The sequence below is a fragment of the Malaya genurostris genome, chromosome 3, assembly GCF_030247185.1.
Source record: "Malaya genurostris strain Urasoe2022 chromosome 3, Malgen_1.1, whole genome shotgun sequence".
NCBI classification, from domain to species: domain Eukaryota; kingdom Metazoa; phylum Arthropoda; class Insecta; order Diptera; family Culicidae; genus Malaya; species Malaya genurostris.
Window position 1 is genome coordinate 250,326,749 of NC_080572.1, and position 288,358 is coordinate 250,615,106.

The following is a 288,358-nucleotide window of genomic DNA, read 5'->3' on the forward strand; positions in this document are numbered from 1 at the left end:
GCTGATTTCAATCTCGACGCGTCGGTTCTGGAGATAAAGCTCTGAGGTCATAAATCGGATTTTTTCTCTCAGTGGCTGTCACGATGTTTCTGTCGAATCGTGGCATAAACCTCGTACTGAAAGCTGATAATCGGTGGCAAAGCCCCGCATCGAAGTGTAGTACCCGGGCTTCGCTTTTCTCGCTGCTATCCCAGTCTTATTTCTGTTTCCTTCATCGGTGGGTGTTTCGATGAAATTTACTAAGGAATTTCGTTTGCCGGTTGGTCGGTGACCGACTTTTTCTTCTGCTCGCCAGCTGGGAGGCCGGTGAAATAGGGGGACGGAGATGAAATAGAGAAGAATGTTCTCGAAGAATGCCGGGACGTTCCGAGCTGAAATTTACTACTGGGAGTGCTACGAGTTGTCATATTCAAGTATGCACCTGGATTTTGGTCATGAACACTGGAAACAGAGATGGTGTAACAGTCGAATACTTGTGATCCGTAATTGATTCGTGGAATTTTAAATTCAGTAACGGAATTTGTACCGTCGGCAATTTGATGCGGGTTGAAGAAAATGCGAGGCACATTCGATTTATTCTACTTTTTTGTAGTGCTTCAAGTCTATTGAAATTCTCTATTTGGATGCCTTCATCAAAAAGATTATAGAAGTAAAGATATTTTCACCATTTTGAAGATCAATATTGGATAAATCGAAAAAAAACTCAATTCGCTCCGGCTTCTTGTAACACGGCTTCTTGGAACACGGCCAGACGCACGAGGAATCGTAACGTGGGAAATGAGAGTGAAGAATACTCGAACCGATGGATATTTGATTTTGCTAGGAAAGTTTGCTCAGATTCTGATCCTACGCTGAGCATTATTCAGGAATCTCCTCCAAATAATGGTATCATTGATAACCCCGTTTCAATGATGGAGTTTTCTATAGCACTCTTGTCTTGTAACAATAACGCTCCTGGGTTGGACCGAATTAAATTCAACTTTGTGAAGAATCTGTCCGATCTTGCAAAAAGACGTTTGTTGGAATTGTTCAACAAGTTTCTTGCGAAAAATATTGTTTCACCTGACTGGAGGCAAGTGGTAGTTATCGCCATTCAAAAGCCGGGAAAACCAACTTCAAATCACAACTCATATAGACCCATTGCAATGTTGTCCTGCATCAGAAAATTGTTCGAAAAAATTATTCCTCGACGTCTCGACACTTGGGTCGAGACGAACGGTTTGTTGTCAGATACTCAGTTTGGCTTCCGTAGAAATAAAGGGACGAATGATTGCCTTGCATTACTTTCGTCTGACATCCAAATTGCCTTCGCTCAAAAACAACAGATGGCATCTGTATTTTTGGACATTAAAAGGAGCATTTGATTCAGTTTCCATTAATGTTCTTTCAGACAAGCTCCATCAACATGGACTTCCATCGATTATAAATAATTATTTGCACCAAGGATGGCTTTTATCGTATCAAAGAATGCTCACTCTTCACTCTTCACACGATTGAATCAGTGCCATCAAAGAAAGACGGATATCATAGCAACAACAAAAACCCGGCATGGCTCATTTATCATAGAATCGACACCAGTGCGAGAGCGAATTTCTCTCGATGACATTTCTGAGAATCAAAGGTTAGCACGCTGCTGTGGGGATCTTCTCTGAAGCAACAAACGGTCGCTTATTCTCGTTTCGCGATCCGATTCTGTATGGGCAGTGGATAATTGCGATAGAATCATTTTACTATTGCCGCTTATTCTAACTATGTGCTTATAACCTTTGTATAAGTTGTGTCTATGAAAATGTATGTGAATGCTCCACACAAGTGTTTTGAAATATTGCAACCTAGTATGAGAAACATCAAGTTGAACCATCGATTCGATTTTCTGCGATAATTGTCAACTTGCGATCCTCTCTTGGGAAATTCCACACAGCAACGATCATTATCAGACTGTATTTTTTTCCAAGGGCCGTGAAATACTCAGAGTATAAAGTGGAGCGAAGAAATGTAGAAAAATTCTCTCGCGGTTCATGCATTGAATGACTCGAGTTCTTGCAGCATCTTCTAACGGATTGAAAATGTTGTATACAATATAGAGAGCAATATAGCAGCTTCTGTCAAATTTTCGGCAATCACCAACACTGATTTGCACAACCTTTTGTCAGAGAAGCACATGCATTTTTTACATGGCGATTTGGCAACATTCAGAATTAGCTACATGGGTCTCCCGCAAGGCTCTTGCCTCAGTCCGCTTCTCTATAATTTTTACGGGAATGACATTGACAGCTGTCTAGTACTCCCATGCATTGTTTCAAATCAAAAGAAGGCTTTTTGATCGTTTTCGTTAGTTTTCGTTAACCGCCAACGTTTCGAAGATTATACGTTCATCTTCAGGGTAACTAGAATTTTATGCATTAGTTAGTCACAGAAATTCTCTTAAAATACAATGGTTTCACAAAATGTACTCACGACGACTACAAATATTATTTGTCAAGTATGGTCAGGCCCGTACCCAGGATTTTAGTTCGGGAGGGGCCAGTTTACTTCACCTGTTCCGGAAGGACAGGAAAAAGCGGTGTCAAAAGCATCGAAATGAAACTCACATTGATTTCTCAGATATTACTTGGCCTTACTCAGATATTACTTCATTGACTTATATTCAAATGAAAGGTGTTATTATTCCATACGATATTTAATTTAATCGAGATCCAACTTCTTGGTCCGGAAATACAGAGTGATGTGTGTTGAAAATTTCAAATCGTCATTAGAAGTAACGATGCAACAAAAATATAGAAATCTGTTTCAAGTTGAAGGTTTTATTAGCTGGTTACTATACAAACTAGGTTTAACGGTTTTCGCAAATAAAAAGTATGGAATGAAAAGTCCCGAACCTCTCACAGAAAGGACGTGAATAGTTTCGAACCGTTTATTATTTTTGTTGAGAACAGTTCACCAATGCTTGAGTAACAGCTGCTCGTGTCGGACGAGTTTTAGTTTTCATCGAGTTACGGAAAAAGAAGCACCAGCACATTCATGCATAAAAGCAAAGGTGAATGATTTGCGGTTACGGATTAACCCACCATCCCTCGTATTCTCTAGATCTGGCCCCCAACGACTCCTATATTTTGCCAAACCTGAAAAGGATTCTTTGGGGAAAGATATTTTCGTCACACTAAATTTTCATCCATTATAAAAATCGCTACACGAAAATTTTCCAACTTCTTTGTATAGACGCCAAACAAAAACTAATCGTATGCGTAAAATTTGACAGAATGTGTATAAAAGTGTTGCCAACGTTGAGAGAATAAAAGTTTACCGATTGGACAAGCGCGGGAATTTTAAAATGAAAATTCCGGTTCTTTTTTGGTCATAAAGTATGCATTAAAAGAACGGTTATGTCCACGGTTTTATTTAATTTTTTTAATAACTATTTATTGGAATATGAGTTAAAATTAAATTATTAAGATTTAAATTGGGTGTTCAGCCACAAGTGGTGACTTTTCAGCCCTATTATATATATGATTTGGTTGTTACCATGAGGACATATTTTGCTTCCGCAATTCTGAGATTTTTGTGTAGGGAAAATTCTAAACCTACTTATATTGCGTAATGGGGAAAAGAAACTTATATACTAACTTACTAACTATTACAGAGGGCGAATCGATTCAATTGAATATTGCATCGATTTTTGTCGGAATTTGCTTATAATCTTATATGACATTACATCTAATGGTTCTATATTTGTGAGTATGTGTAACTCATTTGTACTAAACCAGGGAGGACGCTTCAAAATCATTTTCAGAATTTTATTCTGAATCCTTTGAAGCGTTTTCTTCCTGGTGGAACAACAACTTGACCAAATTGGTACTGCATAAAGCATGGCTGGTCTGAAAATTTGTTTATATATTAACAATTTGTTTTTTAGACAGAGCTTAGAATTTCAGTTTATAAGAGAATATAAACATTTAATATATTTATTACACTTTGCCTGGATTCCTTCAATGTGATCCTTGAAAGTGAGTTTTTTGTCATACGTTAAACCTAACCTCAGACCATGTCAATTCCAAGCCATTCAATTTGAGAATGTGATTATTGTTTGGTTTAAGAAAAGAAGCTCTTGGCTTATGAGGAAAGATAATTAATTGCGTTTTTGCTGCATTTGGTTTAATTTTCCATTTTGACAGATAATCACTGTAAATATTTAAACTTCTTTGTAGGCGACTGCAGATCACTCTGAGATTTCTACCTGTGGCTAACAGACTTGTGTCGTCTCAGAATAGCGATTTCTGACAACCAACGGGTAGATTTGGAAGATCAGAAGTGAAAATATTATACAAGATTGGAGCTACGCTCGAACCCTGCGGAACACCTGCTTGTACGGGTAGCAATTCAGATTTACAATTCTGATAGCTAACCTGAAGAGTACGATCAGTTAAATAATTTTGAATCATTTTGATCAAATAAATAGGAAACTGGAAATCAGACATTTTTGTCGAATGCTTTTTCCATGTCTAGAAGAGCAACTCCAGTGGATAACCCAGAAGATTTATTTGCTTTTATCATGTTCGTTACTCTTACAAGTTGATGAGTAGTAGAATGTTCATGACGAAATCCAAACTGCTCTGGAAAAAAATTGAATTTTCATTTATATGAGACATCATTCTCAACAAGATAATTTTTTCAAAAAGTTTACTGATAGAAGAAAGTAAGCTAATTGGTCGTTAACTAGATGTTTCTGCTGGGTTTTTATCAGGTTTGAGGATAGGAATTACTTTAGCGTTTTTCCATCTTTTTGGGAAGTAAGCTAATGAAAAACACTTGTTGAAAATTTTAACCAGGAGTCTCAAGGCAACATCGGGAAGATTTTTAATAAGAATATTAAAAATTCCGTCATTACCAGGAGCCTCCATGTTTTTAAGTTTCCTAATAATTGATTTAATTTCATCAAAATTCGTCTCAATAATGTCATATTGTAATAACACTTGGGTTGAAATTTTGATTATATTTCAGTGAGACTTCATTTTCAATAGGACTCACAACGTTCAAATTAAAATTGTGAACACTTTCGAACTGCTGAGCAAGTTTTTGAGCTTTTTCGCCATTTCTAGGAAGTATTTGATTTCTTTCCTTGAGAGCAGGAATTGGTTTCTGAGGTTTCTTAGGAACCTTAGAAAGTTTCCAGAAAGGTTTAGAATATGGTTTAATTTGTTCAACTTCTTTAGCGAAATTTTCATTTCGCAAAAAAGTAAATCTATGTTTAATTTCTTTTTGTAGATCCTTAACTATGATTTTCATAGCAGGATCACGAGAACGTTGATATTGTCGTCGACGAACATTCTCCAACCGAATGAGCAGTTGAAGATTGTCATCGATGATAGGAGAATTTAATTTAGTTTAGTTGGGAACTGAAAGATTTCTAGCTTCGATAATGTAATGATTCAAATTATCAAGTGCTGTCTCGATGTCCGCAGAATTTTCTGAAATAGTTTCATGATCCACATGATTTTCAATGGTCCACGGTTTTATTGATTCGAACCACTGTGTGACGTGCCGAAAGAAAACGCGTTTTTGACTTTTTCTGGCCGCTGCAGGTTTGGCCTTTCATGGGGTTAGCCAAAACCTCGGATTAGCGGTTTCTATTGAACTGCCGAGTTTTGCACTGATGAGTCAAAGACGAAAAGTAAACATATTTGATTAATCAAAATCATTTCCGCAAAGTAGACGGCGACAAAATAACGTCCCCACAATGCAACATTGAAAGTCATCACACTGAAACAAAACTTGATCCAAAATAATGCCTCTATCTATTCTACAGGGTGGTGCGAACATTTTGGCAGCAGCGCACTCTCTTTCGGTTCCTAAGCCTAGTTCAAGAACTTCCTCATTCCATCTGCGCTCGGTTTGTTCAACGGAATTTGACCATCATCACGGCTTTGTATCAACCGCTCTCGCACTCCCGCATCTGCCCACAGTTGTTTCAAGTGAACTAATTTCTATGAGGCAAGTACGGATCCACCTTCTTTTTGACGAAACCGGCACACCAAATCGACGGTAAATGTTCAGCTGTTCCGAGAAAATAAAAGGCGACACTCAACTACGCCTTCTAGGACAGATCTGTGATTGTTATAAATTGTGAAACTTTTTACTTTGGATTGTTTTGGGCATATGTGTAATATTCAATTAAAATGTAATTGCTTTTCTTCATTTGGCTTTTTTTCTGCCGGAGTCCGGGCGATGGCGTAGTGCTGTTATGGGATGTGTGTTAAGTACTTTGGTTCGTTAGAAAACCAGTTATCAGTTTTTCTATTGCAAAACACCAACAGATTGAAACTTCCTGGAATATTAAAATACATTATTTATCACAGTATTTTTATTTCCAATGGTACCGACATTGAATCACCGTTTTTACCCACCCAAAACCATGGTGCCACTTTTTTCATTTTTTTTTTCGTTCTTCGCCTCACTAACCCACCCCGTCACATTCGCTGAATTCATTGCAGCCAGTGTCTTTCTGAAAGTGGCGAATATCTGCCGCATGGTATGAGCAATCACGATAAATTACCAGCGTCGACGAGCTGCTGACCGAGAACAATTTAACTCCCACGGATTTTTGGCTGCCCGCGCGCCGGAGGAACGACGTCGTCAATGATATTTAGTGTGGTGATCGGTGAGTCTGGCAACGTGGCGAGCGGGGAGGCTTCCTCGAGGAGGTCAGAGAACCCAACCCACTCTGACACGTCGGGAAAAAATGAGATTCGGGAGTGGGAAAACAATTATTTTTTCGCTTCATCAAAACCATGGTTTTAGAGTAAATTGTTTTCCGGCATTGATTATTTGCATTGCATTTCGAATGCGTCGGAATTGTCGTCCCGCGGCTTTGTGGAGAAACGGCAATCGACAAATTTTTTCTGTCGTTGCAAAATAATTTCACTGGATATTCTGGTGTCCCACACCAACGTCGTCGGTCGCATCGTTAGGATATTTTATTGTTCCCCAATTATTCTCTGTTCATGTGCCAAACGATGGAGCCGTGCTTTTGTTTTTTTGTCAATGGGTTTTTTCCAACAGAAGCCGCCTTGCGTTCAGGGACTTAGCCTGAATCAGAGATGCAATCAAACAAAACTAAGTGACAGTTAGGTTCCCGTTGATGTGTTATCAAAGCTTTGCTTTTTAAAGGGAAATGCTTATCTAAATCACTTTGTTTAGAGTACATTCTTATTGTAAAAGCTGTTCTATTTGTTCATTCTCAAAGCCAAATACGTTACACGAACCGAAATCAGTGATGACACTCTAGAGTGCATTCAAGGGCCCACTGCGGCCCAGTGGGGATTGGAATTTCGGAGAACATTCCCCTTGCCACTAATGGAAAATTTTCACCGACAACTTCCTGTTGCTGAATTTATTCTACTAATGGAATGCAAACATGAAACCTGGGAGAGGAGATATTTGTTTTTTAGTTTTATTATCACTTTTGCACGACTATCCGGAGCTCTCGCTGGGGACCGCCGAAAGCGATTCGCCGCATATCGCCGCCCGCTGTTCATACAATAGGTTTAGGATGAGGTGGACACCGTTAGCAATTCGCCTACGGTGTTTTAATAATTTACAATTCTAAAGGCAGTGTGTCTACAAAATATGGGAATGGATTTGGTAGAGAGAAGGTTTCTATCGGCCGAATTACGTGTACAAAATTTACAGCACAAAAGGTCCCAAAATCAGGATCGACTTTCTTCAATATTCGATTGAAACTTTGCACATGTCCTCAGAATGGCAAACCATTTATTTTTGCATGGGTTGAGAGACCAATTCGATTAAAGACAGGTTTTTAAAAAGCCTATATGTATTTTTGCAAGCACTTTCTACAAATCGTGCACTGAAATGAAAATCTTACTTATATTCATAAGATTTGTCATATCAATCGTATGCAGAATATAATTCATAGAGGTTATATGAAAACTTATAATCTTTATTTAAAGTGCACGTTAAATCTAAATAGACGTTACCATAATGAAAGTTATAAGAATATTCCATATAATGTATATTGAAATCCGATGAAACCTAACTCGTTACATAATTTATATTCGTTGGATGTGTCTTATGAATCATACGTAGATGGTGTTTCACAAAAGACATATGACAAATAATGACCTTTAATGGAACTCTACATAAAATCTATATGATGTTCAATAAATTTTATAACTTCATAATATTTATGATATTGATAAACATACCATATACAAGTTATGCGAAAAGTCGATAAAACTTAAGGCAATATAATTTTAATATTTATTACATTTTTCTATTAATCGCATGCTGATTATGTTTAATAAAAGTCATGTAAAAACATATAGTTTCCATTGGAAGCGTACATCAAATCTGCAACCAGGAAGAAAACGAGACAGCTGAAGAAAATAACAACAAATAGAGTTTGTTTTTACAAAAGAATAGTTGTGAATCGCACTGCTTGAAGCTGAAGAAAGAGTTGTGTCCTCGATATTCATCGACTGCTCCAGACAGTTTTTTAGGAAGTTCTGTTATTTGTATCGCTGACAAGACAGCTCATTCAACTTCTTCACGGAACTGATGACTAGTACATCTTGAATCCTCGAAAAAAGGAGTAGTTTTAGATTATCAGCTTTTCGGAGTGCATCTGATTCGTCTGGTCCCAAAGAAGTAAGTGTAGTTGGAATATTAAAATAATATTTTATTATGAAACTCTTTATATACGAAAAATATAACAATAAGTTTTTGATAAGACAATTATTTTTATTGTTGTTTTTGATTCCCTTAAGCACAATAATCCCAGCATTTTTTTTTCAATTTGAATCTTATATGTATCACTTATTCAATCAAATAGCAATCATTTGATCTATATATAACTGCTATATAGAACTGGGATGACCATCATTAAAAGTTAAATATAAATTTTATAAAACTAGTCATATGGTATAGATAAACCTATCTATATTAATTCGAAATGAATATAATATGCGCTTCATAAATTGTTTTTATGTATGTTGTGTGGATATCTTGTAAAAGAAACGTTACGAAGAGTTTTATGTTTCATAAGATTATCTTATGGTTTTGACATAATGTTTAATAAACTTTGTAGCTATCATTGGAAATGCTAATAGTGAAAAATCATTAGAATATCATATAATGTGAAAATAAAAATTTAGCTCAGTGTGGTAACTTAGAAATTGAATATTGTCAAAGAAGAAGTTGTAGGAAATCGATTGGACATTCGGAAAAATACACTCTGAAAAAAAAATTGAATGCTTTTTCTAGAATTGGAAAATCAACCGAAAAGTTAGAATTATACACCACCTAGTGGTGTAGTGATGCCTATCTAATATTACTTATATTTTCTAAAATATCATTAGAAGATTTGGCAAAACAAAATTTTTTTCAATCTTGAATATAACTAAACTTTCTGTGGGTATGAATTAATATAACCTTTTCAATTTGTAAACAGTTATGTCAAGTTAATAAAAAAAATTCTTTATTTTGCATCGTCGCACTAAACTCACACACATTGGCCTATAGATCTGGAACCGGAAGTCAGATCCGGATGAAATTTAATAGCAACCTATGAGACTATAGGCACTTTAATTTGAGCAGTGGAAAGGAAGTGGAAATTGACCAAATCATCTCTGAAAAAATTGAGTGAGTCTGGTATTAGAATTTTTGACCAGTTTTTCCGCTACTTCTGGAACCGGGAACATGGAACCAAGATACCCGAAGTCGGTTCGTTTAGTAAGTAACTAATATAGCCTACAAATTGAATCAGCATTGAGCCAAATTTAGAAGAACTCTACCTTCTTTTGCATTGTCGCTCTAAATGACGGTGTGCATTTTCAAACACACTTTACCCTATGAAAGCATGATGAAATTCAATAGTAACCTAAGGGACTATGAGATTTTTTATTTTAATAGTGACATTATTTGACACATACTCGTACTCACACACATACATACACACTAAGTCTTCCGGGCCAATTATCACTAGTCAAGTTTACAAGTGATTGAATAAACTTTTTATATGAGAAAGGCAATAAGTGTACTTTTAAAGAAAAAGCATCGTTATCATCATTTAGGGGTTATCCTAAGTTTGTGCTTTGGGCACATAACCGTTTTTACTTTTTTTTACGTTTCGTCTTAGACTCGTCAGTGCAGAGCAGTTCAAATTGAATCGTTATCATGATTTTGTGATGATACTATCAGGTGTACAACTTTGCTTCCGCCGTTTTTTTTTCCAAAATTAAAAGCTTTGTTGCGAAAAAGTGCTTACAGATGTATTATTCAAAGTATTGTCCGTCGCTATTTCTCCCACCTTTCCGGAAATTTTCGGATCCTGGCTCGAAAAAAGGAGTTGACGCTATCCATGAAGCAATCAATTTTTCCAACTCTTCGAAGGATTGAAAGTGTTGATCTGCCAGGCCGTGTGCCATCGAACGGAATAGGTGGAAGTCAGAACGGGCGACATCTGGGGAATACGGCGTGTGGGGGAAGACTTTCCATTTCAGCGTTTCCTGGTACTTTTTGACCACTTTTGCAACGTGAGGCCGAGCATTGTCGTGTTGGAGGTTGACTTTATCATGTCGCTCTTGATATTGTGGCCGCTTTTCTTTTAGCGCGCGACTAAGGCGCATCAGTTGCGTTCGGTAGCTATCTCCTGTGATGGTTTCACCCGGTTTTAAGAGCTCGTAGTAAATCACACCGAGCTGATCCCACCAAATACAAATCATAACCTTGGCGCCGTGAATATTCGGTTTTGCCTTCGACGAAATAGCATGCCCGGACTTTCTTCATGATTTTCTGCGTTTAGGATTATCGTATGAAACCCACTTTTCATCACCGGTTACGATTCGATGTAAAAAGCCCTTACGATTTTGTCTTTGAAGCAGTTGCTCACATATAAATAGAAGGCACTCGATGTCCCTCGGTTTCAACTCGTACGGCACCCAGTTTCCTTCTTTCTTGCTCATGCCCAGAGCCTTGAAACGTTTTGAAATGGCTTGCTGACTCACTCCCAATGATTCGGCAAGCTCTTTTGGGTTTGGCACGAATATTCATTAAGCAATGCTTCTAGTTGTTCATCTTTGAAGGTTTTTTCTCTTCCACCACCATGTTTGTCTTCGACATCGAAATCACCATTTTTAAAACGTTGAAACCACTCCCGACACGTTCTTTTACTCAGAGCAGCATCACCGTAAGTTTCTGAGAGCATTCGAAGCGCATCAGCTGCTTTTTTTTGAATTGTAACAGAAAAGTAAAACTTCCCTCAAATGACGAGAATTGGGTACATAAACAGACATTTTCGAGCGTGAATAATACGAAAACAAGAACAACTTTCACTGAAACGGCGATGACGATTTGTTAGGCACTGTACACACTCACTTTAAAGGCATTATCATCTATGTGTTTTGACCAGCCTCAGCCGGTACAGCCACCTATCGGAAAACGGCGGAAGCAAAGTTCTACACCTAATAACAAGTAGGTACAAATTGAATAAAAGATTTACAAATTAACATATTTTTTACCTAAAAAATATATATTGAAATGTGCCAACCCTGCCCGCTATACGAAATTTAACAAAGCACGCTGCGAACGGAGCAAAGCCGCACGTACCGACGCGTATCAGTTTTGCATCATTTTGAATGACGATTTGAATGTTTTGACACTCATCGTTCTATAATTTCGGAACCTGGAGTCGGATCTGGATGAAATTGATCAGTATCTTTTAAGATAATGAGAGATTTAGTTTGAATCGGGGTTTGTGAAAATCGGTTCCAGAGTAGTTTTATATATTCACTAACTAACTAATTTAGTAACAAGATCTGCCAACTAGATGAATTTAGCAATCTATATATATATATATATATATATATATATATATATATATATATATATATATATATATATATATATATATATATATATATATATATATATATATATATATATATATATATATATATATATATATATATATATATATATATATATATATATATATATATATATATATACACTGAAGTCTTTTTTTATGCGAATTTACGTACTGCATAAAAAAAACCGCATAACTCTGGAAATTCGCATAAAAAAAACCGCATAACTCTGAAAATTCGCATAAAAAAAGACCTCAGTATATATATATATATATATATATATATATATATATATATATATATATATATATATATATATATATATATATATATATATATATATATATATATATATATATATATATATATATATATATATAAGTTTGTATGTGTGTAACGCCATTACTTCGGAACTACTGAACGGATTGCACCAAACTTGGCACAGGTACTTCTGATGGTTTAAGGATTATTTTTATAGGGGAGGGATCATACCAAGTGTCATAAACAAGGGGGCGGTCATGGAAAAATTCATATAACCTCGTCAAGTTATATCGATACGTTTTGAAGAGCATAGAAACATTTTGCATACCTTAGATATGACTATACGAGGGGTGGATATAGCAAGTGCTTTTAAAAGGGGGGGGGGGGGGGGGTTAATGTTTGAAACGGCATAACTCAGAAACTACTGAACGGATTGCCACCAAACTTGGCCCAGATACTTTTTGCTCTTCTGAGAAGGTCATAAGGGTATTATAATGAAAGAGAGAGCGTAGTAAGTGTCCTTAAAGGGAGGGGTCATGAAAAAATTTGTCTAATTTGACAAGAATCGATATTTTTTTAATACCACAGAGACATTTTGCATATATTAGATACGGTTATATGGGGGGTGGATGTAGCAAGTGTCTTTAAAAAGGGGGGGTGTAATGTTTGTAATGGCATAACTCCGGAACTACTTAACGGATTGCTATCAAACCTGGCACATGTGCTTCTTGTCCTTCAGAGATGGTTATAAGAATATTTGCATGGTGGAAGAGAGCGTAGCAAGTGTCATCAAAAAAGAGGGGGGGGGTTTCAACAAATAATTCGACGAGAATCGATACGTTTTGAAGACCACAGAATCAATTTGCAGGGGGGAGGGAACGTAGCAAGTGTTATCAAAAGGGGGGTTATGAAAAAATTCATATAACTTGACGAAAATCGATATTTTTTAAAGACCTTAGAAACATTTCGCATACCTTGTATATGATCATATGGGGGATGGATGTAGCAAGTGTTTTTAAAAAGGGGGTGTATTGTTTTAAATGCCATAACTCTGACATTATTTAACGGATTGCTATCAAACTTGGCACATGTTCTTCTTGTTCTTTAGAGATGGTTATAATTTTTTTTAGGAGGAAGAGAGCGTAGCAAGTGTCCTTAACAAAGGGGGTTATTTAAAACATTATCTAATTTGACGAGATTCGGTACTTTTTGAAGAGTATAGATACTTTTTGCACAATTAGATATGATTATAAGGATATTCGAGGGAGGGAAGGGTGTAGTAAGTTCTCAAAAAAAGGAGTGTAATGTTTGTAACGGCATAACTCCGGAACTACTACACGAATTGTTATAAAACGGCACAGGTATTCCTTGCTCTTTAAAAATAGTCATAAAAGTATTTTTATAGGGGAGGAAGCGTGGCAAATATCATTAACAAGGGGAGTCATGGAAAAATTCAAAAATTTTGACTAGTGTTCTTAACAGGGGGCATGACAAAATTTATTTAATTTGACGAGAATCGGTACTTTTTGAAGACCATAGATACTTTTTGCGCAACTTAAATATGATTAAAGGGTATTCGTGTGGGGTGGATGTAGTACGTGCCTCTAAAAAGAGAGTGTAATGTTTGTAACGGCATAACTCCGAACCTACTGAACGGATTGCTATCAAATACTTCTTGCTCTCCAGAGATAATCATTTGGACATTTTCAGGGGGAAGAGTGTGTAGCAAGTGTCCTTAACACGGGGGGAGGGGGTCAATGAAAAAATTTATTTAATTCGAAGAGAATCGACATTTAGACTAGAAGGAGGGATTTTTGAAAATGAATTTTCATCTCCCATTTTTTGCTGTTGTTAATTTGAATGCAACGCAATTTTCTTTAAATAATTTCAAAAGATCTGATTCCATTTCACCGACAACAGGAAAAACAATCTTTTTCTGTCTATGAACGCGAGTGTATTTAAGTCTCAGCATAACTACGACACACCTGAACGAATCGCCACCAAGTTTGGCACATGTACCGAAGGTGGCAATCGATATTTTTTGAAAAGCACAGATACTTTCTACACTACTCTCGGTAATCATGGAGGAGATTTGTAGTGAGCTCACTGACGAAAAGGAAGTTAAATCAAAACAGATTATAAGGTTATTTTGAGGGTGAGTGAAAGTAGCAAGTGCACCGAACATGGAAAGTGTAAGGGAAAATTGATCGGTTTTTATGAAAATTAGTACAGCATTTTACTAGCAACTAAGTGAGGTTCACAAAAATATTCATAAGAGGGAAGGGGAATAGGAATTCTCAACATTGATCTGAATTGACGAAATCATACATACAAGGTGCACTTTTATGTAAATTGAGAAAACTCAGGTATTGTAGATCGGATGTAACGTGGAACGTTAATTCGGGTACGCTACGAACACATACTTCTTGGAACAGAGGTTACTAAGAAGGTATTTATAGAAAGAAATGTGTTTTAAATGTTCCTAATAAAAGGTTCAAACATAAAACAAATGATTATTGAGAGATCTGAGATGGGACACTGATCATTCGCCATCTGAACATGAACGGAGTATTGTTCAATCGGGTTGCCGTCTAAGTTGTGTTTCATAACAATCAGATTATTTCAATGGGCAGTACAATTTTTAGAACTTTTTTCGGGCTTGCTGTCACGAAACATTTCCGAGCAACGCCGGGTAATTCAGCTAGTAAGTTTTATAAAAAAGTGCACCTCGTTTCGCCATCACTTGTGAAAAATACTCATGAAATTTAAAATTTTCACTAATCGCACTGAAATACCGGAACCGGAAGTCGGATCTATCTGGATCAACTTTTCGGAGACTTTTCAAAGAGAGAGAGAGAGAGAGAGAGAGAAAGAAATATTTTGTGATCTCGACGAACTCAGTCGAATGATATATAAAACTTGTCAGAATTGGCATGTTTCAAAATTGCTACAGAACGGTTATTTTTGTTGAATATGTTAGGCAAGCGATTTCACGCGTTTTTGTGGAAATCATTCATATACAGCTTGTGAAACCTACTCAAAACCTTGACATAAATTATGCATCTAGAACTAGAACATGCCCTTAGTCTTAAGTCGAATTGGTATCTGCTTCCGTGCGAAACAAATGGTTTGTCATACTCAAGACGTGTGCAAAATGTCATCCAAATCGAAATATGTCAATTCTGATTTGACGAACATTTCTGATATTGGTTTTTGAAATGTGTACACATTTTCAGTATCATTAGGATTCCGCACGGTTTAATATTTGGTATTTTCTGAATTCACAAATTCAACCGGTGCAATTTTATCGAGCAGCCAGCCGGCTACGGCACTTCAACTGTCTGACCGCAGCAGCATAGCCCAAATACGTTCCACATTTGCACAAGACAGACTAAATACATTGTATAACTTAGTAACCCCTCATCGTACGTCGTCCGAACTGAGATTTTCGTCGCTTGTCGCTCCGATTTTCGACTCCTTCGAATCGTAAACCAGACCAGACGAGACGGTAAAATCATGCCAGCCGCACCGTGGCCCCGTAAAACAGAGCGGCGACCGGTACAGCCACAACACATTAAGGTAAGCTACCTTCTCTCGGTGCCACCTTTTCAAGCTTCACGGAAGACTGTCCCCTCTTCCCCTCCACGTCGTTGGCATGCATGAAAGCACAAAACTCCAAAAGTGACAACAAAAGACCATGCTGTTGGTTAGTTGTTCGCTCCGCCGGCAGACAGCTTGTCACACTGACCCAGTTTGCCGATGATGACGGGTGCCGTGCGAGAAGCAGCCGCACTCGCCGAAAACCTTGCTGTTTTGGCAGCGAAGAGTACCACCAACCAGTGTGTGTTGAATGAAAGGCAAAAAGTTGCACGACACTTTTCTCTGCCTACCTGTGTACGGGCGCTCACACAACGATCGTTCGTAATGTATGTTACGACGTCGGAGAGGAACGGGGCACTCACCGTGTTACGTGATGCTGGAGCAGCAGATTACGTGTGCGTGAGTGCGTTACATCACACGGTGTGTGTTGGTCTCACCGAAAACCGTTGCGGTGCCCACCCACGCTGATGCCGCGACAACCAGACAGCGGCTCACGAACAATCGTGAGCGGCAGACACTCAGCTGCGATTGTGGAGCGGCGCTGAAACGGCCGCCTGCTCACTCGCTGCTGGTACGTTGAACAGTTCGGTTGATTGCGCTGTAGTGGTCCGGTTTTTGTTCGACGCTCGCGCGTGCTCCTCCTCCGAGGTTCCCTACGGTTTTACCGCCAGAGATATTAGTAGCTATTGTTACACAGTTTGTGGAAGCGGAGCTGCTGAGTGCGTGAAACACAGAGTAAGCAGTAGGCATCCCGAACCTTCGGTGTCTGTTGTTATTTAACAGGAATTTGATTTTGAAATTTTGTGCATCAAGAAAGAGTCAAGCGCACGCGGCACGGAACGGGAATTCACTCAGCGGTAGCGGTAGTAGTTATTTTTCGTGGATGAAAAAAGCTAGTAAATTGCGAGACAGTGAGTAATTACGTGGGTTTTGTGGCGACAGTAAAGCAACAAAAAGGATCAACGCTGCTGGTCGGTGGTGCGGTGTTGTCGAAGAACATAGCTGATGATATAATCAATCCGAGAAAGAAGAGTTGCTGGTTGATGATTTGGAAAGGAGGTGAGCTTGTTTGCGGTGTTCCCACGGGGGGGCAGTTGAGTGGTCCAAAGCGGTAGCAAAACCTTTTTCGTTTGCGGGAACATTGGTGAAACTACGCATTTTGGGTTTTATGTGATTACCTAACCAATTTGAGATTACACAAACGACTTCGACGTCAGTGCTGAAAAAGGATTACGTATTCTGTTGGCTGGCACTGCTCAACGGTGTCTCATTCGTCGTTTCCATTCATTAGTGGCACACGTTCTCCAGTGAGAACACGCTCTCGATCTCTCGCTTCGCTCTCTATCTCTGGGGAGCGGCCTCACCGGGTTTTATGTGGTAATATTTGTGGCCTGTGAGGGAGTGTCCGTGTTGTTCCAGTGTGCTGTGAGTGCCGAGAGTGAGTTCGGAATCTCTGTTTTGGTTGACTCAGGCGATAGGAAATTCTATCCGTACGATGTAAGCCACTAAACGGTGGAGTTCTGGAGCTAGTGAGTGCTTACTTCTAGTTGTTTGCACGCTCTCCCTCTCTCGCACACACGCTGCACGGTCTCACACAGTCGCTTCTCCAGCCATGGTAGTCCATGTTTGAGCAAAATGGGTCGTGTAGTAAAAAGTGAGTGGTGTTGTGTCGTAACTTCTAGGTGTGTTTGTTTAAGAATTACATGCCGTTTTTATGCTTCTGGTGGCATTTGTACCATCGGCTTCTTGGTGACATAATCCACAAAAAGTTTCAGTTGTGTTACATAACGGAACGCGACAGAACGGTGACTTGTACCCAGTGGCGGGTGCAAAAATTTCGGGACCAGTGATAAAACGTAACGCAATGAAAATCTGCAGCAAAAGTCGAGTGCAAGGAAAAATCTGACACCGAGAAATTCGAACAATTCAACAACAAAGTCAAACGGTATGTGCATACAAAGCTGGTCGAAAGTTCATAAGTCCAAGCGCGGTGCGTGAAGAAACGTTCGCCGAGAAGCAACGTAAGTGATGTGCCTGTTTACATAACAATTGGGAGGCGTAGTCGTAACGCCATGTTGTGTCTGCGTGGCGGTTATTCGTGGCTTTTGACAAGTGGTCGGTGATAATGTCTCGAATCGGCTAATTATGTCTCATGTGCGAATCGGTGGGGTCATCGGGAAGCCAATCTATGTTATGAGTAGTGGCGAACGGAACGGACGGAGGGAAACAGAAAACAGTGAGTGAGATAAGCGTTTATAAATACGAACAATCTTCGCTCATCCGGCGGTGCTCGGACAAAGGCAACATCATGTCATCAACAGTAAACTTGCAAGTAAAGCTATTGCTTGGAACGCTGGCTGTGACTAATCTAGAATTCCCCCTAGTCATTATCGCCGGAACTGAAGTGAATCAATTGTTTTTTTTGTTTGTTTGTTACAGAATAACAAACGACGACGACGACAGCCTGTTACACAATCCCGGCATAACAGGCGCAGGGGAGCGCGCCCTAGCGTGTGTGTGTGTGTGGCAGTATTTATGCAAATGTTCACCCTACGAGGGGTTGTTATGGAGCCGTGAACAAGTTATGCAACAGTTTTCCATACAAGCGGGTCGCTCTCGGTCTGTTTTTCGTTCCACCCATGTCGCAGTTCGGCCGTGGCAGCCGTCGTTCCGTTTCCAGAATAATTCGTGCTGCCTTCGGTGTGTGTGTGTGTGTGCTAGTAGTGATGGTGGTTCGATTACTTCGGTGATGATGGTGTTAGTGCCCAATAGTTAACTGCAGATATAAACGGGTCCATTACTGAGTCTATTACTGCCGTTATCCGGAAGGGAGGAAATCATGGGAGATTAGCGAGAGAATCAGGAAGACTGCTGGGTCATCGCTGATAGGGAATCGTTTGGGGCCTACCGGAAGCTTCGACGTTACATGAGTGAGTGTGTGGGTCATGCGAGTATGTGCGGGCGGTTCAACGGAAATGTGCTGCGTTCTGTTGGTGTAACAGTGGTGTTTGTTTATGTGAGCCGATTAGCGAAGTTATGTAAATGGGGAGTACAGTTTATTAACCCTTCCCGAACGAACAGGGATGGTTTCACTAGGGTTGGTCATTTTAGTGATGAACTTTGCGACGATTTGCCAATTGGTTCTGTCTGATCATTAGAAAGCGAGCTTGCGATTGCTAGTTAAACATAGTATATTATTTTATATCCAGTATTTATATAACTGGCATCAATATAGTTGTTTTTTGCAAAAATTGAACAATTTTTAATGACTCGATTAGTTACGTAAAATTCTTAATTTTTTCCCAAATATATAACTATAATACAAGTTAGGATCGCTTCAAAACAAGTTATACAGAAAGGCAAAGTTAGGGTACTATACGGAGAACCCATTATTTATGCAATTACAATATGCTTATTGTTTTGGTTGTTTCGCCAACGTAGATGATCGCATCATCAGTTTGAAATTTTTTATCTCTAGCCTTACTTTTGAGTAGGAACTAAGCAAAAATCCCTATGAAAATTTTCAATAGTATATATCCGAGAAACGGTGGGGCCGATCGATTTAGTATCTTCTTCAATGTGTTTATAAGGGCTATGTAAAAAAACTTACCACTGTTGAAAACAAAATATTGGTTATATTTTTATTCTAAAAATAATACCTGAAAATCAAATATCTCAAGAAATGTATTTTTGTTTTTTTTTATTCTTTGATATGTGGCTGTTGAAATTCAAAATAAAATTCTGTCAAATTTTTATAATAGAGAAATAATATTTAAAAACCCTTCTTAATCCACCTAGTGTTGTGATAATGCCTTTCTCTTCTTTCGTAACAGTCTCATGAAAATTTATTTCATACTTTTATTAAATAATTTCGGATACTAATTTTTACACAAATTCATTTAGATTGATTCAAGTAGTTCACAAAAGCATGCTTCAGTGTTTATGTCACACAGTCAGCATCATTTTTCCAAACTAGTGCTTGACATTTGCGTTGCCTATTTGTAATCAGTGATGCTAATCTAAAAAACCCTTCTTAATCCACCTAGTGGTGTGATAATGCCTTTCTCTTCTTTCATAACAGTCTCATGAAAATATGTTTCATACATTTATTAAATAATTTTAGACGCCAATTGATTCAGATTGATTCGAGTAGTTCACAAAAGCATGCTTCAGTGTTTATGTCACACAGTCAGCATCATTTTTCCAAACTAGTGCTTGACATTTGCGTTGCCTATTTGTATGAGAACACTTAGTGAAATTTTCATATATCTTGAAAAATCACCATAGGGGGGAGTACATGAAATTTTCGAAATCGAAAAAAAAATTTTTGATGCCAAAAGGCTTAGAATTGCATGAAACGTCGAGATTTAGTGTCATCTCGAAAAAATTTTTTTTTGAAAAAATCGACTTTTTGGGACTTTTTGAAGTCCCAGAAAGTTGATTTCTTCAAAAAAAATTTTTTTTGAGATGACACTAAATTTCGATGTTTTATGCAGTTTTAAGAGTTTTGGCATCAAAAAAAATTTTCGATTTTGGAAATTTCATGTACTCCCCCCTATGGTGCTTTTTCAAGATCGAAAATTGTCAAACCTTTACCACCGGGCAGCACCCCTTAAGCATGTCCAATTTAGGTCAAATTTTGCATGAAGGCTTTTTTCGAGGTGCTTAAACTTTTGAGCACTAGAACTTTACGAAAATAGAGTTGATCCCAAAATTTTGGCACCCTTATAAAGGGTGATTTTTTAAGAGCTTGAGAACTTTTTTAAACAATAAAACGCATAAAATTTGCAAAATCTCATCGGTTCTTTATTTTAAACGTTAGATTGGTACATGACATTTACTTTTTGAAGATAATTTCATTTAAATGTTGACCGCGGCTGCGTCTTAGGTGGTCCATTCGGAAAGTCCAATTTTGGGCAACTTTTTCGAGCATTTCGGCCGGAATAGCCCGAATTTCTTCGGAAATGTTGTCTTCCAAAGCTGGAATAGTTACTGGCTTATTTCTGTAGACTTTAGACTTGACGTAGCCCCACAAAAAATAGTCTAAAGGCGTCAAATCGCATGATCTTGGTGGCCAACTTACCGGTCCATTTCTTGAGATGAATTGTTCTCCGAAGTTTTCCCTCAAAATGGCCATAGAATCGCGAGCTGTGTGGCATGTAGCGCCATCTTGTTGAAACCACATGTCTACCAAGTTCAGTTCTTCCATTTTTGGCAACAAAAAGTTTGTGAGCATCGAACGATAGCGATCGCCATTCACTGTAACGTTGCGTCCAACAGCATCTTTGAAAAAATACGGTCCAATGATTCCACCAGCGTACAAACCACACCAAACAGTGCATTTTTCGGGATGCATGGGCAGTTCTTGAACGGCTTCTGGTTGCTCTTCACTCCAAATGCGGCAATTTTGCTTATTTACGTAGCCATTCAACCAGAAATGAGCCTCATCGCTGAACAAAATTTGTCGATAAAAAAGCGGATTTTCCGAATGGACCACCTAAGACGCAGCCGCGGTCAACATTTAAATGAAATTATCTTCAAAAAGTAAATGTCATGTACCAATCTAACGTTTAAAATAAAGAACCGATGAGATTTTGCAAATTTTATGCGTTTTATTGTTTAAAAAAGTTCTCAAGCTCTTAAAAAATCACCCTTTATATACAAGAGCGGTAAAAATCAACGTGTTTTGTCGGTTACGTCACTTATACCATCATATATCTGGAACCAAAAGTCACAACCATTTGATCTTCGAACTTGATCAACGGCCCGACAGTAGCTTTCAAACGAGCCCAAGTTTGTTAAAATCGGATCAGCCATCTCTGAGAAAATTGAGCGCGTTCAAATACAACGCTTTTTGTCGGTTACGTCACTTATACAATCATATCTCCGGAACCAAAAGTCACAGCCATTTGACCTTCGAACTTGATCAATGGCCCGATAGTATCTTTCAAACGAGCCCAAGTTTGTTCAAATCGGTTCAGCCATCTCTGAGAAAATTGAGCGCGTTCAAATACAACGCTTTTTGTCGGTTACGTCACTTATACAATCATATCTCCGGAACCAAAAGTCACAGCCATTTGATCTTCGAACATGATCAATGGCCCGCCAGTAGCTTTCAAACGAGCCCAAGTTTGTTCAAATCGGTTCAGCCATCTCTGAGAAAATTGAGCGCGTTCAAATACAACGCTTTTTGTCGGTTACGTCACTTATACAATCATATCTCCGGAACCAAAAGTCACAGCCATTTGACCTTCGAACTTGATCAATGGCCCGACAGTAGCTTTCAAACGAGCCCAAGTTTGTTCAAATCGGTTCAGCCATCTCTGAGAAAATTGAGCGCGTTCAAATACAACGCTTTTTGTCGGTTACGTCACTTATACAATAATATCTCCGGAACCAAAAGTCACAGCCATTTTATCTTCGAACTTGATCAATGCCCCGATAGTAGCTTTCAAACGAGCCCAAGTTTGTTAAAATCGGTAGAGCCATCTCTGAGAAAATTGAGCGCGTTCAAATATCTTCGAAAAGTGCACACACATACACACATACACACACACACATACACACACACACACACACAGACATTTTCCGATCTCGTCGAGCTGAGTCGAATGGTATATAACACTATGGGTCTCCGAGGCTCCGTTCGAAAGTCGGTTTTTCCAGCAATTCTAATACCTTTCTATAGAGAAAGGCAAAACCCTTCTTAATCCACCTAGTGGTGTGATAATGCCTTTCTCTTCTTTCATAACAGTCTCATGAAAATATGTTTCATACTTTTATTAAATAATTTTGGATACTAATTTTGACACCAATTGATTCAGATTGATTCGAGTAGTTCACAAAATCATGCTTCAGTGTTTATGTCACACAGTCAGCATAATTTTTCCAAACTAGTGCTTGACATTTACGAGGCTATTGGTATGAGAACAGTGATGCTAATCTAAAAAAAGCCTTCTTAGTCCACTTAGTGGAATTTTCATATATCTTGAAAAATCACCATAGGGGGGAGTACATGAAATTTCCGAAATCGAAAAAAAAATTTTGATGCCAAAAGGCTTAGAATTGCATGAAACGTCGAGATTTAGTGTCATCTCTAAAAAATTTTTTTTTGAAAAAATCGACTTTTTGGGACTTAGAAGAAATATGAAAAGTCCCAGAAAGTTGATTTTTCCAAAAAAATTTTTTTTTTAGATGACACTAAATTTCGATGTTTTATGCAGTTTTAAGAGTTTTGGCATCAAAAAAAATTTTCGATTTTGGAAATTTCATGTACTCCCCGCTATGGTGCTTTTTCAAGATCGAAAATTGTCAAACCTTTACCACCGGGCAGCACCCCTTAAGCATGTCCGATTTAGGTCAAATTTTGCATGAAGGCTTTTTTCGAGGTGCTTAAACTTTTAAACACTAGAACTTTACGAAAATAGAGTTGATCCCAAAATTTTGGCACCCTTATATATATAAGAGCGGTAAAAATCAACGTGTTTTGTCGGATACGTCACTTATACCATCATATATCTGGAACCAAAAGTCACAACCATTTGATCTTCGAACTTGATCAACGGCCCGACAGTAGCTTTCAAACGAGCCTAAGTTTGTTAAAATCGGTTCAGCCATCTCTGAGAAAATTGAGCGCGTTCAAATGCAACGCTTTTTGTCGGTTACGTCACTTATACAATCATATCTCCGGAACTAAAAGTCACAGCCATTTGATCTTCGAACTTGATCAATGGCCCGACAGTAGCTTTCAAACGAGCCTAAGTTTGTTAAAATCGGTTCAGCCATCTCTGAGAAAATTGAGCGCGTTCAAATACAACGCTTTTTGTCGGTTACGTCACTTATACAATCATATCTCCGGAACCAAAAGTCACAGCCCTTTGATCTTCGAACTTGATCAATGGCCCGCCAGTAGCTTTCAAACGAGCCTAAGTTTGTTAAAATCGGTTCAGCCATCTCTGAGAAAATTGAGCGCGTTCAAATATCTTCGAAAAGTGCACATACATACACACACACACACACACACACAAATGTGTTCATCCGATTGAGGTTAGCAGTGACGGTAAAAAACCTGATGAAAACAGTAAAATGCATACAAAACTCTGTTTGGTTAAATTATCAAGGTATCAAACCAGTTTTTTAACCTGAATATGTCTTCCTTTTCTATGAGGCTTTTTTATCGAAATTCGCCACGTGAGAGAATGGATAGAATTTAATTGTGCACAGTTCGAAAAAGTCTTGTGATTTTACATCCTATAAGATTCGAGAACATGTAAAATTGTGTGATTTGAAAAATCACATGAAATAACAAAAGATCGATAGCAACAGCGTGACATGAACCGAGAAACATTAGATCACAAAGCACGTCAGCTAATCGACTGAACCACCGAAGCATATATCTCCTTGGTTGGTAAATGGTGCATATGAATTCATACAGTGTTAAATTATACTCAATGCTTGTAAAATTCTGTTCGAGTGGAATATTGCGTCATTTGAAAAGTTAAAGAATTTTGAATTGTATCGTTTGTAGAATTATGTCTCCTGTAAAATTCATAATTTTTTCTGTGCAAATAATTAAAATACATTTTTTTCCATTTCGTTAGAAATATGATCAGCAGTCTATGACAGAATTCTCAACTGTGTGGGATGAACACAAATGACTCAAAAATTGAAGTTTTCTCAAATTTGGGAACAATAAGGAAAATTCCAGTTCTAGAAATAAATTCGGAAACTGAAAATGAATTGCATTCCAGAAATCTAGAACTAAATTCATTAACTGAATTCTTGATCTGGATTCCGAACCAGATTTTTGCAAGTTCTGAGCCACTTCTAGTTCCTGAATCTTGGTCCAGAGTTCAGGTTCTGGTGGTATAGATAATAGCAAACAGTACTCAAGATTTGTAAGCATCAGAAAAATGTCAAAAATTGGCTCTTTTTAGAACCATTCAAATATTTTCAAAGAACCATGCAAAGTTTTTCTCTACTGAGTATGTAAATCTTAGAAAAAAAATTAACTGTTACTTTGTTTGTTTGTTTGTTATTTTTATACCATAAATACGTTTATTTTATAGGCAATATACATAAGTTTTTCTTCTCCGTAGCATCCATAATGCATAGTACTTTAAACCTAATACATTTCGAATATCATATTAGTATGTTGGTATTTATTAGTTAATCTAAACACTGTTTTTAACAAGCGATATACTATTATAAATTACATTAAATAAAATGCATTTTTTCTGTACATTTTCAGGTTTATTTGTATCAGTTCATCACTTTTATTCATATTATATAGCTGGCTATTGGTTGAACTCATGGAAGAGAAAGGAGTCTAACATAAAATAAAATTTAAATTGGAACTCCAATGGACTTAATGAGATGATAAAGAAGCCTCATGTAAGAAAGAACTGGGACATTGGATACCTTGGGTACGCCAGGAATTTATTAGTTGAGATCTCACATCACGATACTCCACGCATGTCCAAATGACATGATCAATATCGCGATAACCTTCGCCATAGGCACAATGATTAGTCTCGGAAAGTCCAATTCGAAGGAGATGTGCATCTAACGTGTAGTGATTGGACATGAGTCTGGACATCACACGAATGAAATCCCTGCTCACATCTAGTCCCCTGAACCATGCCTTTGTCGATATTTTAGGAATAATTGACTGCATCCACTGACCCAAATCATCTTTATTCCAAGAAGCTTGCCAGTAAAAAAACTTTCCCATACCGGGAATCGAACCCGGGCCTTCTGGGTGAAAGCCAGATATCCTAGCCACTAGACCATATGGGAGAACTCAAAACATCCTTGTTTGTTATGTTTGCAATAAGTCAAACTTAAGTATAGATTTTGCAACTTTGACTGCTTCGCAACAAAAATTGTAGATGCGAAGCAGTCAAAGGTGCAAAATTCACACAATCAATCAACTATACTGAACGATTATCGCTATTCTGAGATATCAAAGAATCATGAGAGTTTTATTCGTATTCCTGTGAGATTACCCAACCGCCCGTTTCAAGCTCTTTATAAAATGTTCAAATGCAGCTTGTCCGTGCCGTACGGTTTATCTACTGACGCGAAAGAAGGCCACAATAAATAGAGGAAATTACACTAGCCAACAACCACTACTACTATTACTACTACTACTACTAGAAGCGATTCGGCATCATCTCGATCGTTCACACATACCGCAACAAGCAGCAGCACTTCTTCAGACGGCACGCTATTCTTTACTCACGCAAAAGTGCCCCAGCAAATGTGTAATTTTTGCAAACTTGTTCTGATGCCGCACCGCGCGTTTTCCATGTGGTAGACTGCAAACAACCGCGTGCGAGCCTGCCCACCGAGCATGGTATTAGTATAAACAGAGAATTTAGCCTAGCCGCTGTCCACTCTCGATTCATTGCTAGTAACTGTGAGAGTTCGCTCGGAGAGCAAAAGTGTTCAACCACCACTAGCTCTGAGTTACGGGGCTCTCGTAATCACAGAGAATCGTGAGTGCTTTTTTGCCACTGCTCAAAATTCGCTCGCTGATTGTCCCGAACCCGGTCGGTTGGCCATTCAGTCGGTTTGTTCTAGGCTAGTACGTGAGTTCGGTTCGTTCGTTCGTTCGCGCCGATTTTATCTAAGCAAATTTTAATAGCAATTTCCGTAAGTTCTCTCGAACGCATGTGCCTCTAAGGGGAAATAGGCAGCAGTTTAGGTTTGACTTAGCAGGCGTCATATAGGTTATGTAATTGTAACTTTTGATCAAGTTTTTTTTTGTGGTCGATCGGGTGAAGTCATCGTGGAAGTGGGACGATAGTGTCAAAAATCGTAGTGTTTTATAGAAACAGACAGTGGGTGGTCGTCAACGGGAGCGGTGAAAACACAGTCGGTTCGGATACAACATCCATATGGTGAGTTGGTTCCAATCCGGTCGCGAACAAGCGTCAAATTCGCATGCAACGTGCAAACACTTGTCAGGAGAATGCGGCAGTTAAATGGTGCATAAAATGGGATGTTTTATGTTCGTGTTGATTTTGCAACATTCGTCCGGGATGATTCTGAGACTATACAAACACAACCGGTTTCCTCCCTGTCCCATCCGGGATTGGGGTACTACGACGAATCGGGCCTCTAGCTAACATTTTCGGCCGTTGATAATAGCGCACGGCTTCTCGCCCATCATCGGTACCGGTTTCGTACGTGTTGTCAAAAAAAAAGTGTACGTGTGTGGGATGGATAGAAGTTCGGCCTGACAGGAAGTTTTATGAAGAGCGTCCGGGTAGAATACTGATTTCGGGAATCTTTGTTGGGTTAAGCGATATTTGTCCGATCTGAGAATGGTTTGTTCTAGTAGTACAAATCTTATAAAGTATTAGACGAAATGATCAAGAATATAAGAAGAAATGAGAATAAATATTTGGTTTTCTATCGTTATATAAATTCACTCAATGTGAACAACTTGCTGGAACTGCTTCTAATGATAATACATTTTACAATTATTGTTTTCTGTTCATTGCAGTAGAAAATCTGTATTACATAACTTTTTAACCAGAATGCCAGTACTTTCTTGCATCATTTTCCCTGAACCTACATTCGAGGTTATTTTATTTTTAAGGTATTATTTTCAGTGTATTCATGATGATCATGAAGCAAATCAAAACCGCTATCGCTGCCAAGTGACTAAAAAATGTATCCAACATTATTGAACTAGTTCTTCTCGTCATAGAAAAACGTGCGTAAATCTGTTCAATAGCGATTGGAGCTTATTGACCGATCTGCTTGGAGTGCCGTTAGCACCGGAAAAGTGTCAATTATTTTTATCAATATGCAGCAGAAGCTTTGCATTCAACACTTCGATTCTTCCGGAGAATCTGAACTCGATCCCAAAGAAATATTTGTTATGCTCTACCTTTGAAATGCAAACTTCGTGCGTCCTGCCTAATGTAATTATTTGTTAGAATATGTCTGATGTCAACAAAATCAAGTTGAACCATAACAATTCTGGAAACGAAGAAGTAAAAGTCAGTCAACACTTTGACATTACCCACCTGTCTTTTTTATGCTGGATGAAAATCAACTCACATAACCTTTGATTTTCACGAATCGTTACGAAAGTAATGTCAATTAAAAAAGGCGGATGGGTAATGTCATGAGACATAGCCGGATGACGTGAATACGAATAAAATGAATGAATCAGTTTCTTTGATATTAAAGAACCCGAAATCTGGATCTGAAATTCAAGAACCAAATTTTGGAGCCGAATGCTAGAACTGAATTCTAGCACTGAACTATGGACATGGATTCAGTTTTTGAATTCGGATTCAGAATTCAGATCTGAAATTCAGTTCTAGAATCCAGAATGCGAAATAGAATTGAATTTTGGGACCAAGAATTGAGAATCTGGATTCTGTCATGTATTTTAGATTCGAACACTGGAAATACAACTGAATTTTGGATCTAAATTCCGGTCCTGTATTTCGCTCTTAAGTTCCAGAACTGAAACTGAATTCCGGATAGCAATTTTGGAACTGAATTCTGATCTCAATTTCAGTACCAGGATTCAGTTTCAATATTCAGATTCTAGCCCTGAACTAAGTTTCGAAATTTAGTTCCAAAGTCCTGGTCTAGAATCAAGATTCTGATCTAAATCCCAGATTTCGGTTCTAAAATCCAGGCTTAGACTCAAGTTCTGGAATTTGGTTTAAGTTCTAGAACACTGCAATTCGAATCTGCAGTGGGTGAGGAACTGAATTTTTGATCTGGATTCTGGGAATCTGGTCTTGGGTTCTGAAGCTTAATTACAGACGCTCAAGTCTACAAACGTATTCAATCCAATACTCCAAAAATCCAATTTAAAAAACAACAAGAATATCAGGTGTACAGCTTTGCTTCCGCCGTTTTCCGATAGGTGGCTGTATCGGCTGAGGCTGGTCAAAATACATAGATGATAATGCCTTTAAAGTGAGTGTGTACAGTGCCTAACGAATTGTCATCGTCGTTTCAGTGACAGTTGTTCTTGTTTTCGTATTATTCACGCTCGAAAATGTCTGTTTATGTGCCCAATTCTCGCCATTTGTGGGAAGTTTTACTTTTCTGTTACAATTCGAAAAAATGCAGCTGAAGCGCATCGAATGCTCTCAGAAACTTTCGGTGATGCTGCTCTAAGTAAAAGAACATGTCGGGAGTGGTTTCAACGTTTTAAAAATGGTGATTTCGATATCGAGGACAAACATGGTGGTGGAAGAAAAAACACCTTCAAAGATGAACAACTAGAAGCATTGCTTGATGAAGATTCGTGCCAAACCCAAGAAGAGCTTGCCGAATCGTTGGGAGTGAGTCAGCAAGCCATTTCAAAACGTCTCAAGGCCCTGGGTATGATTCAGAAAGAAGGAAACTGGGTGCCGTACGAGTTGAAACCGAGGGACATCGAGCGCCGTCTATTTGTATGTGAGAAACTGCTTCAAAGACAAAATCGTAAGGGGTTTTTACATCGAATCGTAACCGGTGATGAGAAGTGGGTTCGATACGATAATCCTAAACACAGAAAAGCCCGGCCAAAACCGAATATTAACGGCGCTAAGGTGTTGATTGGTATTTTGGCGGGATCAGCACGGTGTGATTTACTACGAGTTCTTAAAACCGGGTGAAACCATCACAGAAGATCGCTACCGAACGCAACTGATGCGCCTTAGTCGCGCGCTAAAAGAAAAGCGGCCACAATATCAAGAGCGACATGGCAAAGTCATCCTCCAACACGACAATGCTCGGCCTCACGTCGTAAAAGTGGTCAAAAAGTACCTGGAAACGCTGAAATGGGAAGTCTTGCCCCACCCGCCGTATTCCCCAGATGTCGCCCCTTCTGACTTCCACCTATTCCGTTCGATGGCACACGGCCTGGCAGATCAACATTTTCAATCCTTCGAAAAGTTGGAAAAATGCATTGCTTCATGGATAGCGCTTTTTTTCGAGCCGGGATCCGAAAATTGCCGGAAAGATGGGAGAAAGTTGTCGCTAGCGACGAACAATACTTTGAATAATACATCTGTAAGCACTTTTTCGCAATGAAGCTTTTAACTTTAGAAAAAAACGGCGGAAGCAAAGTTGTACACCTGATAGTTTTCTAATTGAAATCCATCATATCTTCACTAAACTTATTATTTTCACTTCCAATTTGCATATTTCTACGGATAAGTAATTCTAATAATACTTTAGTGAACATTTATAGCCCTTAAAAGGGCTGATTGGTTGAATATTTACGGCTGTTGTTCACTTTTCGAGATACTTTGCTCCAACGTAATCGACCAGCAGTTGGATGACGCAATCGCTCCTGTTTGAAGCGAAACTAGCACTGCGAACGACCTGCAGCAGAACTGCTTTCTATGCGGATTGATTCAGTACTGAAGCAACATTTCTTGGTTAAGATTTAGGAAGGCCATCTCGGAATTCAGAACCACCTCAAACATCGTTTTCCGACATGAAATCATCAAACCCGTTCCGAAAATACCCATATTGTAAGGGTTTTCAAGGAATATCAATAAACCGGAAGTCGCCATCTAGGAATTCAGAACCACCACATCGTTTTCCAACACGTACTCATCAAACTCGTTCCGAAAATACCCACATTCTAATGGTTTGTGACGAATATCGATGAGCCGGAAGTCGCCATCTTGGAAATTAATGCGACTTAGAACATCCTTTCCCTGCAATTACTAATAGTTTTTGCTACATAGTTATCCATTATATTATAGATATCCAATAATATACATAAACTTTTTTTACGTTGAAAATTCCAAATAACGTAAACTTTAACTTTTCATCCAAACATGTATTCGAAGTGCGCTTGCGTTTCTCTTTTTAGTTCTAAATAAGTATGTGCGGGATCCAGCAGCGGAATATCTTTATTATTTTTACGTTTCGTCTTTGACTCATCCGTGCAGAGCAGTTCCAATTGAACTGTTTAGTGCTAAACTCGGCAGTTCAATTTGATCCGCTAAGCAGACGTAAAGTTTCTGCTACTTACTGGACACTTTTTGTTTTGCAACGGAGTGCAATGTCTTTTCTGACGTGCCGAACGAAAACGTGTTTTCGACTATTTCTGGTCGATGGAAGTTTGGTCAGTTAGGGGTTATTTCTCATCTGCAGAATCTCGAACAAACAATGACATGCTCGTGCACTTTCTCTTTCCAGTCATCCAGTACATTTTGTAGTATTATTAGTATTATTATTATTCTTTTTTCTTTTTTAACGACAAAGTTTAGTAGTCAATATTTCTTTTTTCTTTTTGCGATATTCTCCTAACCAGAGACCATTTTTTTGTAGAAACAGACAATGAAAATTATAGAATGATAGTACTCAAATGAGAGCAAGGATGTGAAAATATAGAACGGAAAAGTGAGACAGGACAGGGTCATTTAAGCAAGCAGAAATCTTCTAGTAACTTAACTTTTACCTTTTCCCAGAGGAGTTGGGCTTAGGCATCTGAACAATGCGAACCACCCAAGTCTCTGGTATGTCGGAAAGTAGTGATTATTGTTATTTATTTTGCCCCTCAACCTCTATTTTATGCAGTTTTGATTTGATTTCCTAAAATCTCTGTTTCGGGGTGTAATTTTTAGGATCAACAAAATAAATACATGAACAGGTACAGAAAGTATAGAAACAGATATGCAAAGCACAGAAACAAGTGAGGAAGGTGTAGTAACATGTACAGGAAGCACAAGAACAGACATTGCAGGAGCAGATACAAACAGCTTAGGAACAGATATAGGAAGAACAAGTGTACAAAATGCAGGAACAGGTACAGGCACATGTACAGAAAGTATAAAAAATAAGTGCGAAAAATACTGGAACAAGTGCAGAAAATACAGGAACAGGTACGAAGAGTACAGGAACACACAAGGAAGACACAAGAACTAATACAGAAGGTACATGAAGAAATGCAGAAAGCAGAGGAAAGTGTATATAAAGCACAGGAACGAGTACAGAAGGTACAGGAAGTACAAGAAGAAATATAGAAAGTCCAAAAACAAGTACACAAAGTCCAGGAACAAGTACAGAAAATACAGGAACAAGTGCAGAAAATATAGGAACAAGTGCAGAAGGTACAGGAACAAGTGTAGAACTACAATAACATGGACATAAAGTACAGGAACAGATACAGAGAGTACAGAAACAGGTATAAAAGATACAATAATAAATACAGAAGTACAGCAACAAGCGCAGAAAGCAACGGTTACTGAAAAGTACAAGAACGAAAGGAATGTATTAGAACAATTATAGAGAATACAGGAACAGGTACTGAAAGTACATGAACAGGCACAGAATGTATAAAAACAGATACACAAAGCACATAAATAAGTTAGGGAGCTGTAGTAACATGTACAGGAAGCATAGTAACATATATTACAGAAACAGATATAAACAGCTAAAAAACAGATAAAGAAAGTACAAAAATAAGTTCACACAATGCAGGAACACGTACAGAAAAGTGCGGGAACAGATAGTACAGGAACGAGTACAGAAAGTACAGGAACAAGAACAGGAAGTACAAGAACAAATACAGAAAGTACATAAACAGATTCACAAAGGATAGGATCATGTATAGAAAGTATAGGAATTGGATCAGAAAGTATAAGAACAAGTACAGAAAGAATTGGAACAAGTGTAGAAAATATAGGAACAGATATATAGAAAACAATAACAGGTATAAAAATACAATAATAAATACAGAAAGTACAGGAACCGGTACAGAAAGTACAGGAACAAGTGCAGAAAGTACAAGAACAAGCGTAGAATATACAGGAGCAGATAGAGAAAGTACAGAAACTGGTACAAATGATACAATAACAAATACCGAAATTACAGCAAACAAGCGCAGAAAGAAGCAGGTACAGAAAAATACAAGTGCGAAAGAAATAGATACAGAAAGTACGAGAATAAGTACAGAGAATACAGGAACAGGTACAAGCAGCTTAGGAACAGGTATTGAAAGTACAAAAATAATACAAGAACAAGTGCAGAAGACAGAGGAACAGGTACAACAAACAAAGGAACGAGTACAGAAGGTAAAGGAAGTACATGAACAATTATAGAAAGTACATGAATAAGTACAACAAGTGTAGGAAAATAATAATTATAAAGAGCTCAGGAACGAGTATATAAGGTACAGGAACACGTATGTGAAGTACAAAAATAGATACATAGAGTACAAGATCAGGTACAGAAAGTATAGGAAAAAAAGTGCGGAAAGTACAGGAACAAGTGGAGAGAGTACAGGAACAGGTTCAGAGAGTACAGGAATAGCTACAGAAAGTACAACAAAAAAAAAAGAAAGTTAGGGATCAAATGCAGAAATTAGAAGAACATGCTCAGAAAGTACAGGAACAAGAGTAGTATGTATAGGAACAGGTGCAGAGTGTGCAAGACCAGGTACAGTTACAAGTATAGAAAGCACAGCAACAAGTGCAGACAACAGACGCATATACAGGAAGGAGTTTTAGGGGTTCAAACCCCCCCGCAACAAACGAGAAAACAATAAATTACTAGGTGAGACCGAGATTAGAACGGACACGGGATTAACCGGACAGCTTTCATGTGATAGACAGACGTTAGTTAGCTGGAGTTAGCGAGACGTCAGTCTCGCGAAAGGTTGAATTTAAGATATCACGAGATTTGGCACTCCATTGTATTTATTTTTAATTTTTTCGTCATTTCGCCAAAAGTGCTTTCGTAGAAAGTCGTTTCGCCGAATAGGTCATTTCGCCGAAAGAGTCATGTATGTTATTTCTCCTGTTGCGACGCCAGCTGAGTCGACTCATAAATCAATATTTTTTCAAGAGTTTTGTGCCCTTTATTCAAGAAGTACAATTGTAGGTTAATAAAACGGGCGTTAACACTATCATCTTTCATTTGTCTTTATTTGAAATCAATTCCGATTACGATTTTAAGTCGATTTCAGGATTCAGCGAAATGACCCTTTCGACGAAATGGCTTTCGGCGAAGTGACCCATTCGGCGAAATGTCATTCGGTGAAATAACCCTTTGGGTGAAATGGTTTTTTTTAAACAAACACAGCCCCCTCCTCTGGATACGTGCCTGCTTGCTAGCCATTAATCCGGAATTAGACAAAAATTAAAGAGTCAATGACAATAACTTTTCATGCCAGCAGTGTCCCGGACCGGGTCATAATTTCACGTTCTAATCGAGTTGAAATTTATAGAAAACCATTATTAAGTCATCCACTTTTCCTGTGCAATAATAGTATTACCATTTAGTAGCAGCAGCAGCAGCAGCAGCACTAGTAGAAGTGGTTGGCTGAAGACATAATTTTTCCATTAACTATTATTGACAAGTTTCCATATTTTTCTCTCCTTTCTCACTCTCTCTTTCTGTTTCTTTCGTTCCTGCAAACAGCTAGGATATAACGAACAGCACCAACGGCAACGACGACACGCAATTTGCTGCTTCCAGCAGGCGAATCCAAAGCCAAGTTATCGCTATTATTACTACTACTACTATAGCCAGTAGTATCGAAGGCGTGTAGCACCCAGCAGCAGAATAGCGGCCCCTTGGGAAAGTCCTGTCGCTCACGACGCGCGAAGAGAGTTCCAGCAGGGTAATAATTGAATTTCCAAGTGTGTAAAATCAAGTGCAGAAAGCATTTTCCTCTGGGCAAGGCAGCGTAGTGCAAGTGCAGAGCAAGACGTGAGCGTGCGTGTGTATGTGTATGTTTTGTAGTTTTGAAGCGGAATTAAATTAGAAATATTTCACTGAAGAAGAAAAAGAAGAAGAAGAAGAAAAAGAAGGTGAGGTGGAAGTATTCTAGCGGCAGCTCCTGATAGCAGTAACCGTGCTCTGTGCGTTAGTCCCGGCTTAATTCGAATGCACGCTCAAGATTACGACGAGGTTGATGAAGATGAAATTGATGCTGTAAAGTGGTTCAAGTGAAAATTAGCCTTACCCTCAATCCGACCCCGCCATTCCCCTTAGCTCTTAGCTCCCTCCGTAGGTCCGTAGTGTTTGCCAGTGAAATTATGCAATTGGTGCAAGTGAGCGAATAAATCTGGTCTGACACGTGTCCGATGCGTCGAGATTCTTCGTTTCGTAACATTGAGTTGGACGGCAAACGCAGAAGGCGTAGAAGAAAATCGTGTTGAGAATCCGAGCGCCGGCCAAAAATAAAATTCGCTCCGTCAGGTGTGAGGGGGATACATTAATTGCCGACAGTTAGCGGTAAGAATTATTTTAACTACGGTGAGATGGCAGCAATGTCGTCGTCGTCGGATTTGGAAAAGGATGCATTTATTGGTGTTTACGAGCTTGCAAGCGGTGCGATTGACGAGACGCTGACGGATAATTGTCGCTTCTTGGAGCACATTCGCTCGATATACTACGGTTACGGTGATTCGTTGGCCAAGGTTGGTCGTCTGAATAACGCCTTGGATGTGTATGCCCTCATCAGTGGGTCGCTGGAGTCCGGGCTGATTCCGCTGGACAGAATGAAGTGTCTGACGAACTCACTCGTCGCGAGTATCGTCGCCAAACGGAGTAGCGAGTTGGGGTATGGCTTCAGCAGAACCGGCAGCGACGATTCGGTTGATGCACTGTGCTGTCCTATCTGTGATGATGTCCTGCGTTATCCGATAACGGCCATCTGTGGGCATACTTTCTGTAGGCAGTGCTGCTTCGGCCATACGCAATGTACGGTGTGCAATCAGTTGTTTCCGACGATCTCCGGTTCCATTGTGGTGAGTCCCAGCTCGAGGCGTAGCACGTCAACGCTGACGATGGGATCGTTGGCTCCGTCGACCGCTACGTCATCATCGGTCATGCTGACGGACCATGAAAAACTGACTGCTGTAGTGGCGTCTGATGGCGCAGAAGAAGGTGCACTTGGTGGCAGTAGTAGTGATGTGAGTGATACCGGTAGTAGTGACAGTAGCAACAGCAGTTGTATCGTTGGTTTCGAGCAGGATATATTGATCCGACGGCTGGTCGAACGCTGGTGGGGACCACGATTGAAGGCTGCCGAGTTCAACGACGAAGCCCAGCGGTATCTGGAAAGCAACGCACTGGATGATGCCCTGCGCTGTTGCAACCAGAGTCTTGAACAAGGTTAGTACATTGATTTTTTGATGTGAAGCACATCTTTATTTTCTATATAGGGGTGCAAATCAGAAACTCAAGGACAAATACACGTAAAGATGTGGTCAGGTTTTAAACACTTACAGCTCAGTCTATTTTGTATCAATTATTAATATTATTTCGTCATTTGATTGGAAATATTTCTAAGTTTAGATTGATTTGAATGTATCAAGCCACGTATTTTCAACTATATATGATTGAAATTTTGATTAGTAGCGAGCAGTGCCTATTTTGTCTGCTAAAAATCTCCGGCATACCGGATTTCCCTGCCATAGACGACGGTTTTGAAGGAGTAAGCGATATATTAAGGGGAAAGCTTCGCTCTGATTGGTCAATCGATGCAAAATCGAAGTTGTTGGAAGCACGCGAATCTTTAAATAGAAGCAAAATTATAACTAACGTTTCAGTCCTACGCGTAGCATGCTAGAGGTAGGTTGTTGCTATACAGCAAGACAAAAAGTGCCATAAAACGATTTGAAGCTGTAATTCGTATGCTCTGATTTTGTGTCATGCAAGCTCGGGTGGAATTCCATGTTATGTAGTTTCGCCTGAGAAATTGACAACTTCCCAGGATAATTTTGAGTACTTAAGATCAATTTCTAATTTATATAAAATGAACGCGATTGATAATGAGACAAAGTTTATCGCTTTAACCGAAATCGCAGAATGGTAGAGAAACTTAACGCTAGAAAAATAACTACTTGTATACAAAACTTGAACACTTGGCGAAGAGAAGCTTAAATATCAAAATCGTATTATCGTTATTTCGTCGGCTATAAAACAAACAATGTTCGATATTGGTTTCTAATCAAGATCAATCTAAGCAGACTCTCATGCAATTGCGGATTCAAAAGTGTGACGATTGATTGAACTGTTTGATTGTAGATCATTAGAAATTTTGGTTGCCTTGTTCCACTTCAACGGCTCGAACAACCCCATGGGGCTGATCCTTGTTTTTTCTTGCATTTTCAAACCGTTTGATGAGTACGGAACTACCAACGTAACCATGAGCAGTAAGGGATAGTACTACATTAGCACTACAAACAAGTGTACAGTATCCAACTACCGCGGAACAGCAGCTTTGTGCGCCGTATCTAAGCTGTTTGAAATTAGAAACCTCTAGATTTCATAACACATAATTGCTCTAACTATATATCTGAGACTCAACATGGTTTCATGCCAAATCGTTCGACCCCTACAAATTTAGTATCCTATATTTCCTTTGTCATACGTTCGTTACAATCACGATTACAGGTAGATTCTATCTACACCGATTTCTCCGCTGCGTTCGACAAAATTAATCATCAAATAACAATCTCAAAGTTAAACAAACTAGGATTTAGTGGGTCATTTTTTAATTGGCTTCACTCATATTTTACTGGTCGCAAAATGATAGTGAAAGTACTAGACTGTACAACCTTACCATTCGGCGTTACCTCTGGAGTTCCTCAAGGAAGTCACCTTGAACCGTTTATACTTTTACGTCATCTCAACGATCTAAATTTTTCGATCAAGTGCATGAAACTATCGTTCTTGATGACTTCAAATTATTTCATGTCATCAAATCCACAGCTGAGTTCCTACAAGAGCAGTTGAATAACTTGACTAACTGGTGTAATATCAACAGAATGGTTTAGAACGCCTCCAAATGCTTCGTCATCTCTTTTAGTCGCAAACAGTCTATAGTCAGTTTCGACTATAATATTTCACAAATTGTTCTGGAACGTACATCGTCTGTGTAAAAACTTGGTGTCCTGCTGGACTCTAAGTTAAATTTCAAGGAACACATTGAGTTTACTATCTCCAAAGCCTCCAAGCTGCTAGGATTCATTTTCCGCGTTACTAAAGAATTCGATGATGTACATTGCTTGAAAGCATTATATTGTGCCTTAGTTCGCTCTACGCTCGAATACGCCTCGGTTGTCTGGTCACTGTAGTACCAAAACGATATCCAACGCATTAAAGCAATTCAACGGAAATTTGTTCGATTTGCTCTGCGTCGGCTTCCTTGGAGAAACCCTTGGAACCTTCCAAGTTACCATGCCAGATGCAAACTGATTGACCTCGATTTGTTATCTGTTCGTCGCGATGTCAGCAAGGCTTCTTTTGTGGCTGATCTCCAGCATTTATAAATTGATATCCATCGCCGTAATCAAAGAAACTACTCTTGTCTTAGGACCCCCTATGCTAGAACTAATTATGGGTATAACGAGCCTTTTGCCAGCATGTGCCGAACATTCAACCACTGTTCCAATTAATTCGACTTTAATCTATCACGAAACGTTGTCAAAAAATTGTTAATAGGATTACTATCTAATCAGTTTTAGTTTTAGTTAGTTTATAAATTCTATGTTCAAATGAAATGTATCATTTGGATGATTGTAATCTGTTGATGCTCAAGATGAGGAGGTTTTATGCCTGTTGGAGAGCAAGTTTGACAGAAACTAACTCCACTGGGCTTTTCCCTGCTCCAAATAAACAAATAAACAAATACTAATATGACATAAGTGTCGTATTGTAGCCTTGTATTGTGTGTTTTTGGTGCATTTTTTTAAATTTAAATGCATAAGAGTAAATACTATTTAATGCTATTATAAAACGAATATAATGTGGGTCGCTGGATGTACAGAAACAAATTGCATCACAGAATATTCGTCAAAATTCATTCATTCAACCGAACAACTCCAAATTTTCAGGGGATGGAATCAAAAATATTATTCAGCATTTTCCATGTTTGATTTATTCAATTTGAATTCCAGTTCCAAATGCACGAATATCCCTCTTAACTCATAAAGTCTTGTACAACGTTTGAACCAACATGTTTTTGCCTTTCTCATATAGAAAGGTTATGCAATCACTGTAAAAATCGACTTTTGAATAGAGCCCCGGAGGGCCGAGTGTCATATACCATTCGACTCAGTTCGTCGAGTACGCAAAATGTCTGTGTGTGTAACGTTTTTTTGCACTAACTTTTCTCGGAGATGGCTGAACCGATTTTCACAAACTTAGGTTCAAATGAAAGATCTTGAGGTCCCATAAAAAATTCCTGAATATTATTTGGATCCGATTTCCGGTTCCGGAATTATGGGGTAAAATGTGCAAAAACAGAAAATATGTTTTCTAACTTTTCCCATAGATGGCGCGACTGATTTTCATAAACTTAGATTCAAATGAAACGTCTTGTGGTCCCATACAAAATTCCTGAATATTATTTGGATCCAATTTCCGGTTCCGGAATTATGGGGTAAAATGTGCAAAATAAGAAAATATGTGTTCTAACTTTTCCCATAGATGGCGCGACCGATTTTCACAAACTTAGATTCAAATAAAACGTCTTGTGGTCCCATACAAAATTCCTGAATATTATTTGGATCCGACGTCCGGTTCCGGAATTATGGGGTAAAATGTGCAAAAAAAGAAAATATGTGTTCTAACTTTTCTCATAGATGGCGCGACCGATTTTCACAAAATTAGATTCAAATAAAACGTCTTGTGATCCCATACAAAATTCCTGAATATTATTTAGATCCGACTTCCGGTTCTGGTATTGTGGGGTAAAATGTGCAAAAAATTGTGAAAATAAGTGCACTAACTTTTCTCGGAGATGGCTGAACTGATTTTCACAAACTTAGGTTCAAATGAAAGGTCCTGTGGTCCCATACGTAATTCCTGAATTTCATGCGGATCCGACTTCCGGATCCGGAAATATAGGGTATAGTGGGTTAAAAATTGTATACCATCACTGAAAATGGGGAAAAACTTTAAAAAAATTTCTAAATCGACCTCAAATCTTTTCCAATTGATAGTTTTTATCAGTAGCCGATCAAACAAACCGATTTCGGTTATTCTTTTAAGAATCGAAGAAAAATTATTTTGAAGAATACCACAGTATTATATATGATAGTATGATTGATATGAGAAAGGCATCATTACACCACTAGGTGGATTAAAACAGGGTTTCTCCATTCTTTCGACTGGATAAGATATGAACGGAAGATACAAAAATCGGATGAGTACAACTTGGATTGGTAAACGCGGTATTTGTATTTAGGAGTTCAAAAGCCGGACACAGATTTAGCAATGTAAAAATAGTTTAAAGACATGTATTTTTCAAGAACCGGACCAGAAAACTTTGAATGCAAAAATCGGTTCTTCTGAAACAAATGTTTTGCTCAAGTTCTCGTTTATCAGCCGTCTGTCACTGTGGAACGCAGCATGGTTCTGACCGCCCGTAACAAACAAGCAAACCATGCTTCGTCCGCAGCGGCAGTCGGTAGAAAAATGTGGAATGCACTCACAGATTTGTTGAGATTACAGGGTGCTCCATCTTTTATGTCGGTATGTAAACATTGAATAACTTTGACAAAAAAAAAACAACCGATTTCTATAAGTGATGCATTTTTATTCAGTTTGGATCCTTACAATTTTTTTGTCTAGTTTTTGAATACAATATCAATTAAGTGGCCACCTTTATTGGCAATTACAAAATGACTCATTTTTTCTGCGTTTGCTATATGGTGTTATAGCGTCGATTTCAGTACGAATATTTTCCTTGAGCTCGTCAATAGTTTGAGGCTGGTAGGCGTGAACCTTGCTTTTCAGGTAACCCCACAAACAGAAGTCCTGAGAGGGGTTAAATCAGGTGATCTGGGTAGCCAGTCAATGTCAACGCGATATTTTTTTCCGATATGCACGTTGAGTTAACACAATTGAACGACTGTTTTCGATTTAAAGTGTCACTATTTCAGCGCGTGCTTTCGGTATGAGGCGATCCATGCAAAAGTTGTACTGAATTGACGTTTCCAAAACATCTTATGAAATCGCTCGGTTGCTAAATGTGAAAGTTATTCAGCGTTTACATACCGACACAAAAGATGGGGCACCCTGTATCATCATCATTATTTTTTTTTCATCAAATTCTCCTTCGATTTTACTTCGTTAAGGCGCCTTCTTATTGTTGGCCTTGTTATTTCTAGATTGGCCGTTGTTCCGGTGCGTTCGGGGAATTTAAGTCCCTTCGGCACGAAATTGACCTCATTAGCAGCCTCTTACCACTCCAAACCATCTTTTGAGTAATGGCACGAGCCTAAATCCAACCAGTAAAGCGTAAGATCATTGTGTGATCTTAGAAGTGGAGGTAGACGCTATTGAAGGCACTCCTATGATTATATCTGCCCGTTAATTGAAGTACTTTGCTTTCCACATGAGCAAAATGTAAACATTACACATTGAACTAGTTTCGTCCAAACTTTTAACTGAAAATACTAAATTGGTGGAAAATTACAGCCATTCGAAAGTGGTGCAATTCGATTCCGGACACACTTCAATATGAACGTGAACAAGGAAAAAACATTTAAAAAAGTTGCAAATGTTTGGAATTCTTAGAATCTAGCGTCTCATTTTTTGACAGCAACTTTTTTTCTTGCACTCTAATAATAGTACCAAAGTTACGCGTCGTTCACATCAGGAATACCAGGCCAATTTGGCAGTGGAAAAAATCTTTTTTTTTTTCTAGTAAAAATGAAAGACAAGTACATGAAATTTGAAACAATGTCCATTGCGGAATAAGTGAAACTGCGAAACAATAAATATCTGCTGCGTTCATTAGCAATACAATACTTTAAATACAGAGATAAATCTGCAAATATTGCATCATTAGTCCAAATTTTTCCGTAGTGTATGAATATGAAATTCTTTTTTTGAGTACTTCGCTAAGTTCATATGAAGCTAGCGAAGTCCCTCTCCCAAATATGCTTCAAAACAAATCGAAACCCAATGAATAATTTGTTGCAGATTAGTTTCGGTAATTTTGAATTTATTGCTCAATATTTTATTTATTTTTTTGAATACTTCGCTAAGTTCATATGAAGATAGCGAAGCCCCCCTTCCAAATATGCTTCAAATTGCTGTTGCTAATTTGTTGCTAATTAGTTACGGTAATTTTGAATTTGTTGCTCAGCCCCTCTCAAATCGAAACCCAGTGAATAATTTGTTGCTAGTTAGTTACAGTAACTTCATATGAACTTAGTAACGTACTCAAAAAAATAAAAATAAATTGAGCGACAAATTCAAAATTATCGAAACTAATCAGCAACAAATTATTCATTCAGCTTCGATTTGTTTTGAAGCATATTTGAGAGAGGGGCTTTACTAACTTCACATGAACTTAGCGAAGTACTCACAAAAGTTTAGAAAAATTGAGCAACAAATTAGCAACAAACTATTCACTGGGCTTCGATTTGTTTTGAAGCATATTTGGAAGGGGGGTCCGCTAACTTTCTAGGAACTTAGCGAAGTACTCAAAAAAAAATTGAGAACATGAGAAAGAATGGCTTCGCTAATTTCATATGAACTTGGTGAAGTACTAAAAAAAACAAAAATTTGAGCAACAAATTCAAAATTACCGTAACTAATTAGCAACAAATTATTCACCTATTTGCGTTATCATCGGCGAGAGCTGCCTCGACTGATTATCATAAGCCTTCGCTTGTAAATTTCAAGCATTTACGTTGCATTCAAGTTTTGCGTGAAAAAATCCAAGCAACCAAATTATCGGATGTTCGACAGTGCCCTGTACTATATTGTTACTGTTTCCCAACCAGGAACGATATTCTGGATACTTCTCAACTGAAAGCTTCTCAATAACTTTATCGTCCGCAAAATAAGGTAATTTCGGTAATTTTACACAGAAAGATAGAACAGTAAGATAGCTTCGAACGTGTTCGTATTCGGAGCTGGCATCCAGAACCGTCGAGAGAAAATTCGTACCCGGGAGGGGACTGTAATAGTATGGTCCCCTATACATGTTCCTTAAAAATTTGTGGGGATGCGAACATCGTCAAATTAAGAGATTTTTAAATACATTAACTTAACAAAATAATTAACATGCTTAATGTGGTATTATTTTTTATTTTTTATAATGAAAAAGTAAAAACAATTATAAATCTTCAAATTTCCGGTCTCCCTGAGAAAGCCTTCCCTCTTGACGGTCCTACTGGCAGTGCCGTCTCAGATTTCAATGAAACTTCGTGAGCAAGCAGATTTTGTCAGATAAATCCACTTTACATACTTTGTTTTTCCAAAATTGATCTGGATTGTCTTTAAAAAATATTTATATTGCGTTCTATGCTGACGTTTTGATGAAATATTCCTTCGTTTTCGAACAACTACAAATATTTCGTTCAAGTAGAAAAAATGTACTGTTTTTGTCATTAAGATTCAAATCTAACCAGGGGAATACGCCACGCCACAATTGGCTATGATTGCTTTCATACCTCGTCCGAAAGAGTTATTTTTTTTATAAATGAGAAAATCTAATGAATAAATGACGAAACCGTCCGTTGTTAACTTCTAACGGGCTTGTTTCCAACTTTCAGTAACTTTGCTCTAGAAGCAAAGGAATCTCGATCAAAAGCAGGTGCATTTGCTACAACTAATTAAAATAAATAGTGTTATTTACATTCAGTTTTGTTATCAGGTGTACAACTTTGCTTCCGCCGTTTTGCGATAGGTGGCTGTACCGGCTGAGGTTGGATAAAATACATAGATGATAATGCCTTTAAAGTGAGTGTGTACAATGCCTACCGAATTGTCATCGCTGTTTCAGTGACAGTTGCTTTTGTTTTCGTATTATTCACGCTCGAAAATGTCTGTTTATGTGCCCAATTCTCGCCATTTGCGGGAAGTTTTACTTTTCTGTTACAACTCGAAAAAAAAAATGCAACTGAAGCGCATCGAATGCTTTCAGAAACTTACGGTGATGCTGCTCTAAGTAAAAGAACGTGTTGGGAGTGGTTTCAACGTTTTAAAAATGGTGATTTCGATGTCGAAGACAAACATTATGGTGGAAGAGAAAAAACCTTCAAAGATGAATAACAATTTACTACGAGCTCTTAAAACCGGGTGAAACCATCACAGGAGATCGCTACCGAACGCAACTGATGCGCCTTAGTCGCGCGCTAAAAGAAAAGCAGCCACAGTATCAAGAGCGACATGGCAAAGTCATCCTTCAACACGACAATGCTCGGCCTCACGTCGCAAAAGTAATCAAAAAGTACCTGGAAACGCTGAAATGGGTAGTCTTGCCCGTATTCCCCAGATGTCGCCCGTATTCCCCAGATGTCGCCCCTTCTGACTTCCACCTATTCCGTTCGATGGCACGCGGCCTGGCAGATCAACATTTTCAATCCTTCGAAGAGTTGGAAAAATGGATTGCTTCATGGATAGCGTCAAAAAACGACTCCTATTTTCGAACCGGGATCCGAAAATTTCCGGAAAGATGGCAGAAAGTTGTCGCTAGCGACGGACAATACTTTGAATAATACATCTGTAAGCACTTTTTCGCAATAAAGCTTTCAAATTTGGAAAAAACGGCGGAAGCAAAGTTGTACACCTAATAGTATTGGACAACTTTGCTTGTGACAACAATAACATGCACACTCTGGAGCATGAAAATATCAAGTACAAATTTCCAGTGTTTGTTGGTAATTGCGCTTCTGTAATGGGAGTGCTATCAAACTGGGAGTGTAGAAGATTTTCACCCTCATATACTCAACAGTGTACGTGTGTTAAGCATGCGTACAAGGAAGCCTACATCTTCTTATGTATCGTTCGATCAGGATACAATGATTCCACGTAAATCTCTTATCATCTACGGCAACCTGCCCATGTTGCTAAAAACCTTGTTCAGTACGGTAAGTCCCTCGAAATACTGGACAAGAAGTCATTAAACCCAAGGACAACGGTACTAATAAACACTAAATTGGCCACAAGCAACCACAGTTCACAGCTTAATAACAATAAGGCACTCTCATCAATGAAACCATCATCTGTAACCAATGCACAACAGGAATGCCTATTATCGACAAACCTTTCACTTGTGCAGATAACAGTCAGAAGACAGAAAAACCCGAAAAACGATTTATTAATTTTTAATTTTTTCACGGGTGTGTCTGATGAACAGAGAAGATGCTTGGATCGAAGGTGCCGATTGTGAGGCGGCTTGTATTAGAAAATGTTCGATGTATGCTGTATCAACTCGGTGCTGTTGTAGAACTGTGTCTATTATTTGTTCAGACTGACGAAAATGATAAAACGCGAATGCACGGAATGCATAAGAACGCAGGTTCGAGTTCTGGCTCTGAGCGTAACTTTTTCCCAAAAAGCATTTTTTCTATGGGTTTTTTCATAAATTTGCCATTTTCAATCTGTGTTTCTACTCAGTCATGGCTAAGTGCACAACGATGTTACCACCAACAGCTGAAACATCAAACCAAACTTCTTCGCAAGATAGCAATAAGAGCACTTCTCCCTCTAGGAAAACTGCCTACTGGAAATACTGGGTTCACTAGTTACCGTTGCTGAAAGGGTTTGCTTGTGCAAGGTTTATTGAAGTGAGCAGACGGTTTACAAAACTGACATGTAATCAGCTGATTCTCGTAAGTTACCAGCGATTTACAAGGATGTTTTCCGCCCCGTCAGAAAATCACGTAAGGTGGAATCGCCTTATGTAATCGCATACGTAACACTCGCACGGCATTCCGGATACCGGGGAAAAAATTTCACTACACTTTCCTTTCATGGAAATTCTTCAAACTGTGAGACATATTTTCTCCAACGTAATGTTCAGTGACCTGCGGGGGAAGGTTATGTACTCGCACTTCTATGGCACCGTCCAACACGTACACCGGCATTTATAACCATTTTGTTGCGGTCACTATTCATAACCGATTTGTAACAAAAAATTATCAAATATTTTGTTTCAAACTGGTCAACGTAACATGCAATTTCTGGTTGTCTGAATTCGTTCTAAAACTGGAACGTGTACTCATGGATGGCTATGTCAAATGAATTTCGGGCAGGTTTCCGGACCACAATTTTATCTCGTCAGAGTACGGACTGTAATTATTAAGTTGTTTCGGGCCAACAAGCAAAGTCTCTATTTTTTTTTCAACAGTTGCACTATTTATGTACCATTTAATTCCACTATTTCACTGTCACGTTATTACACTTTCACAAAGTCACTATACTTTAATGAAGCATAACAAACGTTACAATACAGATACGCGTATTTCGGAATGTTATTTACATCCTTCTTCAGTGTATCGGTTTTATAAGTTTATAAGCAAAGTCTTGGCATTACATTCCTTTTGTGGAATTTGGCCTTTCTGTTTCAACAGACTTCGCAGCTGATTCTTAGTGTACAGAATCATTGCATGGCTAGTAATATGGATCCTACTGACACTAAGAATCCTTCCAGGTCGGGGCTCGAACATACGAAAACTGGCTTGTAAGACCAGCGTGCTATGCATTGAACCGCCAACCCGGGACATCTGGGCCAACAAACTTACTCAAAAACTGACGATCTGGCCAGGAGTTTTCAACGGCGGACGCTACATTCTGTCAATCAGTACCGAAAATCCTTTAATTTTATGTATTCTATTTCTAATTAGACCAGTCCTTATCAACTCAATTAATCAATTTATCAGCTTTAACGCGTTCACGTTCGAGATGAGCACGAACCAACACTTATTCCGCTCAGAGACCACGCTGAAAGTTTCTAATGTGTCATCCCATCGCACCAATACCCAACCCACTCTCGATGAAGTTTGAAATGCGTCAGCTCGAGCTCAACTGCATCGCAGGCATCGTCATCATCATCATCATCATCAAGATATTAGACTACATCCTAAAATCCACCATAACTTGCAGTACCAGGACAAAACATGAAGAAGCAAAAGCAGTTCCTGCTTCACACGGGCAATGAGCAAATTCTGTGGACGTAAACAAGTTGGCTTCTCCACGGTGCAACTTTGCCTGAGTTTCGACGGCGGTAGTCGGTGGGATTGAGGTGGGTGTGAATCGAAAATTGATTTACTGATGATGGCGAAATGAAAACTCATCGTTTCCCGCCGTTGAACACGATGCAGGTAGTTTGGATGGTGGTACGGTCGTAATTCTGACGTGTGCACGAAATGAATTTAAGAAGAGCAGTTCGGCTCGGTTGGGTTGCCTTCGGGGCGATTGTGTTGACATTTTTGTGTGGATTCACTCGTTCGTTCTTTCGTACGTCCGTACGTAGGTCGTACTGCTGGAGGAAAATATGAAGCAAACTGAGAACCGAGAAAATGTTTCATAACTTTATAACTTTGTGTGCGTCGTTTGAAGCCGATCCACATGGTTCCTAGTGAGAGGAAACCGATTGCAGTCTTTCGCTTGCATCAGTTGCATTCAATGCCCACAGATTTGGCACTGGATTCATGTGGGTAACCATACTCGACGGGAGGGAGATTTTCTACTGCGAACGATAAAAAAAGCCAGATAGTTTAAAGGATTACAAGGCTAACGGGTGGGGTTCGACGCAAGCCAGCAAAAAACAAAAAGCTGCCCACTGGCATAGATCTGGCGAATGAGAGAAAGCTTTTGCTAGCACATGAATGCGGGATTTGGAAAACGTTAGGTGCCGATAACGCCACACAAAACCTAATGCGAGTGAATAGAAAACAAGAGAAAAATGAAATTCATCTGCAGTTCTTTGAATAATAAAAGTTTGATGGCTGGTGACATGCATTCGGAATAGTAAAAAACAGCTGGGTAGTGGCATTGCAATGGAAGCTTATTTCGAAATTGTGGAAGTGGAAGTGTTTTTTTTAAATTGTGGAGATAAAGAGACTCTCGATGAGTCCAGGTGGATTCTTACATATATACTGATTCATAGCACTCAATAATGCGATAAAACCCTTTCATTATGATGAGCGACACTCCAGTGCTCCATGATGGAAAATTACTAGACTAAAATAAACCTTTATTCTTTTACTTTCCGATACCGTGTTCGGTTTTTCCTTGCCTTGTTTGGTTCCGGTGTAACCGGTGAACAAACTGTTTCAGGTTCCTTTGCACAACCCTGTATCACTCGACTCAGCCCGACTAAATGGGGAAATGTCTGTGTGTGTGCTCAATTGTTTTAAGATAAACGAATGCAACAAACCTAGATTTGTTTACAAGTAGATCTTTATCAAGTTGTCGATCAAGTTTAAAAATCTATTGGCTTCCACTTCTGGTTCCGGAGATCGCAAAAGTGTAAGTGAAGTAACCGACATATTGAACCGTTTTTACATCCCCTAATTTTTTTTCGTAGATGGCTTGAACCAATTTAACAGAACTTATGCTCGTTTTAAAGATACTATTAGGTTATTGATGAAGTTTGAAAATCAAATGGCTTTCACTTGCGGTTTCGGAGATATAATGGTATAAGTGACGTAACCGACAAAACGCACTTATTTTACATCCGCTCAAATTTGTCGAAGTTGACAAACCTATTTTGAACAAACTGGTTTTGACGCTACTGTTAAATTATTGATCAAGTTTGAAAATCTAGTGGCTGACCCCAAGATCTATGAAAATTCCACTAAGTGGACTAAGAAGGGATTAGCATCACTCTTGTCAAAGTCAAAAATCAAAATCAAAAATGAGCCCAAATCAGTGTCAGAAATTATTTTATAAAAAGATAAGAAAATCGTGAGACTATTTCAAAGAAAGAGAAAGGCTTTATCACACCACTAGGTGGATTAAGAAGGTTTTTTTTTTGGTATAAATTTGACGAAAAAAAAAGAGAAAATTTTGTTCCGGAGATACAGGGTGATATGCACCACTTTTTTCAAAGATAGCTGAACCGAATCCTAGATTCAAATGAAAGGTCTTACGGCTCCAGAGTGACAGGGAAATATGTGAAATTTAAGGATTTTCACAAACTGGGATTCAAAAATTCTAGAATATTTAATCGGATCCGACTTCCAGTTCCGGCACTAAAAAGCGACAAGTGAAAAAATTTCAATTTCATAACTATTTATTTACAAACGATGGTCAAAAATAGACACAAACACATTAAACTGTCTGATAAATTCTTTTATTTTTTTCAATTATAGAGGTTTTAACATCTTAGGTCATTCGCCTCTTCGGACCAGAAAAACTTTCTGACCCTATGTGCGGGGTTGGTATTCGAACCCAGGTTGGCTGCGTGAAAGGCTTCGACTATCCCTTCACGCTATACCCGTCCCCTGATAAATTCTTCTAGTTATCAGAACTTATTAGTGTGTGGGCAAAAAAAAACAACGTAATTCGGCACTACTGGTTCCCCCTATTCCTGTTCCGAAAACACCAAAAATAGTAAACAAAAACTCCAGAAGTAGTACTCACTTCGATTTCTCAGCGATGCTTGAACCGATTTTCATAAATTTTGATTCAAATTAGAGCTCACATAGTCTCCAAAGCTACTGATAATTTTTATCCGGATCCGACTACCAGTTCTTCAATTACAGGGCGATGAAGGTCAAAACTTTCAAACCGTCATCTAAAATGACGATACAAAACCGGTACCTGGTACGTGCGAAACACGACACGCCCTTACGAACGACGCACACGGCTTGTTTTATTCAATTTTGTACATGCTAAAAGAAAACGAAAACCAAAAAAGTTCCGTTCGTTAGACACGCAAAATGTCTGTGTGTATGCAAAACTTTTTGGGCCCTCACTTGTTTCGGAGATGGCTGAACCGATTTTCTCATCTTTAAAGACTGTCCCAGAAAGTATGGACGCACTTTGATTTCGCTGTAAATAATTCACAAGTGTTAGATACTCAAATTTTATTCGATATACTGATAATATTAGACTACAACAACAGAATATTATTCTCAACATTTGCTACTTAGCCATTGTAGACTAGCTGGCGCACCTTCTTGCGAACGTTCCTCATTAAATTCCGTACAGAATTCTTGGCGGCAAGTTTTGACACTTTTTTTTCTATCTTTTTCGAACTGTTGAATGGTTTCGGCTTCCGAGACATGTTTCCCAAGATGTGCCTTCGTTAATGCCCAAAATTCCTCAATTGGTCGAAGTTGTAGACAATTTGGTGGATTCCTGTCTTTTGGGACGAAAGTGACATTTTTGGTAGTATACAATTCTACCGTTGATTTCGAGTAGGGGCAAGAAGCAAGATCTGGCCAGAAGACACCAGGATCCTTGTGGCGTCGAATCATGGGGAGAAGTCGTTCTTGTAAACATTCCTTGATGTATATTTCGCTGTTCATTGAAGCTACAAATTATATAGGGTAAACAGATTTTTAGATTACGCTAGATTATGTCCGAACAAACTTTCCTGTTTTTATTAAATGAATATTTTTTTAGAATTTCACGGTAATATATATGATGGTATATGTAATATGAGACAAACATCATTATATCACTAAATGGATTAAAACAGGTTTTTAGTAATTGTGAAGAAATCTAGAGTAAAGCCAAATCATCTTTCGTAGAGAATTAGCCCGAGCTCATAAAATTTCTCGTCGTCATTGACATCCAACGAATGACTTTTATCATAGAGAAAGTTGTCTACCGCAAAGTGTTTTGGTCAATGCAATTTCCTTACGATATAACCAAGATATTAGTTTAAACTACCTTCCCGAATGCACTTCCTCCCAGAACCGGAAGGGTTGGCCTGGATCACTTGAAACTTCCACACGGTATAATGAAGTTATCTGATTTCCACTGTGTTCACTCGGGTCAGACCAGGTTTGTTCTATCGGCTTCAAGATAGATAGCCTTTACCATTGCACCCGGTAGTGGACTGCAATGAAGCAGATGAACAGTCTTTCCTTTTTTGTAGTTGTTGTCCTTTTACACATGGGCGGAACTTGACATGCACAGCCAGAGAAAAGGGGGGGAGGGGATTGGGGTAACCCTCGCAACCATAGAATAGCACTTCTTAGTTTATCCTGCCTTTGCCGTCACTCCGATAGGGACGGACTACAGAGCCCGGTAGATGATCTGGCTTTTTGTTTGCCAGACAGGTGTGAAGCAAGCACGCCACAGTCACCTGGACTGGAGTTTCGTTCCGTTCTGTTCTGTTCTGTTCTGTTCTGTTCCAAGGACCTGTCTGCTGCAGCAGCTGCTGTTGAATGTGCACTGCAGCAAGAGAATCGCTCAAGTGCCTAACCAACAACACCAACGCCGATGCCACCACCTTCATCGTGGCACCGGGGAGTGAGGGCCCAACAAAAAAAAAATTGCATTCTGTTGGTGGCTTTTGTTTCGGGCGAGAAAGCAGACATCGTTAGAGGAGCCGTTGCAGACATGATGAATCATGATGTGGCTTCACGGTCTGCTGTTGTGGAAAACCGAAACTCTGTAACGCAACGAACGAAGACTGACAGCATGGGTGGAATCGGACAACACGCCATCGTTAGTTTCTGTTTCTGTGAGCAGCAGAATCCCCTCGGAAAGTCACTGCTTTCTGCCGTGGCAATTCTGCCGCATCTGTCCCTTTTATCGGGTCGAATCTAGCAGAAACATGATTTTAATACCTCGTTGGAAATTTTTGCTTTCTGCGATAGATTCACGACACCCGTCTCTCATTCCAGCAGTACCCGGAGAAGACGGTATAAATTGTGATGAATGTTTTTAGGTTTTATTTTTTTTTAATTTTCTTCTCTGTCGCTCAACTAACTAATAAAAGTATTTTGCTGTTGTTCAAAGTTGGTCGATGAATGCTTGTTTCGGAAGTACTAGATTCGTTCGAGGAAAGCAATTAAGGGCGGTGGACTGCGCCGGCGACGGGCTGTCCGAATGTCGAGGCCAATCAACGGAAATGGTTTTGTTGCTTGGAATCTTAATTTGAAAGAGCATTTGATGAGATTTTGTGTCACAGACGTGCCATTCATGAGAGAACAGGATTTTTTCGATTCGATATTAGCATTATTATATATTGTAGAGTATATCACCCAGTAATTCCGGAATCGGAAGCCGGACCTAAATGAAATTCAGGAACGTTGTATGGGACCGTGAGAACTTTCATTTGAATCTAAGTTTGTGAAGATCGGTTAAGCCATCTCCGAGAAAAGTGAGTGACAATATTTGTCACACACACAGACATTTTCTCAGCTCGTCGAGCTGAATCGAATGGTATATTACTTTCGGCCTCGGTTCAAAAGTCGGTTTTTGCAGTGATTGTATAGTTTTTCTATATGAGAAAGGCGAAAACAATTTATTATTGTTTATCACTGAATCTAATTGTTACCCTTTTCCTTGTGGTAGAGGTGCTTTCATTTCTATTCAGCAGATTAATGAGCGCCAGTGGTTCACTATTCCCGCTCTCGTTCATTGATTCATAATCGTTGTTGTTGTTGTTGGCGGAATCATCGTTATGAAATTTTCCTGTGTTATCGACGTCTGTTGTTTTTCCAGATATAATGTAGACATAATCTTGTCCTGTTTCTCGCAGGGCCGGTTGTAGTGAGCATCTTTCTGAAAATACTGACATGCCAGCCAGTTGATGGTCGTAAGTGACAAGCAATTTACATGGATTTGCATGACGCGCCCCGCCGCCGAATGTCACATAAGAAATCAGAATCATTCTTAGTTCTTCTCTTCTAATGTCAAATTTGAGACAACGCACGATATTTTTAGAACCAGTTTGACAAAAAAAGTCGAACTTTCTAAAATTATTGGGTGGTTTTCGTTTCCTATCGTTTTACATTTAAATTTTTACTGTAAGGTTAATCTGGATTACCCCTTTTAACAACATGAAAATATCCGATGCACAGCCAATGAAACACAGAAACTTAACAGCATTACGTTGACATATTTCAGAATAATAATATTCAAACCGAAACAGTTTTATTGAACTAAAAATATCAATTAAATAAACTAACTAATGTCACAGCCTGTTTTAATGCACCTAGTGGTGTAATAATTGTCCCGGGTTGGCGGTTCAATGCACAGGACGCTGGTCTTACAAGCCAGCTGTTGTATGTTCGAGCCCCGACTTGGAAGGATTTTTAGTGTCAGTAGGATCCATAGTACTAGCCATGCAATGATTCTGTACGCTAAGGATCGGCTGCGAAGTCTGTTGAAACAGAAAGGCCAAATTTCACAAAAGGAATGTAGCAACCCTGCACGCTATACAAAATTGAACAAAGAACGCTTTGTGCTAGACGATGGCGTTTTTCTCTTTCGTACCAGCACGTACCGATTTTGTATCGTTTTGTATGACAGTTTGAAAGTTTTGATACTGATTGCCCTATAATTTCGAAACTGGTAGCCGGATCTGGATGAAATTGCACAGTATCTTTTAAGACACTGAGAGCTTCAATTTGATTTCTGATTTGTAAAAATCGGTTTAACCTTCGCTGAGAAATCGAAGTGAGTTCCGTTTTTGGAGCTATTCTTCACTATAACCGGTGCGCTCGGAAGCGGAAACCGGAGACTGGTAATTCCAAAGTAGATATAAAAACCTTTAAAAAATTTCTAAATCGACCTCAAATCTTTTCCAATTGATAGTTTTTATCAGTAGACGGTCAAACAAACCGATTGCGGTTATTCTTTTAAGAGTCGAAGAAAATTATTTTGAAGAATACCACAGTATTATATATGATAGTATGATTGATATGAGAAAGGCATCGTTACACTAGGTGGATTCAAACAGATTTTTGGTTTTCGTTTTCTTTTAGCATGTACAAAATTGAATAAAACACGCCGTGTGCATCGTTCGTAAGGGCGTGTCGTGTTTCTTTTGTTTTCCGTACCAGCACGTACCGGTTTTGTATCGTTATTTTAGATGACGGTTTGAAAGTTTTGATATTCATCGCCATGAAATTGAAGAACTGGAAGTCGGATCCGGATAAAATTTATCTGTAGCTTTGGAGACTATGTGAGCTCTAGTTTGAATCAAAATTTGGGAAAATCGGTTAAAGCATCGCTGAGAAATCGAAGTGAGTACTACTTTTGGAGTTTTTGTTTACTATTTTTGGTGTTTCCGGAACAGGAATAGGGGGGACCAAGTGCCGAATTACGTTTTTTTGCCCACAAACTAATAAGTTCTGATAACTGGAAGAATTTATCAGGGGACGGGTATAGCGTGAAGGGATAATCGAAGCCTTTCACGCAGCCAACCTGGGTTCGAATACCAACCCCCCACAGAGGGTCAAAAAGTTCTTCTGGTCCGAAGAGGCGATTGACCTAGGATGTTAAAACATCTGTAATAGAAAAAAAAAAGAATTTATCAGACAGTTTTATGGGTTTGTATCTGTTTTTGACCATCGTTTGTAAATAAATACTTATGAAATTGAATTTTTTTCACTTATCGCGTTTTAGTGCCGGAGCTGGAAGTCGGATCTAATAAAATGTTCTAAAATTTTTGAATCCTAGTTTGCGAAAATCCTTCACTTTTTCATATTAACCTGTCACTCCGGAGTCGGAAGTCGGAATCATATGAAATTCAATAGCAGGTTATGAGACCATAAGACTTTGAATCTAAGATTCGGTTCAGCTATCTTTGAAGAAAGTCGACAAATTTATACCAGAAAACCCTTTTTAATCCACCTAGTGGTGTGATAAAGCCTTTCTTTTTCTTCAAAATAGCCTCACAATTTTCTTTTCTTTTTATAAAACAATTTCTGACACTAATATGGGCTCATTTTTTATTTTGATTTTTGACTTTGACAAGAGTAATGCTAATCTAAATAAACCCTTCTTAGTCCACTTACTGGAATTTTCATAGATCTTGAAAAATAACCATAGGACTCCCAGTCCCAGAAAGTCGATTTAAAAAAAAAATTTTTTTTAGATGACACTAAATTTGGACGTTTCATGCAATTCTAAGACGTTTGATTTAAAACAAAAATTTCCTTCCTTTTTCAAGATCGAAAATGTCCAAACCTTAACCGCTGGATAGCACCCCTTACCCATATCCGATTTAGCTCAAACTTTGCATGGGGACTGTTTTCGAGGTGCTTAAACTTTTGAAGAATAGCGCTTAACGAAATTAGAGGTGATCCCAAAATATTGGCGCCCTTATATACATTAGAGCGATAAAAAACAACGTGTTTTGTCGGTTACGTAACTTATACCAACATATCTCCGGAACCCAAAGTCGCAATCATTTGATTTTCGAACTTGATTAATAGCTCAACAGTAGTTTTCAAACGAGCCTAAGCTTGTTAAAATCGGTTCAGTCATCTCTGAGAAAATTGAACGGTAAAAATATCTTCGAAAAGTGCACACACAAACACACACAGACATTTTCCGATCTCTTCGAACTGAGTCGAATGGTATATAACACTATGGTTTTCCAAGGCACCGTTCGAAAGTCGGTTTTTCTAGCAATTCTAATACCTTTCTATTGAGAAAGGCAAAAACGTTTCTAAACCATTTAACAGTAAGATGCTACATGTTTTTATCTATCCACATTTTTTCTGTCCCAAAAATCGTTTGTCCACACTCAATATTAAGAAACGAAGAAGAAGGACAAGGTGAAACTGACATTTTGATAGATTCATTTGGCCCAATCAGAATTATTCGAGTAATTCACAGAAGCATACTTCAACCCTTACGTCAATTATTCGATAAAATTTGCGGAACCGAAATAATATTTTTGAATTTTACCATCGAACCTCCGCCGAGAAAACAGAATGCGGATAGAAAAAAAATCTCTACTCGTCGGTTACGTTACTTATGCGATTATTTCCTCGGAACATCACATAAGCTCATAAAAGCGTCTAGGATCTCCGAAAAAAATTAGACGAATTGAAAACTGCGAATTGTCGGTTACGTCATCCATGAGAACACATCGCCCGGACCGGCAATGGTCGCCACAACACTTCCGAACTAGATAATTGAATTCATTGTTACTTTCAAATGAACCTAAATTTTTTCCAAATACGTTGACCCATATCCGAGATAGTTGAGTCGATAAAAAAAAAGATGCGTTTTGTCGGTTACGTCACTTATACCATTATATCTCCCATTGGTTGCTTTTGCACGAGCCCTAAATTGTGGAAATGGTTTGAGCAATCTTCGAAAAAAACTGAGTGCAGAGAAAAAAACTGCGAATCTTCGAATTACGTTCTGCGAACGTCACTTATACCACTATATCTCCGGAGCCGGAAGTGTCAGCCACTTGATTTTCAAACTTGATCAATAACTTAACAGTAGCGACAAATCCAGTTTGTTCAAAATAGGTTTGTCATCTTCGACAAATTTGAGCGGATGTAAAATAAGTGTGTTTTGTCGGTTACGTCACTTATACCATTATATCTCCGAAACCGCAAGTGAAAGCCATTTGATTTTCGAACTTCATCAATAACCTAATAGTATCTTTAAAACGAGCATAAGTTCTGTTGAAATCGGTTCAAGCCATCTACGGGAAAAATTGAGTAGATGTAAAAAAAGTCAATATGTCGGTTACTTCACTTACACTTTTGTGATCTCCGGAACCAGAAGTGGAAGCCAATAGATTTTTAAATTTGATCAAGATCTACTCTTAAACCAATCTAGGATTGTTGCATTCGGTTATCCTAAAACAATTGAGCCTCAAGAAATAGTGTAGAAAGGAGAACACACACACAGACATTTCCCCATTTAGTCGGGCTGAGTCGAGTGGTACAGGGTTGTGCAAGGAACCTTAAACAGTTTGTTCACCGGTTACACCGGAACCAAACAAGACAAGGAAAAAACGAACACGGTGTCGGAAATTAAAAGAATAAAGGTTTATTCTAGTCTAGTAATTTTCCATCATGGAGCACTGGAGTGTCGCTCACCACGATTTATTTATAACTCATTTCATCGGACAACTACTTGCTGCTTTAAAAACCTCTATAGTTAAAAAAAACAAGAAATCGAAAATGTAATGAAAGGGTTTTATCGCATTATTGAATGCTATGAAACAGTATATATGTAAGAATCTACAAGGTCTGCCAACTAGATGAATTTACCAGCAAATTTTATAAAAATTTACACCTTTGTTTCGTCATTAGTTTAAAAAAAAAGTCCTCATGAAATTGAAAATTTTTCACTTATCACGGTTTAATACCGGAACCCAAAGTCGGATTTGGTCAACTTTTTGGGGACTTTAAAAAAAAATTAAGACCTTTTATTTGCATCTTAGTTTGTAAAAATCGGCTAAAAAATTGAGTGCACATCTTCTCATAGATTTGCACATATTGTCTTGTAATTCCGGAACTGGAAGTCGGATCGGGATAAAATTCAATCAAGTTAATTAAGTGCACATTTTCATTTCATATTTTTGAATTTTTTTTTGTTTTACGGGTAATTTTAGAAATTTCTAATCCTTGATTAAAAAAGTGGAATGTAAACATTACTAATTATCAAGTCATCCAGCATTGAATAGTGGTGTAGTTATGCCAAATATTTATCATGTTTTAAAACGAATCGTTCAGTAATCATCAAGAAACATGGCCAATTAACTGCAAAACTTTGGACAAAAATGTTTCCAAAAGTAGCAAGTCAATTTATTTTCAAATGGAAAAAATGATCACTGAATTATTGAAACCAAGTTTTAAATAGGAAAGTGTCACAAAAAAAACTTAAATAAACATTTTAACACATTTTACAGTTTGGTTCAGGTACGTTGAGAGATACGATTCATGTTCAAAGTTATGAAATAGGAGCTCAGATAACGTGGCGAGCCGTTACCCTATATGTGAAACGCAAAGAAAAAACTGCTGCCTAAATATTCGAAACGAAAGTTAACAGTGGTTTTCGAAATAGTTCTGCTGCCCTACGCTACTAGTTTTAACAATTTTATAGGGCGGTAGTTTTCGTGAAATAGGTGGAAACTGTTTAAGCGATAGAGAATATTTCCCCAATGCATTTATTGACAGTATCAGAGAACGAGTATGCATTTTTTTCACGGTCGCTCCAAATCGGCTGCAGTTGTTTTAAAAGTGTGTTGGGACCGCTTAGAACTATTTTCAAAACTTGTCTGTTGAGTCATTTGAGGTCGGTTTGATTTAGAAAAAAGTCAGTATCAAACCACAACGCAATTACCGACACAAAAATCGCTGCACCCCCCAACCGAGGGTCGATCTCAATCATTCTTCATCGAACTGATTTCGTCGGCTCGTATCCAATCACCGCAGCAGCTCGTAATCACTTCATCTCGCTGTTCTACACCGCGTAGACAGTGCTCCATCATTTAGCCGATTTTGTTTCCAACACTCCGCCGCCATCGCGAGCGGCGAGCGAATCCAGCTCAAGGTTATTTTTTATGTATTATTTAACCGAAAGCAGTCGCGGGACCGCACTCGCCATCGCCGCCGCCGCTGCCCGGTAGCAATGTTGGCGCTGACGCGGCTCGTGCGAAAGCCGTAATGCCTAGTGGCGGAGTGGCCACCAGTTATGTAACACCAGCCAGCAGCAAACGACCCATGCAGCAGCACTGGAAACGAATGGAAAAGTTCAGCCACTTCGGTGTTGGGCAAGATTGGTGCGCTGGACTTGATTTGACTGGATAGGGCATACGTGAAACAAAACAAAAAATAATAATAATAAAAGCCAAGCGAGAGAAGAAAGAAAAATGCATAAACATACACGATTACGCGACTGAATCCCTCTCGTATCGAGAGCGTAATCGAAAACATCCCACTTAGCTCCGTTGGGGGGATTCGATGGGGGTCAATCCTCGATCCTCACTGTGTTCGATGTGGCACGGGGTCACCACAGTCATCACTCGTGCGGCACCCCGGTATGGTGACAGATGGAATGGAAAATGGTTGATTTTCAAACTGTTGAATAATTACCGATCGTTCGTCAACCGACCAAGCTAATTGGGCAGGTACCGACTGTAATGGGTGAAAATTTTCTCATTTGTTTTTTTTTTGTTCGAATCCAGGTTACTGGCTCTCGCGTCTCGCACTTGAAATGACGACCACGGAAGAGTGCGGTAATGGCGATTTGGGTGATGATCGGTAATTACCCGAAGTGTGAGCTGGAATCAAAACATTCGGTTGGTGCAGCAGATTACGTCGTCCTGCAGGCAAACTGTGATGGTCTCGACATTTTTTATGTTCGCTTATTCGTTGTGCCATGCATGGTCTAGTCACAATTTTTTTTGTTAATTTTTGTGATAATTGAGCTGATGGAGGTTTCTAGCCTGAACTTTTTGTTTGTTGTGCGGCTAATGTAATTGAAATATTTTATTTTCTTATGACAACAGTTGGCGTTGTCGTATATGGAAATCCAATCTTTTTTGTAATTAAGTTTTCGCATATTTTGGTTTGTATGAAACTTTGCACACGTTTGCAGTATAGCAAAGTATTTGTTTTGCACTGTATGAGAGATCGAACCGACCCATGACTCACTTTTTTGAATTATTGTAACTCATAAAATAAGTAGTAGTTATGAGAAATTGAATGAGAAATCAAATGAGCACTCTAAAACAATACCCAGTAAAAAGTGTAATGATTTTTCATGAATGATCTCTTGTTGTATTTAACGCAGTTATATTATTTTTTCTCAAAGCTATGGGAAATATGTTCAGCAATTTATAATGAATTTCTTAGTAGTATGAGATAAACACAACGAACTTAAAATGGAAGTTTTCTAAAATTTTCCAGCATCGAGGTGAAACTCAGTGCCAAAATAAGGCGCGCAATATTTCCACCGAATCTTCGCAAGCAGCGTATTGTGCAAAACCGACACATAGAAATAAGGAAAATTTCCAGTGATTCAAACCAGAATTTATGTTATCACTATATCAACCCGATAAAACTTGTTTCAATTCACCTAGTGATGTAATGATGCCTTTCTCATATTACTCATAACATCATGAATATTACTGTAAAATTCTAAAAAACAACTATTCATTGAACTGAAACAGGAAAGTTTGTTCGGACGTTATCTAGCAAAATATACAACTACTGTTTACCCTGTCCAAACAAATTGAGGAATTCTGCAAGAAACTGTAAGACTTACCCATTGAATCTATAAGTTTGTGAAAACTGATTTAGCCATCTTGAAGACATGTAAGAAATCCTTTTTGCGGAAATCGAATCCAGGAGAAATTCAGGAACTTATGTCAGACCATTAGACGCTCTACTTGAATCTAAGTTTGTGAAAATTGGTCAAACCATCTCTGAAAAAAAAAGGCTGAGTTCCATTTTGGTGAATTTGAACACTATTTTCGTTGCTTCTGGAATCGAAAATCGGGAAACAGGATAGCAGTGAGTTAATTTGATAGGCCGTCTACTAACAATGACTAACGGTTGGAATAGTTTAGTTTTTTTCGGGTTTTTTTGCTTCGCTGTGACGATATAAAATTTGAACATCAATTTCCCCTGTTTCTTCAATTTTTTTATTTTATTTTATTGCCCACCACACTCCCCCACACCAAAGAGCTTCAATTTATGAAGCACCCTGGTAGTGGACGCAAACTAATCTCAGATCAAAAAAAATATAATAATCTGGCAAAATACTACTAAAAGAAAGTCTTGCGTTACAATAAATATAATGAGAAACGCTGAGATTTTTGTATTTTCATGATGTGCAATTGAACATCATTAATAAATATTGCGGAATCCCAGTGGAATTGATTTCCTTTTAAGGGATCCACAGTGATACAGGTTAACTAAAAAGATTATACAAGAATTAACTACTGTTGACACTTTGTAAAACAAGGAATACATAAATTCATTAAGAAAATACATTTATTAAATATCTCGCTCAGTCTATGCTTAAAATTATACTTCAGTCTAGCCCCGAATAAGTCACGGCTGGATGTTCTTTGTATGTCAAGTGGAATTGCGTTATATTTTATTGGACCAACAAAAAGAATACTTCTTTGACCAATGTTTGTGACTGCTCGAACGCGAAGCAGGTTGTTACTACGACGTGTAGTTCGAGAGTGAGTTAAAGTTGGAAACTGTAAATTGTGGTGAGTTGAGGTGTTGTGTAGGATATCATGAACGAACAGTAATGTTTGAACATCACATAAGTATGGTTGAGGTAAGATGTTATGGGTATTATCGGAGTATAACAAAAAGCTTGAAAACAGCAGGGGTTTATTGAAGATGATTTTGAGACACCTGTTTTGTAGAGTTAGAATTTTTTTTTAGATGAGAGCTAGCGGCGCGACCCCACACCAATACCAAATAAATGAGCTGTGAATGTATGTAAGCAAAATAAAAGTTTAGAAGTGCACGCTTAGGAACATATGACTTGACCCTCCATCCACAAAACACCGCAGTAGGATGCCACATGTTTTTCAATAGATGTAATATGGTGAATTCAGGTTAACATGGGGTCAAAATATACACCCAAATATTTGAAACAGTCCACTTTTTCAATAATATAATGTCCCAATTTAGGATGACGATGGATTGGTATTATTTTTCTTATGGACCGGAAAATCATATATTTAGTTTTCATAAGATTTAAAGACAATAAATTCGCACTAAAATATTGATCTAAAATACTTAAATCGCTCTCCATTGAGTTTATAATAGCATTGATGTTATTGTTAGGATAAAACAGCTGTGTCGTCGGAACAAAACGGCGGAGTCCTTGTGGGTTGCAGGTTACCTATATCATTAATATACAAAAGAAATAATAGTGGCCTTACATTGCTACCCAGTGGCACTCCAATGTTTATGGCAGCAAGATTGCTACAGTCGCCCTCGATGGACACGAATTGTTTTCTATTTGTCAAGTAGCTACTGATAATAGAGTTCGCGATGCCCCTGATGCCGTAGCACTGAAGTTTGTCCAAAAGAATACTGTGATCCAAAGTGTCAAAGGCTTTTTCGAGATATAAAAATAAGGCACCGATCATGCTTTTTTGCTAATTAACAAGGTCTGAGTTTTTATTCTATCATGTTTTTTGGTCAATCTCGCTCATTATATTGTCTACTAATTCTATGATAGCGGTATGTGTGCTAGAACCTTGTTCAAAGCCATACTGAAATTTATAAAGGACACTTTGTTTGTTTTAAAATTCGAGAAGTCTATTAACCAATAGTTTTTCAAAACTCTTTTTCTTTTTCAACGACTAAGTATAGTAGTCAATATTTCTGTTTTCTTTTTGTGATATTCTCCTAACCAGAGACCTTTTTTTTGTAGAAACTGACAATGAAAATCATAGAATGATAGTACTCAAGGGAGAGCAAGGATGTGAAAATATAGACCGGAAAAGGGAGACGTGACAAAGGGTCATTTAAGCCAGCAGAAATCTTCTAGTAACTTAACTTTCACCTTCTTTTACTTTGCATAAGCGTTATTCATGACCAGACGAAACAATTTGCATCATTAATTTGCCCTTTTTACTCTAGGCTTACTTTTGAGAAGGGAGTAAGCAAAAATCCCTTGGAATTTTTCAATAATACATGTTTCAGAAACGGTGGGTCCGATCGATTTGGTGTGTTCTGCGATGTTTTAGGTAATTATAAGGACTATGTAAAAAATTAGTACATCTTTTTTTTGATTTTCAATTTACAAATAACGCTTAATATTCAAATATCTCAGGAAATAGATTATTTATATTTTTTTCGATATGATAAAACTGAAGTCTAATGTGAAATACTGTCAAATCTCTGGAATGGAGAAATAATATTTGAAAAAGTTACATATTTTCTAAATAATGTAAATTTTTAAAAATCATGACAAACATTTTTTTGTAATATTTTATAACAAAATTTCATGATAGAATGCTAAATTTTCAATGAAAAAGATGTTAATCAAAATTTTCAGATATGCTATTGTTCTCGAGATACAGAGGTTTGAAAAAAAAAATCGGGAATTTTTGTTTTTATAATGACTTTACAATGGTTATTTGAGTTTATTAAAAAAATCTATTTCTCGAAGGAAGCTCTTATACAATGTTCGAGAGTTGCATTTATTAAAGATTTCTTATTGTTTAATAGTATCTACAATTTTTATAGTAGCATTACAATTTGAGAATCGTCTAATTTCTAATTTATCTACAGAAACAGGAATGAATGAATGGTATTTTTGTGTTCCTTGAATAGTAATTGCCTTTGAATATTGTTCTGTTAAGCGGTTTCATTTATTCTTCCGGTTGCACCTATTGTAAAATAGCACAAATTTTTCTCAACCTCACCACCGTGTTTTACCTAAACACCATACCAGTAGCAGGTATTCGTAGATACAGGTTTATTCAACGCGATTGAAAGCTCGTGGTCGTGCGTTTACGGTGCTGATGGACTCGGTTGAGTATTCAAGCCCAAGCTTTTCGTTTTCTTTACAGAGTCTATGAAATTGAACAAAGCACGATGTGTGCATCGTTCGTAAAGGCGCGTTGTGTTTTTTTTTCTTCCGCGCCAGCACGTGCCGGTGCGTACCGGTTTGAAAATTTTGACGCTCATCGCCCTGTAATTGCGGAGCCGGAAGTCGGAACCGGATGAAATTCTACAGTAGCTTTGAAGACAATATGAGCTTTAATTTTAATCAAGATTTGTGGAAATCAAAGTGATTTCTACTCCTGAAATTTTTTTTCACTACTTTCGGTGCTTCCAGAACAGAAAACGGGATACCAGTAGTACCGAATTAAGTTTATATACCTACAAACTAACAACTTACTTCTAGTTCTGTAAACTAGAAGTAAGTTTTATGTAATTTGCACAGTTGCACATCAACGTGTAATTCCGGAACCGGAAGTCGGATCAAAATAATACTCAGGAACATTGTATGAGACCATATAACCTTTCATTTGAAGTTCATTTCAAGCCTAAGCCATCTCCGAGAAAAGTGAGTGACAATATTCGTCACACACACAGACATTTGTTCAGTTCTTTGAGCTGAGTCGAATGGTATATGATATTCGGCTCTCTGGACCTCGGTGCAAAGGTCGGTTTTCACGGTGATTGTATAGCCTTTCTATATGAGAAAGACTTTTGACATATAATTAACGTATACCGTTTCTCAGTTTATAGATATTTCTGATTAATTGTACCAAAATTTGATTTGTAACTAGTGGCATTTATTTATATATTTTTGTGTTTTAAACATTATAGTGAAACTATAAGCTTTTTTTTACTGCAAGAAAAGACAAATGAAATACAAGTTATCGAACAACAATAATATTTTACATTAGTATAATCTAGAAAACAATACAATCAGTTAAAATCGATACAAATGTTTGACTGGAGACGAGCATAGCGTGATGGGTAAGATCATCGCCTTCGACGCAGCTTACCTGGGTTCGATTCCCAACCCCGCACACGCGGTCAGGAAGTTTTTTTTCGTCCCGAGAGGCGAGTGACCATAAGGTTAAAACCTCTGTAATCGAAATAAAAAAGTTTGATATTTCTATCAAATTCTGCTAGGTTTTGTGTGATTTATAGTCTAGAAATTGTATACAATTTTGATAATCACAGATAATCGAACAGCCAGTAGTCTCTGGGAGCCAAATCTGGCGAATGCGGTGGATTTGGGAGCGATTCGAAGTTCAATTCATGTTTTGCTGGACTTGTGACACGGTGCGTTGTCTTTATGAAATAGTTGTCAAATGCTTCAATAACGCTATATAATATTAAATTTTATTGGTATTTCCTTTCTCAAGATAGACGATGAATATTTCACAACGCACGTCTCAAAATACCGAGGCCATAACCTTTCCAGTCGATTGTTCTGATTGTTGTGGGCGCTTTAGACGAGGTTCACCAGTTGCTGTCCACGCAGATGACGATCGTTTTGATTCCGGAGTGAAGTGATGAATCCATGTTTCATCCATGTCATATATCGACGCAAAAATTCCGGTTAGTTACGTTTAAACTGCTCGGAATCATCAACACATTCTCGTTTTTGGTCAACAGTGAGCAAACACGGCACCCACTTTGAACAGAATTTTCTCATAGTCAAATGCTCATGCAATATACAGCCAACACGTTCATTTGATATTTTTACGATGTCAGCTAACTCATGCAACTTCACTTTTCGATCATTCAGAATGATTTTGTGGATTTTTTAAATGTTTTCTGGACGTCCACTGCGTTCTGCATCATCGGTGTCTCTACGACCACGTTCGAAGTCAGCAAATCAACGTTTTATTCTTGTTTCTGATGGAGCGAAGTCTTCTTAACACTTTTCATGCCATTGCTTCGCTTGAACGGTATTTTTTCCCATCAAGAAGAAGTGTAAAATATAACATGAAATTGTTTTTGATCCATTGTTCTGCAAATAACAAAAGTGCCGTCACTCTTAGTACAATAACTCACAAATTAATAAATAGAATGTCGTGAAATTTTAACAGCTATCTTTCTAAGGTTAGTATTAACTGAAAAATGGTGACTGCAATAAAACTAGCGCCATCTATGTGTGAGGCCCGGGACCTTTCAGCCCATGTGTTACTTCCATCTCAATATTGTCGTCTCTGATAGAGGCAGCCAACAAGTCAGTATAATTGTAATACGCATTATAAGACAATGCATGCTAATTAAATTTTCAAATGGTTTTTTGAAACCTATCCATTCCAATCAATACGTTTCGAAATTTCCCAACAGTTGATTTAATATAAATAATATACACCGAAATCTCCATTTACGAACTAAACGAGGGTTCGTAAAAAGAGGTAGTTCGTAAAAAAAGCTTACGTTATTTGGGATTTGGTTCGTAAGAAAAGTTTTGTGTAATGAATGTGGAAAACGTCCATCATATGGATATTTTCGAAACGGATGTGAAGAGTAAGTGCAAGAAAATTAAGTTTGCGCTTCGTTTCCGAGATGGCGGCTTCCGGTTTATTGATATTGCTTAAAACTCCTAACAATATGGGTATTTTCGAAACAGAATTGGTGAGTATGTCGGAAAACGATGTTTGAGGTTTTTCTGAAGTTCAAGATGGTGACTTCCGGTTTCTAGATATTCCTTGAAAACCCTTACAATGTGGGTATTTTTGGAACCAGATTGATGAGTAGATGTCGAAAAACAATGTTTGAAATGGTTCTGAAATTCAAGATGGCGACTTCCGGTTTCTAGATATTCCTTGAAAACCCTTACAATGTGGGTATTTTTGGAACGAGATTGATGAGTAGATGTCGAAAAGCAATGTTTGAGGTGGTTCTGAAATTCAAGATGGCGACTTCCAGTTTCTTGATATTCCTTGAGAACCCTCTAAATGTGGGTATTTTCGGAACAGGATTGATGAGCACATGTCGGAAAACGATGTTTGAGGTGGTTCTGAAATTCAAGATGGCGACTTCCGGTTTCTTGATATTCCTTGAAAACCCTCTAAATGTGGGTATTTTCAGAACGAGATTGATGAGTAGATGTCGAAAAACAATGTTTGAGGTGGTTCTGAAATTCAAGATGGCGACTTCCGGTTTCTTGATATTCCTTGAGAACCCTCTAAATGTGGGTATTTTCGGAACGGGATTGATGAGCACATGTCGGAAAACGATGTTTGAGGTTTTTCTGAAGTTCAAGATGGCGACTTCCGGTTTCTAGATATTCCTTGAAAACCCTTACAATGTGGGTATTTTTGGAACCAGATTGATGAGTAGATGTCGAAAAAAGATGTTTGAAGTGGTTCTGAAATTCACGATGGCGACTTCCAGTTTCATGATATTCCTTGAAAACCCTCTAAATGTGGATATTTCCGGAACGGGATTGATGATTAGATGCCGGTAAACGATATTTGAGGTGGTTCAGAAATTCAAGATGGCGACTTCCAGTTTCTTGGTATTGCTTTAAAACTCTTACAGTATGGGTATTTTCGAAAAGGATTTGTGTAGTTTCCATGGAATATAAATGAACCGGAAATTGCTTTTGATGTATGACAAAACCTCTTTTTACGAAGTAGATTCGTAAAGAATAGTTTGCGTTATTTGGGATTTGGTTCGTAAAAAAAGATTACGATATTTTGGATTTGGTTCGTAAAAAGAGTTACGTAAAAAGATGTAACGTATAAAAAGTGCTCGTTTACGGAGGTTTGGGTGTAGTTGATTCAGCGATGTTTGAACCGTTACTTCTATGTTAGAGTTTGTGCTCGTGTAGTATAGCAAATAAAAAGGTGAAGTGAATGTGAATTCAATTTGAAATCTTCTGATATGCTACGGTTACTCGGAGAACTTGCACCCGAAATCTACGTTTTTGCGTTCAAAACCATTTTTGTACTTATCTTTTCTTATATTTCTTCTTCGACTCTTCAGTGCCTAACAGACCAAATTAAAAATCTAGTACAAGTTTGTCTTCCTGACATAGCATTTTTTGGCAATCACTGTGAAAACCCGGAGGGCCAACTGCCATACACCATTCGACTCAGTTCGTCGAAATCGTATAATGATTTTGTGTAGGTGAAAAAAAAAAGTACTAAGCTTTCTCAAAGATTACTAAACCGATTTTTACAAAGCTCGAGAAATTTTATCACAATTTCACTTGTGAGTTGTTTTCGATAGAATAGACTTTCGAAAAGTGTTATCAGATTTCCTATAGAGCTTAGAAATGGCTTTTAGAAAACTTTTGTTCAACAGTAGCCCTCCTACACGTCAGTTTTCCTTTTAACATGTTTTCCATGTATTTGAATAATTATGGGATTTGTTTTGTTATGGTTTTGGCCTTGTTTCATGCATACTACGTTGAATAACAGGCAACAGTCCAACAACGCTAGTTTAAAATAACCTGGCTTCATAAAAGTTCTAGAGGAGAATTATTCTCGTTCATGCGACGCATCCACTTGGACCAGAGCTTATTATGAATAGTTCTTATCGCACCACAACAAATTGTATGAACTCAAGCAGAAAATGACTCTTATCCAAAAGTGACGTAATTTCTCCCCGCCATCATCTCCGTCGCACTATTTCACAACACCCACCGTCGGTAGTTGTAGATCAAAGCTTGGCCAACATCAAAACTTTTTTTCACCTCTTTAGTTTTTCCTCGCCAGAGCACTTGAAGCGTTTGAAAGAGACGCATGTCTTTACTGAAAAGTGCCCCTTCCCTTTTCTCACTGTACCTAAACTCGAGGCTGTTCGAGCCCCGGCACAGTAAATTCAATTTGACGCAATCCTTTCGCCGTACAGTGCTCAACTCGGGGTGACTTTTGTAACGGCCACCCTCGCTCTAAACAGGCAAACAGGGCTGCATGGTGTGAAGCAACAACAACAAAAAAAAAATAAAGAAAGAAATCTACATAATTGCCATTGTGCCCAACCGTCGTCGTCGTCTGCGCTCGGTTCGCACCTGAACGAACTCAAGAGACCGAGCGCCCTCACGTCTGCTGGAGCAAACCATTCCTGCCGGTGGGGATGACTTTAACAGTTCATATCAAAGATGATTGTTGCCGGGAAAAAACCGGGGAATGAAAAGGCAGGTCGCACATGTTAGCCACCCTCTTCGAAGCTGGAGACCCTGTAGGAAGAAGTAGATCCACACTACAGACTAAAAGCAGCAACAGAAAGCACCCACAACACCGTGGGTTTGACGTTAATCGACACCGTCATCAGATTTTGCGACGACCAAGATCTGGTTGCCGTGGTGGATGATGAAAGGGCAAGCGAAAGGCACAAATCTCAGCCAGTTTGTTTTGTGCAATCGCATCGGTTTGCAACGGAGTGATTGCGTCGGACCCAGTCACAGCCACCGGCCGTGCCGATCGGAGGTTTTGCGAGTTGGTGGAGGTACGGGTTACCTACATATATTGCGAAAGCCGTCGCCGTCGCCGCTCCTGCCGTTGCTGCTGCTATTTCTCGCGCTTCGCTAACGGCGCCGCAAAGGTTGACCTAACCTACATAAGGTAGTTAGCTCTCACTTAGCTTCAATTGCTGAGCAAATGAAAAGCCATCCACGTGTGTGTGTGGGAGTACCACGGACCACGATCGGGTGACTGTGTAATGGGTGTTACATTTTGATTCGGTTGATTTTGTGAAACCGAGTCGTCTGACTCTAGCTCGTGGCTCTAGGTGTGGGTGCTCTGCGAATGGGAAAGTTGCAGAAGTTTCGTTCAGCTCTGATTCGTGAATTGTGTGTTGGATTGGTTTTTCTTCTGGGTAAGAAAAAAAAAGCAGAATGCTGATGTAAGAAAATGACGCAATATTTTTCGATACGGATCGCTTTCGGGATTGCATGAAAGGTTTGCCTTCGGCGAACGAATTGATTGTTATTGTATTATCAAACAAAGTGCTCCTTTTTTGGAAACTGTTGCACAAGAATTGAGCTTAAATAATACGCACAGTATCAAGTTAGTTGTGGTTTTTTTTGTTTACATGAAGAAAAGGTGGGTGGGTAATGTTTAATCATTCGTATTAGATTGTGTAAATTTTGCAACTTTCATTGCTTCGCTTCAAGAATTTAAAGATGCATCTACCTTATGATCAAAAAAGAACCGGAATTTTAATTTTAAAATTTCCGCGCTTGTCCAATCGGTACACTTTTATTCTCTCAACGTTGGCAACACTTTTATACACATTCTGTCAAATTTTGACGCATATCGTACGATTAGTTTCTGTTTGGCGTCTATACAAAGAAGTTGAAAAATTTTCGTGTGGCGATTTTTATAATGGATGAAAATTTGGAACAACGGCTCGCCTTCGAAGCGCCATTCGGTCGATTGTTGTGCGGTTTCGACGTCATATTCATAGATCCACACCTCATCACCAGGCCACTATCTGCGTTGGAAATCATCTCTTTGGCCACAACAACACAACGCTGTTTTTGAATGAAATTCAGCTTTTTTGGCACCCGTCGAGAAGCGACGCGTTTCAAACTCAAAACATCAGCAATCTCTCTAATCGGTACAGAACGATTTTGCAACACGATTTGCTTCGCCGATTCAATGTTTTCTTCAGTAACAGATGTTGTTTAGCGGTCATCATGATCCAAGCTTGTAAGACCACCTTTGAAGCGTTTATACCACTCGTATGCCTGTGTTTTTCCTAGACACGATTCACCAAAGGCCTTTTCTAACATTTTCAACGTTTCGGAACACTTAAATCCAATTGCAACACAAAATTTGATGCACGCACGTTGTTCTAATTTTTCATCCATTATAAAAATCGCCACACGAAAATTTTTCTACTTCTTTGTATAGACGCCAAACAAAAACTAATCGTACGATATGCGTCAAAATTTGACAGAATGTGTATAAAAGTGTTGCCAACGTTGAGAAAATAAAAGTGTACCGATTGGACAGGCGCGGGAATTTTAAAATGAAAATTCCGGTTCTTTTTTTGATCATAAGGTATGCTACAGTAGGACTAATTGACGGCAAACATATTCTAACATACAACTATCTATCAACACAAGAACTAAAATCGAAACCTGGACAAACTTCTGAATTCAGCTGTATATTTTAGGTTCGGAGGCCATAAATTTAGTTCTAGAAATATGAAACTAAAGTCATTTTTAGAATTTGCCGAATTGCGTTCTAGAACTGAATTCTAGACTCGAATTCCAAACCTTAATAAAGGAACTGAATTTAGTTTCAGCATTTAGCTACAGAAGTCATGTTTCAAATTCAGTTCTAGCATGTAGGTTCTGGAATCTGGAAATAAATACTGAAACTGAATTTAGGAATTAAACTCTGATTTTGAATTCAATTCTAAAATTTATATCCTGAATTCTCTGCATGAATTCTGAGGATGAAATCCTTAATCAGATTTCTGGATTCGAATCCCGAAATAAGGAACTCAATTCAGTTCCAAAATATAGTCAAAAATCAGTTCCAAAATCCAGAATTAGGATTCAGTTCCAGAGTCACAGTTTTAAATTATGCACCGGTAATCATGGAACTATATTTTGAAATTGAATTATGAAACTAAATACGGAACTTAGAATCAAGTTCAGAATTTAGGTGGACCAGAATCCAGGTTCTGAGTTCAGTTCTAGAATTTAACCAAAAATTCAGTTCTCTGCTACTGCTGGTTGACTGCTAGCCCGACGTCCGATAATCTCAAACTCGTTCTCGAAATATCTTCATATAAACCATGTAGGGCAAGGGCTCCCTATTTGAATCTCATTTGTAAGGACGTTACCTTAAAAACCTGATTTAGCCACTAAGAACACTACGATTTTTTCATATTTCTGCTTAATTCGCCTTACTCCACATTGGAAATTGATTCACATTCCTTGGAAATTGAAATAATAATAAAAAATCAGCTAAAACAAATCTAATATGTTCCCTACTGTGCTCCTAATTTCATCCCAATGGTTTTATATTCATCCTATTGTTAGTGCTTTATTAATCCTATAAATTAGCATTGCGACAGAAATCAAAACCAAAATATTGCACTATTACACTCTCAGGTTCAAAATGTCGAAATTTCCCTTAAAAAAGGCCTAATGCCAACTATGAGACAACACACGATATTTTTAGAAGCAGTTTGGAATCATTTCGAAGTTAAAAATTTTTTGGATCGTTTTCGTTGCCTTTCGTTTTAAATTAAAAATTTTACTGTGCATTGGAGAACATTAGCCCTTCTGAAAACAAAATGCAGAACCAGAGATGCCATCTATACAGATTTATCTGTATTGTATAGATGATTTTAAACATATTACAGATTTTCTAAATTTAATACAGATTTGCAAAGGTTCATAAAAAGTGAGAAGTAAAAAGTTAAACTTTTCTCTCTGAGTATCTGTTAGTATTTGATTGCAGTACTTCTTTAAAAGTTAATCAACGGACACATCACATGTTAAAATGGAAATCTTTTGTGCAAATATTTGAGGATGAGCACTGATAAAAATTTATATCAAAATTTCAAACCAATTTGAAATGATTCATTTTATTAGTGAATGCAGATAGAGCAGATACATATTTTCTATGAAAATATCTGGCATTTCTGTGCACAGCCGATGAAACACACACACACTTAACAGTGCTATGGTGACGTATAACTGAAAGAAACCAGTGCTACTAGATTGGACACAATGGTTATTTCATAAGTATTTAACACGCTCTTTCTGGTAATATTCGAAGCCGGAATAGTTTTATTGACATATAAATATCAACAATATAATTCAACTAATGTCACGGATACCAAGAAAAAAAAACTGGTTGATGATAATTTCAAGAAGGAAAACAATTTTTTTGTTGTAACATTATGAGAAAACTTTGCGAAACCAAATCAGATAAAAACAAAGCCAATCAAGTGAACTAAGTGAAAAATATTCATCTCATATTTTTAAAGACAATAATTGCTTTTCGGGTAATTTTTGAAGTTTTAAATCGTTAATTAAACAAGTGGCAAGTGAACTTTACTAATTATGAAGTCATCCAGTATTCAATAGTAGTGTAATTTTGCGAAATAGTGATTATGTTTTGAGACGAAACGATTAGTAGATATTCAGAAACATGACGAACTGTAAATCTTGAGACGAAAATGTGTCCTAAATTGAAAAGTGAGTCTGTTTTAAATGAAAAAAAACGATCACCGAAGAATTTAAAACCAATGGGAAAGTGTGACAATAGCTTGAATAATCATTTTAAAACATTCTCCAGTTTGGTTCAGGTACTTTGTAAGATATTATTCATGTTCAAAGTCATGAGGTGAAGGGATGAGATAGAAATAGGAGCTCAGGTGAAATAGGGAGCCGTTACCCTAGGTGGAATCAGAACAAATTGGCTCAAATGGCACGTTCCCCTTGATATTTGGAGATAACAAACTGAATTTCAATGAAAATGCCTCTCGATGCGAACGGCGCACAAAACAATTTCGCGAACGGTCCAATTGCTGATGTGCTCAGTAACCTTCTCTAAGGCATTATCGAACCGAACAGAGTGCCGGTCGGTTCGATACTGATTCTTGTTTTGTGTGTGCGACTTTCCTAAATGCGAACGCACACATTGAAGAGCGTCAATCTTATCATCTCTGTTTCAAGAAACCATGATTGTTCGTTTCTAATTAAAGTTTTGATTACCAATTAATTAAAACATATAGTTTTATCTACTCGAATCGACGCGTAGAAATATTTTCAACCAGTGAGTGTAACGATATAGATAATCTTCTTAGGAATAATTGATCTGTAGATCGTCCAAATCTGACCACTGTTTGTACGGGCTTAGTTTCCGTATTTTAAACCACGATATAGAAAACAGACGTAGTTATCTAACTACAAAGTAATTATATAACTTTAATTAGTAACGAACAATCCGTTTTTTTCCTGTTTTTCAAGCCATGTTATTCATGGTTTCTTGAAACAGAGACGAAGGAAATTATGAATTTTTACAAGGGACATAATTCTACAAACGATACAATTCATAACTACTTAACTTCTCAAATGAACCAATATTCAGTTCGTACAGAAATTTACTGATTCCGAGTGTAATTTGCACTCGGCTAGCAAGTGAAACTGTATAAATTTATATGCACGATTTACATATGTGCTTCTGTGGCTCAGTTGACTAACTGACGTGCTTCGTGATCTAATGTTTTACGGTTCAGGTCGCGTTGTTGTTGTAGATCTTTTGATTTTTATTCCATTCGTTTTGAAGCCATGTATTTTTCAAATCACACAATTTTTATCTTCTTCAATATAAATTTGTGTAAAATATGACGCTCCATTTATGTGTATCTGATAAAATGTAAAATCACAAGAATTTTTCGAACTGTGTACTTAACTTTTCAAAAGACGCAAAATCCCTGACTCGTACAGAATTTTACTTAGGCCCCGAATATAATTTACACTCGGCTACCAAGTGCCCGCGGAATGGATTCTTTTTGTATTAATAACTCATCAAGCAGATATGGGCTTTTATAGTTCAGTCGAATAAATGACGTGCCTTGTGATCTAATGTTTCCCGATTCAAGCCGCGCTCTGTTGCTATAGTTTTTTTTTGTTTTTTATTTCATTCGATATCAAGCCATGTAACTTTCAAATCATTCAATTTTACACGCTCTGGAATAAAAATTTGTGTGAAATACAACGCTCCATTTATGTGCATCTCATGACATGTGTAATCACAAAAATTTTTGAAACTGAAAATATGCCAAAAATCCGGTACTTTCAAACGTAAAGAAAAACAAAAATTTTCAAAAATAATAAATTCGCAACGTCACGGTATCAAAACATATAGTTTTGTTAATAGCAAATTCACGACTTTAAAAACGTTTTAATGCGGTTTTGTTGGAAGCTACTGGATTTACCACAACTTTCATTAAGAATCATTAGTTACAAGAACAAAAGCGGGACCGCCATTATGATAATCTATTGTATTGAAATATATTTCAAACTTTTTAGAGAGAAAATGAATTAACTTCAAGCTTCATTTCCAATAAACTTTGAAACTCCTCTTACACTGACGAAATCAACGAGAGCTCTTCTCTTTCACAAATATACACCACTGTTATAAAAAGTGTACGCGCATCATGAGAACGTGTGTTCATTTTATTTTGCTTGCCGCGAAAAAGATTGTCATAGCAAGGCCAGCGCTACCTTCTATAAATTTTAACATTAAATCACAGAAGTGTTCGCTCACGCACCACTCACTGGGCACTTGGGTGTATTTAGGCGAGAGCGCGTTAGAGCGATTCATGCGAAGAGAATGTGGTTCACTCGCACCAGCTTCTTTAACCACTAGCACATACTCAAAGTCTGTCTATTCGACACTGACAAGAAGTGCGCTTTCCTTTTTGTGCGATGTTCGTCGATGGCATCCCCAGTGTTGCAATGAAACTTACACGATGGTGTATCACTCTAGTGAAATGCCATCACTGCATGTATGTAAATAGTATTTACGGTTTTCATTTTACTTTACTACACCACTGCACAGTGGTTTGAATCGATAAAAACGTGAACTTGATTCGCTAGCTAGCAGTCTATATTTTGTTATGTTATTTACACATTTTAAAAGACCCACGCTACGCACTTCGTAGCTTTATATTACTAGAATTAAGCTTTCCACAAAATATACGTTCGTGCATTTTGGTTTGCGACCCTGCTTCCTATGAGTAGTTAAAGTTAATTTTAAAGTTAAAATGTTGATTAATTTTGTAAGGAAAAGGACAAATCGTGCATAGTTTTCAGCACAGCACAGTTTTTTTTTAATAATTGTCTCGAACATAGTAGAATTAAATACAATTTTGAAAAAAAAATTATATACCAAAAATTTACCTTTTCAAAATGTACCCTCTGAGAGAGTGATAAGATTTTGATCGCGAATATCTCTTATTGTATCTAACGAATCAACATAATTTTTGCTACATGCCATCGGAAATATGATCACAATTTTATGATAAAATTTTCAGTTGTGAGACATAATCTCAAATAATTTAAAATTAAACTTTTCTGAAATGTTTGGTATAAATGTGTATCAAAGAGGATAATTCATAAGGAGCGTTTGCCTTTCTCGTATTTTTAAAGCTCATATAATCTAACTACCAATAGAATCGAATTTTTTCAACTTTAACGTGTATAGCAACAGCATTGAAGTAGTACACTATTGAAAAACCTGTCTCATTTTACCCATGTCAACATCTGCCAATCAGAACGTGTTCTGAGGAAGAGAACAAAATATCTGCTTCTGAAAAAAAAATGTTTAGAAAACTGTTCCGAACAGTGCTTAATATCGTAGTAAGTTCCACAATTTGGTTCTTCTGAAAGGCAGGAATGAATCCCGTACAGCATCCTGATAGTTTCTTTCAATGAAATGCAAATCCGAAATGAAATAATCGACATTAAAATTCTATATGCTGCTATTTTTATAGCCGCCCATTAGTGAAAAAGATACAAACGAAATCACGTAAAAGGAAACCTCTTTACAAAAATTGAATCAGTTTGGATTCTATCGCCACTGAGAGCAGATTTATTGTGTGTCGTTTGCAAAGCTAGTTTCGCTTCCGACAAGAGCGATTTCGTCACAGCTGCTAGTCACTTGCATTGGTGAAAAAACAACGAAAAGGGGACAACGGTGGGGAGCATCACACAAAATCAGCCGTTCTAATGGCTCTAAAAGTTTTCTAAAGAACTATTAGGATTTCTTCTTCGCAAATCGAAGGTGAATATCCTCAGTTTAGTACAAATCTAGAACAGTTTGATTAGATTTGTTCACTTTTCTCTGTGTGAAATTCACAGTAAACGAGATCAAGTGAAGCCTTTTTTGTTTTTGCGAAAAATATGAAAAAGGGGAATGTTTGCATAATTCATACAATTGATCAACTAATTGATATTCGGAAGTGTTAAGAAACATGTCAGTTGTTTTCGTATTCACGACATCCAGTTATGTCTCTGACATTACCCACCTGCTTTTTTTTTATTGCGAACAAATTACGACATAATAATTTTAAAGCAGCCCCCCTCTTCTTCCTGCGTGATTTATGAACGGTCCCCTTTCATATCAATTTTTTAAAAATCGGGAAAACTATTGCCGAGAGAAGTGAGTTCGTTCCATTATAGAGTTTGAGACCATTATTTCCGGAGCTTTCGGAAGACGGAGACTGGTATAGCCGAAATAGATACGTCGGCCGTAATCTAACAAGGCCTATCGATTGGAACTGCTTTGAGCCCCCAGCAACCCCATTTTCCGTGTTCTGCATCACTGCTCTGTATAACTGCTTGAAATGTTCAACACTTTTTATCCTGTAATTCCGTAACCGGAAAATTCAGAAATTTTGTGTAGGACCATAAGACCATTCATTTGAATCTAAGTTTGTAAAAACTTGTCACGCCATCACGCAGGTTCGAGTCCTGCCTCTGAGCGTATATTAAAAAAAAAAATCATCTTTTCAGTGAATTTTTCATTCATTTGGCTTCTCCAATATATGTTTCCACTCAGTCATTGCAAAACTAAACGCTGTTTTCAGATACATCACATAGATACATAGAAGGAATCGAAATAATTTGTTTTAAAATATCAGACAAACGAATAGATAATAACGATGAGTTTAGTAAGAAGTCTTAAGATGTAGTCCTACGTCAACTTTGCAGTAATGCGTCTGAAATTACGTACCCAGAGTTTTGTTGGCTCTGCCCTTTCGAAAATAAATCAGCAATGCCATGGATTGTAATTTGATTTCAGCTCAGCTCAAAAGAGTGTTATTAAGCATTAGTTCGAAGTATCTGGTGGTAAATCGCTCAGAACGTTTTGATTTTTTGAGATAAGAAAAGCGAATTCAACTAAATTATGCTTGTATGTTGGCATACTTTTTAGCTGATATTCCTTTAATCCATTCTAAAGACTTTAAAGATGCTTAAATTTCACATTTCAAAAAACTTGTTACTTCACAAGCCAACCAAATCACGTTACTCCTTACAAAATTCACATGAAAGAACAAGATCTTTGCGTACGTTCGCAAGCTGCCCTCTTACCGTTTCAACATAAAACGATTCATATAAAAGCGCTCAAAACTAAATGCCAACAACAACATCAACGAAATAGTAAAAAAAAGTAGGTGAACAGGTTAGTTGGTTTGGCAACGGAGGCCCCGTAGTAGGCTGTCTCGACTGGAAAAGGTACGGCAAAATTGCAATCTACCAAATGCAACAGCAGTAGCGGCAGCCGTGATGGCAATTGAGCAACCACTTGCAGCATTTATTGGCAGCTTCTCATTCTAGTCTTGTTCAGTGTTGCTTCTAGCCTGAAGAGATATGATCAGTCTGTTCGAGTCAGTGTTGCCATATTTTGAAGCGTTTTCAATTATTTACATCAGAAATTCAAAATGAGTGTCCGGTTTAATGTGGAACAAGTGGCAGTCTGGCAGCACAGACTTTTCCACATTGGCGAAACTGGTTCAGGCTCACCACCATTGCACCGCACAGCACTCGTATGAACAATTTGCTGCCTGTGGTATCACGCCGTGAAGGATTCGGTAATGGTTTCGGTGAGGCTCCACCATTCGAGCGCCTTTTAGGTAATGTGATTCGATTACAAACCAGCCGTTCGGTGTGGTTTGGTTGCACCTTCATTTTTCTTTTTCATTACACGTACGACATAAATTACCACTCACTCTATTGAAGTTTGAAGCGAACGCTCGAGACTCCGAAATTCGACAGTCCACTTTCATCGAACATCCCCTCGCCAATTAGGCTTGATTGGTTTTTGAAAACGCTGGAAAAGTCATTAGGACCGTTTTTTTTAGGCGGTACACCGGCAACCGGGAACTCACTTCCCAGCACTTTCCATTTCTTCGGTTTTCCGATAGAATCATTAGAACTTCAAGAGCCAGAGCATTTTCAAATTAAAATTGAATTAGTTTGAAGTGTGCGCTTCGTGCAGGAAACGTCTTTGTTTGCAGGCAGAACAGAAAGAAATAATTCGATTTTGACAGGGCGCCTCACCTTTTGTGAGTACAAAGCTTCAGTAGGTTCAGTAGGTGCTTAGAATGGTGAAAAACATGGGAAGGTTTCTCAAACAACGATGCTCGGATTAATAAAGTTTCATCGCTTTCGCACAGAAGCGTTCCAAAACTGTGTTTCTCTGAGTTTCAGACCTGCAAACAATTACTTTAAAATAAACAAAAACTTGTTGATTAGATTTCAGAATGCTGAGCGCATAATTATAAATCGCATCACGGGTCTAAACTACTCATACCTAGCCCTACCAACTTCATGAACAAACTTAAACAAAGACCATTTAAATTAAAAAAAAAGAAGATTTCGTTCACTCAGTTGTGACAACTACCGTAATGACCAGACTACCAAGTTTATCGTTCTTTGATGCAACGATAACAAAATAGCATGCGTTCAGACTTGAATCAGTTTAAGAGCACTTTTCAATAAGTGAGTTTTCACAGATGTTTACAAACTTTCACCCAAATGAGTTCTCAACAAGAAAGCATCACATTTTTCCCATTTTCGATTTTATTCACCAATGTATTCTTCAGGGAAATTGTTCTAACGACGTTCCAGCATTTCTACGCCACTATTGATTCTTAGAATCAAAAAATTGAGTCAGTCTCAGGGATGGTTTCACCGTTCGATTAGGACCATCAATAGATCAAATTTTGAGAAACAAAGTATGCAAAAAAGGCTGACAAATTCTACATGTTCAGAAAGTTTCATTAGAATCATTGAGGGTGCTACCAATATTTGTTCGAGTAAGTGCGAAATTCGTCTTTTCGTATTATAAATGTCAATCAAAGTTATCGTAGAGCTTAAGCGCCATTTGATTGTGCGAAATAACAGATCGGCTGAAAAGTTCGTATCGTTTCTATGAGAGGGCGCCACTAGAATTAAATCCATACAATCCATTTTCAGTTAGTACCAACCTTCAAAAGATACGTGTATAAATTTGACAGATGTCTGATTACTAGTTTGTGAGATATTGCATTTTGAGTGAAGCTACTTTTAATTGTGAAAAAAAATGGAAAAAAGGAATTTCGTGTGTTGATGAAACACTACTTTTTGATGCAAAAAAGTGCCGCCGATACCAAAAAATGGCTTGATGAGTGTTATCCAGACTCTGCACCGGGCGAAGCAACAATTCGTAAGTGGTTTGCAAAATTTCGTACTGGTCATATGAGCACCGAAGACGATGAACGCAGTGGACGTCCAAAAGACGCTGTTACCGCTGAAAACGTGAAAAAATCCACAAAATGATTTTCAATGACCGCAAAGTGAAGTTGATCGAGATAGCTGACACCCTAAAGATATCAAAGGAACGTGTTGGACATATTATTCACGAATATTTGGATATGAGAAAGCTTTGTGCAAAATGGGTGCCGCGTGAGCTCACAATCGATAAAAAACAACAACGAAAAATCATGCTGAAATTGAACGAATTGGGCTTCGAATTGCTCCCTCATCCACCGTATTCTCCAGATTTGGCCCCCAGTGACTTTTTCCTGTTCTCAGACCTCAAGAGAATGCTCGCTGGTAAAAAATGTAGAAGCAATGAAGAGGTAATCGCTGAAACTGAGGCCTATTTTGAGGCAAAGGACAAATCGTACTACAAAAATGGTATCGAAAAGTTGGAATATCGCTATAATCGCTGTATCGCCTCTGATGGCAATTATGTTGAATAATAAAAACGAATTTTGGCAAAAAAATGTGTGTTTCTATTAAACGATACGAACTTTTCAGCCGAACTGTTATGTCATGAACAGAAATGTAAACGAATTGAAGATTGTGCGTAATATGTCGCTTTAATTGTCTCAACCCGAAAAACGACGAAGAAGAAATCTAAAGACGGTTCAAACTAGAATCTCACCAACAGTTCACGGTGTACATATACGGCGCGTTATTTCATCGAGTTGCTTCTGAGGAAAGGTTTCCCCACATTTACAGGGTAGCTCAATGACAGAGCAAAATCATTTTTCACTGTATCAGTCATTTGTCGATTTCAGTGCGTTTCTCGCTAGGTTTTGATAATATATGATGGATTCATATTTTCTCTCATAGTCTCAGTTTGTTTGAGTTTATTCGAAATGCCGAAAACTGTTTGGTATTACATTAAAAAAATTTGATCTGGAACAGTAATGAATGGAATTAACGCTCTTTACATCATTTTTAAATGAATACAATGTTGGCAGTCGAAAATCAGAGGCTTTGCAACGTTACGAAACCACTTTTCTCTTGGCCAAACTTCTTGTGAATCACATTCTAAAAGTTCAAATAGTACGAAATCGATATACGTGATTGTAACTTGGACCAAGACCTTTCATTCGTCCGAAGCAGGTTACCAACTGATGATCATGGATCCAGTTTCTATGTTCGACAAGGGATCTAAACTTTCCAATTAGCTCGTGCTATAAACGTATTCGGTGTAATCAAAGAGAAGTATTTGAAAAGTTTCTGTGTTCTACATTACTAATTATTCGACAATTCATTGCTTAGATTGCAGCTTCGATTGCGCAATGACAGAGACGAAAAACTTTTGGCGAGAGTCCCCGAAAGGAAGCGTGCGTTTCTGGTTTGTGCATAAGACCAAAACTGGAGGGGAGCAATTTTGCCATTTGTGCTGCGTGTTTGTTCTAACCCTTAATCGCATACCACCGGTGCCGTTTGATCGTGCATCACATTCTGTGAAAATAATCTTCGTACAGATACGTATATCATACCGTTACGGGAAGTGTTTATGGCAATGAAAACTTAATCAATGCATTTAAGGGTTAAGAGTGATAGTTTCAGTTCGATGCTATGGAATCTGTTGATGTCATTTCAGTGCTAGTGGTTTTGCCGTCAAGTTCATACTTGTACATGTAAAAATTCAATTTGTGTGTTGCAATAAAAAGTACGACATAGTTTGATTTTCTATTCAGTTCAATTTATTTATTAAATTTAGTTGTTGAAATTGACAAAAGAAAAAAGAATAAAAAAAATTTGAAAAGAGAAACCGGACCAAAACCGAATGACATTTTTTATAAGCCGTGAAACTGCTCCACAATTGAGTAACCTCGAAGATGCGAAGAAACACTCGTTCCTGCTTTTTTGGCCAAATCACGTAACGACATTGATTTATTCTTCATGATTAGAGATAACACTTTCTGGTCCAGTTTCGGGTTGGAAGAATCGGGTTTTCTGCCTCTTCCTGGTAGCTCATCCAAAGAATAGTGTTCCCCAAACTTATTAATGATGGTTTTAACACTGGCATCATGAATTCCAAACGCTTCACCAATTTTCGCATAGTAATACCCTTGTCACCTAGCCATGTGTCCAGAGCCTTAATTTTCACTTCCTTTCAATACGCGACATTTTGAAAACGCAGAATTTCAACCGCACAAACAAGTAAACAAACGAAAACTGACAGCCAAACGCACAGCATGCTGTGATCTGAGCATAATAAAACCATCACAAATACATACGTGCAACACAAATGTATGTGGATAGCTTATTTTCGATACACTCCTTGTGTAATGATGCCTTTCTCATATTACTTATATTTTCATAAAATATCATCAGAAGATTTTGTGAAGAAATTTTTTTTTCTATCTTGAATAAAATAAGAAACTTTTTTTGGGTATGAACTAGCATAACCTTTTCAAACTGTAGACAATTATGTCAAGTTAGTAAGAATTTTTCTTTATTTTGCATCGTCGCATTCAACGATTAAAAACTCTTTACCCTATAGTTCTGGAACCGGTAATCGGACCCGGATGAAATTAAACAGCACCCTATGAGACTATGGGAACATTTATTTGAGCCTGTTTGTGGGAATCGATCAAATCATCTCTGAAGAAAATTGAGTGAGAGAGTTTTTGATTACTATTTCCGGTACTTTTGGAACCGGGAACTTGAAACCGGTATAGCCGAAGTCGGTTCGTTTAGTAAGTAACTAATATAGGTTACAAATTGAATCAGTTTTGAACCAAATCTAGAAGAATTTTACCCTTCGTCGCTCTACATGACGGTGTGAAATTCAATAGCAACCTATGGGACTGCGAGATTTTTTATTTTATGAATGACAATATTTGACACATACTCACACACATACACACACACAATTCGGGACAATTTCCTCTAGTCAATTTTTCAAGTGATTGTATAAACTTTCTATATGAAAAAGGCAATAAGTGTACACGAACAAGTAGATACAAATTGAATAAAAGGATTAAAAATTTACATATTTCTCACCTGAAAAATATAAATTTTAATATGGCAACCCTGCTCGCTATACGAAATTGAACAAAGCACGCTGCGAATGGAGAAAAGCCGCACGTACCGTCGCGTACTAGTTTTGCATCATCATATTAAATATGATTATTTTGACACTCATCTCCCTATAATTTCGGAACCGGAAGTCGGATCAGGATGAAATTGCACAATTTAAAGACAATGAGAGCTTTAATTTGAATCATGATTCGTGAAAATCGGCTTAACTGTTGCTGAGAAATCGAAGTGAGTTCCGTTTTTGGAGATTTTCTTCACTATTATCGGTGCTTTCGGAAGCGTAAACCGGGGGCTAGTAATCCCAAAGTAGCTTTATATATTCACTAACCAACAAGATCTGCCAATTAGTTAAATTAAGTAGACGTTTCATAAAAATGTGCACCTCGTTTCGCCATCGCTTGTCAAAAAATACTCATAAAATTGACAATTTTCACTAATCGCTCTGTAATATCGGAACCGGAAGTCGGACCTGGATCATCTTTTTGGGGACTTTTTAAAAAATTTTAGACCTTTTATATGCTTCTTAGCTTGTGAAAATCGGTTGAGAAATTTCCGAGAAAATTGATTGCGCATTTTTTCATAAATTTGTACATATTTCCTTGCAATTCCGGAACTGGAAGTTGAATTCAAATGAAATTCAGGAAATTTGTATGAGGCTTTAGGACCTTCCATTTGAATCTAAGCTAGTGAAAATCGGTTCAGCCATCTTTGAGAAACGTGTGTGATTATTTTTTCTTTTTCTAGGGCATATTACCCTGTAATTCCGGAACCGGAAATCGAATCCAAATGTTACTAAGAAACTTTGTATTGGATCTTAAGACCTTTCATTTGAATTTGAGTTTGTGAAAATCGGTTCAGCCATCTCTGCGAAAATTGAGTGACATTATTTGTCACATATACTCATACATACATACATACATACACACACAGACGGACATTTTGTGATCTCGACGAACTGAGTCGAATGGTATATGACACTAAGCGCCTCCGGGCCTCGGTTGTAAAGTCGGTTTTCACAGTGATTGCATAGCCTTTCTATATGAGAAAGGCAAAAATGGCACTTTTTGAGTCGTGTTAGTGGTTAGATGTTAGTTTCAATCACTCAAATTACTGGTTGCAAACTAGTCACAAATAAGTTACACTCCAAAAAGAATTGAATTTTACAAGTGACCTTATCCCTCATACGATGTAATTCTTAAAGACTTAATTTTTCAAATGACGGAAAATATTATTTGAAATGACCTAATGATAGATGAGCTTGAATTTTACTGGTTTTTGACTGTAGCTTGCGTTCTGTTAGCAGGTGCGACTTCATGAATTTAAATGCACCTTTTACCAGCCAAGCAGATGCATGCTTCTGTTGCTCAGTCGATTGACAGACGTACTTGCGATCCGATGATTCTAGGTTCAAGTCGCGGCGGTTGCTAATCAGTATTCTTTTTTTTATTTCAAAGAATTTCATGTTATGGGGTTTTAGATACAATATTAAATGTTCTTCCACGTAAATTTGCGTGAACTGCGACGCTCTATTTATGTGCATCTAATAAGATGTAAAATAACAGCGTTTTTTTAAGTGTGTAGCGTAACAAAAATTGTTACTTGAGGATACATATTAATCCAAACAGCGGAACTTGGCAACCGAGTGCTCATTACCCTCGGAAAACCCTGTAAAATTTTGTTCGAGTGGAATATTGCGTCATTTGACATTTAATTGTATCGTTTGTAGAATTATGTCACCTGTAACATTCCTAATTTTTTTCTGTGTAATTTTTACAGCAAATCTTACATAAATTTGATGTATTCTGACATATTTTGAAGAGCAGAAATATACAAATTTTTGAAATTCAGTCGAATTATATTGTTATGATTTGTGTCAGATGTGAATTTGCGTATATATTTCATAATTTTTAACAGTGCAGATGATTTTGAAGGAAAAAGACATGAAAGCGCCTGAGCTGCTGTTTTTTCATCCACGCAAAAATAACCTGATATTCTTTCATTTTTCAACCAAATTTCTGCCTGGATGGAAACGAATAACTAAATCTGCATGCTCAGTTGATCCCTTTCCCGTAACCAGCAATGATACGAAAGCTACGGACTCACGATTACCTACATCATAAGGAAAGATAGCTTTTCTATTGTCCATATTATCGTTACCGGTTGGTTTGTTCTGAATAACAAATCCGAATGTTCGCCTGGATATATGCCGGCTATCGAATCAAGACTATTACATGGCAAAGCGGGTTTTACATATCACAAAAAAACGGTGTTTCGCATGAACCGTCACCCCGATGTAGCAACCATTCCCTTATGTAACTGCTGGTAGCACTGAATTCGCGAAAGGAATGAAAAAAAAAATCGGTCGACCCTCAGAACGCACTCGAAAAAAAGAAGCCGGTCATGGCCTACTTGCCACTGGATTGACCGTCCGTTTTGTCACAGTACACGCACCGTTACATAATGACCGTCGAAAGGTGGCGCGACAAACGCACGTTTTTTGACACTCAATAAAACCATCTTCGCCAGCCGAATTTGGCTGTTGGTAGGTTGGCTGGTTGCTTAGTTGGGTCACCCTGACTGGCTATCTATCTTTCGGTATTGTTGTTGTTGTTTTTTTTTTGCGTCGTACCAGTGCATACAAAAGTCGACCGACCTTGAAAGTAGTCATCAAGCTCAACGCCCGCGGCGGCCAGTCCGAAAATGTGCCACCTTTTGTCGAGATAAACGTGTTTGGCAACTTTTGTCGGTCGGCGGTCGGTCGGTTTGCTCCATTCGTTGCACCGTCGAATCGCGGTTTGTTGATTGCCGTAATTCAACAAGTTCGGTTTCACTGTTTTATTCGAAACGTTGCATTTTTTATTTCCCCGTGGGAGGTGGGACGACTGGTCGAGGGGAGGGAATAGAATGAAATAAACAAGTTACATAATGCTTCGCCAGAGCCGAGGTGCAACTCGCGATCGATGCGAGGCGAATTAAAAATTCTGCACAATTCCAAAGTGAAAGACCAACCGACCGACCGACCGACCTCGTTGCCCTCGCGATGTGTAATTATTTGCCAAGTGTTTATTATTACTATTCACGGGTTGAAGCATTGTTTGCCCTCAGAATCTTACGGGTGCCTAACTGACGTGTGCAAACTCATGTTTGGTTCGGTTCAAAGTGTGAGTGCAAAACGAAAAAGCTTCCCACCAAAAAAAAAATACCATCTCTCGATGAATCCCGGTGCCATAATCGGGATAGAATCCACTCGACTGAAAAGGATGCTGCGATGAGGCGGTGAGCTAGCTTGGGTAGTAGCAAATTGTTTGCATATTTTATAGCGCCGAACCAGAGTGCAAAAGAAAGCACTCAACTTGGGTGATGAGTATCAAGACGACGACTTTAGAAATGCGAAATGTGTTTCAGCTCGAAAATCTCGTCAGCGCCCAGTCGTCCGTTGATGGGAGGGTTGATGCGATTTATTAAGCTGTTTGAGGATCTAATGAACATTGAAAAGATCCAAGAGTTTGACAGAATTTCGCTGTCGGTAAACTGTTGATGAGCATTCGCTTTAGAAGACGGAACAATAGACCTGTAACAAGTATTATGTTACTTAATACATGTCTTTTGAAGTTGTTTCTGTGTATTTATTTTGTCTAGATTGAAATGTGTGATTCAAATGTCGTTTCAAAAAAAAGACATGTTTGATGTTTTCAGAAATATTTCGTATTCCTACTGAAACTTTTTTTACATACGAAATCTTGGAAAAATTCGTCGCTCGTTAAAAAAATGAAAATGAACAAAGGTACCTTCCGCCGATATTACGCAAATAGATGAAAACTTTGCTGCCAATCCGTTTGCTAATTAGCTACGGTGGTTTTGAATTATTCACCTGTTTGCACTATTACCGGCGAGAGGCGCATCACTAATTCATATTCATATAAAAGAAACTGCTACAATGTCAGCCTTCAGGGGTTATCCTGAATGACATTGCTACAATGTCTTCGAAATAGAAAAACAACTTTTGTTTGTTTTTGTCTTTATCTATAGAATGGTATTATAGACCTTTCGACTCCGCTCGACGAAATCGGAAAGTGTCTGCGTGTGGTCTATTATCAAAGATATTTTTACGCACTCAATTTTCTCAGAGATGGCTGAACCGATTTTAACAAAAATATGCTCGTTTGAAAGCTCTACTATCGAGCCATTGATCAAGTTCGAAGATCAAATAGCTATGACTTCTGGTTCCGGAGATATGATGGTATAAGTGACGTAACCGACAAAACACGTTGATTTTTTACCACTCTGTTGTATATATGGGTGCCAATATTTTGGGGTCTCCTCTAATTTCGTAAAGCTGTAGTGCTCTAAAGTTTAAGTACCTAAAAAAAGTTTCCATGCAAAAAGTGAGCTATGGGTAAGTAATGCTGCCCGGCGCTTAAGGTTTGAAAATTTTTGATGTTGAAACATAACCATAGGGGGGAGTACATGAAATTTACGAAATCGATATTGTTTTTCTGATGCCAAATGTCTTAGAATGACATGAAAAAAAAATTTTTTATGCATAAAAAATTAGAAAATTTTTAGACCAGAAAGTCGATTTTTTCTAACAATCTTTTTAGAAATGACACTAAATCTCGACGTTTCATGCAATTCCAAGGCTTTTGGAATTAAAAATATTGTTTGAATTTGGAAATAAACAAAATTGAACAAAGCACGCTGTGTGCTAGGCAGTGGCGTTTCCTTCTTCAGTATCAGGAAGTACCGATGCATACCGATTTCGCATCATTTTGTATGACAGTTTGAAAGTTTTGATACTCATTACCCTATAATTTCCGAACCTGTAGTCGGATCTGGATGAAATTGCACAGCATCTTTTTAGACACTGAGAACTTCAATTCAAATAATGATTCGTGGAAAACGTTTAAACCATTGCTGAGAAATCAAAGTGAGTTCCGTTTTTGGAGTTTTTCTCCCCTATTCTCGGTGCGTTCGGAAGCGGAAACCAGGGACTAGTAGTTCCAAAGTAGATTTATATATCCACTAACTAACAAGGTCTGCCAATTAGATAAGTTTGTTAATTTTATAATAATTTGCACCTCGTTTCGCCATATTCTTTGAAAAAATCCTAATGAAATTGAAAATTTTTCGCCTATCGCGCTGTCATACCGGAATCGAAAGTCGGATCTGGATCAATTTTATGTAGACTTTTTAAATAATTTCAAAACCTTTCATTTGCATCTTAGTTTGTAAAAAAAAGTTAGGAAATTTTCGAGACAATTAAATGCGCATTTTTTCATTCATTTGCCTATTAATTCCGGATCCGGAAGTCGAATCGGGATAAAATTCAATAGCAATCTAGCCTTTCTATATGGGAAAGGCAAAAACAACAAATCTTTATCTCGATAACTGTACTCTTCACTCTGTTCTCTTTACTCTGTACTCTTCATTCTGTTCTCTTAACTTTATTTTGTTCACTCTTCCTGTTCACTCGTTTCTCTTCACTTTGCTCTCTTTCCTATGTTCTTTTCGATATGTTCTCTTAATTCTTTTTTTTTCTTTACTCTTTACTCTTTACTCTTTACTCTTTACTCTTTACTCTTTACTCTTTACTCTTTACTCTTTACTCTTTACTCTTTACTCTTTACTCTTTACTCTTTACTCTTTACTCTTTACTCTTTACTCTTTACTCTTTACTCTTTACTCTTTACTCTTTACTCTTTACTCTTTACTCTTTACTCTTTACTCTTTACTCTTTACTCTTTACTCTTTACTCTTTACTCTTTACTCTTTACTCTTTACTCTTTACTCTTTACTCTTTACTCTTTACTCTTTACTCTTTACTCTTTACTCTTTACTCTTTACTCTTTACTCTGGACTCTGGACTCTGGACTCTGGACTCTGGACTCTGGACTCTGGACTCTGGACTCTGGACTCTGGACTCTGGACTCTGGACTCTGGACTCTGGACTCTGGACTCTGGACTCTGGACTCTGGACTCTGGACTCTGGACTCTGGACTCTGGACTCTGGACTCTGGACTCTGGACTCTGGACTCTGGACTCTGGACTCTGGACTCTGGACTCTGTACTCTGGACTCTGGACTCTGGACCCTGGACTCTGGACTCTGGACTCTGGACTCTGGACTCTGGACTCTGGACTCTGGACTCTGGACTCTGGACTCTGGACTCTGGACTCTGGACTCTGGACTCTGGACTCTGGACTCTGGACTCTGGACTCTGGACTCTGGACTCTGGACTCTGGACTCTGGACTCTGGACTCTGGACTCTGGACTCTGGACTCTGGATTCTGAATACTGGACTCTGGACTCTGGACTCTGAACTCTGGACTCTGGACTCTGGATTCTGGATTCTGAATACTGGACTCTGGACTCTGGACTCTGAACTCTGGACTCTGGACTCTGGACTCTGGACTCTGGACTCTGGACTCTGGACTCTGGACTCTGGACTCTGGACTCTGAACTCTGGACTCTGGACTCTGGACTCTGGACTCTGGACTCTGGACTCTGGACTCTGGACTCTGGACTCTGGACTCTGGACTCTGGACTCTGGACTCTGGACTCTGGACTCTGGACTCTGGACTCTGGACTCTGGACTCTGGACTCTGGACTCTGGACTCTGGACTCTGGACTCTGGACTCTGGACTCTGGACTCTGGACTCTGGACTCTGGACTCTGGACTCTGGACTCTGGACTCTGGACTCTGGACTCTGGACTCTGGACTCTGGACTCTGGACTCTGGACTCTGGACTCTGGACTCTGGACTCTGGACTCTGGACTCTGGACTCTGGACTCTGGACTCTGGACTCTGGACTCTGAACTCTGGATTCTGAACTCTGGACTCTGGATTCTGGACTCTGGACTCTGGACTCTGGACTCTGGACTCTGGACTCTGGACTCTGGACTCTGGACTCTGGACTCTGGACTCTGGACTCTGGACTCTGGACTCTGGACTCTGGACTCTGGACTCTGGACTCTGGACTCTGGACTCTGGACTCTGGACTCTGGACTCTGGACTCTGGACTCTGGACTCTGGACTCTGGACTCTGGACTCTGGACTCTTGACTCTTGACTCTTGACTCTTAATTCTTAATTCTTAACTCCTTACTTTTTACTCGTAGCTCGTCACTCTCAACTGTTAACTCGTCATTAAAGTTTACGTTTCGTCTTTAACTCATCAGTGCATAGTAGCTTATGTTGAACTGCTAGCGCAACCTGACGGCTGCCTAGCGGTTTATGTTGAGCCGTCAAATCGCGCTAGCAGTTCAACATAAACTGCTATGCAGTGATGAGTCAAAGACAAAACGTAAACTTTAATGAAAATGCACCTTGCATAAATTGTGGGGCTGAAATATTTGTTCCCCTTTCAAATTACCATCCTAACTCTGTGTTCTATTCTCATTACTCAATTTTCTGAGCTCATAACATTGAAATGTTCATGACTTACTTAGCTCTTTTCACTTTGTACGCTTAGATTTTAACTGTTTACTAATTCTCAGTACTTTTTATTTGGTTCTCTTTATTTTGCGCTCTTAGCTATGTAAACATGAGTGTATTGTTTTTATTTTATACTATTCAGTCTTGAACCAGTACTTTGCTCGTTTTACTTTGTTATTCTCCATCTGTGATATATTTTACTCTGTACTCTCTGCTCTGTACAGTTTACTTTTGACTCAGCATTTTTCATTCTTTCTTTTCACTCAGTCCTCTTTATTTTTTTATTACTCTGTAATTGTTATTGTGAAGTAAATCACACAACTTTCAGGTTCATCACATTCGGCGGTCATATTTTGAAGCGACAAATAGCAAATTGGTGTGAATTACTTAGTATACAGGAATTCATGTTTCATACCATTTCTAATGTTCCATTGCGGAATCAAGAAAAAAGACGACCTTGAACCTGCTAAAATTATAGTCCCGGTGAGTAGATAAATTTTTTTCGAACATCGTTTCCTCCGCACGCCGTCCGTCACCAAAAGAAGAAAAAGTTTGCGACGCGGCACCAAACCGCTCCCATAGTCATAAAGATTTTCTTCGTCTTCTTTTTCCCCTGTTGTTCAAATGCTGTGGGATTTTTAATCAAATCACACCACCAAAGCAGCCAATGGCCCCATCTCATAACAGATCGGACTCGGCGGCAGATCGGCGACCAATATCTAAGCAAGTTCATTGCCCCGCGCTGTCAGTAAATACCCGGCTGCGACGCGGACGTTTGCTTTCAATGTTAATAATAATTCACTTCCTCGCCTGGTTTCCGACTTCCTACTCGGCCAACAAACCCCCTTCACTGGACACGGGGTATTACACAGAAACACACGGACACGCCAGCCGTCGTTTTTCTTTATGGCAAAGTTTTCCCACCCAGTGGGCGTGCGGGCGGTCGGTCGGCACTGACTGTCTAGTTACCCGTGCTTCGGCTGGGTGGTGCTTCCGATCCGATACACCCTTCCCACGCTGAACTACGCGACCACATTTTTTTTTTCATTCGTGACTTTGGGGACAGTTGAGAACGCGGCTCGAATCAGAGCAGCAGTTGTTTCAATTTTTGATGAGTTGTCTTTCCGCGTGCCACCGGAAAACTGACCATGACAAAGGCAGTAAAGGGTTGCTCGAATAGCAGTCGGGCTTGGTACCGGTCAACCACCTTACTTGAAGGATTTTTTTCTTGGTTACGCAACAGTTGAATGTTGCTATGGGTGCTGCTTACTTACTGGGAACGTATCGAGGAATATTTATGAGGGTGAAAGCATCAATCATTCATTGCACGAAAGTAAAAGTTTTTTTTATACCCAGTTTAACACTGCTTGGTTCGGAGATGGTAATCGATTGAATGGTGAATAATTGAATTCCATATGAATAATTTGTTTGCTGAACTGTTTCACCTCAGTTGCATGTCGTTAGGCGTTAGTGATGAGCAATATTATTCGAAGAAAAAATCTCATGGTAAAAATAGAATGCTATTTTGGAGACCAAACAGCAATGTTCAAAACAACCACTATTCGTTGCTAGCAGTTCCACACCCATGTTCATCGATAACAGTTGATCTCTGCTTTGCTACCAAATTGAAACCAAACCCGACAGTGGTGACCTAGATTTTCCCGATACGCGCACCATCTGTTTCGTACAGACAGTGCTCGTCACTCATCCATCAATCCTTCGTGGCATCTACCGCCGAGTTAAGGAGTCTGTCACGTAGATGTTGGAGAAAAAAAAACATAGGAAAGACATGTGCAGCATCCAGCCATTCACCGTTAACCGCTGATAACCTTGACCTAACAAAGTCAGCCATCAATCGTCATATCAGTGCGAGTGCGACAACGATAGCACTTCGGATCCGTGAATATTTGAAATGGTTTCTCTTTAGAACTGGTTTTCCGGCCGCGACGAAGTGTGATCAATCTGTACGAATCCGCGTTAGGAATCCATAACCTGAAATGCTGAAGTTGATCATTATTCAGAACGAGTTCAATGGTGTCAATCGTCAATCCAAAACTACTATTCGAACTGTTGACATAGGACTACTTGAATGTGGTCGAAATTGCTGCCAATTTTTGTTTCGAATATTTAGAAAGCACCTTTTCGTTTCTTATGCTCCACATATACTTCTTTGTATCTACGCGAAATGTACTTTTAAAATAAAATTCTTGTAAATTTTGGAAGACCTGAAAAGGGCATTTTTGTCTTTAAATTTTGAAATCGCTTAACTATGTTTTTAAAAAAGTCGTTTTTGGCAAGGCTTACAGTAGCAATTTACTTCAAGCTTGCTCTACGGACTGAGATGGAACCACTTCGTATACTGACCATTAGTTCCGAGAATAATGTTTCGGGAGAAATCGTCGTGTACTCGAACTTTTCAATTAATATTTCTATGTGAACAGGAATCGTTTATTGTAACTGGAAATAATTTTCAAACCATGTTTTACATCTCAGTTTTTGAAAGATTTTTGTCAATTTGTTAAAGCGATTCAAAATATCAGCTCCAGCAGGGTGTGTTTTCAATAAATTTAGTAAAAGAAAGTGGAATCGAATGGTAAAGAAAAGAGTAGAATAGAGTAGCGTAGAATAATGTTGAGTTGAGTAGAAAAGACCATAATTTAGTTTTGTATAGTACAATCGAATAGGGTACAAATGAGTAGAGTAGAGTACAGTTTAGTAGAGAAGAGTAGAGTAGAGTAGAAAAGAGTAGAGAAGAGTAGAGTAGAGTAGAAAAGAGTAGAGAAGAGTAGAGCAGAATAAAGAGTTAAGTAGAGTAAAGTAGAGTAGAGTAGAGTACAGTAGAGTAGAGTAGAGAAGAAAAAAGAAGAAAAGATTAAAGAAGAGTAGTTGAGTTGGGAAGAGTAGAGTAGAGTAGAGTAGAGTAGAGTAGAGTAGAGTAGAGTAGAGTAGAGTAGAGCAGAGTAGAGTAGAGTAGAGTAGAGTAGAGTAGAGTAGAGTAGAGTAGAGTAGAGTAGAGTAGAGTAGAGTAGAGTAGAGTAGAGTAGAGTAGAGTAGAGTAGAGTAGAGTAGAGTAGAGTAGAGTAGAGTAGAGTAGAGTAGAGTAGAGTAGAGTAGAGTAGAGTAGAGTAGAGTAGAGTAGAGTAGAGTAGAGTAGAGTAGAGTAGAGTAGAGTAGAGTAGAGTAGAGTAGAGTAGAGTAGAGTAGAGTAGAGTAGAGTAGAGTAGAGTAGAGTAGAGTAGAGTAGAGTAGAGTAGAGTAGAGTAGAGTAGAGTAGAGTAGAGTAGAGTAGAGTAGAGTAGAGTAGAGTAGAGTAGAGTAGAGTAGAGTAGAGTAGAGTAGAGTAGAGTAGAGTAGAGTAGAGTAGAGTAGAGTAGAGTAGAGTAGAGTAGAGTAGAGTAGAGTAGAGTAGAGTAGAGTAGAGTAGAGTAGAGTAGAGTAGAGTAGAGTAGAGTAGAGTAGAGTAGAGTAGAGTAGAGTAGAGTAGAGTAGAGTAGAGTAGAGTAGAGTAGAGTAGAGTAGAGTAGAGTAGAGTAGAGTAGAGTAGAGTAGAGTAGAGTAGAGTAGAGTAGAGTATAGCAGAGAAAAGAAAAGTAGAGTAGAGTAGAGTAGAGTATAGCAGAGAAGAGAAAAGTAGAAAAGATTGAAGAAGAGTTGAAGATTAGAGAAGAGTAGAGTAGAATAGAGTATAGTATAGTAGAGTAGAGTGGAGTAGAATAGAGTAAAGTAGAGTAGAATAAAGTACAGTAGAGAAAAGTAGAAAAGAGGGCTCAAACGCTTATGCCCCCCTCCCTAAACTCAGGTAATTATTAGGGGAGACCGGGGTTAGACCGAACGCGGGATTAAACTGGGCAGGATTATAAATATCTTATAAACCTGCAATTATTTCGATCAATGGATTAACTTTGTAAACGCACTTTCATGTGATGGACAGAGCTCAGTTAGCTGGATGGAGAGACGTCAATCTCACGAAAGGTTGAAATTATGGTTTCTTGAGTTTCTTCAACACCCCGTTGTATTCGTTCTCAATTTTTGTGTGAAGCTTTACAGTCTAATTTGCCCCATAACGAGTCCGCTTTAGCTCCGCGGTTCCAGAAAATATTGTATTTTCGATTGGTCACTTCAGCTCGTTTTGGTACGAAAACTAATGCATATTTTTCCAAATCACAAATTGTGGATTATAGCTGAATGTAAGAGTGTGTGGTTTAGCCCCGGTCTTCTCTATATTATGAAAACTCTTTAGCTTAGATAGTTGAGCCATTTATAAAATGGATAATTTCCAACAAGCGACCTTATAATCAAAAATGTTTAAGTAATTATGATTATAATACCATTTTTGTAGTCTTCTTTCATTCGGCGAAACTCTGATTGTTGATACTTTTGACGTAGGACTACGTCTTTCTATTCTATACTCATCTGAGTGCATTTTCGAAATTTCTCACTTCGAGAACGTTGCGAAATTTTTCCAGATTTTATTTCCTTAGAACTGTTTGAGTGTTTTCTTCAATTCTTTGACCAAACAAAGAGAAGAAGGTATAAGATTGTTTCCAACATCACGTTTGTTGCGTAAACGTTGTTAAAATAGTGGAAAATAGATTAAAAACTAAAACATAAAAAATTAAAAAAACACGCTTGTTAGCTTTAGTCTACTATAATACATGAAAGTAGACATATCATGCACACTTAAAAAAACCCTGTGAATTTACATCTTATTAGATGCACATAAATGGAGCGTCACAGCTCACTCAAATGTACGTGGAAGAACATTTAATATTGTGTCTAAAACTCCATACATGAAATTCATTGAAATAAAAAAAAAAGAATACTAAGAGCAATCGTCGTGGGACTTGAACCGAGAATCATTGGATCGCAAGTACGTCTGTTAATCGACCGAGCCACAGAAGCATCCCGATCAGAAGAGAATATCAAACGAAGACCATATTATGCCATTCTTTTCGAAATAGCTGAATAGTTTTATTTGGTATTGCTTAGGTTAAATTAAGAGCTAAAATATCAAAACTGAATACCAAAAACTCACACCATTCATACCAGATTCATAACAAGTTGAGCTATTTAAGATACCAAAACAATACCACAAGAATATTAGTTTATACCCAATTTCTTTCTTGATGTCTATTTGTACCCAATTTTGATTACTACGATTTAGTTGTGCTGATCTAAAAATAGAATCACAAGTCTAATGTATTTGTAGCCAACATTTTGTTCAGATTGCTCACGGTCAGTATCCCATCTCAGAACTCACAATAATCATAATTTTCATGGCATCTTCGTCAAATTGGGTCAGTTTTGTGTTGTTATGTTTTCCGTAAAATTTGATCAATTTTACCTTACACTTCTCATGTTTGGGACACTTGCTACACAAATGACGTTATAATTTCCATTGATAAAATATAAAATATATCTTTTTCTGTCAAGAAGCATCGTTTCTCGTCAAATAAATTTCATATTGAACTCCCCATTTTTAATGAACTTACTACAGCTCTCCTCCATGATAAGCCTCATGACCACCTCTGAATAGCGCCAAACTTGGTGACGATTTCTGTAGTTGTTTCGTAGTTATGCTGAAACTTGCATACACTCGCGTTCATAAGCAGATCAATATTATTGTCCCTTAGTTCTTTGAATTTCCCGGCACATTAAACGCCCATATCAAAGGCACTTGCTACATTCGCCCCCCATATTATCATATCTTCGGTGTGCTAAATATTTCAATGGTCTTCAAAACGTATCAATTTTCGTCAAATTATATGACACTTGCTACCATCCCTTCCTTATAAAAAATACCCCCAAGACCATCTCTGAAACGCAAGAATTACCTGTGCCAAGTTTGGTGGCAATCCGTTAAGCAGTTCCGGAGTTATGGCGTTACAAACATCCAAACTTACATCCTCTTTTATAAATATAGATTACACTTCGAATATATAAATCAGCCCTCAAAATCATTTAAACAGGGTTTACAATATTCAATCCATTAGTCTGCCAAAATGTGAGTTTTTCGTATATATTATAATAATAACAAAACGAGCTATCATTGTAAATTTATTCATTACTTTAGTATTTCCAGCAATTCTTGCAACATTTCACAATCCATTATGATAGCTAAATAAGTAATGATAACTGAATAAACTATAGTTATGATATTGGTTTGCTCTTCCCTTATGATCGGGATACATGTGCTTGGCTGGTAAAAGGTGCATTTAAATTCATAAAGTCGCACCTGTTAACAGGACGCAAGTTACAGTCGAAACTATTAAAATTCAAGCTCATCTAACATTAAGTCAATACAAATGAGATTTTCCGTCATTTGACAAATTAGGTCTTTATGAATTACATCGTGAGAGGGATTAAGTCACCTGTAAAATTCAATTTTTTTTTGTGTGTGTGCCATCATTGTCAAGAAATTGAAACTACGCTTAGCATTTTTCAATTGGTGTCTCGCGTTCAAGAAGAATCCTTTGGGCTTGAGACGTCGTAAATTTCACCGACATGCAACGGCTGGTCGTTTGCATTCAAGAAAAATGTACCGAAAAGTGAGCCCTTCTAAGGGCTATAAACGTTAACTAGAGAGTTGTAAGAATTACTTAGCTGATGAAATATATAAATCGGAAGTGAAAATAGAGATTTTATTGCCCCGTTCGCAGTGCGAACTTAGCATCAAACGAGTGCAAAAAGTACAGGTCTCTAATGTCAGAGACATAACTGGATGTCGTGAATACGAATAAAACTGACACTCTTATTACTTTATACTTTAGAATATAAATTAATAGATCGGCTGAAAAGTTCGTATCGTTTTCATGAGAGGGCGCCACTAGAATTAAATCCATACCATTTTCAGTTACTACCAACCTTCAAAAGATACGTGTATAAATTTGACAGCTGTCTGATTATTAGTTTGTGAGATATTGCATTTTGAGTGAAGCTACTTTTGTTATTGTGAAAAAAAAGGAATTTCGTGTGTTGATGAAACACTACTTTTTGATGAAAAAAAGAGCCGCCGATACCAAAAAATGGCTTGATGAGTGTTATCCAGACTCTGCACCGGGCGAAGCAACAATTCGTAAGTGATTTGCAAAATTTCGTACTGGTCATATGAGCACCGAAGACGATGAACGCAGTGGACGTCCAAAAGAGTCTGTTACCGATGAAAACGTGAAAAAAATCCACAAAATGATTTTCAATGACCGTAAAGTGAAGTTGATCGAGAAAGCTGACACCATAAAGATATCAAAGGAACGTGTTGGACATATTATTCATGAATATTTGGATATGAGAAAGCTTTGTGCAAAATGGGTGCCGCGTGAGCTCACAATCGATCAAAAACAACAACGAATTGATGATTCTGAGCAGTGTTTGGAAGTGTTATATCGAAATGAAACCGATTTTTTTCGTCGATATATAACAATGGACGAAACATGGCTCCATCACTTCACTCTGGAGTCCAATCGACAATCAGCTGAGTGGACTGCACGCGATGAACCGAACCCAAAGCGTGGAAAGACTCAACAATCGGCCGGTAAGGTTATGGCGTCTGTATTTTGGGATTCGCATGGTATAATTTCCATCGACTACCTTGAAAAGGGAAAAACCATCAACAGTGACTATTATATAGCGTTATTAGAGCGTTTGAAGGACGAAATTTCCAAAAAACGGCCTCATTTGAAGAAGAAAAAAGTTTTGTTTCATCAAGACAATGCACCGTGTCACAAGTCGATGAAAACCATGCTGAAATTGCACGAATTGGGCATCGAATTGCTCCCTCATCCACCGTATTCTCCAGATTTGGCCCCCAGTAACTTTTTCCTGTTCTCAGACCTCAAGAGAATGCTCGCTGGTAAAAAATTTAGAAGCAATGAAGAGGTAATCGCTGAAACTGAGGCCTATTTTGAGGCAAAGGACAAATCGTACTACAAAAATTGTATCGAAAAGTAAGAAGATCGCTATAATCGCTGTATCGCCTCTGATGGCAATTATGTTGAATAATAAAAACGAATTTTGGCAAAAAAATGTGTGTTTCTATTAAACGATACGAACTTTTCAGCCGAATTGTTAAGGTACCATGAAAATACAGTTTCATTTGATTATTTTACATGTTATACGTTAGTCATCGTCGTCAATTTTACTTACAGTAGGAGATGGCTGAACTGATTTTCACAAACTTAGATTCAAATGAAAGGTTTTAAGATACCAGAAGAATATCCCTATTTTCATTCGGTTTAAACCCTGCTTCCGGAAGTAGGAAGGTATTATTTTTCCAAAATTCAAATCTTCATGGAGTAAATAAATTTGTAGGTTATATTATTGTGTATGGTTGAATGAACCAAATGTCACTATGCCGATATCCATCTTTCGGTTCCGGAAGTACCGACAATAATAATCAATGCTTTCTGATGAACAATAGAAAAAGGAAAATTCGTCAAAAGTTTTCCACAACAAAGTATCATTTTTGTTTCAGGAAACACCGTATACTTTCCAATGGAGATACCATTTTTGTGTCTTTGCTCATTGAAGGGAATTACGCGGCCAACTGTTACCAGGGTATATTTTGTGACAGATTGACGTGCACGTCGCATCCAATGTGACGATCCAATGCCATCGAAGGGATCATATCGTTTCTTTACCGTACGTTTTTCTTTTCAAAACGTTACCGTACTTTTTCACACGCATCACATGCCATTCGCAAATGGTGTCAGATTTTAACTCGTTCCGACAGGGCAGTTAAAGAAAACCGACAGCCGGACGAGTTCATGCTCGCATCCGACAGATGCTGTCAAGTATGCCAGCGTAGAAACGGTGCCAATAGTTTGTTTGCTAGTCAATACAGGATTTCAACACAATCGTTCTCTTGTGAAATTGTGTGCGAAAAAACAGAATGAACCGTTATTTTTTTTGTGTTTTGATGTTTCATCAACACTGTATGAAACAGTAGGTCGATTGTCTAGAGCTGTTTGCCAACCCATTTTATTCGATTTTGTTATCTAATCCAATAATTCCACGTCGCCTCATTTTTCATCCTAAATTTTGAGGCCACTTCGGCCCTGGTATGAAATCATCAACGCAGAAATAAACTTATTAAAGTGTAGCACTCTTTCAATGAACAACCGGAGGGAACAATCTTATTCGCCAATCTCTCGGCAATGCGTTTTCTGATTGCCGTTTCGACCTCCAGACAGAAACCACCGAAACAAGGACAAGTTGGTCCCGTTTGCTTGCAAAATGGTTGTTGTTGTTTTGTTCGTAGCCTCCGACGAACTGCTTCGGGGTGAAAAAGCGAGTTAAACTTTTTTTTTGGTCGTACCTTATCTTGCGGGACCAGCACAGCATGATGTAGTAGTCTCCATCCTAAAATGAAAAAAAAAATTCCAAACTGGTGACATTTAGATATGACGAAGGACCCGGGAGATTTTCGGTTCGGTTGGCAGGATAGCACACAGCGTTGCTTCGTTCCAACCGAGATTATCGAATTGATGAGCCAAATAGCTTCGGAAAATTAGTTTTGGGTTGAACGAATTTTGGCCATGATTTCGGTGGCCGTTGCAAACGGAGGCACTCGTAGGTTATGCGAAATTTTGTCTCGGGGTTTTCCCATGGCAGCGATGGAAAACGCTAGATTGGATGCCATAAAACGAGATTGGATGAAATATGTTTATGTTGTTTGTATTTCGGTAGATGTGCTAAAGTTTCTTTCTAATATTTTTTCCCTTCTTTCCTTTTCTTTCAGGTAAACATTCACTTTGATGAGGCATGTTTTGATAAGATATCAACTGGTAAGAAGTTTATTTGAATGACTAAGTCGAACAATTGGGACAGTACCGCACACCTCAAAAACCCCTGCTCTCGCTAATTTACTTGGCAGAACATTTAATATTGTGTCTAAAACTCCATGACGTGAACTTCATTAAAAAAAATAGAATACTGATGATAGCAACCGCCCCGACTTGAACCGAGAATCATTGGATCGCAAGTACGTCTGTTAATCGACTGAGCCACAGAAGCATGCATCTGCTTGGCCTGTTAAAATGTGCATTTAAATTCATACAGTCGCACCTGCTAACAGAACGCAAGCTACAGTCAAAAACCAGTAAAATTCAAAGAAATCTAACATTGAGTCATCACAAATGAAACTTTTCGTCAATTGACAAATTAGGTCCCCTGTAGAATTCAAATTTTTTTGGTGTGCGGAACAACAAAATTCAAATGTTTGTATCAGATTGATTTGCTTCGTTTAGTACAGTGGTTCCTAAACTTTTTTGGTCGATTATTGATATATCATTCTTTCTACTGCCCACCATGTTAAAAACAAAAAAAATCAGTTTTTGCAATGACTGAGTGGAAACATATATTGGAGAAGCCAAATGAATCAAAAGCATGATAGAACGTACATCGAACATGATGTACATCCTGGCCGTCTCCGGACGGTACCATACATCCAAACTTCTTCTCTGTTCATCAAACACTGGTCACTGAGTTATTTACATACGCCCGTACGTCTGTCTCGATTTAGCTAGTAATTATGTAGTGAAACAGTTCGTTTGAACGTATTAGTGGACATGTTGCCGGCGGACGGTTGTATTTCATAGAGAAGGACCAGTGAAAGAAATATGAATCAGAACTAATGAATTGACAAATATTTAGGTTTTAATATACGGTTTAAAGTTTTTATTTATGATTTGATAAGTCATTTTACATTTATTTTACATTTATTGTATTCAAATCAAAGCTTAGCGAGCAAGGTGGGTCGATCAAATGGAGGGGGACGCACGCAGTATCCGAGCCTTGAATGACTGGCAAAAAGTGGTCATAGTCTGAGCTGTATAGAGATGACTTCTAGATACAGAATAGATGGGCTTGAGCTGATACACGAGAAAAGTACTCCCTGAAACGCCAGAAAAAGACCACTAAATGCAAGCAAATGCGTTGAACTATATCTGCGAAACCTATGAAGTTTGATTTTTACACATGGCTTAGTTCCTCATTCATTCTTAGTTAATACATATTTCGATTGAAGCGAACAAAATAATACGATTTTCTGAAACCGTTTAATAAAGGGGTCCTCTTCAGGAAATAAAATTGAAATATTGAAAATATTAAGTTTGAATGAACATGTTGTTTGTATAGAATCGACGATGCGAGTTAATACGTTCTTTTTGAGTCTTCGGGACTTGCTGCAGGCACTTCAACATGACTTCTATCTAGTTTATAGTATTTCTTAGGACTGCTAATAGTTAACCTCGAAACCTCCAGACTATCCCGCAAGATGTTGAAGTTAGAAACGAATTACAACCGTCCACTGGCACACGTGTTCATTAATGCATTCCCTACATCTTTGCTTAGTAAATCGTCCCAGGCGTGCGGAAAAAAATAAATTCTTTTATCATTATTAATTACGTCAATACTCAAGCGCTGAACTCAAGTTGTAGATGGAATCGCATGATATTTAGTTCTAAGGGCATGTGATATATGATTTTAGAACTAAATACCATGCGTCTCCATCGGATGATGACAATTTGATGGAGACGCGTGGTTTTTCGAATGATTTATTTTTCTAAAGTCTGATATTATACCCGTCCACATTTATTAAAAATCCGAAAAAATACAGCGTAATGTACCCATAAATGATTTATTTTTGACGTAAAATCTAGAGTGGTACCAGTGCCTTGTAAGTGCGAATAAAAAAAATTCGACGATTTTGAACATTTATTTCACATGAAATGCATTTTGAAATGTTCTGAAAAAAAAATCCTATATATTTTGCTGATTTTTTCCAATTTTTTTGATAAGGAGGGTTTTGAAAAATTTAAATAAAATGAAAATCAGAAGAACCAAATTAAACCAGTTAAAGGGTTAAAATTTGGGGAAAATCATCTCCAATATAAACCCTTTTTTTCTGTTTGGGAGCAGTTTTTATATGCAAACCCGGCTACGCCCTCTCCGGAATGTCAGTCGATTTTTTTGTTGTAACTTCTTCGTCTTTGAAAGAGCAATAATTGTATAAAACTTAAATGTTGCCTTTAATAACAAATCTAAAGTAAAAATATTGTAATTTTAATCCACCTTTGTTAGCATAAATATAGGATAGGGGTTTATTTCGTTACCAGATTTGTGATCCTTCGGTAGTCCTTTGATTTTTGGTAAGCATCCTCACGAAAATCGCAATACTATTCACTACGTTCAGTTTTGCTTAGCTGCAGGAAAATGAGTCCACTAGCAGCCCCAATCTTGGTTTAATGCAAAAATTCTCAATTACGTCAATGCTAAAAATTAATGCTAGAATAAACCAATGGACTGATGTTGCCATAAAACGACACAACTGGCAACAATCGTAGTTCAACTATCGACGAGATAAGCGATCACGCCTCCAACTACTTGATAAAGTATTCCAAAGTGCCGAAACTAAGTATTATTTTACGATATTGTAATGATCCGAGATAAAACTTCCACTAACCCGAACCAATTCAGTCGGTGTTGAACAGTCGTTCGCACCGCACGCGTATAGCTCTTGGCTCCTGGAATTTTTTTCTGGCTACCTAGAGTTTCATTGATTCAAGGCTTCAGTCTTTTTCAAGGCTACCTGAATCACTAACTAAGTGACTAAGTGATACAAAGAGTGATATTAGAGTGACTAAGTGATACAAAGAGTGACTAAGAAATTAATCAGCCTTTTTTAAGGCTAGCTAGGAGTCTAATCGAAGACTAATTTAGCCTAGTTAATTTAATTTAAAATTTCATTAATTTCAAAAATGCCTGCGTCCAACCGGAAAGGCAACAAGCCTAAGGCTAAAAATAATTCAATACGGAATAAATCACAATCCGTTATTCAACATTTTTCTAATAACATTCACGATCTTATAGAATCTGAATGTAAAAATAAAAGACAACGGACGGATTTCCCTTCCGTTGATCCTATGCCGTCTAACAATATTTACGAGATTCTTCCTGAATCCGATTGTAGCGACATAGAAGAAAATTCTTCAAAAATTCCCAAAATGGACGCTTGTCGTTCTGGGAAGAAACATCAATCTATGCCACCAGTGACGGTGATGATTTCCGACTTCAAAGCATTCCGTACTGAGCTTTCTACTTTTCTCCCGGAAGTAAAAGTCTCATTTCAAATCGGACGAAGAGGAGAATGTCGAGTCTTGGTGGATGAATTGGAAGATTACGAACGTCTTATTCGATATTTGTCCGAGAAACTTCATAAATTTTATTCATATGATATAAAATCAGACAGACCCTTCAAGGCTGTCTTGAAAGGATTATCAAATGATCAAAGTATTGATGAAATTAAAAATGAATTAAAAGAGTTGCTTGGTTTTGCCCCTTCCCAAGTAATACTTATGAAAAAAAGAGCGAATGGTACTTCTAAACCACGCTCTGGAATTTCCCATGAACTTTACCTAATACACTTCAATCGAAGTGATGTAAACAATTTGAAAACTTTAGAAAAAGTACGTTTCATTTCCCACATTAAAATTCATTGGGAACATTATAAACGGCATAATCGTATTGCTAAATTAACGCAATGTCGTCGTTGCCAAGGCTTCGGTCATGGAACCAAAAATTGTCATATGGATATACGGTGTTTGAATTGTGGTAAATCGCATTCGAAAGACGTTTGTCCAATGAATGAAACCACTGATAAATTTTCATGTTCAAATTGCAATGGAAATCATAAATCCAATTATTTGAAATGTCCTGTCAGGGAAAAAATTTTAAACGCTCGTTCGCTTCGACAACAAGTCAAATCAACGACCTTAAATTTACAGAACATACCTGAAAATCAAAAAACCGTTACAAATGCCACGCCTAATTCTTTTAAGGCAGTGATTTCTTCGAAACAAAAAACAGGTACGCCTGTCAATTCGTCTTCTAACGAAAACAATTTATTAATAGGTAGACCGGCCAAATCATCTTCTTCTAATGACAGTCTACCTACAAATATTCCTTCAATGCCATTCGCTTCTTTAAATGAAGTCGATTTAGGCGATATAACTGAAAATAAAATGATCTACCTACAAGATCAACTTTTTCAAATGATCATCCAAATGAATTCGACTTCATCACTTTTTGAAGCATTTCAAATCGGATGGAAATTTGCAAATAATATTATAATGAATTTAAAATTTAACAGTGATGTTAAATAATTATTTGAATATTTTAAATTGGAACGCTCGATCTTTGAAATCGAGTGAAGATGAATTTCATAATTTTCTCAAAGTTCACAAAATTCATATTGCCATTGTGACAGAAACTTTTCTTAAACCAAATGTAAAATTGAAAAGTAATCCACATTATGTGGTTCATCGATTTGACAGGTTTACTGGAATGGGTGGTGGAGTTGCCATTTTTGTCCAACGGCAAATTAAACATCGAATTTTACCTTCTTTCAATACTAAAGTTATTGAAAGCTTGGGAATCGAAGTTGAAACCATTCATGGAATTTATTTCATCGCTGGAGCATATTTGCCATTCCAATGCTCCGGCGAACAATTAAATTTCTTTAAATGCGATTTGCAAAAACTTACAAGATATCGATCGAAATTTTTCGTAATAGGGGACTTAAATGCCAAGCATGTCCAGTGGAATTGTAGGCAAAATAACAGTAATGGTAAAATACTTCATAATCAACTCTCAGCTGGTTACTTCACAGTTCTTCATCCCAGTAATCCTACTTGTTTCTCTTCCGTGAAAAACCCGTCTACAATTGATCTGGTTCTAACAGATCAAAGTCACATTTGTAGTGAACCGATTACACATGCTGACTTTGACTCAGATCAAAATTTCGCTAAAGAAGTTGAACAAATTAAACCATATTCTAAACCTTTCTGGAAACTTTCCAAGGTTCTTAAGAAACCTCAGAAACCAATTCCTGCTCTCAAGGAAGGAAATCAAATACTTCTTACAAATGGTGAAAAAGCTCAAAAACTAGCTCAGCAGTTCGAGAGTGTCCACAATTTTAATTTGAACGTTGTGAGTCCTATTGAAAATGAAGTCTCACTGAAATATGATCATATATCAACCCAAGTGTTATCACACGATGACATTATTGAGACAAATTTTGATGAAATTAAATCAATTATTAGGAAACTCAAAAACATGAAGGCTCCTGGTAATGATGGAATTTTTAATATTCTTATTAAAAATCTTCCCGATGTTGCCTTGAGACTCCTGGTTAAAATTTTCAACAAGTGTTTTTCATTAGCTTACTTCCCAAAAAGATGGAAAAACGCTAAAGTAATTCCTATCCTAAAACCTGATAAAAACCCAGCAGAAACATCAAGTTATCGCCCAATTAGCTTACTTTCTTCTATCAGTAAACTTTTTGAAAAAATTATCTTGTTGAGAATGATGACTCATATAAATGAGAATTCAATTTTTTTACCAGAGCAGTTTGGATTTCGTCATGAACATTCAACTACTCATCAACTTGTCAGAGTAACGAACATGATAAAAGCAAATAAATCTTCTGGGTTATCCACTGGAGTTGCTCTTCTAGACATAGAAAAAGCATTCGACAGTGTTTGGCACAAAGGTTTAATAGCAAAAATGTCTGATTTCCAGTTTCCTATTTATTTGATCAAAATGATTCAAAATTATTTAACTGATCGTACTCTTCAGGTTAGCTATCAGAATTGTAAATCTGAATTGCTACCCGTACGAGCCGGTGTTCCGCAGGGTTCGAGTGTAGCTCCAATCTTGTATAATATTTTCACTTCTGATCTTCCAAATCTACCCGTTGGTTGTCAGAAATCGTTATTCTGTGACGACACAAGTCTGTTAGCCACAGGTAGAAATCTAAGAGTGATCTGCAGTCGCCTACAAAGAAGTTTAAATATTTTCAGTGATTATCTGTCAAAATGGAAAATTAAACCAAATGCAGCAAAAACGCAATTAATTATCTTTCCTCACAAGCCAAGAGCTTCTTTTCTTAAACCAAACAATAATCACATTCTCAAATTGAATGGCTTGGAATTGACATGGTCTGAGGTTAGGTTTAACGTATGACAAAAAACTCACTTTCAAGGATCACATTGAAGGAATCCAGGCAAAGTGTAATAAATATATTAAATGTTTATATCCTCTTATAAACAGAAATTCTAAGCTCTGTCTAAAAAACAAATTGTTAATTTATAAACAAATTTTCAGACCAGCCATGCTTTATGCGGTACCAATTTGGTCAAGCTGTTGTTCCACCAGGAAGAAAACGCTTCAAAGGATTCAGAATAAAATTCTGAAAATGATTCTGAAGCGTCCTCCCTGGTTTAGTACAAATGAGTTACACAGACTCACAAATATAGAACCATTAGATGTAATGTCACAAAATATTATAAGCAAATTCCGACAAAAATCGATGCAATCTTCAATTGAATCGATTCGCTCTCTGTATTAGTTAGTAAGTTAGTATATAAGTTCCTTTTCCCCATTACACAATACAAGTAGGTTTAGAATTTTCCCTACACAAAAATCTCAGAATTGCGGAAGCAAATGATGTCTTCATGGTAATAACCAAATCATATATATATATATATATATATATATATATATATATATATATATATATATATATATATATATATATATATATATATATATATATATATATATATATATATATATATATATATATATATATATATATATATATATATATATATATATAACAGGGCTGAAAAGTCACCACTTGTGGCTGAACACCCAATTTAAATCTTAATAATTTAATTTTAACTCATATTCCAATAAATAGTTATTAAAAAAAAAACCCGAACCAATTACGTGAGCCAGCAAAACTTCGACCCGGTTTCCTCCGGAACATACGAGAAATCGTATTGATTATTAGTCTGCTCTCAAGTCAGCACGTTGTCTCATTCAGTGCACATATGGTAACGATTCGCAATAAAAGAAAACTACCGACTGACTGACTGACTGACTGTCGGACCGACCGACTGACTGACTGATTTTACTGCGACATCCGAGTGGGTTGTTGGATGACAGACAGACGCCAGCCCGGGTGTGATCGTTGGGTGGTCTAACGAGCCGATGCGGTTGGTGCCGAAGGCAGCAGAGGATGTCAAATTGGGTGAAGACGGACATCGGGTAAGTGCTTGCAGATGTGTCTAATCTGAATAGTGAACTGTGGAATGCGGTCAAGTTGTTATCGGTTTACGCGTACGACGGAAAATGGTAAAAGTTGAAAATCGGTTTTCCGCAGAAGTACTGTGCAGAAGGAGAAAAATTAAACTGGAAATTTCTGTTTGTCTGTTTCTGGATGTAGATTCCATCACCTTTCACTCTGCAATCAAACTTTAACTCGAAACTCAGAGTCAGCACAGCCTCGTAGGTCGACAGTCTAGCTGAATTTTTAGTTCGGTGGCAGACGACATTTCTCGTATGGACAAGTTGGGGTTCCGCTTTTACCGCGTTCCGACACTCTAACGATCCGGCTTTCGATTCCCTCTAAATCTAAACTTACTTAGCTGTCCACGAACGATCTCCGAAAACTTTTATTCGATAAGTAACAGTTACAGTAGCCACGTTCATCAATTTCGACAACATTGCGAGCGAGTAGTATAGATTTTTGCGATGCATAGGCAAAATTTTGAAGTATTGAAAAAAAAATCATTGAAAATGTCAAAAAAATACCTAATAAATACTATCTAATCACCTAAACTCAGAAAAAATAACTGTCAACGTACTCGGATATTATCCAGATTTTTTTTCGCATTCGCATATTTTTAATGTAGATTATTCGCATATTTTTATTCACACTTCACCATGTAATTCCGGAACCGGAAGTCGGATCCGAATGAAACTTGGAAGTTTTGTACGGGACAAAGCAACGATTCATTTGGATCTAAGTTTGTTGAAATTTGTCACGCCATCTCTAAGAAATTTTTTCACTAATCAACCTGTAACTCCGGAACCGGAAGTCGGATCAAAATAAAATTCAGGAACTTTGTATAGGACAATTGTATCTTTCATTTGAATCTAAGTTTGTGAGAATCGATTTAGCCGTCTCTAAGAAAAGTAAGTGCACTCATCATCATTTTTTTGCACATATCCAGGGTTGCTGAAATTCGCCTCACGCAACTCATTAACGTTCACCGCCTGCGAACGATTCAAGAACGGAGACAGCAAAGCATGTAATGCCGGACGAGGCAAAAGCTATTATCTCCACTTGATGTTCCAAAACACTGTCTGCTGTATTTTAGGTAAACCGACCAGTTATTGTGAGAGAGTCGACCCAAAATTTACTAATTTTCGTGCACTAAACAAGGTATACGCGTAAAACAAAAGTATTACTGTTTGTTTGTTTACGTTGCCATCAGCTGATTTTGATGTTCCGATTTTGATCTCATCAAGATGGCGTCGTGACAGGAGGCCGTTAAAATGTGACTGCCTGAGCGACTCGCAAGAGAGAAGAGATCTTGCTTTTTCATGCTGGTTGCTATTCCGCCGTGAGCCATTCTCTACCATTTCAAGAGCAGGTATCATCAGGCACGAATAGCGCTTACATTGAGTCAATTTTTGACTCACTGCGAGTCAAAATGCCAGCAATCATGAATGCAAGTGTACGAAAAAAATTGAAGACAAAAATTAGCGATGCGATGGAAGCAATTTTTTATTTTGCTTAGTTTAATTGTCTCGTAGATATTGCCCTGATAAAAAGTGTGCGTTGAACATCACAAATTAGCTTGGAAAACTTTAAACGTAATATCATTACTTATCATTGGAAGAGGGCGAAGCGATTGGGTTGGATAAAAATTAAACTGATAAATAAAACTGATAGTCCACTTCAAAACGTCGTTTAAAATCGTATGCTAATGTGCATACAATGTACTTCCTACTGCAATAAAACTAATGAAACAGTTTATTAAGATTTCACCGAATACTATTCTCACGTTCGTACTCCGTGCTGTTGAAATTTTGCGGTAAGTAATGGCAGATAGATTTTAAAAAAGCTGGAGTTGAATCACCTGAGGACAATCACTTTTGTAAAGTGAAAATTTTGCAGTTTATATGGCTTATATAAGAAATAAAATAAAAGGAATTATTTTCCACATATAACAGTAGCAACACTTTTGATTCTCTTTCGGGTTGGTTTGATATTTATTTTATTTATGATGGACTGAAATATCTACAGTGATATTTTTTTAAATCACATATGATTATGAATGATCAAGTCCAATACGCAATATCAATATGCAATGCAAATAGAGTGACAAAAATATATTCTGAATATTGATTATAGAGGCAAGTCTAATCTTTTAATTCCAGGGATGATTTATTTTCTCATGTTTTTATTATATTAAACACAATTTAACGCTTCTTCGCATAGATTTGATTTATAGAAGTTATAGGAGTGCAGGGTTTTCCACAACGTTTGAACGTACTGAGACGCCATGTAACTGCTTGCTCTGCAAAAATCAAAGCAATTAAGAAGAATGACTAACAAAGAAATATTCATTACTAACTAAATACTCATTCAGCATCTTTTACCATACATCTACGCAAATTATCGATTAGAATAACTGTACTACGATCAGGAAATTAAGACTTTTAAATTGAGATTGTGATGATTGTGGTTCCGGCCAACTGCCACAGGATGTCGAAGCATTTTGTAAAACGCAACATAAAATTGGAGGAATAGATGTTCCATTGAAATTTACTTTGGCATTTTTGTATCGCCTTATTAACTTAGTCCTATTTTAATGCATTCATTAAATTTTTGCATTTAATATTATCATTTTTGGAGTTTCACAAAACTATTGCCTCGTAAGTTTTTTTTTCCAAAAGCAAACAGCAAAATAAAAACGTAATGTGATATCAGTTGAGAAATTGATGAGCTGAAATCAAATTAAGATTACACTCTGATATTGCTGTCAAAAATGTATTGAAAATAAAATGTTCTACAATTGACTCCCGAAGTGATCGGTTTAGCTTTTTATTTAAAAAAGAACCTCCGCTAGAAGAAATTGTAAATTCAATTTCATAACATTTTACAATATTCATATTACAGAGGAAACGATTTCAATTTGAAAAATAACACAATCCGCGTGGTTTATCGATTTGACAGATAGTGCGATTTAGAATTTTTGTTACTCATATCACACATTCAGTCTTGAAACTACTCATTGTATTATTTACCTTAAAACTATGTTGAGCAAAAAATTTTTTACGTGAATACTTCAAGGATCACATACAAAGAGTCCAAATGAAATATAATTCTGTTATCACATAATCAGGAGATAGTAGGAGAATATACGATCAAGAAAAAAAATGCATTTAATTCCACTTTATTTAACGTCACTAATGTCACGAGACAGATAATTTTGTTGTGTTTGATTGTATGATACTTGATTTTTAGATATTTATTTCGTTATTGGAAACTGCGGAAGGTCTTCATTGCACGATTATCCATGGCACAGTTTCCAACAAGTAACTGTAGAGAGTTTGTTTGTTTTTGATAATAATAGAAATATCATTCTTCAGTAAAATCTTATGTTGGCCTCCAAATTAGTGCCTTATACAAAATTATAGAAGTTCTATTTCGGTTTTAGTTTCTATTATATTGTAGCTCTAACGCCCTGTATATTGAATGTGACGGAATTATTTGGTATTTATGGTTCTCCTAGTATTTGTACGAACTGATAGTGTTTATCATCAAAGTTGGTCTCAATCTTTTTGGTAGTTGAATTGGTTCGACACAACTTGTCTCGAAGTCAATACAAATACTATTAGTTTATTATGAATGATTAACATGAAATTAAAAGCAATTATTAGTGTCATCACACATGTTTATAATTATTAAGGTGACGATCGTCGAATGGCTTTGTAATCGGTATATAAATAGTTTCACGATCATGAGAAACAATAATAATTGACAAAAACTTGGGACTATTACTTCTCAGGCATAATAAACAACCCTTCATTCGACCGAATGAAAAATACCAATTTGGCATTTCGAATGAGGTATAATTTGTTTGGAAAAGTCGAACTCGATCGAAACACAAAATGAATTTATTATAGAACTACGGAATAGGAGTGAAAGTTACATATTTACGACACACAAAAACGCTCCATTAATTACCCTTTTATAGTTTGATGGTTAATCAATAACATATGCTGGCAGGTATCAAAGTTGTCCCTAACGCTACAAATCACGATTAAAGTATAGCAAACACCGAAGAAATGTGCAGTGAAGACAATTCAAAAAGATTCGACATCTTTCTTATAAGCTTTATACAGGCATAAAATTTTATCCTGGGCGGTCATTCAGTTGTACCGCCATACGTCGCAGAGAACGAATCACCGTGAGTAGAAAATTCGACTCAACGCGAGTCATCAGCACCACCGAATAGCTTTCTACCTAAATGCTTCGAAACGAACTCACTGTGAGCCAACAGAGTGCATATAAGATGCTTGCTTGCTTGCTTTGCCAAGCGGTTCAATTCTCTGAGCGGAAGGAAAGAATGAAAAAGCAGACACGGAATATATACAAACTGCTCGCCGCACGGGTAGAGCATCGCCGATGAAAAGAATAGTTCACGAGTATTGTTTCATTGATAGGATCAGCAACCTTGCATATCACCCTGTAATTCCGGAACCCGAAGTCGGATCCTAATAAAATTCAGGAGTTTTGTGTGGGGTTACAGGACCTTTCATTTATAACTAAGGTCATGAAAATCGTTTCAGCCAAATCTTTCTATATGAGAAAGGCAAAAAGGATGTAAGTTTGTATGTTTGTAACGGCATAGCTCCGGAACAACTGAACGGATTGCCACCAAACTTGGCACAGATACTTTTTGCACTTCTAAGATGGTCATAGGAGTATTTTTATAGGAGAGGGAACGTAGCAAGTATCATTAAAAGGGGGTAGGGTCATAAAAAATTTATATAACTCGACGAAAATCGATACACTTTTAAGACCATAGAAACATTTTGCATACCTTAGATATGACTATACGAGAGGTGAATGTAGCAAATGCGTTTAAAAAGTGGAGTGTAATGTTGAAACGGCATAACTCCGGAAGTACTGAACGGATTGTCCTCAAACTTGGCACAGGTACTTCTTGTGTTTCAGAGATGGTTAGGAGCGTATTTTTATAGGGGAGGGAGCGTAGTAACTGTCCTTAAGAGGGGATCATGAAAAAATTTATCCAATTTGACGAGAACCGATACTTTTTGAAAACCATAAATACTTTTTGTGCAACTTTGATTTGATTATAAGAGGTGGATATAGTAAGGGCCTCTATACGGGGGGGGGGGGGGGGAGGATTTTCACTTCAGATGATCCTAAGAGCATTTTTAAGGAGGTGTGAAAGGGGGTTGATAAAGTAAGAGTCTCATCTCTGGGGGGTGTGCAAAGTTCAAATGAATCAACTCAAAAGATTATCACACCTATTTTGGCACAAGTTATTGTTGCTGTTCATAGGTTTTGCATAGCGATATTTTAAAGGAGGGGGGGGGGGGTTGTAGTAAATGTTTGCTAACAGGGGGATCTGAATATTTCAATACAATTTTTATAATTTTTTGCGGCCTTGCCTTTATGAAACATTTCCGAGTAAGCACGGGGAACTCAGCTAATTACATAATTAACTTGAACTTAATATCCGCATTAGTTAATTTTATTAGTCTGAAGTAAATAGTGAAGAATTCCTAGTTTTAAATTCTGATTCTACACATCAAAAACAATAATTTTACTCATAGTAACTTTCAAAAAACTCAAATTTTTAATGAATAAACGCCTTTACAATAAGTCTACACGTACAATTACAGTAAACATCTAAATGAAATATACAAATTGTTAAACGGCGTTTTTACTATTCGAGTTATTAGAACTTCTTCTTCGGCATCTTTTTTTGCACAGATAAAAGTTTCCAAACTACGCGGATTATCAGAGAAAAAGGGTGCCATGAGTGTTGCTTTTGTCCTGTGAAATCATTTTATAATTTGCATTGGCTGTTTTCAAAAATTAAAGCTAAAAAACCTGTTTTAATCCACCTAGTGGTTTAATGATGCCTTTCTCATATCAACCATACTATCCTATATAATACTGTGGTATTCTTCAAAATAATTTTCTTCGATTATTAAAACAATAACCGAAATCGGGTTGTTCGACCGTCTACTGAAAAAAAAACTATCAATTGGAGTAGTTTAGAGGTCGATTTAGAAAAGTTATTATGGTTTTTCGCACTTTTCAGTGATGGTATACAATTTTTAACACACTTTACCCTATATTTCCGGAAGTCGGATCCGGATTAAATTCAGAAATTACGTATGGGACCACAAGACCTTTCATTTGAATCTAAGTTTGTTTTCTACGAGAAAAGTTGGAACACAAATTTTCATTTTTTTTTTGCACATCTTACCCCATAACTCCGGAACCGAAAGTCGGATCCAGATAATATTCAGGAATTTCGTATGTGACTACAAGACCTTTCATTTGAATCTAAGTTTGTGAAATTCGGTTCAGTCATCTCTGAGAAAAGTTAGTGCACTTATTTTCACTCAAGTTGTAGATGGAAATGCATGATATCTGAAACAAAATACAGCATAATGTACTCATACATGATTTATTTTTTATGTAAAATTTAGAGTGGTACCAAAATTGTAAGTGCGAATAAAAAAATTCGAAAATTTTGTACAATATTTTTCACATGATATGAACGAATTCGAATTCTAAAAAAAAGTTTAGTCGGATGAAGTTTTTTTCTTATTTTTAACGAGCCAGGTTCGGATTTTTAAAATTAGCATTAAGAAATTGTTGGATTTCGGGTATTCGAACCAGAAAACGAACACGTCAGAATCAAAGTTTGGAAACCAAAAATGTTGTTAGGTTCGGATCAGGTAACAGTTCGGCTGAAAAAGTTGTATCGTTTAATAGAAACACACATTTTTTTGCCAAAATTCGTTTTTATTATTCAACATAATTGCCATCAAAGGCGATACAGCGATTATAGCGATCTTCCAACTTTTCGATACCATTTTTGTAGTACGATTTGTCCTTTGCCTCAAAACAGGCCTCAGTTTCAGCGATTACCTCTTCATTGCTTCTAAAATTTTTACCAGCGAGCATTCTCTTGAGGTCTGAGAACAGGAAAAAGTCGCTGGGGGCCAAATCTGGAGAAACAATTCGAAGCCCAATTCGTTCAATTTCAGCATGGTTTTTATCGACTTGTGACACGGTGCATTGTCTTGATGAAACAAAACTTTTTTCTTCTTCAAATGAGGCCGTTTTTTTAAATTTCGTCCTTCAAACGCTCTAATAACGCTATATAATAGTCACTGTTGATGGTTTTTCTCTTTCAAGGTAGTCGGTGAAAATTATACCATGCGAATCCCAAAATACAGACGCCGTAACCTTACCGGCCGATTGTTGAGTCTTTCCACGCTTTGGGTTCGGTTCATCGCGTGCAGTCCACTCAGCTGACTGTCGATTGGACTCCAGAGTGAAGTGATGGAGCCATGTTTCGTCCATTGTTATATATCGACGAAAAAAATCGGTTTTATTTCGATATAACAGCTCCAAACACTGCTCAGAATCATCAATTCGTTGTTGTTTTTGATCGATTGTGAGCTCACGCGGCACCCATTTTGCACAAAGCTTTCTCATATCCAAATATTCGTGAATGATATGTCCAACACGTTCCTTTGATATCTTTAGGGTGTCAGCTATCTCGATCAACTTCACTTTACGGTCATTGAAAATCTTTTTGTGAATTTTTTTCACGTTTTCATCGGTAACAGCCTCTTTTGGACGTCCACTGCGTCCATCGTCTTCGGTGCTCATATGACCAGTACGAAACTTTGCAAACCACTTACGAATTGTTGCTTCGCCCGGTGCAGAGTCTGGATAACACTCATCAAGCCATTTTTTGGTATCGGCGGCACTTTTTTTCATCAAAAAGTAGTGTTTCATCAACACACGAAATTCCCTTTTTTCCATTTCTTTCACAATAACAAAAGTAGCTTCACTCAAAATGAAATATCTCACAAACTAATAATCAGACAGCTGTCAAATTTATACACGTATCTTTTGAAGGTTGGTACTAACTGAAAATGGTATGGATTTAATTCTAGTGGCGCCCTCTCATAGAAACGATACGAGCTTTTCAGCCGATCTGTTATGCGTCAAGATATTTATTTTTAATCTGGTTTGAGTCGGGCTCGGCTTTTGGAGAAAAAAAATTATTCGGTACTTCTGGTTTATCCTGAATGCGAGGCATGTTCGGAAAATCAGAAATCGATTTGCTGTAAAACGTTAAAGCTTTGCATATCTGTACGTGTGCTACTTGTGTTACTATTCCAGATTGTGTTGTAATTTACTATTCATTCGTCTATCTGTGCGTACAGTAAACAATTTTCTCGATGTGCGTTGCTCCCGTAAATTGTAAATTCCGCGTTGTAGTTTTTATTTTCAAAACGATCATCTGCTAAAATGCATTGATATTACTGTCCTAGTTTATCGAGTTCCTGTGATGAACGAAGAAAAGGTTTGACAATGGAGTCGTGATTTCGAAAATGGACGAACAAATGCTCATTATAATGCGCCTGCCTAAACCGTAGACAAAAAGACTCACGAGCAAATTTCAACAGGATAATTTTCAATCATCCACCGTACAGCCCCTATCTTGAATCCACTAACTACACAAACTTTTCTTATATCAAAAAAAGGCTCTGCGAACAACACGTTGATGTTCTAGAAAAACCTTTTTCATATGATTAATTATTTTTTGTTGTTGCGCAACAGCGAATATGCTGCTTGCCAAGATATCTGCACGAATTGTCTCTGATTTTGCGTACAAATTTTACCCGCCATGGCATCTAGCAATCTGTCATGATTCATGCATAAATTGAGTCATAAAATAATTCGGTCGAAAGAATCAGCAAAACAGAATTCTTCAGCCTGCACGAATTTGGTGCCACGCGCAGCAGTATCTGTCTCCTGGAACGGTTAAACACAAACGGTGGGATTCCATTATGACGATAACGAGCCGAAAGTCATATATGAATGCAGACGTAAATTATGTGTTCATCAAATGCGACACGAGAATTCAGATCCTTTTGGTCTCGCGTCTTCGCTAACGAATCAGTTTTGTTGGATGTCTAAAATAAGACATCTTCAAATTGCTTAAATTAGGATTGTTGATTGGCAATAAAATTAGGTCAAGTACAAATTTGGAGTGATAATGTGAAACTATATAAATCAATTACCTTTGAGATTAAAATGACAATGACTCCATTGTTAGTTCAAACTAACCAGTAGTAGTATAAATTTTAACCGTCCACTATTGACATTCTCGCAGTAAAAGCATTATGCGCTGGAGACCGTATTATTTTGAAATAGAATAGATGTCACTTGGGAAGCGTAAAATCCGCAAATTGAAACATCGATTCAACACCGTTTTAGAAGCCAACAACCTCACTTAAAAGTTTGATATTCAATGCCCGGTTTGTGTCGCGGGAGTACTCGGAATCGGTTTCCATTAGCGGATCGCGTCCCATAACCGTAACATTTACTGTCACTTTAAGCACTGTCGGTAACCCATTCAAACCCATTTTGCCCACGGGTTTTTCATTCCATTTTCCGCCGAAATGTGTTGAAATGTCTCCGCTTCACAACTCTCTGCACGCCCCCGACGGTGGAAAGCATCAACTAAGGTAGCGCTGTATCAGTGTCAGAGTGCCAGAGTGATTCACTTTTATGTCACCTTTCACACTAACCATTCGGAATGACAGCATGTTAGGGTGGCCGAAGCAGAAATGGTAGACGCATTTTCATTCCAGTAGTTTAGTTCGGAAAATTTTTCCATTTTTCCGGGTAGCACAATGATCGACTGCACCCTAGGATTGTTGCCAATGAAAATTGCCTCGGAGAAAATGAGATAAAGCACCACTACCGGGTCAGCCTATCGCGGCACGTTGCCAACAGTAGGTGTGTCAAACTTTTAGCATTTTTGGCTCAACACACGCCTGGTTCTGAGTATCATTCGAAAAAGTTACTCTGCGACAGTTTTTTTTGCATTATAGTTGGGTGGAACACGAGAAAACACTCGCTGGTGGCGGTTTGTATTTTGGCAGTCGAGGACATACACACTGCACACATGCCGCCGACACACTGACAAAGGAAGTGATTTTGAGTGTGTGATAAATGAATCACACTAATTTCGTTTTATGTCAACTGATTCGGGTTGATTTCGGCAAAGCTGGAATTGCGCGAAGGTTAATGGCCTATGAGGAACGATAAGGCATATTCAGCGAATCGGAAGAATTAATGAGCTGCTGTTATTTGGATGATACTAAATTGTGATGTTTTTAAGATTCGTAGAGAACTGTGAATGATATGCAGGCAGTCACTAACTGATTCGGATATCCGTTCCGCTTTTATGACTGAAGCATCCGATTTATGAGTGGGATCGTGTTGAAGTGTAGATGTCATTAGCATATAGCCGCTGAGGATGTCCGAACACCTTAGTAGGCCGAAACGTCCGGTTAAATGCACCGACTGGTTATTACTTTCACCGAAAAAAAATCGATGATCGTCCATATCAATTTACTTTCAGTGATGAACACAAAAAAATTTCTTGGATTGTAAAACGAAGGACATACGCATTGTTTTGTATGTGTATAGTTCACGGAAAGACCGAAATCAGCATTTTGGCGAAAAAATTAGTTGATTTTCTGATTTTAGTTAGTTATTTTTTGAGACAACTAAAAATCTTACTTTTGCTAATTTAGATTTTTTAATTCTAGTTCCCTTAATAATAATAATAAAATATTTGTTGAAATGGCTATTTTTTAGTTGAATTCACCAATTAAACGTGCTCTCAGTTTCTTAGCTAAGGCACACTTCATATCCATTCAAATAATTTTTTAGTTGAATTAGAGAAAAAACGTTGTTTTCAACCAACATAAATAGTTGAATTGGCTTTGCAGCTATATGGCGCTCTGTCACCGAAAAAACGTTAACACCTTAATGACTACTAGCCACTAGATGGCACACTACTACCGAAAAAAAATTTCAGTCTCGGTTATCTTTTCTATATTGGCAGGTATAAATACGATGTTGTGTTGGAGAAAAAGACATAAGCGAAACATAAACTTCTTTTTGAAAATTTTTCTTCTCAATTGCTGTTTTCTTCATTCGACTTCGCGAAATTGACTATCTCACTGAAAACTTTGAGCACTCGGAAAACAAAAACCGAATACAAGTAGTACACCGGACAGCGTAGCCCAGAAGGTTGGAAGATACAAAAAAACATCATTTGATATATACAATTAGAGTGCAATATTCGAAACTCACTTCACTGTTCCCCATAAAAACATTATTACGCACAATCGCTTTAAATGCGCACAAATTCTGAATCAATACACTTTCCACTAAAAGTTTACGTCATTTTTACATATCGGGTTAGAAATTTATTTATGGATATATCGTAACACATGCGAAAAACATCTAAACAATTTGCAAGCAGTTTCAACAAGACTGTCCCTTTTAGTTTTTTAATGGATTGTTTTGCTTTGACACTTCTCATGAGTTTTTAGCTAATAAACTTGTTAATAAAACCAATTTCAATTTTGTTTTCTTTGTCCTGTCCTTCAGTAATGATGGTGATAGATAAATAGAAACAAATTTTCTGATTTTAATAACAAAATTTGTTGTCAATGAGAATTTCGTACTGGATTGAAATATTGCTGGTTTGTGTCCAGAATATTCGCCAACTAAACACATTCTCTAAAAATAAGAGTTTTTTTTCAGCAAAATAAATTCTCAATTTTAACTAATTTTATAGTTATTTTGGAAATTATGTTGTTAAAATCAACTAATTCAAAAACAGTAATACGAATTAGGCGCAGAGCTAATTTTGGTCGTTCCGTGTTTTTCATAAAATTTCTGATCATATGGAATTTTGATTGAGAAAATCTGAATCTGTTACATTTTTTTGAACCAAGTGAACTGCTGTTTGAGAATGTTTTGTAAATAAAGATCTGAGATATGTTCTTTCCTTCATAAACTTATTACAAAATCATTGCTTTTCAATTTCAATCATAACTTTGCTATTGTTCTCAAGGAAATGAACGTTCAGCATCCTTTAAATTATTCTCTTAACTCGTGTTTAGTGAGAAACGGAAAAACCCTGTCAGTGTCAGTTGTTTCAATTGAATATTTCAAAAGTAAAATTGTATCTTTTTATTGCACCACAAACCAAGACGGATCAGGGTTCCGTTGAAAGCCGTTTCGTCGAAAGCCGTTTCGCCGAACGCCATTTCGCCGAAAGGGTTATTTTGTCAAATGGGCTACTTTGCCGAATGCCATTTCGCCGAAAGGGTCATTTCGCCGAATCCTGAAATCGTCTTAATATCGTAATTGGAATTGATTTAAAATAAAGACAAATGAAAGATGATAGCGCTAACGTTCGTTTTGTTGACCTACAATTGCACTTCTTGAATAAAGATTGGTTCTTGTACTCTTGAATAAAGATTCATTCATGAACCTCAGAACAGAGTTCCCAAGCAAACTACTATTAGCTACTAAGCTTTAAAACAATTGCATAGGTGTATCTACCAGGCAATTGTATGTGGTATTTTCCGTTTACTAAGTGAAAACGAAAAAAAAAATCTAATGCGACTTCGCCACAACGTTTTGGTTCATGTGCTATCCGACCTAGCTTTGAGTAGACCGGGCAAACGAGGCGGTTACAGGTTTGTTTGCAAGAGGCCACTGCTTCCGACGACTTTTGGCGAAATGGCATTCGGTGAAATTACTTTCGGCGAAATGGCATTCGGTGAAACGGCTTTCGGCGAAATGATCCACTCTTATTCAGAATGCTGTGATAATAGTTTTAATGGTAATAAAAACATTAACATTAATATCACAAAGCTGATGAAAAAATATTACCCAATTCAGTTTGAATAAAGTACGCAGAAGTAACAGGAGCGCAGACTATCGCTACGCCAATTCAAACGCACCATTTAACCGTTGCGTCTACGGTGTGCTCGAGACACACAGACAATGCTGCGCTCCTGTTACTTCTATGAATCAAATTCATGCTAAATAGCGTTTTATTCGGCTCAACAAGCTGCAATAAAAGCAACTTTTTGTCGCCACAGTCACTGTTTGGAATGTGGAAAAAATATTGTTTTTTATATTGACCACCCTACGTGCATCGAAAAAATAGCAGTTATTATTCCTCAGTTGCGAATTTCTTCAGTAAAGATTTTTTTTAATAAAAATATAATAATTAAATCTCGCACGAATCGCTTCGGTGTGGAACTGAAACGTAGTGCAAATTCAGCATTGAAATACCATCGGAGATTATTTTCCTTTTCGAATATTTTTTATCGATATATCTGTGGATGAAAATTCGTCATCATGATTAGTGGACACAAATAATCACTTGTGAACTTCGAGGTTCTGAATCAGGTTCAGGACTAAAGGAGTTTTATTTAGAAAATTTCTTGAACTGATTTTTTCACGGGTGATAATGAAAATTTTTAATTTTTTGAAAATATATTTCATGCATACTAAATATTTTTTTTTCATACTAACGTTTTCTTACCACCTTAATTTTGAATCTTTTAGCAATAGATAAATATTTTTGTACACGTTAAAATTCTTCGGATTCATATTTTGTAAAAAGTTGGACAACCAAAATAGTTGTTTTTTCGAAAAAAAAAAAGAATCAACCATGCGTCACCATTACAGTTCTATTAGAAGGAAACGCATGGTTTCTACACTAGAACTAAGCACAATGCATTTTCTTATAATAGAACTTCAATGGATTATTTATTGTTTGTTTATTTATTTTAGAAAAAACTCAAATGCTGTGGTAGTCTACATTAAAAAACCTGTTTGAATCCCCCTAGTGGTGTATATTGATATTACTCATAATATCATAAATATTACTGTAGTATTCGCTAAAACAACTGTTCATTGAATAGAATTAGGAAAGTTTATTCGGACCTAATCGAACAAACTCTACAAATCCTGCTTATCTTGTAGTTCCTGAACCGGAAGTAGTATCTACAACAAATTTAGGAATTCCGTATGAAACTGTAAGACTTTTCCTTTGAACCTATAAGTTTGTGAAAATCGATTTGGCCATCTTGAAGGAAAGTGAGTGAGACTCTTTTTCAGTTTTTAATCACCATTTCCAATTCTTCCAAAACCGGATTCAGATGACCGAAATAGCCGAAGTTGGTTTGTTTGCCAGCAACAAATATGATCTACAAATTGGAACAGTTTTGAACCTAGTTAAACCTGGACTTATTGTCTTATGCTCTATTTCGATTGAACCAATTAGACGAAATCTAACAAACGAAGCGAATCTGGTTCTATTACTTTCGCCTATGTAAGTCAAGCTAAACAGTATGAATCAGCAGCATAAAACATGTAGTAGGATTATTACTTTTATTATTATTATTATTGAAATCATTACACCACCGACACGGTATTACTGCTGTGAAAATTTCATATTTTTTCAAATAAATTTGAATTCAATGACATTCGTTTATTCTTTCAATCGCACTTATCATAGCATAGCTAAAATTTTCATCAACCGCAGCACCGTCTTTTACCAATATCACACACCATTAGCAGACATCCCTCACCGTTTCGATTCCTTTATAGCGTGTACGAAATAGAACAAAGCACGCATAGTTTGTTTTGTGTTTTCTTCTTCTTTCGGTGTTGGACATTATGTCAATCTATATGGCGATTGGAAAACTTTGACACTCATCGCCAAGTAACTGCGGAACCGGAAGCCGGATCCGGATGAAATTTCACAGTATTTTTTAAGATACTATGAGCTTCAATTAAAAACATGATTTGTGAAAATCGGTTCAAGCATCGCAGGGAAAACGAAGTGAGTTCTATTTTTGGAGTTTTTCTTCACCACTTTCGGTGCTTCCGGAACATGAAAAGGGGGGGACCAGGAGTACCGAACTAAGTTTTTATGCCCACAAACAAACAAGCTCTGTAACCTAGAACAATTTATCAGACATTTGTATGGGATTTGTACCTGTTTTTGTCGTTTGTGAAAAACTACTAATATAATAGGTAATTTTCCACTTACCACGCTTTAGTTCCAGAACCGGAAGTCGGATCCGGATCAAATGTTCTATCTAATCAAATGTTTTTAGCAAACTATAAGACCTTTCATTTGAATCTTAGTTTGTGAAAATCGGTTGAGCTGTTTCAGAGAAAAATGAGTGCACACTTTTTCTCTAATTTTCACATATTACCATGTAACTCCGGAACCAGAAGTTGGATCCAAATAAAATTCAATAGCAGGCTATGGGACTGTTAGTCCTTTTATTCGAATGTAATTTTGTGAAAATCGGTTTAGCCATCTCTGAAAAGAATGAGTGCATTTTTTGGTACATATCATCCTACATCTCCGGAACCGGAGGTCAGATCGGGTTGAAATTCAATAACAGGCCATGGGACCATGAGACCTTTCATTTTAATCTTAGTTAGTGAAAATCGGTTAGTGTCAGTGTGTTAGCAGTTTATTTTGAACTGCTAACTAGACTCAGCGGCTCGATGTAAACTGCATTATTTTGTTTCGATTATAGAGGTTTTAATGTTAAGGTCGCCTCTTCGGACCAGTAAAACTTTTTGACCCTATGTGCGGGGTTGGGAATCGAATCCAGGCGGGCTGCTTGAACGGCATCGACTTACCTATAACGCAATACCCACCTTCAAAATGAATGCTATTTGTGAAACATTTGATGCTCGTAATAAAAACATTTGAAATAAAAGAAACTCTTATTTCTTCCGACCAGGACTTAAGGGCTGAGGCCAGTGTGTTTAGGGCGTTTTAAAGGGCTATTTTCACGCTTCAAATCTTATTTTCTCAGAAATGGTGACGAATATAAAAAAAAACCAACTGACAATTGCTTAGAAAATTAGTTTAGATTATTCTGTGAAAATTTCAGAATGATTCATTGACTTTAGCGGTCGGGAAAGTCTTTTTTCTGAAGGAAGAATTGCATAACTGAAAACGGCAACTTTCGACTTGTTCATTGAATATCTCGCCTTCAAAAGCATGGATCAAAAATCTATCCTGACAATGTCTAGATAATTTAATTTAGATGCAATTAGTGCATAAAAACCAAATTGCGGCTTGGCGGCATTTGCGCGAAAGTGCTGCATTTTTGACGGCCGGAAACATAAGTCAAGTAAATCTTGACCTCTGTGGAGATAACTATCGAGAATATTCTGTAAAATTTTTTAATCGATTAGTCAAGATTTACTTGACTTTTGTTTCCGGCCGTCAAAAATGCAGCACTTTCGCGCAAATGCCGCCAAGTCGCAATTTGGTTTTTCAATTTTTAAAACTGATTATTATTTGTACCTAAATATACATTTTAAAAAGTGCTTTATACAAAATTCGGATTACTCCATTTTTTTGATCCCAAAATAATTCCCCAAAAAAGTCCTTTTCTTTTTTTTCTACAGTGGTGTAACCCCTTAATTGCATTGATTACGAAACGTGAAAATACCTTTTGTACCGAAAGAAACTATTAAATTGATTAACTGAAAACAGCGTTCCTAAATAAATACCTGAACAGAAAAAAACTCTTTCAAACAGGAACCTTTTTCATCCTGGCTTCCTGTTCGCAGCACCTCCCTCTCCACTGCTGTTGTATTCAATTGTTTACAGCTCTCTTAACAAGTGGATCGTTCATCGCAAACGGGGCACAATCGATTGGCTCCCAAATTTTCCGGTCCACGGTAAAAAGTTGGAAGAACCTAGAAAACCGGACGCAACGGTCGATTGAATTGCAATTTAGTGGACCCCGGCATACCTGATGGAGTATGTGCCTTCGGGGTTGTTTTTTTTTTCATTCACCGGCTCGATAATGTAGCCCCGTTCCTTTTTGGGCGAGTTGGAACTGGGAAATGATGAAAACGGTAGAAAAAGGTACGTTGTTCATCAGGAAGTGATGACAAAAATAGACATTCGTGGAGCAGCACTGAGTTCTTCTGCCCTCCGGGCGGAAATTAGTACGTGTTCCAGTGCTACTCTACTGCAACGATGATCAATTGATTCACGTGCTGAGAACGAATCCGAATGGAAATTATTCGTTCAGTGCTTCTGGCGTTGATTGAGCAAACATGATTTTCTAATTGGCAGTACGATTCTACAAAGTTACGGTATTTCTTCCGAGGTTTACGTTTCACTTTGCACGCTTCCTGGCTTTGTCCGTTCCGAGTCTGGGAGTAATGAATACTCATCCTAGAAGGTCGTAAAACACCGCTAGTTGTGTTTTATCGTTTCATCAGTCATCAAAGCATCGTAACTTGTCACAATAACATCTCGAGTCACTCTTTCATCCTGGTAACCGGCACCGATATGCAATCGCACCTCGTAAAACTCCTTTGGTCGCGTGGGTGGCGGGAAAACAGTGGGTCGGCCGTTCTCGAACATCCGCACCTTTTAACTCAATAGAAAGGTGTTAATGTTTAATTTCATGAGTTTCTCTACAATTTACTTCCTTTGTGTTTCAATTCATTTCTAGTATAAAAATTCTAAATTGTGCTCCCTAACTTACAGCGGAAATCGACTGTTCCGTTCCGAACCAGTTAACCATAAATTCGGCATAACGAATGAAAACTTTCTAACGCTAGGTGCTCTAGGCGATCCTGGGGATATTTAGCGATCTATTTCGATAGAACGAAAAAAAAAAACAAATAAATTTTCTATTGCATTTCAATTTCAAAGCAGTATACTCCACCGAAACTAATGGGGTCGCCGGCTATTGGATTTTTTTTGCTTAACTCAGGCAGATATTTTACAACTAAAACGATTGTACAACAGAATCCATAAACTCTGCAGGGAGGAACAATTTTCCCAGCTTCCCTCCTTCGGTAGAACTGCCACAGCCACAGCCGGCTGGTGGTGTTGAAACCATTAACAAAGGCGCAAAAGGTTGTAGCTTCGGAACGGTCGGACCGGTATCCGCTTTCGTTCCGAGTTCGCGATGACGGTGGCTGTGTTCTCCATTGTTCGGACGTGCAAGCAGCCGCCGTGATGCTGCATACTGGAACAGCAATATTTCATTGGATCTTTTTTGTCCGATTCGGAATTGCGGGATTTTTTTTCCTCCTGCTACCCTAGACATGTCTCGACAGCGGAACAGTTTCCCAGCGATGGTACGGCGGCTTCGGAGCAACGTTGCAACCAAATGGAGCGGATGTGGGTTCGAACAAGGTTAGTTCCTGAGAAAGGATTTCGGAAAATATACACCAAAAAAATGTAAATCGCGGAAGAAATCTAGGGAACTTTATCACCGACTATCCTTTCATATAATCTCTGGATACTCGACCACGTTGGTAACTCAGCTGTTCTCGCCCGTCATGCTTACGGGTAATGGAAAGTTTCTGATTTGTGGTGTTTATCGTTGGTGTGTCTATGAATTATGAATGAATGAGCGCTAAACGATGATATACGACGTTGCATTCAACTGCTACTAGGGAAAAAAACGTCTCATTCGCCTCACAGTCCCAATTGGGCACCGTCCGACTACCACTTATTTCGGTCGATCCAGAACATTCTCACCGAAACACGCTTCACAGACAGCAGTATCCGAATGCGACACACAAGTAGCATTCCGTTCCTTTCTACTGTAAATCACGTTAATCTTCTAACTTACATTTCTCAATCTCAGAGGATAATATGTTTCCTTCGTGCAATTTGCTGAAGATGTTTTTGTTAAGAAAAAAAAGTGTGGCATCAACAGGGAACATCTTCTAGTACATGCTCTATCTGTGTGAAATTGTGCTCATGAAAATCATTATTACTTGGCGTGGGGAAACTTAACCTTTTTTTCGGAACGAAAAGGATCGATACGCTTATACGCGATTTCACAACTTTTAGCTACCAACCTAAGAGAAAGTTTCGATGAGCCTTTCGCGCCAGCTAATTTTTCTGCGTTGACGAACAATTCTCCAGGTTTGACAACAGAGAGCAGTTCTAGGGAGCAAAATCAGGCGAGTAAGGTGGATGGAGAAGCATAGTCGCGATGCTCTTGAATGCAGTAATGGCCGTAATAATGCACAATAATACTCACTGTTGAAAGTTTTGCCAACTTAAAGGTAGTCCACGAATTATCGGAACACTCGCACTGGTTTCAGTCCAACGCAGGGTAGGGGAGACTGGGCCAAAATGAAAATAATTCGAAATCACTAGTCTACATTATCTCTCAATCGATAATAGTTTCCGACGTTAAATGTCTGTTGTAGGTTGCTTATGGTACCAAAAACAGTTGACGAATGTTGTGAATCGTTCTCTTGAAAGTTGAGAAGAACATAACCTAAAGTTTATTTTAACAGTGTGGTCGCACAATTTTTCGCTACAGATTCTTTCACTTGTAGACCACATTTTGCAAACGGATATCACTAACAGAACACACTGATCTTCGTTGGTTTTTTTTCTTTTGACAAGTTTAGAACAGCCGAGCTACCCAACATTATAAGTCTACTGATACTACATGGAGTGAGAAGTCCCGAGTCCAACAAAGAAAAAGTCGATTTTTTCCGTAAAAAGCATTTTATTCTTCAGTATAATCTTCATCTAGAGCAAAACACTTGACACGTCGGTCCTTCAACATTTTGATGCTCTTTGAAAAAAAAAAAGATATGTCAAGCCCTTCAAAATAGGCTTCCGTTTCTGCAATGATCTCAGCATTCGACGAAAATTTCCTTTTCAGGTTTGGAAATAGATAATAGTCGCTGGGGACCAGGTCTGGAGAATAAAGAGCTTGCTTCAGATAGAATTGGAACAAAGACAATTGCCTGTATTTCTGTTATTTATTATTTAATTCAAGATCTTTTTTATACAATTGTAGCGTTTTCTTCATACTTTTTAGAAAAAATACGGATAAAATTATTCGTCACGGTTTCGAAGGAATTCTCGAATTTTTCCTGTAACACGGCTCATTAGGCGACGCACACCTTCATCGTCCATCGTTTTAGCTATCTTATTCCAACAAAGTCTTTGACAACCTTTCCCTTTGCCTTGAGTCTCCTCTTCATGATTGCCCAGTATTTCTCAATAGGGTGGAACTGGGGGCAGTTGGGTGGGTTAAGGTTTTTCGGAACAAACTGGACCCCTTTCGCTGCATACCATTCTTGAACGACTTTGCTGTAATGACAGCTTGCCAAATCTGGCCAAAACATTACGGGATGGTCGTGGGATCGAATGAACGGCAAAATTCGTTTTTGGAGACATTCTTTTTGGTATAGTTCCGATGTCATTGTCTTATTTGTAACGAAAACTTTCGTTTTTTTTGCCACACCTGCAAATGCCCTGCCAAATCATAATTTTTTTGCAAATTTGTCGGCAAAAACAAATTTAAATTTGGCTGGAACATCCTCCCGAGTCGTTGCCCAGTAAAATTTTTGAAAAAAAGAATTGTGAATTGTGCGGATAAAGAAATAGTGCCATTTGTCGGTTGCACGGGAAGATTTAGTCATATGATTATCGAACTTAATCAATGATGTAATTGCAACTTTCAAACGAGCCTAAACTCGTTCAAACCATCCCCGAGAAAATTGAGCACATCGAAATAAGTGAGGTTTGTCGTTTACGTCACTTCTACGATCTTCTATCTCCAGACTTGAAAGTGTCAGCCACTCGATCTTCAAACATAAACCACAGTCCAATAGTAGCTTTCAAATGAGCCTAATCTCGTTGAAATCGGGTTGAGCCATCTTCAACAAAAAAAAGGATAGAAAAAAAGTGCGTTTTGTCGGTTACGTCACTTCTACGATTATATCTCCAGAACCGAAAGTGTCAGTCATTTGATTTTCGATGATCTTCGAGTTCGATTCAAAATTCAATAGTAGCTTTCAAATGAGCCTAAGTTTGTTAAAATCGGTTGTACCAGCGCGCTTTGTCGGTTACGTCACTTCTATGATTTTTATGTGTTAGTTTATTTTATTTGACTTAAGACGTATTGTAACTACATTTTGTTTTGTGTTTGTTGTTTAAAAGATAGTGGCTTTTGCGCATGTCTGAGAGTGGCATGAAATTTGTTCAACTCATATAGACTTTTCCCACTCGATCGATTCATTTAGACATATGTCTGATGAACCTAATAAGAAATAAATAAATAAATAAATGAATAAATAAATAAATACATAAATAGATATCATCGGAACAAAAAGTTTCAGTCATTTGATCTTCGATAATCTTCGATCTACAATCCAATAGTAGCTTTCAAACGAACATAGTTTCGTTGAAATCGGTTGTGCCATCTCCGAGAAAATAATGGTATATAACACTATAGGTCTTTGAGGCACCCAACGAAGCTCGGGTTTTTTAGCAATTCTATGACCTTTCTAGAACAGATCGGCTGAAAAGTTCGTATCGTTTCTATGAGAGGGCGCCACTAGAATTAAATCCATGCCATTTTCAGTTAGTGCCAACCTTCAAAAGATCCGTGTATAAATTTGAAAGCTGTCTGATTATTAGTTTGTGAGATATTGCATTTTAGGTGAAGCTACTTTTGTTATTGTGAACAAAATGAAAAAAAAAAGGAATTTCGTGTGTTGATGAAACACTACTTTTTGATGAAAACAAGTGCCGCCGATACCAAAAAATGGCTTGATGAGTGTTATCCAGACTCTGCACCGGGCGAAGCAACAATTCGTAAGTGGTTTGCAAAATTTCGTACTGGTCATATGAGCACCGAAGACGATGAACGCAGTGGACGTCCAAAAGAGGCTGTTACCGATGAAAACGTGAAAAAAATCCACAAAATGATTTCCAATGACCGTAAGTGAAGTTGATCGAGATAGCTGACACCCTAAAGATATCAAAGGAAGATGTTGGACATATTATTCACGAATATTTGGATATGAGAAAGCTTTGTGCAAAATCGGTGCCGCGTGAGCTCACAATCGATCAAAAACAACAACGAATTGATGATTCTGAGCTGTTATATCGAAATAAAACCGATTTTTTTCGTCGATATATAACAATGGACGAAACATGGCTCCATCACTTCACTCTGGAGTCCAATCGACAGTCAGCTGAGTGGACTGCACGCGATGAACCGAACTCAAAGCGTGGAAAGACTCAACTATCGGCCGGTAAGATTATGGCGTCTGTATTTTGGAATTCGCATGGTATAATTTTCATCGACTACCTTGAAAAGGGAAAAACCATCAACAGTGACTATTATATAGCGTTATTAGAGCGTTTGAAGGACGAAATTTCAAAAAACGGCCTCATGTGAAGAAGAAAAAAGTTTTGTTTCATCAAGACAATGCACCGTGTCACAAGTCGATGAAAACCATGCTGAAATTGAACGAATTGGGCTTCGAATTGCTCCCTCATCCACCGTATTCTCCAGATTTGGCCCCAGTGACTTTTGCCTGTTCTCAGACCTCAAGAGAATGCTCGCTGGTAAAAAATTTAGAAGCAATGAAGAGGTAATCGCTGAAACTGAGGCCTGTTTTGAGGCAAAGGACAAATCGTACTACAAAAATGGTATCGAAAAGTTGGAAGATCGCTATAGTCGCTGTATTGCCTCTGATGGCAATTATGTTGAATAATAAAAACGAATTTTGGCAAAAAAATGTGTGTTTCTATTAAACGATACGAACTTTTCAGCCGAACTGTTAGACATAAAAGCAAAAACGGATCCCATAGAAAATTCCAAAGTATTTCATTATTGAGGCAATTTCTAACTTTTCCATATTCATTTGAGATCGATTTTTTTTAGAAAGCTACCCTGCCAGCTTTCCCCTATCCCCTATCGTTCTCTGACGTGTAATAATGGTGCCAAATTTTATTAACAGTTACCAACGGATGTCAAAAATCCATCCGATTTCACATCAGCATGATCGAATATGCTTCCGAAGTGCGCTTGCGTTCGTGGTTTAGCTTCGTAGTCTGCTTGTGCAAAAATTTTTTTCCATGGGTAGAATATCGCCCAAAATATGAAATGTACGGCTAGGGTGAGACACAATTCGGAATTCAGCTCCACCAATCTTTTCGTGTTCGTTTTGGGTCCCCTAAATGAAACTGTGAAAAAATTTAGTTCGATTGGTGGAACTATATTTTTGCGCCCTAGGTTTTAAGTTTGTGTGGGATTTAGTATTGGAAAACTGTCTTTTTAAAATAAAATCAGCTGGAGATCACTCTATAGACTTTGAAAAGCAGTGCTTGTGTTATTTCGTAGTAATTTTAACGAGGAAGAAAACCTTCGAAGACCGCTAATCAATCCGACATTGAAATATGCGAGTAAAGTAAAGGGAATCGATACGAGTGTTACAATATTGCTGAAGTTCGTTTGAATTAAATTCGATTCTACCAGTGGGCTTAATATTGTGCGACGAAGTTCTGCAAAGATGGTGGAGACATACATCAGGCTGGTTACTGAACTGAATCAACATATGACATCCAAATTATTTCTCTTCTAGTTACTTGTTAGATAATTTAGTTAGATTTTAACTACTTACGACACTAGTTTTATATCAGCACTCGAAAACAGCTGTGTGTTATAAACTTGTTGCGGATTGATCTACGGGCTTAGAAAAAAATTCATCGAAAATCGAATGTACGACAGCAAAATGCTCTTGTTGAGAAGCACTGTATCTTCCACAATGAAAATCGATTCTCGATCCCGTTACGAAAAGCAATTATTCAAAATCCATCCGCGGTTCGGGACCTGAACCTTGACTTACCATAGAACGATGCCAGTTCCAGGTCTTGAACCGGAGGTATGAACCTAGACTTACTGCTACACTGGTTCAGGTACAGGTCAAGGCCTTGTACTTGAACCTACCATATTACATATCCTGTACCCTGGTAGCATCATATCATGAGCCTAAAACGGGACGAGGATCTATGCTTAGATCCGAAAACTGAAACCCGATTTGTATCTGAACTTGCCATATATCGGAATTAAATTCAGTGATTTGGTAAGACCAGATGAAGTTCTAGAATCTGGACCTGGATCTCGGTCTGTACTTTGATCATTAATGTTGTTATATCCAGATCACACTGCTTTTTCGCGTTCGAAGTAAATGCACTCAACAGTAATTAACATCGAATAACTAAAACAGCTTCTTTTAATTTAACATAGATGCTTCGGTGAAAAAAAAACTAAAGACTAGTGAAACGAGCCTATTTATCAGAATCCTTTTTATTCGGGTTCACGTTATCCGGTTTTGTCTCAGACATCACCCACCCGTTTTATTTTTCTGATAACTTCTTCTGGTATATTCACAAATTATTCTAGTGAACAGCAATTGAATTCAATTTTTGCAATGACTGAGTGGAAACATATATTGGACAAGCCAAATGAATGAAAAATTAAGCAGAAAAGATGATTTTATGGAAAAAGATACGCTCAGAGACAGGACTCGAACCTGTGTTCTTATCCATTCCGTGCATACGCGCTAGCATTCCGCCACCCTGAACCTTGTGATAGATACAGCTCTAAAACACGGTTAGGCATGATAGAACGTACTTCGAACATATAGGTATAGAGCGAAAAGACTAGTGTTTGATTGACAGAGAAGATGTTTGGATATATGGTACCGGTCGTGAGACGGCTAGGATATAGACCATGTTCGATGTACGCTCTATCATGCCTAGTCGTGTTTTAGAGCTGTGTCTATCACAAGGCTTAGTATGGCGAAATGGTAGCGCGTATGCACGGGATGCATAAGAACACAGGTTCGAGTCCTGTCTCTGAGCGTATCTTTTTCCAAACAATCATCTTTTTTATTAAGTTTTTCATTCATTTGGCTTCTCCAATATATGTTTTCACTCAGTCATTGCAAAAACTGAACCTAGTTATGACGATTTTATGTCAAACGAACAAAAATTCCTAAATCAACAATTGAATGTTTTTACAAGTTCACCGTTGAATAATTCCGTGCCATTGTCAGGGCTTATCTTAATTCTCAAACATTCCTTTTCAGAATTAAAATTTTTGGTGCGAATAGCGAAAAAGTATTTTCACTATCCCGAAGCGTTTTCGCGTGAGCAGCATCGTTCGTCTTTTCGGTCATTCTACAAAATATGTTGCGTTATGCTGTAAGAGAGCGACATTAGTCATGACGGATCATTACCGACAGTTGCAAAAAATTTATATTACAGAATCAATCCGCCTACTTTAGGGCAAGTAAGAGTTAATATCATTCCACAAGCTTACCAATCGAGCGATAGTTTTTCGTTTACCATCGGGTGAACAAAATTACATCTCGTTTTTTGGGATGTGATTTGTGAGTAGCTCAACTGGTTAGGCATTTCTTCGGATAAGGGAATCTCAGGTTCATATTTTTATCTGATTATTGTGAAACAAATTTACACCAAGAGAGTCTGTGGCTGTTATCTACCACCAAATGCATATTTCCGTGAAGCAATTGAAGCCTTTTAAGATCAACTTCTAACCGATCGCAATCAACAAAACGATAAGACTAAATTTGCCTCGAAAAAACGGCCATCAAAAACGACCAAAAAGTTGGGCAGTTTAAGAAAAAAAACTTTTTTTTCTAGTAATTTGTGACTGAAAGAGCCGTCGTTGCAGATGAAAATTAATCTACCAGTCGCTACAGCCACATGTAGGGGAAGATGGGGTAAAACGCACCCCCGAGGCATAATGCACCTTTTGCTTTTCTCAAAAGTTACCAATTTTTTTAACTGAAATTTTAATGAAACTGAAAGTCCGCCATAACAACAGATTACAATAAAACTTTGGTAGCGATAGTTCAATCATATCTGAAAAAAATATAAAAAAAAACAATTATGTCTTTGTTATAAGTAATTTTTGATGTTCATTCCATAGTAATTTTTTAGGGTGAGGAAGACGATTTTAATTATGTAACCAGTGAACTTCTTTGCCAATCAATCGGGTTTCTAAAATTAGTCCTAATACAGACGATGTATTTGCAATTTTATAGAAAGATCGTCAAATTTATCGTCTCATAATTTTGGGGGCAAAATGGCCCGAATTGTGTGAGGCAAAATGTTCAAGTAGTCGCTTACAAAAATTATCCATAAGATATCAATTTAATAAATAATAGTGAACAATCTTCCGCCTGGCAATTATTTCGTCAACGAAAAGTCTAAAGCTTTCTTTAAATAAAAAGAAGAAACTTTATGAGGGTGCATATTGCCCCGTGGTTGTCATGAGCCTTAATCCGTTGTTTTGATGGATGTTTACCCGTTGTTTAAGATCATCCTGCCTCTATGTTCAGACAATCGTCACTTCGCGTAATTTTTAATGTGTATTTTTCATGTTTTCCACGATCGGGCGTCATGCCCCGCATATATTTCAATAGACAATTTTTAAGGGTTTTAGAAAATAAGATATTTCATGTATTTTTCAATGTATTCAGCGTGTATTTGTAAGTAATTTTCAGAAAGAATGATTACGGAAGATAGTCATGCGTGAAACTCTTCCGTGTTATTCTCTATAGTTAAGATATAGCAACATTTCCTTAGGTGGTGCGTTTTACCCCATCTACCCCTAATTCGTCATCAAGTGTGTTCTAATTCAATTCGTCGTCTTTGACTCATCAGTGCATAGCAGTTTCAATTGAACTGCTTAATGCAAAATTTCAATACAGAATTAATTCAATTTGAGCAGGTAAGGAGATGTGAAATCTCTGCAATTAGCAGAGCACTTTTTGGTTTTGCATCGAAGTTTATACTGACGTGCCGAACGAAAACTTGTTTTTGACATTTTCTGGTCAATGTAGGTTTGGTCATTCGGGGGTTAGCTAAATAAATGTGTTTTCAATATGTTCACTGATGAGTCAAAGACGAAACGTAAACACATTGAAAACGATTATGTGCCTTAGTACAAAATTTTGCTACCCCTGAATGTGTTCTTTTTTATCTCAGGTTTGGCTCACTTTTTAGAGTGGAAAAGAAATCATAGCAGCTTACGAAATTTGTACGTTTTGTAAATAGGTAAATTAATAAAAAACTTTAATTTCCAAATTAGTCCGCTTTTCTTCCCCCGAAGTAAAGCACCCATCAATGAGTTCCAATGTGACAAAATGTAATTCCAAACATAAACACAAGTTTATTTGCCCCTACAGGAAGTCAACAATGAAGGCACCGCATTAACCAAATCCGTTTGTCAAACATTTACTCAAATTCCAAACTCGTGCTGTTTCTGCTTTATTTGGTTAATTCACAATCATGTGCTACGCGCGCCCAGAATTCAGAAATTAAGTAAACTATAGCTAATAAGTCATGAATGTTGAATCGTGTCAGTGGGACATTAAATAAATGCACTTGCAAATGATGCCAATCTGCTGATACCCGGGGCAGTGTTTCGAAGTGTGTTTTCAACTCGGTTACCACCCCGCCAAGACCCATGATCCGTCGTCGCGTACAGTAGTCCTTGTACCACCCACCCGAGCGGCCAAGATGGGGTGTGAGATTATTAACGGCATATTTCAGTGTCAGTATGGGTTTGTGTGTGTGTATGTGAATGATGTTGTTGTTGAAATTTAAATGCATTATTATGTAAATTAGCCTCGTTGTAGACTGACGGGACATAGACTCAGCAATTAAACATAAAATGCAAACCTTCGCTCGAAGAGCATAAAACATACAGTCAGGGGGGGGGGGGGGTCCGATCGTGTGTTTTTCGAATTGCATGTCGGCCTTGCATGTGCGATTTTAATGGGCAACAAAGAAAATTGCCACTGTGAAAATGGAATGCTTTTTGTTTATTGCTGCTATGTGGTCCGCATTAATGGGCTTTCAGCAAGCGACAGCGGCGGGATCAGGTGACATGCGAGAGAGTTTTATGTCACTGTGATATATTGGGCCAGGATACTTTACTGTGCCATTTCAGTGTACATAAATAATTAATTTTTATGTACACACATGCGATCACCGCATGGTGTTAGGCACTTGCCAGTCGAAATGGAATGGTGTCGATTTTCGCTACCCTTCGGCCAGAAAATTGCCAGAATTATTGCCAGCATGGAATGTTCGAGCTTATTCAAACAAATATTCAAAAAAAACATCACACAGTTTGATTCTGCAATGCTAGGAATTGATATAATTAAATTTTTATGTCAAACTCAAACTTTCGGCTGCCTTTTGCCACAAACAACAGCAAATCGATGATGCTTTGGGATGGGATGCAGCAGATAAGCCTGCATTGCAGGGAACCAGATCCCAAGACACACAAACACACACACACACCAACCGAACAAGTTAGCTCAGCTGAACATGATATACGGCTGATCGAAATGCGAAAATGTTGCATAGCCCTATACATGATTCAATAGTTGATTTGGTTCACCATGTACGAACCACTGTGACCAGTTCAAAAGGTTGGCATACCTCGACAGTCGAAGTCCGGAGACCACAGAACTTCGTTGTTGGTACACACCAAATACATAAGAGATGAGACGATGGCAAGGATTTCCGTACGGAAAGCTGCCGATGGCAAACTTTATTAAATTATGCAGCCAATTAATTGCAATCCGCTGGGTATTGTTTTGGGATTGACGTGCCACCGCCGTCGGTAGGCTGTTTATTATTGCCGTTGATTTGTGCTAATTGGGAATGTGATACGTTGCGCCTTGACTTGTCTTGGAATCGATTCCTGTCAAGATAGGTTTAGGCGTGATACAGACGACACCGGGACACAGTTCAATCGAGTCGATGATGTCGGTCAATGAGGTGGTTTTGCGTTCGTGATTATTAGCAGTTATTTGTCCAGTGGGAGCTGATCCGTCATTTGAAAAACTGCAGAAAATTTCCCGGGCTACCTGCAGTTGCTTCGGGTTTTTAACAGTCTACCTCAAGACAATCTGAAACACGAATAGTTTATTTTGAGGCTATTAGTAAACCAGTGTTTGTCCTAAGAATTGCATTCCAATCAAATTTTTCTTTGAATACCATTCATCATATTTATGACAATCTGTTGGCTAACCTAAACGCCCATCTTGTTTTTCCATCTATTCATCACTGTCACACCCTGAGTCACTTTTCCACTCTTCTTCAACTTCGATTTGACAATTGCTCAAAATCTCGCAGTTGGTGGAGTTGGTGACGGCAGTTGGGTGGATTGATATTCTTTCCGAATAAATTCATCCTCTTATCTCAATACCACTGTAGCACTTCTTCGCTGTAGTAGCAACATGCTAAATCAGGCCAACACAGATTTGGTCGTATTTTCGTTCAAATTTCTAACGGTAAGTTCTAATAAGGTAATATCATCAATCCTTGGATTGGAGCGAAAGCAACAAGTATCGGCATATAGTAGCTCTGGAATAGAAGCTTTTGAGAAGTATGTTCTGCAAAGCAGTTTTGGATTTAAAGCTTTATCACGAGATGACCTAATTTAGACACACAGATCACGAAGAAGGTATTCGGGCCCGTAATAAGTTGTATCTCATTTTTCAAAGCTTAAAAGTGCTATATCGAGTACACTCCAAATTCGACTGGATATTTGGGGATCCAGCGCCGTTGCTGTAAATGCGCTATTGGCAATAGAATTGTTGGTTGCTGTTAACACTTGGCCGCCATTATTTACTACTTATCTTATGCTCGTTTTTTTACCAGAATAGTGAGACCGGCGAAAATATTGTCAGAAATGCTTAAACCAGAACAGCTACCAACGACTACCAATAAAAGAAGTGACGATGATAAGTCTATAGAATAAACGAAAATAATCAGAGAGAAAACGTGTTCTTTCAAATAGCAATTTATTTTTATAACATTTTTTTTATCCCATTTCCTATTTAAATAAAATGTACAGTCAATAATTCTATGTAATTGATTCCAACCTTCATCAATGGCCACTTCTGTTTGACACCAATATAAAAAAATGAAAATTCAATTCGCTGTTGTTTCAACTCGATATGCATTTAGTGAAATGTACAGAGCTGGCAAAAAGGAACCCGCGTTGTACGAGACCCCACAGTGTAGAACGATTTGACCATTTCATGAAATACTATCGAAATATCGAATTATATACAGTCACTTTTAAAACCGTAACAAATTTTTCATTTTTTATTTCATTATTCTTTCATTACATCCATCAGCAACACGTAAAAAACTGACACCCGCTCTAGTTCTTGACTGCCGTAATCGAATTTCATATGTGTGATACTCGCGACGTTCATATATATTACTACCATTCATATATGAACCACCAGTAAGTTATTGCTTTGTAGCTTTCTAGGTTGTACCCGAAGTATAATCGTGTATGTAATACGCAAAAGTTGAAACTCATTTCATCCTTTTCGTTACTTTGACTTCTAAGACCTGCGCTTGATGTGCATAAACTACCAGAACAAAGCACCATGCGTTTCCTTCTATCAGAACTGTTATTTATATTTTAGAAAAGATATTGTGGTCGTCCACATTTTTAATACTATGGAAACATACGACTTTAACATGTTCAAACATTTTTTTATTTATCACTAAAACATCCAGGGTGGTGCAAAAATTGGAAGAGGAAAAAATATGTTTCAAAATTTTCAAGTATTTTTTAATGGAAGAAATACATCTTCAAAAATTTTGAAAAAAAAACTCTAAACCTTCCCCATAATGCCTTAAACATACCTGATTTTTTTCAAATATTCGGAGGAGCGGTTTCTTCAAAAATCAAATAAAATGGAAATCAATAGAACCACCCTAGCTCCGTCAATATGGCAGTTAAAAGGTTGAAACTTTGAGAAAATTGTTTCCAGTCTATGACCTTTCGAGTGTGGTATAGCCATATGAATTTCCTTTGGGGACGGTAATCGGTTTTTTTCGGTTTATCCATGTTTATAACTTGTTGATTTTATTAGTGTGAAATTGTTTGCGGAATTTTCCGATAACTGAGTGCAGATGGAAAGCAAAGAAACGCAGCTTTGAGTAGACCGGGCAAACGAAGCGGTTACAGGTTTGTATGCAAGAGGCCGCCGCTTCCGACGGCGGGTCGGCGGCCAACTCAGCTGGCATCACCTCGACGACTTTGTGCCGCCGAGCCACCTTGGCTTCGGTTATGTGGCTGCGCCACATGCGGAGATATAAAAACAAAAAAATATTTTTTTAGCGCATTTTACCCAATAACTCCGAAATCGGAAGTCGGATCCAAATAATATTCAGGAATTTTGTATGGGACCACAGAACCTTTCTTTTGTATTTAAGTTTGTGAAAATCGGTTCTGCCATCCCCGATCAAAGTTAGTGCAAAAAAACGTTACATACACACATACGCACATACACACACACTCACTCACTCACACATACACACACAAACATTTTGCGTACTCGACGAACTCAGTCGAAAGGTATATGAAACTCGACCCTCCGGGCGTCGGTTCAAAAGTCGGTTTTCACAGTGATTGTATAACCTTTTTTTATAAGAAAGGCAAAAAAAAAAGAAAAATGTCTCCACCATAACCAAAGAATGCACTAAATAAAAATCATCTTCTAAATATCCGTTTCTCAAAAAAAAAAAAAATGATTTGTGCAAAAAAAGATTGATCATTATTATTTCATTGTTAGTTTTGATTGCACTAAAAATGCCTTAAAGAAGAGAAATAAAAGGAATTTTTTTTCATAAATACGTAGGCAATATACATAAGTTTTTCTTCGCCGTTGTATCCACAATACATAGTACTTTAAACCTAATATATTTCGAATATCATATTAGTATGTTGGTATTCATTAGTTAATCTAAACACTGTTTTTATGGAATTATTTATGATTAATGAATAATTATGATTAATATTATAATAAATTATGATTAATATGAAAATAAGTCATCTGATAAACGTTTGCTTTTGTTTTCTATTCACAATTGTAAGATAAAACCTTTTTATTTTATTACTATAATGAAACTTAAAAATCAATTTTCTTTAAAAAGGTATTTGTGTTTTTTGTTGTTTTATGATATGCGATTTATTCAATTGTAGATGGAGAAATATTGGATAAACTGCCTCTTAATCCACCTAGTTTCATTAAAATATGTATATGATTCTATCCTCGTTTTTTTTTAAATTTTTCGGAATCGACTCAGACCTTTCCGCTTAAAAAAACACTGGGAACTGTCGGTTACTCCCGAACCGAACATGTTCGACAAAACCATTCGAAACTTCATGATTGTAGCTTTTTAATAAGCCTAAGCTTATCGAAATTCGTTCAATCATCTTCGATAAAACATAACCCCAGAAAAATGAGCGGTTGGTCAAATATGGTACTTATACCATCATATCTCCGGAACCAGACGCGACAACCATGCGGTCTTCGAACTTTATCAACAGTTTAATAGTAGCTTTCAAACAAGCCTAGACTTGTTGAAATCGATTCTGTCATCTCTGAGAAAATTGAGCGGAAAAAAGAAACGCGTTTTGGTGATTGATCAAAAGTCCAATAGTACCTTTCAAACGAAACTTTTAAACCCCCTGCAAAATTGAATATCGAGATTGTGGGTAAGACTTAGATCGAACCAGGTTATGAAAATAGCAATAAGTAAAAAAAAAACCTGTTTTAATCCACCTAGTGGTGTAATGATGCCTTTCTCATATAACTCTTGTTTTCATTAATACCTATATTTTTTAATGTTGAATAAGAACAAATAAGGTTTGTTTGGGTTTAGACTAGTATAACCTTTTCAATTTTTGACAGTTTTGACCCAAGCTGGTTCGAGTTTTTCGTGTCATGTAAAAAAAAACTTCTGGAAATTATATTTTTATACCTATCAGCCGGCAATTCCAGAACCGGGAGTCGTATCTGTATGATTGTAAAATCTTGCTTGTTAAACTTAGAAGAGCGGTCTCTGAGAAAATCGAGTGCTCGTTTTTTGGCAATTTGCACATTTTACCCCGTAACTCCGGAACCGGAAGTCGGATCCATATGAAATTCAATTGCAAGTGATGAGACTATAAGGGCTTTAATTTGAATCTAAACTGATGAAAATCGGTTCCTATGCTATTTATTTGTATATAACATGTTCTGTAAAAATGAAAAAAGTTTCAAAAAACCGCTACTTGGGCATCTCTAGTTATCTCTATATTTTTCAATCCTGTCCCCAAATTAAAAAACCAGTGTTAATCCACCTAGTGGTGTAATGATACCTTACTTATGTATAATACTGTGGTATTCTGTTCAAAATATTTGTGCATTAACTTTGTGCATTGTTTGTCCATAAACTAGTATAACACATAGAATGAAACAGTGCTTTGCTCGCGGAGGTCATCCTTAAGAAAACGAAGTGGGTTCACTATTATAGGTACTTCGGAACCCGAGAACCGGTATAATCGAAGTCGTTTCGTACGGTCAGTTTTGTCGTGAATACGACTTACTTTACTAAGGCGCGCCTTTTCAAAATTTACCCTCTGAGAGAGTGATAAGTTTTTGATCGTGAATATCTCCTGTTGTATCTAATGAATCAATATAATTCTTGCTACATGCCATCGGAAATATGATCACAATTTCATGGTAAAATTTTCAGGTGTGTGACATAACCTCAAATAGTTCAAAACTAAACTTTTCTGAAATGTTTGGTATAAACGAGTATCTTTTTTTTATACTGGCATTACATTCCTTTCGTGGAATTTGGCCTTTCTGTTTCAACAGACTTCGCAGCCGATTCATAGCATACAGAATCATTGCATGGCTAGTGCTCCGATCCTACTGACACTAAGAATCCTTCCAGGTCGAGGCTCGAACACACGACAACCGGCTTGTGAGACCAGTGTGAGGAAGGATTTGTATAATCTAACTACCAATAGAATCGAAAATTTTCAACTGGAACGTGTATTGCAACAACATTGACAGCACATTGAAAGTGGAGTGATTCATTTTTCCTACCATTTACTGAGCAACTGTTCCCGAAACAAGACACACGAGAGTAATATCGAGGACCTGTCGTCTCACTGTTTCCCGTTCTGCGAACAGGAAAAGGAATTTTGGCAAAGGGGCTGTCCGTACAACGCTGCCAGTAGCAGATATAAAATGAAATGTAAATGAACGTACGAGACACCGTCAGCACGATGGCACCGAAAACCGGTAGAAAGGCAGCCAAAAAGTCCAGCAAGACCCATTTAAAGCACTTTTCAGTGCTAAAGATCATCCTATAGAACTAGTTGAATTTTGTCGCTTTCCTACCATTTTCTGAGCAACTGTTGCCGAAACAAGACACACACGAGAACCATCTCAGATCTAAATGCAGATCTTGTTGATTGCGACAATTCAAGGCACTTTTAGTGCCACAGATAATCATTAAGAGTTAATTTACCTTTCAATATTTCCTACCAAAAGATTCATCAAGATGGAAGTTAAAATAATTTGCACCGTTACTAACACATTCTATTACGAACGGCAATGCGAAAGTGGAAGTGATGATGTTGAACACATCTTTATTCTAGTATACAAATATGCCGTGCGAAACAGAGTTGCCACGTATACAGATCAATATGTATTTTTGTCGTGAATATTTTAGTATGCGACCGAAAACAAAAATGATCAAATTGCTAGAACAAAGGTTTCTATTTGATTAGCACATTCTACTTTCCAGGCGTATCAGAACTGGCTAAACTTAAAGCAATCTTGAATATTTCTTTACCACAGTGATGTGGTCGTCCTGAAAAGGACGGGGTTTTTGTTCAACTCCACGTCATTACGGATGACCAGCTGCAGATGGCGATGGATCATTCTCGTTTTCTTGTTGTCACGGGCATCGTTACCGGCTAATTCCAACACTTCGGCAGCCAAGTACTCCATCACTGCCGCCAGATAGACCGGTGCACCGGCACCGACATGCTCGGCGTAGTTTCCCTTCCGGAGCAGACGATGGATTCTGCCAACAGGGAACTGCAGATCAGCACGGTTCGAGCGGGACTTTGCCTTGCCCTTAACTGTTCCTCCTGTGTGCGTGTTTCTGCGTAAAACTTCCATGAGATGCTGCTCACAGCTAGACAGTCAATTCAGTATTACTGGCTGCCGCTCTACTAACTCTCTCTTTTATATCGTCTCACTGTTTCCCGTTCCGCGAACAGGAAAAGGAATTTTGGCAAAGGGGCTGTCCGTACACTGCTGCCAGTAGCAGGTATAAAAGAAAATGTCATGTGAGAAAAAGCGTCATTTAAGTTAAAGCAGCTACTCTGAACGCACGAGACACCGTCAGCACGATGGCACCGAAAACCAGTGGAAAGACAGCCAAAAAGTCCAGCAAGGCCCATTCAAGGCACTTTTCAGTGCTTTTCAGGCAATTCATTGTTATTATTAAAATTACACTTACATACCGAAGATCGTCGATACATTTCAGACTAGGCCATTGCAATTGTCTCGTACTATAATTTCTAGTAGAATCTTCATAGCTTCAATAAAATTAAACTACAAATTTTTCGTACCTAGCTTCTTATATTACCAAATTAAAAAGGAATTGTTTCAAGTTTGGAATATATAGTTTTAGAATAGTAGCTGTTTAATGTAACTAATCTGTACCTTAATGTAGGTGCATCGCTTCAAACTCTATTAGTGAAAAAGGGGAAAGCTTGCACAATTCATACAATCAAACAACTAACGGATATTCGGAAAAGTGATGGGAGCGTGTCAGTGTTTTCGTATTCACGACATCCAGTTATGTCACTGACATCACCCACCCGCCTTTTTTTATTCAAATTTTGAAGTTTTCATACGATTTTGCCATCGTACTCTGAATGACGATTAAAATTTTTGTTGTTTCCGAAAACATGCAGTCATTTTTGGTAGGACCACAAGACCGTTAATTTAACCCTAAGATTGGGAATATCGGGTTAGAGTCCAGTTTAGAAATTTGTTTACGATTTTTGTTTCACCGGTTTAAGTGACGGTGTACAATTTAACACACTTTAACCTTTAGAATCTAAGTTTTTCAAAATCGATTCAGCCATCTCCGAGAAAACCTAGAGAGATTATTTGACACACACGCAGACATTGCTCAGCTCGATGAACTGAGTCGAATGGTATATGACACTTGGCCCTCCGAACCAATTTTTGCTAGTCGGTTTTTCAAGTGATTTCATAACCTTTCTACATGAAAAAGGTAAAAAAAGCTTTGCTTTACGTTTCGTCTTAGACTCGTCAGTGCAGAACAGTTCGAATTGAACTACTTAATGCAAACTTAAACAGTTCAATTTGAACCGCTAAACAGACGTAAAGTTAATGCTATTTGCAAAACACTTTTTCATTTGGCACCGAGTACCATGTCTGTTTTGGCGTTTTCGGCTAGTACTGGCCGATTTAGGTATGGTCATTCAGGGATTATCCTAAGTTTGTACTTAACGGTTTAACTTGAACTGTTTAAGTTTGCATTAAGCAGTTCAATTTGAACTGCTCTGCACTGACGAGTCTAAAACGAAACGTAAAGAATTGTAAAAACGGTTATGTGCCCTAAGCACAAACTTGGAATAACCTCTGAATTTAAAAAAAATGGTTTTGAAAAGAACATTTTTTATTTTTCTCACGTTTGATTTGCATGAGTCGAATTCCTGACAATGGTCTAATGACATCATTCGTCATATCTATAAGAAGCGAAAAATGTCTAAATAAATATTTTTACACTCGTCGAATATAGAATAGGTGTCTTATCGACCTTTTGATAAAGATTTACACGGTCGCTTGCGAACTGCTTCGACCTCCCCATGTACTTTACTGTCGCTACTTAAACTGCGTAAATTTGGATCCATTTACATAGCAAAGTCTTGGCATTACATTCCATTTGTGGAATTTGGCCCTTTTGTTTCGCAACCGATTCTTAGCGTACAGAATCATTACATGGCTAGTACTACGACATACAAACATAATAACATACATTAAAGCATGTGACGTAAGCAGCGAAAACTCATTTGCAAAGTTACTTGAATTGAACTAGTTTGAGTGAGCTTATAAGCTTTCTTTCGCCTTCAATCCAATTTCAAATTGAAGAACATCAGCGCAGAGCTTTTCCGGTGCACCCTAAAACAATAAAAAAAAAACCAAACATTCTTGTGCTTCCTTCTCTGCCGTGCAGGTATATTCTCCGAAAGAACAAAACTATTTTCGCTAAGATACAAATCAGCAACTGACACAGATTATTAATCTGTGCCAGAGACCCCAACCATTTTAGCAGTCTTTTCTTCGTCAGTTTCCCTTCCGGCTATGGAACGAAAACGGATGCCACACAGAAGACGGCCTCCAACCACACACACAAACACACACAAACACACAACCGTTCACGTGAACTGTCGTAAAGTTTGGGAAACCTTCGGTCCCAGATATTTTCCGGTTCCCAGTATCTTCTCTGCAAGTCTAGGCCATCTCTTCTCGTAGCTTCTAGCCCGAGGGGGAGGGGGTACAGTTTTATAGCATAATAGCACAGACTTTGATTCTCTCGAAGGGGTTTACTTCCGTCCGTTAGCGGAGCTCAGTAAATGCAGTAAAATGTTCTGGTAGTCCACCGTGTATTCTAGCATGTATGAATTTCATGAATATGGATGCGACGGTATCGGTGACAGGAGGACCCGCTTCGCCGGTGATAGATGGCGATTGCATGCTTACTTTGTGAAATTTTGGATTCTGTCTCTCTGTTGAATTTACTCCGATACTTGCCTGTACCATTGTCCTTTGCAGTCAGTAAGCGAACATGCAGAAATGCCGCATTGAACGACCGACCGACCGATTGTCAGCATCGAATCGCACAGACGCGTTGGGCATGTTGGTCGGCCAGGGACCCATATTCATAACTTGCATGCCATGTACAGACAAAAGCACACATTAACCTTTCGACCGACCGACCGACCGACCGACCGAGCGACTGACTGGCTGGTTGGAAAGAAGATGTCGCTGTGGTTAACGTTTGAAGGCCGTTTGGTACCGAGAAAATGTGCATCAGCTGTGCGCTCTCGAGCATGTCGTTTGGCCTCGCGTTTGGGACTGTCTGTCGTGCGGTTGTTGCATTTCAGAGGATGCGTGGATGGTGATGTTCCGGTATTTCGAGCAACGATATTTTCGCAACGCTAATTTGGAAAAGAAAAAAAAAAGGATTCACATCATCCGACGATTATGAAACTTACCGAACTGTGTTTTGATACTCAGTTCTAGGTATTAAATTCTGAAAACTCCAAACCAAACCGCATCGTTGTCTGACCTCGGTTAGGTGATTTTTTTTTTGTTCAATGTTCGCCGTCAATTTCCGCTAGAGTAATTAAAACATAAAACCATCCCATACCTAGCAAGGATCTCCGTAGCAGCATCAACCGAACGATCCAGAGTTCACTAGTGGATGCAACATAATTTCCTCCCATTTGACTGGGTCAGATGCACCATGTGAATGAGAATATATGTAAGTGTGTGTGTGTGTGTCTATTTTTTTTGTTTTGAAATTTATTGCTGCTATGTTTGTACAGGGTCAGAGAGAGAGAGAAAACTCTGCTGCTGGCGTTCCGGGTGCTGCACAGTTGCTCGCGGTATTACTAGTCACTACTCCCTGTGGAGTGGTTGCCGTCATTGGAAAGTTTTCACTGCAGTTCTTCTGTACTGCATCGGAACATTTTTTAAGGTGCGCACGGGTTGTTTCTGGACGTGGCACAGAACAAGACGGCGGGCGGAAATGATGTGAGAAAACTCCGGTATTCGAGATTCGCCAGAGAAGTCCGGAGCGGTGTGAGCGTTTTTTATTTTCGCTCGTGCACTTTGAGAAAATGGTTCTAGTTTCTGGTTAATGGAGCTTTTTTTCGTTGACGCACGATTCCGGTGTTTTTTTTTTGTGTTTGCATTCTACAGCTGTTGTTCGCGTTCATTCTTTGCCGTTACAATTTCAATCATTTTCAAGCTGTGGCTGTAAAATTTAATTGGTGTTTTCTCATGAAAATGTTTTTGCAGTCTGCTCTTCATTGCGAGCTGTTAGAAATTCATTCAAGCTGCAGCCTTGAAATGCATGCTGTGCAACCGGATGTGATATTAAAGCCAGCTTTGCATTTGGCAATTTGGAAAACCGGATTTTGTTTTGCAATATAAGCAAAAGTTCTGAAGTCATGGTTCTTCAATTACTTAACGAAAATTTACGACATCTTATAAAGGGTGTTTCTTTAAAAGTTTGCTGATTTGAAATTTAAATAAAACACATGCCAAGTTATGAAATGGCCAATATTTTTTTTATTATTCGGAGCATATGATAGCCCCGAAAATTTTTGAGGGCGTAAGCTATCCACATACATTTGTGTTGTACGCATGTATTTGTGATTGTTTTTTTTATGCTCATATCACAGCATGCTGTGCGTTTGCCTGTCAGCTTTCGTTTGTTTACTTGTTTGTGCGGTTGAAATTCTGCGTTTTCAAAATGTCGCGTATTGAAAAGGAAGTGAAAATTAAGATTCTGGGCACATGGCGAAGTGAGAAGGGTATTACTATGCGAAAATTGGCGAAGCGGTTTGGAATTCATCATGCCAGTGTTAAAACCATCATTAATAAGTGCGGACAGGTCGATTCAAGTGGAAAAATTCGGTCGAAAGATACTAGTATGGCAAGCAATATGTTCCTGTGGTTTGAAGTCAACCATTTTTTACACTACCGGAACTATAAATGCAGAAATCTATCGATCTGAATGTCTCCAGAAGAGATTACTGCCTTTATTTAAGAAGCATAGTACTGTTTTGGTCGGATTCAGCGTCGGCTCACTATGCCAAAACCACTCTCAATTGGCTTGCAGGAAAGGGTATAAATTTCGTTGAGAAAAATATCAATCCACCAAATTGCCCTCAGATTCGACCTTTCGAACGTTACTGGGCAATCGTGAAGAGGGTCTTCAAGTAGACTGGTTCGGCAGCTGAGAACATGCAGGGGATCAAAAAAAAAATTGTTTTCAAACGTCCAAAAAATGCGGTGCAACACTTGTCCGGAACTTGATGAAAAGCGTTCGATCAAAAGTTCGAAAATTCGTGAAGGAATAACTTAAATTTCATCCGGTTTTCATTATACTCAAATTTAACCTCGTACAATAAAGGATCAATTTTTAGTTTGAATAAAATATCGTTTTTCATCATAATTTGAAAGAAAAATTTGTGGATAGCCTATTTTCGATACACTCCCTATTCCAGCAATGACACGTTGAATATTGGTTTCCAAAGTATCAATCGTTGCTGGTTTATGCACATAAACCAATCACTTTACGTGTCACCACAAAAATAATAATATCACCAGTCCATTTCTCGAAGTAATGTTTTCGTTGAAATGTTTTTTCAATGAGTCGATTGTTTCGGCCGCAGTATGACAAGTGGCACCGTCCTGTAGAGAGCACATTTCGTTCACATCCATGTCTTGAAGTTTTGGCAACAAAAATTCATTGATCACGGCTCTGTATCGATTTACATTCACGGTAAGGATCAGGGCCATTTCGCCGAAAGTCGTTTCTCTGAAAGCCATTTTACCGAAAGAGCCATTTTACTGAATGACATTTCGTCGAATGGGCTACTTCGCCGAATTCTGCAATTGTCTTAATATCCTTATTGGAATTGATTTAAATTAAAGACAAATGAAAGATGATAGTGTTAACGTCAGTTTTTTTTTGACCTACAATCAGGGCCGCCGAGCGCAAAAAGCGGGCCCGGGGGGAATGCAACACGGGCTCGTTCGCACGAACGAACAAAAAATAGTTCGGTCTCTAGGAATGCTTTCATTATGAAGAATAAGAAACACTTAAAAATCTTTAAGTTTCTGGGCCCTCTGAAAAAGTCCGGGCGCAAGGAGATTCCCCTCCTTCCCCTTTCGCCTCAACCCCCCTCCCCCCTTCTCGAAGGTCCTGCCTACAATTGTACATCTTGAATGAAGTTTGATTCTTGTACTCTTGAATAATGATTGATTCATAAACCTCACAACTTAGTTCCCAAAAAAAAAATTGTTGACTTTATTAGCTACTAAACGTCAAATCATTCGCATATGCTTTCAGCGAATTTACCCGCTCCCCACGGTAACGCGTCGTCTTGCCTCATTTGTAAAGAAATATAGACATATAGACCGATGATTCCACCAGCCCATAGACCGCATCAAACAGTACAGTTCTCGGAATGCATCGGTAATTCTTGAGCGGCTGAGTAGATTAACTTTGCTCCAAATGCGGCAGCTTTAATTCTATACTGATTTTGAAAATAAATTTCCATGATTTGGAAGCGATGTTCTGGAGTTAATCTTGTCATGATGATAGGCCAAATAATACTGAGTAGAGACGTCACTTTACACTGTTAGAACAATTTTCAGGTAATAGAGTAATCCGTATTAAAATAAAAACAAACCTCCTCAAAAACACTCTTTATAAGCGAAAGAAATGTTTTATGTGTTACAAAATTTGTATTCCTACATTTATTGTTATCTGTAATCTTGTACAGAGCTTATTTTACCAATCAGTGAATGAAAAAAATTCTTAAGAGATGAAAACAGATCCGAAGAACCATAAGACATAAAGACCAAGATTACATTTATCTAACACAATTTTTTTCTTTGTTTTTGCAGGTACGTCCAAAAATCCATGTGCATATACATCATATTGATCTTGTGTACAAAATACCCACATGTGAGTTCATCGGATATCGGTACTCGTAGTTTTACCTTGGTTGAACTCATCCGTTCAATCTTTGGCTGTTTTGAACTGTTTCTACTGTTCATCTCTGCTAGCGAGAACCAGACCGTGAGTAAAGGTAGATTAAAGATACTGCAAAAAAGAATCGGAGGGCCGAGTGTCATATACCATTCGACTCAGTTCGTCAAGATCTAAAAATGTGATTTTAACAATTTCCGAACTAGATTCAAACGAAAAATTTTATGATCCTATAGTTTGCTATTGAATTTTATCTTTATCTAACGTCCAGTTCCGAAATTACAGGGTGATATGCACCTAGAAAGGAGAAGAAATCACACACGTTTCTCGGAGATGGCTGAACCGATTTCCACATACTTAGATTAAAATGAAAGCATTTTTTTTTCAATCATAAGACTGCGGTATGTTCTCGTAGTACTATATTCAGTAAACTAACATACTGTGGTAATGTTTTTTAAAGTATAGACCTTAAGAAGGAAATGGAATGCGGACCTTGAGGTCTACCAACGACACCGATGATACTAGTGAGTTGATTTTTTGTGGTCCATACTCGTGGTATCACATTCAATTGGACCCTTATACACGGTTCATGTTTGTGACACCACATGCAAATCTTTTGCTAGTTTTGAATATTCTAGGTCACCCAAAAACTGCGTGGAGCTCAGAGTCAGAAAAATTGTTCATAAGCTGCTGATTGCTCGTGCAGATCTTAAGATCTGTTTTCACTGAAGTTCTTGGACTACTAAGAACATATCTGGAACAGCTATAAATGTAGGCAATGTGTAACTATAAAAATATGCACAGCAAACAAAAAACAGATTTGTAGTTCTTGTTGTGGCAGAGTGTAGTCCATAAGAACAATATTCCAAGTAGTTCTTAGACCTTGGAATATCTCTTACGGATTTCCGTAGTATCAGAATATATTTAGCTCGCTTTCCCTTATGAAAGTTGCCTTTTTCCTTATGTTTTTGCCTTTCTCTATTGATAGGGATTAGAATTGCGGAAAAATCCGACTTTCGAACGGAGCCTCGGAGACCCATAGTGTTATATACCATTCGACTCAGTGTGTGCACTTTTCGAAGATATTTTTACCGCTCAATTTTCTCTTAATTGAATGATGACTGAACCGGTTTCAGCAAACTTTGGCTCGTTTGAAAGCTACTGTCGGGCCATTAATTAAGTTCAAAGATCAAATGGCTGTGACATCTGGTTCCGGAAATAAGATGGTATAAGTGACGTAACAGACAAAACACGTTGTTTTTTTTACCGCGCAATTTTCTCAGAGAAGACTTAACTGATTTTAACAAGCTTAGACTCGTTTGTAAGCTGGTAATGGGCCATTGATCAAGTCCATTAAGATTAAATGACTGCGACTTCTGGTTCGGGAGATTATATGATGATATAAGTGACGTAACCGACAAAACGCGTCGTTTTTTTACTGCGCCAGATTCTCGGAACCTATTTTAACAAGCCTAAGCCCGTTTGAAAGCTATTATTGAGCCATTGATCAAGTTCGAAGATCAAATTGCTATGACATTTGGTTCCGGAGATATGATCGTATAAGTGACGTAACCGACAAAACGCGTTGTTTTTTCACCTCGTAAGTTTCTCAGAGTTAGCTAACCGATTTTAACAAGCTTAGGCTCGTTTGAAAGCTACTACTAAGCTATTGATCAAGTTCGAAGATTAAATGACTGCGATTTCTGTTTCCGGATGGTATAAGTGACGCAACCGACAAAACACGTTGTTTTACCGCTCTAATGTATATAAGGGTGCCAATGTTTTGGGCTCACCTCTAATTCCGTAGAGCGATTTCGATTTCGGAAATTTCATGGTGGTGATTTTTCAACAACAACGGTAACGAAAAGGCCAAGCGCTTGGTTGAAAAAATGATGCTGATCATGTGACATAAACATGTGACTGAAGCATGCTTTTGTCAACTACTCGATTCAATCTGAATCAATTGGTGTCAAAAATGAGCCCAAATTAGTGTCAGAAATTATTTTATAAAAACATGAAAAATATTTTCATGAGACTGTTTTGAAGAAAGAGAAAGGCATTATCACACCACTAGATGGATTAAGAAAGGTTTTATTTATACTAAAATCGAATGGAATTGAAAGAACCTTTTAAACGCAAAACATAATTTGAAATAACGGGATGTTTTATTTTATTTACGCACCCCTAATTTAGCGCGTAAATTGAGGGTCCAGTGTATTCCTATCAGAAAATTCAAATTGAACGTCCGGTTTTCCAAACATTACAAGAGAAAGAGAATAAGTTTTCAAAATTTCAAGCCGTCGAAGAAAATCGAAAAATATCTTCTAAATTGTGCTCGAAACTTCCGTCATTCATGTCCAATTGCCATTTAAATCAAAGGTGGAGATAACTTTGAAATTCTATTAAATTGGGTTTGTGACTGTTTTGAGTTTGTAGTATTATTTTATAGTTTAATGATCCGAGTTTCACTACACCGCACAGTGGTTCAAAAGCCCAATTTCACGCTCTTAATTGATAACTCATTAAACACATAGCTTTCGAAGTACAGTGTCTGCAGAAAAGTTGCTTAGAATGATAGGCGTCATATTTTGGCAAATTTTATTTTTGTGATTAATACCCTAAAAGTGTGAGAAAAATATTATTTTAGCTAAGGGTCAACATAGTGGCTAAGTAACTTCGGCAAAGTTGTTCAGAAAGTCATTTCAAACAAATTTGCAGAAGGTACTAACTTGAGTGTAATTCATGATATAATGTATTTTCTGAAAAGGATATTCTAAAACCAGTTTTTGTAAGAAAACATATATTTTGTTTTTTAGATGTCCATAAAAATCATTTATTGTGAGAGTTACCATGGTAACGAATATATACTGAAATATGATTTGATATGTAATGAATCTTATCATTGCAAATGTCAAGGACAAGGATATTTGAAAAGAACATATCTCGCTTGCAGACGATGAATCAGTAATTCAACCACGATATGAAAGCTCTTTTGAAGTAGTTTAATAAGTAAGTAGTTTCATCTGCAACTTTCTGAGCCTTTTGATGATATACAAATTGGAAGTTTATAAAAAAACGAAAATGGCTCTATTTCATTAAATTGAAATGATAGCATCATAGTATGTTTGAGAAAGTTTAAACTGAAATGATAGTATGTTTGAGAAAGTTGTGTAGTTTTTAATGATAAAAAACTTTGTTAAGCTTGTAAAATACAAATAAATGAAAAATATATGTGTTTTCGTACAAAAACTGGCTTTAGGACAACCTTTTCAGAAAATACATTATATCATGAATTACAATCAAGTTACGGGAACAGTACCTTCAGCAAATTTGTTTGAAATAAATTTTGGTGCACAACTTTGTCGAAGTAACTTGGGCCCCTATGTTGGCCCTGAGCAAAAGAGGTCTTCAAAGCTGGGTTCTAAATTCTAGTGTTGTGATTAATCTTGATGTAATATATAAGAGATAATGAGTAATAGGAGAAAAGTATCATTACACCAGTAGGTGAATTAAGTTTTTCATCTGTGATGTATCAAAATATGTGTATATTGAAAAATTCTTTGGGTACGGTTGAAGAATTTCATTTTTGGTCTGGTTCGGCTATGTAAAAAAATTGGGCAACGGTTTTATGTTTACAGTCGAGTACGAATCGAGTTAGGTTTTAAGAATTTCCATACCCGACCATCTCTAACAGTCACCCAGCTGCTGGATTTCTTCCACAAAGATTTTCGCATTCCAATAATATCGGTATTCGGAAAAACAGTGTAATGTAAAAAACATCGTTTGTGTTTTTGTTGTTGATTATATCTCCTTTAGAATGCTGTTTCTTTCACTTCAATGGACGAATTTTCCCTTCCCTCAGCTGGAACCGAAACTTACTCGTTGCTCGTTGATTCAAACTAAGAAGATTCCTTGCCCGTAGAAACAGCTCACAGTAATGATGCCATATCACAGTCCTGGTAGAATTTTGCTACGTAAGCACACCAGCAAAAAGCAGCGATGGCGCCTGCGATTACGAAACCGTTTCCACTTATGATAATTTCCTTCCAGAGAAGTTGCCTGCATCGATTTGCGATTTGCAATCGACTTTATCTTCAGTTTATTAGTATTGTTTTCCATTCGCACGCCCGATACAAGGCTCATCAAAGTCAGCATCACCAACACCATCTTGTCGTCGTCGTCATCATCATCATCATCATCACCATTGGCATTGCCATCCGAATCTCGTCTTCGTTAGTGTCGATTGGGTGAATTTCATTTTATTTGACTTGTAAATTACGGTTCCTTGTAGATGACGACGCAGCTTCCCTCGTCCAGGTTGTTCAAAGAAAGTAGCCTCATTCTGGCGAAATTAGTCCGTTCGAGTCTATTGTTTCTATTGGCTTCGGTTGGTTTATGGACCGAAAAGCACTCTAATGGGCCGATGGATGTATGAATATTTGAACATCCGACCTAGACCTGTCTGCGATGCCATGGTAACATAAATTGGAGCGCCATTTGAAAGATGAATTCCACCGACGAGCTTATACTTCATTAGTTGAAAGATAGCCCGCGGTTTCGTTCCACGAAACATCATCAAAACGACCCAAAATTCAACTTGTTCACGCCCCCATCCACCTACCAGCGGTCTTCAAGTTCACGGCAGACATCATTTCAGATAACCAACGCTCGGTAGGCACTCCCAGTCAAAGTTAATAACGTAACGAATGCTTCAACTAGAAATAAAACTTTCAGCCTCGAAAAGCTTTAGGCTATTTGGGGTACGCTTCAGTGGTTCACGATGCAGCAGAAAAAAAAAGTTGTTCGGTTTGCTTCCAATCGTTTCTGAACCGACCGCAGTTGGTTGTTTGCAAACGAAGGGACTTTTATCAGCAAGAACTGTGGTGGTTTTTCCGGTGGTGCTTTGCTGCCTACCGCCTTTGTTAAATAAGGTCGAACGAGCAACTTATTGCTGCCTACCGACCGCCGCTTGTCAAAGTGTCTAACAAAGCTGAAAGAGAAGTGTCATCGACAGAAAACAGTTTCTATAAGAATCGAAACATTCTAGACGTGAAGACCACCGGATTGGATCCTAGAACATCATCAAAATAAAAACTCCGAACGACTTATTTGGTTTTGTTTTTGACAATACACTCCTAAGACGTACAAACATTCCGACAAAATAACTTTTTTAAAGCTAAATCGTCATCGTTTATCTTACTCCCAACAGTAGTTAGCAAATGGAAAAAAAGGAATGCATTAGAAAAAAGTTTTTGTTTTCATGAGTTTGTGCGGGAATGGGTGGCAGCAGCTTCACGCTAAGAAACTGAATTTCCAACTCTGCTCATAACTTATAGTCTTGATAGTTATGATAATGGCTGTTTTCGGTGGCAGCAACCCGATTGAAGAAATGTCGGTCGCAAACACTTGGAATAAATCTTCATATTTTTTTTTGAGTTGTTTGAGCTGTTCGTTATTACGAATCGGTATAATCAAGCTTATCCCCTTCTCACGTCGTATAAAGCAAAACGGATAATACCTCCAAAAGCCACATACGAAACCCAGGAGTTAGTATTTGATAGCATGATTATTTCAACATAAAATGAATGTGTACAAAAAAGAAAATATAGACTCGTACAGATTTACGTCTTCTGAAACCGACCTGCTCGAGTGTCGAAAATAACTTATTTTACAGTCGATTCACGCATTTCAAATTTAAATTTTTCGCTGTGCAATTTCATAGATCTGCCGTAATGATAATGAAGACCTGTACAATGATGCTAGTAGTGAACCAAATGACCTTCAAACGTCGCAGCACGCTACTGGAAACTTTTCTCCCAGCAACAACCAGATTAACTCTAATTCTACTGGGAAGTGATAAAAGCAGGGTGGCAAGTGACCGGGAAAATCGGGAAAACCGGGAAAAAGACGGGAATTTCATTTCACCGGGAAAAACCGGGAAAAAGTCGGGAATTTTAGTGCAAATCCAGGAAAAAAATTTGAGTGAGAAGTTCAATAAAAGTTTTGACATCGTATTGTCCCACACAGGTTTTATGGTACACAATCCATTGGAGATGGGGCCAAAATCCCATGTTTCGTTCAACAACTTTTGTAAGGGTTTGGCAGCAATTTTTATTGGATCAGAAAGCATCAAAGCGTTCTTAGTTGTTATCAACAACAGCACATCGAACTGATGCTTTTGCTGGATTTCTGTTAAATTGCAGAATAAGTTTGCAGAATGTGATTGCAATAGAAATATCAGATTTTATATTATATCAGGAACATGTTTAATAAAATTATGAAAAATTCTTAGGAGCTTTCATGTTTTTGAGTGGGCTAATAATTGTCCTAATTTCATCATAATGTCTCAGTAATGTCATCTTGAGAGAATACTTTTTTTTTTTTTTTTTTTGACAGTGGCTCAGACCTATTGATCCATAAAGCCCGGTCTTGTGAATTGTGTTGCCAAATTAATCGAACTTATTAACGCGTCTATTTTGCTACCATAATTTGCTTCATGGCCCAGTTGTGACCGACCATGACTCGTCTATACTAATGTAATAACCTTCTCAAACATTCCTACCTATCTTCGCCAGATAATGCACTATCGACATGCAATCTTCTGATTTCTTTCCTCTCAGTATTTCGTTCAACGGTACTTTGTCTTGAAGTATTCTGAATTTAATTCGAACCTTACGATATTCTGGACAATCATATAAGATGTGGTGAAGATCCTCTGGAGTGTGACATGTATCACAATTTCCTGAAACTATCAGATTCCATTTTGCTAGTCTATCTTTTGTAATAGTATGTCCTGATCTAATTCTGGATAGCATTATAACGTTGAGTGTTTGAATGTTCATTGCTTTGAACCAAGGTGTCGACGTGACTGTTTTTGAATGTTCATAGTGAAATACTCCCTTTTCAGTTGAGATGTTTATTAAGTCATCTTTGCTATAACTTATATTTTCTATATTCTCACTAGTTGTTCCGTTTTTTGCCGCGGTATCTGCCTTTTCATTACCTACTATGTTAATATGACCTGGTATCCATTGGATTTGTACTTTTTTTATATTCGAATGTAATATTTGATTAATTACTTTTATAACCATCGGATTGTCTGAATTTGTCGCGTTCATTAGCATTGTACATGCCACTTGGCTATCCGTAAATATGACTACTTCCTTTATTCCTAACATTTTGATATGTTCAATTGCTTTCGATATCGCTACTATTTCTGCGCTTGTTATTGTGAACCCCCGTTTCAGTCTACCATTTTGTTCACTATTTTTTTGTGGGTCATAATAGCCGTACCCTACTTCTGAATTTATTATTGATCCATCTGTGTATATCTGATATTTTGTTTTGTATTTTTGGTCGATCATTTTTAGTACTATCGATCTCTGTGTTGATACTGCCTGATCTTTACGATTCAAATCTTTGATTTTGTTAATCACTCGTATCCTGTCACTAATCGTCGTTCTATCAATTAGATCTATTTTTTTTCCATCTGGAAGAAGTAAAAATTGTTAATTGATGCGATTTTTTCAAGATATGTCATGTGTTTGGGTAAGTGGTTTAGTTTCATCATTGTGGTAAGATTTGTGATTATTGGGTTATTGTTGTAATATAGTATTTTTGTAATTTCTTTTAAAGCTAATTGTTCAGCTCTAATTTTCAACGGTAGCGCCCCTGCCTCGAATAGTACTACGTGATTGGGAGTCGAGCGCAGCAGTCTGAGTGATATTCTAAGTGCCAAGAGGTGTATTGATTCTAATTTCCTTAAGTTGGTATTAGATGCTGTCGCTGTTATCGTAATTGCATAATCTAGGTGTGGTCGTATTATTGCTTTCGTTAATTGCAGCATTTGTAATGGATGTGCTCCACTTCGTTTTTTGCTGACCATTTTAAGTAAATTGATTTTAGATTTTGCTTTTGTTACTGTTTTATCTATATGCATTTTATATAACATCTTGTGGTCTATGTATACCCCTAATATTTTGTGGTATTCTTTTATTGGAATTCGATTATTGTTGATTCGTATGTTTATATCTGGATTGAATTTGTTTGTGAATACTATAGAAGCTGACTTATCAGCGTTAATTGTCATGCCCAAAGTGTCGGTGATTTTTTTTATACGCGTCAAGAACTTATTCATTCTGTTACTAGTTATACCCGTATTGGGTCCTACAACTATTGCTGTAAAGTCGTCTGCGAACTGTATTAAAACTTCGTCATCTTCATCTATTACTGCTCTGTGTATTATTATAGTGTAGATGTTGAATAAGACAGGGGATAATGGGCAGCCTTGTGGCAACCCTTGATTGGTAGTTCTTATTATTTCTTTACCATCGTTAAGTTGTAATATTGCCGTTCTCTTTTTAAGATATGTATAAATCCAGTTGGTAATTTCAGTCGGTATTCCTATTTCTATCAGCGTACTAATTAGTTTATCTGTATTTACTTTATCAAAAGCTTTGCTCATGTCCAAGAATGTGGCTATGGCAACCTCTCCTTCTCGTTTCGCTTGTTGGATTCTGGAAGCTAGTGCATTTACACAATTAATTGCTGATGATTTTTTTCTGAATCCGAATGAATACGATGGGATCATCTGATTGTTATCTAGGAATTCTACTAGTTTATCTTTGACTGTTGTATTAATAAGTTTAAGCAATACCGATAGCATTGCTAGCGGTCTATACGACTCGGGGTTATTTGGATCTTTTCCTGTTTTTAACAAGGGAATAATCTTGATTTTTCTCCAGTCTTCTGGTATCCTCTCGGAGTTTAGGACATTATCTAGCATTTCTATTATTTTAGTCTTGAAATTTAGGTTGATGTTCTTCAATATGTAGAATGATATATCATCTATCCCCGGAGTTGAGTGGTCTTTCTTTGACCTAATGTTTTCTTCTATTTTGCTATATTTGACCCTGATCAGATTATCAGTTGCGCTTCTAGTGTAGCTGATTTCTTTATCTATCATAGGGAAATTGAGATCCATAAATTGAGTAGCTAATTGCGGATTATTTAAAAGATTTACGTTATTTTTCGATGGTCTACCTCCCCCAAGGATTTTTATTTTATTCCAAATCTCTTTTTGGTTAGTGTCTGGGTTAATTGAGTTTATTGTTTCGTTCCATGTTTTCCTTTTTTCAACTCTGATTAATCTTTTCAGTTTCGCTCTGGCCTTTTTGAACTCTATAAGATTATCATAAGTAGAATACTTATGGAATGTTTTAAGTTTGTAATTTTTTATGTTTAATTGTTGTTGTATTTCTTTGGTCCACCATTTCTTTGGTATTTTCGTATGATTTATATTAGTTAATGAATATGTTGCTTCTTGAATTTTTTCTCTTATTAACGGTATAATATCTTCTGGTTCATGTATCATCTGTGGTTTTAATTTATTTATTTTTTCAATTGCTTGTTTTTTGTTGAAGTATATTGTTTTATATAGATATTTTGTGGCTGTATCGCATATTTCTAATTTTATTATGCGATGGTTACTGAAGAAGTCTTCGTTGATAACCTTCCATTCTGCCCTTGCAGCTATATTAGATGAAACGAATGTAAGGTCGATTGCCGAAGGAATCGTATTCGGGGCCTTAATAAGCGTGTTTGATCCATCATTTAATAGTACTAAATCACTATCTTCAAGAAGGTTAGCTATAAGTTCTCCTCTTGGACAATTAGGATGTGTAGGATTCCAAGACTGATGGTGCGCGTTAAAGTCACCAGCTAATATAGTGGTTATTTTCTGATTGTCTATGAAATCTAAAAGTATTTGCAATGGTGTTTTTATTTGATTATTATTTATGGGAAGGGGTGGGATATAGATCGATAAGACTAGAAGACGCGGGTTGGTATTGGTGAGCACGGTTGCTATCGCCTCTACCGGGTGTAGATTCGGTAAGTCTATTTTAGTTATTGTGATTTCTTTCTTTAATAGCAATCCTACGCCTCCATAACCTGTTGGTCTAGCATTATGTAAAAATTGGTAACCAGAAAACTTAAATTCTTCGTTAGGTTTTAGCCATGTTTCGCTGAGAATGGCTACATCTATGTCGTTTTTATTTAAATATTCTTTAATTGCTTCTCTTGTATGTGATGGTCTTATACTTGTTACATTATTTTGAATTATTTTGAGACTCCTGTTGTTTTGTGTATACATTTTGTGTTTTATTTGTTTTTTTATTCATATTATCACTGTTTTCAAAAGGGAGAATAATAGAGTTCAATTCGCTACTAATATTGACTAATAAAATATCTTGTTCTATGGATTCCGTTTTATGTGTATTTTGTAGTATTATATTTTGTATAGCTTTTATTTTTTCCGAAATGTTTCTCATATTATATTGTTCAATTAGATTTTCTTTTATTTCGGCTGTTAATCTCTCTATCTCATTGGTTCTATAAGGATTGACATCAAATACGTGTGGGATCTCCGGGATTTTTTCAGCTTGTGGGAAAATATTTTTGTTAGTTTGGTTTTTTATTTGTTCTAGTGTGTTCATGTTAGTAGAATTTCTATTTTGATTTAAATTATTTGATCTGTCCTTGTTTATATTTTGTGAGAGCAGTGGGAAATCTTTTGGGGATTCTAATCGGTATTGTGCTGATGTATTTTTTGGGTGTTTCTTTGATGCCTCAAAGAATGATAATTTTCCTGTTGACATTTCAATTCTAATTTTGTCTTGTCTTGCCCTTTCTGGACATAATTTGTCCGAAGCTTTGTGTTTACCTTTGCAGTTGGCGCATATTGGGATAGCCTGATTGCATTCGCTTTCAGTGTGTTCTTGACCACAATTGTTACATTTAGGAGACTTCGTTTTACAGAACTTTTCACGGTGACCGTATCGCCAACAACGGTAACATATTTTGAGAGGGAATATATACTGTTCACAAGGTGCGTTTATTCCGAATATTTTTACCGATTGTGGAAGTTTCTCTCCCTTAACTAATATTTTAATTGTGTAAGTGTCAATCAGTTTGTTATCAGGAGATTTACGTTTTATTCTTTCAATTTTTTGTATTGCGATATTTTCACTTTCAATATTATTAAAAATTTCGAGTTCTGTGAGTGAGGGGGGTACATTTCTTACTATACCGATAGTTTCTTTAAATCTAGTAGGCACAAATACGTTATACCCGAATGTTTCTTTGAGAAGCTTAGAATTTATTAAACTCTCTGCGTCTTTAGGCTTGTTAAATGTTATTTGGAATCTGCCCTTGCCGGCAGATTTCAAATCTGCATAAGTTTTAACTCCTATATTGTGTAGCATTTTAGCTATTTCCATGGGGTGAGGAAACTTTTCCCTGACATTATCTACTTGCAGCTGCAGTGCTTTGTCATTTTGTTTTTCTAAATAAAATGTTTTATAGATGGTGTTTTTCACCCATCCGTCATTACTTTTATGGTCCTTATTGTTATTTGTATGGTTTAAATTCCCTGTCATGTTGTTAACTGTCAATGATGCGTCATTTTTGTCCGAAGTCTTTGTTATGTCCTTCTTCTTACCTTTAATATCCTCGTTTTCGTCTTTTTGACTGATTACCTCTTCATCTAGCTGTTTTATCAATCTGTTTGAATCAAAGTTCTTGATCTTCTTGAATTTAGATCGTAAGATTTTTTCATCCAGCTCCAGGTTATCTGGCATCTTCATTCCCTCTTTTATTCTACGCTTATCCTTGCCTCTCTTTTGTGACCCTCCTCCTGTATCATCACCACATCTTCCATCTTCATCATCTACTTCCATTTCATCCAAAATGGACGCTAAAATGCTTAAAATTCACACGTCGATAATCTATCTCCGGCAACGACAGTTCGAAACGGAGACCTATAACTTATTCTCAAGACGAATCACCGTCTAATCACACCAAATCACCACTCCACTCTTATTTAAACAAAATAGTTGGTTTTATCTCATATAAAATCGTAAAAACTTTTCCGCGAATTCACAAGCCAAATTTTGGATGGACGTCCCTGTCAGGGTGAGCACTGCTAATTCTGAGAGAATACTTGTGTTGTAATCTTGATATTGATTTCAATAGGATTCACAAAATTTAAAATGCTTTCGACTTTGACCTTGTCCACCGTTTGCAATGAGTATTTGATTTCCTTCTTTGAGAGCTGAAATTGGTTCCTGAGAGTTTGTGAAAGACCTTAGAAAGGTGAAGAAGATGGTTTGATTTGTTCAGTGAATGTTTAATGTTTAATTTATATTAAAGATGGATTTCATAGTAGGATCACAAGAATACGAGTGTTAATGTCGACGAAGAATCAAACTTAGATCATCTCAGTCACTAGAGGCATAGATTTAGAAAGATTTTGTTCTGTTTAGCCAAAATTCAATTTTGAAAGAATATCGTATATGTTGTTAGAAGGAATCGGGAGGAGAATTGTTTCTGGTTCATTTTTCACCTTAGGTATACTTTTTTTAGACTATACTAGGCTAATATAGTATTCGAATACACTAGACATGGACAATCCGTTCACGAACAGTTCAACGAGTTATACCTTATGATCAAAAAAGAACCGGAATTTTCATTTTAAAATTCACGCGCTTGTCCAATCGGTAAACTTTTATTCTTTCAACGTTGGCAACACTTTTATACACATTCTGTCAAATTTTGACGCATATCGTACGATTAGTTTTTGTTTGGCGTCTGTACAAAGAAGTCGAAAAATTTTCGTGTAACGATTTTTATAATGGATGAAAATTTAGAACAACGTGCGTGCATCAAATTTTGTGTTGCAAATGGATTTAAGTGTTCCGAAACGTTGAAACTGTTAGAAAAGGCCTTTGGTGAATCGTGTCTAGGAAAAACACAGGCATACGAGTGGTATAAACGCTTCAAAGGTGGTACGTACTCTCCAGATATGGCCCCGTGTGACTTTTTCCTGTTCCCCAGACTCAAATTGCCATTGCGGGGAACGCGTTTTGAGACCATAGATACCATAAAAGAGAATTCGCTGCGTGAACTAAAGGCCATACCTTCGGCGGCCTATAAAACTTGTATGGAAAATTGGACCAAGCGTTGGCATGCATGTATTGCCGCAGGAGGAGAGTACTTTGAAGGCGACAATAAAGAAATTTATTAAAAATTGGAATTTTGCGTTTATTAATAAAATTCCGGTTCTTTTTTGATCATAAGGTTTCTCCTCAAAAAGTGAGTGAATTGGAGTTCTTTATTTAAGAATGATAGTTCTCTATAAAGAAATGAAAGTAATCGAATTCTTTGAGGATGTATGCAAATTAGTTGTGTTTTTCGGAATGTTTGTTGGTCCGAGGAATCTTAGGAAGTTACACACATTCGTGACCTTAGATAACGTATGAAAAGAAATACATGCAAAAAGTACTCACTATCAATACGGTAAAAATGTCATTTTCAATCGAATAATATAAGATGAAAATGAAATTTATGGCGCCTGACCGACAGCATATTCCTACTATGGCATTTGACTTTTGCTGCCATTTTCAAGTGCAGCTCCCAGAATTCATTGTCAGTTGAATAATCGTACCTAGTCATTTGAAGTTTTCCTGTCATTTGTCAGTTTCAAGTGCCAAGTAGTCTAGCTGCTTCATTGTCTTCGCTGTTGGTAGTGAGCAAGTGCAAATAAATAGAAATATAAATCGAGTAAAGCATTAAAAATTGAAACTAAAGGATGAAACTATTAATTTATGTGTATTCTGTAATTTATATTGCTATGTAATTTGTCTTTCATCTATAATTGTCTTGAACCAATTCGAATGTTTACATAAACCTCATTTGAAGCCCGCTCTCACACTATTGAAAGAGATATTTTGTTACTTCGAGAGATCAACTGACGGTGGTAAAACCGAGCCTCGATTGGAAGTGTGAAGAGTGAAGAACTGAAATTTTACTGCACTGCTCACTATTATTAAATCTGTAATCTGTATCTCTCATATTATTTTCGCAGAAACATACAAAGTTTCAGAAGAACGAAATCAAAAAGGTCAAAACCGGGATAGAACAAATGATATATAAAAAAAAGAAGAACGAAAGAACGGTTCAACAGAACTAAGTTTTTCGGCAGAACTATCAAGTTTCGAGTCATTCTTTGTAATGAACGGTTTTGCTCATCTCTAGAATACACTCCTAGTTTGAATCCTAAGAGTCTTAAGAACTACTGATTTTCCAGAAAGCCTAAATAAGACTTATTTAGTGGTAGTCTTACAAAGGACTGAATAGTTCGGAAAATCTATTCAGCCATCGCTGAGAAAATTGATCGCACGTTACACAGATACATACATAATTTCAGATCTTGACGAACTGATTCGAACACTCAGCCCTCCGGGCCTTGGTTCCAAAATCGGTTTTCACAGTGATTGCATAACTTATCTATATGAGAAAGCCAAGAAAGACTTTTTGCCATTGTTATGTGCACTTGGCATGATGAATATTTTCTATTTCTAAATCGAGATACCTAAAATATAGTTTATTTCTCAACTCTCGATGTTCTTTTGGATATGGGATTTCTAGAAATATTCAAAAAAATACTGAACATAGGCGATTTGAGCCTGTTAAACAAACCGGGAATTTTTTGTCTTGCGAACCGGGAAAACCGGGAAAAAACCGGGAAATTGAAATCGACAATTCACTTGCCACCCTGTAAAAGACACTTTTCAATTTGCTACTGAACATAATGCAGTTTAACAACTTTCCCAAAATTATTTTCATTTACTTTTCGAATGGTTGTTTCTCAAAAAAAAATCACCGATATCATTTTCCTCCAGCTCATCCTCATTAGAAATATTCAAATCAATGCAAAGTCTTGCCATTATATTTTTTTTTTGTGTAATTTTACCATTTTGTTTCAACAGACTTCGCGGCTGATTCTTAGCGAACAGAATCATTGCTGTAATACCAGATATTTCGTAACAGTGTACAAAAACGTACTTGTGCTATGCTGAAGACATAAGTCTATAATAGTAAAAAACCTTTTTAATCCACCAAGTGTTGCAATGATGCCTTTATCATATTACTGATATTTTCAAAAACATCACAAGAAGATTCTGCCAAGATTTTTTATTCCAAATTTGAATAAAATCAAAAAACTTTCTTTGGTATAAAATACCATCACCATTTCAATTTGTTATGTCAAGTTAATAAAGACTTTAATGTGGCAACCCTGCCCGCTATACAAAATTGAACAAAGCACGCTGTGTGCTAGGCGGTGGTGTTTTCTTGTTCCGTACCAGCACGTACCGATTCTGTATCATTTTGTATGACAGTTTGAAAAATTTGACACTCATCACCATGTGTTTTTCGAACCGGAAGTCGGATCGGGATGAAATAGAAAAGTATCTTTTAGATGTTGAAAGCTCTAATTTGAATCATGATTTGTGAAAATCGGTTTAACCGTTGCTGAGAAGTCGAAGTGAGTTCCGAAAGAGTAAGACCTCGTTGCACCATCACTTTTCAAAAAAATCCTCATGAAATCGAAAATTTTTCACTTATCGCGCTGTTATATCGGACGCAAAAGTCGGATCTGAATCAACTTTTTGGAGACATTTTAAAGAGTTTCAAGACCTTTCCTATGCATCTTATATTGTGAAAATCTTGAGAAAATTGAGTGCGCATTTTCTCATAGATTGCCTTGTAATTCCGGAACCGGAAGTCGGATCGAAATAAAATTCAATAGCGATCTATGCGACCATAAGACCCTTCATTGGAATCTGAGTTTGTGAAAATCGGTTCAGCCATCTCTAAGAAAATCGAGTGACATTATTTATCACACACACACATACACACGCACAGACATTTGCTCAGTTCGTCAAATGGTATTCGGCTTCCCGATCCTCAGTTCAAAAGTCGGTTTTCACAGTGATTGTATAGCCTTTTTATAAGAGAAAGGCAAAAATTATAAACAAAACGAGAAACCATTGATTTTTTAACAGAACAAAATTTAGGGTCAACATTTACAACAACTACGTTTAGACAAGGCTTTAATGCACGGTTTCAATACAAAAAGAAACGACCGGTTAAAATATTTCATGAAAGATTTTTTAATCCAGCTAGAAACAAAATATAAAGAACGCCTGGATCGTTTATCAGTCTTAAGTACAACTACGTCCTTTGCAAAAAATGCCAAATAAATTATTAAGCCGGTTACAGAGCAACAGAGGAGATGTCCGATTCGATTCATTTTGTTTCAAAGAAGTTATACTAGATACAGAGCCGAGAACTGCGTAAGAAACCATGGACGCCTCCTTTGAAATTCCGAGGTTATCAGGTTAAAAAACTGTGAGATCGTTGAAAGTAGCTAAATCGACCGTGTGCAGCGTTGAAACTCAATTTTTGCTAATAAATTTGCAAAAAAACTTGATCTCGTTAGGTATTTGTAGCTGCAGTCAAACACTCAGATTTTCGTAATAAGCAAGTCTTTATTTACATGTTCCAGTTGGAGTGCTGGAAAAAGCGTATTCTTCCGTACATTAATGTTCACAAGAGTTTTGGCCTGATTCGCGAAGCTTTGACAGCAGCGAAGAAGTCCTACAGTGGTATTCAGACAACGGAATGGATCTCTTCGAACGGGAAAATGCACAGTGGTTCCAACCATATCAATACACGCATTTTTTCGTTTGGTCTTAAGGGGTTTATTTTGACGTTTTCATGTCTTCAGAAGAATTTCTGCTTGGAACAGTCTGCTTCTTTTGATATAATGTTGTTTTTCTGAGAACGTTAAAATTTCAGATGAAGTACAAAGAACTGACACACTTTTAACAGCTGAGATGTTGTATATAAAAAATAGAGAAGAGTCGAACGCGTTTAACCTTCAACGAGATTCGATAAAGTTTAGATCAGCATACAACGGACTAGTTGACAAAATTGAAAACCTCTATACAGTCAAAACAGATAAGAGACAGAGAGAGCTCAAAAGACAAGACAGTTGAAAATGTGAAGTGTTGCAGTGTAGACGTCATTAGCATGTAAGTTAAGCGTTAAAATTCAATGTTTAGAATTAGCTTACTTGTCAAACATATGTTTTTAGATAGCCGCTGAGGATGACCGAACACCTTAGTAGGTCGAAACGTCCGGTTAAATGCACCGATTAGTTCTTATTTTCACCGAAAAAAATCGATGACCGTCCATATCATATCTTTTGAAATAATCAAAGTTGTCATTATTGCATCTATAAATGAGTTAAAAAAAGAATTTTGCATACAATACGCAATAGAGAATTCAAGTCTTCATAAAAGTTATAGACCATGTTAAAACAAGAATTGGGGCACTGTGCGAATCGATTTACACACTTTTTCGGGTAGATTTGTGTCGGTATGGATTAGTAGGCCCTGCTCAAGGTGGCTATACCTTTATCCTCTATCCACTAGCGACAGATGAAGCCTCGATGCTTCAGGCCATTGTCCAATTGTGATCAAATTCTTGTTATCAAATCACAAATTCTCAGTAGACTTCCGAAAAACTCGTTTTCGATCAAACGAAATCCTTATGTTTCGCCGCCCAACTTAGTCGTTTTTCGATATAGGTTGCGTAAAGCTTGCAATGCTTCGGGCTGGTCTTCACTCCAGATTTTTGCTTGCTGACATTCAACCAGAAATGGGCTTCATCGGTGAATACAATTTTTCGATAAAAAATCGGATCTTCCTCCAACTTTGCCAGCGCCCATTCATGATTAAATTATAGACCATACTGAACAAGTATGATAATGGCACAAGACACGATTCACGCGTGATCTGTCAAAAACATTGTTGCCAAAAAGATTTTTTGATTTGCACGTTTTGTTTTTGTTTTATTCTTTTCTAAATGACTGCTATTTGTTTTTAAATAAATGTTCGAATGGAGAAATACAACATGCACCTAAAAATCATTTGAAAAAGTAACGCTTTCGATAATCACAAAACAAATAACAACAATTTAGAAACGGAAATGTGAACATACAAGGAACTTGAAGTATTGCTTAAGGAGCAAATGCATCTCGATCTAAAACACGTGCATTAACTTTAACTGAAGAAAAATTATTATATTGTAGACATACATTTCTATAAGGAGTAATAGAAATATAATTTTAACAAATGTGCAAACTGAACCATTTTGTCTTCCATTGTAAGTGCGAAACAAATCTTTAGCTCAGTTCGTGCTCGCATCTCATCTGACACAGTCGAAAATTGCTTACGGTCAAGACGACAGAAACAAAGACAATACAGTTTAGTTAACAATGGAGTGTACGAAATGGCAAATACGATTTAACAAAGCCTGAAATTTTGCCTACAAGACAAAATTCACATAAGGCAATTCCATCTTACATCATTTGTGATCAAGGTGGGATACATCCGTGTAAAACGATGATTACCTATGGAAATCAGCTGATTACATGGCAGTTCTGTGAACAAACTGCACACTACTGCAAACCTTGCACAGAAACTGCGAAAAAGATATCTTCAACCAAAGACAAGATCAACCGTTCAACAACGCAAACTAAGCATGTACGTAAATAGGTCAGAATAAAAATATTTTTCATTAAAAAAAATTTGATCCTAATTTTAAATATATTTTTTTACCACAATAGTCTTTCATGTTCCAATATGACTTAGGAAAATTTTAGCTTAGAGAGTCGGTACGATCACTTTTGTTGTAATTTTAATAAAGACGGTGTTTTTGGTCAAGTGTAGCTTAACAAAATATTTATTTAGCTTCAACTGCCGACGTTTCGGAGAAAAATTTCGTCTTCTTCAGGACAACCATAGAAATTACGTACATAAATTAGTATTAATTTCACCTATTGGAATAGCATTCGGCAACAAATATATTTCATTTAGGGGTTATCCTATGTTTGTGCTTTCAGCCTTAGAGCACATAACAGTATTTACTTTTCTTCGCGTTCCTCCAAACAATTTTCAAAAAATCGAAAATAAAAATTGCTAAAATATACTCTTGAAAATTTCCGAATTAGTCACGAACAAAATCTTTGATTGCCTTTTTTCGAAACTAAGTTTTTTCAACTGTGGGTGTCACTCGTATTACAAAACTATTGCACCTGTCAACATTCTACGGCAAACGGCATTCTACTCGTTAGATGTATCTTTATGATCGGAACTAGAGCCAACTGTTATTTCGCTAGTAGTATCAGTTCAAATTGAGTACCATGCTCTCGAGTGGTTTTAGGAAATTTTCGATGGAAAAATTCAAAAATTTGCCGAAACCAAAAACGTACTGCCCTTCGAAAAACTTTTATCCATCTGCAGAGTGAAAATGGCTGGAAAATTCGGAGGATTTTCCAAGTGTTATCTAAAATAGCTCTGAAAAAATGAGTGTTTTGTGATTTTTCGCCATTATTTCGAAAAATAATGCGATGATATGATAATTTTTTTTCGAATAAACCTTTTTCTGACTGCAAGGATTACAATCAGATAAATTTTTGGAAAAGTTTTCCACGCTTTTCAAGGAAAATCAACGAATTTCATATAACCGATTTCGTTGTATTTTGACGATTTGGAAGTACTAAATGAAATACAAATTATTTCCAAACGATGCTAACTCGATTTATAAACGGAATAATGTTAGTTTTGTAAAGTTTCCTAAGTTTTGCACAGAATAAGATCAATATTGCAATGAACTGAAGAAAATCCGATTTAATTTGAATGTATGTAATAATTGTGAAAGATCACAAAAACACTCATTTTTCAGAGCTATTTTTGATAACGCTCGGGAAATTCTCAGAATTTATTAACCATTTTTGCCCTGCAGATAGATAAAAGTTTTTCAAAGATCTGTATGTTTTTAATTTTGCTAATTTTTTCAAAATTTCCAAATAAAATGAATAACAATTTAAGTTTGTGAAAATCGGTCAAACCATCGTTAAGAAAAATAAATGACGAAACGTAACGTAAAGAACAGTAAAAACGGTTATGTGCCCTAAGCACAAACATAGGCTAACCCCTAAATTACCATACCTGTATCGGCCAGAATAAGCCGAAAACAACGTTTTCGTTCGGCACGTCAGGGAAGACGTGGTACTTCGGTAATAAATATATAAGTGTTTTGCAAATAGGATTAACTTTACGTCTGCTTAGCGGTTCAAATTGAACTGTTTAAGTTTGCAATAAGCAGTTCAATTTGAACTGCTTTGCACTGACGAGTCCAAGACGAAACGTAAAGAACAGTAAAGTAAATGAGATAATTTCTGTGCCTCCGAATCGGTAACCGGGAACCAGGATAGCCGGCTTCGGTTTGTTTGTCCATCTACTGATTATGACTATGGTTGAAGAGGTCTTTATGTAGCGCTTCGCCGTGGTCAGGTCGAAGCGAGACAACTCACTGCTTCCTCTTGCTTTGTCGCCGAAATTTCACCCTAAATTGCAAATTTCTAAAATACTAACCCGATTCACGAAAAATCAAATACATACGATTGTAGGTAAATGATTTTACTATGCATTTGGCGAAAAATATCAGTTAGAAAGCTTTTCTTTCGCGAGATTTCGTGCGAGTTTTGTTAAAATTTGGTTTTCTTTTTTCCTTTTCTCGCTATAAACAACTCGCATAAGTAGGGATGTGCTACGTTTTCAACAAAGCGTCAAAGCTAGTAGCGATGAAAATCTTTACTGATTTCTGGTTCTACTGAAACATGAATAGAAATTATTTTACAAAGTAGTAACACTTACTTTCATTTTCTACTCATCTATATTCAACGTTTACGCAGAGAGAACGGACAACGAAAACAAAAGAAATGTTGTTAGCGTCTACCGCATGTAGCATTTTGCACACCCCAATGCATGCGTTGACATTGTGTGCGTGCGAAAGAATATGGAAAAACTCATTTATTTTTATAACTCGCACGAAATCTTTCGATAAAAATGTTTATCAGACACAATTTATATACGAATCGATAGAAAAATTAATTATCTAGAATCGTATGTTCTTGGAATTTCCGTTTTCTTCCCCGTTTTCTCACAATTTTGGGTAAAGTGCGTGAAACCCCGGGATAGTCAGCGAATTCCCGTGACCACGGCGAAGCGCTACCTTAAGACCAATTTAGAATTTTTTTTCGTGTTTTGTTTCGTCGCTCTAAGGGACAGTATACCATTTTTGACATGCTTTACCCTATAATTCCGGAATCGGAAGTCGGATCCAGATGTAATTCAGAAGTTTTGTAAAGGACACCTTTATATATGGGAAAGACAAAACACGTTTTTGTAAGGAACTTGACCTTAACACGAAACATAAAGCAAATGTTTTTCGTTTAAATGTTTGAAACGTTTCAAATATTCTTACACTAAAAGCACAAACAATTTGTAAGAGCACTAATCTTAAAGAAAACTAATTAACTTTGTAAGCTAAGTTCAACTTACATTGTCACTTCCCATATGTGGGACAACAAACCAGATTTAATACCCTAAAGTCTCTTCTTATACGGCTTCTTTTTGTATGGTTTTTAATGCAATTTTTTATGAAACTTTTTAAAGTTCTGCGCTTTTTTAAGCAAAATTTCAAAGTTATATTGGTGGTTTTCTATTAGAGTTTTCGAAACTGTGCGGTTTTTTATGTGAAAACATCTTTATTTGCTATACAGGGGTGCAAATTAGAAACTCAAGGAAAAATACACGTAGAAATGTGGTCAGGTTTTAAATACTTACATCTCAGTCAATTTTGTATCAATTAATAATATTATTTCATCATATTATTGGAAATATTTCTAAGTTTCGATTTGAATGTTTCAAGCCACGTATGTTCTATTATATATGATTGAAATTTTGATTAGTAGCGAGCAGTATCCTATTTTGTCTGCTAAACATCTCCGGCATACCGGATTTCCCTGCCATAGACGACGGTTTTGAAGGAGTAAGCGATATATCAAAGGGAAAGCATCGCTCTGATAGGTCAATCGATGCAAAAGCGAAACTGTTGGAAGCACGCGAATCTATAAATATAAATGAAATAGCTAACGTTTCAGTCCTACGGGCAGCATGATAGAGGGAGATTGTTGCTAGACAGCAAGACAAAAAGTGCCATAAAACGATTAGAAGCTTTAATTGGTATGCTCTGATCTTGTCATGCAAGCTCGGATGAAATTCTATATTATGTCGTTTCGCCTGAGAAATTGATAACTACCCCAGGGTAAATTTTGAGTGCTCAAGATTAATTTCTAATTTATATAAGATAAATTCGGTTGATAATGAGAAAAAGTTTATCACTTCAACCGAAATCGCAGAATGGTAGAGACACTTAACGCTATAAAAATAACTGCTTGCATACAAAACTTGAACACAAACTCGGTGAAGAGAAGTTTCAATATCCATATCCTTATCGCAAGTATGTACAAAGATATAATTGAATACATTTGGGATATTGGTGTAATTTAGTCGGCTATAAAACAAACAATGGAAGGTGTTGGTTCCTAATCAAGATCACTCTAAGCAGACTCTCGTGCAATTGCGGATTCAAAAATGTAATGATTGATTGAACTGTTTGATTGTTGATCATTAGAAATTTTGGTTGCCTTGTTCCACATCAATGGTTCGAACAACCCCATGGGGCTGATCATTGTAGTTTTTTTTGCTAGATCTCGACTTTTCATTTAGTTTTAAAGCATTTGACATCAAACAAAATTTTTCGTCTTCGGAAGTCTCAAAATTTGTTCAAGTCCCAAAATCGTTAATTTTTTCAATAAACTGTTTTTTTTTTCGAAAACCAGACCTAAGATGAATTGATGATAAATTTTTTGGACATCTGGTACCCAAAAATATCATTCCTTAGTTTGGTGGTTTTTTATGCAAATTTTCAAGGTTATGCTTTTTGCTCATCCTAATTTTCAAGGTAATAATACATTACCACCTTAAAAATTCGTATAAGAAAACAGTAATTGCGAATTTTCGATGTTTTGTGGTACGTATCTCATGCCTTAAAAAGACTTGAGTGTGTTGAAATTTCTCAGTCATCAGTCGCTGATGGTATAGCAAAACTCAGAGAGTTTGTTAATTTTCAGTTGCCCTGAAGATTAAAAAATTATCCTTCGAAACGTCGGCCTTCAACGCAAAATGAATATTTTGTAAAGCAACACTGCACCAAATAAAAATCTTTCTATAGACCATTTTGGCTTTCAAACTCGCACGACTCCTCCAAATCAACTGAGCATTCTCTCTCTCTCACGAGTGATTTCACATTAGGCCCCAGGGAACAAACATTCTGCTATCTCAATGGTGGTTTCACGAAAAAGGAAAGTTTATTTTAGTGCTTTGTTCACGGTAGGTTAAGGCCATGGTGGGTCCATCTGGCCAAAAAAAACGCTTATCCTCTATCAAGTCACCCCAATAAAATACAGTCTAATCTTGTGAGGTTACACCAACAACATCAGTAAGCTTTCAAGCCGATGATGATGGCATCAGCCGTCGGATGAAAAGTCGCGACATTCTCATCACGTCCGGTCATTCATTTTCACATACGGTTACGGATTCTTCGCACCGCCCAACTTTTTATTAGCTTTGTAGTAGATTTCGGTTTTCCAACTTGCGGACAGGAAATTTCTTTCCCCAGTGAAAAACCCAGGGTCATATTTTACCGGCCTTCGGAGTCTGGCATCATTAGATGGCATGAAAGCATGTAACAGTAAATCGTTACTTACTTGCTTTTGGCAGCCGGAAAATGGCGAGAGTATCAAGGCCGAACCATGAAACAACAGAAACTGAAGGAGCCCCGTCGGTTTCCCATGGGCCCACTGTAGCTGCCTGTGCCGGGACCGGTTGGAGCCATGATTACTTCCCATTTGTTATCGATCTGCCCAATCTGCCAGCAAGTTTCTGATTTGTCGGCTTCGTATCTTTTCTCCGCTGGCGCCGGAGACGTGACCTACAGCGTTGCGAGTGGTTACTGCGTGAGGAGCAGTAATTTGCTGATAACACAGTAGTCACGTGTCCTACGCTTCCGTTTTTTCGGTGGGATGCCCAACGGGAATCGAAAACGGAAGCCATTTAAGTTTGTTTTGAATCTGTGGAACGAATTTTCCGGTCCAGAACTGACACAGCAGATGAAATATCGCTATCGTTATCTGTGGCTGTGCATACGACATTTCGTGGTTGGAGAAAGTTGACCTTTTAGTGGCTCTACAGAAGTCAATTCACACACATACACACACTCGCATTCTGTGTCCCATTCCCTAACGGCATGCTGGGTAATGAATAATTATGCTAATGAAGAAATTAGAACAAATGCTTCATCAGCAGAGCAGTGATGGCACTCCTCGTGTGTTGCGGACGGTGGAACCTGGGTTGCCAAATGTAGGATCGTATGGTATGGAGAGCATGGCACGGGCAGGTCAGGAACCCAAACCGTCAAATTATTATCCTGATGCGGTTCACTCGGTGAAATTTTCCAACGACGATGATGAAATGCAAGCACCCAGCGGGCGGGCTACGTTTACGAGATTATGATTTATCGTTCTTTCAACGAAATGAACCTTAATTAAGATGCACAAGACAGCCGGGACAGCTCTCGTGAAGCGCCGGTTAGCTAGCGGGAACAACCTGAATCATGGCGCACCTGTTTCGGAAACTAGACGACGAAGAAGAACAACCAGTAGAACTTCATAGCAAACTCACATTTGTCGTTACCCAAATGAATTGGAGTGCTGCTCGGGCTGCTGCTGCTGTCCGGCTAATAAAAAGTTACGAGCTGCGAGGGCTATAAATCAATTTGCTGGAAAAGTACTAACGGAGCACAGTGGGTTAGTATGGTTCAGCAAACTGCAGAAGGAGGACAAAGGTTCATTTTTTTTTCGCGTGAAAATCCTCTACCTAAGGCTCTACCATCTAAAGGTGGACCATTACTGGTGTAATTTTTAAGGGGCTATAAAACTTGGGCTGATTGTTATCGTCCTGCGTTCGTTGAATTGTTTAGCCCAGAGTGGTTCGAAGTAGTATAATGAATGTAAAATCTGACAACTTGTTATGTTAGTGGCCGGTATGAGATTTGAGTTTTTGTACATTACCTGTCATTAAGAACTGGTCCGGTTACCCGAGGCAGTCAATAAATTTTCTATTCTACCGCATTTGTACACGGAACCACCCGCGATCCCATTTCAACCAGAATGTTAGTTGATTTTCTGAATTCGATTGGTTAAAATTTGGTACAACTAATCGATTGTTGTTTTAACTAAACTGTCATTTTTGTTTTTCGATTAGCTGAAACGATGGTTGAAACAACTAATTTAACTGTTTGAAAAAAAAGCTGTCAATTAGTGAGTACACATACCTTTCAATTTCAACAAATATTTTAATTGAAATAACTGGTGTTGTTATTGAAACAAAATTCTGTTAGTTGAAAAATAAATCGGTTTTATTTGTTTCAGACATGAGTATTGAATGTAAAAAAAATGGCTATTGAATGATGATGCCTTCAAACGGTTGAACTGAATTTATGCACTGATAATTTTAGTCAGTTTGTATGAGCTTGGGTGCATCAACCGCTGGGAATTGGAATTTTGCTACGGCAATTCAAACGCGCCATTCATTCGCAGCGCGTTCTGTTTGAAACCCTTCGCTCCTGTTACTTTTATAAATTAAATTCATGTCAAAAAGCGTTTTATTGTTATTGCACGAACATCATCATCGGTATCAAACAGCTGGAAGTAAAACAGTCTGTTGGAAGTAAATCAATGATCGAATTTGAACATTGAAGCGAAAAAATTTTGCGCATACCTGAAAGATTACGAGATGATCATTCATTAACATTTTCTAATTTGTCACCAAATCTTTTTCATCGCTTTTAGATAAACACTTGTTATGGAATCATAAATTTCTCAAATCAAATGAACTCAATTTCACCAAACGCTTTAACCATCGATGTTGTTTTCATTGACATTTTGAAGCGACGCGAACATATTTCAACAAAAAAAGTTGTTGATTTTGTATTGCGATTATTGTTTTGCTTTCAACTGTCTCCGGCATTTGACAGCATTCAAAACAACTTATTCTTCAACTACTTGAATATGTGCATATTAAAAACCATATTGGTTGAATCAAAAAGAAATTAGTTAAATCAACTTTCGCAAAAATCAAAAACTGCGATATCGCAATTTTATAATCGAAGGGTTCTCCGTGTAATTTTGGTCAAAACTGTGAAACCGAGTTTTGCACAAAACTCCATTTTAACCAAACTGTTAAAAAATTTGATATTCTTGGTGAACTAAGTACAGAATATATCCGTTTTTCGTCTCCCAGTTTTGTTTCAAAACAAAATTAATTTCGGACACCCAATTCAAAAATTCTGACGTGGTAGGTTCAAAAACTGCGAAGTCGTCGAAAAAAAACTGAATCGATCATGTGCAACATTTTCAAATATTTCCATGAGCTACAGGTTCACAGCAAGTAAAGTAGTTGAACTGAGAATCGGAGCTTCATTTGAACATGTTGAGTACGATTAGGGAAAACCTAGGAATAGTGGAATCAAAAATACTGCCAGCCAATGCAACGTCAGAAGGGTTGGTCGGATAGAAGGAATTCGCCCATTTTGTGCCAGTAAACAAGCGAACAGGATACTGACTTTATTTTACCAGCATGCTTTCAATCTGTGGTAAATGACGGAAAATTCAATTCGTATTCATTTTATTTTATATAAATTCTACTGATTTCCACGGTCAGTTGCTTTCCACCAGCTAATGCACAGTTCGAAAAAATCCTGTGATAATACATCTTATAAGATGCACATAAAGAGATCATCGTATTTCACACAAATTTGTATTCAAGAACATGTAAAATTGGGTGATTTAGAAATTACATTGCTTGAAATTGAATGAAATAAAAACGTGCTCAATTCACCTAGCAATGAGATGATACCTTTTTTATCATGCGGATTGATGTGTCTTTGTATGAATATTCTTCGGTGTTTCAGTTTTCATGACATTATTTTAATGACCGTCGTTTTAAGCGGCAATTTGATATTTTAATCACTCATTACTCTGTAATGTCGAAACTGCAAATCGGATCGAATTTGAATCTAAAAGTGTGACAATCAATTAAACATTCCATGATATGTCGAAGTAAGTTCCACTTTAGAGTTTACAATAATTTAAGGTACTTCCAGAGCCGGTATTCAGGAACCAGCATAACCCAAACCGATTCGTATGGCCATATGGCGAATAAATTGCAATAGTTTTGTGTTCAACTTTTAAGCTTTTCGGGGTTGTCATCTTATATATCAATTAGAATTTTAAAAGTTTATTGTCTTGTAATTCCAGAATCGAAAGTCAGAATTGGATAAAATTGATTAGTTTCGTATGGGATTGTAAGTTTATTTTAATTTGAATTTTTGATTCTGAAATTCGATTTGGCTTGTTTTGAGAACAAAGATTGAGCTTTGAAAAACGACTCGATACTGGAACCGGAAGTCGAAAATCGGTGTAGCCGAAGTCAGATAAATTCACCTGAGTAGCTGTATAGTTTACATTTGTTTCAAAATGTTTGAAAATCAGTGTAGACATCTTTGAGAAATCGAAGTCGAATTAAGTTTTTGGGTATCTTCCGAATCGAAAACTGGATACCGTTAAATTGAAATAAGTTTATTTGGTTTTCGACTATCCAAATCTGCCAACCCGATAAACATGATTAATTTATGTGAAATGGACATTTTTATACTAATCACCCTGTATCCCTTAAACCAGAAGTTGGATGTGATTTGAAGGCAAGATGTTTTATAATATCTTAAGACTTTTCATTTGAATCTTAGATAGGTTAAGCCATCTACGAGAAAAATAAGTTACACAATTTTAATTTCGTTTCACATATCATCCTGTAGTTCCGGAACCAGAGATCGGAACCAAACATAATACGGTCATACAATGCTGGAATAGGAGGAAAAATCGCTTACACAAAAATATCGATATGTCCGTTGAAAATGGACGGATTTTAACAATCTATGTCTTGTTGGATAGCTATTATCGTGCGGAATCTAAGTCTGAAAACATATTTTGTTTTCAAGGTCAAGTGTGACAGATACTGTCAAAAAACTGAAAATTTTGACATAAAACTTTTTATATCTCAAAAAGTAAACATCCGATCTCAAAACCATTCCATAGCCTTCTGGGTGACAGATAGACCTTTCATTTGCGACTAGTTTGATCAAACTCGGATCAGCCATCCCTGAGATCTCAACATTTTTGTTGACAACACACATACAGGCCCACACACATGCAGTTTTCTAAAATGTTTAGAATGAACGAGCGTTAAGGTGAAACCCGGTGCCAAAATCAGGCGCGCAAAATTCCAAACACATGAATTGAACGAACCATCGTACAAAGCTTATCGTGCAAAGCCTACACACAGAAATACGGAATATTTTCAGTGATTGAGTACAGTGGGCTTACCACATGGTTTGTTCGTTAGAGAAACAGACACTAACTAAGGAGTGTATCGAAAATTAGCTATCCACAAATTTTTCTTTCAAATTATGATAAAAAACGATATTTTATTCAAACTAAATGTTGATCCTTTTTTTGTACGAGGTTAAACTTGAGCATAATGAAAACCGGATGAAATTCCATCACGAATTTTCGAACTTTTTATCGAATGCTCTTCATCAAGTACCGGACAAGTGTTGCATCGCATTTTTTGGACGCTTAAGCCCAAAGTTTTTTGAACTCCTGCATGTTCCTAGCTGCCTAACCAGTCTTCTTGAAGACCCTCTTCACGATTGCCCAGTAACGTTCGATGGGTCGAAGCTGAGGGCAATTTGGCGGATTGATATTTTTTTCAACTAAATTTATACCCTTTTCCGCAAGCCAATTGAGAGTGGTTTTGGCATAGTGAGCCGATGCTGAATCCGGCCAAAACAGTGGAGGTGTACTATGCTTCTTATATAAAAACAGCAATCTCTTTTGGAGACACTCAGATCGATAGATTTCTGCATTTATAGTTCCGGTAGTGTAAAATATGGTTGACTTCAAACCACAGGATCATATTGCTTGCCATACCAGTACCTTTCGACCGAATTTCTCCACTTAAATCGACCTGTCCGCATCGCTTACATCGTCCCCAACGACGACAGTAAAGTATTGATTGTGGACCTGGAAAGGTTTTTGATTCCTCCTTTGCATAAGTCTCATCGTCGCATGCATCCGGACACTGCAAAAGACGTGAATACAATTTCCGGGCCCTTGTTGTTGCTCGCTTCTTCTGTTCCGACACTCGTTCCTGCTTTTTTTCTGCCAAATCACATATTGACATTGATTTGTTCTTCATGACTAGAGATACCACTTTATGGTCCAGTTTCGGGTTGGAAGAACCAGGTTTTCTGCCCTTTCGTGGTATCTCATCCCAAGAATAGTGTTCCTCAAACTTTTTTAAATGATGGTTTCAACACTGGCATGATGAATTCGAAACCGCTTCGCCAATTTTTGCATAGTAATACCCTTCTCACTTAGCCATGTATCCAGAACCCTTATTTTCACTTCCTTTTCAATACGCGACATTTTGAAAACGCAGAATTTCAACCGCACAAACAAGTAAACAAACGAAAGCTGACAGCCAAACGCACAGCATGCTGTGATCTGAGCATACAAAAACCATCACAAATACATACGTGCAACACAAATGTATGTGGATAGCTTACTTTCGATACACTCCTTCCGTATGGTTATAAAGCATGATTATTTTTAATTGACTTATAGTGATGGAGACACATTTGTGCATAGTGTTTAAGACGGTCAATTCAGTCATTCAAATTAAAATCAAACTCCTGTTATTATTGATTTTTTCGTACATAGTAAAATTGTTCAGTCTATGCTACAGATCCAAATCATTGGCATGATGACAATATCTCACCTAACTTTTTCCAAGTATTCATTGTTTTATAAAAGAACTACATAATATTCAAACAAAATCTTTTTTATACGGAATTATTACTGATTTGTAAGATGTTCACCAAAAAATATATAGCTTGTAAAGTGCAAATCATATCAGTGTATAAGTGAATATTATTTTACCACTTTTCATGATTTTTTGAACGAATTATAGATAATTTGGTCTACGTTTGGCGAAGGGATAACAATAATGTATAGTTTCAGAATGCGTAAAATCGAAGATGTCGGCTTTTGGTTTGTGGATATTATTTCAAATCGTTTTACAATTTGTATTTTCGAGACGAATTGGACAAGTATGGTATTGAAATTGATTGTCGATATGTGAAGTATTGAAAGTTTGCAAAATTCACACAATCAATCAATTAGTACGTGAAATTATGGATATTCGGATATGTGGAAATAGCATGTCAGTAGGACTCTGGCATTACCTTCCCGCCTTTTTGAAAAAGTTTGCTTGAATGTATGTTCTCTGTGATCAATTATGCAATACATGCTACAATTATCCAGGGAAATCATCCCGTAAAATGAGACATCACATATCAAATGGATGAAATGTCTTCAGCAGGGACGGTTAAACCAAGAGACGACATTGTTGAGGACAGATAAGGTAACGGAGGCATTTTGGCCACTCTAATATATTGTCGTCCGACGCACATATTTTTGGTTGTAATCAAAATTAAGTACGTTTTCATACCTAATATATTAAGAAATGGAATAGACATTTGTACGCTGAATCAAAACATATTGGAGTGGTCAAAATACCCAAATTAAAGTTCTCTGCTGATGTGCCTTCAGGTTTATTAAGATATCATATAATCCTAAAACATTCCCATAGGAAATGTATGAAGACACTGAAAACTAATGAGAATCATCTGAAATGCCGACATGAGCACACTCCGATAAATTCTGATTAATCTTATTATCCCCGTAGGACTTTATGGTTTGTTTTATGTTGGCCTTCGGTCTCGTTCATTCATTCATACATAAGATTTCCACTGCAATCACAAGCAGACTAAAATTGGATGCCATAAAACTTTCGTGCTCATTTACCCGGAAAGCCCGGAGGTCCGTAACAGACCTGGAGTGTCCTGGCATTGTGGATTGTGATAACTCCAATGAAATAACGAAACAAACAAGCGCACAGACAAACCCCACAGAAGCCGTACTGTACTTGATAGGAACAATAAGTCCAACGACACCCCGGAGTAAATAACGTGATTCACAAACGCAAAAACACTCATATAAAATCAACAAACAGCCAAACGACCAAATACTCATCGCCATAAAGATTAACAAGTGGCTTGCTACCGATCACACCGTCGTCGTCGTCGTCGTCGTCGTCGCGATAAATGACATTCGCCCAACTGTAATAATTTTCTCACTTTCCATTTACTTGGAACACTTTCTGATGGTGTATTTCTTTGTCCCTGTGGTTGCGACAGTCAGGATCATCACCGAGCGATTGGGGATCTTTTTATTCCGTTCACAGTGTCCAAAGTGTCTAGACTGCATCACTGGCACTATCTCTCTCACTATCGCTCTGTCCCTCCCTTTTGAGTTGAGTGTCAAGTTTTGCACCTCCCAGTCAAACCAGGTGTCAATGCACTCGACTGTTGGGTCCGGGGGCGGCATGAGATGAGCTGCGGTTGCGAAGGGATAGTTTGTGCAAACAACACAATACCCAAGCGGCTCCGGCTTCCGAGAAACCAGACAGACAAGTTGTTAGTTACGGCGAGCGACTTACACCAGCGCAGCGAAGTATGCACTAACCTAGGTCAAACCAAGCGAGACTGAACGTGAATCGCACGCCATTCACCGCACCAACCATTCGCGTTTCAGTGCTGGAGGAATATCGGCGTCCTTGAAAATACACACGTACGCGCGTAACTACTTGCAGTCCGATGATAGTTCGGTGGTTCGGTGCTTCAAGGTGCACGGCAGGCTCGCGACGTACAATGAAAATAGCAACTACAGCGAAAAGTTGTTATCACCCCGGGTGCATCGCCGCCGCCAAAGCATCGAATCCATCCCAACCCAGCCCCGGTGGCATCGGTGCCGATTCGGAGCTGATAACGAAGAGTTATTCACGCAACGGCTATGGTGTTATCTGATTGGACAGATGTTCTGGAATGATTGTGGTGTTTTCTTACTACGAGCAGACACTTGAAAGTTTGTTGGAAAATGCCATTGCAGGTCGATAAGTCGCTGGTTGTCAGGTAAAATTAGTCTCAGACCAAGTGTCGACCAGCTGATTGGAGTCAATCTTATGAGCTCTTTTTTGTAAGTTTTATTTTGTTCTAAAACGAAACTGATCATTTGGAATAAATATGAATTTTGGATCATACAAGAATACAAATCCATTGCCGATACCATGATTGAAAACCTGTTCCAATCCACCTAGTGGTGTTCGGCCCTTCAAGTAATGGTTTACAATTTTTAAACACACTTTACCTTATAACTCCGGAACCGGATGTCGGGTCCGGATGAAGGAATTCTTCACGAGACTACAGGAACTTTCATTTGAACCTAAAAGTGTGTGGCCGGGTTTGCATATAAAAACTGCCCCCAAACAGAGAAAAAATGATATACGCTGTTTGAAAAGGTTTATATTGGAGATGATTTTCCCAAAATTTTAACCCTTTAACTGCCATATTGGTGGAGTTAGGGTGGTTCTTCTGATTTTCATTTTATTAAAATTTTTCAAAAACCTCTTTAGCAAAAAAATTGAAAAAAATCAGGAATATTTTAATAATTATGGGAAACCTTCCTGATTTTTTTTCAGAATTTTTCAAAATGTATTTCATGGGAAAAAAAAGGTTAAAAATGTTCGATTTTTTTTATGATCGCACTTACAATTTTGGTACCACTCTAGAGTTTACATCAAAAATAAATCATTATATCAATATCAGACTTTCCAAATTAAATCATTCGAAAAACCATGCTTCCCCATCAAATTGTCATCATCCGATGGAGACGCATGGTATTTAGTTCTAGAATCATATATCACATGCCCTTAGAACTAAATATCATGCGTTTCCATCTACAGCTTGAGTTCAGGGCTTAAAAAAGAATTTTCATAAGGAAGGAATAGTGCGAGAAACATGAATCAGAACTAATGAATTGACAAATATTGTGGTTTTAATATACGGTTTAAAGTTTTTATTTATGACCTGATAAGTCATTTTAAATTTATTGTATTCAAATCAAATTGTAACTATATTTAGTAAAAATTCTAAAGGACAATTAAATTATAGTTCTTTTGCAGAAAAAAGTATTCTTAGATACCAAGCGCAAAACCCAGGAAAATTCGATACCAAACGAAATCTGAAAAACTATCAGTTTTAAGGTAAAATGTTCGTCAACGTTCTGCATCACATGGTATGAATAGCCAAGTTGCCTGAAATTGCTCAACAAGACAGCTAAAGTCAAATGGCTCAAGTTCATAAAGACGGATTAATCAAACTGGGATAGGACTGACAGTAAATCCGTCGAAACAAAGGGTATAAGAGGGAAAGGCTTTAAAATATGAAACCTTCCCACTCGAATAATGGTGCGTAGCAACGATATCGTGGTGGTTCATGAATTCATATATTCATTCATTTATGACCGCTGATTAGGATACAAGAAAAGTAATACTTCACCATAAGCATTAATCAACCAAGGTTTTCTACAGTTGCTTGGAGATTCACGTACAGATGAAATTGGACAGCTACGATCGGCAGGGCATGTCATCAGGATAACAGACGGCAAACATTTGAAAATGGTTCTTGAATGTGATTCGGAAGGCTCAAGAAAAAGAAAAGCATAGCGAGCAAAGTGGATCGATCAAATGGAGGCAAAGAGTGGTCATAGTCTGAGCTGTATGGAGACGACTTCTAGATACATAATAAAAGGGCTTGAGCTGAAACGTGAGAAATGTACTCCACGAAACACCGTTCTTTTGGGTCTTTGGTACTTGCTGCAGGCCTTTCAACATGACTTCTATCTGATTTATAGTATTTATTAGGACTGCTAATAGCTAACCTCGAAACCTCCAGACTATCCCGCAAAATGTTGATGTTAGAAACGAATTTTAACCGTCCGCTGCCACACATGTTCATTAATGCATTCCCTACATCATTGCTTGGTAAATCGAGCCAGGTGTGCGGGCGTGTGTAAATAACATAAGAAATAAAATTCTTTTATCATTATTAATTACGTCAATACTCAAGCCCTGAGCTCAAGTTGTAGATGGAAACGCATGGTATTTAGTTCTAAGGGCATGTGATATATGATTTTAGAACTAAATAACATGCATCTCCATCGGATGATGACAATTTGATGAGGACGCATGGTTTTCCGAGTGATTTATTATTTTGTAGTCTGATATTATACCAGTCCACATTATCTAAAAATCTGAAAAAAATACAGCGTATTGTACTCATAAATGATTTATTTTTGATGTAAACTCTAGAGTGGTATCAAAATTACAAGTGCGACTAAAATGAAATACATTTTTGAGAATTCTTAAAAAAAACATGAAGATTTCCCATAGTTTCTAAAATATTCCTGATTTTTCTCAATTTTACTGCTCAAGAGGTTTTTGAAAAATTTAAATAAAATGAAAATCAGAAGATCCACCCTAACTCCACCAATATGGCAGTTAAAGGGGGTAAAATTTTGGGAAAATCATCCCCAATATAAACCCTTCCAAACAGCATATATCAATTTTTTTCTGTTTGGGGGAGTTTTTATATGCAATTCCGGCTACACCCTTTGTGAAAATCGTTCAAACCATCGCTAAGAAAAGTGATTGTGATCCATTTGGGAGAATAGGGACACTATTTCCGGTGCATCCGGAATCGGAAACCGGGAACGAGGATAGCCGGAATCGGTTTGTTTTGCCGTCTAATGATAATAACTATCAAATGGAGTAGTTTTGAGGTCAGTTTAGACATTTTTTACGTGTTTTGTTTCGCCCTTTTTAGGTAAAGGTATCAAATTTTTAACACACTTTACCCTATAACTCCGGAACCAGAAGTCGAAACCAAATGAAGTTCACAAGTTTTGTAAAGGACCATAAGACCATTCAATTGAATCTAAGTATGTAAAAATCGGTTACTTCATCTCTGAAAAAACTTAGTACACTTATTTTCATTCTTTTGCACGTTTTACGTCTTAACTCTAGAACCGGAAGTAGGATCCAAACAAAATTCAGCAATTTTGTATGGGACCGTAAGACCTTTCATTTGAATCTAAGTTTGTGAAAATCGGTTAAGCCTTCTCCGAGCAAAGTTGGTGTACTTATTTCGATTTTTTTGTACATTTTACTCCGTATTTTTGGAGCCGGAAGCCAAACAATGTTCAGATATTTTGTATGGGACCACAAAACTTTTCATCTTCGAGAAAAGCTACACAGAAAAAAAATTATGAATTTTACAGGTGACAGAACTCTACAAACGATACAATTCACATCTACTTAATTTTTCAAATGACGCAATATTCCACTCGCACACAATTTTACTTGCTCCGAGTATAATTTGCACTCGGCTACCAAGTGCCGCTGTATGGATTTATATTTATCATTTAATCAATGAACAGATATGAGCTCTGCGGTTCAGTCGAGTAATCGATCTGCAATGCGATCTAATGTATCTCGGTTCAAGTTGCGCTGCTGCTATCGATCTTTTGTTTTTAATTTCATTCGAATTCAAGACATGTAATTTTCAAATCACACAATTTTGCTTGTTCTTGAATATAAATTTGTATGAAATACGACGCTCTATTTATGTGCATCTTATAAGAAGTAAAATCACAAGATTTTTTCGAACTGTGTAGTGCAAAAAAACATACACACTTCTGGTTTTTATATTTCGTAAAAACCCCTTATAATGGGGATATTTTTGAAACAGTTTTGATGTGTAGGTACCAAAAAACGATGTTTGAGGTCGATCCAATATCCATGATGACGACTTCCGGTCTTTTGATATTCCTTTGAAATTTTCATTACATGGATAGTTTCTAAACGGATTTGAAGAGCAGATTCTGGAAATCTGTTTGAGGTCGTTTCGAAATTCAAGATAGCGATTTCCGGTTCATTGTGAGGGTTTTCAAGGAATTTCGATAAACCGGAAGTCGCCATCTTGAGTTTCGGAACGACCTCTAACATCGTTTTGCCTTTCTCATATAGAAAGTTTAGTCAATCACTGTGAAACACGACTCGTGTTTCCGAGGCCATTCCACTCAAATAATCGAGTACGCAAAATGTCTGTATGTGAGTATGTGTGTGTATGTATGTGTGTGTATATGTGTGTTAGTATGTATATGTATGTATGTAACATTTTTTGGCACTTACTTTTCTTGGAAATGGTTGAACCGATTTTTATGATCTTAGATTCAAATGAAAGATCTAGTAACTCACTACAAAATTCCTGAATCCGACTTCCGGTTCCGCAATTACAAGGTGATATGTGCCAAAAAATGAAAACTTTCAACTAACTTGGCTGAACCGATTCTCACAAACTTAGATACAAATGAAAGGTAAAATAGTCCCATACAAAGATTCTGAATTTTATTTTGTTCCGATTTTCGAATTACAGGGTGATCAGTGAAAAAATATTATTTCAATTTTTTTCAATTTCAAGTTTTCAACAAACTTAAGATCAAATGAAAGGTCTCATGGTCCCATACAAAACATCCAAATTTCATTTGGTTCCGGAATTATAAGGTAAAGTGTGTTAAAAATTTGATACCGTCAATTGAAGCGGCGAAACAAAACACGTAAAAAATTACAAACTCTCCTCGAAACTATTCCAATCAATAGACAACCAAACAAACCGATTACGACTATGCTGTTTCTCGGTTTCCGATTCCGGAAGCATCGGAAATAAAACGTCAAATAATTTCTAAGCTTGCTTCAAAACTATTCCAATCGGTAGCCATTGTCAGTAGATGCCCAAACATTAATTTGGCATTCCTTGTTCCCGGTTTTTGATTAACGATAGAAGATTGTAGCCATAGACTGGATCCCAACCACTTTTCTCGAACCAACTTCGATTATACCGGTTGCCGGATTCCGGTATCGGAAGTACCTGCAATAGTAGAACTCATTTCGTTTCCTCAGAGATGGCCTAACCGACCTGAGTACTGTTTCACTCTGTAGGTTATACTAGTTTATGCACGGAACGACCGAAATTAGCTCTGCGCCTAATTCGTATTACTGTTTTTGAATTAGTTGATTTTAACAACAAAATTTCCAAAGTAACTATAAAATTAGTTAAAATTGAGAATTTACTTTGCTGAAAAAACTCTTATTTTTAGAGAATGTGTTTAGTTGGTGAATATCCTGGGCACAAACCAGCAATATTTCAATCCAACACGAAATTCTCATTGACAACTAATTTTGTTATTAAAATCAGAAAAAAATTTTTCTATTTACCTATCACCATCATTACTGAAGAACAGCACAAAGAAAACAAAATTGAAATGGGTATTATTAACAAGTTTATTAGCCAAAAACTTATGAGAAGTGTCAAAGCAATACAATCCATTAAAAAGCTAAAAAGGACAGTCTTATTGAAACTGCTTGAAAATTGTTTTGATGTTTTTCGCATGTGTTCGATATATCTTTATTTAAATTTCTAAACCGATATGTAAAAATGTCGTAAACTGTTAGTGGAAAGTGTATTTATTCAGAATTTGTGCGCACTTGAAGCGATTCTGCGTAATAATGTTTTTACGCGGAACAGTGAAGTGAATTTCGAATGTTTCACTCTAATTGTGATGAAGTTTTTTTGTATCTTCAAACCTTCCGAGCTGCGCCGTCCGGTGTACTACTTGTATTCGGTTTTTGTTTTCCGAGTGCTCAAAGTTTTCAGTGAGAATGAAGAAAAAAGTGATTTAGAAAAAAAAATTCAAAAAGATGTTTATGTTTCGTTTATGTCTTTTTCTCCAATACAACATCGTATTTATACCTGCCAATATAGAAAAGACAACCGCGCCTGAAATTTTTTCGGCAGTAGTGTGCCATCTAGTGGCTAGTAGTCATTACGGTGTTAGCGTTTCGGTGACAGGGCGCCATATAGCTGTAGATTGCAGAAGCCAATTCAACCATTCATATTGGTTGAAAACAACATTTTATTTCTTTAATTCAACCAAAAAATTAGTTGAATGGAAATGAAATGTGCTTTAGCTAAGAAATGACAGCACGTTTAGTTTGTGAATTCAACTAAAAAAATAGTCATTTCAACAATTATTTTATTATTATTAAGGGAATGAGAATAAAAAATCTAAATTAGCAAAAGTAAGATTTTTTTAGTTGTCTCAAAAAATAACTAACTAAAATCAGCAAATCAACTAAATTTTTCGCGAAAATGCTGATTTCGGTCGTTCCGTGTGTACAATCCTTTTTGTTTTTCTAGAATCGAAGAAAATTATTTTGATGAGCACCACACATTTATATATGAGAATGTGACAGCTATTTGATCTTCGAATTAAGCTTAAGCCGAGCCTAAGCTAGTTCAAATTGGCTCAGCCATCTCAGAGTGAACTGCATTGAGTGCAGATGGCAGAACCGATTTCCAAAAAGCTTAGATTTCAACAAAAGGTCTTATGGCCCCATAGCCTGCTATCGAATTTCATTTTTCTCCGACTTCCGGTTCCGGAGTTACAGGGTAATATGTGAAAATTAGAGAAAAAATGTGCACTCAATTTTCTCGGAAACGGCTTAACCGATTTTCTTGAACTAAGATTCAAATGAAAGGTCTTATTGTTTCCTACAAATTTCTAGAGCATTTTATTCGGATTCGACTTCTGTTTCTGTTCCGTAAGCACCGAAAAAAGTGAAGAAAAACTCCAAAAATAGAACTCACTTCGATTTCTCAGCGATGCTTGAAACGTTTTTCACAAATCTTGATTTAAATTGAAGCTCATATTGTCTTAAAAGCTACTATGAAATTTCATCTGGATCCGACTTCCGGATCCGCAATTACAGGGCAATGAGGATCGAAGCTTTCAAACTGGCATATTGAATGACAATACAATACCGTGTTACGTGGAAGAAGAATACACAAAACGAACGATGCGTGCTTTGTTCTATTTCGTACACGCTATAAAGAAAACGAAACGGTTACGGATGTCTGCTTCTTGTGTGAGTTAATGGTAAAAGACGGTGCTGCGGTTGATTAAAACTGTTCCAATTTGTAGGTCATATTTGTTGGTAGCAAACGAACCAACTTCGGCTATTCCGTTCATCTGAATCCGGTTTCGGAAGAATTTGAAATAGTGAATAAAAACTGCAAAAAGAATCCTACACACTTTTCTTCAAGATGACCAAATCGATTTTTACAAACTTATAGGTTACTCTCAGCTGGAGGATACATTTATGAAATAGAAAAAATGTCTTGAAAATCTTTCGTTCCTCACTTAACAATCGGGAAAAGGGTGCTTGCGATATAATCATTATGTCGAGCTAAATCTTCTGGTGCTTCAATATCGATTCAGATCAAAAACTAAAAGAAAATGTCTATATTGAATTAGTAGCGTAGATTTCTTTCTCAAACTTGCAATCGTTAAAAATCCCTACCGGATTCAATCGCCATAACCGTAAAAAAATACCGAAAACATTTTGCATACTAATTGCCCCACATGCCGCCGGCAGGTCCGAAGATAACAACGGCATTGAGTGAAGGTCTCTGTCAAGGTGAAGCAAGACGTGATGCACCAAACCGTACACACACACAAACACAAAGTCACAGTGGAAAGTGTTGCAGCGTGGAAACCGGTTGCGCGTTACCGTGGAGAAAGGTAGACCAGAAAAGTAGTAGCTGGCACACAATTATCGGAACGAGGAAACCGCTTCATCCTACGTTCGCTGGCTCACGTCAACCATCAGCCATCATCGCGGCCAGCCCCGGCCCGTTTGTTGTTGAGTTTAGTTGAGTTGAGTGAGTTTTGTGCCAACAGGTGGCACACGTCGCGATTCGTCACGCAGGTCTCAGCTGATGCTACACTGTCGCTGTCCTGCTCTGTTGACTATCCGGCGTGATGACCGTGATTCAGCGGTGCGGTGCGACGTACGTCAGCGGCTGGATGCGACTGCAGTTCGGAATGGTAAATATACGGTCACGATAATGAAGCATGCACCGAAGGCGAAGAAAGCGCTACTGCGCGACTAGATAAGTGGCTAGGGTGCTTGATTTGATAGAGAGAGTGGTTCATGCTTAGTCGAGCACTTGAACCTAACATTAATCAGAAAACTGTGATCGTAACTGCGAAATCGATCCGGGCGGGTGGTACGAAGAATTTGCCACCACCCTATCGCGGTGTGCAGTCAGCCGTTTTTTTTTTGAAGGTCAATACTCCGTGAATGTTTTTGTTTGCTCAGCCGGTTTATCGCCCCAGATAGCATTCGTTTGCCTGCGAATAACGCTGGCGTCATTCGCTACCTATTAGCGGCTTTGCACAAAGACTGCAAACACTTCATCATCAAAACAAATATCAAGCAGCCAATAGAAAAAAAGTGGAACGGACGCCAACAAAGTAAGCAAAAAATCAGTTATAGAAATCGGTGGGTATTTCACGGCGCAGAAAAGAAAAACAAACACTAATTATGACTCTATCGGACAATGACCTGCGCCTGCATGACGTCTCCCTTTTTTCCAGTCGTGACACACTCTCTCTCTCGCTCTCTCTTTCCCGACTTCGGTTGGTTTTAATTTTTGAATGTGCAAATTACAAGTTGGATGTTTGTGTGGTGTTTTTTTTTTATACAAACTTTAAAGCAAATCCGGTGATGAGTCAATGTGATCATGTGCCGCTTTGTTCGTCGGTGGCCTTTGCCTTCGAATCAGTTTTTGTTCTCGTGTTTTTCTCTAACCTGGGGGTACTGACGATAAGGGAGCAAATAAAGAATACGTTTTAAGTCTAGTTACGCAACAGGACGCGGTGTTATCTGTTTTTCTTTCCCATTTCGTATGACCTGTTGATCCGAATTATAAATATAAACTTTAATGCGACTGAGTAGTCATTCTGTCATTCTGATAGCGCTGTTATCAATCGTTTTGTGCTTAAATTCGGCAACGAAATTAATTAATACAAACAATTTTCGACCGCTCACTCGCTAATCAGTCATACTTCAGCAGTCAATTTTTATTACTTTGAACCCTGGATTTTTTGTTTGTGCTGAATGTTGTTATGAAGTACATGAATTTTAAATAGCGATCAAGTTTGTTTATTTTGGTGAATTTATATTATTATTATAAAAAAAAACCGGGGAAAATAACATTGACATTCGTTTTTTGAGCAATTTCTCTATTATACTCGAATTGAAGTACAAGGACCAGAGAGAATGTCTAAATAATGTAACATTGACTTCTTCCCGGGCTCTGGAAATCCAGTGGTTGTAGATAATAGAAAACTCCATTACAATGCCGCTCTTAAAAATTATACAAAACAGTATCACCGATGGATCGCCAATAATATTGAAATTTCCAATTCAACTGTTTCTTGTGTTATAAAAAATCTTCACGGAGCGTCTGAGGAAGTGACCCATTAAACAGTAAAATGACGTAACGGCTTAAGAACCGTGCAAACATGTAAATTGAAGATGTTTCTAAAAAGCACCCTGGATTAGCGGTTCAAAGCATGGGTCACTGGTCTTACAAGCCTGTTGTCATACGTTCGAGCCCCACCCTGGAAGTTGTTTTAGTGTCAATACTATGCAATGGTTCTGTACGCTATGAATGGGCTGCGAAGTCTATTAAAACAGAAGATCAAAAATCCGGTTGTTCCGGAGGATGTTCGATGAAAGAGATTATTGACATTTACAAAGAAGTTCCGGATCAGGTATGCAATTTGTGGATGTGATGAAATAAGCGCTCCCTTTATCACTTTCGGAACAATTAACGGTGTGATTTACACGGAAGAGTGAAGCCCTAAGAAGCGTCTCTTGCCATTCATATGAAAGTTCAAAGGATCAACTCTGTTTTAGCTGGATCTTGCATCTCGCCACTACTTCGCTCTAAATTTTGCTCGATTGAAAAATTCTGGGCAATTATGAAACCGATGCTTCGAAAAAAGTACCAAAACTATCAAACCATAGTGGGAAAACCGAGCCTAATCCACCTAGCACAGTGATGTGATACCTTTTTCTTATCAATCCGCATGTGTTTTTTGCATGAATATTCTTCGGTATGTTTAGCTTTCATGAAATTATTTTGAAGATCGTCGTTTCAAATGACAGTATGAAATTTCAATCACTCATTACCCTGTTTTTTATCATTCTGGTGAGGATTTTGGTTATTATTTATGGTACTTCCAATAAATTACATTTCTTTTGTAGAATTTGGCCGTTACGTTTTAACACAGACTTCACAGACGATTCTTAGCGTACAGAATCATCGTATAACCGTATAACTAGTATAACCGACAAAATGAAACTATTCTCAAATAGCTTAGGCCATTTCTGAGGAAACGAAGTGAGTTCCACTATATCCGGTACTTTCGGAACCAGTACAATCGAAGTCAGCCCATCTGGCTATCAACTAACATGACCTTGTTTATTTGCTTGTTTTTGAAACTTGCCCTCCAACAGGCATAAAACCTCCTCATCTTTTACATCAACAGATTACAACCATCCAAATGACACATTTTTCTTCATTTAGAGGTTAGCCAAATTTTGTGCTAGGGCACATAACCGTTTTCATTATTTTTACGTTTCGTCTTTGACTCATCAGTGCAGAGCAGTTCAAATTGAACTACTTAGTGCTAAACTCGGCAGTTCAATTTGAACCGGTAAGCAGACGTAAAGTTTCTGCTATTTACAGAACACTTTTTGTTTTGCAACGGAGTGTAATTTGAACTGCTCTGCACTCAAATCAAAGACGAAACGTAAAAATAATGAAAACGGTTATGTGCCCTAGCACAAAATTTGGCTAACCCCTAAATGACCAAACCTGCATCGGCCAGAATTAGTCGAAAACATGTTTTTGTTCGGCACGGCAGAAAAGACATTGCACTCCGTTGCAAAACAAAAAGTGTTCTGTAAATAGCAGAAACTTTACGTCTGCTTAGCGGTTCAAATTGAACTGCCGAGTTTAGCACTAAGTAGTTCAATTTGAACTGCTCTGCACTGATGAGTCAAAGACGAAACGTAAAAATAATGACATTTTTCTTATACTTGATTCAATATTATCAATACTAATTAGACTAAATTTATATTAATACTGATTACACTGAAACTAACTAAATCTAATTAAACAGCAATATGAGGAACAGTTTCTTGATAACATTACGTCAAAAATACTGAAACAGTGATTGAACACGCGATACATGCTAGTAAAAGGTTCGTTGAATCCGTTTTTAATTATTGAAATTCAGAAGATTTCATCCGATTTTGGAAAACGATGATGTGAAATTTTGTCACATCCGAACAAAATTCCGAGCTTTTTTATGAGATGCCTTTCATTTTGAACCTAAGTTCGTGAAAATCAATCAATCCATCTCTGAGAAAATTGAGTGAGCTCCATTTTGGATGAGCATGAACTTAGCAAGGCATCTCTCGACGATGAAAACGCAAATAGGTAAAAGATTTGTTGCTACTTTGTTGCTAACTAGTTACGGTAATTTTGAATTTGTTGCTCAACTTTTTTAATTTTTTTGAGTACTTCGCTAAGCTCATTTGAAGTTAGCGAAGCCCCTCTCCCGAATATGCTTCAAAACAAATCGAAGCTCAGTAAATATTTTGTTACTAATTAGTTACGGTAATTTTGAATTTGTTGCTCAATTTATTTATTTTTGTCGTGAATACGACTTACTTTACTATGGGGTGCCTTTTCAAAATTTACCCTCTGAGAGAGTGATAAGTTTTTGATAGTGAATATCTATTGTTGTATCTAACGAATCAACACAATTTTTGCTACATGCCATCGGGAATATGATCACAATTTTATGATAAAATATTCAGTTGTGTGACATAATCTCAAATAGTTCAAAATTAAACTTTTCTGAAATGTTTGGTATAAACGAGTATCAACGAGGATAATTCATAACTCGCGTTTGCCTTTCTCTTATTTTTAAAGTTCACAGTTCAGTGATCTGTAGAAGGATTTATATAATCTAACTACCAATAGAATCGAAATTTTTCAACTTAAGCGTGTATAGAAAAAGCATTGAAGTATTTCAATAGTACACTATTGAAAAACCTGTCTCATTTGACCCATGTCAACACCAGCCAATCAGAACGCGTTCTGAGGAAGAGAACGAAATATCAGCTGCTGTACAACAAATCGTTCGAGAAAAATGTTCCGAAAAGTGATGAATATCGTAGTGAGTTTCTTTTTTTGGTCCTTCTGAATGCTAGAAACGAATCCCTACAGCATATTGATATTTTCTTTCAATAAATTATGCAAAACCGAAATGAAATAATCGACAATAAAATTCTGTATGCGGTAGGACCGCCCATTAGTGAAAAAGATACAAACGAAATCACGTACAAAGAAAGCTCTTAACAAAAATTGGATCAGTTTGGATTCTATCGCCACTGCGAGCCGATGTATTTTGTGTCGTTTGCAAAGCTAGTTTCGCTTCCGACAAGAGCGATTACGTCACAGCTGCCAGTCATTTGCATTGATGAAAAAACAACGGTGGAGAGCATTACACAAAATCAGCCGTTCTAATAGCTCAAAACTATTAGGATTTGTTGTTCGCAAATCGAAGGTCAATATCCTCAGTTTAGTGCAAATCTAGAACAGTTTGGTTAGATTTTTGCACATTTTGCTGTGTGAAATTCACAGTAATCTAGATCAAGTGAAGCCTTATTTGTTTTTGCGAAAAATGTGGAAAAGGGGAATGCTTGCATAATTCATACAGTTGATCAACTAATTGATATTCGGAAGTGTTAAGGAACATGTCAGTTGTTTTCGTATTCACGACATCCAGTTATGTCTCTGACATTACCCACCCGCCTTTTTTGACTACTTTACTAAATTCATATAAAGTTACTGTAACTAACTAGCAACAAATTATTCAATGGGTTTCGATTTGAATTTTTGTTTAAAACTTGAACGAAAAAAGTATTTAAAAAAAACACGAAGCATTGGTAGTTTGGGCCTGTTCTAAAAACCGAGAGTTTTAATCTCGCGCTCCAGAAAAATCAGGAAAAACCCGGTAAATTGAAATCTGCAATCGACTTGCCATCCTGTATATGATTTCATACCTAGAAAACCGGCTCATCAAATTTAAATAATACAACCTTCCTGATGGAAAGCTTGTGTTATTTTAATTTGAAATATGTTGTTGACACAGTTGATTGTAATTATTACATTATTGGAAACCATTTGATTGATGGCATTCAATATCCCGGTCCTGGTATTATATTACGATACGGAACTAGACCTTCTTTTTGACAGATTTGGCAGCCCATTCTCAGTGTCTGGGATTTGTTGCATTATAGGGGTTACAATTCTACCGATAATCGCAATCCATCAAGGTCGTCGTTTGCAAAAAGTTGGATCGACTAAAAAAACTTCCAAAGCACTCACCCAGCAAGCACGCAAAATTAAATTCAATTCTGGAATCGACCAGCTGTCTTCGCTCCGTGGAACACAAGCTCCATCTGCCGGTGTATGATTAAACCGCACCGTGTTGTTTACACTGCTAATGGAATAATTCGCTCTAATTGGTACCTCTCATTTTGCTTTCGATTCCCGCATTACCGAAGCAAACAAGCGCTCGCTCTGCGATCATCCGCCGCGTTACCTTTCAAATCCGGGTGTAAAACCGGAGGAAGCCCCGAGTCATTATTAGAAGCCAGGTATAGTGGGGAGGGGTGGAAGGGAGCCAGAGAATACAAAAAACAACAACAACAACCGTCACTATCATATTTCCCGCTTTATATCGTCTCATTTTCCAGCAGCTCTCTCTACACCGGGTCGCTATTAATTGCGCTTTCGTCTCTCCTCGTTTATTTGCAGCACCCACCAGCTACAAAGGTCTCCTGCTGCGGTCCGAAGTCCTGTACCGGTTGCAGCACTACCAGAGCGCACTGGCCGATGCCGACAACGCCCTGAAAAGCCGTCCCACATCGCACAAGGTCAGTATCTATGTATATCGGAATGCGGAATAGTGCGTGGTGTGGTGAAGGGGTCAACCACAAAGAAGGGGATTCCTTCCGCACGAAGTGTCTCTAGTTGGTGTCTGCACCAACCATTCGCAGGGATGAACTAATCTTTGGTTAAAAAAAACAAACACTCAAAACTTACATTTTGAAATACTTGATTATTAATTCTGTTTAGAGATGAGAGAAATGATAAAAAAAACATCGTTTCCCCGCCATCTAGGTTGATACAACCCTGCGGTGGTGTCGTTTTGCTACCGCTCAAGGTTCTTTAGGTCCCATGCATAAATATTCTAATTGCCCTCGGGCAATTTTCTCCGTAACCGTCGTCTCCGTTGTCGTTAGAAAAACACACACCGGCAATCGTATCGAAATTAATGTACCGTTCGCGTTAGCGGGTATCTGTGTCTATTGCAACCAATTTCCGTCATTTCTGATGTGAGGTTTACGTAATGAGCCGTTATCCGGTGCAGGAACAAGGTCTCACCGGAGAGATGATTAATATTCAACTCTTGTTTCGTAGCCTCGAACGGATAACTGACAATTGAGGTAGTAAAGATGCTGTTAAGGGGGATTAACGATTTGCCATTGGAAATCGGTGAAGCCGACAACTGCATTCTGCCGGTAAATCATGCTTTTGAGTTTAACAAGGTTTATGATTCATGAACGAATGGAATTCTCAAATAGGTTCTTTGATCCTTGAAATCGAATATTGTGGGCAAAGTCGTACACAATTAGCTGATCAGTTGATATCGTTTCGTCGCACATTTGATCGCATGAATCGTTCTGAATTTCCCTAATTGTTAGTTACATTACGATATTTGTTATAATAATAGTAAGCATTTTAGTTGCTCTCAAGAAAATGTTTGTCCAACGACGAGCCATCAGAGAAGAATTAATTTACTTCACTTGTATTCCATCTGGCACAACTTTTTCCATACTAGCGCTTGCAGCGACGAAAGTTTTACCACTAAAACACGTGGAATTCCAAAACTAATCCCTATCAAAATGTTTCATAACATTTTTATTGTTTTTGAAACGTCCACAAGACTCAATTTTATTCTTCGCTTGACGTTCGTTGGGTTCGATGTAGAACATATCTTTATTTTACTATAAAGGAAGTACGGATTTAAATTTCATCACAAGCAATATTCGGCAAAGTTCACATATTTAACCGATCATCTCCAAACTTTCAACTTCTTCCATATTCGCTTGAATTTCTGTTATATAACCAGATGCACGAACCACGTTTGGACCAACATTTTTGTTTGAGCGAAAATAAGCGATTTTGTTCCGTTTCCGAAGCGCCTACTTCACGATGGCCCATGGCCTTTGACACGAAGTTGACCTCATTAGCCAAAACATTTTTCGAGCACGAGGCTAAATCCGGCCGGAAAAGTGTAGGACCATTATGTGACCTTAGCAGGGTAAATAAAGCTTGCTTCAGATAGAATTGGAACAAAGACAATTGCCTGTATTTCAGTTATTTATTATTGAATTCTAGATCTTTTTTTATACAAATGTAGCGTTTTCTTCATACTTTCAAGAAAAAATACGGATAAAATTATTCGTCACGGTTTCGAAGGAATTCTCGATTTTTTCCTGTAACACGGCTCATTAGGCGGCGCGCACCTTCTTCGTCCATCGTTTTAGCTACTCAGGTCGTCATCTGATTGATGTCTTTGACAACCTTTCCCTTTGCCTTGAGTCTCCTCTTCATGATTGCCCAGTATTTCTCAATAGGGCGGAACTGGGGGCAGTTGAGTGGGTTAAGGTTTTTCGGAACAAACTGGACCCCTTTCTCTGCATACCATTCTTGAACGACTTTGCTGTAATGATAGCTTGTCAAATCTGGCCAAAACATTACGGGATGGTCGTGGGATCGAATGAACGGCTAAATTCGTTTTTGGAGACACTCTTTTTGGTATACTTTCGATGTTATTGTCTTATTTGCAACGAAAACTTTCTTTTTTTTGCCACAGCTGCAAATTCCCTGCCAAATCATAAATTTTCTTGCAAATTTGTCGACAAAAAAAATTTAAATTTGGCTGGAACATCCCCCCGAGCCGTTGCCAAGTAAAATGTTTGACCTGGGATTTGCCGAAGTCAGCCTTGACATAGGTTTCATCGTCCATCAGAAGACACCCGTCGAACTTGATTAGCACCTGGTCATATACATAGTTTCCGAGCACGAATTTTGACCACACTATTCGGTTTTAATGGTCCGATTTGGCTATTTGCTAGCTCGATACGACTTGATTCCTTCCCGGAGTCGAGTTCTCCTCCCGGTACTATGGGCGGCACCGAATTTTCTGGCCAAATCACGGTCCGACAGATTAGGACTCCTCTTAATCGTCTTCAAAATCTTACCAAGCAGTTTCCGGTCGACAGTTCCACTCCGGCGATTGGCTTTAGGCTTCCGAATCGACGTCAAAGTTTCCTTATACCGTTTGATAACGCGCCATACGGTATTTCTGGGCAATATCAGCTGTTTAGCTAGCCTAGATGCAGACCACAATGGATTTTCCAAATAACTGTGCACATTTTTTCCCTTCTTTCCGCTTCCATGTTGATTGTTTACAAAGTACAGTCGATTTGCGGAATGTCAAAAATCATACGTGAAGCTGACAATATTCCTGACACGTGGACGCCAAGAACTTCCAAATGCGTCCACCAGGAGCGCCACAATATGAGCAAAAGTTTGTTCCATTTCTAAATGAAGCAAGCTTTAGAGGCATTTCTTTAAGTATACGTGTTATTTGATCGTACCGGGTGTTGCAAATGGGGCTACCCCGTTTGACATAAGGTCGTTTGGCATAATGCCGCTTAGCATAAATCCATTTGGCATAACAGTCATTTGGCATAACATTCATTTGACATAAAGTTTACAAAGTCGGTTGGCATAATAGATAAACATTAATAATAGGGGAAGATGTTCGGTTGTCATTTCGTTTGTTCCTAGAAATGCACAAGGCGTCGAGATCTGGTGTTTTCCTGAATATTTTTTTAGGTCAACTCTCTGACATATTTCTGACTCTGAAAATTTCGATATTTTAAAAAAAAATTATTTTTCGAGATTGCACCAGATCTCGTCATTTCATGCATTTCTAAGACATATGATATCAAAAAAATATTCTCGGTTTCGGTCGATTTTTTTTCAAACAAGTTTTTGTCGAGATAACACCAGATCTCGATATATCATGAATTTTTGAAGACATTTGTAAACAAAAAAAATTCTATAGTTTTGCGTTTTTTTTTACGCAGATTTCCGGTTTTAAACTTTTATTTTACGCGTATTTCCAAAGTTGCACGATTATTTTTTTGCGCGGTTGTTTTTATATGAACAACTTTTTCTAAAGCGGGAGAACAAGTTTGCCGAGAGATTAGTTTCAATTTTCGTTCAAAGCATTTCATCCAGGATGGCTAGGCCATTTTTGCGTTTTCTCTCGTGTCTTCGAATCGGTTTTCAGTTTTCTGATTGTATTGTCACAAATCACAAAAACATAGGGACAAAATACAAAACAAATAAACAATCATTTCGAAATTCTCACTTACCAATTTCTACATTTTTTCTAACGATTTTTGAAATTAACACGGTTTAGTTTTGCACAGTTTTTAACATTGCACGTAACATCCATGTAAAAAAGGCGGGTGGATAATGTCAGAGACATAACTGGAGAACGTGTATACAAATAGAACTGACATACTTCTTTCTCACCTTCGAATATCAAGAATCGTTCGTATTAGTTGATTGAATGTGTGAATTTTGCAACTTTTTCTGCTTCGCTGCCAGAATTGAATATCTTTACTAAAGTACGACTTATTGACGACAAACAAATTATACCACACAATTCACTCTGAAGAAATGAGAGTATAGCAGTACAACAAACACAACATTATAGTTGATTTTTATTGTAGATTATTATACTCAGTGGAGGAAAGCTCCGTATAACAGTTCGGCTGAAAAGTTCGTATCGTTTAATAGAAACACACATTTTTTTTGCCAAAATTCGTTTTTATTATTCAACATAATTGCCATCAGAGGCGATACAGCGATTATAGCGATCTTCCAACTTTTCGATACCATTTTTGTAGTACGATTTGTCCTTTGCCTCAAAATAGGCCTCAGTTTCAGCGATTACCTCTTCATTGCTTCTAAATTTTTTACCAGCGAGCATTCTCTTGAGGTCTGAGAACAGGAAAAAGTCACTGGTGGCCAAATCTAAAGAATACGGTGGATTAGGGAGCAATTCAACAGCTCCAAACACTGCTCAGAATCATCAATTCGTTGTTGTTTTTGATCGATTGTAATCTCACGCGGCACCCATTTTGCACAAAGCTTTCTCATATCCAAATATTCGTGAATAATATGTCCAACACGTTTCTTTGATATCTTTAGGGTGTCAGCTATCTCGATCAACTTCACTTTATGGTCATTGAAAATCATTTTGTGGATTTTTTCACGTTTTCAGCGGTAACAGCCTCTTTTGGACGTCCACTGCGTTCATCGTCTTCGGTGCTCATATGACCAGTACGAAATTTTGCAAACCACTTACGAATTGTTGCTTCGCCCGGTGCAGAGTCTGGATAACAATCATCAAGCCATTTTTTGGTATCGGCGGCACTTTTTTTCATCAAAAAGTAGTGTTTCATCAACACACGAAATTCCTTTTTTTTCCATTTTTTTCACAATAACAAAAGTAGCTTCACTCAAAATGCAATATCTCACAAACTAATAATCAGAGCTGTCAAATTTATACACGTATCTTTTGAAGGTTGGTACTAACTGAAAATGGTATGGATTTAATTCTAGTGGCGCCCTGTCATAGAAACTATACGAACTTTTCAGCCGATCTTTAGTTCTGCGTAAATATTTTAATGGTTCTAAAAATAACCATTTTTTTTAATTCATGCGATGTTTACAACTGTTGGGTGCTTTATGTCTCCATTTATTTATCTACATCAGCATCTGAATTCTCCACATTCGGGAACTGGTACTGAATTAAAGAATCAAATTCGGAACCTGGGGCTAGTTCTAAATTCAGTAACAAAATTCTGGTTTCGGAATCCAGATCAAGATCTCAGCTCATGAATTTTGTTATAGAATTCTGGAACTGAGCTCTAGGTTCCGAGTTTAATTCTAGAACTGAATGCTGAACGTAAATTCCGAACCTAAATCAAGGAACTGAATTCAGTTCCATAGCCCAAGCTCCAAATAAATTTCCAGCATGCAGGTTCTAAATTTTGGAAATGCATTTAGGAATTAAAATCTGAACCTGAATTCATAAATTCAGAAGTCTGTTCCAGAATTGTGGTTCGATTTTAAAATTTGTTCCAAAATCCAGATTTAAAACTCATCTTGAATTTTGTTCCTGAATTCTAAAGATAAGTTCCAGAATCACAATTCTGGAAACGAATTCCACACCAAAATGAGGACACTAAATTCAGCTCCAAAATCCAGTCAAGAAAACCAGTTCCAAAAATCTAGTTCCAGAATCTAGAATTAGGTTTCAGTTTCAGAGTCTTAGTTTTACCTTTCGGACCTGTATTCTGGAACTAAATTCTGACACTAAATTCTAAACTATAAATTAAGTTCAGACTTCAGGTAGACCAGAATCCAGATTCTGAACTCAGTTTCGAAAGTCAATTTTAAAATTTAGTTGCAAAATGGTCTGTTTCTGCGGCTTCTATTTGAAGGCGACTGCTCGGCACGACGTCCGAAAAGCATATGAAAGCGCAACCTAAACGTTTTTAATGGTATCCCGGGTAGGTGTAAATAGCAAACAAAGGTCAGAATAATAACAAATTTTACCATCATATCTTGGCTTGATGTCTCTGTGTTGTCAGAGCGATTCTTGATATTTTCGTGATATTTCATCAAGGGATCAAGACATTGTACAATATCTGTTCAACATCAAAATTAGTTATAATATCTTATTTCATTATTAATGAGCTATTTCAATTTCATTAAGTAAATTGACCCAGTAGTTTTATCTTCAAATAAAATACCGTTTAATGAACTGCATCAGAATCTTGGTTTGATATTACAATGACAGAATTTTTTATTTTGTTGCTATTTTCTCATGCAGGCTTTGTTGTGATTTTTGATATTTCAACTCTTATTTCAAACTAAATAATGTTAATTTCTACCATTGAGATGTTTGATTTTAATGACAGAATTTGGTATTGGTTTGCAAATCACTTCTACCCGGGATTGGCTGAACGAGAAAATCACGTCCAGTTCCGCCTACCGCACAAGAAGAAATGATCTTTTATCGAACATGGTTTACCATTTATACTCGTTCAGTTGAACATCGGGACATCGGAATTGAGACTACCTCAAAACTGTCGTCTGAGTGCGAACAAGGCAAGCAAGCGTGATGAGTTTTCCTTCATGTTTCCAACTGTTTGTGAAAACTTAATATTTGAGTTATCTATGGTTATCTTTCACAGTTGAAAATTTAATCATAAATTGCTGATCATATTTCTGATCGAAAGAAGAAAGAATTATGGTGATGCGTTTTGTAAATCTCGAGATATTCACGATTAAGTTCTACCCATTCTTCTACAAGACGCATTTTGAAAAGGTGCACCATAGTAAAGTAAGACGTATTCATGTCAAAAAAAGTGTACCGTAAAAATTTTTACCATTTTCATTTTAGCTTCACGAATCCTTACTATTCTTTAAGTATTTGCAATAATTGGGGGTTTGTTTAGAAGAATGTGAAGAAAATGTTTCAGGCAATAGTTCCAAGATTACCCGATCAACAAGAGATAACAAAATTGTATCTGAGCTTGTTTCGTTTTTTCTATCTAAATTAGTCATAATCTTGGCCTCGTTAATAGTTAAAATAACAAAAATTATAACTCAATCTAACCTAGGTGATAACAGAATTGTTACAAACCTTGATATGTAAATATCAATAATATATCTAAATTTGTTACAAATTTAGTACGACTTTGCAGCTGTTATTATCCATTTTTTGGGGGGAAAGGCTATATCGTGCAAATCTAAAAATAGATTTCGCGAAGTAAGATGAAATTTCATACCTTTAGACGATTTGATTTGCGATAAAAAAAACATGAGCGACTGATTTCGAACCGGGAAGTTTTGAGTTGCCAACATACACTACGATTGCATCAGAGCAGAGAACTAACTGACGTTGGGAGGATATATTGGCATCATATAATAACTAGTGTAAGTCCATATTGCTACAAAAATAATCTATCGCTCTCCACCTCTTTCGTCGTTTTCTTCAAACCGGCATAGAAATGACAAAGGGGCTATTTTAGAACTATGAGCAAGCTTTTTTTTGGTACTGAAGAATAGTTATAAATGAACGGATATGATTAAATTCAGTGAAACAAAACTACCTTATAGAATCTGAGGAAATTACCAAGAGGGCCGACTTTCAATTCAAATCAGTTCGCTCGTTCAATTGAAGTAGTGAATCGTCTGTACGTGTATGTGTGTCGATTGATATTTGATTAAAATGTGCACTTAATTTTCTCGAAGATGGCTGAATCGATTTTCGTAAATTTAGATTAGAATAAAAATTCGTTTGAAAGACAGTGAAAAATCAGAAGAAGAGTATATAACATCGATTCGTATAGCAAGTTTTCATGATTGATGATCAACCAATTGTCTATTAACGTCACATTAGTTTGCGATATCCGCAGCCAGAAGCCCCGCAAGTATTGTTCAAAAACCATCAAAATTGAACTTTCATTCCAGTTTGATTGTTTGATATCTATGACCTAACCAACTCATTTCGATTTTACTGATTTTTGATCCAAAAATTAGAACTACGTAAAAAATCATCAGATCAACATAGTATAAAGTACAGCAAGAACTAAACATAAATCGATACGAATTTTTCAAGATTTTGTTTTCTCTATTTTTAGTACATCCGGGGTCCGTTAAACTAAAGTCGCTATTTTCAATCTGCAACTAAATTGACAGCTGTCTAGTAACCCCATGTACACTAAGACAATTGGCAGATGATGGCGTGGTTTCAGTTACTGGACCCAAAGCTATTGATCTGCATAAACCATTGCAAGATACCTTAGATAACTTGTCCGATTGGGCTGTTCATCTTGGTATCGAATTCTCTGCGGAGAAAACAGAGTTAGTCGTCTTTTCAAGAAAGCATGATCCCGCGCAGCTTCAGCTTCATATGATGGGAAGAATGATCCAACAGGTTTTAACTTTTAAATACCTCGGGGTGTGGTTCGATTCCAAATGCACGTGGGGAGGACACATTAGGTTTCTGATAACAAAATGCCAACAAAGAGTAAATTTTCTTCGAACAATAACAGGATCTTGGTGGGGTGCTCATCCGGAAGATCTAATAAAATTGTATCAGACAACGATACTTTCAGTGATGGAATATGGATGCGTTTGCTTTCGTTCCGCTGCAAACTCTCATATTATCAAACTGGAGCGAATTCAGTATCGTTGTTTGCGAATTGCTTTAGGGTGCATGCATTCGACACATACAATGAGTCTTGAAGTTCTGGCGGGAGTTCTTCCATTAAAAGATCGATTTTGGGAGCTTTCATCACGCCTGCTAATAAGATGTGAGGTGCTGAATCCCATGGTAATTAATAATTTCGAACGACTAGTCGAGCTTCGATCTCAAACAAAATTCATGACAGTATATTTTAACCATATGTCACAGGAAATCAACCCTTCAAGATATATTCCTATCCGTGTCAGCCTCCTAAATGTCCCTGACTCAACTTTATTTTTCGATACATCCATGCAGCGCGAAGTGCGTGGAATCCCGGATCATCTACGTTCGACGGAAATCCCAAAAATATTTTCAAGTAAGTTCAGGCATATTGACTCTGAGAAAATGTTTTACACGGACGGATCGCGAATTGAAGAAGCGACAGGGTTTGGTATGTTCAACAATAATGTTTCGGCCTCATTTAGGCTTCAAGAACCTGCATCTGTTTATATAGCAGAGCTAGCAGCAGTTCATTATAGTTTGAGTGTAATCGTCACATTAATTCCAAACCATTATTTCCTCTTCACAGATAGTCTGAGTGCAATTGAAGCCATTCGCTCAAACATGACTGGCAAGACTGAACCGTTTTTCCTGGGCAAAATAAAACAGTGCCTGAACGACATATTGAACAATAATTATCTAATCACTATAGTCTGGGTCCCGGCTCATTGCTCCATTCCTGGCAATGAAAGAGCCGATATTTTAGCCAAACGTGGTGCTATTAAGGGTGAAATTTATGAGAGACCAATTGCTTTCAACGAATTCTATAGCTCGTCTCGCCAAAGAACACTTGCCAGCTGGCAAGCTTCTTGGGATAAAGATGATCTGGGTCGGTGGATGCACTCAATTATTCCGAAAATATCGACAAAGGCATGGTTCAGGGGACTGGATGTGAGTAGAGATTTCATTCGTGTGATGTCCAGACTCATGTCCAATCACTACACGTTAGATGCACATCTCCTTCGAATTGGGCTCTCCGAGACTAATCATTGTGCTTGTGGCGAAGGTTATCGAGATATTGATCATGTCGTTTGGACATGCGTGGAGTATCGTGATGTCAGATCTCAACTAATAAATTCTTTGCGTACCCAAGGTAGACTATCCAATATCCCAGTTCGAGACATTCTTGCTTGTCGTGACCTTTCATACATGAAACTTATTTATCATTTCATAAAGAAAACTGGAGTTTCAATTTAATAAAGGCCCCTTTCAAGACTTAGTTCTGATCCCAGCTGCGTCCATGAGTTCAACCAATAGCTAAATTAGAATAAAAATAATGTAATGATACAAACAAACTCGAAACAGTTTATGAAATTATTAACAAAATGTCTGAAAATAACAGCTTATTTTATAATTTATAGAAGTTAATCGTTTGGTTCAAATAATATTTCCGAGTAGATTTCATAATTAATGACGAGTTACCTAAGATGATATTTAAGTAATAAGAGAATATGTTTTAATAAATGCAAAACGTTGTGACTATGTTAGAATTAAATTAGGATAAGAATATTATGTAAAAGTGATGCTACGGCGAAGAAAAACTTATGTAAACTGCCTTAAGAAATAAACGTATTTATGAAAAAAAAAATCTGCAACTAAAAGACCTATAAATCGAGAAGTATTGAGCTGAGTTTAGATTTTGTTTTTGAGCCCAGTTTAGATTTTGTGTTCCGTTTATTACAGCGTCACTTTTGAAATTTTTAACACTTATCACTCTGTGTTTTCGGAGAAAAAAAAATTGACCAATAATTTAAGAATTTAAGCATTCATTTTACTCCAAGTTTGTGAAAATCATCTTTTAGGAAACATTGCGGATTCAATAAACTGAGTCGAATGCTATATCACTATTTCCAATATTTATTAGTCGAGTTTTAAAACTTTTGCCTTACTTCTCTTTGTTCATAAGAGAAAAAGCGCAAAATCCTCTTGAAAAATATTTATTTTCAATTTAAAATTAATATTTGAATAAAAACTTTACACAATTTAAGTAGGAATTACTTAGGAACGTTCTCAAATTTAAAATTTAGGCTGTCATTTCAAAATCAAATATCAACTTATTGTTTTCAAAAGCATCTTCAGGTATGTGAAATTGGAAAAAAAATGTTTGTTACTGCTCTTTATTGAAGCATAGCATTTTTCGGGTTGAAAGTCAAAAACATGATCGACAAAAGTGTTTGAACTCTTTTTTTTTCATTTCTCTAGTATGGTTTTACCTGAAATGTAACGGTCCTTAATATAATATCTGGACTTGCTATAATCTTAATAAAATCTGAATGTTTGCTTCTGATTTGGAATCATATTTATAACATAATGAGTTATAAATATCAAGATCACATATTATTTTGATAGAATCCTGTTATGCTCTGTTGATCGGGTAGGTTTACAAAAAATATCGAAAATAAAGCATGAATTGTTTTATACTCAGCTTGCCGTTTTCCATACGGGAATGATAAGCGAATATGGGCAGTAAAATAGCTCCATACACATACCACTTCACATACCGAATTATGAGCCTTGCATCAAGAGAAGAGCTATTTGAAACGACTAGTGTTTGGAGATCAAATATCAAAGATAGAATGGGGAAGAAATGACGTTTTAAATTCTAGATTCCAGATATGGATGGAAAAGAGCATTAAGAATGAAACATATTCTGTCAAGAAACCACTTTTCACACTTGCCAATCACCATTTTGCATACAATAAAGATAAAATAATCGGTAAAGTTTTCACCCGATAAGAAACTCTCCTTCATAAACATAACTTATATAACGATTTAAAAAAAAACAGTGTGCAGTCCCTGGAAACACGATTTGATACAGACTTGGCAAATTGACGTTCATTTAGATCACCGTCTAATTACAACTTCTTTGTGTTTATTTCAAGAATCTAGTCGAGAACTGCTACATTCGCTCCGATTTATCATCACATAAGGGCGGGGTGTAATGGTACGTAAAACCAATCAGTAATTACATTCTGGTCGTGGGGAAACAATCAATCATTCGGTGGCCGTCCCCGAAGGTTGTGACCACCTTTTCCGTTTGCGAAAGCACAAAAAGGGCAATAATTTATCAACCAATTAGATGAATACTTACACACACATGGCAACAAAACCTTTCTCACGCTACTCGACATTTCGACAATTTATGTTTATTCGACCGCAGAATCTAGTTCAGTGGTTCCAACTTCCCACTCTACTCCGCAAGTCAAGGTGTTGTGATTTGCTTTACGGATTCATTAATCTCAGCACGAACCGCCTCCCGCCCGCCTGGGGTAATCCGTCTTCGTGCGAATGTGGTGCCAAACTTCCCGCCGTTCCAGCTGGAAGGTTGGTGGTGACTCAGAGCAGATGTTTTTGTTCGGGACGAGACGCAGGGTAGGAACCGGTATTTTCTATGAACAACGAAAAGGTTTGGTTGGAAAAACTCAACCACTATCAACCGGCGAAGCCAATGCGTGAAAGGTACAAATGTGTCATGTGTCATTTCAGACTACACGTTGCAAATTAGTTGTGGCGTTAATTGTGACTGACTGTGTGACAACATCGGTTAGCAGAAACGGATGTCGGAACGATTCAGCCCGTTTTGCTGAATCGCACCGGGAACACATGTGTTCTTGGGTTGCGTTCCTTTGGTGTACACGAAATTGCGGTCGAGTGCTAGGTGCAGGACACCTAAGTCAAAGCGTTTCTGTTTATGGCTTATTTGTGTTTATCTGAAGTTGATATTCATGTGAACGGAACGGAATGGTTACCATTCCAAGTACATTATTTATTGTTGTTTTTTTTTAATATATACAATCCAATACATGATAGGGCTTGTTAGTTGCCTATAGAATGGAATTAGAACAACCTGATATTTTGGTCTGGTAGCAAGTTTAAAGATAAGTTTACTACATTCTGTTTTTCTAATGAACGGAAAATAAACATCATATTGGCTAGATAATGTTTATTGTCAAAAATCAAGTAATGGTAATCCATGATGTAAGCTTATTATAACTGAAGCCAGTTTTGAAAAGATATTACAGATATTACGCTTCGGTGCAATTTGTTAAAATGTTTATATTTGATTCAAATCGAGGTCAAGATTTGATCACCTCTAGAAGTAAAACAATTCGTTCCAATTCGACTTCTCAATATAGCAGAAACAAAGACTCACTGATTATTCCAAGAAGCTGTTAGCCCGGAATTCTGTTCTGGAAATGTTATAACCTTTCTCGGAAACGAAAAAGAATTTCATTTGAGCTCCAAATAGTTTTCATGGAAATTTTTCAGCATACAGAATGGCAAATGATCGAGAAAACTGGGAAAATCGGGAATTTGGTTTCTCCGGAAAAAACCGGAAAAACGACGGGAATTTTATTTGCAAAATCGGGAGACATATTACACCCAAACCTCCGTTCACGTAAAAAAAATTTACGTTACCTCTTTTTACGTAACTCTTTTTTCGAACAAAGTCCCAAATAACGTATAATTTTTTACGAATAAAATTCCAAATAACGTAAACCTTCTCGGCTGCTCGGCCATCCATGGAAGTTGTCATCAATGTCCACTTCCCTTTCTGAGTAGCCTAGATAGCCGTGTAGTGTCGGTAGCGGTTTCCCAACTGGCTAAGAATAACGCTGCGGTCTACCTGTTCCAGTGGTATAAGTCCACCAAACAGGTAAGCCGTGTAGCATCCGGTGGAATTATTTTCTACCAAGAATTGATCCACTGGTTTCCTGTTCTATGTCGTAAAAGGCCACAAAAATTGGAACTCCTAAGTCAAGGTGTATTTCCGTGCCGAGGACTAAATGGCTGCAGGAGGTTAAACAATGCAGTCGTGAACGGAATATATTGGGTTTTTCCTTTACTGGAAACACGCAATACTTAGCAATCGACTTCTTTGTTCATCGCTTCGGCAAGCATAGATTAGAAAGCTAAGTGTCTGTGGGTGTCCTCAAGGTGGTGTACTATCCCCACTTTTATGGAACCTAGTCGCTGATGATTTGTTAGGAAAACTAAATAACCTTGTATTTCCGAATTATGGATACCACTCTCTTTGATTTAATGCAGCAAGCCCTGCGATCTGCTCAACAATGGTGTTGTCAGGTTAGATAATCTGTAAATCCGGGCAAAACATCAATGGTGCTTTCCACTCATCGTAGGATAATCACAGGAGCTCGTCCGTTACAGTTCTTCGGTTTAGAGGTCACTGTGGTCGATCAAGTTAAATACGTGGGTGTTATTCTTGATTCAAATTCTTGATTTAATCCTGAAGTCAATGTGAGCAGACCATCATATTGACTTCAGGATTAAAAGAGCTTGCATGGCTTTTTTAGGATTAAAAGAGCTTGCATGGCTTTTGGAAAATCATGGGGACTCAAACCCAGATACATTCATTGGATCTACACAACTATTGTTAGACCAATTTTAGCATATGGATGTCTTGAATGGTGGCAGAAAGGAGAAGTCGCGACAGTTCAGTCAAAGTTAAATCATCTCCAAAGGATGGTCCTAATGGCGATGACAGGAGCATTCACGACAACTCCTACTGCTGCTCTAGAGGCGCTACTGTGCATTAAACCACTACATGTGTTCCTAAAACAAGAAGCATCATCTTGTGCATACCGTCTTAAGGTTACAGGGCTTTGGAACAGTAACCCTTTAAAATATGCTACTAGCCACACTCGCTTGTGGTCTCAAATGGTTACGTGGGATGAGTATTTACTCGCTCCTAGTGACCCAACTCTCACATGCAGTTTTCCTTTCAAAACATTCAATGTAAGCTATCCTCTTCGTGAGGAATGGTTGTCTGGTTATTTGGAACAACAACTTGATGAACACATAGTTAGTTATACGGACGGTTCTCTGTTGAATGGTCGTGCTGGTACTGGTGTCTACTGTTGTGAAATGAGGCTGGAGCAGTTTCATTCACTTGGTAGATACTGTACTGTGTTCCAAGCAGAAATCTACGCGACTCTGTGTGGAATACAATTGGCATTTCAGCAGAGGATCTGTGGTAAACGAATTTATTTTTGTTCCGACAGTCAGGCAGCCTTAAAAGTACTCAGTTCGAATGACTCACGGTCGAATCTAGTGATCGCATGTCGAACTCAAATTGAAGACCTTAGCATTTCAAATGCTGTTTACTTCTTATGGGTACCCGGCCATTCTGGTATTACTGGAAATGAATGGGCTGATGAGTTGGCTAGAGCTGGTGCAACGAATGATTTCGTTGGTCCTGAACCAGCTTTACCACTTTCAACTAGTTGGATAAAGCACAAGATACGTTCTTGGGCTGCATCCAAACATGCCAGCTACTGGCGCAGCTTGCAAACTTGCGCTCAGACAAAAGCATTTCTACCAGATTTAAATCTGAAAATGTCAAAGTGTCTACTGCATTTTTCCAAGCATCATTGCAGTATTCTGGTCAGAGCTCTGACTGGACATTGCAAACTCAATTATCACATGGCTACTATTCAACGTGCTGAGTATTATTCGTGTGATTTGTGTGAATGCGATTACGGTATTTCATATCATCTGATATGTAACTCTCCCGCATTGACGCAACTACGTACCCGGGTTTTTGGTTCTCCACACATGGTTGAGTCTGTGTATGCGGAGCTACAATTAAAGGATATTCTCTCTTTTCTCACCCAATGTGGTAAAGAGCTATAGTCAGAAGGGTTCATCGTTCTTCCTGAAGTGAATGAATCCCTGCTGTATTCACCTTAAATAGGGTTTAGCAGATTGTTTGGTATCCTTTAGGGGGTACCGAATTTACTTCTGCTCGTACATACTGCGAATCGTTCTGCATTCTTCCGGGAGTGCAGAATGGTGTCGCTTTTGTAAGATCTCTAAATCCTCTCGGGGGTTGGAGGTTTTATTAACAGCAGACTGTTCGGGACCTCGTAGAGGATCAGAATTTACTTCTGCTTCCACTAAATGTGATCCCCAGCAGATTGTTCAGCATCCCTTAGGGGTGCAGAATTTACTCCTGCTTTTATGTGTTTTTGTGTCGTGAATTTTTCCCATCCTCCTAGTCCAACCCTTTCAATCCTTCCTTCTTATACCTTATGATCAAAAAAGAACCGGAATTTTCATTTTAAAATTCCCGCGCTTGTCCAAACGGTAAAATTTTATTCTCTCAACGTTGGCAACACTTTTATACACATTCTGTCAAATTTCTTCTTCTATACAAAGAAGTTGAAAAATTTTCGTGTGGCGATTTTTATAATGGATGAAAATTTAGAACAACGTGCGTGCATCAAATTTTGTGTTGCAAATGGATTTAAGTGTTCCGAAACGTTGAAAATGTTAGAAAAGGCTTTTGGTGAATCTAGGAAAAACACAGACATGCTAAAAAAGCTGAATTCAATTGAAAAACAGCGTCGTGTTGATGTGGCCAAAGAGATGATTTCCAACGCAGATAGTGGCCTGGTGTTGAGGTGTGGATCTATGAATATGACGTCGAAACCCCACATCAATCGACCGAATGGCGCTTCGAAGGCGAGCCGTTGTTCTAAATTTTCATCCATTATAAAAATTGCCACACGGAAATTTTTCAACTTCTTTGTATAGACGCCAAACAAAAACTAATCGTACGATATGCGTCAAAATTTGACAGAGTGTGTATAAAAGTGTTGCCAACGTTGAGAGAATAAAAGTTCACCGATTGGACAAGCGCGGGAATTTTAAAATGAAAATTCCGGTTCTTTTTTGATCATAAGGTATATCGGGAAAATTATGCTAAAAACAAATCTCCAAATAGCAAGGGGAACGTGCCTTTTGAACCAATTTGTTCTGATTCCTGATTCCTGTATCACAGGTTATATAAAAGTTATATTTTCAAATATTCTACATGAACGATAGTACTTGGCTTGTATTCATTTCATTCAGTAGCCTGTCAAGGTTGAAGTTTTAGTTTTGCTATAAAAATTGCTACAATCTAAAATAAATCCTATTATATGATATTACACAGCCAAGTTTCAGCAACATCAATGCATTGAGCTCAACAAAGTTGGACATTTTTAGCGTTATAAATGACAGTTATTTAGAAAATGAACGATTTCTTACAATACCCATTTTAACATATTGTATTCAACTCGTTTTCATTTCAACACAAAACCCAATGCTGCAATTCGCGTCATTAATTGATGTGTAATTTTTGCTCACGATATAATGCCACCGTGCATTTCGCACACCACCTCAATGCGAAACAGCATCCCGCAAGCAACAAAAAAATGCGGAAAAGATTATGTAAACTTTTTCAAATTTCGATTGTTTTTGCTAAAATTTTATAATTTTGAGTTGCATTTTCAGATTCTTTGTGAAATTCTGCTACAAAAACTACTTTTCAGTTCTAAAACCATCACCATGGAACGGAACAGTAACCGTTTATACATTTCAAAAACCAATTACGGCTCGGCAAAGCAAAATTTCAAAGTTCTAAGAATACTTAGTTGTGATGAATTCGATTTCGAAAACTTAAGTGTTTTTGGTTTTTCGAAAATCGGTCTCGTTTTTTAATAATTGATTAAAAACGCGATTTGCGCATTCCACTACATTTCGCCTTAAAAGCTTGAATAAAGGAATAATTTAAAAAAATACTAAACAGAAGCGATATGAGCCTATTCCAAGAACTACTATTGGTACTATTGGTTCATGGTTCTGATGTAAAAGTAATTGATGGCAGTAAAGATTAATTTAGGATATATGCAAATTGTGAAATATTCACAAATCCATTGCGAATTAATAAGAATCTCTTTTCTACGAGCCAGCAAAACGTGTAGTAAGCCCACTGCGTTCAGTCATTGAAAATATCCTGAGTTCTATGCGTCGGTTTTGCCTGTTATGCTTTGTGCGACGATTCGTTCAACTCAAGCAGTTAATATTTTGCGTGCATTTTTTGGGACTACAGTTCACCTTACTGAGACTGTTTGAATGGCAAACTTTTTTTCTTTCGATTTGAGCACATCCTAGGGATGGGTATCGAGAGGTAAAGTATCGATACTTGGTATCGCGATACCGTTTTGTAATTTCAGGTATCGGTATCGATACTATAGGAAAAAGTATCGATACTTATTATCGGTATCGGTATCGATCGAAAATGCAAGCTAGGCCGATTTTGATTAAACTAGTCTTCAAATAATGACCTCCCCGAAGAACCAAAACGCTGTTGATTGGTTTTGAGATCCTTTGTTCACCTTTTGAGTTACAGACAATTTCAGTTATTTGAGAATATCTTTTGCAATTGATCAAGAACTTTTTTTTATATTTCAATACCTCGCAAGAATACCTTCCCAACGAGATATAGATGAGTTTTATCAAACAAGTTCGCGCTTGCGGAGTTATTAAAAACGGTATCATCTCACTTCTTAGTTGATTGAGTCTGTTTCTTCTATGAAAACCAAAATTCGTTATCCAAACTGGATGCGAACACTCATTGAAAGTGAAAGTGAAAGACGTCAGACGACAACTTTTGTCGCACATTATCCTACTGGCTAATGAAAATAGGCGTTCGGATGGTACTGAGGTCCCCAATACTGAAGTATTTTTTTTTTGCTAATTGATATTAATGAGGAAACTGATGGCAAAATTCCCATGTAGGCATAGGGTTGCAAGTTCTTGGTACCGGGTTTCTGTTAAAAAAATCTTCATTCAAATTATATGTTTTGTGCGTTAGGTCGATTATTTTATATTATGTACTCTTACAGAACTTCGATACATACTTACATCAGAAATCATTTTAACAATGGGAATGATCTTACTAAGAGTTGTATACTTTTCTTTGGACATTTCTGTGGTTGCCAGACAGAATGGGCGCTTTTGATGTCGCTGGTTGCTCTTTGATTGACTATTAGAGTGGGATCTAGATAATGGTTACTTTAAGCTAGTATCGACAGATATCGACCATGAAAATATCGATACCACGCGATACCACTTTGCACGGTATCGATCCTAAAAAATCGATACTTTAGGCTAGAGTATCGATACCTTGAAGTATCGCAGTATCGATACCCATTCCTAGCACATCCCAATCATTAGAATTTCACTGTTCAATTCCGATCCGATTCCCATTGCCACAGGAACAGAAAGCTTACGAAATCAGCTTCGTTTGTTCGAGATCTTGTTACACAACAACTCGTTCCGTTTCCAATATCGCGAGCCTATTGTCACTGTGTCTGCCTACCGCAGAAAAAAAAGACACCACGTTTTTCATGGCGTAATAGCGGCACCCGGCAAGTAACACACGTGAATGCCGAGAAATGCCAGGATAATGGCGATAGGGTGGTAAGAAGTCTTCTTTAGCTTTAAAAGGCGAAATGGTGCAACATTGTATCGAGGCAAGGGCGAATGCTGAGACTCGCCTCTTTGATCTGGCATGGAATACGGAAGCTGCTTTGTGACACCGACAGGATCAATGATGCTGTTGCATAAATAAAATGCTTTATTGGATTACGGACATGATGAAAGGGAGGAACTTGTTCTCCGGTTCCGATTCCTATGTCCTATCTTTTCAAATATTGAATTTGTTCGTTCGCATGAAAGCAACTAAATCTGGTTACGTTTCTCTGTTTCTGTTTCTCGCAGGCATACTACTACCGAGCTCTGTCGTTATCGGCGATGGATAAACCGGAACAGGCCATTCTGTCCCACTGCATTTCCATCTTCCTGGATAAGCAGTCGATGTGTGTGGCCAGCGGAATAATGCACGAACTAGCGAAGGTAATTTCATCATTCTAGTTTAACTTCAACACTACTAAAAATGGATTTATTTTTTAGGACCTACAAAAATTACTTGCCTCATCCCGTTCGGAGTCGGAACTGCCCTCGGACATGATGAACCCGCTGACGCTGATCTTTGACAAATCTCACTCGCCGATGAATTCCCGCAAGAGACGACACCACCGGACCCCGTCCGCCTACCGTCACAAGGTGAAAAAGCATTATCTCAGTCTGCGGACCAGCGACTTCGACGAGACGCACTCCGATTGCACCGATGAGGATTACTTCCGGGCTAGTTTTTTCGATGAAATGGATGACTTTTATCAGCAAACCATGAAACCTTCCCATCACCATCGGCGGAAATTACTGACGGCGTACGATCTGAACATTTTTAACCCGCGCATGGATGAGCCGCTTGTGCTCGGTCGGAACTTTTACCTGCAGAAAGGTCCGCGAGTACAGCAGCAAACGCAGCCACCAGCAATAATCATTCCAGGTCCGAACTCAAAACTACGGTCGTTTGTTGATCAAATGGCCCAGAAGCTGGAATCAATCCGTTGGGCCGAAGGAAACCCGGTACGGTTACACGTCAATCCGCAGAACGTGGAAGTGTCTGACTTTGATTGTGTCCTCTGCTGTCGAACTTTGTGGAGGCCCGTGGTGACCCCTTGTGGTCATACCTACTGTTGGGTACGTATTTTGTAGGGCATTTTGTACAATTGAATCGTTTAACCGGATTGTTTCCCCCCTCCTTCGATAAGGTCTGCCTCGATCGTTGCATGGATTATTCCTCTTCGTGTCCGCTCTGCATGGCACCGCTGGTAGAGCAGTTCCGACACCATTTGGCCAGCAGTGCCGGTCAGTTCGCCCTGCTCACCGCCAATCCTACTTTGATCTCATTGTCTAAGCGTAAGGTAACTCAGTTCGTCGAGCTCGCCATGCAACGGTTCATTCCGGATGCGTACGAGAAACGTCAACGACAAGAGCTGGACCGGGAACCGACGGTTCCGGTGTTTATTTGCACAACTGCATTTCCTTCGGTGCCATGTCCGCTGTTTGTGTACGAACCCCGCTACCGATTGATGGTACGGCGGGCGATCGAAAGTGGCGAGCGGCAGTTCGGAATTGCCCTTCCACAGCAAAGCGGCCGGCAGCGGTACGTCGAGTACGGCACGATGCTGGACATCCGGGACTGCGTACAGCTGGGAGATGGTTGCTCGATTTTGTCGACCGTCGGTGCCCGCCGGTTTCGGGTGGTGGCTCGACACGAAAAGGACGGTTACGACACCGCCAACGTGGAATTTATCGAGGATGATAAAATCGACTGCGAGGGAGCCAGCAAAGACGGCCGGGTGCATTTAATACGAGAACTTCACGAGAAAGTACTGCTGAAAGCTATCGACTGGCACCAGAGCCTCTCGGAGAATATCAAGTGCGAGATATTCAAAAGTTTCGGCAAGATGCCCGATCTGGAGGAAAACTGGGAGGACGTGGTGGATGGACCGGCGTGGGCGTGGTGGATTATTGCGATTCTGCCGTTAAGTCAGCATTTAAAGGTGACGACCTTTTTGATTTATTATTAGTTTTGACTAATTCAACTAACGATTCGTACTTCCAGGTCGACATTCTGTCTACCACCAGTTTGGAGAAGCGGTTGCGAGCCATCGACAAAACTCTGAACCTTGAAGAGTCAGCTCAGCAGAAACGGAAACGTTCCGTGTGCGTAGTTCGTTCCTCGCCAGCATCTCCACCGCCAGTAAGCTGCTGTGACGGGCTGCATTCGTCTGTTGCCGCTGCACAGCATCAGCAGCAACATCAAAACCATCACAATAACCACCACCACAACCATCATCATCAACAACAACAATGCCAAGCAATTGACTGTTGCTTACGAGAAAGAACTACCTCAACAGATCATCATCACCATCATCATGAGGATGACGATCACCACCACCATCACGATCATCATCATAATCATCATCATGACCACCATCCAGATAGTGATAGAAACAGTTCCGGGGATCACCATCATCATCATCATCATCATCACCATGACCATCTCAATCAATCGGTGGAAGCGGCGGAATATTTGTTGTAAAACCGCCCCATCTCTATTCGGTCCAGAACAAGAGCACACTCACAAAACACTAAACACTAGGCACTAGCGCACTAAACAAAACAAACAAACAAACAAAAATAATCATATGTAAAGCAACTGAATGGTTCTCTTCTTTGAAAATGTACAACATTCGTACTCTCGTGGATCAAACAGTAAACCAATTTATGACCGTGTAACCTAAAAGCCATAGATTAATATGATAAACAAAAACCGTAACCTGTAAGGAAAACAAACACAACAACAACAACAACAAGAACAACAACCTTTCCTAGTAAACTCTATTTTTCATCGATTTATGATAATGGCTACCAATAACCTAAGCAAACAAAAAGCGCACTAACTTGGAGGAGTCAAACGAATCAGATCGAGGTTAGAACTGTTCCACTAAATTGAAAAAAATTCAAATTCCATCTTTGCCATGCCTCTCATATATAACACAAGCAAAGCTTTGATCATCCTAAAAATTTTGAGCTTAAATCCATCACACTCGAGTTTCAAAGTATTTCAAATTTTCCCGTTTCTGCTCTATATCTATACTCAGCCAGTACTATTTAACCTGTTCTTTAAAATTGAAAAAAAAAAACAAAAGTGTATTCCATTTTACTCTTGCACATACACACAAAGTTTTCGTATCGGCCTGAGGCGGCGAAATTTTCCAAGATATTTTTTTTCTCGCTCTACTCTTCTTACTTCCGTTGTTTTTTTCTGTTGTGTTTTCGGTTGTGTTAAATCAGCGTTTTTGGCAGCTCGCGGCAGGCTTTGATCGGGTCAGTCCTACTAATGTTTTTGTTCAGGCGGGAAAGAAACGGTAACGAAGAACGGCAACAAACCAACCATGCGTTTCCATAACGTTGTAAATTATGATGACGGCAGGAATTCACGCATCCAAGCAATGCTTTTTATCTGATTTGGAAAATGTAAAAAAAAAATAAGTTTTTTCGCTATTGGCAATATGCTAAATCATTTCGGTTTTCAGAAACGGAAACTTTGCAACTAACGTTCTTGTTTTGGTTACTGTTTAATGCTGTTGGAGCTAGACAAAATCTTCAAGTTACATTTTGTTGTAAAGCTTTTTTCCGAAACGGATTTCGCAAGAGATATTGCAATGCCGAAATCTACATGTCTTTTGGAGAATTTTATCTTCTTCACAGCTGATTCTTAACGTACAAAACCATTGCTTGGCTAGTACTGCTTGAAACTGTTTGAAATTTCAATTTCGTAATAAACAACGACGTACAAGCAATATCGAAGTATTTTATTTGGCGATGTGATTTGGCAATGAGATTTTATTTGTGTTTAATAATCCAAGTCGTTGAGTTACAAAAATACGTGATACAATATTGTATTTACGCCGAAATTGTAGAATTTTATAAACAATGAAATTCCAATCGTATGAAAACATGCAAAAGAATCGTCTGTTGCGGAATATTACTCCATACAAAATTACAATAATGTAATTTTACGCATCGTTTCGAACCAGTTTTTATGCATTCTTCAAGACGAAATGGTGCAAGATTTTTTTTTACTGTCTCTGTCAGGGCTTGCAAATTGAAGCAACGAATATTAACAAAAGAGTTTCACCCTCTGTGCGATTCACACACATTCGTATGTTAGGTAGAATTCACAGCGCAACCCAAGCAAGGAGAGCTGCTTCGTTCGTGCATTAGTTCATGAAGATGTGCGCCAGTTGATGAGTATGCTTCATGGGGTTAGCATTTGATGAACGATTCTTATATTGAAGATGTTTATGAGAAAACTAGATTCATAACTTTTAGTTCCGATGAATATTAATTGAATAAACATTGCTTTTTGTGTTTCTAGGATATAGACACAGTATAAACTTACAAGAAACAAATTGGTCATTTTGAAAACGTTTTCATTTTTTCAAATGCAAAATTTATGCTATACAATGTTTGAAATATGTTTGAAATATGTTTGAAATGTAATCAAATTGGGTCTTGGAGTACAAACGTTATATTCAAAAATGATTTCTGTAAATCTAAACTAAAAAGACACCGTAAATATTGTCTGTATGACCTTGCTTCGCATCTTGTAGCACGCCGTGAAGCAAAGTTCTTCATTCTCGTACAGTACAAACGAGAGTGAACCCTTCATTTCATTGCATTGTCATGGATTGCTCAGTTCATGTGTTAACTGAGACTGACAGCACAGGCAATTTACCAAGCAAGCGAATTGGTCTGCTCAGTAGCATATACTCTCACACATCCAGTTTCTCTCTGATATAGATCTCTCATTCAGTTATGTCAAGCAAAGTGTTCACAGCGGGTGTTTTTTTCTTGTTGCTTCGTTCGTTTGAGGATTCACAATACAAGTCCTAGTCTCTGTACTGTCCGTATACCGGTTTGATATGTTTCTCGTTAGCTTGACGAATGTAGTCGGACTTTAATATTGTATTCAGAAAATGTAATACTGATTGCGGGTTTGTTCAGTAAATTTTTGGAAAAAAATATCAACTCTCGACCGTTTCATTTGCCAAATGTCCGCATATCAGTCCGGGGTATCTTAAGCCTTTGGTCTTAAAACTTGAATCCGGAATTTTACACACTTATAAAACAAAATCGTGTAAATTGACATCTCTATAGATGCACATGAAAGAAGCGTAGCAATTCACTTCAATTTACAATTCAAAGCATGTTGAAATGAAAGAGTCTTAGTTAATTTAGTTTATGTTGACATCGACGCATTCACAAAACTCATTTTTACATGTACATCTATGAAGTATGTAACTGTAATATAATTCTAAGTCTTAAGGGGTTACGCCACTGTAGAAAAAAAGAGAAGGACTTTTTTGGGGAATTATTTTGGGATCCAAAAAAATGGAGTAATCCGAATTTTGTATAAATCACTTTTTAATATGTATATTTAAGTACAAAAAATGATCAGTTTTAAAAATTTAAAAACAAAGTGGCGGCTTGGCGCCATTTCCGCGAAAAGGCTGCATTTTGACGACCGGAAATTCAGCTCCCGCAATTTTCGATCTAGAACAAAAAATAAAACATTTTCTAATTTCATATTACAGTGTGCATAGAGGTACGTAGGAGTTTTTCAATTAATTGATTTTCTGTAAAATGGCAGCCCTTTGAAAATAAAACCGCATTTTTTCATCACAAAATTGTTCATGAAAAATAATATTCACTACATATTTTCAAAAACCCCTACGTACCTCTGTGGAGAATATTCTGTAAAATGTTTGAATCGATTGGTCAAGATTTACTTGACTTATGTTTCCGGTCAGCTCAGAAAACGTGATTCTGAGATAAACGCGTTTAAAGTTCTCGGTGCTGTAAGATCGTATCTCATACTCGAAATTAAGACGTCTAAAAATTTTTTCCCGCTTTTCATCTTTTGGGATATTATTTTTAAGATCATACATGACCTTTTGCAATGAAAAAAAATTCCGATTTTTTAAAAATTCTACAGTGGTGTAACCCCTTAAGGTGTAATTTACAATCTTAGAAAAAATGACCAATGTTGCAAAACGCAAAAGCAGTTTCCTTCGCAGTCGTAGAGCGGAAATTCAAAACAAAAATATCAGTTTGTTTGAAACATGTTTCTAAACAAACTGATGTTTTTTTCTTGTACAGTGGCGTATCTAGAGGGGGGTGAAGGGAGCATTCGCCCTGGGCGCAACGTTTTTAAGGGGGGCAGCAAACCAATCATTGGGAGCTCGTCCAAGTCATCTTTCCGGAGATGGAGTTCAGATTTGTTTTTGTTTTTTGTTCACTAAACCAACGATGGAGGCGGCAAATCTCTTATTTTGCCCCGGGCGCCGAATTTCCTCGGTACGCCAGATTCATCAGCAGTAGCGGAGGAAACTGCTCTATCGTTTTTTAACAACGGCTGTTTCCCTGAGGTTGTAAGTAGAACCTTAAATCTTGTGTCTTGCTTCTTAAGTCATGATTCTTGGGTCGTTAGTTTTATGGTTTGAGTCCTAAGTCTTGAGTTTTGTATTATGACTCTTAATACTTCGGTCAAAAAATCCCCTGACAAAGAAAACAACACATTTTTTTTCAAATTTTAAACATACAATTGTTCCAACAGAGTTCAAACATTTCTACACCACTTTTATACCACGACTTTTCTTTAGCCTCACAGAACAGTTCAGTTTCAGCGATGACCTCATCATTCGATGCAAATCTCTTTTCCAACAGACTTCTTTTTCGAAATCTGAGAGCTGAAAACAGTCGGTGGGGGCTAAATCCGGCGAATATAGGGACTGGAGCAACTATTCGAGTTTTAAGTTATGGAATTTTTGCATCGTAACGAGCAACTTGTAACGCAGTAAATATGATAATGATTCTGCAAACAATTTTTTTTATATTCAATTGTTCATGACGAACTTCGAGCCAAATCGTATCCGCAGTTAGCAGCACTCTCAGATTTGGATGAAACTTTCTTGATATGTAGACTTTGTCACAAAAAGCTACTTTGCATACTTTGTTTTTCCAAAACTGAACTAGAGTGTCTTTTGAAAAGGGACAAACAAACCAATTATTTTCAAATAGTTTTATCGAAAGATGACAAATTCTACCAAAAAGTTTCTTGTGAAGGTTTTCGGAACAACAGGCAGCCTCACTTGGACTTCATCGGTGTTTGAAGGACCACATTTAAATTCAGCATGCCAGTCGATAATGGTCGATTTGTTTTTTTTTCCTTGAAAAACATTGTTTCTAATTTTACAAAAGTAGTGTCATCAAAAGTATCACGCTAATGAGCTGAATGTCATGGCACTTTGACAGACGACATCTGAAAGATGTCACGCTAGAGGGATTATTCATTAGTCAGTCTGTCAGATCAGGGATTTATTGACCGACTTGTCATGAAACTTAAATTTTGAGTCTTTGGTATTAAATCTTAAGTCTTGTGCTCTAAGTCTAGAGTTTTGAGTCTTCGTTCATGAAATTTGGAGACTAGAATATTGAGTTTAGAGTATTGCGTATCATGTCTTGAGTCTAGAGTCTTGTGTCTGGAGTTTCAAGTTTTAAGACATGAATCTTTGAGTCTCTTAAATTTGGAGTCTAGAGTCTAAAGTTGTGTGTCGTTATTCTTTAGCCTTGCAGTTTAAGTCTTGACGCTTGAATTTCAAATCTTCAGTTTTACGTTTTGATGCTTGTGTCAAGTTTGAAAGACGAATCAAAAACCTTGAGGTTTGAGTTCCATGTCTTGAAACCTGAGTTTCGAGTCTAAAATCTGGATTTATGCTTCGTTTATTTTGAGTATTGAGACTTTATGGTTTACTCTTGTGACTTGAGGCGTTAATTTTAAGTTTTGATCATTGAGTCTTGATTTTTAGGTTTTGCGGTTTGAATAATGAGTTTTGATGCTTGTGTCCTAAGTTCAAGTTTTGAGCCTTGAATCATGAGTCTTTAGAATTAAGTTTTGAACCTTGAGTCTTGATTCTCAAGTTTTGAGTCTTGATGCTTGTGTCTCAAGTGTAAAGTGTCAAAATTGAATCATGTCTAAAGTCTTGAATCTTGTGTTTCGAGTCTAAAGTCAGGAGTTATGCTTCGTTAATCTGGAGTTTTGATTCATAAGTTTTGCGTCTTGAATCGTGACTCTTGTCGTTTGAACTTTGAATGTTGAATTTTGAGTTGAGTTTTGAGGCTTGTGTCTCGAATCTTGAGTCTCAAGTTTTTCGACTTGAATCATGGGTCTTAACAGGAAATTTACAATCTTTGGAAAACGGCCATTCGTATTCGGGTGGTTTTCATAATACACTGAGGTCTTTTTTTATGCGGTCTTTTTTATGCGGTTTTTTTACGCGACTTTTTTTATGCGAATTTTCAGAGTTATGCGGGTTTTTTTATGCGAAGTTTCAGAGTTATGCGGTTTTTTTTATGCGAATTTTCAGAGTTATGCAGTTTTTTTATGCGAATTTTCAGAGTTATGCGGTTTATTTTTATGCGGTACGTAAATTCGCATAAAAAAAGACTTCAGTGTAAAGGGGAGACCGGGGCTAAATCGGACATTTTTGGAAATTGAAAAAAACATCAATTAAAATTGGGGTTTTCCTAGTCTCTAAGCGCATTTACAAAGTCAATCCATGAATCGAATTAATTGCAGGTTTATAAGATATATAAGCTTTCCGGTGCAACCACGTTTCCGGTCTAGTCGTGTGTTGAGCTATCGTTCTTGATTCTTGAATGTTGTCTCTAGAGAAACGATTGTCGAAGGTTCAGAATTGGATGGCAGTTTCGGTAGTATCTCTCATATCCTGCATTGATTTTATCTCATCCAAAGAACGTAATTCGATGATAATTGGCACATTTCAATGAATAAATTAGTTTTTCGGACTAGAATACCATTTATATCAACACAAGTGAGCAGTTTGTTGAAGTACAAATCGTGGTGAATATTATGATTCCTCAAAAACAATTCCAAACTTTCGCATCGATTCGTCATCTTCTTCTTCACTTCTGGATGGCGTCAGCTCACTTGAGATGACACCGATTGATGGCACAGCAAGTTGGGCTATATTGACAGTTAATTTTCGTTTATAGTCGATAGACTTTCTTTTCACTGAACTGCAAATGCAAACCTCGCCGCGTGACAACGTGGAGTCGCAAAAGTACGGATGAGAATCCTTTCTTTCTCGCGAAATACTCAAATTGTCACCGCACTAACATGATACAACGTGTTCACTCGTTGAAGGTTTCACCGGAAGTCGATTGATTCGCCTTATGTCGTTTTCGCTTGAGGAAACTGAAACTGCCCAGGGTAGTTTCGTCAAACAAACACTTTTCACGAAACTGGGTTGGGTTCGCACTCAGCAACGGGGGTTTGAGCAAACCTGATATACAAATCAGGTTAGAAACTGACTCGATTTTCAGTTCAACAACGTTGAAATTAGGTTCGAAACTAGCTTCAATCAAACGGTTTGACAGTAGTTAGAGTGGAAACTGGGTTAGGTTTGGCATCAAGCGAAAACGACATTAATATAATAAAATGAACGAATCATTCACTAGAATGTCAAAAAATACTAATCTGACGCAACAAAAAAAGCCTCGTTATTTTATTTCTACCAAAACTAGAACTTTGTTCCACGGGTTGATGAGATGGACGAATCCCAAATCTCAAACCACTCGACCGATTTGGTTTATAGGTTGGTATTAAAAATGTGCATTGCATACTGATAGGCGAAATTTTGTTTTCTGATTATGACTAAGGTTCAATTACTTATGATAGCTATGTCATCAGTTATACTAGAGTACCTAAAACCAGAGTGACGACATCTCATGCGTAATGTTGACAACAGTTCAAAATATTGGCAGTTTCGTTAGTTAGTTTATATTGTATGTGACAGGTCGTTTGCTCATTTGGAACGATACTGTCGAAAATGTAACTTCCAAACAAACAGGTATCGTCGCTTTGGTTTAAGGCACTCTAAGCTATTCTAGTGCATTCGATGCATTGTTACATTTTGACATTGTAAATCATCTAGTAACAATACTTAGTACAATACTCTTAAATTACAAAACTAATATGAACAATCCTTAAATTCGATAAACATTTGTTTTTAAGGATTTTTTTGTCACCGTATTGCTTTTGACAACATGAAAGTACAGAACAAGTTCCGCGTGAACTTTCTCGCTGCTTAAAAAAAAAACACGTGTGTTTTTGACAGCTGGGAAGTACAGAACAAGTTCTGTGTGAACTTTTTCGCTGCATAGAAGCTGAGCATGGTATTCTAGAAATTGCTTGGAAGTTCGATCGGTTACATCGCGCGAGTTTCCATGTGTGGAAAATGACCTTCTTAGAATACTTTTCATAAACTTTGTAAACTGCTTACTTCAGCCAAATTAGTCACCTTTATCCGATTTTATTTGACCTCTATAATCGGAATGAAACAAAAACTTTGCATGTGTTAGCACAACTTTATTGAACAATATGATTGCCGTTTAGAAGTTTCAGCACATTCAACTAAACCGAAAAAGAAACATTTCTGTCCTAATCAAAGCCACCGAGAAACACAAACGCTGACAGCAGAACTGCTTGTAAATGTCACAGTAAGCATGAACCAGTTAGCCAAACAGAAAGAAAACTAAACTCCAAACAAAACAAAAAATACACTAGTTCAAGAACAGCCACAACACTCGAAAAAGCAAAAGTATGCAAGGGTGCGGTGATCGTGACGACAATCTTTCCGTAAAACTTTAAATCCGTATAAACCAACCCTTGGGTTTGACCAATCCAATCCAATCACAAAACAACCCTCGTTTACTTCAGTCTTCGGTCGGGAGGAAGCGAACAATCAAACCAATGAATCATAGCAAACATTAGGGAACATAACAATGTTTTAGCTCGAATGGTCGATGAAAGGTGAAGAAAATAGAACATCCTTTTTCAAAGGTACAATCACAACCAAGGTTCGTTTAAGGTTAAACGTTTTCGGTTTAGGTAAAGAAAAAAAAACGAGTTGATGGAATAACTAGGAATGTTGTGTGAAACTAAAATAATACAGCTGTAATTGGAATTTCTAGATTTATGTAGCATTTGATTTCGATACAAAAGTTTAGTGTTTTCAGATCCACAACGGTTAAGAGCGTTAGAGCAGTATTCACAATTTTTAAAGTACACTATTTTTTTTAGTTTCATTTTGTTGGCAAGAAGAAGTCTCATCGTAGCTTATTAAAACTATTATTATTTTGGGTACAAATTTAGTTACGAAGTGAAGGATGCGAAGACAAAAAAATGCGGTCTCAATACGGTCTGGATAAAAAATGAGGATTCAATCACTGAAAGCTACAATAGATTTTAGGAAATCAAAAGGATCTGAATGACAGTAGAGTTTGAAAATCAGAAAGAAACTGTTCCTCGGAGTAATGTGAAAGTGTACTGAACAACTGATTTCCACACGTTAGCTAAAATTCAAATGCAGTAGCTCTTAGCATGCGTCTAAACTATTAGTAGTAGTGAACAGAGAGAGATTCACAATTTTTATTTTGTCACGCAAAGAATTTTCGGCACAGAATCTTAGCAGTTGAACCAAATTTGTACATGCAGAAGTACGGCTAATTAAATTTGTTACAGACTACAGAGCATTTATCGGTAAAATGTTTTGTATACAAATCGATTTAATTACTTCAAGCTTACGACCTATAGTCTTCACGAAGAGGAGCTAAAACCAATTCGTGTGCCAAAATATCGATTTACTGCCAGAGACGGGTTGATCCAAATTTGTTTTATAACTAACTGATTGAATGGTAGCTTATGTGATTGCTTCATAAAAATAAAATTGAGGATTGTTCAACAACTCCTAGGCTTTTCTTAGCTCTCAACAACCTAATAGATTTCCAAATGATCAGAATCGCCCGAATATTTTGTTTCTTTTTCGCAATTTACAAGCAGAATTGCTAGTGTTGTCCTTTTTTCGTCATTTTCGTCACTTCCAAATGACATTTTTCTGTGTTCTGCTCGAGAGCTCATTCCTCGTTCGTTATTCGTTGTTCAAATCGAGCACGGAATTCGCCAACTATGAATAGCTTGATTGAATTTGGCCAAATGGCCCATTTTGTGATACCCTTCATGCAATTTCATTCAAGCAGCAGATCGCCTTTTTACTATTATTTAGTTTTTTGTTTTTAATTTCTTACTCCAACGACTCTTATTAATTTACTTTACCAATTAGAAGACACAAACACAGTCACACACACACGTACACCTAAAAACACTGACCAGGTTTTTAATTATTAGAAATCAAAATCAAATATTACAAACGAAGAGAGATCACGACGATTGCATTTGAAAACTGATGGTTCGGCACCATTCTGGGTCCCATAATTACCAACCTCCCCCTCCCATCTTTTGTGATAACGTGGAAACATTTGTCCACGTCGCTGTCGAACCGTGATAACCGCAATCACTGGAAACAACTGCAATCACAGGCAAAGTGCTAGGCAACTACCATAGATCTAGGGTACAATGATTAGATTAATTTAGTACGTATGTTTTTCGTTAGTGTTAATCCCATCAGTCAAAGGAGACTTCCTCTCCTCACTCGCCACGGGCCAGAAAAAGAAAACTTCACCCGGTACTGCGACGGTTGTGGTGTATGTTTGGAACTAGAGCCAAACGTAAATTAGTTAAACTAAATTATTATCCGTTGCCACGGTGCGGAGCGGGCTTGAGGCAGTACCGAGTGGACACGATGAGCGGAATGTAAATTTATAGGAATCCAACATCCTTATTCAATGTATTTCATCTTATAAACCTCTTTATATTTATGAGCGAAATGAGTAAGTTCATTTCTCTAAAGTATAAAACAAATGGAAAATTGTAAGACAAATTAGAAAACTCTTTTCAAAGTCCTATTTTCTAAAAGTGGATCTAATAAATTTTCAAACGTATAGTAAAAAAAAATAATCCGATATTTGACTTATTGATGAAAGAAATTCCCTGTCTTCGTTTCGGTCGTATAAAACCTCTGGATAGGTTGGTTGGCCACAGGACTACGTTTACTTCATTTTTTTTATTAGAACCATTAGTTTGAGTATTCAATTATTCTCTCAAAGTATCAAATAGAAACTTGATCGGTTCTATTCGAACTGTTTCGCTATGACAGTGTCATACCATTTTTACAAATTAGATGTGTTTGTGTAAAAACACATAACGATTCCGGTAATAATGAAAACTGAATACGTTGATAATATGTAATCGACCTAATAATAAACTAAACGTGGGGCATCAATGAATCAGAGGAAAGTCAATTATACTGTCCTGCGTGCTACAAAGCTTGGGGAAAAAAAATTATGAAGCGAAGACGCCAACCGATAGGCAACAATGTGTCTGTGAATGTCACGCGACATTTGCTACACTTATTAGTATCGCTGATACAGAAATTGAAAATAAAACAAGAGAAGTTTTTTCATTTCAAACTTAGTTTCAACTTTCAGCATGCTCGCCGAGGAGCAACAAAGAAAATGTTTTGAGTATTTCTGTTGAATTGGAAGTTCTACTACCATTCAGATTTCTTAAAAATTTTGGGCATGGAAATATCAATCAACTTAACAAATTAATTCACGTGCCAAATATGCTTTTATTTTTAATATTTTTTATTACAAAGAATTAGAAAAACAGTTCTTACCTTCAAGTTTTCGGGTCCCTTGAAAATGTCTTGGGCCGGGGGGACTTCCGATCTAGAACGACCACAGGTTGCTAAAACAAACATCTCAAAAGTTGTTTGGGCGACTCAGGGCCAGCTCCCGGGCTGCTCTGATCAATAAACGAAAACGGTATTAGTAATAGTGTAATTTTGTTGACCCTTCGTTAATAAGCGTCGATAAATATTTGAAAATGAAACAATGGTAAAATTCCATAGCAACAATACAAGTTTGGAAGGAAGCAAACATATGTAAACACACCGCACAAAATATGTAACATCCATTCACTTTAATGCTTCGTAAGATAAGAATATCGCAAGTATAACAGAAGCAATAATTCTAATTGATTTTTATTTTCCTGTTTCAAAATCTACAGGATATGCAGCAAAATGTTTCTATCATATTGCAATTCTACATAAACAAACATTGTCATAGTTACTTTCAAATAATAATTGATCTACAACTGACAGTGAACCGAAATCATCGAGGGGTTCTATTTGAAGGGTAAATGAGAAATAAAAGACCATTAAAATTTATCTTTGGTTTTGATGTGGTTTATGGCTTAGTATTACAAAAAATATATATTTCATTGTTAAATCGATCAAACTAAAATATTGCCATGGATTCTTCTTTGTGAAAGGTTTTGAAATGAAATTGTACCGTTTATTTGTTAACACATTGAAATTCAATAAATTTAGACAGATTTCAATTCGGGGGTATAAATGTACTGCAAAGAGCGTTGACGTATAGAAAACGAGAGCGTTCTAGGGTTAATGGACACTCTCCGTTGTTGTTGTTTACCTTTCGGTGGTGCGTCATCCGTTCAATTCTATTTCGTTTCCGTATAGATAAAAGTTTCCTGTGGATACCATCTCTATTTAGAACGTGACAATGGTGATGATGGTCCAGCTACAAAGTATAACTACGCAACATTTTCTTGCAGCAAAACAATGTTTGCTTGGTCTGAATATTTCATGCTACATGCATTCGGAAAACGCTTTCGTACAAGCTTGGTTACAATTTTCCAGTGAAACGATTGGCATGAAATATTTCAGCCACGTGACAAAACATTGCTTAACACTTCTAATACCAAGCCTCAAAAAAGTTGGAACGGTAACTTTGAGCTATCATAGCTCAGTTGTTACTTGACCAATTTCGATAAATTTTACACCCTCGAATTTTGTGAAGTTTGTAGATTATTTTAAGTATATCATTATTGACGATCGTTTAGGAAAAACTAATAAACATCTGATTTTTCCCGTCCCAAGTTTTTTTTTCAAGCTCAAAATGAGCCCTATCTGCATTCATGCGGCATCTGCATCGCGAATCGGATATTGAGAACCTCAACTTTACCGAGTCATAACTTTGTTGTTAGTCAACCGATCTTCAAAATTTGTTCACCATTGGAAAGCTACTACTTCCACAAATAAAATGCACTGAAAAAAACTAAAAATAGGGTTGTCTACCCAAAGTTATGATGAAAACTGTAGATAGATGACCTAAGAAAAGATGAGACTTTTTACAATGATCGTAAATATCTCGAAATTCATAGCGATGACCTATATATTGTTACACATCATTCGATGTCTAGTGATACCAGCTACAATTTTCGCTCAACTACCCTGCCCATACTCGCATATCAGTCCCATATCGATTTTCGCCAATTCTGAGTTAGCGTGAGGAATGAAATCTATCCTCAATATACTCTCAAAAATTGCAATAGAAATTGAGGGTTTGTTCAGTAAAATGTGAAAAAAATATCAACTCATGTCTGTCCCATATGCAAAGTACCCGCATATCAGTCCCATTCAGTGCAAATTTCAATAATTTTATTTGTTGCAATATTGGAATAGCAAAGGTGTATTACCGATATTTCATGTAATAATACCATGATTTAGCATTAGGTAACACAATAAATAAAAAAAATCGGAAATAAAATTTTGATCGTCTTTTTCTCGACATGCCGATTTTCCATATGGGACTGATATGCAAGTATGGGCAGTATATAACTCAAAAATTAAAGCGATTACATGTACATTTTTTTGATTCAAAATGTTAGAATCATTACCAGAAACAATGTATTGATGATCAAAATTATATATCCGTTCAAAGAATCTCAAGAAATTTGTTACAAATACAGAGAATTTCTATTATTGGAAAAATTTTGCCAAAAAAACAAATCAAAACTTTGAAATTTTATGACATATATTTTTTTATTATTTTAGTTGAAAATTTATTATAAACAAAATTTACAAAAAAAACTTAAACTTGGATTACACTGAAAATTTTAAAGAAAAAAAAAAAGAAAATTGGAAAGCAGATATGGCATATTCTGCCCATACTTGCATATCAGTCCCATATGGAAAATCGGCATGTCGAGAAAAAGACGATCAAAATTTTATTTCCGATTTTTTTTATTTATTGTGTTACCTAATGCTAAATCATGGTATTATTACATGAAATATCGGTAATACACCTTTGCTATTCCAATATTGCAACAAATAAAATTATTGAAATTTGCACTGAATGGGACTGATATGCGGGTACTTTGCATATGGGACAGACATGAGTTGATATTTTTTTCACATTTTACTGAACAAACCCTCAATTTTTATTGCAATTTTTGAGAGTATATTGAGGATAGATTTCATTCCTCAAGCTAATTCAGAATTGGCGAAAATCGATATGGGACTGATATGCGAGTATGGGCAGTATTGGGCGCGTGAAAAAAACTTGGAACGGGAAAAATCAAATTTTCATTGGTTTTCCTTAACCAATCGTCTGCTACAAAGTTTTGGAATCAATCTACGAACTTCACAAAATTCGAGGGTATTAAATTTATTGAGATTCGTTGAAAAACAGCTGAGCTATGACAGCTCAAAGTTACCGTTACCGGCTTGGTATTTGGAGTGTTGATATTCCATATGATTTGACAAAAAATGTTGACTGGATTAAATACCAAAGTAGTATCTCAAGTACCTTGAACTTAATGGAAGAGCTCCCCCCCCTTGAAGAATATGACTTCTTCGTTTGTTCGGTTCTGGAGGCCGCAGAACAAGCCCAAACCAAACGATTTCTTGGCCCATCGTCTGACAGAAGGCCTCCAAGCCCTTGGTGGGACAAAGAGTGCTCAGATGCTAAACACGCGAAACAAAATGCTTTCAGGACGTTTCTAAGACGAGGAGGAGGAAATCCTCAGAATTTAAAAAAAAATCTTGACTTTAGAAACCAAGTACAAGAATATACTTCGGGCAAGAAATGCAGCTATTGGAGACATTTTGTGTATGGTTTGTCAAGAGAACCGTAACATAGGAAATGAGAGTGAGATATACTCGAATCGGTGGATATTTGATTTTGCGAGGAAAGTTTGTCCAGATTCTGTTGTTTGCAAATGTTTGCGAATTGCTTTAGGCTGCATGCATTCGACACATACAATGAGTCTTGAAGTTCTGGCGGGAGTTCTTCCATTGGAAAATCGTTTTTCGAGCTTTCATCGCGACTGCTAATAAGATGTGAAGTACAGAATCTCCTGGTTATTAATAATTTCGAAAGGCTAGTTGAGCTTCAATCTCAAACATGATTCATGACAGTAAATTTTAACCATATGTCACAGGAAATCAACCCTTCAAGATATATTCCTTTCCGTGTCAGCCTCCTAAATGTCCCTGACTCAACTTAATTTTTCGACACATCCATGCAGCGTGAAGTGCGTGGAATCCCGGAACACCTACGCTCTATGGAAATCCCAAAAATATTTTCAAGTAAGTTTAGGCGTATTGACTCTGAGAAAATATTTTACACGGACGGATCACGAATTGAAGAGGCTACTGGGTTTGGTATGTTCAACAATAATGTTTCGGCTTCATTTAGGCTTCAAGAATTTGCATCTGTTTATATAGCAGAGTTAGCAGCAGTTAATTTAAGTTTGAGTGTAATCATCACATTATCTCCATACCATTATTTTCTCTTCACAGATAGTCTGAGCGCAATTGAAGCCATTCACTCAAACGCTCCTGGCAAAAATGAACCGTTTTTCTTGGGCAAAATAAAACAGTGCCTGAACGACATATTGAAGAATAATTATCAAATCACAATAGTTTGGGTCCCGGCTCATTGCTCCATTCCAGGCAATGAAAGAGCCGATATTTTAGTCAAACTTGGTGCTATTGAGGGTGAAATTTATGAGAGACCGATTGCAACGAATTCTATAGCTTCTTGGGATAAAGATGATCTGGGTCGGTGGATGCACTCAATTATTATTAAATATCGACAAAGGCATGGTTCAGGGGACTGGATGTGAGTAGAGATTTCATTCGTGTGATGTCCAGACTCATGTCCAATCACTACACGTTAGATGCACATCTCCTTTGAATTGGACTTTCCAGGACTAACCATTGTGCTTGTGGAGAAGGTTATCGCGATATTGATCATGTGGTTTGGACATGCGTGGAGTATCGTGATGTCAGATCTCAACTAATAAATTCCTTGCGTACCCAAGGTAGACTATCCAATGTCCCGTGACTTTCCTTACATGAAACTTTCCTTACATGAAACTACTTTATCATTTTATTAACTCCATTGGTGTTCCAATTTAAATTTTATTTTATGTTAGACTGTTTTCTCTTCCATGAGTTCAACCAATAGCCAGCTATATAATATGAATAAAAGTGATGAACTGATACAAATAAACCTGAAAATGTACAGAATAAATGCATTTTATTTAATGTAATTTATAATAGTATATCGCTTGTTAAAAACAGTGTTTAGATTAACTAATAAATACCAACATACTAATATGATATTCGAAATGTATTAGGTTTAAAGTACTATGTATTTTGGATGCCACGGCGAAGAAAAACTTTTGTATATTGCCTATGAAATAAACGTATTTATGGAAAAAACTGAATATCCATGATAAACCATATGCGGATTTTTTTTAAAAAGGTATCATCTCACTGTTAGATGAATTAAGAACGTTTTTATTATATATCTTGTAAAACAAACACAATTTTATCTCTATGGGCAGAGATTGAGAATCGAGCTCGGGTAGACTGCTTTAGACGCAAACGTTTCGTCCATCACGCTGTACTCGTCACCGTCTCATTATATTTTGAATGTTCACCGAGGATTGGAATGAAATAAAGAAACACTGTTTTTTTTTGGCGTTTTGATGACCGTTGCATCGCCCCACATGCCATTATGGTCATTATTCAATATGTATTAATGGAGAAACAACAACAAAACAAATTAGGTGCAAAAAATATCCGCGATAAATGCTCGCGTGAAACGATCGGTCCTCAATTAGCATTTCGCCTATGAAAAGCGTGGTTCAATGGAACAAATGAGTGGGCGAGTGAGCAGAGGAAGATCAATTTTCGTCGACAGAACCGGCCACAGACAATTTGTCTGCATGCTGTTGTGTCCATAGTTTTCTTCACGGTTTTCAATTTGTCAGATTTCGGAGATCTGTCGACAAAAATTTTCAGTTGCATGTACAATAATGATAAATTTTGAAACAAGTTTGCAAACACTGCGAAATGCCCCGATAACGGCAAGGTAATATTTCAATTGAGACCTAGTGCAAATTACAATTAATCCTATTAATTACAATTCCGTTCAGATCATCAACTACGAGCTCGTCAAAGTTTAATTTCTTGTGTGAGTAAATTGTACTTCAAGTTACAAATGGACTCGAACAACCCAACCCAGTCTGCCATCGGAATGTTCTCGGTCAGTGGGAAACAGTGGGAAATTTAAGCCAAGCTCGTTAACGATGGACTACACACTCCTTCGGCTAACCGGTGTTGGTTTCTAGGTTAGAAAATCACACCATAACCGTTAGTTTTAATTGAAGTTGCCTCAGAGCGGACTATAATGATGCATCATAATTGCATCTAGTGCAGTAGTTATGCCGGAGTTATGTACACTTATGAGTGACATCCATCGATTCGCAGGTGCCCAGCCACGGAACGGAGCGTTTGATGATGCCACCGGTATAGTCGGAATCGCAAAGTTGTAAGGCGTACAAGGAAGCAACATGACGCAAATTAGCATAATGTGCTGAAGCACAGTTAGAAGTAAGTGTTCGATTTAGGTTGAGTACTGTTCGTTCGTGACTTTCCGGACTTAATCGGACTTATGAATCCGGTTTGGCTTGGTTGGTACGAGAATTCATGAAATGATATATTTTAGTAGCGGAACTGCTCAGAGGAACGATCACTCAAATTAAGCATAGCCTCTGATCTGATCTATTTATAGAAATTCTTCCGGTCCAACTACTTCAGCATTCGTCTTACAATAGTACCAAATCATTGAAACAGACTGCACGTGACAGCTGGACACCGGAGTTTGCCCTTGATGATTGAGCATGTAATTGACAGCCGTATGTGTTGTGCACTCAATGCGTAATTATGCACAACTTAAGATTGCATCACATGAAACAAGTGTCACTGTGGAAGCGTAGTGAAGCAATCAGTTCAACTGAAAGCGCTGAAAATGAAAATCATTCGTTTAAGCTAAATCAGTGATGAATGTCAAAAGTACGAAAACCATCTACCACCCTGAGTGACAGCTGGGCTGTCAGTCCGATAGGCACCTACGACGATCGACAATTGACGAGGGCATAGCACGCGGATGATCCAGTTACTTGATCTGATTATGTCACAACCGTGGAAAGGAGTAATTGCTGCAAGCTATGTGTTATAATGACGTTAATAGTGATGATGATGATGCCACCGAGCGATAGCATTCGCCGACTGTCGAGCAAACTGGACAAAACGATTCAATCCTCTTGTGTGCGGCTGCCACCAGGGCGGCGGTAAGTCCATCCATCCAAGAAGGATGGAACGAATCTTGGCATGGCGAAGAAAATCTGACTTTCGAAATGTCAGGGCATTTTTCTCGCTAACTAACCCCGAGAGCCTGACTAACCAGTTGGCACGGGCTGGAGCACGAGGGAAACAAAACTGCCGTGTGGATGGATGTATAGGGAAATCTGGTTTCTTTCGAGGCTAACCTACAACCGGAGAGGTGAAATGTAGGTTTATAGCACCCTGCTGTACTGCATGCGACATGATGAATGGCTGTCGGTACCTCTGAAAAGAGGGGAGAGCGATCCAAATTGGCACCATAAAGCCACCCTGGTTGATAGCATGATGGCAATGAGAGTAGACCAGGCACGGCTTTTTGTTGGCAGGTTGTAGGTTGATAAGGAATTAACCTCGATTGGCGAAACGATGAATTATAGCTTAATTTGAGTTGAGATTAAAAAAGACTTTCAACTCTATTATTTTTTTTTAATGTAACTTCAAAACTCTATAAGGTACATCGCAACGTTTGAAATGGTGAAAGTGATCTTTCGGTATCGTCTCCTATAATACAGGGTTTATAATTTGTAACTCAAGTTTGTATTATTATTTTCCGAATTAGTTCCACATAGGAATTATTTTGATACACTAAGAAACTGATTAATGGAAACTATAATTGAGTACTGTAATCAGAAATCAAAGCATTAAAACTAATGATATTAGAAATGAATTAACTAACTGAAATTGAGTTTGGTCTTTAGACCTATCTTTCATTGGTCGCAAAGTAAGCCCGTGTGTCGTTACTCCGTTATTATGTTGAGCTTGCACAATGTTTTCTTGAAACAACTTGCTTAGGAATAGCACGTAGTTTCACATTCTGTAAACTGGATTGATCCCTGCATGCTGATCAATACCGACACCGACCACGTGCAGGCAAATCTACATGTGAAGAAAGGATTGTTAGTTCAATGAATGTTACTACTAGAAACCAAGGAGTTCTCTGCATTTCCACATGCATCACAGGGAAGGGTTGTTTGTTAGTAAATTTTTGAATAATATTATCATGTGTTTATTATTCTGGGTAGCCGGCTACCGAGAATACGTTGCAATTTTTTCGCGTTTTGTATTGATATGTGCTTCTACTAAAATACAAAGTTTCTTCCGAAACTCGTGAAACTTCGGACAACCGGCTATCGGGAGGATCGCTATCAACTCATACATTTGATTCATTGTGCTCTGTTTTTTTTTCAATAGACAGCCGTAATACTGGCAAGATCATCACTCGATCATCATCAATCGAATAACAACGCTTTAAGCCTTACGCCGATATCTTCTCACTTATAAAAATAAAAAAATACCAAATGGATCCTCTTCGCAGTCTAAACTATATTTACATATGTCCTAGTTAAGCACGGTCGCAAGAAATATCTGCATGGTTATAAACTTCACTATGCGAAAATTGGCGAAGCGGTTTGGAATTCATCATGCCAGTGTTAAAATCATCATTAATAAGTTTGGAGAACACTATTCTTTGGATGAGCTACCAGGAAGAGGCAGAAAACCCGGTTCTTCCAACACGAAACTGGACCAGAAAGTGGTATCTCTAATCATGAAGAACAAATCAATGTCAATACGTGATTTGGCCAAAAAAACAGAAACGAGTGTAGGAATGATTCAGCGTATCTAGAGGCGAAATCACCTGAAGACCTACAAGAAGCAGAAAATCTCAAAACAAAGTGTAGAACAGAAGAAGCAAGCAGCAACAAGGCGGAAATTGTATTCGCGTCTTTTGCAGTGTCCGGATGCATGCGTTTTGATTGACGATGAGACTTATGTAAAGAAGGACTCAAAAACCCTTCCTGGTTCACAATACTGTACTGTCGTCGTTGGGGAGGATATGAGCGATGCGGATAATTCGACAAAACCGGTTTCAGAACTAATTTTGCAAGTGGCCAAATCTTACCAAAACAGAGCTGGAGAGCAGAGTTGCCATATTACAATCTGTGTTTCAATTTGAAAAATCTGTGTACCAGCTGTGTTGCATATTCTCTATCATAAACTGTGAGTAACAGTTTGAAAATCTGTGATCTGTAACACAGATTCTGTTGTGTAGCTAAATAGGAAATGAATCTTTAACAGAAGATTTTGTGAATATGGTAACTCTGCTGGAGAGTCGTGGTTTCTGATGAATGGTAGCAACCGCTTCCGCAGACATTTCTTCTAGTACACATCCTTATTGATAGTACCGGTAGAAACGACAACAACCGTTTGTAGCATTCGTTGCAATTCATAAATTAGCATTTTGCATATCATCCTTACATAATTTGACGCATAAAGCAGACAGATCGGCTGAAAAGTTCGTATCGTTTCTATGAGAGGGCGCCACTAGAATTAAATCCATACCATTTTCAGTTAGTACCAACCTTCAAAAGATACGTGTATAAATTTGACAGCTGTCTGATTATTAGTTTGTGAGATATTGCATTTTGAGTGAAGCTACTTTTGTTATTGTGAAAAAAATCGAATAAACCCTTCTTAATCCACCTAGTGGTGTGATAATGCCTTTCTCTTTTTTCATAAAAGTCTCATGAAAATATATTTCATACTTATATTAAATAATTTGGAAATTTCATGTACTCTCCCCTATGGTGCTTTTTTAAGATCGAAAATTGTCAAACCTTTACCACCGGGCAGCACCCGTTAAGCATGTCCGATTTAGGTCAAATTTTGCATGAAGGCTTTTTTCGAGGTGCTTAAACTTTTGAGCACTAGAACTTAACGAAAATAGAGGTGATACCAAAATTTTGGCACCCTTATATATATAAGAGCGGTAAAAATCAACGTGTTTTGTCGGTTACGTCACTTATACCATCATATATCTGGAACCAAAGGTCACAACCATTTGATCTTCGAACTTGATCAACGACCCGACAGTAGCTTTCAAACGAGCCCAAGTTTGTTAAAATCGGTTCAGCCATCACACACACACAGACATTTTCCGATCTCGACAAACTGAGTCGCATGGTATATAACACTATGGGTCTCCGAGGCTCCGTTCGAAAGTCGGGTTTTCCAGCAATTCTAATACCTTTCTATAGAGAAAGGCAAAAAGGAATTTCGTGTGTTGATGAAACACTACTTTTTGATGAAAAAAGTGCCGCCGATACCAAAAAATGGCTTGATGAGTGTTATCCAGACTCTGCACCGGGCGAAGCAATAATTCGTAAGTGGTTTGCAAAATTTCGTACTGGTCATATGAGCACCGAAGACGATGAACGCAGTGGACGTCCAAAAGAGGCTGTTACCGATGAAAACGTGAAAAAAATCCACAAAATGATTTTCAATGACCGTAAAGTGAAGTTGATCGAGATATCAAAGAAACGTGTTTGACATATTATTCACGAATATTTGGATATGAGAAAGTTTTGTGCAAAATGGGTGCCGCGTGAGCTCACAATCGATCAAAACCAACAACGAATTGATGATTCTGAGCAGTGTTTGGAGCTGTTATATCGAAATAAAACCGATTTTTTTCGTCGATATATAACAATGGACGAAACATGGCTCCATCACTTCACTCCGGAGTTCAATCGACAGTCAGCTGAGTGGACTGCACGCGATGAACCGAACCCAAAGCGTGGAAAGACTCAACAATCGGCCGGAGGGGGTTATGGCGTCTGTATTTTGGGATTCGCATGGTATAATTTTCATCGACTATCTTGAAAAAGGAAAAACCATCAACAGTGACTATTATATAGCGTTATTAGAGCGTTTGAAGGACGAAATTTAAAAAAAAAACGGCCTCATTTGAAGAAGAAAAAAGTTTTGTTTCATCAAGACAATGCACCGTGTCACAAGTCGATGAAAACCATGCTGAAATTGAACGAATTGGGCTTCGAATTGCTCCCTCACCCACCGTATTCTCCAGATTTGGCCCCCAGTAACTTTTTCCTGTTCTCAGACCTCAAGAGAATGCTCGCTGGTAAAAAATTTAGAAGCAATGAAGAGGTAATCGCTGAAACTGAGGCCTATTTTGAGGCAAAGGACAAATCGTACTACAAAAATGGTATCGAAAAGTTGGAAGATCGCTATAATCGCTGTATCGCCTCTGATGGCAATTATGTTGAATAATAAAAACGAATTTTGGCAAAAAAATGTGTGTTTCTATTAAACGATACGAACTTTTCAGCCGAACTGTTATAGATCATTATGTGCCGAAACGACTTAGTAATGCGTTCAGACAAGCTCCATGGCAAACTACTGCATTGAAACGATTAAAATCATCTAAAATATCTGCGTTAAAAAATATTCCAAGCATGGCGGGTATGCACTGCGCGCAAACTACGTACACATCAACTCTTTATATAAAAGGACAGCAAAACGTTGCTACGCACGTTACCTTCGGAATGTTCAGAACAAATTGAAGTCTGATCCTAAATCTTTTTGGAAGTACGTAAACGACCAACGAAAAGAATCGAATTTGCCCTCGTCGATGGTATATGGGATAAGTGTTGGAACTAATCTAGATGAAATTTGTCAGCTGTTTTCCGAAAAGTTTTCCAGCGTTTTCTCCAATGAAGTGTTGTCACCGAACCAAATCGCCCAAGCAGCAATGAACGTTCCAGTATCACATCAGTTGTTGGATACTATCAGTGTTGATGTATAATCAGTAAAAATGGCTATCGCCAAAATGAAACCTACGAGCTCTTCCGGACTCGATGGTATTCCTGCAATCTTTGTGAAAAAATGTTCCATCGGTTTAATCTCACCTATCTGCCAAATTTTTCGTTTCTCGCTAACATCTGGGATCTTTCCTGATTCCTGGAAGTTTTCATACATGTTTCCAGTTCATAAAAAAGGAGAAAAAAAAAACATCGACAACTACCGTGGAATTACCTCGCTCAGTGCTATTCCAAAGCTTCTCGAAATGGTGATACTTGAATCTATATTCAACCATTGTAAATGGTTTATTGCAGAAACACAACATGGATTTATGCCGAAACTGTCTACGACTACCTTGACCTTCACGACGTTTGTGACGGATGCTATATCCTGCGGTTTACAAACTGACGTTATCTACACGGACCTTTCCGCTGCCTTTGACAAAATTAACCACGCCATTACTGTTGCTAAGTTAGACAGATTAGGATTTGGTTCTAACATGCTGCGTTGGTTTTCCTCATACCTTAATAATCCCCGATTAGCAATCAAGATAAAAATGACGCTGTATCCAAAGAGTTCATCACTTCTTCTGGGATTCCACAAGGCAGCCATCTCGGACCTCTGATCTTCCTCCTGTATTTTAACGATGTGAATCTTTCTCTAAATTGTCTACGTTTATCTTTTGCTGATGATCTCAAGCTATTCGAAATAGTTCGAAATAACGAGGATTCTGTTTTCCTCCAACACCAACTTGAAATTTTTTCAAAGTGGTGTCAGGTAAATCGAATGGCTTTGAACATTGATAAATGCTCAATTATCACGTTCACACGCAAAAAAGTTCCTTTAAGATACAACTACTGCCTTGATGAAGTAGTGATCAATAGAACCACGTGTGTTAAGGATCTCGGTGTAATTCTAGACGAGCAATTTGTAATGAGAAAAGCAAAACATTTCACAGACATTTACTGTTTAAAGTCTCTATATTGCTCACTCATTCGTACAAAGCTCGAGTACTGCTCTACGATATGGAACCCATATTACCTTAACGGCTCCTACCTAATTGAATCAATACAGCGCAGATTCGTCCATTTTTCTCTTCGACGGCTACCTTGGAATAACCCTTACGAGCTGCCTAGCTACGAAAGTCGTGGATTATTGATTGGACTCGACACCCTTTCGACGTGATTTGTCCCGTGCTATGTTGATCGCCGACATGTTGGACAACAAAATAGACTGCCCTGCACTCCTCAGCGAAATTTCTTTAAATGTACGCAGTAGAGCTCTTCGGAATAACGTCTTTCTTCATTGCCTCTTAGCCGTACGAATTATGGATATAACGGTGCTATTATTGGTCTACAACGAACTTTCAATCGAGTATCTGCCGGATTCGATTTTCACATTACGCGTAGCAGAATTCAAACGAATTTTTCAAACAAACTTAGAAATAGGAATAGTTTTTAATCATTGGGACTACACATTGTTTGTTGATTACATGTAAATAAATAAATAAATGTGTTTATTATTCTGGGTAGCCGGCTACCGAGAATACGTTGCATTTTTTTCGCGTTTTGTATTGATATGTGCTTCTACTAAAATACAAAGTTTCTTCCGAAACTCGTAAAACTTCGGACAACCGGCTATCGGGGGGTTGCTATCAACTCATACATTTGATTCATTGTATTCTGTTTTTTTTCAATAGACAGCCGTAATACTGGCAAGATCATCACTCGATCATCGTCAATCGAACAACAACACTTTAAGTCTTACGCCGATATCTTCTCCCTTACCAAAATAATAAAATACCAAATGGATCCTCTTCGCAGTCTAAACTATATTTACATATGTCTTAGTTAAGCACGGTCGCAAGATATATCTGCATGGTTCTAAACTTCACGCGCGCGTTCTAAACGTCTTCCCCGAATAAGGTGTGTATCAAAAATAAGCTATCCACATACATTTGTGTTGTACGCATGTATTTGTGATGGTTTTTTATGCTCAGATCAAAACATGCAGTGCGTTTGGCTGTCAGCTTTCGTTTGTTTACTTGTTTGTGCGGTTGAAATTCTGCGTTTTCAAAATGTCGCGTATTGAAAAGGAAGTGAAAATTAAGGTTCTGGACACATAGCTAAGTGAGAAGGGTATTACTATGCGAAAATTAGCGAAGCGGTTTGGAATTCATCATGTCAGTGTTAAAACCATCATTAATAAGTTTGGGGAACACTATTCTTTGGATGAGCATACCAGAAAGAGGCAGAAAACCCGGTTCTTCCAACCCGAAACTGGACCAGAAAGTGATATCTCTAATCATGAAGAACAAATCAATGTCAGTACGTGATTTGGCCAAAAAAGCAGGAACGAGTGTCGGAATGTTCCAGCGTATCTAGAGGCGAAATCACCTGAAGACCTACAAGAAGCAGAAAATCTCAAAACAAAGTGTAGAACAGAAGAAGCAAGCAGCAACAAGGCGGAAATTGTATTCGCGTCTTTTGCAGTGTCCGGATGCATGCGTTTTGATTGACGATGAGATTTAAGTAAAGAAGGACTCGAAACCCCTTCCAGGTTCACAATACTTTACTGTCGTCGTTGGGGAGGATGTGAGCGATTCGAACAGGTCGATTCAAGTGAAGAAATTCGGTCGAAAGGTACTGGTATGGCAAGCAATATGTTCCTGTGGTTTGAAGTCAACCATGTTTTACACTACTGAAACTATAAATGCAGAAATCTATCGATCTGAGTGTCTTCAGAAGAGATTGCTGCCTTTATATAAGAAGCATAGTACACATCCACTGTTTTGGCCGGATTTAGCGTCGGCTCACAATGTTGAAACAACTCTCAATTGGCTTGCGGAAAAGGATATAAATTTCATTGAGAAAAATATCAATCCACCAAATTGCCCTCAGCTTTGGCCCATCGAACGTTACTGGGCAATCGTGAAAAGGGTCTTTAAGAAGACTTGTAAGGCTTGTTCAAAAAACTTTGGGCACAAGTGTCCAAAAAATGGGATGCAAAACTTGTCCGGAACTTGATAAAGAGCGTTCGATCAAAAGTTCGAAAATTCGTGAAAGAATAACTTCAATTTCATCCGGTTTTCATTATGCTCAAGTTTAGCCTCGTACAATAAAAGATCAATTTTTAGTTTGAATAAAATATCGTTTTTTATCATAATTTGAAAGAAAAATTTGTGGATAGCTTATTTTCGATACACTCCTTATTCGCATTGCTGTATGTAATGCGAGATGACACAGCACTACTGAAAAACTAACATAAAATAAACACTCACGGATTGGTTTGCTGCAGACCAATTTTAAGTTTTCAGCTTCAAGCAAACGACTGACTAGTAAATTTTCACACATTCTATATACATCTGATAAAATCGACAATAATATGCAGATGACGCTTCGATACGTTGGCGTAGTTTAATTTTGGGTGGTAAATTCGCATTATCCGTCGCTTGAACATGTTTTTGTTTCGGGAATCAGCATTATTCAATAAATAACAATTTTACCACTTGCCACAGCTGCACTATCACTCAAAATAACTGTTTCGACCAATTACTTTACTATGAGCTGTCACATACACATTGAAGTTAGACTTTTTTGAGAGCAACACTTAGGTTCCGCATCGTACTCCTAGTGATGCCAACTCTCCGCAAATTTCTAACATCAAAACATTAGCCATAAAAGAAATTACTCATAATTCAACAAAACCGGTTTCAGAACTAATTTTGCAAGAGGCCAAATCTTACCAAAACAGACTCTATCATAAACTGTGAGTAACAGTTTGAAAATCTGTGATCTGTAACACAGATTCTGTTGTGTAGCTAAATAGGAAATGAATCTTTAAGGTGAAATGTAGCGGAATGCGAAAATCGCGTTTTTGAACAATTATTTAAAAACTAGACCGATTTTCGAAAAACCAAAAACACTTAAGTTTTCGAAATCAAATTTATCATAACTAAGTATTCTTAGAATGTTGAAATTTTGCTTTGCCGAGCCGTAATTGGTTTTTGAAATGTATAAACGGTGGTGATGATTTTAGAACTGAAAAGTAGTGTTTGTAGCAGAATTTCACAAAGAATGTGTGATATCGTATAACAGGTATTATTTTAGATTGTAGCAATTTTTATAGCAAAACTATAACTTTATCATTGACAAGCTACTGTATGAAATACAAACCAAGTATTATCGTGATACAAACAATGTGATAAACATTGAAAAACAACAGGCATATACATGGTTAGCAAGTTGGTCAATACAGATACATATAACATCATGTTAGTCATTCATAATTACTCATGATTTAAAGCTCTAGTGTACGAGTAATCACTAACAATAACGATTGAATTAGCATATATTCAAAGTGTGAAGGATTCAAAAATCCATTACGTCCAGTCTTTTTTACAAGCCAATATAACGAGAGGTAAGCCCACTGCGCTCAATCATTGAAAAAAGTTCTTGTTTCTATGTGTGTATGTTGTGTTTTTCTTGGTATGCTTTGTGCGACGGTTCGTTCAACTGAAGCGGATAAAATTTTGCGCGCATTTTATGACGCTACATTTCACCATAACAGAAGATTCTGTGAATATGGTAACTCTGCTGGAGAGTCGTGGTTTCTGATGAATGGTAGCAACCGCTTCCGCAGACATTTCTTCAAGTACACATCCTTATTGATAGTGCCGGTAGAAACGACAACAACCGTTTCTAGTATTCGTTGCAATTCATAAATTAGCATTGTCTAGATATATCAAAAATATCATCCTTATATAATTTGACGCATAAAGCTAAGTTAAGGACATAAGAATAACTTTTTGGGCATAAATAGTAATTCTATTCTTCGTCTATAGAAAAAATATTCAGAAGTGTGCATACTAAGCATTAATATTATCTGATGGTATGTTCCAAGGGTGTAGTTGGCTTGTTTAGGAGACTAAAGGTATGGAAGGTCTCGATACGGTAAGAAATGAATCGTTGAATGCAAACTTAAGTATTGGTAAGATTGGAAAATGTTAATTATTCATTCAAAATTGAAGAACATAAACTAAATACGCGTCCCGTGCTTGCCAATTGCAAGACATCGAAAGTCTTTTTGTAATATTTAAATCCATTTGATGCAAACATTTCATATAGGCGGGGCTGATCGATGGAATTGTGACCTCGAAACATGATTTGCTCTGTATACGAAATAGGTCATCGGGATTCGATTGAGTCAACACCTCCCTGAGTCCTGAACTAAAATTATTTGCATGTATAAACAAAACGCATGGAAACATCTTCTTTCTGTTAACTATACACACACATAAGAAAAGGGACACCATTGAATTTTTCAAAGTGGCAGTAGCTAAAACGTTAAGCACCTAAATAAAGGGAGATAGGAACTTGTTAGTACTTCAAAGTTCAAAAAAATCTTGTGATTTTACATCTTATAAAATGCACGTAAATGAAGCGTCGTATTTCACACAAATTTATATACAAGAACATGTAAAATCGTGTGTTTTGAAAATTAAACGGCTTTAATTGGAATGAAATAAAAAACGAAATATTGAACCGAGAAATATCAGATCACAAGCACATCGGTTACTCGACTGAAGCACTGAAGCACATATTTGTTTGTTGAAAAGTTGGTACATTTAAAACCATACAGCGACACTTGGTAGTCGAGTGCAAATTAAACTCGGAACGTATAAAATTCTGTTCGAGTGGAATATTGCGTCATTGGAAAAATTAAGTAGTTGTGAATTGTATCGTATGTAGAATTATGTCACCTGAAAAATTCATAATTGTTTTTTTGTGTTAGTTATTTCACTTTTCGATAACAATAACAAATTTTCTCATCTAATAACCGAAATATTCATATCCGCGGGATGGATACGAAACTGTGATTTGTAATGTTTCGTCTTATCAACCATAGTACACTAATAATACGTGGCAATTTTAGTTCGAAATTTAACAAATGTATCAGCAATTTACAGGGAACAAATTGTCTAGATATATCAAAAATATTTCCAATGAACATAACTGGCCATAAGGACTGTATCGAAAATAAGCTATCCACAAATTTTTTCGTTCAAATTATGATAAAAGAACGATATTTTATTGAAACTAAAAATTTATCCTTTATTGTACGAGGTTCCGGACAAGTTTTGCATCGCATTTTTTGGACGCTTGTCCCCAAAGTGTTTTGAACTCCTGTATGTTCCCAGCTGCCTTACAAGTCTTCTTAAAGACCCTCTTCACGATTGCCCAGTAACGTTCGATGGGTCAAAGCTGAGGGCAATTTGGTGGATTGATATTTTTCTCTCAACGAAATTTATATCCTTTTCCGCAAGCCAATTGAGAGTTGTTTTGGCATAGTGAGCCGACGCTAAACCCGCGAAGACAGTGGAGGTGTACTATGCTTCTTATATACAGGCAGCAATCTCTTGTGAAGACACTCAGATCGATAGATTTCTGCATTTATAGTTCCAGTAGTGTAAAACATGGTTGACTTCAAACCACAGGAACATATTGCTTGCCATACCAGTACCTTTCGGCCGAATTTCTCCACTTGAATCGACCTGTCCGCATCGCTCACATCCTCCCCAAACGACGACAGTAAAGTATTGTGAACCTGGATGGGGTTTTGAGTCCTCCTTTACATAAGTCTCATCGTCAATCGAAACGCATGCATCCGGACACTGCAAAAGACGCGAATACAATTTCCGCCTTGTTACTGCTTGCTTCTACTGTTCTACACATTGTTTTGAGATTTTCTGCTTTTTGTAAGTCTTCAGGTGATTTCGCCTCTAGATATGCTGGAACATTCCGACACTCGTTCCTGATTTTTTGGCCAAATCACGTACTGACAATGATTTGTTCTTCATGATTAGAGATACCGCTTTCTGGTCCAGCTTCGGGTTGGAATAACCGGGTTTTCTGCCTCTTCCTGGTAGCTCATCCAAAGAATAGTGTTCTCCAAACTTATTAATGATGGTTTTAACACTGGCATGATTAATTCCAAACCGCTTCGCCAATTTTCGCATAGTAATACCCTTCTCACTTAGCCATGTGTTCAGAACCAGAAGTACCTGGAAACGCTGAAATGGGAAGTCTTGCCCCACACACCGTATTCTCCAGATGTCGCCCCTTCTGACTTCCACTTATTCCGTTCGATGGCACACGGCCAGACAGATCAACATTTTCAATCCTTCGAAGAGTTGGAAAAATGGATTGCTTCATGGATAGCGTCAAAAGAGGACTTCTTTTTTTCGAACCGGGATCCGAAAATTGCCGGAAAGATGGGAGAAAGTTGTCGCTAACGATGGACAATACTTTGAATAATACATCTGTAAGCACTTTTTCGCAATAAAGCTTTTAATTTTGAAAAAAAACGGCGGAAGCAAAGTTGTACACCTGATATTTGTGTAATTTAGTTTTTTTCTGTTTTTTACCTTAGGCGTCTTCATTCGCTATACTGACCATAGTGAAATTTTTATTTTATGAAACTTAGTCTAGAAATTGAGTGTCTTCTATCCGGTAATGTCTCTGCTATTACTCATTCGTATTTTCAGTTTTTTTCGTTATGACTAATTAACTTACCAGGAACCTAATTCAACTTTTCATCACTATCCAAAGACAAACGGATTGGTAAAAGATAAATGAATGAGGTACCAGAAATGAAAATTTGCGAAAAAATAGCTATTCGGGGAAATTTTTCTACCAATTGAATACGATGAACACAACTTTGATTAGTTCAATCATCTAGAATCTCCGTGTTCAAATTTTTCAACTGATTACTGATTCTGGCACGTATGGTTTACTGATATTATTATTAATCCTTTGATATCAACGCCCGAAGTTTAGGATGCAAAAGAAAGGTTTGATAATAAATTTTCTAAGTTATCAAATGTTTAATCCAGTCTTGCATAATACTACTGTTCTCAATCGCAGATAAGCCTTCTCGCATGTCCAGTATATTGAACGACTCCGAGTCCGAAGAAGTATAAGCAGATATCTTTCTATGGTGAATCCGAATATAAATGCACCAAGGACACCCAGTTTTTTTCAACTTCATTGGGCGCAGCGCTGTGGCAAAACTTAACAGGTTTCGTTCGAAGACCAGCAGCCTGTAATGCTTTTGATAACCATATCTCCCTCTCATTTGTTGCCTTTTTTTCTCGAATTGGTTGAACTTGCTCTACTTTTAAATTTAATTCGTTAAATTTACGTGTATTGTCCTGCAAACAGAATCATTTAATTTAATGTATCTCGTTTCAAAACTTGATTTATTTTCATTATGTGAATGATATGCACTATATATAATAATTTATAATATAAACTTCTAATAAAGATATTAATTGTAATGAATAACTATACTTGTATGTGTTTTTTTCCAACTCTTATATAATATATAATATAAGTGCTAAGGAATTTGTGAACATCAGCTTTGTTTGGAAAACAGCTAAACCTGGGTTTTCCGCGGCCGTTTAGTGAAAATTCAAGTTCTATTAAATCGGTGTGATCTAATTCTGAATTACGAAAAAAAAAATTCCAACTTATGCGTGGGACCACTATCTCTTCAGCAAGCCACCAATCGCCGCGCAATCAACCAGCTCGGATCCAGTCCGGTTGAATGGTGCAATAAAATGCACCTAGCCTATAATGAATATGGCGTTTTGCAGTATCAATTCGTTGCTACTTTCTAAACTGGGTGTGATTGCGAACGGCACTTGCAGAGTAGTGACCAATTCTTTTTTTTTTGCTCTAATTCGAGCACCGACGAACGTCGTAATGCTCTCCACACGTGGAACCACGCCGCGACCATATGCCGACCGGCAAGAACCTGTCAGTTGGTAGTTGAAGTTTCTCCTTTCGTGTGCTCGTTGGCTGATCGAATTCGAAGTAATTTAACAGAAATCGTTTCTACTTTTCATGTCACTTTGAACTGAATGAATCGCCGCTCGTTGCCGAACTGCCTTTTTTATTATTGAGCTTGATGTTGGGAAGGCTATGCAACAAGTTGAATAATTGGATAATTTCTAGCAGTCGAAGTGGATTTCAATTTGAAGTTTTGTGGCACCTCAAACTACTATATTACTACCAGAAAGCTTGATAAAAAGGAATGCTAATAAAGTATCGTTCTTTGAAGCGAAGTGCATGCCACAGGCGCTCTCACAATCAGATGACTGTAAATTACTTTGTTTAGTATTGCAATTGATGGTGACGTCAACTATAGACTTATTTGTAATTACGTCTTTCATACGTTCCAGAAAAATTCGTTCCAACAAAGCTGATCTCCGTTTCTTATTAACGCCTTTTTTGTGCCACCTGACCTCTGAATCTTTTAATTGACTATGAATAGGCCTGAATAAAAATTTCTATTAAATTAAAAAAAAATTGACCATGAAATCTGAACTGTTAATTAACTATGAGTACTAGGTAGTCTTCAATCATTTGACCTCTCGACAGACGGCTGCCGAAATATGTAAATAAGTGGGCAAAAATATCACCTACAATAGAGAAGCACTTTATTTCTGCTTAGTGGTTTATATTAAACTGCTAAAGCGCTGATGAGTCTAGTACAACACGACCGCACCCGTAATTTTTTGTTGAAGCATTTCTTACTTAGCTTGCTGTCAGAGTAAATGGGTCACTCGAAGAGTCTAGGCGCACGTGCAAGCTAGTTGCATTTGATCAAAGCAAACCTGTCAAAGTGAATGCGATGCAAAAACAGTACATCGCATTGAATCGCTTCGCGCTCACTCTGACATCAATCTTAGAAGCCACCTCGACAGGCGCGTATACAGGGGGGTGTTTTAGGGGTTCAAACCCCCTCCGAAACTCAAAAAAGTATGATATTATGTAAACTCTTTTTTTCAAATAAGTAAAAAATAAAATGAATAATTTTCAACAAACGACTCCACAATAAAAAAAATTTCAAATAATTATATAAAAAGTTCCATTTGTATGGAAATTGATCAACATGTTCTGAAACACCCCCCGAAATTTTTTTCTGGGTACGCGCCTGCACCTCGATAATCACTTGTCGAATATTGTAACGAAATTTTGCATATGTAAACATCACACTCTAAACTAGTTTTACCCAAAATATCATCATCAGCAATGATGATCAACCATAAGAAAGTGAATAGTCTTTAGTTTGTTTCCTTTTATCAAAAAACTTATTTCAGTAATGAATTATCGCTACTGTTGATAGTAATTGATTATATAACGGAATTATAATATTTGGAATACAATAATGACTTTTCAACTGCTCATCGATTTGTTAGAGCAACGAAGATTTTAGAAGTTAATAAGTATTCAAATGTATTCTCTTGAGTTGCTTTTCTAGACATAGAAAATGCATTCGACAGAGTTTTTGGGTACAAAAATTTAATAGCGAAAACTGTCCGCATCTTGTATTAGTTAATAAGTGAGTTAGAATTTTTTTCTCCCCCCTTTAACATGACAAGAAGATTTACTAAAAAATTACCTACTAGACAAAATCCCCCCATTTTGTAACATGTTCATGACTTCTTCATTTTTCTTTGCAATGCGTCTTAGACTCGTCAGTATATTGAACAAATGAATACAACGATTTAACAAGAAATTAAATTTTGTGCGGGAAAGTTACAGGCAGAGATGTCCATCTCCTCTGTGTGACGAAGAGCAAGCAAAATTTCTTCCCTCGTACGAACGACTTCAACGAGAGCTCTTCTTCGCACGCATCGTGAGTGCGTGTGTTTATTTTCTTTTTACCTCTAGCACTGAATCGCACCAAAGTGCTAAGGCAGATACACACCGGTGAGGACTCTGGTGTATGGAAGAAGCGTGGGGCCCTCAAAATCAGCAAAAAAAAATAATTTATGGTTGAACTTTCGTTTTTCTTTGCAAGTTTTTCATAGCAAGGCCAGATCTACTCTCTATTAATTGAAGTTCACCGAAGTGTTCGCTCACCATCACGCGCCAGTGATCGCTTTAGGCGAGAGCACCAGCTTCTTTCAACACAAGCACACACTCAAAGTCTGTCTAATGGACACTGAGAAGAAGTGCGCTTCTTCATTGGAACTAACAAGATCTTTTTTTGTCACTAACTTTTTCGTTCCCCCTTCCCTGTCTCTTCACCATCTCGATGGCAACTAATTAGATCTCTATCGTTTTCAGACATTTTGTTCCCACATCCCCTTTTTACCCCGTTTCCACAATATTTACTTTTTTTCATTCTCTTCCGCAACCATCATCGTCCACGGAAGACCGCTCCAGTCGAAAACCAGCATGCGGGCCACCCGCCGGGCCTTCGTAGCCTGGGGGTGCTTCTCGCGGACACGGACTGAAGGATGCGACCAACATGGATAGTCGCCTGCTGAAAGCTGAAAAAAAAGAAGTGCGCTTTCCTCTTTGTATGGAGCACACCATTTATATCCGCAGTGTAGAAATGAAACTTACGCACTGGTGTATCACTCTAGTGAAATGTCATCACTGGCTACGGGAGATAAAATTTTGATGTCTACCATTAAAAAGCGAAGCAACGGACCTAATATTTTTCGATGGAGAGCAATTGTGTTGAATATTACGAATTTCTGATAGACCGTATATCGTTTTCTCATGGAATTACCGACGATAGGACCTGCCGCACGCTTTTTGAAACTGTATCGCAAGTTAAACTACCCCTCAGTAGCTCATGTCAATGTCAAGATTGAGTGCTTGGAAATAAAATTCTGCAAATAGCAGAAACTTTACGTTTGCCTAGCGGTTGATGTTGAACTGCTGGGTAGCACAACATAACAGTTTATATGCACTGACGACTCTAAGATGAAAAGTATAGAAAAGTAATATCGGATATATGCCCTAAACACAGAATAATTCGAGTTTACCTAATCGTTAATCATATTCAGTATTATCAATTTCAAATTTCGTGAATGGCTGATTTCTGATGGCTTAACGTATTTTTTTTTATTTTCACAGATTTTCTGTTTAATCGGACCGAATCGAATTCATGGACTTAGTCTATTTTAAGAGAAGAATACGTTGTTTTGGTCAGACTAACTTGTTTTCAAAATTTTGAATTTTTTTGGGCACCAGTTTAAAAAATCGTTTATAATATGAGCTATCAATTTTCATTATATCTGTAATACATTTATACTTACACATCGCCTTCTGAGGTAGAATCGTGGTGAAATACATGTTACATATTGGATCGTTTTGTTCTATTTACATTTTTCAACCGAACAACAAACGTAACCAAGGATATGGTAACCGTTATTCTAAAAACCTGTGTTGCCAGTTTCAAATATATTTTCAAGAACTCAATTTTGACATTGACATGAGCTACTGAGGGGTAATTTAATTTACGATACAGTTTCAAAAAGCCGTTGGCAGTTCCTATCATCGGTAGTTCCATGAGAAAACGATATACGGTCTCTCAGAAATCTCAGAAATTCGTAATATTTAACACAATTGCTCTCCATCGAAAAATATTGGGTCCGTTGCTTCACTTTTGATGTGGAACACATCTTTATTTTGTATATAGGGATGCAAATCAGAAACTCAACGAAAAATACACGTAGAAATGTGGTCAGGTTTTAAACACTTACAGCTCAGTACATTTTGTATCAATTATTATTATTATTTCATTATTTGATTGAAAATATTTCTAAGATTCGATTTGAATGTTTTAAGTCACGTATTTCCAATTATAAAAGATTGAAATTCTGATTAGTAGCGAGCAGTGTCCTATTTTGTCTGCTGAAAATTTCCGGCATATCGGATTTCCCTGCCATAGACGACGGTTTTGAAGGAGTAAGCAATATATCAAAGGGAAAGCATCGCTCTGATTGGTCATTCTATGCGAAAGCGAAGCTGTTGGAAGCACGTGAATCTATAAATAGAAGCGGAATTAAAGCTAACGTTTCAGTCCTACGGGTAGCATGCTAGAGGTAGGTTGTTGCTAGACAACAAGATAAAAAGTGCCATAAAACGATTTGAAGCTTTAATTGGTATGCTCTGATCTTGTTTCATGCAAGCTCGAATGAAATTCCATGTTATGTCGTATTGCCTGAGAAATTGACAAGTACCCATGGTAAATTTCAAGTGTTTAAGATTAATTTTTATTTTTTATAAAAGATTAACTCGATTGATACTGAGAAAAAATTTATCGCTTCAACCGAAATCGCAGAATGGTAGACGCATGAAACTTAATGCTATAAAAATAACTGCTTGCATACAAAACTTGAACACAAGCTTGGAGAAGAGAAGCTTAAATATCAAAATTGTATCGCAAGTGTGTACAAATACATAATTGCATACATTTGGGATATTGGTGTTATTTCGTCGGCTATAAAACAAACAATGTTCGGTGTTGGTTCCTAATCAAGATTAATCTAAGCAGACTCTCGTGCAATTGCGGATTCAAAAGTGTGCCGATTGATTGAACTGTTTGATTGTAGATCATTAGAAATTTTGGTTGCCTTATTCCACATCAATGGCTCGAACAACCCCATGGGGCTGATCCTTGTAGTTTTTAATGGTTTTATTGGTTTGTGGATAAGCCCATGTAACCATAAGCATTAAGGGAAAATTGGGTAGGCATCGTCTAAGGTAGACATCAAAATTTTATCTCGTGTATTTTTTCCCGACAGAAAATCTAATTTCTTGTTATATCGTTGAATAAGCTAGAATTCAATATCGTGAAGATATAGGATCGAAGTAGTGGTTGTTAAAAGGGTAATAGAGACAGAATGACGCCGGATGCATGAAACATATGGTGATGGATTCTATTATTTTTCATCGGTGAGTGCGTTCCAATTTAGCATTAAAGCTGTACATTTTCAATATCTGACACCTCAGTTTAAAAAGTTTAAAAAATGGAAATATCATTTTGTTAAAATTAAGAGGACCGTATTATTTTTATTTCGTTTGTTAAACATAAATAACAAATCAGTTGTGGAATCAGATGCCGTAAAAATCAGACCAAAATCACTGGGATCTTGCTTTCATGTCGTAAAAATCCAATTGCAGTAAGAAGTGTATCGAAAAGTAGTTAGCAATATTGATTATTGAATAAAAAAGCGAAAAAAGACATATTTTGAAATCAGTTTTCGATATATTGTAAAAAAATTACATTTTTATGCCTTTCACTGATTATATTGAAAAAAATCCTAGTTTCTGTGAAACGCTCGCACTTTGGACTTGACATTCTTCATTAAATTCTGCACAGTTACTTTTGTGACTTTTCTGGTGGCAGCTGTCCAGTTTTTTTTTTTTTTTTGAACTCCTGCATGTTTTGGGACACTGTACCTTCCTTCCGAAAGTGCCGCTTGACAATTGCCCAATACCTTTCAATTGGCCGAAGATCCGGGCAGTTCGGTGGGTTGATGTCCTTTTCCACGAATTGTACATTATTTTTTGACAACCACTGTAGAACGGAGTTGGCGTAGTGGGCTAAAGCCAAATCCCGCCTGAAGAGAGGAGGAGCCTTATGCTTTCTGTACAGTGGCAGCATTCTCTTCTTCAAACATTCTTCCTCGTACACCTTGGCGTTAATTGTGCCCTTCGTGAAGAAAATCGACGTCCGCAAACCACAGGTACAAATTGCTTGCCAGACCAACACCTTCTGCCCAAACTTTTCCATCGCCACCGTGGTGTCAGCGTCGTCCAGGTCCTGGTACACCGATTTCGTATAATATTGCGGTCCGGGCAGCGCTCGAGAGTCTTCCTTGGCGTAGGCTTCGTCGTCGATCAGGATGCATCCGTCTTTATTCTGTAGAATCCAGTTATACAGTTTTCGCGCTCTTGTTTTGGCCTGAACTTGCTGTACCAGGGACTTTTTTGGCACCTTCTGTTTCTTGTACGTTTTCAGGGAGTTCCGAACTGTGATCCGTTGAATCATCCCGATGCTGGTGTTGAACTGCTTGGCCAAATCCCTCGTCGACGCCGATGGGTTTTTCCTGATGTACTCAACCACTTTTAAGTCCCGGCCGGGCTGGCTGGAATCCGTTTTCCTACCGGATCGGGGCAAATCCTTCATGGAAAGGATCTTACCGAACTTCTCGATACTATTTTTGACACTGGTGTGGTGCACTTTCACCCGTTTTGCAATTTCGTTGTACGTGACATCGCTTTCTGAGCACCAAGTGCGCAGAATTTACTTTCGTGTTTCCGGATCAATTCGACTCATCGTTGAAACGATAAACCGTACCGAAACCAATCGATTGCGCAGCTGTTTTTGACATGTAAACAAACATATCACCGTAAAACACGATGCAAAAAATTAAACCATTTCAGAGTAATAACTGTTTGAATGTTGCTAATTACTTATCGATACACTCCTTAGTTTCTCTTATCTTAATTGCAGCAACCAGATCTATTGAATGTTCAAAATTTGGTTGTCTTATTCCACTAAACTATTCATTCAACCGCCTCACAACTCTTTAAAAAAAAGACGGTTTGATTAAAACCCTTTTTAATCCACCTAGTGGTGTACTGATGCCTTTCACATATTACTTATGTTTTCAAAAACATCACTATAAGATTCTGTCAAAATTTTGTATTTCAAACTTGAATAAAATCAAAAACTTTCTTTGGTATCAACTGCGATCACCTTTTCAATTTGTAAACAGCTAAGTCAAATTAATATAGATACAAATGTGGCAACCGTGCATGCTATACAAAACTGAACAAAACACTTTGTGTGCTTCGTTCGCAAAGGTGGTGGCGTTTTCTTCTTCCGTGCCGATTTTGCATCATTTTGTATGACAGTTTGAAAGTTTTAATACTCGTTGCCCTATAATTTCGGAACCGGAAGTCGGATCTGTGTTAAATTGCACAGTATTTTTTAAGACACTGAGAGCTTTAGTTTGAATCATGATTTGTGAAAATCGGTTTAACCGTTGCTGAGAAACAGAAGTGAGTTCCGTTGTTGGAGGTTTTCTCCACTATTATCGGTGCTCTCGGAAGCGGAAACCGGGGACTAGTAGTCCCAAAGTAGTTTTATATATTCACTAACTGATCAAATCTGTCAACTAGATCAATTTAGCAGTAAGTTTTATAAAAATGTGCACCTCGTTTCGCCATCGCTTGTGAAAAAGTACTCATGAAATTGAAATTTTGTCGCGAATACGACTTACTTTACTATGGAGCACCTTTTCAAAATGTACCCTCTGAGAGAGTGATAAGTTTTTGATTGTGAATATCTTTTGTTGTATCTAACCAATCAACATAATTTTTGCTACATGCCATCGGAAATATGATCACAATTTTATGATAAAATTTTCAGTTGTGTGACATAATCTCAACTAATTCAAAATTAAACTTTTCTGAAATATTTGGTATAAACGAGTATTCTGAGGAAGAGAACAAAATATCTGCTGCTGTACAACAAATCGTTCGAGGAAAATGTTCCGAACAGTGTTTAGTATCGTAGTGAGTTCCACAATTTGGTCCTTCTGAAAGGCAGGAATGAATCCCGTACAGCATCCTGATAGTTTCTTTCAATGAAATGCAAATCCGAAATGAAATAATCAAAATTAAAATTCTGTATGCGGATATTTTTATAGCCGTTAGGACCGCTAATTAGTGAAAAAGCTACAAACGTAAAAAGAAACCTCTTAATAAAAATTGAATCAGTTTGGATTCTATCGCCACTGCTAGCAGATGTATTTTGTGTCATTTGCAAAGCTAGTTTTGCTTCCGACAAGAGCGATTACGTCACAGCTGCTAGTCTTTTGCATTGGTGAAAAAAAAACAACAAAAAGGGGACAACGGTGGGAAGCATCACACAAAATCAGCCGTTCTAATGGCTCTAAAAGTTTTCTAAGGAACTATCAGGATTTGTTGCTCGAAAATCGAAGGGAAATATCCTCAGTTTAGTGCAAATCTAGAACTGTTTGATTATATTTGTGCACTTTTCGCTGTGTGAAATTCACAGTAATCGAGATCAAGTGAAGCCTTCTTTGTTTTTGCGAAAAATGTGTAAAAGGGGAATGCTTGCATAATTCATACAATTGATCAACTTGATATTCGGAAGTGTTAAGGAATATGTCAGTTGTTTTCGTATTCACGACATCCAGGTATGTCTCTGACATTACCCACCCGCCTTTTTTACTAATTTATTTATTTATTTATTTATTTATCTATTTCTTTCCATCTGACCTGGATTGATCTCAATGGAGTTTTTGGTGGAGTGGGAAAAGCCCATTTGAAATTCATCAAATGCGCGTAAAAACCCATCATCTTTTTTAACATTTTACATATTTGTTTACATAGTTACAATTCAAAAACATTAGTCTAACGAATACAAACATTGTCCAGTGCTAAAAAATAATTAAGTTCAACTTATATTCTATCAGAGTCTCTTAAGCCTATTCTTGAAAACAACACTAGATACACAAAAGTCAAAAAGGTCGTACACACTATTGAAAACATTGCACATTGCTCTAATCGGTTCGTTCTGGCCATATTCCGTTCTTCGTAAGTCGAGTCGCAAGAAATTCCGCGCTCTTAGCGTTCTTGGAGGGACATTAATACATATTTGCGAGAGAATTTCAGGAGCATCAATTTCTCCATTCAGCAATTTCGCTATAAATACTGCTCTGAGTATATTTCGTCGTTTGTCTAGTGTGTCCATGTTGAGCAAACGACAGCGCTCAATGTATGGTGGAAGCTCTGACGGATTACGCCATGGCAGAGATCTGAGAGCAAATCGCAGGAATCGTGATTGTACTGCTTCAATTCTATTGATCCAAACACTGGCGTAAGGACACCAAATGTGCACTGCGGTTTCAAGGGTAGACCGTACTAACGCGTAATATAACCCTCGCAGGCAGTATGGATCAGTAAACTCTTTGGCGATCCTCATGATGAAACCTAAGTTTCTATTTGCCCGAGCAATTATATGCGAGTAGTGATGTCTGAAGGAGAGCTGAGAATCAAGAAGCACACCCAAATCTTTGAAAACAGTTACTCTTTCAAGTGTTTCCCCAGAAATAGAGTAGTTCCAGACTATCGGGCTTTTCTTACGTGTGAAAGAAATCACAGAGCATTTGGACACACTTATAGTTAAGAGGTTGAGATTGCACCATTCACAAAAATTGTTTAGGTGCTGCTGAAGTTCCATGCAATCAGCTGTCGATTGCACAACAAGAAACAGTTTCAAATCGTCCGCATACATAAGTCTGCATCCTGGTGGAATGACAAAAGAAATGTCATTAAAAAATAATGAAAACAGCAATGGTCCGAGATTGCTTCCTTGAGGAACACCTGATTCGTTAGCGAAGGTTTGTGACTCGACATTTCCTAGCTTCACTGATAAAATTCGGCCTACGAGATATGACTTAAGCCACTGAGAGAAACTAGACGATGCACCTAGACGCTCCAGTTTCGCAATCAAGAGCGTATGATTTACACGGTCAAACGCTGCTTTCAGGTCGGTATATATTGTATCTATCTGTGATCCAGTTTCAATGTTCTTAATACAAAGGGAACAAAATTGTGTCAAGTTAGTGATTGTAGATCTGCCTGGATAAAAACCATGCTGATCATTAGAGATATATGTCTTTGTTTCACGGAATAAAACGTTCCCCACTAAAATCTCCAACAGCTTTGATCCAGCACAGAGAGAGGTTATACCTCGGTAATTTGCAATATTTTGTTTATCTCCTTTTTTGAAGATCGGGAACATGTACGATTTTTTCCAGCATGCAGGAAACCGTGACTGCGACATTGATTGGTTGAAAATTAATTTGAGGGGCGCACACAATGATCTCGAACATCTTTTCAATACTATAGACGGAATTCCATCTGGCCCAGCTGATGTTGAGGATTTTAACTTACTTATTGCCGTCATAATATCCTCATCAGTAAATCGAATGTTTGCAATATTTATCACATTATATGGAACGTTTCGAAGGCATCGTTCCACCTGAGTTGAATTAGCCGAGTCTGTATTGAATACTCTCGAGAAGTGTTGTGCGAATAAGTTGCAGGTGCCTCTTAGAGTGTTCGATGTTTCATTTTCAAGGAACATGCTGGAAGGAAGTCCGTTTTCTTTGCGTTTGCCATTAACAAAAGACCAAAATTTCTTCGGATTTCGTTTCAGATTGGATTGAGTTTTTTGTACGTGCTTCGAGTAGAGATAGCGATTGTACGACCGATAATTGTTACTAGCTTGAGCAAAATCCCTCTTTGTTATTGGGTTTCGTCGATTGGAATAGTGCCGAAGTGCAGCTGCTCGTAACCTTTTAAGCTCACGTAGGTTTCTATTGCCCCAAGGTGGCTTTGGGCGAGGGCGGGGTGCGGGAACATGTACTAAGAAAAGGTCCCGCAAAACACAGGAAAATTTGTCTACAGCTGTATCCACGTCAGCAACATTATCCAGGAGAGAATCCCAATCGATAACACACAGTGCATTATTGAGTCCGGAAAAGTCAGTCTTCGAAAAGTTGAACAGCGTATCTTCAGACACATCGTCAAACCGCACAAGCCGAGGACAAGTCAAAGTGACAGAAAGCGGAGGATGATTTGCGTCAACGGCTACTAAAGGCTCAATTGCTTCAGTAGTGATGCAGTTCCTTGAATTTTCCTCGTTTACGAAAAGCAGGTCTAGCGTACGGTTGCGCATGTTAGTAACAGTGTTTTTTTGCACCATGTTCAGTAGCGACATTCCATCCAGCAAAGAAACGTTCGGCCTTGTCCAGGTTGATCCAGATGGATCAGGGATAGCAAAACCGGAATAAGTTTCCATCCAAACTAGACCTGGTTGGTTATAGTCCCCAAACAGTAAATGCACTGTGCTAGGATCTATAGATTGAGCGATGTCAAGTGCGGAGTCAATATGACTTTGAATAACTTCAACGTTATCGGCAGAATCGGGGGGAATATATACCACACCTACACATATGTCAGTATTATGGCTGCGAATGTTTACCCAAAGCTGTTCAAGAGCATGATTCAGAACAGATTTACGTTTGGACGAAAGCCGGTTGGAGACAGCAATAAGCACACCACCGCCGCGTTTTTTTTCAGCATTTACTGGATCCCTATCGTTACGGTACACCGTGTACATCGAGCCAAATAATTGAAGTGAATTAATTTCACTATTCAGCCACGTTTCAGTTAACACAATAACATCATATTCCACATCAGAAGCTGCAGTAAACAAATCGTCAATCTTCGTACGTAGCCCTCTAACATTCTGATAATACAATAAGATGTTTGATAAAACTGGCTGAGAGCGCGAACGAGACCGATTTGTGCTGGAATCAGGAAGGTAGTGAATGCTTGAACTGTACAAGGTACTATTGTACTTGCCGGCAGTGGCTGATTGGAAGACCTCATCTCCGCTCTCGCACTCAGGGCCGGGACGGCTGTCGAACGCTGGCTGCAGTGGCACGACTGAGGCGGGGGGGTCAAAGGCTTCCATTATACCAACTTCGGTGCGTCCCAGCGGCCGGTGGATTGATGACACCAAACTGGAACTAAAACACGATTCAGCGCTTGAAATACTGGAAACGAATGGATACTTGCCCAGGCTAGTAGTTTGGAAGCCCCCTTCTCCGCACCTGCTCTCAGGACCGGGACGGCTGTCGATCGCAGGCTGCAGTGGCACGACTGAGGCAGGAGAGTCAGAGGCTTCCATAGTATAATTTACGGCGCGTCCCAGTGTGCTGCATTCAGTCAATGCTGAGATATTCCTGGTGTGGGCGTTACAGACGGACTCGCCAAAGGTTTCCAAAATTTTTGGGTCGATTTTTCCTCAAATTGGCGAAAATATATTCCTTGCGGCCAAGTTGAAGGATCCAAAGCGATAGATTGCAATGCAGGGTCAAGGCCAACTTTGAAAGACACAAAGGTCATGTTGCTAATATCAGAACCTTTGGCAACCAGTTTAACTACCACTGGGTCTTGACTTAGCTCAAGGTTGGCTCGCACCATAGCAGAAATCTCGTCGTTGGTGACATCCGGTCGTATACGAGACAAATACAGCCAAAATTTGTCTGCTGGTTTTTCGCAGATTGGAACACTGACGACGTTCTCTACGATTCTTTTCGATCCAGCTATACACTCAGAAGCGTCCAAATCAGGTCCGCGAGGTCTTTTGGCCGGACGACGATGCTCGATAGAAGGCCAGCGAAGATTTAATTGTGATGGTGTCGGTTTTGATAACGACTTGATTTCTTTTTGTAGACCATTGATAGCTTCCGTAAGTGACACAAGTGGCGAATTTTCGTCTGCCGATTTGGTGATAGATCGGAGATGCGAGTTCTCGAACAATTTGGCACATTCATCACACATCCAAAATAGATTTTTCTGATGCGATGTAAAGTACCCCAGCAGAGCGCGAGAAACACCCGAGCATGCCAAATGGAACATGCATCCACAGTAGCCGCGACAAGCAACGGAATCAATGCCAGTGATAATCTGACTGCATTGTCCACAGGTTTTCTCCATACTCGTAATATATGCAATAAAACGCCTTCAGTTAGGCTTTATACAAAGCACAGTGTGAAACGATATTGTTTGTTATCAAAACAACAACACGACGGCGGCAAACAGACTAACCGTAGGCACAACACAACTGAACTTGATTCACTATGCGATCAGCAGTCAAATGTTAAGAATAACACTCCACACAAGCTCGGGCAGCAAATAGTCACTAACTGATAAAAACTTTAGTTAAGAACTAACGTGTAAACTGTTAAAAAAACGCAAATAATACGGACTGCAAAAACACAACAACAATAATGGCACTGCAATACCAGAACCGGAAGTCGGATCTGGATCAACTTCTCGGGGACTTTTTAAATAATTTCAAGACCTCTCATTTGCATCTTAGCTTGTAAAAATCGGTTGGGACATTTTCGAGAAAATTGAGTGCGCATTTTCTCATCGATTTGCACATAATGACTTGTAATTCCGGAACCGGAAGTCGGATAGGGACAAAATTCAATTCTATGGGACCGAAAGATCTTTTATTTGAAAGTGAGTTTGTGAAAATCGGTTCAGCCATCTCTGAGAAAATCGAGTGACATTGTTTGTCATACACGCACATACATACATACATACACACATATACACACACAGACATTGGCCCAGTTCGTCGAGCTGAGTCGAATGGTATATGACATTCGGCCTCGGTTCAAAAGTCGGTTTTCACAGTGATTGTATAACCTTTCTATATAAGAAAGGCAAAACTCATCACCTTGTAATTCCAGAATCGTAATTCGGAATCGGATAAAATCCACCAATATTGTAAGAGATCATAAGTCTTTTAATTTGATATTTGTTCATTAAAATCGTTTTGGCCTACTTAGAGATAACGATTGAGCTCCTCCGAAATCGGTGTAGGCGAAGTGAGTTAAATTAACCTAAAGTATTGTAAACCATTTAATTTGAATCGAAATTTTTGAAAATCAGTGTAGCCTGTCTGTGTGTTTAGTTTTTAGGTGCTTAAAAACAATTGCATAAGACAGTATTGAAAATAGTGTTTTACTGTGCTTTAAAACATCGCTTTATCATGAAGCGCTTGAAACTCCTACCGCTGGAAGAGGAGGAAAAGACGCTTACACAAAAATATCAATATCTCCATTAAAAATGTACGGATTTTAACAATCTATGGCTTAATAGATAGCTATTTCCGTGCGGAATCTGAATATCAAAACATATTTTATGCACAAGGTCAAGATATTAAACATTTTGGGATAAAACTTCGTATAACACTAACAATAAACATTCGATTTCAAAAACATTCAATAGCGTTTAAGCTGACGAGGAGACGTGATGATGATGAGCAATGTAGAGTAATGTAGAGAAATATCGAGTCGCTCTCTGCCAAATTATCGGCAATCACAAACACTGACTCTAACAACAAAATGAAGAATATATACGGGTCCAGTATTTTTCGATGTAGAGCAGTTGTATAAAATGCTACGAAGTTCTGAGAGATTGTATGTCGTTTTCTCTTAGAATTACTGCTTAGATGTACACAGATAATCGATTGTTCAGTAAAAAGCTGCTCCAAATTAGCACTTCCACTATGTGCCGTAAAACGTGAACAACAACTGCTTTTGGCGAGCCCTTGAATAAGGCCCCAGATTATCACCTACAAAAGCATTCGTGACTAAATCCGAACAAGACACGGTCACTGAAACTAAACGCTGTTGTATTAGGATACTTTGAAATTGGCAACTATCATCATTCAATCCAATTTGTTGAATTGAAATCTGGAACAATAGCCAATGAAATAATGAATTGCGCTTTGAATCTAGCGAACTGGATCGATTTGTGTTCACATTGTATGTTCTCTATCCATCAAATACAACGACGGAAAGAATGAAAGATAATTCCGTCGACTATTTCCTGCACGTTTGCCAACAGTTATAAAAAGACCATATCATATTTCCTCATTTGCCAAACACGAACCGTCAAGCACTTCGAACGACATCCTTCAAGCTGGGTACGAACCAAAGTTTTCATTTCACTATCCTCTGGCCAACGCACTCGTGTCGATACACAAAGCAAGAGGGAGAATCCAGTAGCCCCAAATTAGGGGTTAAAATCACCCGCTGTGCGTTCGACTCCACTGTCGAACTGTCCGAAATGGTGTTAGGCAAGGGACTTCTAGCGCATGTATCGAAAGCAAAAGTGCATAAATTAACTAAACTTGTGTTCAAGCTGGTTACTGTTGAGACAACTATCCACCGACACCTTCGCAGCCTCCCCAGGGCAGTGGTGCAGCGGATCGGAAAAAGGTGCCTCCGCAAACTGGGCAACAAAGCAGCAACAAGTCTAGCAGCTTCAATGAGCACCAATGCGGTACTAAGCTAAGTGGGTAGGTTTGTACGCGTGTGTATCAGGTATAAAGCTTAAACAAGATAAGACCGGCTTTTTTCTCCATTCTTTAGTGTTTTGGTTTGCTTGGCTCTTACGCATTTGAATTTTATTAGATAATTTTTCGGTTTCACAAAATGTACTCGCTTGTGCTAGCTCTCACGTATGGGTGCTGCAGAAAACTGCTATGCGCAAGCAGCAGAAAGCAAAAAGTTGCCTTTTTAGCGCACCGAACCATTGACGAGTGTACAGATGCAGAAAATCTGAGCTCACCAGGGCTGTCTGACAAATGGCTCCTGTATGGGCTTCGAAATCGAACAACTCTCCGACGCTAGACGGCTATAGAAGTACCGCTGTTTTTTTTTCTTGTTACTTTTTCTGTAGGAAAACTTCGCAATCAGTTGCCATCAGTGTCTGCTCTTGTTGTAAGGTTATGTTTTATTTTTCAACAACTTCGATACAGAGATCATAGCACTCTCCGGGCAGTTTTTGAGTGGCTTTCTCATGCTCGAACAAACTGTCCACCGTTCCGTGGCCGTACTTCTACAATTCCGATACCGAACGATTCCGCGCATTCGCATTTATGAAGCCGGTTTGGCTGGCCAGTTTGCTATTTTTGGGGTGTTGCAACAACTCCGGCAACTGTGGCCGCTCGAATGTGTCACTTACCGTGCCCGTGCAGTTTTGGTTCAGGTGGTGTGTGCGGGTTAGAAACCATCGCTGGTTCGCTCACATACTGAAGAGCCATTGGATCGTTCGTCTCGGAGCCATTCTCAACCGGTGGGGACTGCAAATCGAAATATATTTTATGACAATATGATGCTTGTGTAATTTAGTGTCGTTACATATCAAGCACTTAGAAAAAAGCTGTATAATTCACAGCGCGTGTACTCGCATATTACTCTCAAATAACCATTTCACTGTTTTCAAGTTGAGGGATGAAGTCTATTCTTAATACACTTTAAAAAATATCAACTCTTGTCTGTCCTATAGGCAAAGTATCCACATATCTGTTGAATTTAGTGTAAGTTTAATTCTTTTTAATATATTAAGATATGGATATATTAGTGATTGATCACCAAGATTCAGAGTTTAAAATCATAAAAAATCGAAAAAAAACTTGAATCGTGTTTTTCTCAGCATGACAATTTTCCACATAGGTCTGATAGGCAAATAATTATTTAACACTATCTAGGATTCTAAAGATAATTTTAGGAAGTTAAAGCCTTCAGTTACGTGCTCTGGTTGACTATTATAAGTAAAAGCAAAGTCTTGGCATTACATTCCTTTAGTGGAATTTGGCCTTTCTGTTTCAACAGACTTCGCAGCCGATTCTTAGTGTACAGAATCATTGCATGGCTAGTACTATGGATCCTACTGACACTAAGAATCCTTCCAGGTCGGGGCTCGAACATACAACAACTGGCTTGTAAGACCAGCGTCCGATGCGTTGAACCGCCAACCCGGGACTATTATAAGTACTTATTATAAATAGCAAATACTGTTGCTATGCTTGTTTGGGTTAAATGTTTTCAAACCTACTGGTTGTTAAATCTCGATGATCAGGCTCAGAATTACCGTAATTTTAAACGCTTCTAACTAGGTGATTACAAGGTGGATTTATACTATTTCTCGATGAACATTAGATTAGGTCCTAGGTTCAAAAGTCAGTTTTCCAAGTGTTTGTTTCTCTTTTAATTATTACGAAATATTTAAAGACTGTTCCAGAAAGTACGGACGCAACCAAAAAACCGCTGCCATTTCGCAATGGTTCAGAATCTGTCAATTTTTATGTCTGCGTCCTGTTGTTTCCACTCTTCTCTAACCACATGTGCAGTTGTTTATTCGTTTTCATTAGTTTGTTTCGAAATGCGTGGACTTTCAGCAGAACAACGTCGAAAAATTGTGTACAAATGGTGCACAAAACGCGGACTGCCACTGAGAAAGATAGCAAAAATGGAAGGAGTGAAAAAGCCGTGCCTAATGCAATCAGGAAGTTCGGATAACACCTTTGAGGATAAACCGAAAACGGGTCGAAAAAAGGTCCTGCTAACCCTCAGTTGGATAAACGTATACTGAAGGCGTTCGAGCAAAAGAAGGAGGTTTCAGTTCGGGATGTGGCCAAAAAAGTGGGCACTTCGAAGTCAAATGTTCTTCGTGCTAAAGAACGTTTGAATTTTCGAACCTATAAGAAGTAGAAACAACCCAGACGTAGTCCGAAACAAGAAGCATCGATCAGGCCGAGGGTTCGAAAGCTGTACAATACGATTCTTGCTGGAAATTTGAACTGCATAATCATGGACGTCGAACCCTACGTGAAACTCGATTACAAATCCAATATTATACGGTGCGAGAAGGGCAAGTATTAAACCAGTCCGAGACATCGATTGAAGTCGAAAAATTTGGTAAGAAAGCTATGGTCTGGCAAACAGTTTGTAGCTGCGGTAAGATTTCGAAACCCTTCATCACCACTGCTTCAATGAACAACGAAATATACATCAAGGAATGTTTACAAAAACGACTTCTACCCATGATTCGAAGCCACAAGGATCCTGTTGTCTTCTGGCCACGGTAGAATGGTATACTACCAAAAATGTCACTTTCGTCCCAAAAGACATGAATCCACCAAATTGCCCACAACTTCGACCAATTGAGGAATTTTGGGCATTAACGAAGGCACATCTTAGGAAACATGTCTCGGCAGCCGAAATCATTCAACAGTTCGAAACAGATTAAAAAAAAGTGTCAAAACTTGTCGCCAAGAAGTCTGTACGGAATTTAATGAGGAACGTTCGCAAGAAGGTGCGCCAGCTAGTCTACAATGCAATGGCTAAGTAAAAAATGTTGAGGTTAATATTCTGTTGTTGTATTCTAATATTATCAGTATATCGAATAAAATTTGAATATCTAACACATGTGAATTATTTACAGCGAAATCAAAGTGCGTCCATACTTGCTGGGACAGTCTTTATCCTCAAAGAGTGTCGATCTTACCCCCAGTGGGTGGCGATTTTACGCCACTTGCATGATAATGGGTCGTATGAATGAAATGTAGTAAAGTCTGTTTTTTGTAGTATCCTCTCAGAAACAAAGTCCACAGAGTATAACTCGGTTTGATATGAATAAAAAAATCAACTTCGAACATGTAGTTAATGCTACTTTAGAATCTGAGCATTTATGCATGCCGTATCGCCACGGAGCCGGAAAAGCTGGAATAAGCATGCAGAAGGAAAAAAAAGTACTTACTGTTGTAAAAATGCCACTTTGTTTAATTTTTCTACTTCACTTTATCAGTAAACATACGAGTAGCAACATCTAGAGCTAGTAATGTCTCTGCTTTCGACAGGAACGTGATCCACATGTAGCATTTACTAGGGAAATTCAAGCTTCCTTCATTTTATTCATACGACCCAATATTTCCGAAACTTAAAATGTTAGTCATTAATTCTCATAGAAGTTCTGCTGATTTTTCGTTTTCGAAAAAGCCAGTTGTCGTATGTTCGAGTTCCGACCTGGGAGGATGCTTAGTGTTAGTAGAGTCGTAGCCATGCAATGGTTCTGGAACATACGGTCAAATTATACAAAAGTAATATAATACTAAGGCTTTGCTTTGCTTTGCTTTGTTGGATGATCTTGATCAGCACCTCTCATTACCAACGTCGAATAACTAAACGGTCCTTTTCAGGGTATCCGAAAATCTCGACGACCTTTTATCGAAAGTATATTACACATTCGAAACAAAAATTAACAGAGTGATTTTGACATTAGTTTTGGTGCCCTACATCAACAGTTCGAACAACCTTTGAAATTTTTATAATACAACTAGCTGATTTACCCTGCGTTGCTCGGAAATGTTTCGAGAAGGGGAGATCGAAAAAAAATCTCGAAGTTGTCCTGCTTAGTGAAATACTCTTGTAGTGAAACATAACTTAGACGGAAACCCGATCGATCCGTTCATGTTCAGACTGCGAATGATCAGTGTCCCATCTCAGATCCTACAATAATCATAATTTTCATGGTATTCTCGACAACCTGGGTCAGTTTCATATTTGAACCCTTTTGTTAGAAACCTTTAAAACACCCTTCTCTCTATTAATACCTTCTTAGTAACCTCCGAGTTGCATATGTATATGTGCTTGTAACGTACTTCCTCGTCACAATCGATCTATAATGCCTTTGGCTTCCATGGATATAATCATTTTCAACTCCCTCCACTTAATAAAAATTTTATGACATCATGAATTGTTCAAAATTTTCCATCTGATAATGATTATTTTAAAACAAAAGGTTGTTTAACATCATAACTACACACTTAGAAAAATTTACATCTTAATAGATGCACATAAAAGGAGCGTCGCGATTCACTTACTTTCACGATTTAAAGCATGCATAGATAAGTCATATCATTAACTTCACGGTTAATTTAGCGGAAGCTTACATCGATACAGACGCAAAGTTTATTTTTACATGTTAGTAAATGTAAGATTGTGTCATCACTGAAGAAATTACGGCATGCTTGAGTTTACATCAAGCGTAAATTTGATTTTTTCTAAGAGTGTACATTCGTACTATAGAATGACGCTTTTATATAATTTATTTTAACAAGGTTTTAACCATTTTGGTCGTTCATCGGAGAGGAAAACCTATAGAATAATGATTCAGTTAATACAAATGTTGTTGTAATCCTATTTCGTCAATTCAAATCAATGTTGAGAATTCCTCTTGTGAATATTTTTGTGAACCTCTCTCAGTTGCTAGAAATATACTGTACTCATGAAGAAGTACCAATTTTTCGTAAAACCCGATCAATTTCCCTTACATTTTCCATGTTCGGGGCCCTTGCTACTCTCTCTCACCCTCTAAATAACCTTATAATCTATTTTTATTTAACTTACTTTTTGTCAGTGAACGTACTACAGATTTCCTTCATGATTACCCTGAGTAGTGTAGAAAGTATCTTTGCTTTTCAAGAAATATCGATTCCCACCTTTGATACATGTGCCAAACTTGATGACGATTCGTTTAGTTGTTTTGTAGTTATGCTGAGACTTGAATACACTCACGTTCATAGGCAGACAAAAATTATTTTCCCTTAGTTCTTTAAATTCCCCGGCAAAATGGAACCAGATCTTTTGTAATTATTTAAAGAAAAATACGACCTTGAAATTCTTGCCACTCTCTTGTTTTATAAAAAATGGGAGATTAAAATTTATTTTCAAAAACCCCTCCTTCTAGTCTAAATGTCGATTCTCTTCAAATTTCGTCATTGACCCTCTCCCCCCATGTTAAGGACACTTGCTACACACTTTCCCCCTGAAAATGACCTAATGATCATTTCTGAAGAGCTTCTTTGTGCCAAATTTGATAGCAATTCATTCAGCAGTTCCGGAGTTGCGCCGTAACAAACTTTACATCTCCTTTTTAGAGGGATGTACTACATCCACCCAACACGAATACCCTAAGTTGCACAAAAAGTATCTATGGTCTTCAAAAAGTATCGATTCTCGTCAAATTAAATGATGCTACGCTCTCTCCTTCATAAAAATACCCTTACAACTATCTTTGAAGAGCAAATAGCAGCTGTGCCAAGTGTTATAGTAATCCGTTCAGTAGTGTCGGAGCTATGCCGTTACATCCCCCTTTTTAAATGCACTTGCTACATCCACTCCCTATATCTATCATATCTAAGGTATAGAAAATGTTTACATGATCTTAAAAAATAATCGATTCTTGCCAAATTTTATGATTTTTTTTTCATGGCCCCTCCAGTTAATGATACTTGCTACGCTTCCTCCCCTATAAAAACATCTTTATGACTATTTCTAAAGAGCAAGAAATTACATTTTATATTAATTCGTGCAATAGTTCCGGAGTTATGCCGTTACAAACATTACACCCCTTTTTTAGAGGCACCTACTACACCCTCTCCCCACATAATATCCTTATAATCTTATCTAAGTTGTGCAAAAAGTGTCTTCAAAAAGTACCGATTCTCATCAAATTAGATAATATTTTTAATGACCACCTTTGTTAAGGACACTTCCCACGTTCCCTCCCCCATGGAAATATTCTTATAACCATCTCTGAAGAGCAAGAAATACATGTACCAGGTTTGATAGCAATCCGTTAAGTAGTTTTGAAGTTATGCCATTACAAACATTATAATCCCCCTTTTTAAAGGCATCTGCTGCATCCATCCCCCATTAAATTACATCTACGGTATGCAAAATGTTTCTAAGATCTTCAACAAATATTGGTTTTCATCAAGTTACATGAATTTTTTCATGACCCCTCCTTGGTTATGACACTTGGTACGCTCTCTCCCCCCATAAAAATACGCTTATGACCATCTCTGTAGAGCAAGAAGAACATGTGCCAAGTTTGATAGCAATCCGTTCAGTGATTCCGGAGTTATGCCATTACAAACATTAAACCCCCCGTTTTAAAGGCACTTGCTACATCCATCACCCATATAATCATATCTAATATATGCAGAATGTTTCTATGGTCTTAAAAAAGTATCGATTCTCGTCAAATTAGACAACTTTTTTCATGACCTCCCCCTGTTAAGAACACTTACTACGCTCCCTCCTTCATTAAAATATCCTTATGACCATCTCAGAAGAGCAAGAAGTATCTGTGCCAAGTTTGGTGGCAATCCGTTCAGTAGTTTCGAAGTTATGCCGTTTTAAGCATTACACCCCCCTATTTAAAGGCACTTGCTACATCCACCCCCCATATAGTCATATCTAAGGTATGTAAAATGGTTCTACGGTCTTCAAAACGTATCGATTCTTGTCAAGTTATATGAATTTTTCCATGACCCCCCCTTGTTTATGACACTTGCTACGCTCCCTTCCATATAAATATACTCCCTAAACCATCTCTGAAATACAAAAAGTACCTGTGCCAAGTTTGGTGGTAATCCGTTGAGTAGTTCCGAAGTTATCGCGTTACAAACATACAAACTTACATCCATTTTTATATATATATATATATATATATATATATATATATATATATATATATATATATATATATATATATATATATATATATATATATATATATATATATATATATATATATATATATATATATATATATATATATATATATATATATATAGATTTTTCAAAATTGTCTGTATTGAGTGACCAGTACACTACACACTTAAAAAATGTTGCATCTTCTTAGATGCACATAAAAGGAGCGTCGCGATTCACTTACATTCACAATACATAGCATGTAAAGATAAGTCATATAATTCACTTCACAGTTAATTTAACTGAAGTTTACATCGATACAGACGCAAAATTTTTATTTACATGTTAGTAGATGTAATATTGTGACATCACCGGAGAAATTACGGCATACTTAAATTTACGTAAAGCGTAAAATTCATTTTTTCTAAGAGTGTGTTTACAAAATATATTTCTGTAAACTATCTTGTTTCAGCAGTAAAGTTTCACACCGGAGTGTACTACTCGTCTTTTTTTTAAGATTTGCACCTTTACATTACTTTTGTCTGCTTAAAGTTTCTGTGCAATAAAGAGTGTAGCCGGGTTTTCATATAAAAACTGCCCCCAAACAGAAAAAAATTGATATACGCTATTTGAAGTACATTCACTGCCATATTGGTGGAGTTAAGGTAGTTTCTCTAATTTTCATTTTATTTCAATTTTTCGAAAATCTCTTTAGCAAAAAAATGAAAAAATCAGGAATATTTTAGAAACCTTTCTAATTTTTTTCAGAATTTTTCAAAATGTATTTTATGTGAAAACATGTTCAAAAATTTCGATTTTTTTTAATCGCACTTACAATTTTGGTACCCCTCTAGAGTTTACATAAAAAATAAATCACTTATGAGTACATTACGCTTTTTTAAATTTAAAAAAAATTGTGGATGAGTATAATATCAGGCTTTCAAATAATTAATCATTCGGAGAACCATGCATCCCCATCAAATTGTCATCATCCGATGGAGACGCATGGTATTTAGTTCTAAAATCATATATCACATGCCCTTAGAACTAAATACCATGCGTTTCCACCTACAACTTGAGCTCAGGGCGTGAGTATTGACGTAATTAATTATGATAAAAAAGTTTTATTCCTTATGTTATTTACATCGTATTGTTTTATTGCTTTAATCGAAATATGTTTTAACTAAGAATGAATATGAAACTGAGCTATGTATAAAAATTTCGCAAATATAGTTCATCGAATTTACATGCACTTAGTGGTCTTTTTCTGGTGTTTCGTGAAGTGCCTTTCTCACGTATCAGCTCAAGCCCGTTCATTATGTATCTAGAAGTCGTCTCCATAGAGCTCAGACTATGAACTCTCTTTACCTCCATTTGATCGATCCACCTTGCTCGTTATGCTCCTCTTTTTCTTGAGCCTTCCGAATCACATTCAAGAACCATTTTCAAATCACTATTTTAAAACAAACTTATAAAACCGATACACTGAAGAAGGGTGTAAATAACATTCCGAAATACGCGTATCTGTATTGTAACGTTTGTTATGCTTCATTAAAGTATAGTGACTTTGTGAAATAGTGGAATTAAATTGTACATAAATAGTGACACTATTCATTTTCAAATGTCTGCCGTCTGTTATCCTGATTACATACCCTGCCGATCGTAGCTGTCCAATTTCAGCTGTACTTATGCTAGGTGAATCTCCACCCGATCAGATGGTAATAACAAAATTATAACAACTGGAATAATTTATTTCAGAAATATTTTGTAACAAATTGTGAAATATTTTTGGCTGGTGAGCTGTTAAAATAACAAAAGCCATAAGAAAAAAGACTCTAGTGGGAACAAAATCGTAACAGATTTTGGAACGTTTGTATCGCAATTATTATTGAATTTGATATAACTACAGAAATCCGAAAGCAGAAATTTATAACAATAGTTGTAAAAAATTAGATAGCAAATTTAACACAGAACTACTATAACACATGGATCAATAAGTCCCGAGACTAACGCAGAGATGGCGCTTGTAGTAAATCAGTAACCACGTCTTTCTAGAGTACTAACCTTTGCTTGAAACGGGTCAAAATTTTAAGTCGATCCGACCAGAAACAGCTGAGTTATCGAGGTTGGAGTAAAGTCGTTGGAAAAAACCGAGTTTCGTGTTTTGATAAAACATTGTTTTTTAATGGGTAAAAACACCGTGCAAGCAAAACAATGGATTGAAAAATGTTATCCGGACTCTTGTCCATCAAAAGCAACGATTTGTCGGTGGTTCGCCGAGTTTAAACGTGGTCGTACCGACACAAATGACGCGGAACGCTCGGGTAGACCTGTGGAAGCCGTTACACCGGAAAATGTGAGTGAAGTGACAAAAATTATAATGAAAGATCGTAAAGTGAAGCTCCGTGAGATTGCTGAGATGACACAGATATCATATGGAAGTGTATTTACTAACCTTCATGAAAAATTGAGCATGAAAAAGGTTTTTTCCAAGTGGGTGCCGCGATTGCTTTCGATGGAACAAAAACAGCAACGAGTCGATGATTCAGAAAGCAGTTTATCGCTATTTACTCGCAACAAAAAAGATTCCTTGCGTCGTTACGTGACCATGGACGAAACATGGATACATCACTACACTCCAGAGTCGAAGCGGCAGTCATCTGAGTGGCGCACAGCTGGCGAAAGCCGTCCGAAAACGCAGCAGTCATGGCGTCAGTTTTTTTGGGATACGCATGGCGTGACTTTCATTGACTACCTCGAAAAAGGTAAATCGATCAACAGTGATTTTTATATTGACCTACTGGTGCGTTTGAAAGAGGAAATCGCAAAAAAACGACCACACATGCAGAGAAAAAAATCCTTTTTCATCAAGACAATGCACCCTGTCACAAGTTGATGAAAACAATGACGAAATTGAACGAATTGGGCTTTGATCTGCTTCCCTACCCCCCATACTCGCCAGATTTAGCCCCCAGTGACTACTGGCTCTTTGCTGATCTTAAAAAAATGCTCCAGGGAAAAAGATTTGGCTCAAATTAGGAGGTCATCGCTGAAACTGCAGCTTATTTTGAAGCGAAAGATATATTTTTTATAAACATGGTATTGAAAAATTGAAAAAACGTTGTAGCACCCTGAAAGGTGATTATGTTGATGTTGTTTCCATTGTTAGTCTCGGGATTTATTGATCCATGTGTTATCACAGCTAACTTTTAGCATCGTTTAAATCCAAAATTGTTGAATGATTATTTTTATTAAATGAATAATTTATTCAGCTATCTGAATTCTGAAAAAGTGAAGTGATTCTGATCATTATATTTCGATATAAAGCAACGGAAGAACTCACTTTTTCAAATAATGAACTTCATCGAAATTATCTTGCCAATGAAAATAAAACATCATAACTGATTTTGTTATTATATTGTTATCATAAGTTTTAACTTTCAACTGTTTTCATTTGTTAAATATCTCAAAATAACACAAATTGTTATACATATCAACTGTTGATATACTTGTGTTATGATTTTGTTATGTGCATCTGATCAGGCAAGCATCTGTTGAAAACCGTGGTTTATACGCCGTTGATTAATTTCTTATGGTGACGTATTACTTTTCTTGTATCCTTATCCGTGATCATAAATGAATGAATACACGAATTTATGAACTACCACGATATTGTCACCATGTCGAAGGTATTATATTTTAAAGCCTTTCCCTCTCATACATTTTGTTTCGACGGATTTACTGTCAGTCCGATCCCAGTTTGATTAATCCGTCTTTATGAGCTTAAGCCGTTTGACTTTAGCTGTCTTGTTGAGCAATTTCAGGCAACTTGGCTATTCATACCATGTGATGCAGAACGTCGACGAATATTTTATCTTAAAATTGATGATTTTTTAGATTTCGCTTGGTTTCGAATTTTCCTTGGTATCTAGGAATATTTATTTATTTCGGCAATAAAACTATCATATTAATTATCCTTTAGAATTTTTACTCAATATAGTTAAGATTTGATTTGAAAAATATAAATGTTAAATAAATGTGAAATGACTTATCAGTTCATAAATAAAAACTTTGAATCGTATATTAAAACCTAAATATTTGTCAATTAGTTAGTTCTGATTCATGTTTCTCTCATTGGTTCTTGCTTATGAAAATTCTTCCATTAAGCCCTGAACCTAAATTGTAGATGGAAACGCATGGTATTTATTTCTAAGGGCATGTGATACATGATTTTAGAACTAAATACCATGCGTCTCCATCGGATGATGACAATTTGATGGGGACGCGTGGTTCTCCGAATGATTTTTTTAAAGTCTGATATTATACCCGTCCACATTTTTTCAAAATGTGAATAAATTAAAGCGTGATTTCTTTTTGATGTGGTACAAAAACTGTAAGTGCGATTAAAAAAAATCGAAAATTTTGAACATTTTTTTTACATAAAATACATTTTTAAAAATTCTGAAAAAATCAGAAAGGTTTCCCATAATTCCTAAAATAGTACTGATTTTTTTCAATTTTTTTGCTGAAGAGGTTTTTGAAAAATTTATATAATTTGAAAATCAGAAGAACCACCCTACCCTTTAACTACCCTTTAACTGCCATCAATATGGAAGTTAAACGGTTAAAATTGTGGGAAAGTCATTTCCAAAATAAGCCCTTTCAAACAGCGTATATCAATTTATTTCTGTTTGGGGGCAGTTTTTGTATTCAAACCCGGCTACACCCTTTATCAAAAAATCAATCTGAAAGTGTAATTGCTTTATAGCGACTATCACAGAGTAAAACTGTGTACGTAACAGGCAAACAGTACTAGGTTAGCAACTTGTTTCGATTCAGTAACCCCATGCCATTCTCGTGAAAATTGGTGGCAATTGTAAAAACTGTAACTTTCGCGATGTCTATCACGCTGTACACTTCTGTCATCAAGTCTGATACAATTCAATGATCAAACCATTTTCACCCACCCAATAAAATTATTAACAACACGCCCGACGCTCATCACACTCCCCATTCTATTGCTGTATTAATTTGCTGCAGTTCGACTTTCGATCGGTTGCTGTCTGCGCTTTTAGTTTCAGCAATACCTCAACCTCAACCTCCACCTCCCTGCAGCAGACCGTGAGTCGTGAGAGTTGATTGTTTGTGATAGTTTTTACCGGGCGACTGCCAACGATGGTGGTAATGGTGATGGTGAAGGTGGTAATGGCACTGATGATAGATCAATAGTTAGGTTCGTGAAAATCCAGCTCTTGACTGCCAACTCTCGACTAAACCGAGGCTTTCGATTGTGGGCCAGACACGGGCCATCGTTCATACCAATAGGCTCTCTGCAAAGCACTTTATTGGTTCGGTGTTTCGTCATTCTTGGTTTAATTTTCTCCGCCATTCGCACTGGTGTTGAGTAGCAGTAGAGTCGTTGTAAGCGATCTACCTTACCAAAGCACCGTGGCACGATACTAAAACTTCACATCACTGTAGAAGTGGTAGAAGTACGGAGCACATGGCTTAGACGTACAATAGATTGAGAGCGCGTGTATTTCGTTTGTGCAGAAAACGAATGAAGTAGACCGATTCTTCCTCGGTTATTGATCAATTGGTCAAAACCAGGATAAATTAATAAACATTCCAATGAATTCCAGATTATGGCAACAGTTTTCGACAGGCAGTTTTGTTACCTTTTCCCTTTCTCGAACTTGGTTTCCGCTTCAATTTATCGCTTACAAAAATTGGGAAGTTTCATTCGTATATGTATTGAAGATGGGTGGTGTATTCGTGCCTTTCTTATTAACATTTCACAAGAAATCGAAGCAAGTTTTATAATGGACATTTTGAATAACTTTTTCCGGAACCGGGATCGAGAGACTGTCGCAGTTGCAGTAAGTTTTTTTAGGGCCAATAAAAAGCCAGGCCTACCAGTTCAAAGAGTTTCACAATCTGCTTCGAAAATTTCGTACATTTTTGTCATCAACTAAACGAAACGTTAAACATTTTTATTTTTAATTATCCTGCAAGGTGGATCCGGATGAACTCAACCTCGATCAATAAAATAATAAGACAATTATTTGAATCGGTTCAGTCACGGTTAGTTGCTCATAAGTTAATGAAACCTTCATACTAGAAGAATTTACTGGTTAGTTTAAAATAAAAATGTTCCATTTTCAATACCCCCCAACAATAAATTCAATGAAATAAATATTTCATTCTGTACATCGATTATAGAGACAAAGTATTTGTTTTAATTTCAGTTGTTTGGCTTACCTTTCATGCTTTATTTCGATTAAACCAATTATTCGGAAATAAATGAACCAAGCAAAATTCTGCACCTCTGTTACTTTTGTCCATGAAATTCAAGCTGAACAGGGTATTATTTTTCAATAAATCCTACTTTGTGATTGGGTTTTAAATCAATTGAATGTACGTAAATATTATTAACAGTTTTCAGTGATATCACTAAACCAGCGGTACGATATTACTGTGCATGTAATTCCGAGGCAATTATCTTTTCGAATAAACTTGAATCCACTGAAATTCTTTTTTTCTTTTGGGTGCACCATATTCAAAAAAATCACACACCGGTAGCAGACATTCGTGCTCGTGCTTATGTGTGTTTAGTGCCGTTGATCTCGTTTGTGCTTTCAAAACCAAGCTTCGGTGTTGTTTTTTTACCACGTGTACGAAATCGAACACGGCGTGCTTTGTTCGTTGAGGCGGTGGTATGTTTCCTTCTTCCGTACCACCGCATTTACGTACCAGTGCGCTGCGACACTCATCACCTTTTAATTCCGGAACCGTAAGTCAGATCCGGATGAAACTCAGGAGTTCCGTATGAAATATAAAAACCTTTCATTTGAATCATAGTTGTGAAAACCGGTCAAGCCATCGCTGTGAAAAGTGAGTTCCGGTGCTTCCTGAATCGGAAGCCGGGAACTGGTATAGCCGGAATGGATACGTTTGGCCATCAACTGACAGGGCCTACCGATTGGAGCCCCCAGCAACCGCATATTCCGTGTTTTAAATCACTACTCTGTATATAACTGCTCGGAATATTCCACACTTTTTATTCTGTAATTCCGGAAACGGAAGTCGGATCCAGATCAAATTCAAAAGTTATAGATCGGTTCAGCCATCTCTGAGAAAAGTTTGTGCACTTATTTGTTTTGCACATTTTACCCCACACACCCATACAGACTTTTTGCGTACTTGACAAACTGAGTTGAATATCATATGATACTCGGCCTGCCGGTCCTCGGTGATTGTATAACCTATCTATATGAGAAAGGCAAATACACCTTTTTTGATTAGGTTAGAATTATATGTAATTATGTTTCATAGCAACCGGTCACACATCTCCCCATGCGTAATTTTAGGCGAAAAAAACTTTCAGTCGACGAAAAACAGGAATTGCTTTTGGCTCATGGAAATTGGCTATAAATGCGTCAAGAACAAAGTACATAGGAGGAAGGGGCTCCAAAGAAAAAACACTACGCTTCCCACTCCAAATATTGATAAACGGTGTCGATATCGAGGTGGTTGATAAGTTCGTGTATTTAAGCTCGCTGGTGACCGCCGATAATGATAAGGCAGAAAAATTCAGAGGCGTATTTTGGCTGGACACCGAAGTTTGAAACTTATTTTGTCATCGTTGGAAATAACATCAATATTTCAAAGAAATATTTTTTTTTTCAACATGGATCTAATAATACGGGCTGTGAAGGACTGTATATGCCAGAAAAAATGTTCTCAGATGCTTCAATATCCAAGATGGAGACTTCCGGTTTATCGACATTCGTTACAAACCAACACAATATGGATATTGTTGAACGCATTTGATTAGTAGATACCAAAAAACGATGTTTGAAGTCGTTTCAAAATCCAATATGGAGACTTCCAATTCATCTATGTTTCTTTAAACCAGTAATAAAATGGAAATTTCGGAACGGGTTTAATGAATAGATTTGATTAACGGTATTTGAAGATTAATTTGCCGTTGAAATCCTGGTCTTCGCAAGTAAACGCTATAAAGGATGCGTAAACTTATTTCAAATCTTTGTCGACAACTTTCGCTTAATCAGTTTTTTTAGTACACACTTGGGATTATAACTCGAAAGTGTTACTATTGTATTCATCGTATGCGAGAAAATATGAATGCGATTTTCAATGTTTTGCATGACTGGTGTTCCTGGCGATGTTTTATAACCCTATTCGTTGGCTCGGGGTTTCATTAAGGCGGAACGTAAAATGGATATTGCCAATAGATGGCTTTCGATCATGATGACAGTTTGATGGCAGAGATGTACCGGATGCTGTTAGAAGTAACGGTGTGAAAACGAGATTGATAGGTTACTGAAATGTCAAAAGAGTTAAGCAAGTTCTCTTGCGTCTAGACCGTGGAGGCTAAAGCATCGTCTGAGCCAGTAAGCAATTCTGTTCTTTAATGCTCGAAGTGCACGATAGGGACGGTTAGACAGACAGAAGATCCCGATCATCGGACCGAAACGGCCTTGAGTAACTTGATGATTTCTAATCATGGTACCGGCAATGGATTTGTATCCGTGAATGTAAAACTAACCTTTAAGTACCATTAGTAACAAGATCCGAAAACCTCCCCACAATCTCCTCAACGACCCTGGAACTCGGGGAACGCCTAGCTTTGAGCTTCGATCGATACCTCCTCCGAGTTTCGAAGAGCATCCTCGAGGGCTAAGAGAGCCGTACCAGACAATCGGTAACAGGATGCTGAATGAAAGAGGATTTAAATGACTTCTAACATCCCTTTTTTACTTATTTACTTACCCTATTCTCGCAACATGTGAGACTTACTGATGATGGTTCCGTTTCTCTGCATGCCGGATCTTCGTATCGCACCTTCCAGCACTATGTTGAACAACAAATTTGAGAGCGCGTCGCTCTAACGCTCTAATCCATCTAACGTCACGGAAGCATTGGATGTCGTACCAGCTATCTTGACGCTAGATTTCGATCCATCGAGCGTCACACGAATCAGTTCAATTAGCTCTGTCGGAAAGCTATGTTCAAACATGATCTGCCTCTATTAGTTACGTTGCACTGAGCCGAACGTTGCTTTGGAATCTACAAACAGATGATGAGTCCGCAAGTTGAACTCCCGAAACTTATCGAGAATTTATCGCAAGTTCTCGAAAGTCGCATTGATATTTGCCGACAAAGGATCCTGCCAATGGACGCAGTCTCTAGAATGTACCTTGTAGGCGGTATTGAGGAGTGTTATGCCTCGATAGTTTTTACAATCAACCCTTTTTGTAGATAGGGCATATGAGACCATCCAGCCAGTCCAAAGGCGTTTCTTACATCTACTCATTAAACCCGTACCTAAAATAGCCTTATTGGTAACAAATAGCCGTGAGCTCGAAGTCGCCATCTTGAATGTTGAAACTACTTCAAACATTCTTTTTCGGCAATATTGTTTCAAATCAGATTCAAAGCAGGTCTTAACAAGATCTTCAGTAAAAACAGATCTTAAAATTTTCACGAGCAAAAGGCTCGTGCTGTCCATACACTCTGTTCCTCGGATCTAGGAACAGAATGCTCCGCTGACAAAGTGTTCTTTCAGGTGCGTAGATATTGAGTTGAATAAGTAAAGTGGGGCTATCAATGTCCAATGGCTCGATATTCAAGAGGCGGCACCGATCTTCGTATGGCGGTAAATTAATAGGGTGTCGCCACGGTAGCAAACGCAGAGCGTACCGAACAAATCTTCTCTGAACAGCCTCAATCCTGGCGATCCAGTGAGTATGGTAGGGGCACCATACTACAGCGTTTGACTCGAATATTGAACGTACAAATGAACAATATAATGATCTTAGACATAACGGGTCCCGAAACTCTTTGGCAACCTTAATGATGAAACCAAGTTGACAATTAGCTTCGGCTAAAATATTGTCATAGTGCAGTCTAAAGGTAATTTCACGATCCAATGTGACACCAAGGATCTTAATGCTTTCTACTCGCGTCAGTGACCTTCCCGAAATTCCGTAATCGTACAGGATAGGATTCGATTTCCGATGAAATGATATGACACAGCATTTCTCGATACTCAAGCACAAGAAATTTTCTGAGCACCAATCAGCGAATTTTTGTATCATTTGTTGTAGTTGTAGAGAAAATATCTGGAGTTGAAAATTCAATTTTTACTCGTACTGAACGGTTTGGCAAGTACGATTTGAATCAGTCTACGCTTGTCGATGAGACCCCCAGTCGTTTTAGTTTAGACAGAAGTATTCCGTGATCCACTCGATCGAATGCAGCCTCAAGCTCCATATACGCTGCATCGATTTGCAATCCAGAGTCCATGTTCTGAACACACTTTGAGGTGAATAACATAAAGTTCGATGATACCGAGCGTTTTGGGTAAAAACCATGCTGCTCGTAATCTATATAGCTTTTACAGCTAGCAAATAGTAGATCATTCACGATCATTTCAAATAGCTTAGAGCAAGCACACAAAGACGTGATTCCACGGTAAATAGAAATATTGCATTTATCGCCTTTTTTGTAAACTGGGAATAAATAGGAAAACTTCCATCGTGAAGGAAACTCACTTCGCATAGTAGAAATGTTAATAAGCCTAGCTAACAGATAACCGACGGGGCCAGCTGCGAATGACAGCTTCAGATTGTGTATGGCTGTAACTACCATCTCCTCTGTTATGGGAGGAAAGTAGAACTAAACATGTTATGCGGTACACAAACTGTGGCTTCTTCAATTTGGTTCGATGTAGCAGAAGCTTCGTGAAATGCACGCTCAAAGTGGTGTGCGATCAAATCACATTTCTCCTTTTCGAGGCTGGTTGTTTCATTGGCTAGATACATAGTGTGCGGAAGACCAGTTTTTCTCCTCTTAGAATTAACAAACGACCAAAAAAGTTTTGGGTTTCGGCGAATGTTCATTCCAGTTCGTCTCATGTGACGACGATATAAAAACATATTGTAACGGCGATATCGACTAGTAGCTATGCTTAATTGTTGTTTTCAATACTGAGATCGAGAACTGCAGTACTTCCGGAGGGTTGTAGATCGTACTCGCTTAAGTGCGCGCAAATGTGAGTTAGACCATGGCGGTTTCTGATGAGGGCGGCTAGCAGGAATAATCAACCGCGTCATTGATATTAACGGGTGGCAACTAAAATATTGTAATTTCTTTCTCAAGCTGTCAAAAAAAGACAAACATACTTGAAGATGATCTGATTGATTGAAATTAAACATATATTGTCCATTGTTGAAAAAAAAATTAGTGAACATTTGAAAACGGTCCGTAATCGGATGTTCGGCGAAGCTTCCGTTTGATGTCGGAACAGGAGCGTTGTACGGCCTTCATGTCAACTTTGCGAATGCATCTCTTGATTCTACCAATCAACTGTTAGCAATTCGTGGCTCTCCAGTTATTTTTGTACACCAAGGAGCTCAAAACCCCCAAAAAATCTTCGATTGGACGACACTGAGGCAGATTTGTCTGGTTGTGGTTTTTGGGTACAAATGAGATCAAATGGGTATTCAGGAACGATTGTGTTTTCTGGCGCAATGCGATGACGCTTTATCCGGCCAAAACACGTATGTATGTTTTTGAAGAAACGGGATCAAAATTTTCTTCAAACATTCGTTCTGGTACACATCTTGATTGATTGCCAAACCAGAGGGCTTGAACCATGGCTTAGAAATACCTTTCTCGGAAATGGCAATGAACAGCACCATTTTCTGTTCAAACTTATGTTTAAACTTATATTTTATGTTCGGAGGTGCAATAGAACTATCCATTGAATAGTATCGATCGTTTGCGGGAATCTGTGTCTTCGAAAGAGGAAAATAACTTTCGTCGTCCAAAACAAAACGTTTTCCGGAATAATTTTTAATCAACCAGCGGCATTGGGACTTCAGCGTTGAAATCTGTGCGTCAGTAATAGATAACCCCGTTTACACACGGAGAACCCTTCGATCATAAAATTGCGAGATCGCAGTTTTTGATTGTTGCGATAGTTGATTTAACTAATTTCTTTTTGATTCAACCAATATGGTTTTTGATTTGCATATATTCAAGTAGTTGAAAAATATGTTGTTTTAAATGCTCTCAAATGCCGGAGACAGTTGCAAGCAAAACAATAATCGCAATGCAAAATCAACAACTTTTTTACTTGAAATCTGTTCGCGTCGCTTCAAAATGTCAATGAAAACAACATCGATGGTTGAAGCGTTTGGTGAAATTGTGTTCATTCGATTTGAGAAATTTATGATAACAAGTGTTTATCTAACAGCGGTGTTGTGATAAAGTTAATCTTGTTTAAGATGAGAAAGATTTGGTGACAAATTAGAAAATGTTAATGAATGATCATCTCGTAATCTTTCAGGTAAGCGCAAAAATTTTTTGCTTCAAATTCGATCATTGATTTACTTCCAGCAGACTGTTTTACTTCCAGCTTTTTGATACCGATGATGATGTTCATGCATTAGCAATAAAACGCTTTTTGACATGAATTTAATTTATAAAAGTAACAGGAGCGAAGGGTTTCAAACACACAGAACGCGCTGCGATTGAATGGCGCGTTTGAATTGCGTCTCAAAACTCCAATTCCCAGCGGTTGATGCACCCAAGCTCATATAAATTGACTAAAATTATCAATGCATAACTTAAGTTCAACCGTTTGAAGGCATCATCTTTAATACTCTTTTTTTTTCACTTTCAATACTCATGTCTAAAACAAATAAAACCGATTAATTTTTCAACTAACAGAATTTTGTTTCAATAACAACACCAGTTATTTCAACTAAAATATTTGTTGAAATTGAAAGGTATGTGTCCTCACTAATTTACAGCATTTTTTTTTCAAACAGTTACATTAGTTGTTTCAACCATCGTTTCTGCTAATCGAAAAACAAAAATGACAGTTTAGTTAAAACAACAATCGATTAGTTGTACCAACTTTTAACCAATCGAATTCAGAAAATCAACTAATATTCTGGTTGAAATGGGATCGCGGGTGGTTCCGTGAAGTCTAATTAGCTTTGTCGGAAAGCCATATTCTAACATGATCTGCCACTATTCGTTACGTTTCACTGAGTCGAACGCTGCTTTGGAATCTACAAACAGATGATGAGTCCGCAAGTTGAACTCCCGAAACTTATCGCGAATTAATCGCAAGTTGAACATCTCGTCCGTATTTAAACTTCTTTCGCGAGCATTGGTATTTGCCGACAAAGGATTCTGCCAATGGACGCAGTCTGCTGAACGGAACTCTAGAATGTACCTTACAGGCGATATTGAGGAATGTTATGTCTCGATAGTACCATCTAGCCAGTCCGAAGGCATTTCTTACATCTACTCATTAAGCCTTATTGGTAACAAATAGCCGTGAGCCGGAAATCGCAATCTGGAATGTTGGAACTACTTCAAACATTCTTGTTCGGCAATTTTTTGTTCAAATCTATATTCCAACAACTCCAACGAGAAAACAGGTCTTAAGATTTTTTTTTTATCATTTATTTATACCCGGATTTAACCTAATTTTGGTCGTTCGTCGGGTTTGTATCCAAAAATGGGGTGGTTTGAAATCATGGGGAGAGGGGGAGGGAAGGTATTTGTAAATTACAATATGTTATTTTACAATTAATTCTTAAGATCTTCAGTAAAAGCAGATCTCAAGATTTTCACGAGCAATCAGCAGCTTATGTATAATTTTTCAATGTTGCTCATAGTCGTGAAGATACATACTGCTTACTTGTCTATTCCAGATCAATCCACCAATAGGCACCCATTATCAGATCGGTGAATGCACTGAATCCATCAAGTGATTAGTCCTTTTAGTAAATTTGTTAGGTGCTTGTGTATGAGACCGAATAACTTTTTTTTGTTTTGAATGTTTGAATGTGTTAAGCTGCGCCGCCTATTGAACAGGAAAAATTCGAGAATTCCTTCGAAAGCGTGACGAACAATTTTATCCGCATTTTTTCTAAAAAGTATGAAGAAAATGCTACATTTGTATAAAAAAAGATCTTGAATTCGATAATAAATAAGTGAAATACAGGCAATTGTCATGAAACTGTATACAATAATTCCACTTTTGTCACCGATTGCGATGCTAGATCTTAAGTCCTGAACTCCATGTAATTTTTGGATGGCATAGATCATTCACAATAAGACATTTCTTGGCAAGTAGCTTAAATTCGTATAATTGAAGTTTCTGGTGTATTTGGAATCAACAACGTAAAAAAAGTTATTTTTGATTTGCTTCGTAAAAAGTGTTACGTAAGGTTTGGGTGTATAATGTTTGTTCCAGATTCAACTCTTGAGGCACTAGAATTTACCTCTGCGGATATAACATGCCCCAATTTGAGCCACCGTATCTCAGGAACAAATCGATAGTTTTACATAAAATCCGCACTGTAGCAGTGTCGGATAAAAATTAACAGCTTCCGAGAAATTTAAAATTAGACAACCCATACTTCTTTTAAATCACGCTTGAAATGAAAGAACATTTACAACAGAAACTCCTCTTGAATGATATTTTCTGTAGAAATTCGGATAATTAAACAATATAATAAAATAAGTTTTGTTTATGGATTAATTACTTACTTTTATCTCGAGTTTCATTTTTGGCTCCTGGACAAGTCAAGTCCAGTGAAGAAGGGAACCCGAATCCGTTCGTCTCGAGCATCGCTGACGGTTCGTGATCTACGCAATTTAATCAGTTCGTAGCTCGTAGCGAGTCACTCTCACAGGTGAGGCGCCTCCATTCATCCATCCATCGCCGAGATGGTCGACTCCATTCAAAAGCCACAGCTCTGAAGATATGGCTGGCACCGGCCCAGCCGACTGACTGGGAACGAAACCGAGACTCTCCCACCCACTCCAAAAAGTCGCTGCAGGCCGAAGTTGGTTCGCACCATTCGCTCTTTCTCGCTCGCTTTACCAATACGCACGCAGTCCATGTCACAACGTTGGGCCATGGCGGGTATCGATGTTTATAAAATACACTTTTCGATTTAGTCCCTAGTTCGCATAGTTTGTGTCAATATCGCTGTTTTTCACGCTCGTCCGTGCTCCATTCGAGTTTTTATTTCCAAGTAACCATTCGGTGAACTATCGAGTGCTGTGTGTGTGGCTAGCCTACAAGGAAGCGAAATCTGGCAGTGCTGCAACATCGCATGTTGGTTGCATTCTACCACGGATATTTGAGAATTTTGATTATTGAATATACTGTGATAGGGATGATTTGAATCCTTTTGGAAATCGAATAAAGTCTGCTAAACAGAAGAAATAAATAACGCTAGTGTACGCTTGATCATATCAAGATCAGCCAAAAGTTCCGTGAAAGTGACAATTAAATTAATATCCAGTCACAAAAGATTGGTTTTCAGTGAATTAGGAATAAATCGGCTGCGCCAACAATCGACTCGTGTGCACAGAAGACTGCAATGGGAAAATAAGCGACGAACCTGATTTCTCTTTTCTCCTCATAACTTTTCGCCACAACTCAGTCACTTTTTCATATTTATGTGCTTGTGAAACTACCAAACCAACTCGGCGCTTGCTAACGTTTCACATTTGGAAGCATCTTCGCATTTCGCATGCACCCGTGAATCGTGTTTATTTCTATATTATCTTTACTAATGAATTAAAAAAATACTTTAATAACTTCGCACGGTTGCCTCTTACCTGTCAGCTTCGAATGGAAAAAGCTTCATAATTGAAAGTCTCTCGTTTCCACATCCAAGCAGGCTACGGGGCCCATGGGTGCGGTTTTCAAGTTTGCATTCAGCGAATTTCCCAACCCGACCTAAACCGACAGCATCCATCGTTGCATGCCCAGTGCATTTCTCTTGCACAGAGTGCTACTTTCCCGCAGTTGTTTAGTCAATGTTGCCGAGCCCATCGGTTCGCAGGAAATAAAATAAAGTCTCGTCCGACTAAGCCGGAAGTATGCGTGTGTGTGCCAGTTTAATTTTCCAGGAAGCTGAACGAATATCTTTTTCATCGCATTTCATTTTTTTTTCAACAGTAGTGTAGTTTTTCTTCGGCACGTCGTGTTCCTTTTCGCCGTTCAAGGGCCAGTAAAGGTCCGACCGAGAGAAATAGTGGATTGATTTAATTGAGTTACCCCAAGGGTTTGGTGAAAACCAGTGCGTTAGTTTTAAGCAGTAAAAAAAATAAACCACAAACTTACGTGAAGGACCTTTCATCATCACCTACGCTGAGAGATCGGAAGTGAACGCATACAGCTTTCAAAATGGTAAGTCTTAATTGGCTATGTTTTTTTTTTTTGGAAATAACCGTTGCTGTGTTCAATTGTTATTTACGATCAGGGTTCCTGGGGTCGTAGAAGGGTAACAGTGAGTTTTGGAGCCTTTCACTTAGCTGTGATTTTTTTTTTTGGCATAGACGATGGCCTGAAGAGGCTCAAGGTGGGTAAATGGAAAGGAAAAGAGTCATTATTCTGAATGGTCAAATATGGTTCTTTAACGACGGCAATTTTGTAATTAGGAACCGTTTTGGCCGGAGATGGAACCGAAGTTTTTTTTTCTTAGATGTGCCAATTAAAAATGGTGTAGATTTCATGTGTACGAAACTGAAAGTAATGGAAAACATCGAAAGCCACCCGAAATTGATTGAAAGCGTGGAGGGAATGTGTTTCTTTCGGGTTTCAAGCTCCTAATTATTTAGGTTTTAGTAGAGGAAACACACAATTAGTAGCTTTTGATCCGAAAAAAGAAGTCAAAAGTGAAGATCGATTTAGTGTAATTATTTCTGGCAATGATGGCCTCATGACTGAATTTTCAAGTAGCTGAATTTGCTTGTTATACTTTCTAATTTCTTATGAACCTGGAACGTTACGATCAGGATATCTTCTACTAATTGATTTAATTTTTTTTTTTGGAACAATTTCAACGACAAAAAAAATATACTGAAAACTGAAACTCTGATTGAGTTCCGTAATTTATTTGGTTTCGAGTCTTAGTATAAATTAAAAATCTAAAAAGCTTCTTTTTAGTTCTTCTATTTATCCCTGGACAGATACATATTTCGTCAACCGCTTGGAGGCTTCTGTTGTGTCTAAATCTAAATTCTGATTCAGACATCTAATACGCCCACAGATTGCAGATTGTTTCAGACTACTTTATTAAAAAATGCAAAAGTCTTGAACATAAAACACCATGTAGATGACCTTCAGTTTTGAACAGACCTCGCAACCAACTCAAAACGAACAGGTCAATTCCACGGCTAGTGCTACAATCCTACTACCACTAAGGACCCTTCCAGATTAGGGTTCTGTACACTAAGAATCGGCTGCAAAGTCTGTTGAAACAGAAAGGCCAAATTCCACAAAAAGAGTGTAATGCCAAGAGTTTGCTTCTCGCTATAAATGACGGTTTGAAGTTAAAAAAAACACGCTTTTTACTTTTGCTCCGGAAGTCGGATTCGAAAAACAGTCATTGTCAGTCTGTAAGACCGTGAGACCTTTCATTTGTGTTTTCAGTTTTTGAAAGTCGACTCAGCCGTCTCTGAGAAAATGAAGAGAGTTCTGTTTTGGAGTGTTGACCACTATTTCCGCTTATTACTGAACTGGGATTCATTAAAGTTGAAATCGTTTTGTCTGTACAATTAACATAAACATAAAGTTTTGAGTCTAACTTAAATTATGGGTTCCAATTTCATACACATTTCACCCTGTAATTTCGGAACTGGAAGTCAGATCCGGACAAAATTCTACATCAACTTATGGGACTACAATGCCTTTCATTTGAATCTAAGTTCGTGAAAATCGGTTCAGTCGTTTCTGAGAAATTGGAGTGATTTCCGGTTTGTAATATACTTCCAGAACCGGGAGCGAAGATCCGGAATACCCGAAATCTTTTTTTTTTTTGTTTCAATTATAGAGGTTTTATCCTCAAGTTCATTCGCCTTTTCGGACCAGAAAAGTTTTCTGACCAGACCTGCCAACTACTAGTAGTTGATTCGATAGTCGATGTAATATTCTTCATAGATATCGGTAAGTGAACAATTCATGAAACAGTTGAAGAATTGCACGGTAAGTTGAAAGTGTTTTGCTCGATACTTCAGTGTCATGTATACGACCACGCTCTTGAAATTTAAATTTTTGTACTTATCAACCTGTAGCTCCGGAAACAGAAATCATTTCCGCCGAAAATTCAATAGGTTCCTATGAGTTTGTAAGAATGTTAATTTGATTCAAAAGTATTGCAATGTTGCTCAAGCGGTCTCTGAGAAGATCGAATGCACTTAAAAAAAATGTTTGCACTTTTCGTCACGTTACTCCAGAACCGGAGGACGAATCCGGATGAAATTTAATAGCAGGCTATGGCACCTACAGACCTTTCATCCGGAAGATTCAGCCATCTTCGAGAAAATCTAGTGCTCATTTTTACCCACTCAGTTCAAACGTCGGATTTCACAGTGAGTTAATAGCCTTTTTATATGGGAAAGGAAACAACGTGATTAAATAATTTTATCGACTATTTAAAATTTGCGGAAGTACATTTTGTTGAAGATTTCATATTATTATTCGGCAACATGGTCCCATAGCTCGCTATTGAATCTTATTTGTATTCGACTTCCAGTTTCGGAATTACAAAGCAATATGTGCAAATTTATGAGAAAATGCGCACTCAATTTTATTGGAAATTCACTAATCGATGTTTACAAACTGAATTGCAAATAAAAGGTCTTGAAACTTTCTAAAAAGTCCCCGAAAAGTGGATCCAGATCCGACTTCCGGTTCCGGTATTAGAGCGCGATTTTTTTCATTTTCATTTTATTAAGCGAAGGTGCAATTTTTTTTTAAACTTTATGGTAAATTCATTTAGTTGGCAAACCTTGTTAGTTAGTGGATATGTAAATCTACTTTGAGACTACTAGTCTCCGGTTTCCGCTTTCGGAAGCACCGATAATAGTGAAGAAAAGCTTCAAAACCGGAATCAACTTCGATTTTTTAGCAATGGTTAAACCGATTTTCACCAATCATGATTGTAATTAAAGCTCTCAGTGTTTTAACAGATACTGTGTATTTCATCCAGATCTCACTTCCGGTTCCGAAATTATAGAGTGTCCAAACTTTGAAACTGTCATACAAAATGATGCGAAACCGGTACGCATCGGTACGTGCTGGTACGGAATATGAAAATGCCACCGTCTAGCACACAGCGTGCTTTGTTCAATTTTGTATAGCGTGCAAGGTTGCCACATTTAAATCTATAGTAACTTAAAAAAACTGTTTACAAATGGTTATGGTTATTTATACCCAAAAAAAGTTTGAAAAACATCTTTAACGGATCTTTTGGTGATGATAATAATATGAGGAAGACATCAATTTAAAAGATTCTTTAGTATGAAATCAAGAAGTATTGAACACCTAGAACAAACTACCGTACGTGTCTCGCTACCAAATCTATCGCTATACATCTGTTGTATATATTTAAGGCCTAATAGTGACCCAGATTTTTACAGTTCTCACACCTCTGCAGTTCAGCAAGTCCTTGACATTGCGAATAGTATGGACCGTGTACTCGTTTTAGGTGATTATAATCTTCCTCATCTGCGATGGACTTTTGATCA

General features: G+C 37.6%; 3 protein-coding genes and 1 non-coding gene across 11 annotated transcripts in view; 2 read left to right on the forward strand and 2 right to left on the reverse strand.

Annotated features, from left to right (window-relative positions):
* Nucleotides 1-16,317: 16,317 nt before the first annotated feature.
* On the forward strand, nt 16,318-224,720 carry LOC131438979 (uncharacterized). Of its 5 annotated transcripts, none has more exons than XM_058609428.1 (7): nt 16,318-16,799; nt 34,146-35,846; nt 193,909-194,027; nt 213,134-213,268; nt 213,326-213,958; nt 214,030-214,824; nt 214,887-224,720. In XM_058609428.1, the coding sequence occupies exons 2-7, from the start codon at nt 34,991-34,993 to the stop codon at nt 215,364-215,366; spliced, it is 3,018 nt and encodes a 1,005-aa protein (XP_058465411.1). In that variant the 5' UTR covers nt 16,318-16,799; nt 34,146-34,990; the 3' UTR covers nt 215,367-224,720. The 5 variants fall into 5 exon arrangements, with proteins under 5 accessions (XP_058465411.1, XP_058465413.1, XP_058465415.1 ...); XM_058609430.1 differs by lacking the exon at nt 16,318-16,799 and adding an exon at nt 17,434-17,761; XM_058609432.1 differs by lacking the exon at nt 16,318-16,799 and adding an exon at nt 17,434-17,685.
* Trnae-uuc (transfer RNA glutamic acid (anticodon UUC)) lies at nt 25,467-25,538 on the reverse strand. The gene has a single exon. It is a non-coding gene; the product is annotated as a tRNA-Glu (tRNA).
* A 33,900-nt stretch (nt 224,721-258,620) lies between the features above and the next one.
* Nucleotides 258,621-259,394, reverse strand: LOC131434281 (uncharacterized). The gene has a single exon (XM_058600946.1). It carries the CDS (start codon nt 259,392-259,394, stop codon nt 258,621-258,623), a length of 774 nt encoding a protein of 257 aa, XP_058456929.1.
* Nucleotides 259,395-283,720: 24,326 nt separating this feature from the next.
* Nucleotides 283,721-288,358, forward strand: part of LOC131434537 (probable chitinase 10) — a 156,390-nt gene continuing 151,752 nt past the window's right edge. The window contains exons 1-2 of one of the 4 annotated variants that reach the window (XM_058601297.1): nt 283,721-283,851; nt 284,787-285,017. In XM_058601297.1, coding sequence (XP_058457280.1) covers nt 285,015-285,017 — 3 coding nt within the window. In that variant the 5' untranslated portion in view covers nt 283,721-283,851; nt 284,787-285,014. Of the gene's footprint in view, nt 283,935-283,963; nt 284,714-284,786; nt 285,018-288,358 lie in introns of those variants that run through there. The other 3 variants (XM_058601296.1, XM_058601299.1, XM_058601298.1) reach the window with 3 other exon arrangements.

What these genes read in the sequence shown, in the direction of transcription:
- LOC131438979 (XM_058609428.1), top strand. Translation starts at nt 34,991, where the DNA reads ATGGCAGCAATGTCGTCGTCGTCGGATTTGGAAAAGGATGCATTTATT. An exon ending in CAACCAGAGTCTTGAACAAG is followed by an intron (nt 35,847 to 193,908) that starts GTTAGTACATTG and finishes GTTTATTTGCAG; the next exon opens with CACCCACCAGCTACAAAGGT. An exon ending in GCCGTCCCACATCGCACAAG is followed by an intron (nt 194,028 to 213,133) that starts GTCAGTATCTAT and finishes TGTTTCTCGCAG; the next exon opens with GCATACTACTACCGAGCTCT.
- LOC131434281 (XM_058600946.1), bottom strand. Translation starts at nt 259,394, where the DNA reads ATGGAGAAAACCTGTGGACAATGCAGTCAGATTATCACTGGCATTGAT.